Source organism: Microchirus variegatus (genome assembly GCF_963457635.1).
Source record: "Microchirus variegatus genome assembly, chromosome: 4".
Classification (NCBI taxonomy): domain Eukaryota; kingdom Metazoa; phylum Chordata; class Actinopteri; order Pleuronectiformes; family Soleidae; genus Microchirus; species Microchirus variegatus.
Window position 1 is genome coordinate 1,484,134 of NC_139805.1, and position 288,358 is coordinate 1,772,491.

General features: G+C 40.6%; 5 protein-coding genes across 7 annotated transcripts; 2 read left to right on the forward strand and 3 right to left on the reverse strand.

Moving 5' to 3' along the window:
• Nucleotides 1-12,261: 12,261 nt before the first annotated feature.
• Nucleotides 12,262-19,505, reverse strand: nop56 (NOP56 ribonucleoprotein homolog). Its single transcript, XM_083887894.1, has 12 exons — nt 19,439-19,505; nt 17,625-17,714; nt 17,423-17,537; nt 16,155-16,319; nt 15,777-15,975; nt 15,299-15,486; nt 14,814-14,965; nt 14,389-14,489; nt 13,667-13,815; nt 13,311-13,432; nt 12,979-13,098; nt 12,262-12,740 (listed from the first exon to the last, which is right to left on the reverse strand). Exons 1-12 carry the CDS (start codon nt 19,439-19,441, stop codon nt 12,450-12,452), a joined length of 1,695 nt encoding a protein of 564 aa, XP_083744020.1. The 5' UTR covers nt 19,442-19,505; the 3' UTR covers nt 12,262-12,449.
• Nucleotides 19,506-27,091: 7,586 nt separating this feature from the next.
• LOC310926443 (retinol dehydrogenase 12) lies at nt 27,092-39,775 on the reverse strand (the record flags this gene model as incomplete). Its single annotated transcript, XM_083888569.1, has 6 exons — nt 27,092-27,271; nt 30,051-30,160; nt 31,985-32,173; nt 32,291-32,380; nt 32,898-33,137; nt 39,619-39,775. 6 exons carry the CDS (start codon nt 39,773-39,775, stop codon nt 27,092-27,094), a joined length of 966 nt encoding a protein of 321 aa, XP_083744695.1.
• Nucleotides 39,776-44,247: 4,472 nt separating this feature from the next.
• On the forward strand, nt 44,248-52,156 carry aqp7 (aquaporin 7). Of its 2 annotated transcripts, XM_083887641.1 has the most exons (7): nt 44,248-44,429; nt 46,819-46,945; nt 47,045-47,182; nt 48,434-48,552; nt 48,627-48,844; nt 49,066-49,181; nt 51,992-52,156. In XM_083887641.1, the coding sequence occupies exons 1-7, from the start codon at nt 44,289-44,291 to the stop codon at nt 52,057-52,059; spliced, it is 927 nt and encodes a 308-aa protein (XP_083743767.1). In that variant the 5' UTR covers nt 44,248-44,288; the 3' UTR covers nt 52,060-52,156. The 2 variants fall into 2 exon arrangements, with proteins under 2 accessions (XP_083743767.1, XP_083743766.1); XM_083887640.1 differs by lacking the exon at nt 51,992-52,156 and having other exon boundaries at nt 49,066-50,232.
• A 3,595-nt stretch (nt 52,157-55,751) lies between these two features.
• Nucleotides 55,752-77,486, forward strand: kiaa1328 (KIAA1328 ortholog; the record flags this gene model as incomplete). Its single annotated transcript, XM_083887726.1, has 12 exons — nt 55,752-55,806; nt 58,406-58,441; nt 58,561-58,835; nt 58,929-59,029; nt 60,188-60,303; nt 66,441-66,565; nt 68,098-68,468; nt 68,603-68,821; nt 69,022-69,117; nt 69,223-69,287; nt 69,514-69,610; nt 77,258-77,486. 12 exons carry the CDS (start codon nt 55,752-55,754, stop codon nt 77,484-77,486), a joined length of 1,785 nt encoding a protein of 594 aa, XP_083743852.1.
• Nucleotides 77,487-91,383: 13,897 nt separating this feature from the next.
• On the reverse strand, nt 91,384-209,416 carry celf4 (CUGBP, Elav-like family member 4; the record flags this gene model as incomplete). Of its 2 annotated transcripts, XM_083888372.1 has the most annotated exons (13): nt 91,384-91,511; nt 94,590-94,733; nt 96,042-96,119; nt 102,888-102,950; nt 106,663-106,773; nt 107,088-107,240; nt 108,781-108,919; nt 109,348-109,488; nt 111,153-111,232; nt 112,927-113,055; nt 119,493-119,541; nt 180,345-180,427; nt 209,140-209,416. In XM_083888372.1, 13 exons carry the CDS (start codon nt 209,414-209,416, stop codon nt 91,384-91,386), a joined length of 1,575 nt encoding a protein of 524 aa, XP_083744498.1. The 2 variants fall into 2 exon arrangements, with proteins under 2 accessions (XP_083744498.1, XP_083744497.1); XM_083888371.1 differs by lacking the exon at nt 106,663-106,773 and having other exon boundaries at nt 96,042-96,122; nt 102,864-102,950; nt 109,345-109,488; nt 112,927-113,052; nt 209,140-209,329.
• Between the last annotated feature and the right edge of the window lie 78,942 nt (nt 209,417-288,358).

The window sequence follows — 288,358 nt, forward strand, 5'->3', positions numbered from 1 at the left end:
GGCTTCTATTATGTTCTTGATTGCTAAAGCATGTCCCAAACTACAGGATAATTGGCAAGATTTTGGTCCTTCTGGCCCTTCCAAAAATTGTGGGGGCCTTCCGATGTGGGAATTAACGGACCACTTCAACACACAGCTCACAAGTTTTAGCATAAGTCTAAGGGATGAGGACTTTTCTGTACTTCAGGTATACAGTCTTAATCATAGTCAAGTAGGTGTGCAGCAATAAAGAACTGTGTGGGATTTGCAACCCTTTAAACACATAGGTCACATATTTTCCAAAGCAAATCTGTGTTAAATCCAAGCAGTTCATCATTAATAGATTTATAGACCGTCCGTGACCTGACAACTTTTACCATTTATTTAGCATTTCATTAAAATGTGTGTATGTGTGCGCAGGGATATATGACGTGCACCTCACTGATAGCAGCTAAACCTATTCACAGCTGCTGAAACACCTCCCACTGACGCATAATCACCGTTTCAATATAATAAGCTCTCAGAACATGCACATTATTAAGGTATTAAGCAATACAACAACCTGTAGCAAGTACAGCTCAAGGAAAACAACATTATGTATTTGAAATGGATTTGACAGTAATTTCAAAGCATGAAAATGAACATTCAAATGAGAAAAAAAATAAAAATTGCCAGCAAATTGAATCTGCATCTGCTGTAGATTTTGTTGACTAAAATATAAAGGGTTAAGTTTGAATAAGTTTTAAATACTTCGCAAATATAATTGTTTTATTTGTCTTAATAATCAAATCACATATATTTTTTGTCACTGTCATTTCTGTCCCCATTGTTTCCATACGAACACTTTCATGAGAATACGTTGACCTGTGGCAGTGATAGAGGGATTTGGGGAGTCACCAAAAACAATGAACCTTAGCTTTGGGAATTTCATCCAAAATTACATTCAAATTATTTTCGAAAAAAATGGCACATGCCAAAAACAGCTTTTCTGGAGCTTGTAAACTCCAGTACATTAAGTGATGTAGTGTCTGTATGTAGACACTACATTCATTTCTTAATCACAACATACCTGTTTTCTTCAAGTTCAGTAATGATTTTCCATGATAATGAAAATGTCAAACTTTATATAACTTGATGTGTAGTTTTCTGCAGATGACTACAAAGTTGTAGTGGATTCATATTTCAACTGTTTAGTATTTGTTTCATCCTCAAAACAGGTCAAATATGTTATTGTGATAATTGGAATTAGACACATACAACTGATTATAACACAGTGGGAGTAAATAAAGCACATTACTGGGAAAAACAACTGCAGTTACTGGCGGATATTGACCTGCGAGTCAAATCTGTCATGAAGCTGTTAAATGGTATACAAATGACATTATGCTTTCTATACACCGAGTGCTGAACATAAATGCAGGAATGGTACGCTGATGTTGAAGATAAACATTGTTATGGATAATTTGATAATCTGATGTTTACCGGTATGATTCAGTGTTATTCATACCGGACCAGAATTTAGTCTCCTCGTGGACCTGGTCCTAATGACACAGAACCTCATTTCTGAAGAACTGGTTGTGTTGTATTTATGTCTTTGTGAAGTGCAAAAAAAATGCAAACCTATCTTCGTGAGGACATTTTTGTCTGGGCCTCACAAATTGAAAGGGGGTTAGGGTTATGTAAAGACATCTTTTATGTAAAGACAGACAGAAGTGACAGCAGCATAGTGCGAGTAAAGTTAGAGTAAAGTATGACTGAAAAGACAAACAGCTTGGTTGTCATCAAATTCAAGGACTTTTCAATGACTTTCCAGGATCAATTCCCTCAAATTCAAGGGCTCAATGTGCAGACATAGCTTAAAGTGGACCTAGACCGGAAGTTCCAATTAACGCTGTTTTTTAGTGTGTCTCCGTCAGGATTAACTTAGGAGGTGGACCCGGATGCAGACGAAGACGGTAAGTATATTTCAAAACAAAAGTACTATTTATTTACAAAAAGGAATAACACAAAGCGACTTCCAAAACTTGTGGAAGTGAGTGAGTTAGCGATAAAGTGAGAGTGCAGCTGCTACGGGATCGGCTCGGGCAGAACGGCGGCGTTCCAGCACGGAACAAACTCACTGGCTTGGAGTTAACTGAGGAGATTCCCAGGAGGGTAGGGAAACAGGAAACGACCAGTGGCTTCACGGAGGTGCAGGAGACGTGGCGACCTGGAGCGAGGAGAGGCGAGCGAGTATCCACAGCAGGTAAGTTTAAGCGAAAGAAGAACAGCATATCTTTACCAACTGAGGTTGAAAAACGATCTGACGCCGGTGAAGAGGAACAGCTCCGCTTATAAGTCCTCCTGATTGCTGATCAGGAGCAGGTGAGGCGGAGCCGCGCAGGTGTAGACAATCACCGGCGTCTGAGGGAATGTAGGTCAGCAACGCCCCCTGCAGAGTGAGAAGCAGCAGCAGTACACAAACACAAATAATAATAAAATATGAGGAAGGTGCAGGTGGGATCGTGACAGTATCTGCGTCATTACCTTGTTTATGAAGCCCTGAAGTTTCTAAACAAACATTTCAGCCACTGCTGAGAACGCTGTGTTTTATTGTAATCTCAGGCTCAGCGAGATCTTTGAAAATCCCATTATAGTTACATAAACAGCGGTTCTCCTGAACAGCAGATCCTCCTGCTCCGGGCACTAGTCCGGGCACATCCGGTTGCGTACATTGAACCGCAGAAGAAGAATAACGTCCGTTGTGGAGGTGTTTCATGAGCGACAGTGTCTTCTGACTCTGGGTCAAAGGTCGTCAAAGGGACTGTGGCGGGGAGTCGTGAAGAAGCTATTTTTAAACACTGTTAAAACAATGTTTTAATAATGAGTAGCCGTGCATCCACCGTTCCAGAGGGGGGCGCTGCGCTTCTGAGAGCAGGTGTGCTGATTATGTCACTTCTGGGTATTGGCCAATCACAAGACTCTGTCTTCTGGGTGTGAGAGTTGAGTCTCAAATCTCACGGCTGGGAAACAGCGTCAGAAAAGACAGATTTCTATCGGCTCGTTTACAGCAACTAGGAGGTTTTTGAGCATAAAAACAAGTTAATGTATGTAAGTAGACCTCCATAACTAACATATATGTGCAACAGCACCACTCTATGTGAGCTTTAAGATGGGAACTTCCCATGGCATCCAAATTTTATTGATTTGTGGCACACTCTGCATCTGGCCAAGTGATTGTCCTTGGGAGATCTTAGAATTTGCATTTCCCAGGCAACATGTAATTTGCTCTCTCTTGCTTGACATAACTCGCTCATTGTTCTGCATGGAATCTCACATCAGCGGCCGGAGAGAGAGTCTGTGTGCAGTGTCCACAACACCGCTAGTAATTATGACTCTCTGCGTTGGCCTCGTCTACGTACAACAAGCAATACAGGGCACATGAGACAGTAGGTAGTGTTGAAACAAACAAGGACACATCATCTGATATTCACCTAAATATCCACTGACCTTCTTTCTTTCACAAACTTCAGGCACTTTCAATGACCCGTGTCGATTTAGGTGATTTTCATATACTTGGAACCCTGGAAAAAGAAGCATCTGCTCAAATAGCAAGCAAACACAAAACGTGTTTTTCCAAGCAGCCTTTTGTTTTGATTTCACAAAACAAATTCATGGACAAATCAGAAAAATAAGACGACTACATTAAAAATGAACGAGCAGAGAGTTCTTCACAACAGAGCATCTTTAACAACCCACACATTCACAAAACACAGTGTTTTCCTTCATTCCATTAAAAGTAAAACTCCTGTGACCTGTGACCAGATTTAAAGTGTGTGTGTGTGTGTGTTTTTTAGGCTCAGCAGCAACAGTGGGCTACTTTTGTACATAACGTATACTTAGGTTACATTAGATTGATTGTTTACTGCTTATTTATGTGTGTATCCATTGTATCCATGTATTATTGTTTAGTTAATACTCAGTATACTTAGTGCAGCCCCAGGTCACACCCCATATGTTCAATTGTTTGCTCTTATTTGGCTCTTGCCACCGGAATCCAACTTCCGCTGCCAAACTCATTTGCTCCCGCCGCCAGCGCTCTTCAGCGTTGCCTTGGAAACAAAAACTTGCGGTAGCGTCTCTGTTTAGAGAAAGTGAGGTAATTGATGCATTATATGCTAATCAGAAATAACAGTGTGGGTAGGATAATGTGAATGTTCACCCAGTTGGCATACCAAGCAGATGCAGATGAGTGTAAAAGCTGTCTGTTTCCTGGGCAGACGTTTAATGATGAATGCCAGGCGCAGCTCTGCTGATGGAAACGTCTGCTTCCTGCTCAGCAGACCAGCGAAGACACAGTCAATGGAATATTAAAATCATTATATCTGAGAACGGAGGGAAAAATGAGAGTACTGGAGGCGGAAAATGGTGCTGCCGTGATTGTACAAAAAAACTGTAAAAAAAAAAAAGAAGTCTCCGATGCTTCAGTGGTCATCACTGATATTCCCAGTGCAGATAAAAAAGCCTATTTATGATGGACAATGAGACACTCCAGAGAAAAAGATGATGACTTTAATTGACTGAGAGGTCATAATAGTGGAGCATATGCACATAGTGGAGGAGCCATCACACTAAAATACATCACTTTTATGTCACTGTGTGGACGATGGCTCTAATGGCTGAATAAAGGTTCCCATTTTGTGTTGCTTCTCTTTGTTGTTGTTGTTTTTTTTTTTTTTTTACCTATTCTCAAAAGGCTGGTCCTAATGAGCACAGCTTCAGACGGAAAAACATACAGAAGTGGCTGTTAATACGGTAGCAATCATTTGGGCTCCTGAGAGCTGACAGGGGAGAAAAGAGATAAAAATGAGATGGAACTGAATTGCACTGTATTGAATTATTTAGTGCAGGGGCTTGACTTCTTGCTCATTTAGAGCGATTAAGAGATGTGGCAAATCACCGTTGTCAATCTTTTACAGTTCTGAGCCGAATAACTATGTATAAATCAGGTTTCATATCTCCAATGGGAACTATCCTTTATGAGGGTCCTCGTTTCTTCTCTACCCTGCACAATACATCTTTTCTTTTCTTTTTTTTAAAAAACATGCACTTGCTACTCAATGGCCATTGTGTTGCATTTTCCTCTGTGGCCTTATCTCTCCCATTCAAATTCTGCCCCAACAGCAACTTCTGAATCAAGTCTTACTCACACATTAGAAGCACTTTGTGCAAGCTCAAGCTGCACATAATGCAAAATACACAATCATCGCCCACTAGGTAGTTTACCTAATAAAGTACCTACTGTGGTGTTTTGTCAACTGTAGTGCTTGTGTTTCAAGGCTCAATATGTTGTATATTCATTCAAAGACTGACTTGCCCAAGATGCCACGAACAATCACTTGGCCAGATACAGGGAACGATGGTTTGCATCCAGGGTTTTTCACAAATGCTCTTTCCGATGTAAATGGAATGCAGCATAAAGACTGCCAGTAGTTGTTGATACATGGTAGTGTTTCATTGCTGCTTCCATCTACTATTGTACTAATGTCTGCTAAGTCAAGAAATGTTGAGTGTTCCTCATCAGTCCAAACTTTACTCGTCTCATTCTCTGTTTCTGCCTTTTCTGCTATTTTTCCAGGGCAGTGAAATGTTGAAGCTGGAGTGTTCATTCACAGGATTTCTAAGCCTCATCCTTTGGATCTGTTGTTACTGCACATATTCATGTTTGACTTTTTATCAATGCATCAACTTTTTCACCTTGTTCAGGTTTTTTTTTTATTATTTGCAAACTTTGCAAAAATTATGTACGGAGCCCCCGAAGTGACATGAAACTCGAGATCTCGACTTTGAAACTCGAGATTTCAATTATTTATTATTTTTGCTTAAAAATTAAAAAAAAAAAAAAAAAAAAAAAACTTGACTCGAGTTTTTCAAAAAAAGAAAAAAAAATGCATTTTCAAAAAAATCTGAAAAGAAAATAAAATTGAAAAAAAAAAGTTTTTTCACTTTTTTGGGAAACTCGAGATCTCGACTTTGAAACTCGAGATTTCAATTATTTATTATTTTTGCTTAAAAATTAAAAAAAAAAAAAAAAAAAAAAAACTTGACTCGAGTTTTTCAAAAAAAGAAAAAAAAATGCATTTTCAAAAAAATCTGAAAAGAAAATAAAATTGAAAAAAAAAAGTTTTTTCACTTTTTTGGGAAACTCGAGATCTCGACTTTGAAACTCGAGATTTCAATTATTTATTATTTTTGCTTAAAATTAAAAAAAAAAAAAAAAAAAAAAAACTTGACTCGAGTTTTTCAAAAAAAGAAAAAAAAATGCATTTTCAAAAAAATCTGAAAAGAAAATAAAATTGAAAAAAAAACGTTTTTTCACTTTTTTGGGAAACTCGAGATCTCGACTTTGAAACTCGAGATTTCACTTATTTTTTTTTTTTTGCTTAAAAAATTAAAAAAAAAAAATCATTTTCAAAGAAATCTGAAAAAAATAAGAAAAAAAAATAAAATTGTAAAAAAAAAATGTTTTCATTTTTTTGGGAAACTCGAGATCTCGACTTTGAAAATCGAGATTTAAATTTTTTTTTTTTTTTGCTTAAAATTTTTTAAAAAAAAACAAAAAAAAAACGACTCGAAAACTCGACTCGAAAAAAAAATGAAAAAGAAAATTCATTTTTTTGGGAAACTCGAGATCTTGACTTTGAAACTCGAGATCTCGACTTTGAAACTTAAGATTTCAAATTTTTTTTTTTACTTAAAATTTTTTTTTTAAAAAACAAGAAAAAAAACTTGACTCGAAAAATGAATTTTTTTTTTAATTTATTTGGGAAACTCGAGATCTCGACTCGAGTTTCCCAAAAATATTTTTAAAAAAATCCTTTTTTTGGGAAACTCGAGATCTCGACTCGAGTTTCCCAAAAATATTTTTAAAAAAATCCTTTTTTTGGGAAACTCGAGATCTTGACTTTGAAACTTGAGATCTCGACTTTGAAACTCAAGATTTCAATTTTTTTTTTTTTTTCTCATGTCACTTCGGGGGCTCCGTAATAATGTGTGTAAAAACAGGCTAATAAAAAGCTGGACCATTGTTAATTTTGACAGCAAATTTTGATTGTTTTAGTTATCGTCTTATGACTAAAATACCATTTAGTTTTAGTCATTGTCATCTGAGATGTTTTAGTATAGTGTAGTTTCAGTTACAGGTTGTTTCAGGTTGAACTGCTGAGATGATACAATAGTGTTATTGTATCCGCTTTACCAAACCTCCACATGGTTTACAAAGGGTGTTTGTCTTTTGTAACATCGTACATGAAATTCAACAGTGTTTGTTGTCTCGATCCAGGTTTGTTTATGACGAATTAGGGCCTTTGTCTTGCTAAGGCCCTAATTTCTTCCTCCATGGTCATATCTGGGTAGATCAGCCTTACCTCCGTACCTCACAAAGAGACATAACAATTGCATCTAGGGTCAGTAACATCTCATTTTCACCAGTGAAAAAGTCTTGTTGACAAACACATTTGAACACATTTTTTTATTTCTTTATTTTTCCCTCGTGCATCCCCTCCCTCTAACACTCATGATGAAGATTATTATCATTATTATTATGGATTTCATTGTTGTTGTTGCACCCACAGTCACCAATTTTGATCCATCGCATCTCTTTATGTACTTCTTTAAACGATATATGCATGATGGGAGCTGGAACCCAGAGGGACTGAGGCTGGCATGCTTGGTTCCCTGAACAATAGATCTTCAAAAAGGTTAGAAGGTTCACAGAAATCCATTTCAAGATTTGAGTATTTTACTCTAACCCATTTGGTGGGCACAGTCTCTAGCCCAGTAGCCAAAGCAGCTCATTTGACTAAAAACAGCATGCAGTAAAGTCGTAATAGTTTAATAAAAATAGCTTATCTGTGAAAACACACACTCCTGTTGCAGCAGGAGGAATGAAACATGATCCTGTTTTTTTTTTTAAATAAAAGTAGAAAAGCTGGGAATGCTCAAACAGTCTTATTTGACCCACATAAGTCAACGTGTACTCTTGGAGGCTGAGGCTTTCGGAGCAAACCCAGAGAATGGTTTTATTCACTTCACCTGCCAGTTTGTGATTTGTGTGCTCATGTGATCGTGAGGCGATTCAAATTCTCTCTAAAACTTAACATGAATAGTAATTAAACAAACAGGATGACCTCAGTGATACCAAATGTCAGTGAGACGCAGTGTGTCAAACACAGCGTCTGATTGGAGATGATAACTGCTGAGTAAAAAAAACACTCTTTTCACACTGTTCAACACGAGCAGCAAATGGCCTGGAAATTAAAACTAATGAGCAATTACCCCACCAATGAACTTCTATTAATGTCTGTTTTCTCAGCGTTCTCCGGCTGAATCCTAATTTCTACATATTTAATCAATCTGAATAAACACGACACTTGTTTTTAGTTCCCTAATCTTTCATTGTGTTCAACGTGAGCCCCAGAGAAGGCACTTTTGCATTCAGACGCAACATCCAAGCCTCATAATGCATAATTTGGCCATTCCTCAAAGACTGTAAATACAGTGTATGCAGACAAACACAAGCCTATTCCTTCCATTATCATGTTTATTTGCACATTCATAAATACTTGACTCGTGGGCGGCTTCTGTTATGAACCTCCCAAACATATTTCTGCCATATTCAAATGATTTACAAAAGTTGCTCTCTGCTTGAACTGACTGTTTCTGATGTAATCTTACACGGGGCAACTGCACATGAAAGATGCTTAAAATATCCAACACTATAATCAGTTAGTCACACACCCTTCTTCTCAGCTCAACAACCACACTGCAGTGGAGGGTAAAGCATGTTTGCATTGCTTTGATAATGGAACTGTAAACAATTAACAGTGGGGTTAATGGAAGGTTAGTGTTGTTTTGTGATTCATTTATTCTATGTGGATACTGAATGTATGTAGCTCTCCAGTCAGTTTTTCTCACTCAGAGCTTTACATGATGTTCACTTGCCTCAGCAGAAGTTATTCAATAATCAGAGCCCGACCACGTTTGTACGGGGTCCTGAGCAGAATTTGATTTGTGGGCCCCATCCCACAATATTAATTGCATTAATTGCAATCTTGTTTTTTTTTTGTAACCTGCGAGGGTAGTAAAATCACACAATTGGCCTCGTATTCGTGTGCACATTCATATTCAAATTAAGCCGCCAAGTGTGGTATACAGAGCTAAAACAAAAAAGCTTTTTTAACATTGGCTTTTAGAAAATCTTTTTGATTTTAAAAACTAAATAAAATAACTTAAATTCAAATAAATGCAATTCAGATATCTAAATATATCTAGATTTCTTTAATATGTTAAATTGTGGTTTTTGTGTTCCCCAAACACTATTAGGAGCTAAGGGGCTGCAAAACAGGCACTTAGTTTGCTTATGCCAGGGGTGTCCAAACTGTGGCCCATGGGCCAATAACGTCCCTCTTTGAGACGTTGTACGGCCCACAGTTTCAGTTTTATAATGTATTATTTATGGTCAGAGAAAAAAAATAGTTTTGACAATAAACGTTTTCTATATATACAGCATATATATATATATATATATATCAATCAGTCAATCAATCTTTATTTGTATAGCCCACAGTTTACAAAACATAGTTTGTCTCACAGACTTCACAGGGTTGGTAACATCCTCTGTCCTTAGACCTTCGACCAGGGTAAGGAAAAACTACCAGGGAAAAAAACCCTTGTAACAGGGAAAAAAGGGTAGAAACCTTAGGGAGAACCACAGGTGAGGGATCCACTCCCTGGACGGACAGACGTGCAGTAGATGTTACCCAAAACATACAATACACAATGACAAAGAATAAAAAGTGAAAAAGTATATATACTGTATATATATATATATATATATATATGTATGTATGTATATAATTGAAATCTTCACATCATAAAATATGGCCCTGGTTAAAGAATAGTTTGGACACTCCTGGTTATGCCTTGGTCTGGCTGTGTGAGGAACCTTTACAGGAATTCAGAAAGTGAGCAAGAGTTTTTTGGGAGGCAGAGTAACAACCTGTGTGTGTTGAACCTCTTCTCCTGAGGCTAACTCCTTCCAGTACCTGATTTTGAAAAAAAGAGACAAGAACAGTGAGGTAGAGGAGGAGGGAGGGAAGAGCAGTGCAGAAAAGTGACAGCTCCACCATGTATGAAAGGGGGAGGATGGTGGGAGCTTTGCACTGGTTGGACGAGGTAGGGTTCCCACACCTCAGTTGACATCAATTTCAAGGACTTCCCAAGACCAATTCGCTCAAATTAAAGGACCGAATGTGCCGACACAGCTTAAGATAGCAGAGACACTGTCAAAGTGACTGTCCTTGGAATCTTGGGCAAGCTCGTCTTTAGAGCCAGAGATCCTGGAATTTGTATAACACGGGCATTATGTAATTTGCTCTCTTTTGATTAACAAGACAAGTGTCCACAACACCACTAGTTATTATGACTCGAGGTTTGTTCTGCGAAGGTCAATCTACGTACGTTAAGCGACGCAGGGAGGTGGTGTCTTAACAAACAAGGGCACATCGGCAGCGGGAGACATTTTCTTGCACAAAATTCAAGCATTTTCAGTGACCCATGTCTATTTAAGGAGATTTTCAAAAACTTTCAAGGGCCTATTTTTTAAATTCACAAACCTTCAAGGATTTCAAGGACCCGTGGGAACCCTAACAAGGAGGTAATGGCAAAACCAGGATGCAATGTGGACTAAGAAAGTCAACCGTTTGAGCTGAGAGTCAGTGAATATGCCAAAGTAAAACTTCAATACTTTACACTGACCTGTGAAATTTTCCACTTAAATCAGCAAATAACAGTAGGTTTCCATACACTGGTTTCACATGTTTAGTTCCAATTTAAAGGGATTTAAATATAACAAGAAAATACATATAATAATAATATCAAATTGAGTACCCATCCCGCAGGACTGCATTTTCATGAACAGATGTGAATAAGAGTGATCATTCTAATTTGACTTGAAGCGTCCTAAACAATTTTTTCTTTTAAAGGGCACTACCGCCACCTGCTGCTTCTTACCTGTAATAACATGCATTGTATGCACATTCAGTCAATATATAGTGCATTTACTATCACTTTTGACAGCGGCTTACCATTTACTGAGCAACCCATAATGCCTGAATGCTGACACGACTCTTTGCATGAGGAAACATTTGAGCAATTGCGATTGTTATACGCCTGATTTATCATATGACCTCGTATTGCCCGTTCAGTGTTGTGTATTTTATCACCGGCCTGTGTCATCATCTGCAACAGTCAAAGATATGAGGATCCATCTGAAGGCATCATGAGAAAATAAGCACCATCTGCAATATTGACGGGGCAATTATGCAAATTATATTGCTGCTTTCATCACTCAGAAAACAGGGATCTTTTTTGCCACACAGTTGAGATGTTTTCTGTTCTGCTGCTTCACAAATATCCACACTAAAAAAAGAGCTGATGGTGCTGGAGTGTGAAGGCTGGGCTGAAAATCTGGTGCTCACTAATCAAATCCCAAAACATTCATTCCTACAGGGGTTATCTGTGCCGTGGCTCATTCCGTCAGGGGAAAACTAATTCTCGCTGCCATGCTTTAAATCCACAAGGGAATCTCCCCAGGAACTTATGTGTTTGTGTTGTGAATGGTTTGATTCTCAGTGCAAGTGTCAGCAATCGTCACGTTTGTGTCGTTTTTAGTCCAACCACCACAATTTAAGCACTTTAGCAGGTTTAACTGTTGGTGATGAAGAAAGCAAGTAGCTTTTACAGTGCAATGATGCCCTCTAGTGTTTAAAAGTGGGAATAAGAGGACGTTACTTGAGATACAAGAAGTCTCAAATCACGTACAATTTTTAAACCTCGTTGACTCTATGGGAAGTTCACAGCACAGGTCACCATAACAATGCCGACATTGACCAGAATTAATGAAATTGTAATTTCAAAATTAGGTCAACTCGGGACAGTAACGGTCGTATACTCCGTCGAACAGTAAGACCAACAGGCTGAGGACGATCAGGTAATGATCAGTAGGGAAGACTGGACCTTCTTTAATTCCAGGTCATGAATTAGGATTTTCTTAAAAGTTGAAATCCACAATTAAAGCAGGTGCAGAACAAGCAGCTCTTAACTGCACAAAGAGCCTCATTTGATATTTTCACACCAATTAATATTTATGAGCACATAATTACCGTACCAATATAAAAGCCAATATTTGAAAAGATCAAATCCCATGAGGGAGGAAACAAAAAAAAAAAAAAGATCTGACAATTAAGCTCAAGAATTTATTTACAGAAGTACAATAATGGCTTCAAAGGCACAGTTACAAACACCCGTTTGCATTCTAACCTGCACAGAGGCTGCCAAAAAGAAAAACAAAGCTGCTTACATGAAGCTTCAGACAAAGTCAAATATTTAAAAAAATATGTACATGAAAATTAAGTCTCAACTCTCACTCCTTATTCATCAACCTCCTGTTTCTTCTTCTTTTTCTTCTTCTCAGTCACAGGTGTGTCAGGCGTCTCTTCTGCCAGCTCTGCTTCACTCTTTCGTTTCTTTTTCTTCTTGGCTGGAGCATCAGTTTGTTCAGCGCCATTGTCTGTGGCAGCCACTGCCTCCTCCACCTCTCCCTTGATTTTTCGTTTCTTCTTTTTGGATGGAGTATCTTCTGCTCCGTTCTCTTCGGCGGGGATTTCCTCTACTTTGACCTCAGCATCCTTTTTGATTGCATCTGCGTCACCCTCCTCCACCTGCAAGAGGAAATATGCAGAGTTCAAATTTCTCATCTTAGGTTTAGAATACAAGCCCTCCAAAAAAATATTTCCGGTTTCAGTGTCTGACTCACTTCAGTGATCAAGTCCACATTTAAGGGCCTGCCAATGGTTCGGAGTCAGGCTACTATAGCATGTCGTACACTGAGAGTGGACCATGTGTTTGGGTCCAACCTCAAATCTAAACATGCATGGACAAAAACAAACTGAAACTCACCTCAGCGTCACCATTGGTATCACCGTTGGCTTGAAGTTCTTGCAATTTCTTTTCACGCTTCTTGCGTTTCTTTTCCTTCTTCTCTAGTTTACGCTTGATTTCTGCTGTAACATCTGTAGCCTGGGTAAAGGAGAAAAACGTGTCACTTTATGAAACAAAAAAAACACAAAGCTTTTCTTAAGACGAAGCTGCATCAGGCTCATTAAATCAGTTTACCCTCATAGTAATATCAGGTAAAGATTGTCATCATTCACAGCATTAAAGAGCGTAGGGGGAAAAAAAAACGATTCGCCTCTATTCGACGCCCGTCTGTTCCAGTTAACTAAACTCACCTCTTTTACTGCTTCTTTCATAACATCCACGTTTTTCCGCGGCACATCACCAGTTTCATAGAATGAAAGACGCTCTTCCACTTGGTCACGCAGTTTGTCACCATACACACTTGTCTGCACCTCTGTAACAAAAAAGATCAAAATAAAAGTTCAACATATAAGTTCAGCAATATTTCAAATGGCTCAACAGGATCCAAACAAAGGGCGGCTTTGCTCAGGAAATAACTTATCAACATCATCCCCAAGGGATGAATACTGTTGACGAAAAATGTGAACATCACTGCAATTTGTGCCACTGTAATTTTGACTGGGGCTACGATAAATGAGGCAGACTGCAAAGATATGTTTGTACTCACCAGAGAAACAATCAATACGAGACGCAATGGTGCATTTGTTTGCCAGGTATCTGGAGATACGGCCCTTGTTCTTGGCAGCAGCACGTCCGATAAAGGTCGAGTGGAAGATGAGGCCATACTTAGGGGTGTTGCCACGGGTCTTTAGAGCTCTGTGTGGAAAAAATGCCTACTTTCAAATTCAAAACACTTGATGCTATTAAAAACCAACAAACTAGTAAAAGTGAACCAGTGCACCTAAATGCATTCAAACAGAAGCAATTCTGATGTGTGTAGTTGATAAAAAACATGTTGTATAGTCCCCTCTAGTGGAAAATCAAGTGTATAAGGACTTGACCAACACCAGACAAGCGTCAAGTTCCCAAATCAGTTTTACTCTTAAATGTCAATGGTACCAAAGAAAAATGAAAGGTGTACGTCATGTAGTTCAGCACCATCTTTCAGAGAGGTGAACTTTTCTTTAACTACACCTTAACAAATGTGCAAAGCATCTACAACGTAGTTTCTAAAAAAAGTACAGCTATGTATGCATTCAGAGAGGAGAGCCTTTAAGAAGCCTCTAATTTGCTACCTCAGTGCTGTGGGTGGCTGCTCAGACTGTGGGGGTGCATAAGGGAGAGAGGGATCACTCCAGAAAAGATTCTGGTCACCCTGCTCTGCTCCAGCCCAGCCCTGCCATCACTGCAACCACCTGTTTCCCCAGCAGGGAGGGGGTGCCCCAGTACCTGAACAGGGCCTTCTCTGCTCCCAGGATCTGGACTGTGGAGGCAGGATACTTGGCCAGGTTGGTCAGACTGCCAGCATGGGAGATCAGACGAGCTCCCACCTATGGAAAACAAAAAGTTTTCAGTCTAGCGTATGGATCATGTCATCAAAATGGCTTGACAATAACTTGGTAAGCTGTATTAAGGACCATCAGCAGAACCGGATTGTTCTCAACACAAAGGTTCAGGGGATTGACAGATTTGGTATAACATCATTGGTCCCATGCTTGTATGTAAACACTACAGAAGGGCTGCAAAAAAAGTATCAATTACTAAATTAATCAACTGTTATCATTTGCGCAAGCACTCGACTGAGAACCTACGGAATAATCCTTTATGAAAATAGTAATTGCAGCCCTCCAGTATAGAGTAAGGTCTCTTCTCACCACGTCTCCAATTAGGGCTGCCAGGTTTGGAGCCACTTGGCTCATCTTGGAGCGTAGGTATTCCTGCAGCTCCAGACGATAGGCAGCCAGAGACACCACACGATTGGAGAACCGCTCTATGTTGATCAAGTCAATGGGCGAGATGTCCATACCTGGAGAGCAGATCAGAGGGATATCAACAACACAGTTGACAAACATGTGCTACGTCTGTCACTGATTTTAAAAAGGAATCATGTTTTTGTTTCTCCCGACAGGATCCGCAGTGATGATTTGTGCCTTCACTACAGGTTTATGAGAGGGATATTCTGCCCCCCTGTGTTAGTCACCAAGGACAAGTGTTAGTCCAGGGTGGGCAAAAAAGGGGCACCATATGAAGAAATTGCGATGTTCAAATATTAACACAATTCCTAAAAAATTTTACTATATAGAAGTCTAAAAATTTACTATATAGAAGCCTATAGAGTGAAGAAATATTGCTTGCTGACCCATGGAAGATCGTGACGCATCCAAGATGGCCTGAGCCTTGGCACTGTCCATCACCACCTCCTCCAGGCTCTCCAGACTCTCCTCGGACAGCTCCTTCCTGTTTCCGATGAGCTGAGCCATGCGACAGTACATCGAGTTGTCGGACACAATCTTGACGAGCTCTGGAAAGTGGTAGCCATACCATTCCCTGCAGACACAAAATGGAATGAGTCAGGAAAGGAAAAACAACTTCTAACACACCACGACAGATGTCCAGGGAGTGCAACAAATGTGTTGCCTGACAATGTTGCACCACAAGCAATGGCAGAGCAGATTTGTAAGATGACAACATCCCTCCAATTTCTATACAGCCAGGACTTAATGTTGCATTAGCCGTGGCTGAATTAAAAAAAACTACCGTATGAAATCTATTTGAGCAGAAGGATTGAAAAACCAGCCTGTGCACTTAATTTAAAGTGGTGTGATATGGGAACATACCGAACACGCATGGAGAAAGTGTTGATGTCTTTGTCTAGCTGATCCAACAACGCAATGGACTGGATGATCATGTTGTCAGCCCTGTTGACATTGAACTTCACCTTAGCTCTTGAATAGCTATGGCCAAGACCCAACTGTGCCTTGGAAGCGGCCAGGCCCGTAAGACCCTTCACCAGTGAGTGGAAGTGGAGGCGCAAACCTGAGAGAAGACGCAAGCAAAAAAAAGGGTTTTTAGGTATGGGTGGGAATGGATGAAGTGATATTGTGTGAACAGAGGCTGTTCAGATTTTCAGTATAAACCTTCATGAGTTTCAGGGTCACAAAACTACATCAAAACAGATCACTATCATTTCAAAAAAAGTCTTGACAGCTTCTCACCTCTGGTTATTTCTGCCACCACGCCCCCTGTCTGGATGGAAACGCTAAATTCTTCCTGTAAAGCTGCTCCTATCTTTGCATCCGAAACCCCCAATACAGCCTTCTTCTTTCCGGAAAGAGGCAGGTTGGTCTCAAGGAACAACTTCAGGTCAGCATGCACCACACCTGCAGGTAAAAGGGGAGAGGATTCTCTTACTTCAGTGCACACTTCAGAAAACACACCCTAAAAGATTTGCTTATATTAGCTTCGATTTCTCCAGTAATGCACCAGGTTCTTAGTGGGTCAATTGAGTGTGGCTTACTGGCCAACTGTGAGCAGATCCACACTCAACACGTGTCAGGCAATGAAACTATACTTATCTCAATAGTAACATCAACAAGGTATGCATGTTACAAACTGAGCCATCACACAGATGCAACACACGCTTTTCTAGTTTCTGTGAAACAAGTTGGGTTTTCCAACAGTTGAAAACTGCACTTCACCAATCCAAAAAGGAAAATCCACTAAATGTATCAAGTTAAGAATGAGTGTCCATCCATTAATTGACAAGTTCTGATCTTTTGGTTTCTAGCATATGAATATTTTCTGGGTTCTTTGCTCCCTTTTAACAGAGAAATTATTAAAATTTAATAATTTTAGTTTCAGGACAAAACACATTTGAGAACATCATTTCCAGGTTTGGGAAATACCGATTAACAAGTAAACATTTTGTAACAATATGCACCAACAATTGATTAATCAAGAAAACCAATTAAAGCTATAATTACATTTCTTGCGTTTTTCCCATTGTCTTTTGTAATCTTAAATTGCTCCTAACGAACACATGGCACTCTAAAATGAACAATAAACCCACTAGGTTTTGAAACTCACCCTTTAATTCTCATATTATGATAAAAGTATGGCCAAATTCAGACCGCATAAAATAATTTGCAGGGCTACCCGTCTTGTCGCACGCCTCGACCTGGTCTCAGACATGCAGGAAAGGCAAGAATAGCTTTAACTGAATATGAAAATAACCCTTAATTGCAACTCTACATTGAATTATAACTTGCTTTAGAAGACACGGCTGAATAATCAACCATCCAGTTGGTACACTAAAATGTTCAGATCATATTGCAAAACAGCTTTCCTCAGATGTTCAGGATTTACATTAACGTGTCAGCACATTGAATCAGTGGATTGACAGATTTGAAAACATCATTACAACTGAGGAAAGGCTCGAGTGGGTAGGAGAAGCTGTGGGGGGGCAGCTTTATTCAAAACTCACCTTCAGAAATTGCATTTATGTTCTCCAAAGCACCCTGGGCAGACTTGAAGGGAAAGAAGGCAGCCAGGCTCACCATGCTGTTGAACTTCCCAATGCTCAGAACACTCTGCTCCACCTGAAACATGCAAGGTTACAACGTCTTAAACTCAGGAAAAAAGAAAACGATCCTTCAAGCACATTCGACTGAAGACAGGGGACCTACCTGTGGTAGCAGCATACCAATCTCTTCCACCTCCTTAATAGCAAACAGCGAGTATCCTGCCGCATGTTCAAACAACACATGCAGCAACACCTGTAAGAACATTTAAACAGTTAACGACCAAAATCATGTATTTTTTTAAATTTATGATAGACTCTAAACACACATTACCTATTCTCAGCCAAACTAAACATCATACAATTACAGATTTACAACTCCATGTACAGTATGTGACCTAAAAGTTCCGATGACAAAATATCGAGAATGGAGTGTTAAATACAATGCAGGCTAGGGCTAATTTGGACTGCTGCAGTGACGGAAAATACTCACTTTTAGTTAAGCACCATTGCACGGTGGACTACTAATTGGTAAAGCTGCGGCTGGGCTTCAAAACTTTTTTTACGTTTACATTTAAGACGAGTCTTAATTTGTACATACTTGCATATTAACCTTACTGCTTCAAACCGACTCGTGAAGTACTTTAATTGAGACATTTGAAGAGGCGTCGCATTACAAAACATGATCAGATGCGATACTAATATAATCCATGCGACCAATGAATACACGGGCCTAAATTTAGATACATTCAGATCCACCGAGTGTCGAGACTAGTCGGAAATTATTTGCAAAAAAAATGGTAACTACATGTAATTATAGCAACAAAAAAAAACAAATGGTTAAAAAAAACGAAAGATTTCGCAACTCAGCGACACGTGTTACGCAAGCTCCACGTGCACACTGGGGAGCAATAACTTTGATAGCACAGCGTAACATGCCACGAGACAAACATTCATTGATAACGTTTAATGTACTAATAACATTTCACAGTCTAATGTGACACACTGAGGCCCATTACTTTAACACCAAAAAAACAAAACAATTAAAGCTATACTTTCATTTCTTGCATTTTTTCACTTGTCTTTTGTAATCTTAAATTGCTCCTAATAAACACACGGCACTCTAAAATGTACAATAAACCCACTAGGTTTTGAAACTCACCATTTAATTCTCATATGATAAAAGTATGGCCAAATTCAGACCGCATAAAATAATTTGCAGGGCTACCCGTCCGTCGTGTCTCAGACATGCAGGAAAGGCAAGAATAGCTTTAACTGAATATGAAAATAACCCTTAATTGCAACTCTACATTGAATTATAACTTGCTTTAAAAGACACGGCTGAACAATCAACCATCCAGTTGATACACTAATGTTCAGATCATATTTTAAAACAGCTTTCCTCAGATGTTCAGGATTACATTAACGTGTCAGCACATTGAATCAGTGGATTGACAGATTTGAATACATCATTACAACTGAGGAAAGTGGGTAGGAGAAGCTTTAATCAAAACTCGCCTTCAGAAATTGCATTTATGTTCTCCAAAGAACCCTGGGCCCATTACTTTTACACACAGCCACGTGGTGGCCAAGGGTAAACCACGTGTTTACAAGGGCCCGTGCGCAATAGTGCTAATGAGCTAACTTAAGATAGCAGCATAGCTTAAGCTAGCTCCACGTAAGCATTCAAATGCCGATAGTTTGATTTCAGCAGTATAAATGTTATTAAACAGCTGCTCGTGCTACGTTGAAGCAGCGGTAGCGTATTAAGTGTATGGTAATATGTCACCTTTCTGCCTGTGTTAGCTAAACGGGTGGCTAACCAGGTCGAGAGGAGGCCTCACACACGCACACACTGTAAAGTCCTAAAACAAGTATTTTCTGTTCTAATAGCGTATTGGACTAGTAACAACAATCAGTTGCATAAAACAACGACAACGTATGCGGGTAAATCCACGCAACGAACACGGCATCGCTTACCATGATGAGTTAATCTATGCGGCGGCGCACGTCCGCACCGCAGCCTCTCTTTGGAGTGAAAGAATGCACGCACACGCTTCAGCCTGATTTCAGACAACTGTGGCGTGACTCAAATACCGCGAGACCAGCGTAACACCGCGAGACCTGAGCGAGGCAGGAAATCTGTCCGCCACCTGCTGGACAGATAGGGGAATGCTCTTGTATTTTTTCTTTTTTTTTCTTTCTTGATATAAATATATTATTATCTGTATATCTACGTGTTCTAGCTGATTACATTAATCAGTAATGTGAATATCTAATAATGAATAAATATATTTTGGTTTCTTTGCTCCATAAAACAAAGAACATATTACAACTGAATAATTTGCTTTGTGAACAAAATAAAACATTTGAGAACATCATCATTTCTAGGTGTGGTACACACTAATCAACATATTTTCTCGAATAAACTGTTCTTATTCTTATTCTTATCTCTACTGAATTACTTACCCTACATTAGAGTGTGTAATTTAATTTAATTTTTTTTTTTACCATATTGTATTTTATTTTTATTCTATTTTTTACTCTTATCTTACATTTTACTTCTTTTTACTTATATTAGAGCATATTGTACTTTATTTTATTCTATTTCTTACTCTATCTTACATTTTACTTCTTTTTACTTATATTAGAGCGTATTTTTACCTTATTGTACTTTTATTTTATTAGAGTCTTACTTATATTTAGAGTGCGATTTGTTTACCATATTCTATTTTATTTTTTACCCTATTTTTACTCTTATATTTACGTTGTCTTTCTTCTTACTTATTATGCCCTTGCACATTTCTGCACCTCTTGTCGCCTCAATTGAGCTGTTGTAAATGTGTGTTTCCCCCCCGGGGGAGGAATAAAGTCATTCAATTCAATTCAATTCAATTTTTCATATTTTAATATACATTATATTTTATTCTATCTATCTATCGATCTATCTACATATTAATGTATTACATTGTGTATTCATATATTGGCAGGGTTTGATATCAAAAACTGTTAAATAAGCAAGGCATAAACATCACAATCATCTTGAAGGTAAGTGTTTTCAGGTTTTCAGTCACTGAAATGGTACCTAATAATTTGTCATAAAAAATAAACAACATTAAGACAAGTTTAGTCTATAGGCTTTGTGACACAAGCCGATATGTTTTCAAAGATTCTTTAAGGGGAAAAGCCATTACAAGCAAGGATCAGGCAAATAAATGTTTATTTCATCCTTAATGTCTCATCAATATGTGTTTGATTGGGCCACAGAGCCAAACACTACAAATGCACTTCATAGAAGATACTGTATATAAAAGCTGGGCAAATGAAGTTAAAAAAACAGCAAGACGTGCCGATATAAGACATGCCGATATAAACTCCAAAGGTCAGAAAATGCATGTAATACATCTTCCTTTGTATGTGTGATTTTAATAATAGTATATGCAGGTTATAGCCTTTAGTCGTGATGAAGACTAAAGGTCTACAGGTCATTCAAAAGAGTATAAATCACAGCTTCACAATGTGTGAAGATTAAAAAAAAAAAAAAAAAAAAACATTATAAAGAAACTTAACATCAAGTGATGGAAAAATGTGTGCGTCAGTGCAGCAGCTTTAGTGCTAGACAAGACGGAAATGCACTTGATTTTAACACAATAAGCCACATAAATCAGTGGCAGTGTTTTAAGTTGTCCACTTGACAACAGTAAAAACAGATCCTGCGACAGCATTTCAGCAACGCGATGGAAGAGAAGTACGTGTCGAATTTGGGGGAAAACTATCATTAGAGTTCTTTTGTCAGGATGGTTTCTAAGATACATACGCATGTGGCTCTGTGAAAGCTCAGGTACCAGTGACTTGCAGGTCATAAATGTCACATTGTATTGGATATTCGCTCAGAGCGGAGAATTTATGACGGACCTCTTTGGACATTTCATCTTCTGGTTGCCACACACACTTTGCCTTGCTGTCCCTTATTTTAGCCTAACATGACCCTGAGTTTAAAACATATATCCTTACAACTTACTTTATTTTGGCGGTGCATCAGGTGACGTGATGCTCACCTGTTGCGTTTTGTGTCTGAGTTATTATCTTTACTGTTAAACAAGAACAATATCTAATGGAAGTTAACTAAGGTTTAGTTATAATAACTGACTTTTTGCTACAGTTGTGTCAAATAATTGTTGGAAATGTTCAGGATAATCTAAATATATTATATACTATTTCAATAAATAGATCTAAAAATGATCATCATTTAGTTGCTAATGATTTCGTAACACGGACATACACACCTCATAATGGATAAAGGGGAGTACTGGCACGTATTATGTATATCCACCTTCACACACTGCTCTACAACATCCCACTGCAATTGTTAAGTATGTGGAAGATGCAGTTGCTAATAAAAACCCCAAACCGAGCAGAGAACACCGCTCTGCTCATCACTGTGACATTTTGTCACCGACCTGCAACACAGTGAGCTGAGTGCCCTCATAAATAAGAGCAGGGAAAAAAAAAAGCCAGATTCCTGACTAATATACGTGTTTCCAGGAACATAGAGGAGAGTGCTCGAAGGAGAGCGGATGTGAGGAAGGACAGTAAAAAAGCTTAGCCAGACGACTTGATATAAAGGCTGAGTGAGACAAGCTGACGCTCAGACCGGTGGAGCTTTGCTCATCATAAAGCACACTTCCCCCAAGTAACTGACCAAGGCTGACACAACACGTGAGTAACACACTTGTATGGTGGCTGCTTCGGCTTCTTCCTCTGTCTCACTCCTTCTTTTCCCCCCTGTTCGTTTTGTCTTGCCTTCATTCTTTAACATTTGTGAACGGAGCTGCTTTGCTGCCGTGAGTAAAGGCTTGTCGATCCGGCATCTTATTTCTCTTGACAGACAGTGGAGCAGTTTGTTTGTTATACTTCCATGTCTCCCCCCAACGCTCCTGCAACCACCAACCTCTGTCTTTCCCTATCTCTTATCTAGATGTCAGCCTCTCCCTTGCATAACAACATGGGTTTGTCTGTGTCCTTCCAAACTCAGTTGTGGTTTCTGGCACACACACACACACACACACACACACGTGTACACACACACACACACGCACACACACACATACACACACACAGAGAGAGAGAGAGAGCTAGAGAGAAAAGTTTGTGCATCTATTCTTCTGAGGACAATGCACTGACTTCCATTCATTTAGACAAACAAAAACAAAGTGTTAACCCTATAACCCGAACCATAACCACAATTCAAATCTTAGCCCTAAACCTTAAGGAGATTTCCTAACAAGGTCAGTGTTGATGCCAAAACATACACACACGCACGCACGCAAGCACACACAGATAAACACCAAATCTTATCATGTGAAATACTGTATTTTTGATCTATTTTGACGATCACCTCCCTGTGTCGCTTCAAGAAAAACTCATTCCTGTAAGCGACCTGGCCTCAGTGCCACTCACACCGTTTATGTGGAAACACCATCTTTACTGTGCATGTGTGTGTGAATCCACTGGATTGGATGCCTGTGTACAGTATGTGTACGTGTGTTTATATGCGTATGTGTCCAGGACGGAGCAGAATGAGCATGCGTGGAGCAGTGGCTGGTTTTGTGGTGCTGGCGTGCCTGGTGGCACTGCTGGCCGAGAGGACAGAGGGACACATCACCTTCATCAGCCCAAAGGACATGATGATGTGGAAGGTAAGCGGCTTGAGTTGGATTGGGGAGTGTGCAGACGGAGATCTGTGGAGTTAATCGGCTTAATCGATAAGTCAATGGAGAGAAAAAAAGTCATCAGCAGCCGTTCTTTGCCGGTTCAATTAATGCTATTGTGTGTTTTGTATAAAGATGGCGAACTATCACAAACTTAAATGAAATTGAAATGAAAATCCTGCTAATTTGTTTGCCCTCTCCTGTGACCCATCTGTGGGAACTTTGGGAACCACTATGTTACATCACAGTCTTTTCTAATTTTTCTGAATCTAAACAAAAAATATAAATTAAATTAAAATTATTTACACTTGCAGCCCCATGTTGTGGTAAATCTAACGCTACTGCATGGTGTGTGTGTTTTTTAGAAGCATCACATTTATACTGAACTCTGATCGCAATATTTTAATTCGATTTGAAAGATATACAAAGGTTCTTTTGTCCCAAATACAATAACTGTGATAAACCAACTCTAGTGTAGGCTGGACACTGTTGTCCCTGACAAATCCAATGATGGCGTAATATTTAGAGATTATTTAAAATGTTATCTTAATTTAAAGTTTTCAATGCTCGTAAATCATTAATGTGTACATATTCTATGGTGAGACCAAAGGAATATATTATTTACGATTTTATTCTATTCTTAAAATGTTCTATTCTTGTTAAAATGTGACAAGATTAGACAAAACAAGATAAGGCAATGATGGTGTTTTTGTAAAATAATATTTTGCATAGGCTGCTCCTAGAAGACCAATATATACCACAAACAATATATATAATATATATATATATATTTTAATAATTGAACGATTGATTGATCAGAAATGTTTAATTACCAAAAAGTTAAAAAACAAAACCCTAGCCCCATCTTTCCACATTTGCTGCTTTTCATTTGTGTAACAGAAAATCAAAACACTTGCGATGTTGACTCGTTGGTTGAATATCACAAACGATTAAGTAACTAATGTAATCAATAATGTACAATCACGTGTATCGATGAGAGATTACTGTTAGTGCTGCGGAGCTTCATATTTGGAGGCTGTGTATTACTGTGTATTATGCTCTATTTATTATGTCCAGCAGAAACAAGAGGTTCGAAAGGACATGGAGCCTCGGTCAGAGGACGGCCAGTTTGAAGAAGTCACCGTGCAACAGCTCCCCCAAGTGGAACATGATGGAAATTCAGTGAGTGAACAACCGCACACAACTTGGCCTTCACATGGCCAAAAGTGTAATAAGCTGTCATAAATCCCAAGTACAGATGCACGAACACCGATACCAGTGTCAGGTCCGATTGCTGCCCTCATGTACTCATATTTGCATTTGTAAAACTACTCCAAAAATAGCTCCCTTAACACAAGTCATTTGAGAAATAATGTAAAGAACCAACACGTTGTACAACAAAGGATTTGCCACTAAATATTAAGTAGTATTCATTTAAATCGAATTAATCTATCTGTTCCTATACTTTTGCTAAAAAATGTGGTGTTCCACTATGAATGAGGCATTTTTTTGTTTTTTTTAACATATCTCTATGTCAATACCTTGAAATAAAAGCTGAAATAGTGATTTATTTTTTATGTCAAACCCAAATTTTTACATGTACAGCAAAAATAAAGGAACTGGACTCAGTCTAAACAAACCATTTGCTGTCTCCCCCTCACTCTGTGTGTTGTGTGTTCAGGATCAAACAGTGGAGATTGCCGTCCGTCTTTCACCCAAACAGCTGAATCATGTGGCACCAGTGCTCGAGGGGCTTGTCCATCAAATTGTCGGGGAGAGTCAGAAAGGTAGAGCATTTTCTTTTTTTTAAAAAAAAAGGTCATGTCCTTGCAATCTTATTTGTTATCATTCGGCTCACTGGCAACAGTGACGTGATTAAAACCTCTTTGGTAATAATAACATAATGTTCTCTCATTATCTCTCTCTCTCTCCCTGCAGCCAAATAGCGAGGCCAAAGACGTGAGATGGATATTAATGCTGTGTGTAAATTCTTCAGAAAGCACCCAATGCTCATTTATTTTATTGTAACTTAATGTATCAAGTCAATAAAGGGAAGTTATAACCTCACCACTCAGAGCCTCTGTTGTAATGTTTTCGACTCTTGAGACGCATTTCAGCTCATCGCTCGGCAAATATGACACGTTTAACTGTCGTCACAGCCTCAAACAGGGAGGGTGACATATTAAAGACCCAATACACACAAAAAAGGTCGACTTAAAGTTGCCAAAATGTTTCCAACACTCTTTAAATACATAGAAATCTGTATTTTTAATAATCACTTATCTGCTATAACTTCAAGGGTAAGGCATTGTTTTAAACAATTGAATATTGGTCCAAAACATTGGAAAACCTGATACATTTTTTTTTATCTGAACTTTCCTATCTTGGACATACAGGGACTCATTTAGTAGATGGAAATGCAAAAGCCCACTGACTTCAGCTACCTTAAGCCAACAACAGTGGCCTGGTGATAATGAGGACATTGTCTTTGATCACCAACTTGTTACGGAGATTCTTTTAAGACACAGATGTGTGCGAGATGCGGAAAATAAAATGTAATTGTAAAATGTAAAATTTTCCCCTTTCGTACTATTCATAATTCTTCTGCATCGTTCCAATTTCAAGAGTAACTGCTTCTTCTTTGAGCCTTAAATAACTAATAGTTATTTTATTAACTATTTATTTATTATTTACTCTCTGGACCTGGCTATCCATTACCACAGAAGCTTTTTATTTTTTTATTTTTTTCAAACCAAACATATCTGTTAATTGGCAATTCTAGCAACATAATCTCTTGGAATCAGTTCATGTTTTTGTTTTTTTTCAAGAATAAATGAATGCTGAACAAAATTGTAATTTTTGTGAAGCGAAGCAAATCATTTTAAAAGTATTTTGAAAAAAATCTGATTTTTGACATCATTTGCCTGACGCTGGCAGTGCCAGTTTTGACCCACGTTCCACAACACAAACAAACTGTGTTTGGGAAGGATGGACCCAGCCTACTGCAAACGATCAGAACCAGGTTCCGAACGTGCTTATGTCGCCGACTGATTACCTGATTCTGATCACCGGCTGAGCCTCTCCTCCAGCAGCCGCTGCCTTCACTGACACAACGGATTTCCAAAACTGAGGGAACAGTTTAGAAATCTGAGGGAACTGAGGGAGACTTTAGCCAAATTCCAGGTACGACTTTTTGACGTTTTGATTTTGAGTGTAGTAACCGTTGTTGGCCACATTGTTACAGATGGCGCCTTTAAACATTCTCTCTTTTTCTGGTGAATACAACAAATGTACAGTAAAGAGTCACATTGTATAAAGATCATCCAACCCCCTAAAAATATTTTACAAAATGTTCTAAACCCCCATCAAGTCTGACCTGTTACACGATAGCACTCTACAAACAGACAGATATGCAGCCCAATGGATTATAATAAGTGCCTTGCGTTGCTGTTCTTAACATGTTGATTTCAAAGGCAGCTCTCCACCCACACGTCAGATGTCCTTCAATCTAGTGCAAGAGGGTGGGCTATCGCTGCCTCTTGTGGGAAATAAATTGTTTTCCTGTTCCCGTGGATGGGTTTAGTGTAAGGTTTTCTGTATGTTGTTAAAGATAACAATTAACCAAAAGTCAAGCTGTGAACAAATGATGGGATCGTAAAGCAGGGGTCGGCGGCATGAGGTGCACAGGATGACATGTGTGGGTCATAAAGAAAGTGGGTTGTCTTGTTGTAACTTGCTTCGATGTGACTGTATATATGTTTGAGCTCTCTGAAGCAACGTGAGAGAACATTTAGACCAGCTTTTGGAACAGATTCTCTCCTTCATGCATGAAGTAAAGACACGATTTAACCAACACCGATGACTCCAATGAAATTTCTTTCACACTCTCTGTTATCAGGCCTCCATTTGCCTGATAATTGTTTCAGAGCTTTGATGTCAGTCTCTCACAGATCTCAAAGTCCTTGACCGCGAGGGCAGCGTCCCTCGCCAAAGGGCCAGGCAGAAGAAGAGAGCAGTCGCTATAGAAATACTTCCCAGTTATCCCCTCGAGTTCCTCTGCTACTGCACAGTAGATGGGGCTGACCGCGCCCTCCTCTGCAGACTGTGAGGGAGAGGGAAGTCAACGGAGAGGAAATGTGAGAGTACAGATAAAACAAACAACTTTTACAAGTATCTCTGCAGCTGGAAAAACAAGTTGTTCATCACAGAACAGCATCAGGCTGAAGGCTACGTGCTGGGCCACCAGTTTGAATCCTATGAGCAATCGGAGAAAAGAAAGCTGTGGCACACGCCTGCTGATGGCTTCCAGATATGGGACTGTGTAGGAAGTCGGAATGGAAAGTTGTGCGTAACTCATTCTTGGGAACATGAACAATGAACAATGAACTTCACGATTAAAAAGTATTTGACACGTATACAAAACAAACAGCATTTTTTTTCCATTCATTTTCTTTTTTTAGCCTCCATCTGATGAGATGACACTGTGAAGCTATAGAACTATGCAGGATTTTTACCCTAATTAAACCACTTTTTATGATAAATGTATGAACCGGCTCATCAAAAAAGAACAGTAAGTTTTACTGACTTGGCAAATATTGTTATTTGGCCAAACCAATCAATCCTATGGTTCTTAAACTGTACGTGTATCACACACTGTAGTACACACAAAGTAGTTGTGCAACTCAGTTTTCACTGATTTCCTGGGCGGTGAGAGATTATTTGGAAGCACAAAATGATGAAATGGTTGGCTCACACTCATAATTCAGACATTTCTATGGAAACAACATAGTTACTAAAGACCTTCCAAAGTAACCAGTTCCTGTGTTGTATAACAGGCCTCTGTTATATGAGTATTGCTCTTTAGACCTAAGACGTTAGACACTAACATCGAGCTAGTCTTACTCAGATTAACATACCTAGATAATGTGATTCATAGTCTGATTACTCCTGTATGTATACATTTAGTTGGACTAGAGTCGGACTTGGCGTTCTGCGCATGGACAAAACATTCTTCCATGGCATTTGACCCTGAAGTAGAGGGAGACGATGTAGAAAAACACAATGGTGTATAGGCTATAGTGAAATCTATGGAGAAGACCCAATTTTTGGACGAATTTGAATCATGAATAACATGTACAGCAGGTACGTAACATACATAACCACAGCACCGTCCATCTTACTGTCCATCTTGCCATTTTTCTGACAAAAGGAAACACGTACACAGCCAATAAATCTAATTTCTCCTCTGCATGTACAATTGGACTCGAGTCAGACTACAGCCTTAGCTTGATTAAACCGTTCATGTAAACATACTGTCTTTTTTAATCTTTAGAAAAAACAGACAGATACAGTAATGTTTTTTTTTTTAGATGTTTTTTTTTAATGCATACCTTCTGCTCCAGATATGCCTGGTCCACCTATATTACTCCGGGTGTTCTAGTGCCATAAAAACTGAGAGGTTTAAAAATGCTGCTGGGTCCATTTATGTTTGACACCTCTGGGGCTGTGTTTTAGTATGGACACGCAAAAATGAGGACCTTTGGAAACAATGGTGCACATTATCCGCAGTCACTTTCTAACTGGTTTTCTGGTGTGTTTCATTTGTAGTCGGCACTCAGGATTTCTGAGGTCATGGGCGTTCCTGAACTTGCTATACCTTTACAATTAACAGCACTTCTGCAGTGAAGCTTGATCTGTCCTCTGATTCGCTAAAATGACTTTATAGTCATATGGTTATATCGCCACCTGTTCAATTAACAGTGGGCTTTTTGCATTTTCATGAGGACATTGATATTTTTGAGAACTTTTTTTTAAAGAGGAGGAAAACCTGTGTGTTTTGTCTGCTCTTATGTGCCTTGCATGCTGTGCCAACAATCTCCACTAGTATCTCCAATGTAGCATATCATAAACCTCTGAATGTTTTTGACTATATGACTGAGCTAAATTATATAGCAGTTAAAGGCCTGTGTAGTTTGGTCAATCTTCTTTTGCTCTCCATTACGGATGAGCTGATATTTGGTATCAGTATACCAAAGAAATGCTGAACCCGATATACCGTCCAAACAGCCTTTATATCATCTTTCAACTGTGAAAATCAGCAACTGTGTTTTAGCTGAGTCATGTTGTGGGCTGTTTATTTCTTTAATGGGAGCAGATTTTTTTGTTTACACACTTGGAGAATTATGTATTACAAATTGTAGGTGGTTATTGCATTTGCACAAATGTGTTGTTAACAGCTTCATGGTTTGAACGCTATTGGCATCAGTAAGGACATTATTATCAGTATCAGTAGATACTCAAGACTGTTATATCAGTATCAAGCCATCCCTGCTCTCCATAGTGGAACCAGATGATGATCAAACTAGAAACAGAAACCAGAAAGCTTATGTCCTTAAAACAGTTCAACATGGGCCACACGGTTGCGGTAGCCGTTAAAACTTTTTGCATTTGCACCAAGAAGACCCTGGGTCATTTCTGCATGGAGTTTGCATGTTCTCCCCGTGTGTGTGTGGGTTTTCTCCGCGTTCTCTGGTTTCCTCCCACAGTCCACAAACATGTTTTTTTTGTTTTTTTTGGAACAATGGCTAGTGATTACACCGACGTCTAAATTTAGCTCGAGTTATAACTGTGAATCATTGTGGAAATACTTCAGCCAGTCTTCCAGAGTTGTACTTTAAGGATTATTTTAGGATCGGAATAACACTAATCTGTACATGTGGAGACATTTGTGACTTTGATTCAAGGTGTGGGCCAAATAATAGTGCTTTATTTTTGTTATTAACCCCAACCAATCTGTGAACTTGAGGTGATTATTCAACCTCTGCAAATCAAGACACTCTTCAGCCTACTTAGACAGGGACAGTGCAATAAATTGTACTCACCTTGAAAAAGAAGATTCCAATGAGATTGAAAATGACACGAAACGTAACCTTGTAGTGTCTCATCATGTTTGTCATGACGATACCAGGGTGGACAGAGTTTGCAGTGACACCTACAAACAAAGACACACAGATTAACTTTGCAATGTGATTGCCAAGGAAAGGAAAGTGGAAGAAAACAACTGTGACCAAGTTTTGAACACAGCGTTTCTTCTGTAGAGTATTTATTTCCCTAACTATGTCCCAAAAGGGGTGAAATTAGTTTCAGCTGCACTGATTTACTAATCAGTGCAGATTACTTGGGTTGTTGGCATCTGTAATGCTACATTCCTGCTACCTTCTGGATTTAATCCTGAGGCCCTTCACCAAATAAAAACTCTAAAATACACATTGGTATGTGTATAAGTGTTTTGTGAGTGGAGCACAAAGACGCAAAAGCAAATTTGTTCATGACACACAGATGTGTGAACTAGGACTTTAGGACTTTGTTTTGATGTTGAAAGAGGACAAAGGTTACAAGGCATTTACATTATGTGATTAATACTGGCATGATCACGCATAACAGGGGTACAGCCAGTGTATTCACAATTGTTAATACCAGTTCCATTATCATATATAAAAAAAGGCCTCACTAAACCCTCAAAAAAGTCTCAATCATAGGAGAAGAAAAACAAGGTTTCATTGTAGATGTGTAAGAGAAAGGAATATGAAAACTGATGCCAGGGTGAATCGTTTCTTTCCTGAACAGATAAACAACAGAGAATCAGCTGAACACTGACACGCACAAAAAATGTAAGCAGAACTATGCAAATCTCAGGTCTTGCAAGAAACTCAAATTGTTTTACAGCACTACACAGTGTGGGAAATAAATAGTTTTCCTGTTCCCTTGGATGGGTTTTAGTGTAAGGATTTCTGTATGTTGTTTAAGATAACAATTAACCAACAGTCAAGCTGTGAACAAATGATGGGATTGACCCAGGAGTCAACATGAGGTGCACAGGATAACAATTGTGAGTCATAAACAGTGTCTTTGTAGGATCCTGCTGCTCCTTCTCACCTGATGACCACATATGATCCACCTGCGAGAAATCAATCAGTACGTCTCTCTTCACCTGCGCCCACCGACTGGCCTCAGTGTCCTGCTTCCACCTACCGGGTGACGGAACTCCCGCGCTATCGCTGCCGGGTTCCGGGTTCACAGAGACGGTGTTTGCCATGCCGCTCTCCGCCTCGGTGAGACGTGCTGTGCCCTCCTCGACTGGATTGGAATCGGGGGGTTTATGGCTTTGCTGAACGCGAGGTCGATTGTAAACAAAACGTTGAACATGCTGAACTACTTTTTTACCTCCCGCGAACTGGATTTCATGCTCCTGACAGAGACTTGGCTCCAGGCTGGTGAGTGTTTACCGTTCTCCGAACTCCTTCTTCCTGGCTGTGCTTTCTTTAGCTCCCCTCGCATCTCCGGTAAAGGTAGAGGGTCTCGCCTCTGTGTTTTAATCATCTTTTCTGTGCCGGCAAACTCCATCCCTCATGTATTCCAGCTATGAACTGCAGCTATTGTTCGTGGTCATTTACAGACCCCCAAAGTCTTTACCCTAACCCTTGCACTGTGGGAAAATGATGATGTCATAGCCCCACCCCTCTCTTGTGCTTGCAATCACTGTTGCTATCTTTGTTGCTGTCATCTCTTTTTCCTTGCTACCCTGGCTTGCTGCATTCTGTCTGTGATTCAAACAAAGTTTATTTTGAAATCAAGCGTGTATACAGCAAGCTCACTTTATGTGCACGCTCAATGTCTCTTTCTCTGTTTTTGTACTATATATTTTACAGGTGGCCCCTTTAAGTGTACTCATAATCTAAATAGCTTCTCTTTAGCAACATTTCCGCAAGTGGAAAATCTCCACAAACAATCATCACAATCTTGATTTTTAGCCCACCTGTGCCCTGTAGCCTGCGTGCGAGCTCGTTGGTACAGATAATATTGTGCAGCTTGGTGTGGTTGTAGACTGCGTCCATGTTGTGAACGAGGTCGTCCCCCGTAAAATGGGAGAAGTTCACTTGTCCCTTGTCATGGTTAACTGAGCTGACGTTGACGATGCGTGCCGGAGCCGAGCGCTTCATCAGATCTGGAACAGGGCGGAGACGGAGCAAGCGAAGGGTTAAAAATGAGAGCAGGAAAGTAAACGGAAGACTGAATAAACGCATCATTAAATTAATACAATCTAGAGAGCACGCAGTTTTACCCAGCAGCAGGTTGGTGAGCAGGAATGGTCCCAGGTGGTTGGTGGCAAAGCTGATTTCCAGACCGTCTTTGGTTATTTGCCTGGGGAAACCTGATTGTTAATAATAATAATAATAATTAAAAAAAATAAAGATAATTAGGTTACATATGCATATATTTGCACTTATACAGTAATGGCCTATTCAGGGCACATAACATCTAAATCTCAAAAAGTAATAACAATTCAATATTATATGTTTGGTTTACTGGCTATAGTTGGTAAATGGTCTGTTTTTATACAGAGCCTTTCTAGTCTAGCTAGCTGCTTTACGCCATGTTTTTTTTGCCTACAGTCTACATCATTCATACATTCATCTCATCTACACGCTGCGCACATCTTTCCTTCACACGTCTTTCACACCCATTCATTCGCTGCCAGCACAGCCCAACAATGTGGGGTTAAATGTCTTGCCCATCAGCATGTAGACTAGCAGATCCTGGAATTGAACCCTCAACCTTTCTGTTGAAAGACAACTAAGTATACCACTGACGAATTGGATAATCACGGCATCATGTTATTTAGCTGATGTAAGCGTATACCGATTGCGCATTAACTCTGCATACGTCACCTGACACTGCAGCATTGTTGACAAGGATGTGGAGCACCTTCTCCTCCTCAACAATCCTACGGGCAAACTCCCTGACCGAGTCCAGAGAGGACAAGTCCACCAGACGGAGGTGGACATCAGTGTTTCCCGTTTTCTCCCTGATTTCTTTCACTGCTGCTGTTCCTCTGGCCTCACTTCGACAGGCAAGGATGACACGTGCCCGGCGTCGTGCAAAGTCCATGGCAATGAACTTGCCGAGCCCTAGCAGAGTGGAAGAGGGGAGAAATGTCACTGTTACCATATGTCTATATATAGACTCTGCTCCAACAGAGCTGCTTTATGTACTTTTCCGACAGACAACAGTTGTTTAAGGTGAGATTTAAAAAAAAAAAAAAAAAATGGGTTCATATGATTATATACTGTACATTTATTATGTAGTCCACAATATCGTTGCCAAGCAGACTAAATAAACATTTAATGAGCAAGAGCACATAATGTTCAGAAGAAGAATGCATTCCAAGACGAACAGCATCCTTTTTGATTATCAATATATTGATCATATTATCATACAATCTCCAGTGACCCCTGCGACCCTCATGTGGAGGATGAAGCGGTAGACGATGAATAAATAAAGATTTGTTCTTGCAAACAGACATAAGTGTGTATTTTAACACACATGGGGCCTGATTTACTAAGATTCCAAATAGGGAGCGCTAAATTGCTTGCGCGAGCAGAAAGACTGCGCCCGCGTCCTGGATTACGTTTTGCGGGTGAACTACGAAGATTGCGGCCGCAATTGACTACAGGCGCAGAAGTGGTTAAGACCGCCCTATTTAAATTAGGATTTTGCGCGAGTCAAGAGTCAACATGGAGAAAGAGCAGACTCAACGGAAGCGCTGAATTAAATTTGAAGCCACTGAACAGAAAGTGACGTTCTGCGATGAGCAGATAACTGGGATCGAGGCATATATGACATATTGTTCCCCGGGTCCATAGGACCTTTTTATATTATTATTATTATTATTATTATTATCCTGCGTCGGTATTTTGGACAGTGTCGTTTTTGTCAGGCTTCCTTCTTGTTCAGAACACCAGGTGATGAGATGATGACGTAGAATGAGACTCCGTGACACAAGACATTTACCAAACAAAGAGATCTTTATTCTGTAACAAGTCAAGTGTCAATTCCAAGCGCTGCAGTTGCTCGGGAGTGCCTCAGCCAAAATCCTAAGAAGCACTAACTTCTCTTGAGCAAAGCCACACTTAATAAAGGTTACCTGCTCCTCCTACATCTTCCTATGCCCTTGGTTAGCCATTCGACCTCCAGTCTCCTCTAGGGAGCACATCAAAGGACAAATGCCAGGACCAATGCCTAACCTAGACCTCCACTTTATGGTCAACCGATGATCCATCTGAGCCGTACCTGCTCAGACAAAATCTACAGACATCTGTCGTAAAACTTAATTGTAGGGTATTGTAAACCCCAGTTCACAGAGCATGTGAACCCACAGAATTATAGTAACATATTTGCTGTGTTAAAGTGTCTAATACACTTCAACAGCTCCATCATTACCTGACGTATCAAACAAGGAAATTATGGACAATGGATGTTGCCGTAAAAAAAAAGAAGGTGCTGCGCTCTCCTCCTGACTCACCTGCAGCTCACTGACAGCTGCCAGGGAGCGAGTTCTGCTGTTTCTATGGATCTAATGGATGAGTGACTTTCTTATCAATAAGTAAATAAATAAATAAATAAAGCGGATCATCACAACGGCTTTTTAGTCCCAGTCCGTCCCTGGTTTCATCTGTGTTCATTCAGTCAGGCTGAGTTTCCATTACGCGTGCCAACAGCCTTTGATCTGACGTCAGAGGCGACGGGACAATCGATATAGATGATATATCTATAGCTGATTCAGATAGTTACATTAAATAGTGATTGTTGTGATTATTTATTGCATTTAAATGTGCCTGGAACTGGAAGGGTTAGAGTTAGGGTAACCTGCCTGTGAGGTTTTGGTGACGTGTGCGCACTGTGCCACCTGCGCTTCGCCGTGTAGACCAGGTTAGAGCTGGACCCGTTAAGGTAAATCGGGGGTCCCTGTTCCTCCGGTCTTAACCGGGGAACATAGGTACGAGCCCTCCTTGAACCACAAACTGCAGACCAAGGTAAGCCCATACCAGTACAAATACGCATTTATCCTATGGATATCTATATTTAATTTATTCAGATATACCAAATAAGAAATGAATGTGCGTCATCTGTGAACGCCTAGTTGAACATGCTCTGGAAAAGCGTAATTTCCTGATTTACAAATATATATAACTATACATAACCGCAGCCATGTGTGCGCACCGCTGTGCCAGTTAGGACCTGCCTTTCAAACGTGCTAAATAAAGACGCAAAAATAAACACCGCAATCAGTTTCAGGTTTGATAAATCACTTTGCGCGTGCTAAAATAACATATTTACATTTTCTCCTCCCATCACACGCAAAATAGCGTGTAAACGCCCCATATTGCATATGCATTAAGGCAAGAACGCTAAATGGGTTGCGGGTGCTATTTTGCCCGTCTGAGGGATGCACTCCTCGTTGCGCCTTGTTAGTAGATCAGCATCAACGCAAATCTGCGTGTGCAATCCAGTTTGCACACGTTTTTGCACGCGCAAAGCTTTAGTAAATCAGGCCCCATGGTGGGAAGCCAGATGTGATCACATGTGGTCACACGATGAGACTCCTCCCCTACACATTTTAACGTCTGTACTTCAGACGGATGTTCATAGTACGTCTGAATACATGCACCACAAATATGAAGGTATATTTGGTGCAAAAGTCCCAAGCACATGTAACTGCAGATTTCACATGCGCAAACAAAAGTCACACATGTGTAACCGTAAAGTTGAAGTTGTACATGAAAGTCACAAATGTGTAACCGTAAAGTTGAAGTTGTAAAAAAAGTGTTATACCTTGTTAACACAAATCCTTATTACAGGTACACAAATCCTTTTTACAGGTACACAAATCCGTATTACAGGTACACAAATCCTTGTTACAGGTACACAACTTTTTCCTCCTCGCGCTAGGTGGTATAAGTGGTGCAAAAGGATTTGTAACTTGTGCACGCCGAGCGAATCGATCGATAAGAAAACAAGGCTTAGAGTGGGCGGGGCTTAGGAAGCTCTCTGCTGAGTTTTGAGCGGCAGCTCGGAGTCGCAGATTCACGACATTAAAAGTGTCAAATATACGAGAAAATAAAGTCGCAGATTTATGAGATTAAAAGTACATTTCCATTTTATTAAATATATAGACTCACGCCCACCATTTCTCCCGCTGTTTATGTGTTTTATACATATGAACCGTATCTATATCAGTTCAGTCTGTGTGCTCCCGCCTGCCTCGCTGGAGGAGCATCCAGCTGCAGCCCCGGAGACCAACACCCTGGTGTGACATTACTGGATTTTTTCCCTAAAAACTGTATTTACACACCGAAACGACGGGAGTGGTTTGACGGAAGTGATTATTATTTTATTTTTTTTAACGAAGGAAGAATATAAAAGTACGTTAGCCTGTCCATGTGCTTAATATATTGAGTATAAATACCACAAGTATCTCCCCACGGAGCTCCCCGTTTATACTTTTTTCAACTTTTTACACATTAAACACACTATTTAGATTAATAATAACTGTTTTACGTTAGTTTAACTTTGCTATTTTCTTCATTTTCACAAATTTCCCTGCTCCACACCCTGGAGCACCACAGCAGGGACAACGACCACCACCTACCCGCCTCCCTGGAGCCCCAGAGCGGATACAACAAGCACCACACACACCCCCTGGAGCTCCGCTGTTAAACATTTTTTTCACCTTTTCACACTATTAACTAATCAAGCCTTGTCAGATATTAAGGTTTCTTCCCTGTACTACTACTCACTTACTGTTGTAAGTTTATTTGTAAAACTAACTAAAGAAAATAAAGTTAAAAAATTAAAATCTGTCACGCCAGTGTGTTGTTGTCACTACTGTTGTCGCTACGCTTGGCGAGACACGTCACCCTCTTCCGCCTCTTCTCAGAGATAGGTACGCGATCACGGCTTTGCCTGAGCGAAGAAAAAAAGTAAATTAATCAGTTAAACACTGTTGATTTCTTCTCATGGAACCGATATTAAAACTATTCTGGTTGAGTAAATGTCTGCTGGTGAAGGCAGGTTATCCAGCCGCTGTCACCCACAAAGACCGTCTCTCCCCCAGCGCAGCGAGGCAGCCGGGAGCACACAGACTGAACTGATATAGATGAGTCTATATATTTAATAAAATGGAAATGTACTTTTAATCTCATAAATCTGCGACTTTATTTTCTCGTATATTTGACACTTTTAATGTCGTGAATCTGCGACTCCGAGCTGTCGCTCAAAACTCAGCAGAGAGCTTCCTAAGCCCCGCCCACTCTAAGCCTTGTTTTCTTATCGATCGATTCGCTCGGCGTGCACAAGTTACAAATCCTTTTGCACCACTTATACCACCTAGTGCGAGGAGAAAAAGTTGTGTACCTGTAACAAGGATTTGTGTACCTGTAATACGGATTTGTGTTAACAAGGTTTAAATTTTTTTTTACAACTTCAACTTTACGGTTACACATTTGTGACTTTCATGTACAACTTCAACTTTACGGTTACACATTTGTGACTTTTGTTTGCGCATGTGAAATCTGCAGTTACATGTGCTTGTGACTTTTGCACCAAATATACCTTCATACACAAATTTCCCTTGGAACCTTGAACCTAACCTTGAACCTAACCTAAGGCAGTTGCTGTTTACAACAGGTGATTAATAATACAATGTCAAAAGGATGATTGTAAAAACCCATAATTCATCTTAAACATCAGTAAATTATTTTAATTACAACCGTTTTTCAATCATATGCATAAACAAGGATATCACACGCCAAAGACTGTTACCTTTGCTATTACCATTGACATTAAGTCATTACATTCGCACATGATTTGGAGAAAAGCAGCTATAGGCTTCATGTCATGATGTATAAATTCCGCTAACACTCCAGCAGACACAAATCACTTTCTGGTGGACAATCACTTTTTGGCCTGTCGAGCCTCCACCTTGGGGATTGGAGGGAAAATCAGATCTAAACACCGCTATAAATAAGTAACAGAGAGTTGTGTGGTGCTAATAGGCTTAATCAGCAATTGTGTGAACTAGTTAGACAACATTTTGTTTATATTAAACAGCTTTGCGTTAACTAATTACTAGGGCTGTCAAAAGATTTACATTTTTAATCAGATTAATCACAGGGTAGCTGTGGATTAATCTGATTAATCACGATTAATTACCATTCGTAAATATGCCCAAAAAATTCTTATTTTCTCTTTATATTGTTGTAGGAACGGAGAGATAAATAAAGTAAATATTAATAAATAAATAAATAAATATATAAAATATAAATGTAAAGAGCAATAAAATACTGTAAATAACTTGTAAAACCTATACAAACTTAGTAAAAAAAACAACATTATTTTGTAAAAAAAAAACACATTATAAGACAATATAAATAAATAGAAAAAATAAAATGCTGTAAATAACTTTAAAAAAAAACCTATACATTGCACTGTAAATAACTCACATTATAAAGAACATATAAAGTATAGAAGTTAAATAGTTTTCTTACTAAACCCACAGCAGGAAATTCCTCATCAGCACTTTGAAGCACTGCTTCTACTAGTAAGCGTTATTTTTAAATAATAATAAATAAATAAAGACGTGTGTCTCTTAAAACAAGTGTGATCCTGCACTGATTTTGAGCCAGCAGGTGAAATAACCTGGACTCTATTGAGCTATAATGCTCATATTTTACTGTATGAAATTAAAAAATGCATTAAAAATATGAAAAGCGTTTAAATGGGAATAAAAGAGGTGTATCTCATACAGCAAGTGTAGCTCTACTGTCCTACACTGATTTTGACCCACGAGGTCACATGACCTGGAAGCCATTGAGCTTTAATGCTCAAATGCACTGTGTACTGTATTTATTTATTTTGTTAATTTCTAATAAAATATAATGTCAATATTACCTCATGAGCTTCACATGCCCAAATATCAGTGTATGACATTGCTATATGAGAACACCTTTTCTTTCCACATTTTAAACGCTTTTATTATTTTTAGAAATATATAATACAAGAAATACAGTAAATATTAGCATTTTGGCTCAATAGCTTCCAGATCATGTGACCTAATGACTTGAATTGAGTGCAGACACATAGTACTAGACTGTCTATATATATATATATATATATATATATATACATATATCAATAATAGTAATAGTAAATATTAGCATTTTAGCTCAATAGCTTCCAGGTTATTTAATCATTTCCAAAATGTAAAACATTATACAGACTCCAAGCGAACACTTAACTGACAGAACAATTTGTCCTCTTGCTTGTCAATTATTAATCATATTGGCTTTTACGCTGCATATTAATTCTAAATCTGAAAAACTGTGCACCTTGCGTCACATTTTACAAAGGGTGCATTATATTATATTATTATATTATTTCAAGCAAAGATTGGACCACAGTATTTCCTGGTAAATGTTTATTGAACCACCATTTAACAGAAAACATTTTTATTTGTGAAATGAAATGTTCCACTTGTCCCACACAACATTTGAAAAAAATCTCAAATTTATTAAAATAATGTTTGAACCAGTTGGATCATTTTGAACCAACCTGTGTTCGCTCCCGTCACGATGGCCGTCTTTCCTTTCAGCTGGACTTCGCAGGTTCTCGGATCCCAGCCCCGTCTCCGCTGCAGGCGCACGACGAGCGCGAGCAGCGCCGTGGAAAGTGCCCACAAGGGGTGACAAAAAACATCCAACCAATTCATTGTCACTATCATACATGACCGTCTGCCACAGTGGACCCTCAGGTACTGCTGGAGCTTCTTTTATAGCGAGTGAGTAGGTGTGACCAAACTATAGGTGGTGGGAGGAGGAGGGAGCGAAAGGAAACTGCGATCAAGCCAGCCGTGGTTTGCCTGGTCAAATCAGCCGCACTTTTTTTTTTCTAGTGCGCGAATCTACTAACGTTTACGGTAATCATAATGAATTTGAATTTGAATTGAATGACTTTATTCCTCCCCCGGGGGGGAAACACACATTTACAACAGCTCAATTAAGGCAACAAGAGGTGCAGAAATGTGCAAGGGCATAATAAGTAAGAAGAAAGACAACGTAAAGATAAGAGTAAAAATAGGGTAAAAAATAAAATACAATATGGTAAACAAATCACACTCTAAATATAAGTAAGACTCTAATAAAATAAAATACAATAAGGTAAAAATACGCTCTAATATAAGTAAAAAGAAGTAAAATGTAAGATAGAGTAAGAAATAGAATAAAATAAAATACAATATGCTCTAATATAAGTAAAACGAAGTAAAATGTAAGATAAGAGTAAAAAATAGAATAAAAATAAAATACAATATGGTAAAAAAAATACAAAAAAAATAAAAATTAATGTAGGGTAAGTAATTCAGTAGAGATAAGAATAAAAATAAGACAAGAGTGCACAATATCCAAGTAGTACACACAGTGTAGAAAGGAACTAAACCGAGATGTGCACTCAGTACAGAAGAGAAATCCTGAATAAAGTAAGATACTTGGAAGATTTTTGAGGTTCTGATTTGTTGGTATCTGGTGTTATTAAGGTTGAGTTTACAGTTCAGACCAGTTTCATAAGAAGGTCAATTGGACATACATGTGGGATGCTCTTAGAACTGTCTGACAGCTATGATCATTTCCCCGACTTCCGCAGGGAGTTCGATTCCATTCTAGAGAGCAACGTCATGGGTAATGGACATTGTGTAGTCAGGAGTAATGATATCAAGGGTTGCAGACTGAATGCTTTCACTTTTAAATAGAGTGAAACAGTTATTCTCACAAACACATGCATTCATTAAAGGGATTACCATGTTCTTCACATACACATTAAGCCACACACATCCTTGTTTAATAGAAAAGGCTGTCCTATGATGCTCACTGTTCACTATCTTGGTTATAGAGAGTTATATAGAATGAATGTTCAAGCTATAGTGCATACATTTTACAGATATATGAATGTCTGTTGCATTCAAGCCCTTGCCAAACGAGTTCACATGATGCCTATCACCACTAGGTAAATCTCTCTGTATTTCACAGTATACAAAGTTTTTAAACCTGGTGTCTGGGTAGATATTCCCGCCACTGCTGGGAGAAAAAGCTCACATAGAGTGATCCTGTTGCACATATATGTGAGTTATGGAGGTCTACTCACATACATTAACTTGTTTTTATGGTCAAAAACCTCCTAGTTGCTGTAAATGAGCCAATAGAAATCTCTACTAACTGACGCTGTGCTCAGCTGCGGCGTTTCAAACTGAACTCTCACACTCTCACCCCCAGAAGCAGTGGTGGTTTCCTGAAGACATTTTTTTCCGATAATGATTAAGGTGATCCATTCAATAGTTGCATAAAGAAAGACAGTATCATTGTGTTGTTAGATGATTAACAGTCCTTCTTGTGTCCACTAGATGGCAACTTGATAAACAAATATTATTTACATGAATCTAATGTATGATGTAAAACAGATAAACAGGACACAAGATGTGTCCAGCAACCACATAAAGACAGGGGCAGCATATTAAGTCAAGTATTTATTAACTGACCAAGGATCAAGAGCTTTCACAACTTTTACCAGATACAAACAACAAACATGACAAGACAGTCAAATTATTCATTAAGTGTAAAGAATCAGAACTTGATCTTTAGATGTGTTGCTAAAGGCATCTTACAATACTCTCTTACACAAAACAGTCCGATTGTCTGATTTGCGTGAAGTTTAACCTGCAGTTAAAACCTGAGCGATAAAAACATCAACAATGATAGCAAACACGCTAACGAACGTAGAAGTTGCTACGAGCCATAAACAGCTAACACGTATGAAAGCGTGAACTCCGTGGCACTGGTCAAACTACGTGTACTTATCAGTTTGTGCTGGGACCGATTAAACGAGCACAATCGTCCGTGTTTTTTTAAAAACGGTGAGCTTCGCTTCGCTTATAACGCCGCGAGCAGAGAGGTGAACAACTTATCGAGAGACGTGAAGTGAAGTGAAGAGAAGTTATCCCCTCCTCTCTTTGCTCAATTTACATATGACGCAAGCACGTTAGTGCATGCACATAAATCCTCATTAAAAAATGCATTGGAGGGTATGTTTTTCGAAAAAAAACCTTTTTTTAACATGAGAGTCAATGGGAGAATTTTCGGGCGATTCTCCACGTCAGTCAAATCGCCCCAGAAGAGGCGGAACCATAAAATGTGACTAGAATCTGACGATTTTGATTGGACAGTGACAGATAATATGTCTAGAACACTGATAATAACTACTTTTGCTGGCAGAGGCGGCTGAAAGGAATATTAGTACTAAGGATCTTTGGAATTGCTGAGGAAAAAAATGTATCTTTCTCCTCCTTGTTGGGAGGGCGTCACCCAAATCGTCCCTATACACCGGCCGCCCCTGCCCAGAAGACAGAGTGTGTTGTGATTGGCCAGCCAGCATAGAGCCTTCCCAACTGTCTTGTGATTGGCCAATACCCGGAAGTGACATACTGTAATTAGCACACCAGCTCTCAGAAGCGCAGCTCCCCCCTCTGGAACGGTGGATGCACTGCTACTCATTATCACAACATTGTTTATGTTTAAAAATAGTTTCGTCACGACTCCCTAACCCTAACCCTAACCCGCAAAAGACACGTCATTACTCAAATAATTCAACACAATAAACAAACTAAAGTAAACTAATTAAGGTAAATGTGGCCAAATTCTATCTACTCCGTTAAAAACGGCATACGACCTAATTAATTAAACCCAGTAAAACTGTTGATGCTTTTGAGCGATACAGGTTGCCTCCTGTGGACACAGTTTCTACTGCCGGCATTCATAAATTGCGCATCATGTGATCACGTTCCAAAAGATGACAAAAGACCTACCAAGCGCGATCTGTAAAAGATCCACGTCTAGAAGTGGGGGACCTGCTTTTAGGCAACCTGCGTAGAATAGCGATCGTTTTTACTGCATGAATTTACTGCATGAATGCACACGCAGCGGCACAAACATTTCACACCGCTCATACCTGCGACGCGGAAGCGGGACGGACAGGAAGCAGGGCATGCATTCGGCATCAGGGAAAAGCCCATAGACAGCCACCCATATATATATACGATCAGATGTGACCGGTCGACAAGTAAGTGGAGCAATTAAAGGTACACACTGGACGGCAATTATGACATCTTAATTCTGCCACAATCACTACCGGATGTGCCCGGTGCCCGGAGCAGGACATCCGCTGTTCAGGAGAACCGCTGTTTACGTAACTGGACCAGGGTTTTTTTCAGAGATCTCGCTGAGCCCGAGGTTACAATAAAACACAGCGTTCTGAACTGTTTGTTTAGAACCTTCAGGGCTTCGTAAACAAGGTAATTACGCAGATACACACTAAAAAAACAGCGTTAATTGGGACTTCCGGTCTAGGTCCGCTTTAAAGTATAAATTAATGAAATCTATGATTGAGTATGGAGAATATCGTTGCTCCATTAGTGTAAACTGATATTTAAATCAAATCTAAGAGGGCTAAGAGGACCATTGCAAGAAGTAAAGATAAGTGAATTAATTCAGACAAAACGCACTAACCTCAATCCTGCGCAATTGAGTCTCCGAGAGGGTTAGGGTTTGAGTTCTCTGATTTTTTCAGCTTGTTAAATGTGCATCTTTTTTTCCTGGGTTCTTTGCACCATATGCCAAATAAATCAAGTTAATCAATTTGGTTTGTGGGCACAGTGAGACATTTGAGGATGTCTTTAAACAGCAACATATAGCCTTCTACATGTATAATGCAGCGTTCATAAACTAAACCGCCAAACTTTGGACTTATTATCGAAGTTGAAGGAGAAATTGTGTCAAATGCCTTTTTGTCGCCTACACATGTCAGCTTGCATTTCTGTTTTGCACAGCAGTCTGATTTTTTTTTCAACTCCATTCCTGATTGGCCAAGGACAAGACGATGCAAAGCCATTGGTCGACGTGTGTGTGTGAGTGTGTGTATGTCAGCATATCCAGGGGTGGGGGGTTGGGACCATGCTACATAGTGTGCACACAACCCAATGGGTATGTGTGACAAAGCGAGAGAACCTAGAAAGAGAAAGCGGGGGCAGCAGAGGAGAAGAGAAGTTAGGGGAAAAGAGAAAAACAGACGGAGGCAGACTTTGATTGTGGATCACTGCATACAATGGGAGGCACTTTGTAAATGATCCGTAAAGGGCAACTGAACTTGTTTGAAAATAAACTAGGCACAGGAGAGAGGAAATGAGAGAGGAAATGAAGGAGTTGGGAGAAGTGTCAGTCTCCCTGCGTAAAGGAGACAGAGTAACGCGACCCAAAGTTTGGCTTAAGAATGAATTTGTTCGAGTGGGACTCGCTGAATCCCTTTGCACATATGTCATGATGGTAAGACAGAGTTTATTATAAAATGTGTCTGAAGTGTAATTTGCTTGGGCAGCATTTGTTGCAATAATGTGGCGTTAAACATTTATGTTTCTGCCCTCTCCTCAGTTTTAAACATATTGTGAGCATTATGTGTGACAAAAACATGCCGTCAATAATCAGTCACTCTCTTGACACGGATAACGTGTGCTTTGCAGTCACATGACAGTGGACCATGAGTGAGGATTGGTGGGTTCAAGTGGGTGAACCAGGATATGTAGCGTAGTCAGACGAATGGTCAGACATGGCCACATGGACAGAGGTTGTCGCAAGTCACATGCTATCTGGTAACTGTTACAATAAAACCTATATTTAGAATACACACACACACACACACACACACGAGCAAAGTTCAGAGAACACAGGGGCACATGAGCACACGCACAATAGTGTTATTGACTGAGCATTTGCTGCTTTAGCACATGACCTTTAACCTGAAAGTGCATGACTTTTTGTCAGAGAAACTACACATTTCCTGTTTTCCAGTTGCAGGTTTTCCATGTCGGCTTGTTTCACTCGACCTACAGACTTTTGCTGAGTTAAAAGTAAAAGATTCATTCACAGGAAATGCTTCAGTTTGGCGTCTTCAACGTCTGTGAATGCAGCACCGTAGCTTATAAACATACACCGACTCAGTTGTCACAACACAATACACACAGGTACAGAGATCACATTGGCGTATGAGCACATGCACGCAGTCATTTCAATGGGTTAGGTTGGAACTCAATGTCCAACCTAGAAATTGGAGCAACCATAACAACAACAACATAATACTATATAATGGCTGCCACCATCACTTTAAAAAGTTAGACAATCATGTTCCTCATATTAAACACATGCACACACACACACATACACACTGGTTTCCATGACTTAAGAGGACATTGCATTGACCTACATTAATTTCCTGGAGACGTTCCCTAACCCTAACCATACTTACTACTGGCCTAATCCTAACCCTAACCTCAGCCTAACAATAAAACAGGTCTTCACCTTAAAATGTAGTACTTTACATCATGGGGACTTTTTTTTGTCCCCATAATGTGACTGTGCAATCAGATGTAGGTCCCTGCAACACATGGAATACCAGGTACACACACTCCACACACACAAATAAATGTTTTTTTTTTTCATTTTTCATAATTGCGTTCTGCAATAAAAGTAGTTTGTGTTGATGTTTTTTCAAAAGTTACGTTTTTATTTATTGGTTATGATGAAAAGACTCGCTGTTAAGTAACTTTATTTCTCCTGGTGAGACGCGTAAATTGGACAGGTTGAGAGGCCTAACTAAGTGCAATCATCTGGGGGAACACAATGTAAACAATGTGTTCTTAGAGAAAACAATGTTGCAGGCAAAATTACAAAAGGTTACAAAAAGAGGAGATACACTTTTTTTTTTTCCAATTGCAGTTTTTCCCGTGTCAGCATTTTTCACTCAAGCTATAGACTTTTGGCAAGTTAAAAATTAAAGGAGCTTGTTTGGCTTATTTAGCATATGTGAATGTTGCAACATTCGAAAGTTGGGAGAAAACTGAAATTTCAGGATTTCACAGAAATTTGTTTGATTTAATTTGACTTCAGTGGCATCAATTAATAAGTTTGTGCATGCAATGTTGTGTGCTGAGAAAGGCCCAAAAACTGCATGGCTGAGAAGACAGAATATACTTGGCTTGTACAAGTTACAATTTTCAAAGAAAAAGAATGCATTGGTTATTGTGGGTTCTGCTCACGCACCAGTCACTGTTCAGTCGTAAAAATATCAAGCATGTTTAATGCTTACGATTTGAAATCGGGAAGACTGATGTGTCCGATCGTGTTAAAATCGTGCCCGTTTCAAATAATTTGGCCAGATAATCTGTTCATATCAACCTAAAATTGGAAGGCAACCACGATTGTTAGAAGGGCTAGATCAAGACCAAAATCGGGCCAATTACCATCTAGTGTGGGGTTAGGCTTTAACAAACTACTGAAACACAAAAGCAAAAGCACACAGTTCACATGCACAGACGTACAGTAGTTCACATGAGGACTTGATGTTTGCTGTGTTACCACATGACAGTTTAACTCCAAAGTGCATGCTTTGAAGAACTGCACTTTTCCTGTTCTCACTCGACCTACAAACCTTTGCTGAGTTGAAAGTAATTCGAGGAAGTTAATCGAGGAAATGCTTCTGTTTGGCTTCTTCAGCACCTGTCATTGAACACACTCAATGACTTGGTTGTCACAACTCAATATGTTTATTGCACGTCCTTGTTGTTTTCCACCAATTAGGCAGTGTGTGTATGTCTCACTCCATGTAATGGATTATCCTATGTGACTTTACCTGTGAATTGTTGGTTCTCCCTGAGTCTAGACGTTTGGCCTGGGGTCTGTAGCCCAGGTAGTGACGGGACAGGGAGCATTTGGACAGTACCTAAGCATCAACTTGGGTTTTGCACTGGGTGTCACTATGGGGGTACACGTTGGAGGGAAGGTCTCAGGTATGGGAGTTGTTTCTTGCAAAACAATGCCTTGGATAAGTCATTAAAGTCATCATACAGCTCATATACTGTATTTCTCATGCTCTCCCGCTCAATTAGGGGCACACATGAATGCTGCAGTGACAATCACGATGTGCACGTTTGGTCGCCTTGCCTGGAAGATGTTGCCCGTGTATTTATTTGCACAGTTGTTGGGATCTTTTCTGGCAGCAGGGACTATTTATGCTGTCTACTATGGTGAGGGCACAATGCACTTTCAAGCACACTTGACACTGAAGCCTTAAACAGTACATAGATTTTCTGCCAACTCATTTGCAGCTTTAAAGGAGCTACGTGTAAATGTGATTGTAAATCTCAATTAATTGTGGGTTGCCAGGAAGCCACGGAGCTTCACTTACGCCATTCTGTGTTCATTCACATTCCCATACAGGGAACTGTCCAAACATCTTTTGTACTTTCATATTAAACATGAATTCCCTGGTGGTTAATTTTGTGTGTGTCGACAACAGGCAGAGGTTGAAAGTTGAAGTGTGCCTCGCTTTGTGACAAGGTGCCAATAGCAGACTGGAAATCATATATTAAAAGAACACTGTGTACAATTTAGTAATATGTGAAGTTGCGTATCGCAGCTCAAAATCCCTCACCTCACCTTTCCCTTCCAAGCATTTGGAATAGGTACTATGGTAGTTTCAGTTATCATTAAAACTCAAAAGGTGTTAAGTTTGTCCATTAAAAACATGGTGGTCCATTATTACCACCTCCATAGAGAAGACCCACTCATTGTGTGTGTATTGAAGACAACAATTTTATACATTGAGGTGATAGAACATGGAAGAAAATCATAGACTTGATTATTTTGTATTCTGTTTCTGCAAATTGGAAATTATTTCACCTACATTTTTTTATCACTGGACCTTTAAAAATATGAGAAAAGGAAGAGAGATCTTGGCTGAAGTCCAGCTGATTGCATGTCCAGGAAAAAAATGACCCACTTTTCGGCAGCTAACGTATCTTCAAATTTATCTCTGCTGTTAGGTCCAGTTCTACATTTTTCAAACATCTCCAGTGCAGACCCTTGTTTTTACTTCTTTCTTCATTCTCGAGGTTGAGTTCAGAGTTTGTGGGCTGCAAATGAGAATGTAAATTTGTTGTTTTCCCATTGATTGGTTAACTGGACACTCTTAATTGACTGTGCTAGTACCAAGCCCAAATAAATGGGTGCGTTGTGCTAGGAAGAGCATCTGGTATAAAATCTCTACCAATTAAAATATGCACATTACTGGAAGGTGATTTGCTGTGGCAACCCCAAGAGAGAGGGGCGAAGCCGAAAGAAAATAGACAAACAAAATCATTTCAGTTTGACACTTTCCATTTCTGATGACACACTGACATTTGTGACTCAATACAATACATTTTTCAGAGCATGTACCTTTAAGTTGCAGATATGTAAGGGTGTTTGTCTAATCGATGTTGTTTCCACATGTGCAGAGGCCATACATGATTATTGTGGAGGAAACCTGACTGTAGTTGGTGATAGGGCCACTGCTGGTATTTTTGCTACCTATCCTGCACCATACCTCTCCCTGCAGGCTGGATTCATTGACCAGGTACGGCATTAAAAGCTGGAGCTACACGTCACTATTATCTGAGATTACTCACTGTGTGTGTATTTGTGTACCAGGTGTTTGGTACAGGTATGCTGCTGCTGTGCCTGATGGCTCTGTCTGACCAGAAAAACAAACCTGCCGCCGCAGGCAGTGAACCCGTTGCAGTCGGCCTCCTCGTGCTGCTCATCGGCATTTCTCTGGGCAGCAATAGCGGTTATGCCATTAACCCCAACAGGGACATTGCACCGAGGGTCTTCACTGCCATAGCAGGCTGGGGAGCTGATGTGTTCAGGTACACAGGGAGGATCTATTATCTGTTTGTAGAAGGTTTGGTATTGTTGGCCCCTTAACCACGGGGTCAGTCAATGACAGAAAAATCTGTTAATAATTAAATAACCTGTACAGTTTTTCAGCATACATCAATAGGGCACTACTGGTTGAATATTAACATGACTTCAAACTTGCTTTTATTTTTGATTTTATCCGAATTTGCTTCTCTGTTTACCATTGCAGGGCTGGACGTGGTTGGTGGTGGGTTCCTCTGGTTGCTCCCCCCATTGGAGGTTTACTGGGTGCAGGGCTCTACAAAGCTTTAGTGGAATTGCACCACCCATTTCTCTCTGAACAGGGTGAGGGTTTACTGGATGAGTTAAAAGAGGATATTGTCCCCCTGGAAAATCATAAAAACAACTGTGCAGATGCATGTGTGTGAGAAACCCAGCTATACACACATATATATATATATATAGTGTATGTTCCATAGTTATGGAGTTTTCAAAACAAACCAAAAGCAACTTTGGCCAAGCAATTTTAAAATGTTCTGTTCATTGGATTTAAAAAGAAGAAGGTTTAAAACTTAAACCATTTGATAGAAGAACACACTAACTTGCTTAAATGTTATGCTTATATTATTGAGGACACAATAATCAGCAGGGGACCAATTACATCAGGTTTTGAGAATTCATTCAGTGTATGTAGATAAAAAGTAACATTGAAATGATGTGAAAATGTGAAAACATTGGCCTATATTGAAAGGTCGGATTTATAGCCAAATATAAAATATGTTAATTTCCTATTATTTGTTTAGCATGTGTTGTAAGTATACTCTTCTTTGCAACAATTCAGCACTGAGAAACCTTCCGGCAAATGTGTGGAAGCATATTACATTTGTTTGAAAATAATAATAATAATAATAATAATAATAAAACAATTTGTCTGAATTAACAAGATTTTTTTTCCAGTAAAATTAAACGTATTAATGTAAAACACAAGAGGGACAAAGACACCAAAGACAAAGTGAAACTGGATTGTTTCCATTAAATTGGACTAAGGGAATGACAACTTTGCTTGACTTTAAGTATAAAGACACACAAACACACCATTATGACTGTAAACTAAAGGACAAATTCAAATAGTTAACCCAAATCCTAACCCCCAAATTATATTATACAGCAAAATCCCATATAATATACTTTTGTCATGTCTATTGATACAGAATCATCAGTGCAGAAATCAGTACATAGTGTCAAGATCACAAGTCATAAATGTTTATGAATTGATAAAAGCTTACGTGACAGTTACTGTATGTGCAGCATGAATGAGATACTGCAGAGATACTGCTGGTTTGTTGGCTTTAATGATGCATAATGTAACATTTCATGGCTCAGATTTGCTCCCAGGTGTCTGTCGACTAATATCTAGCAGTTGTAGGTTTTGACTTGCGGGTTGTATGTAATACTTCCACTGAATTGTGTGACAAAGTCCACAGGTAAACAAAAGAGTACATGATTTGTCCAACAATAACATATATATTATTGATACATTCAAAAGTAAAACATCTACAACAACAGTGACGATAACTGCAGGTATAAAATGAAACCCTTCCTAAGGATTCATTTTTAGCTTCAGCAGTGGCAGCAGCAGCACGACCGTGTTCCCTTTTACCAGGAGTTGTCACCAGTGAGAACTGTAGAAAATGAGGCTGCATGCATATAACGAATCTGTCGCTGGGGCACTAGTTCATTTAAATTAAACTAAACATAATTTAGTATTCCATTAATAATCGATTAATCATATAATCGTTGCAGCCCTGTTGCCGCCAACATCTTACTTCAGCTGTGTGTTTTGTCAGCTAGCAAAGGAATTGTTGACTACTTATTTCAAGATTCAAGATTCAAGATTCAAGATTCAAGATGCTTTATTTATCCCGAGGAAAATTATTGTGCAACAATTGGGAGGTAAAAGTGTAGATGTACAAGAGTTAAAAGATACATAAAATAAAATAAAATAAAAATAAAACAATAATAAAAATAAAAATAAAAGTAAAATAAACAAATAAGACAAATGCAACAAAGTGCCAAACAGAAGGTAAAACAGTAACTTACAACAGTAACTTAAATGCAACAATGCCACAAAAAAGAATCAAAAAAAGAATCAAAGTCAACGTAGGTATATATAATATACAGCAGTACGCACGGAAATAAAATAAGTACAACTAAATATGGTGAGCAAATGTTGAAAGAGATAAACAGTGATAAGGTGACTAATGTTATCAGCATAGTGCAAACAAAGTAAAGTGATGAAGTGACTTTATGGGTAAAGTGACATTTGGATCAGGACACAGTGTCTCCACTGTTCCTAATGCGGCCAGAAGTAGCTAAATTAAACAGCCAAGTCATGCTTGTCAAACACACACAATTACAATTTTTTTTCCGGAGAAAACCTTTTCACCGCTTTGCCCCACTCTGTCTTCCTGTGCTTCCCTGGCTCTTGGCACTGTTTCCTGACCCTGCACTGCTGCACTGTGCTGGCTGCTTCTTCTTTGGGGCAGGTGCTTTGACTTTGCCTCTGAAGGCCCTGGTTGGATCCAGCTTGTTGAAATAAGAATCTCCAGCAGGATCAGCCAGGCTGGGCTCACTGCTGAGGGTCAGTGGCTGGTACAGGGATGCCCACTGCTGTACAGGGAACAATATTTTAAGATTGTATTACTTTTGCATGAACACTGTCGATTAATTGTAAAATGCAATGTAATAATTGTAAACAGCCTAATTTTTCTTTATTTCTTTGTTTCTAATAAAACTTAAATAGCTTTCATTTAGCATTAAAAAGCTAAAGAAATAAACCAGGTATTATCTGAAATGGAAGGTAATATTAAGTGTGTGTTATGCATGTAACACAGATCATAAACAGCAGATATATTATTTAGTGTACTGTGACGCTCTTCTGAGAAGCGCAAACATCTCAAAAGATAATATCGGGACATGCCCTTAAAATGTTGAGATGTTATTTATAAGCCAAATAGCCCACCCTTACCTTTAAGCTTGACATATATAATGATTTGGTTTATAATGTGATATATATATATATATATTGATATCAAATGATATCAACGTATCTTATGATAAAAAATGTCCCATATTACCCAGCCCTTGTTTTTCAGGTGATCACAGCTACCTTTGCCTGAGGGCTTGGGCCATATGGGGTGAAGGTATACTGCCACTCAGGTAGGCCCAGGTGGGTTATCATCAGTCGGTAGTATGAGGTGAAGGTTGCCGTCAGAAAATGCCAGCACAGAGAGCGATCGAGGAACCAGATTTCACTCTGTTGAGCCACTACCCCTGCAAAACATAAAGGAAAAAAAAAAACATCTAAATGACACGAAAACATTTTTCAAAAAGAGGTACTAACCTTTAGTTCAACTTTGTTATATCGTCAGAGACCTGGGGTGCAGTTTTTGTAGATGAGGCACACCTTGCCATTCCCACCAGCGGAATCCAGTTCAAAGATGCGGCTCCGGGAATCAAAATGAGGAGGAGCAGGTGACAACTCTGACCCTAGTGGGTAGCATTAATGGAACCTGAATACATATTTTCACTCCACGAGCACATGTAAAAAGACTTCAGCACATAAGGACCTGACAGTTGAGTTTTACCATCTTGAGTGTCACTTTCTTCCCAGTCCAGGTCAGCAAGTGAGGGTGCATTAGGCAGATTGAAAATAGATACTTGTTGGAGCAGCGGGCACAGTCTGGCCACACTGTTCACCATCATGCATCCTAACGGAACACATTCATCTGGAAGACACGTACAGTTATGATTGCATACTAGAGCAAAATTAGCATTTATTGTTATCCTGTAGTTTATATAAATTGAGATGTTTGTGAAATAGAACATGAAAAGAAAAGAAACATAATGAGGTCACCTACTGTCTAGTTTAACGCTCCAGGTCAGAGTAAAACCGTCTGTGGTCAGATAGAAATCTCGCAGGTCCTCAGGCAAAATACAGTTGTTTTTCTAAAGAAGAAATAAGCACATTCATGTTCATACCAGACCAAAACTTAAATCAAATGTATTTGTATTCACCGAAAATTATTGGCCGAAAATTGCCAAAAAAGCCATTTCCGGTTTTCGACCGAAAGATTTTTATCACTGAAACCATGTTGTGATGACTTATGAAAAACTGTGTTGGCCACAGTTTTTGCAGAAGTTTATTAAGATCTACTCGGATCCCCTGCACTTCATCGCGACTGTACTCGACCCTTTTCATAAAGACATTATTTGGATGAGGGGATTTAGCTACACATAGAGAAATTATCCAGTCTGCGTTGGATACAGAGAGCCCGCATGGAGACGGTGGAGCGGCGCAGGGGCGGTGTGCAGGAAAAAAAGGCTTGTCTGCACCAGATGGGGGGCACAATCTATAATATAATATACTGTAATTGCAATGCCTTGACTGAAGTGAGGTAAGTACATACAGTCCCAGCCATAACAACACAATTAGATTAAAAAAACAAAGAAAAAAACAATGGTAGAGAATTGGCATAATAATTTATTTCGGTTTTTCAGTTTTAGTTTTCAGCCTTGTGTTTCTGGTTTTTGGTTTCGGTCAACAATTTGATGTAAGAGATGTTATCCATAGGTCATCCATAGGGGCCCTCAGTCAAATAACTAAAGTTAAGTTATAATAATAATAATAATAATAATAAGTATTAGCTAGGTGTTGCCTGAAATAAGTAAACTAAGTATAGATTTGACAGTAGTAGGGATGGCACCACTTTTCCTTATCCGATACCAATACTGGTATAAACTGAATATCTACCAATATTCGATTCAGCCATTTTAGTCATTTTAAACGATAGTTTAACCAGCTGCAGTTGATGTGATGTATAGGATTGTCAGATTGTATCTGTCAAATATCTGATCCAGTGATGTTGACCAGTACTGGACTGATACTGAGAATTGTATTAGCTCATCCCTAGTCAATAGAGGGCAGTAGTTACACAACTCTTTGGGGGGGCCATTTCCTGTGTCCCATGTCCACTTAAAAAAAATAAAATAATAATAATATAAAGTGATGTTAATAATAATAATAGCAAAAGCAGTTTTGATAACAGCAGCTGTGGTTATTATAATTATAGATAAAAACAAAAAAAAGCATCTTTGTGAGCTGTATGTTTAGTTTTCACCTGTTCCCATGACAGCAGGCTCCTCTTCTCTGCGGGCTCCCTCTCTGCGAAACGCACATCGACTACACCTGGCATGTTTTCTGGTACAAAGAATATAACATACAATATAAGTGTTAGTGCTAAAACAGCGAAACAATGACGTTATTCCTTTGGTTTCAGAGTAAATTCCAGAGCGAATTCTCACCGAGTATTCGCGTAATGCCGAGAGTCAGTCGCTCAGCGACACCTTTATACGCTAAGCTCTCCTTTAACGCTTCCATTGTGATGATTGCAGTCACAGCTTGATGTCAAACCGTGTCTGCATCCTCTCATAAATATCAGTGGCAAGAATGCATCAGCTGACGGTCCAATGTTATTCCCATCCGAGTTACGCAAAGACCCGCCCTTACCTTGCTTCTGACTGGCGCACACCGGGACAGAGCCATTACTAACCAATCACAGATAGGATAGGGGCGGATTTTCATGTTCAAACCAATAGAAAAAGGCGTTATTTTGTTGCATATCCAATCAACACTCACATTTCAAGAGAAAGGCTGGGCCATAATTCCTTAGCAGGAATACACAACATACTAGAACATGGGTGTCAAACTCTGGCCCGCGGGCCAAATTTGGCCCGCCGTGTAATTTTATTTGGCCCTTGAGGCAATATCAAATAAATAAATTAGAGCTGGCCCGCCGGTATTATACAGCTGTAACACTGCATTCACCGCTAACACTACAAATCCCATAATGCTCTAATATAAGCGTTGCTTGTTCCATATTCAGTGTTAAAGCAAATCAGTGTAGCAAACTGAGCAATAATTAACGTTTTATTCATGCACTTTCTCTTGCTACTTCAAGGCTTGAATGTTTGATTCATTCTTTATTGTTATTTTATTTTCAAATTTATTATTAGCCTGTGGAAAAAGTTTATTTTGATATTTACCTCAGAAGGCTGCAAATAGAAAAGAGGCATCAAATTTTTATCCATCCATTATCTACCGCTTATCCTGTATTTAGGGTGCATTAAATTTTTATTTAAATTTTATTTGATATGCCATTGATATTTTTTAATTATTATTATTATTATTATTTGAAACTCGATTTGCATGTCACTATAAAGTTATATAAGCCTTGCTTGTTCAATATTCAATGCAAAACTTGTTTGGGTCCCTATTAAAAGGTTAATTTGTTCAACCTTGGCCCGCGGCTTTGTTCAGTTTTAAATTTTGGCCCACTCTGTATTTGAGTTTGACACCCCTGTACTAGAAGAACAAGGTATGCAGAGGAAAATAATTAAAGCCCTTATCGGTTACTTAAAGAATACAAGATTAATGGAAATAATTTAGGTAGATTTATTTGCCTTTTTTTTTTTATTTATTTATCTATTTTTTTTATAAATCAATAAAAATAAAATAAATAAATAAAAAATGTTATTAAAAAAAATAATAATATATATATATGTATATATATATACATATATATATATATGTATATATATATTTTTATTTTTTTATTTATTTTTTTTAAATTTTTATTTATTATTACTGTACTTAGTTATTTATTTATTGAGAATGAGAATGTGAGTCTATCCCATCCAGTCCCTTTACACACTCCTGTACAGTAGGTGGCGGTATACGCAAACAAACGCTGTATCCCGCCATTGATAAGAAAGAAGAAGAAGAAGAAGAAGAAGGATTCCTTAGCAACACGCTTGGCTCAGAGGAAGTGGTGAAGTGGTGGCGGTTGATTCAACATGGCGGCAGGGGCAACAAGGAGTGGAAGTCCGGGTATATTTTGGATGAATGGCGGTATGTTGTTTACTTGTCAGGTATAGTTGTACATATGTCACGAGCGGTGTCACGGTGTCATAAATACTATTTCCGTGCAGTGCTGTTGTTACCGAAAGTGTAAGCTAGTTAGCATAAATAAGTTAACTTTGTGTTATTAACGGGACCTGTTGTTGTAGTTGAGTCCAGTGCTCCACCCTGACAGATAGTTTTTTTTTTTTCCGTAAAAGATTGAGCAGTTTTTTATTTACTGTAGGTCGACAGCGTGCATAAGTTAGCAGGAGGTTTGATATTCGCTGGATATTCGTTTTCGAAAGACATTTTCTCATTCTGATTGCTGTAGTAGTTGCCAACGGTGGACAGCTACTTACTACAGGTGAAATTTTGTTGATATCTGCCATTATTGTGAAACAGTATGAAATTAAATATTTAAAATATTCACCAAAAATATAAATCTAAATATTTCATTTCATACTGTTTCAACATAATGGCAGATATCAACAAAACTACCTGTAGTAAGTAGCTGTCTATCATTGGCAAAATTACAGCAATCAGTATGAGGAAATATATTTTTGGTGATTTTTGGTGAATATTTTAAATAATTTCATACTGTTTCACAATAATGGCAGATATCAACAAAACTTCACCTGTAGTAAGTAGCTGTCCACCGTTGGCAACTACTACAGCAATCAGAATGAGAAAATGTCTTTCGAAAACGAATATCCAGCGAATATCAAACCTCCTGCTAACTTATGCACGCTGTCGACCTACAGTAAATAAAAAACTGCTCAATCTTTTACGGAAAAAAAAAAAAACTATCTGTCAGGGTGGAGCACTGGACTCAACTACAACAACAGGTCACGTTAATAACACAAAGTTAACTTATTTAAACAGTATGAAATTATTTAAAATATTCACCAAAAATCACCAAAAATATATTTCCTCATACTGATTGCTGTAATTTTGCCAATGATAGACAGCTACTTACTACAGGTAGTTTTGTTGATATCTGCCATTATGTTGAAACAGTATGAAATGAAATATTTATATTTATATTTTTGGTGAATATTTTAAATATTTAATTTCATACTGTTTCAACATAATGGCAGATATCAGCAAAACGTCACCAGTAGTAAGTAACTGTCTACCATTGGCAACTACTACAGCAATCAGAATGGGGAAAATGTCTATTTGTTGATTGAGAAAATGTCTTTGGAAAACGAATATCCAGCCAATATCAAACCTCCTGCTAACTTATGCACGATTAACTCGACTTCTCAAAACTCAAATTGTGTACAATGCGCTCATACTAATGTTCTCTTTTCTCAAAATAGATTCCTCCTTACACCAAAACGATGTGCACTGCTATTTTATGCTCATGTCTCACAACGTTTCTGATAAACACTTTTCTAACCAGTACCAAGAAATAATTTCACCTAATGCAAATTGAGAAACACTACAAATCCAATCATTGCTCAGATATAAATAGGAAGCATAATACATAGCATTGATAAGTCACTAGAGGCCTTTTAATCATCTGACCCACAAGTGTTATTCTAATTTAATTTGCACAGGTAAATCCAGAGTTAGACTATTTTGTAACCAGGATGTTGCATTTTGAAGGTCAGCGTAGTGCAACAAATACAATTATCCAGTTTGTGTTTAGACATTTGCATAAATTGAATAATAATTGAGCGAGGCCAATGGAATTGCGCTCAGAGTGTCAGTGTTGTCATGCCATTAATACATGAGAGTCAATTTTTAAGGAATGTGTAAAATGGGAAAAAAAAAATCTGACATTCAAACATGAAGGTCTTCATTAAACAAGGGGAATTTATCCGTTGGGTGACATAGTAGCCAAAAAAATGCACAGCACGTGCATTAACAAACTATCTCTTGGCCTACAACATTTGAAACGGAACACTCAGAATCCTACTTCTTTTTCCTACTTTTCTTTTTTTACATTCTACAATCCTCCTGTTGGTGTGTTGTGCTCAGCTCAGCTTAGCAAGAACTGCATGCATTGCCCATTAGTGCAATGTGCAAGGCACACTACTGGGAGAACACAAGTGAATCAATCCTTGGATGAAATTATATAAATTTGTGGTATTTCATAATCAATCGTATGCCAATTTATTTTTGATATATTACATTTAAAAATAATGATAATAATGATAATAAAAAATCGTAACATATATATAATATAATATATTATATATAATATATATATAAATAATAAATAATAGTGATAAAAGCATGATCAGTGTTTGATCAGTTTGAGTAGAGTAAAGTACATAAGAACTTGAGTTGAAATTCAGTCCAAGTTCTGGAATCGAATACTACATCATCACTGCCTTTTTTTCTTTTTTTTTTACTGAAAACTGCAGAGTAAAATCATTAATTATGGCTATAACATGGCACTCCTGTTAGATCTAATGAATGTTGCTGATCTTAACCCTAACACTAAAGCCTTTTCGGTAGTAGAACGCTGGGTGGCTTCTTGTTTTCCTGGAGTTTCTTGGTAATTCATTTGGAAATAACTGTGACAATGTTTGATCAAATGTATATTAAGTTGACTAAACATCAGTATAAATGTATTGACTTTTTACATTTACATCAGTATCAGATGAGGAGCAGCCCTTGGTGTTTGTTCCTGGTGAGTCTTGGTGACATTGAACAATTTCTTCACATAGTGTGGACAGATTCTATGCAGATTATCTATCGTTTTTTTCCAGATTACCTATCTTTCTTTTGTTTTCCCTCAAACTGTGTAAGGAGTGGATGGAGAGATGATTACTCAGACCTCGGTCAATCTGGCATCAGGCATCACCAGTACATTCAGTAAAGGAGGCACCAAGATGCGAGGTGCAGCCAGGCGTAGCTCCGACTGCAAGAATGAGGCAACACTGAAGAAAGGAGGCAAAAACCAGGGCCACTTACAAAGTCATCGCTCAGGGGTTTATACAAAGGAAAAAGTTTCAGTCAAGAACCAAAGTGCTTCTGAGCGCACTCCTTCCCTGGCGTCTGATACATTTCTACCCCCATCACAGGTAAACTACAATGTTCTCTGTCCTCCACAGTGGTAAGATAAAAATGCAAAAATGTTTCTATTCTCTTATATTTACTGAACATCCTTTGCACAGGTTATTTCTGAGACCAGCAGAATCAGGAGCCAAATCTGTTTGAAGGACCTCTGCTCCGAAGACAAGCGCCGAATTGCAAACCTCATTGAAGAGTTAGCCAGGTAGTTAGCTGTGTCGGATATTCAACCCTGAGATGGTATTTAAGTTTTATATGTAAGATTGCAACTAAAGTTTTCCCTTTATCGATTCATTTCTTAATTGTCTTGGATTAATCAATTAGTTGGTCTATAAATGATCAGTATTTTTGAAACATCAAAATTGATGTCCTCAATAGTGGTAGGAATCACAGCGTACCATGTGATACATGGTTCATGATATAAATAATATCACAATACAACGATTATGTGATAATCAATATGTATTGTAAGACGATCATAAAGCGATTTATCATGATATTAGTATAACTGAAGAAAACTAAACATCTGTGAAAAGTTAATAGTGCAGGATTTCTCTATTTATCCACAACACAGACCAAAGTGCATAATAATTGAATGCAGATGGGGCATCTCCCGTCTCCCTCTTCTTCCGCCAGGTAGCTTCAGTCCAAGTTTCATATATGCATCAGTGCAGTGCCGCCGCGAGACGACATGAAGTACCGATATCCGGGCAAGTGAAACTTGCAAGGACTGTTTACTTTAGAGAGCATACATGTTTTAATTAAAACATCAATATTTGCCCTGGCATATTGATTATCGTATTGCAGGAGGAAGAACAACGACATATTACCGAATCAACATTGTAACTCACCCCTAGTCCTCAAACATATTGTTTTGCCCTCAAACCAAGGACAGTTTCTGCTAATAATAATTTCCTTTGGACTGTAAATTAAGAGGTGCAATGCTACCACAGGAAAACATTTTTTTTCTGTCTGCTATCTTAAGTTGTTCAACACAGCCCAAAGTCCTTCTTCTTCCAATCTTCTCCCAAACCAATCTTCCTTCACCTCATCCCCGTTGACAGAAGGATGATATTCTGTTTTGCTGGTTTCTTTCTAATGGAGGGACAAAGACATGACAGCATACTCTGACAAATCAGCGAAAATACTTTGTTTTTATTTAAGAAAATCAACATTCAAACTGATTAATAATTGATTGGTTGTTGCAGCACAGAACAGTTTCAAGTGACGGCTGATTGATATGATTTATTTTCTTTTTCAATAGCGTTCATCAGTTTCATTCTAATGTTTACCATACTACACACTGTTGACCATCTACTGTATCCATAAAGGCTGATCTTATCCTTATATTCCTGGTCTGCAGAGTGAGTGAGGAGAAGGAGGTGTCAGTGCAGCGCCTGAAAGATAAACAGGAAAACTTTGAACGCAAGATCCAACAGCTGGAGCAGCAGAATGTGGTCATAGCACAGGAGAGAGAGAGTATCCTTTCAAAAATAACATAACAATCTAACAAAAAAACACACCAGTGAATTACAGTGATTGCTGAGGTGATTTCCTGTACTTTTCACATCATCTTTTCAAGAAGAAATTCAAATTCGTTCAAAGTGCTATTGCATATTGTACTGGTTCAAAGTACAAAATGAAATAACACAGTTTTGTGAGTATGCAGGGGTTAAAATGGATTGTTTGAGTAATTTGGTGCATTGATGTAATGTAAACTGTGTTCCACTGTTATTAGGTAATCAGTGATCACTTTACAATTGTAAGGGGTGCAATGGAGAAATGTGGAAAATGATACTGATGATTTTTATATAGCTTGTAATAATTAGATGAGGGAGTAAGATCATTAGATGCATATAGTATTTCTTATGTTGGTTTCCTAACCTACAGTGACCGATATTCTTTATTAATCCAATCCCCATTAGTTGCCACTAAGGTCACAGCTACTGTTCCTGGGGTCCACACACATGAAATACAAGAGTAAAGCAGCAACTTATACTATATAAAACATAAAAAGCATAAGCATGTGTGCTTCTAAAAGTTCATACAACCCAAACCAAAAGATCAACAAAATAACCAGACATAGATGCATACCGTCTTTGTAATTTAATTTACATATAAATGTCAATCAGGTCAGATCAATCAGATTAAGACGTGGAATATCCACAGAGTAGCATGATTATTAGTCACATTTTATGTTCATCTACATGTAACAATTAGATTATAATGTCCTCCCAGAGTTTTCACTGCACTAGATTATGTTCTGTAACATGTAAACAGCACTATTAATGGAATACTGCTATTGAATGTAAACATCATAATCCAAAAGTCAATCAGCATTTTATTGGTTTCCATGTAGGCACGTCTTTGACTGAAATCCACATTTTTTTTCTAGCAGTCAATGAATGTTCCTTTTTGTGTGAGGAAATTCCTCAAGTTTTACTTTAGTGCTTTAATTACTGCTTGAACAATTCCTCAGGACTGTCTACAGGGGGCAGTGTTGTCTTAGTTTAGGCCATAGGCAGAGAAGCTTCAATCTGATAGAAAAGGCAGGGTTGTGGAGGTGATGTATTTGAATGTTTTTGCTGCTGCAGCTGTCTCTTTGCTAGTGCTTTTAGCTTATCTGCTTTCTGTGTACAGAATCGATTTCATGGTCGAAGACATGGTCCAAACCATCTTAATCATCAGCCAAAATGACATTTGGTATCTCCCGAGAAGACTACAGCAGTTTACATGGTATCATATGTTTTTCTGTCCCTCTGTGAAGGACTATTGGCCGTTAACTGCAAAATATTTCTCAGCTCGTCCTTGCAAAATGAGATAAGCAGGATCACCAACTGTGTCTTAATTGTCTAGCATGAGATCAGTTCTGGAGTTATAGTGATAATAATGTTCTGCTCATTCACCCTGAAACCCACCTACTGTCTTCTTTACAATTCCGCTCAGGTCAGAACACATCATGGCCAGCAGTCAATTTAGGTTAAAATAACAGCGAAATATGAAGAGTAATTGACCTGGCTGCTAAATTGCACGATTGGCAACGGCAGCGGGGAAAATTAGGAAGCCACAACTCAATTAAGGGCACTTTGGCTCGGAGACTTGGCATTTACACCAAACTTCCAAACTCCATTAAAAAGGTATTTGAAATGGGGAAAAAAAAGTGTTGGGATCCAAACACCTCAGGGGGGGAGGGGATAGCGTAGTATTTAAAGTGCATGCGAGAGTCATGAAAGCTCTTCTCAGGCAGAAGGGTTGCACACTTCTCTGAAAGGTTAAGGAGACACCAAAGGCAAACACACCGAATGAGTCTTGTCAAAACTAATTCCATTACGCCTCGGCTTATCTTATCTAACCAAGCTGCAGAGTTGTCAGGAATATAAAGACTAAGACTATATACCTTAGCCTCAAGCCTTCGAGGATGAGAGGGGGAGAAAATCACCCTTGATATTTGGGTCGCTGCGCTGACATTTGGAACTGACTGGTGTACAGGAGTGAAAATCGAGTCATATAAAGGCAGGGTAGCTTTTGTACTTAAAGGTATGTTGGCATGGGCAGAAGTCAAGGTAGTGTTTGTAACACAGGGCACTGTTCCACTTGCTATATTCACAGCGAGTCACAACAGATGCTTCAGCTTATGCAGTTTGTTGAGTTGAAATAATTGGAGGAAATCCCAGAGTGACTGATAGATAGAGGACTAAAAAAATCCATCAAGCCTTGTTCTACCACAAATAATATCTCAATATTTGTAGGCTATATCCCAATATATATATATATATATCACCTGGTTTGTATCTCGTATTTTCTGTGTTATGGATAATGAAATTGCTTCTAAATATGGTAAAATTTTGCTATAACACAAATAATTTGGCTTAACACAAAATATATTAAGTAAATTTTATATATATATGACTGTAGGAGGAAACCCATGGACACATGGGGAGAACACGCAGACTCCACACAGAAGCCCTCGTTTAAACCAGGCTTGTGAATAATTGCAATTGAAAAATGTTGTGATTGTGGATTGCCAGAGTAAAATCAATTTTCAGTTACATTTTTGGGAGGATGACATTTATGGTACGGAAATATGATTCCATCAAGTGTACTTTTTATTTTAAGCATACATCAGAATATTGGTTCTGGAGATTACTTTTTTTAAATTTTATGTTGGCAGATAAAGCCCCTGATACTCCTCATTTGTAAATCTGTGTGTGTGTGTGTCAAGTATCTTACCTTTTTCTTGGAGTGATTAATGTGGTGAAAGATGTGTTCTGTTTGAGGTGTGTTCCATTTATTAGAAGCGTAAAAAAATCGAACTGAATTTTTGTTTCGTTCCATAAAATCATACATTCGATAGATAAATCATATGAGGAAGCTTTTGAAGAAAACGAAAAGAAACTCAAATTGAATTGAGCTGGTGTTGGCAAAACCTTTTTACGGTGTAGTGTGGTGGTTTTTGCTTTTTGGAATATGTCAACTCACAGCGGACATATTTCATACACCAAACCATTTGTGCAGATGTGGCATGTAATGTCAAATGTAGTTTGTTCCTGCCTCAAGTTGCATTTTAGTTATGGTCATAACAATGAAGATGGCCGAAAATGACTTTGAATAATATATAATATAATATATTAAAGTGGACCTAGACCGGAAGTTCCATTTAACGCTGTTTTTTAGTGTGTATCTGCGTCATTACCTTGTTTTTACGAAGCCCGGAAGTTTTGAAACAAACAGTTCAGCCATTGCTGAGAACGCTGTGTTTTATTGTAATCTCTGGCTCAGCGAGATCTCTAAAAAAAAACCCGGTCCGGTTACGTAAACATCGGTTCTCCCGAACAGCAGATTCTCCTGCTCCGGGCACTAGTCTGGATACATCCGGTTGCGTACATTGAACCGCAGAAGAAGAATAATGTCCGTTGTGGAGGTGTTTCACGAGCGACAGTGTCTTCTGACTCTGGGTCTGACTCCGGGTCAAAGTCATAAAAGAGACTGCGGCGGGGAGTCGTGAAGAAGCTATTTTTAAACACTGTTAAAACAATGTTTTGATAATGAGTAGCAGTGCATCCACCGTTCCAGAGGGGGGAGCTGCGCTTCTGAGAGCGGGTGTGTTTATTATGTCACTTCCGGGTACTGGCCAATCACAAGACAATTGGGAAGGCTCTACGCTGGCTGGCCAATCACAACACACTCTGTCTTCTGGGTGTGAGATTTATGTCTGAAATATCGCGGCTCAGGACATCGTTGGAAAAGACAGATTTCTATCGGCTCGTTTACAGCAACTAGGAGGTTTTTGACCATAAAAACAAGTTAATGTATGTAAGTAGACCTCCATAACTAACATATATGTGCAACAGGACCACTCTATGTGAGCCTTAACCTTTGGAATTCTTAAACCATGTTCAATATAATTGTTTGCTGACACGTTGAGTTATGTATTAGTTTATTTTATGACTTGAAATTGTGTATCTCCTCCAGATTCATCGGAATTGAAGCAGTTAAGTAAACTGTCTTCCTCTATTAATTCCCTGTCATTGCTTCCTTACACACACATTCATTCACATCAGTCTCCTTCCCCTGTTCCCCTCACACTCCTGCTTAGGCTCAATCTGTTTGGCACGGTGTGCTAAGACGGCCTTTAAAATATTCCCCCCTCCTGTGCAAATTTGTTCCACCTTGAAGTGGATTTCATTATTTCATTTGAGCCTCAGTCTGACAGGGGAGTGAATCATTTTGACAGGCCCCATCTGAAGCCTCTTCAACCCAAGCCCTTGATTCTGAGTATTTTTGGAGCAGAGGGGAGGAGTAACTCATTGTTGGCACTTTGCTGCTCCGATGTAAAGTAGGGTCTTGCAGAGGGCTTGGCCCCATTGGCTGACATCCAAGGCTGTGGAGCGAGCATGTTTGGTGTAATGACGAGCAGGGAGGTGGAATCTTATCAGTGTTCTTCCACTTGTTTCAGATTACCTAGTGTTTGTCGTTCACGGGAAATGTCAACACATTAACACGCATTAATTTTATTTATGGTATGCTGGCTGCTTTTTTTTTTTTTTTTTCTAACTATAGACTTAATTTGTGCAATTCAGTTTGTTCCTTGTGTACTTTTTTTTATTTATATCAGCATACTGTGCAGTAATATACATTTTTGTCTTGTGGAAAAAGTATTTTATTGATATGAGAAATTGCATGGAAATGATGTTTTTATGTGAATCTGGCACAGTGTGAGCTGGTATGCAATTTGTGGCTCCACGCAACTCTCTATCTTGATTGAGATGAGGTGTAGCTGTATAAACATATTCAGTAGCTCCTCTTCAAGACCCTTATTCGTGCTGCATAAATAGACTTCCCAGTGCTGGTTTACATGATGTGATGTCCTTGTGATGTCCTTAAGCTTTCCATATAGAACTACTTCCACGGACATTATCAGTGCAGCGGCAGGGGAGCCTTAGTTAGATGGAGGGTTCAATCAGAGTGTTTTCTCACATTCAGCCAGTGTTTATGAAAGCTGCTGCATTGCATCCCGTCGGCTGTCTAGTCCTCAATTCAAAGCCGTCCCTTCTTTCTTCTCCTTCCCCCGTTTCATTTCCACAGCTCGATTGAAGTCTCCTAACAACCAAAGTGTTTTCTTATGGAGTGTTCTGCCAACTGTTCCTTCAATAAGACTCTACTTTGAACTTTGATTTTCTCTTTAAAATGGGTTTTTCTTTCCAAACGGATGCTGGGAAACTCATCAGCTTGGGGAGCAGGGCCACCACCATCATAAAAAGATATGGCCTGGAGGAACACACTTTATGGTCAGCTTGGGTGGGAGTGTGCATGTACTACTTGCTTTATTTTAGTGTTTTTGTGTGGGCTGTTGCTCAGTGCAGGTGGAGGGAAGTTGTGCTCACGCGTCTTGTTTTGTTAGTGTGTGTTCTACAAAGTTAGTTAGACTGAGGAGGATTATTGAATGTGTGTGTGTGTGTGTGTGTATGTGTGTAGTCTCTCCACTCTCATGCTCATTATCTTTGTATGTGCTGGTGTGGTGCTGCCACTGTCATTAGTGGGCTCCTGAGGCGCAGCAGTAGTTCCGCTCCAGATTAGTTTTCTTGTGTCTGCCAGCTCTGGCTGGCAGATAGCCTGGCACGGCACTGTCCAGCTCAGCTCAGCACAGCTTGGCCCGACCCAGATGGTGAATGCTCTGTGCCACAACAACAACTTTGATTTTGCTGGCCTCTTCTTCTTCTATTTTCAACTTTGTTGTCCTCTATACTTTTGTGGTCCAATTTGTAATTGGTTGCAGAAATAAGGCATTAATTCACATTATGAAGTTAAGCCCACCATTTGTCTTTTGTACTATTTAAATTGCATGAGATTAATTTACTAATTTAGTCTCATTCCCTGTTAAGTCACACTGTGATTTCCCTTTTAGAAAACATTTAAGTCTGACGGTTCTCTTTTTTTTTTTAATAATATCATTATTTTCTGTTTTGTCAAAATATGTAAGCTGCCATTTCTTAAAGCCACACTGTCTTTCAAAGTCTACCTTTTTTCGGCTAAATCAATATTTTATGCTAAAGTTTCAATTGTTTTATGTTTAATATTGTATGGCTTTGTTAGTTTCTTAACTCTTGGTAATTCAGGCCTGCAGCAGCAGTACAGGGAGTGCCAGGAGCTGCTTGGACTTTACCAAAAATACCTTTCTCAGCAACAGTCGAAACTCAACGAGTCAATTGCCCAGCTCAGCCAGGTGCCAGCCTACAACAAGGTACTGTATGAGTGAGTGACACAGTACGTCATAGGTTGTAGCAAGTGCAACATTTTAGTTCTTTCATCAGACAATCGGGTGCAAAAACCTGCCAGTACATTGTTCCCTGGCCAACTGTTGTAAAAATGCATAGCTTATATAACTATACAAGTCTGCTTTAGTCATGATTAGATCCATCTTCAGTCAGTGTAATGAAAACTCAGGGTGAAGGTGACACTCTGAATGTGAAGATGCCTCCCTGGCTTCAGCCTCTGTGAGAATAGATGCCTTTGCCAACCCCATCGTGCCGCGGCGGCTCTGAGTAATGTGTGTTTCCCTGCTCTCTGACCCCCAGCAAATTAGTCACGGTCTCTTCGCCAGTCAACTATGAGATGGGCTTTCCTCTATGTTTATCTCATAATGCGGCTGACTGTGGTTTACCTGCCATATGCGCTCAGTTGAAATGGCCCTCTTAAGCATGTGGTCAGTGTCTGGTTCAGAGTTTTGCAGGGTTGAATTGCATTTATGCTGATACTTTACCCTATAACGTGTGTCTATAAGCTGTGTAGTGAAAGCAGCACTTTAGCAGAGCAGCGGCAGCTTGAGCTCTGTGATACTGTCCGACATTTGCTTGTATAGTTTTTATGTAGGTCCTCTCTGCTCTTCATAGACTGCTGCCTTAGACAAAGTTCTCGTGTCTTAAAGGAAAACACTATTTTTTAACGAGCATTGAACTTATTCAATTAGATTTTGCAACAGATAGGGCTGCAACAACTAATCTATTACAAAATTAATTGTCTATTTTGATAATTTTCAGCTACTTAAATGTGAATTCTGTTTTGTTTCTTTGCTCATTATTTATAGAAAAGCAAGACATTTAAAAACATCATATTTTTTTGTGTTTACGGAACACAGATCACAGATATGTCACACTTACTGGACCAAACGTTGAATCAATTATCAAGAAAATAATCAACAGATTGATAAATGAATTGTTAGTTGTAGCCCTAGCAACAGCAACTGAGACAGTATCCTGCTTCAACCACACGAAGAGAGAGTGAGAGCAGCAATGGTCGAGAGACTTGTATGCTGAATGCAGAGAATGAGTGAATCTCTCATATTTCAAAAGTTTAGTACTGTGATTCATTCAGAATGAATGACTGAATTATGGTCCCAAGGCTGGATTATTACTGCATCCATCAGATGCAGTACTGTTGTGAATGTCACTTGTGTGCATTTGGCAGCACTGGAAGCCCAATGTGCAATCAATGAAGATTTAAAAATGGAGGAAAATTTACTTGAAACCTTGCTTCGAGTCATAGTAAAACACATTAAGTGCAAGTGATGTGTGAACAGCTCTTGTAAGCACATGGGAAAAGCTTTTACTGCACATGGCAGTAAAATGAGGAAATTAGGTGACTTCTCACTCAGTACTGGTAACATTTTGCGATGTAGCCCAGCACAACATTTTTGGTCAAAATACTTCATACATTTTTCAGAGGCTTCCTCAATTGGCCAAAATGCATTTGTTGTCCTCTTTGTTCCCGGTCCAGGTGCTCAGTCATGATGAGGCTCACAGCAGTACATCTACCACCAGAGCTAATGGCTCACTCTTTGATGGCTCATACCTCTGCTTTGCTGCTAACCGAGCCCAACAGCCTCAAGTGCACAGAAATAAAGCAGCGCAGACGTGGCACAACCCTGCCTCTCTTTCCTGTGCTGGTGAGATCAGTCCAAGTGATGGGCCCATCAAACAGCACAGGCTTCACAGAAAGGAGTACAGGGAATCACACTTGGAGTCATGCTACAGTTGTGAACCCTGCCAAAGCAGTTGCTCTGGAACTCAGCAGCAGAGAAGTCACGGTAGCTCTCGTCAAGTGAATGGCCAACATGACACCACCCCAAAACCACTTGATTCTGAAAGGTGCAGTAGCTCCGTGAAGTCATTTTCATTCCACAGTAATACATTTACAGCACTTTGACTCAAAATCTACACTTTTATAAACAAAAATAATGTCGTGATATTATGCAAAAATTGCATACATCTTTTCCTCACAGGCTTCAGAGTGGGATTGCTATGGACTCGGTGGCCAAAGAAGCTTTGACCAGTCCTCTGCTCGGTCAAGAGGACTGGGAGGAAAAGCGGCATCAGCTGCTGATGCAAAAGATGCAGCTGGAGATGGAGAGAGAGAGGCTGCAGGCCCGGCTGGAGGAGCAGGAGGAGAGGCTCAACAGACAGAATCAGCAGCTCTGCCAGTCACGTCTGGAATACAGCAGGTGGAATAGAAATGCCAAAGGGAAAAGAAGTGTATTTGGTAGCTAACACTGGTAGCTAACATACGATTATAATAAGTTCTAGTAATAGTTCATTAGATATGATAGTTACTTCTCAGTCCCCTTCTTCTGTTTCCTTGTGTCCTTATAGACTGTTAGAACCTGGCCTTTTTTAAAATGTTGACCTTTCACATTTGTCTTAGGTTTCAAACAGCTACTCAAGCTGAGCTCAGCAGCTCAAAAACTAGGACTGGAGATGCACAGCTAGAGAACCCCCCCTGCCAAGATTTACCCTCCAGGTAAACCAAGACGACGGGAAGATAGACAAACTTTTGGACACACACATACACACATCATATGAGCACATGAAATCCAACTTAATATGTCATGTCTGTGGTCTACAGTGTGCCTGGAGAAGCAGAGGAACAACTTGTATCTGCTCCTTTAAACAAAAGTCTGCAGACATGTGGTGGGCTTTTATCTTGTGTACACATTTTATCAAAAATATGTGGTCAATAGTCTAAGCACACAGAGAGCAGTGATGTTCACAGAGAACATTCCATCTGTTGAGGATTTCAAATAATATTTATCAAATAAAATTCAAATATTTAGTGTTTATTCTAGTACTTTCATATCCATGTAAAACTTTGCTCACTGCCTTTGCTTTTAATAAAACATGTGTCTTATAATTTCAGAGGAGCCGTCAGAGCCGCTTAGAAGGGACATGGCCACGTCTCCCCCGAGCCAGAGTAAGCCCAAATCGGTATCTGTGACGAAGACCCCAGAGGCCAGGTAACGTGTTATGTTTCTGTAAATTGCGCAGGCGCAACAGACCAAAACAAACCAAAACATGCTGTAACTTTGTTGGCAATTAAGCCACTATTTCAATTTAACATATTTCTACAACCGCAGATGTCATGTCACACTTAATACAATGCATTTCTTACATAATGTACCTCTAAATGTAGAGTTTGCATGTTGGCGGTTTATCTTGGTTTTCAGTTGCTGCTGTGTTGGAGGCGAAATGATACATTTTTTTTAGTCTAGCTAACTTTCTGATCTGTGAGGAGCTAAGCTTTTTACTGGCCTAGCTATAGCGCTGCGGCCAGCCTGTCGGGAGACATGCTGCGTTCCATTAGTCGGCCTAGCAGGGACCGTGCAGCAGGTGTAATTGAACAGACTTTTGGATGCACACACGCAGCCCTCCCTTCTCCCTCTGCCACAGTAATGAGACAGGGAAAAAAAAGCAAAAGCGAGCGAGAGATGCTTAAAGTGTGTTTGAGGGTGAGAGAATTGGATAAAGTGAGAAATGGGAAGTGGGGAAAGTTTGAACAGGTAGAGATAGATAGGAAATGGAAATGGTGAGAAAGGTATAAGAAGGGAGGGCAGTTGTGAAGACAGGAATGTATCACTGAGCAAAAGCACTTTGATTTATTTTTTTCTTACTCCATTAACACAGAATGGTAATTAAACATGCCTGCACATTCCTGTCTCTGTGTGAGAACCTGTTGTAGCTGTGAGACTGAAAACAACCAAAACAACAACAAAAAAAACAGATGCCAAGAAGCAATTTCTAACCGAACAAAAAAAAAATATTCCTGAAGTTGATGCATAATGTCAAGTTTCTCTCTCTTTTTTAAAAAGAAAAAATTAGTTGCTGATAAAAGATTTGGGAACTGTTGAGAATAAATCTTCAAAACAGCTTAAACTTTACAACTTATGATGAGTAACTCTTAAACAGAGCAGATGCCTATAAATTCCTGCTGAAGGCCCTGGGTATCAGTTCTTATTGCCATCCACACCTCCAAAACACATTAAAACCATGTTTTTGTGGCAAATTTCCCTGTGTACCTCAGGTAGTTGTAACCCATTGATTAGGTTTACACCAATCAGCCACAACATTGTAGTTTGCACTATACTACTTTAATGTTTGTGTTCTGTGTTGTGTCTCCTGTATGTTCAGTTAGTCTGTAACTTTGTGTTTTGCTGCTGCCTACCTGGAACATGTCTCTCTTGTAAATGAGACCCTGGGTCTCGATGAAATTTTACCTGTATAAATAAAGGTTAATAATAATAATAATAATAATAATAATAAAAACATTAAAACCGACAACTAATCTTACTCAGAGACATTTCTAACTTGCACAAGATATTAAGATATGTAAGTAAAAAAAAAAAAAAACCCATTATTAATGGTTCAGAATGAGCTCTTTAAAAACAGGCCACAGATATTTACTAATAAGTCACATTATAGCCAGATAGTGGTAGGGGCAGGCAAGATATATTGCCTGAAATAATACCATGGTTGTTGTTTTTAAGATGTGCAAATTGATATAAATCACACTTTTGCTGAATGTGCGCAGCATAATGGTAAATGGTCTGTATTTACATAGCACTTTTCTAGTCTTGATAACCACTCAAAGTTGCTTTACACTACAGTTTTACCATTCATCCATTCCCTCGCACTTTCATATAGCGCAGCTATGTGCAACGCATTTTTATCACTCGTCTTTCATACCCATTCACACGCTGCTGTCACAGTCGTCAGGAGCAACATGGGGTTAAGTGTCTTGACCGTGCTCATGTCACATGGCCATTAGTTGCCCTAGTCCTTAGCTGCACAGCGTTATGCTAATAAGAAGAAAACATGAAGACTTTCTACACTGTAGCTCAATTAGTCTTTGAATTTGACTTGAATGCTAGCGTTTTGGAATGATAACGACCGATTATCGAGATTGCCAAAATCCTCAAAAATATTGAGACATTAAAAACATCACTACTGGTTTTAAAATTGGTGCTGGTCTGAGTCTTTCGCTTATGCTGCGTTTCCGTCATTACAGTATCGGTTTGAATGGTAAAACCCTGGGTCAGGCTTGTGTTTTGACTGAGAACAGTTCCTTTACTTGGTAGACAGACAGAGCGTTGGCTGTGCCCGATGACTATATTAGCGAGATGCGTAGCGTGACGTGGTGCGACACAGAGAGCAATGACACAACAGACAAAAACATAACAATCAGCTGAGCCAGTCTAGCTCCACCTGGACCATACCGTGCCATTTTAGAGGGAAGGGTAGGGGCTGTTCCTAACACATCGAAACGCATACCGTACTGTACCAAACTGAACCGTTCAACTCGATGCAAACACAGCTTTAGTTAGCAGTTATTATTAGTAAATTTTAGTAAGTTTAGCCCCTTTTACTCAGCCTGTACTGTGTAGGAAATGTTGCCTGGCTGTCCTGTATAAAGGGCCAATTCCAATTCCTTTCTTAACCCTCAAGCTCAACCATTATCTTAACTGGCCCTCAAAACGTTATTTTGTCACTTAGAAATGGGACACCCCTTAAATGCAGATACATCTTCAGACTGTGGGGGGCAGAAGAACGCGAAAGCTGTGTCCAGTCTGTCAACTCCAAAAAAGAAGAAGAAGAACGCATTTACGTCACGATTATTTATTTATTATTTTATTTCAGTCAAGTTATTAGGTTGTCAGTTAGTTATAAGATGATACTCATACAAATACCACAACCACGGACATATTCAGCTGACAGTTACCACACACCACGACTTATTGAAAAGTAAACCATAGCAAACGATCGCTTGTCCGCACCGGCCGGCTATTGACAAAAGATCGTAAAATAAAAAATAAATGTTGTGTAACAATGACGAAAGTAATCCATAATATGGGCCTAAACTAAGGGTGAATTCCAATTCCTTGCTTAACCCTCAATCTTAACCCTCAATCTCAAAAATGCTCTCCCTCTAGTGCAAGTGCTGTCCTGATTCTCAGAAAAATTAAGTTGAGGGTCGAGTTTAAGGGCTGTATCGCCCTCAATATTGAGATTTTCCAAGACCACCCTTGGGAGCAAGGGCTACCCAGAATGCATTGCGTGTTTTCACATGAGAAAGATGGCGTCGAAAGCAGCGAAACGAGTGCCATACAAATTAAGTATTTTCTTTGTTAATAGAGATATAAAAATGATCTTAGTTTAGGCCCATATTATGGATTACTGACGTCATTGTTGCGCAACATTTATTTTTATTTTACGATCGTTTGTCAATAGCCGGCCGGTGGACAAGCGATCGTTTGCTATCGTTCGCTATCCTTAACCCTTCAATAAGTCGTGGTGTGTGGTAACTGTCAGCTGAATATGTCCGTGGTTGTGGTATTTGTATGAGTATCATCGTATAACTAACTGACAACCTAATAACTTGACTGAAATAAAATAATAAATAAATAACCCTGACGTAAATGTGTTCTTCCTCTCCTTCTTTTTTGGAGTTGACAGACTGGACGCAGCTTTCGCGTTATTCTGCCCCCTGCAGTCTGAAGACGTATCTGCATTTAAGGGGTGTCCCATTTCTAAGTGACAAAATAACCCTCAACACTTGGTTTTGAGGGCCAGTTAAGATTAAGGGTTGAGCTTGAGGGTTAAGATAGGAATTGGAATTGGCCCTAAGATAATACAATGGTTTTCATCATTTTTATATCTCTATTAACAAAGAAAATACTTAATTTGTATCGCACTCCCTTCGCTGCTTTCGACGCCATCTTTCTCATGTGAAAACACGCAATGCATTCTGGGTAGCCCTTGCTTCCAAGGGTGGTGTCGGAAAATCTCAATATTGAGGGCGATACAGCCCTTAAACTTGGCCCTCAACTTAATTTTTCTGAGAATCAGGACAGCACTTGCACTAGAGGGAGCACATTTTTGAGATTGAGAGTTAAGCAAGGAATTGGAATTCACAGAATGTTCCCTTTAATTTGTTTAGAAAAATGATATTTATCTTTTTGCTTTCAGTCTCATCAAAAACTACATGCTATTAAATTAAAATAAACAATGCAACCTAGAATCAACAGTGCACAAAAACTAACCTGGTAAACTAGATGAAATGAGTCAGTGTTGGTCTGGGCATGTTAGCGGAAACCTTCATTTCACTTCCCAGCAGCATGAACCCCCATGTGTCTTGTCTAATCTCAACCAATTCAGCCTCGATATTGAAATTGCAAACAGAAGCTGGGGTTAACATTTAGTGAACCTCCTTAATCCTTTCATGAATCCTGTGGTAGTTATTAATGAGACAGTTCTAGTGCACCACCACCCATCACCTCTCCAACCCTCCTGCCACTGCCCGCCTGCTATTGATTGGTTGGGAAATTGTCATGCGACATAGACGCAACGGCCATTATAGGTTTTTTTATCTTACTGTTTGGGCAGCAAATGGAAGAGGGGCGCTGGGCCGAGACGGCTATCTTTAATGAAAGAGAGGAGCCAAATATGCTGTGAAAGTTTTTGAGTGGTAAGAAGGTGGTGGTTTATGTGGCCTCGCCGAGCGAGAAAATGAGATGTACTGTTCTGGTGCACAGGGAGAAACCACTTAAAAAGTTTTGAAAGGCTGGATGAGTAGTTGCGATGTGTCTTCTTTTTTTAACATATATTATTTGACATCTGTCAAATTAAACTTTTTTTTTTTACAGATAGGGTTTCTTAGCACATTATTCATGGGGGACAGAAGATTTAAGAACACTACTTGTTTCACAGATATTTTTTTCTATGGCCCATAGCATGACAATATGTGATTCTGACAATTCTGACTGCAACAATTACTCCATTAATTGATTACTAAATGAATCATCATCTACTTTGAAGCTTTCTGATCTTTCAGCTTATTAAATGTGAGTATTTTGCATTTTTTTGCCCCATATAACAAAGAAATCATGAAAACCAAAATTATTTTGGTTTGTGAAAAAAGACAAGACATTTGAGAACATCATCCTTTCAAGGTTTGGGAGACACTGATCAATATTGTCTGACATTTCATGGACCAAACAGGTAATTGTTTAATCGAAAATAAACATTGACAGATTGATCAATAGCTTCACCTAAATAAATATTTATTCACCCACGCTGTCTGGGCACCGATCTGCATTTTGTGTCGGCACTTATATATTTTCAATAATATATAAAGAACCCACGATAAAACTTTATTAAATTAACTGTGTAATGAAAGTAAAAGATTCTGTGAGAATCAAATTAGGCCAATTATTAAAAGGTGGAAAAATTGGACTGATTAATCCGTCTCCCTCTATTTAAGTCTACTGTAGCAACATCAGAATCTGCTGCTGTTGTTTATGGTTTGTCATTGGCATTCTCTCTAGCCTTTGTGCAAAGCCTCCGTGCCACGTCCCCCTCCACCATTCCTGCCCAAACTGTAACCCAACCCTCCGCCACTCCCCTCGTTATAGATTGTGACCGCCTGGTAAGTGATGCATTATTCATTACCAACATGTCGTTTGTTGATGGATGGCTGTTTGAGAGCCCTGTCCGTTAAATAAATCAACAAATAAAAATGCAAATTCTCACATTTGGAAATAAGGAACCCAGCCAAAATCCCTCCTCCACATTCTCTCTCTGCCCGTCTCTGTATCCACAAAGCTGCACTCGCTCACTGTCTCTCACAGGCAGACGCATACACATGCTCTCTCTCTCTCTCTCTCTCTCTCTCTCTCTCTCCCTCCCTCCCTCCTTTGCATTTGACAGGCAGGAGACCAAATGAGGAAGACAGATTTACTTACTGGAGCTTCAGCTTCTCTCCTCCCCCCCCCCCATCACTTATCATTTCTCAGCTAACTTTCGCCTTATTCACTTTTTCCTCCCTCTTACAGGAACATATGCATACATTATGTCAATATTGCTAAAGCAGAATATAGCATTTTAATGCCTTTCTTTGTGCCGCGTGCCTGCACATCGACGTGTAAGCATTGACATATCAAGGTGTGCCTGATTGGAAGTTGCACTCGTATGTCTTCTCGCTGACCACCCACATGCATATCAACAAGTACATGCCAAATATCCCTTCACCTGAGAGAGCCGCGCCATGCAAATCGATGCAGCTTTAAACGAGCAGAGAATTATGTTAGCAACATCAGTGGAGCGTGCTTTAAAGAATTTTTTTGTTTTGTATCTGGAATGGCCGTTGCCGACTGTGTATACACTGAATAATTTATCAAGCCAGCCAGACTGAGGGATTGAATCTCTATTAGCTTAATCTCCCCCGTTTTGGTTTATTTATTCCACTGCACATTCCCTCATTTCTATTCCAGGGGAGAACGCACCATGGCTTGCTCCCCATGTAAAAAACATGGGGAGCAAGCCTGGTTCAGCATGTAAAAAAACATGGGGTGCAAGACATGTTTTTTCCTCTTGCACCTGCAATAAAGTGCTTTTCTGCCGGGATGCCCCAGCTGTTTTGACTTGTTAAGGCTGCTTGTTAGTTAGCTAGGTTCTGTAGGTAGCGACACATGTTTTGTTAACGTGAATGACACGTTTGAGAAGAAGTGTTGGTCTCCAAGCATGTCTGTTGTTAGCCACTTGCTTTCACCTGCTCTGCTTAATCCATATGGCCAGTACTGTAACTGGTGCAGAAATGATCTAAAGCGATGTATGGCTTATTAGGCTGTTGCAACAATCTCAAAAATGAAATACTGCGGTAAAAATAAGACCATCACACATGTACCTTGGATTGAGTCTGTTTCAGACAGAAACAGGTGCAGGTGTCCCTTTAAGAGCACCAGTGCCTGATGTGCTGCAACAAAATATTCACTTCCTGGTAGTGAAAATATTCACCAGGAAGTGAATATTAGTGGCGCTAGCTACCCCAAGTTCTCTGCATTCCAGTTGAGAAGTCACGGAAAAAAAAGTTAAACATTCTGACTACAAATGGAACGTACCATAAGTGTCTTACAGGGACAAATTGGCAGACAGACTGGTGGAGCTGGAGATTAAACCTATAACCTTCCTGGTGAAAGATGACCCACTCTCCCACTGAGCCAAATTACACAATAAAACAGAACCTAAACCTCTGGTTTCTATTTTACAAACGGTGTCTGCTCCAATTCAACACTGCAAAGTGTTTGAGTATTTGCTTGATTATAAAAAGTTGATCAGTTACTGTTAACAAAACAAATGTTTTGTTTCTTTTTGACATCAATAATTGCATTTTTAAAAGCAAGTCTTTCTCCTCCAATGACCCTTACCCAAGTACTTAGTGGACATCATGTGTGTTAGCAGAAGTGACAACATTTAAGAGATTTATTGAATGCATCTTGAAGCTGTTCCTCTAAGCTCAACATGCTGTAGATCTCACGGGATAGATATTTGGGAGGGCAAGAGTGAAAATTAATTACTGCCCTTTAATAATTGAACATTGGTTACAAACTGTTGTGTCCGTGGTCTCCCGTGTTTTTAAAATCAAGTCAGATTTAAAAATCCTCTAGTGTGGGGCAGGCATAACACAAGCTCCCATGCACTGGAGCTTAGAATATTTGACCTTTCATACCATTGAATATTGAAACAGTATTGTTTTCTAAAATTCTCATTCCTTGTAAAAAGAAAATTAATCAAGCAGCATAAACTAAAAAAGTTTTTATTTGAACTTCCAGGTTGGACTTTTCTCTTGTTGAGTTACTGGATATCATTAGTCCCGTTCCTGCTCCAGGGTCAAGTAGGTCGTTGAATCATCACACCAAATCGACACAACGTAGGCCGGCCCTTGTTACCCCCAAACCAGTGTCCAGAACCCTGCTTACCTCTGCAAGACCTCATCCTCAGAATATCAAGCAGGACCTGGAGGAAAGCCAAATATTGGAGGATATTTTCTTTATTTGCTGACAAATAAAATAAGTGACTGGATTTTTGTTTCCAGCTTTTAATTAAATTTTTCCTTTTTTTGTCTGTTTGATTTAAAAAAATTTTTTTTTTTTTTTTTTTAATTGTGATTTTCTATTTGGATTCTGAATCAGAATGCTGTTATGTTTTTTTTTTTTTTTTTTTTTTTGTAAAAATAAACAATTATTTATTTTGAATTGGTTTTGTGTCCCTTGCTGAGAAAGATTGTCTTCAATCCTTGACAGAATAAATGATAACTGATTCTCATTGGACTAAAATGTAATTTAGCCTACATAACATGTAACCTCTAGCATGCCATCACTTGCCTGTGTTCCTACTGTGACAGGCTTGGGGAAATAAATCGACATCAAAATGGGGACATAAATGTAATGAAATAAGTTGCGTACAGTAATTATGACAAGACACAGGGCACTTTATTCTAGACTGTGCTTTATTATTGGGCTAAGCTGAGACGCATCATTCATTTAAAATTACAAAAAAAGAGTCCAGGGGACCAGAGAATGGTGCAGTCTGGAGAGTCGGGGGCAGGATCCTAAAGCGCACTGTCCAATCAGAAGCTTAGCTCATCGGGACCCTGGCAAAGCTTAATAAGCAACATTCATTTGCCCACCCTCCGGATGTGCTGAATTTGGGAAACAGATTTCCAGAATACTTTGAAAATCATATGGAGTAAAAATGTGATTCTATAGCAACACTACTTTACTGCTTTAGAAATAAAAAAAACAAAACAAAAGAAAAACAGTCGCAGCAGCACTGAAAAGTAAAACAAAAATAGTAGTAGCTCTTTTTTTTCTTCCTTTTTTGATGACATAGTGCAGGTTCATTGAATCTTGCTCTTGGTAGAACACATCAGTTGAACAAGATCGAGCTCTGTCAAACCATACAAAGCAAAGATTGTGAAATAAGAATTGAGCTTTAAGTTAAAGTTTGATTAAAAATAAAAAAAAAAGGTCTGCAATTTATCAGAGAATTACAGTGATGTAGAGGCATATGATTTGAATATGTATTTGACTGAGGAGTTGGTTTCATGAGGTGCGTTCAACTCTGCATTATTTTGTTAAAACGGTTCCGTTTGGAGGCAAATTCTACCCAAAGAACCTCAAGTCAGCAGCTTTTCAACAATCTTGACAAAGCCAACTTTTTTTTTTGAATAATAATACAAATGTACATAAGGCTTAAGTATTGCACTGCATTGTTTTGAATTGTTAATCGGCATCAGAAAAAAAGTCAAGTCAGTCTTTGAAGTTCTTGGAATCGGAATTCGCAAAACACTTAATGTGGTCATTATGCCATGTAGTGACACTACGAAACAGATCAGGTGAAATAAAAGAGCTCAGATCTTGAGTCAAACAGCACAATTATCCGGATGCGTTGGAACAACATAAATAAATAAATAATCACACAAATAAATTAGGACACGTAAATAAACCGTTAAAATCTGTCTTTGACATCACTTGGTCAATAGGAGCCTTTTTCTCCGTTATCAAAGAAGTGCTGAAGGCATGGTCCTGCACACAGGAACAATGATCATCTGTGGACCACAACAGTGGCCCATGCATGTTTTATAAAAAACTATTTGGTCACGTACCAACTCATAAAAAAATAATGCCATGAAAGCATGCATATCATCTCAGACATGACTTATAAATAAATATCTTAACAAATAGATAAATGACTAGAACCCATCGATGTATTTTTATTTTATAAAATAGCTCAATGTGTGTCTAAGCTCTAACTGAGGTCAATGCTCTCCCTGACTGTATTCTGGATAAATGCCTTGGTCAGGTCCTACAGTTTGTACCGTATCCTAGCAACTATTTTTTTTTTTTTTTTGTACCTGGTTTTAATGAGCATTATCATGTTTTCATTCATATATTTTTTTTCGAGTATTTAAAGTACTTTATCCAGACCTTGTAGATAGAAGTAAAAGTCCTATAAAATATGCAAACCTTTGTACAGAGGAAAACAGAAACAATTTACAGTATATTCATCAGTTTATGTATATGTATATATATATATACACATATATATATATGTATATATATATATAATATTTATATTCAAACATCTGCTCTGTTTCTTGTATTTGAACCACTAAGCGTCGTTTAAACTCTTCTCATGTAAACTTGCAGCTCAAAGTTGGAGCAAATGAAGATGAGGTGCTTGATCCGAGTTCTGCTTTCTTCACTTTTTTTTTTTTTCTTATTTCACTCTACATGGAGACATGAGCTCGGTTTGGTGAAAGAAGTGAGGGATCGCTCAAACAAACCATTAGGGCAGTGGAGGGTGTGTTGACACATTTTTTCAATTGTCCTAGTAACGCAGTAAGGGGGGGGGCGGGGATACCAGACATATGACATTCAGCTGCAGTTCTTCTCGTTACCTCAAATACGGCTCAGATGGATGTTCGGGAGGTTTTTGTACTAACCCACTTGGAACACGGTCAACGTGAAAGGGAAAAACAAATGGCCGCGATGGTCGTTGGGCTCACGCCGGACTTGTATGTCATGCTCAGTGTATTGTTAAGTGGCACACGCAAACATAAATGTCCTTGGGTGTGATTTTGGTGTGTCGTTAAGTCTCGCTGGATTTCGTAAGGTAAATGTTAAATTATTTAAGCTGCGGAAAAAGGTTAGACACTGACACGAGGGAAATGGCGTAATGAGCAGTTTACGGGAAAACTAGCACCCAACAGAAAGCATCGTCTTCCAAAGTGTCATATAGCCTTATAAATATTCATATATATAAATATTCATTGAGTAATCCACAGCGGAAAATGTGTTGCGCCCGGGTCCAATAAATACAGGTCTATTGACCTTTTGCAGGTATGTAGTAGGTGTCTTTACCATTTTGGTCGACTATTATGAGAAACTGTACACTAAAACAATATGAAACTAGCCTCTGTGTTACAGCAGTTGTAATGGATAAATGGCTTTTCACACTTATTGCTTCATTTTACAGTTTCGTTATGCTTTTATGTTTCTATTTAATTGTGTGACATATAACATAAGGCAAGGCAATATAACATCCTCTAAAGACGATATACTTTGTGTCAAGTACCAACAAACGGGAGACCCACAATTGCGGCTGGACGGGAAAGACGTCTTAGAGGGGACTCACTTGTACACGGTGGAGACGTCGGCTAAAATGCTTCACGTTCACTATAAAATGGAGCAGAATCAAGTGTCGCTGGACTGCGATAATGTCACCGAAATGTTCAACTTTGAAGGTGGCAGCACGAACGCTGGCCAATCATTACACAGTTAGCAAATATTTGAACACAGGTTCCGGCCAATCATTTCACATGCTCTATTTTCTGGACAAATTGCACCCAACGACTCCTGATGTCAGATGTCAAATCGCTTTCACTTTGAAACATTAACACATCTTGCGAGACACTAGTTTGGTTGCAACCTATAAACTGCCACTGATGCCACATCTGGCAAAGGACACTGTTTCAGCGATTAGGTTGTTGCTTACGTTTTAAGATCCGTTTAGCTCCCCAAGGCCAAAGTTGTTACACGCCATTACTAGATGCACGTAGCTCCGAGTAGTTTGTTGAGCTTTGCATACGTCATCAGGATCATTGGGCTGACTGGTTGCAGGTCTATCCAATTGCGGACAGAGGCATTTTCAACTAGGTCTGTCGGTCACACCTCTTGGAAGACTTGAAAGTCAACTTTTCCAGTACTCAATCTCAAATGAGATTCAGATGCAGTCTCGCCAGGCTAGATAATAGACACTGCTCTGCTAACGTCCGGTAGCCACATCCAGCGCCAAAAGTAGACTGCCCACCGTCAAGCTTTAAAGTGGCACATACCTGTGAGTCCCCTTTTAGTCATTCAATGGAAAATCAACATATTCATCAATATTACATCACTTCCATGACCATTTCGAGGCCCAGTAAGCATTTACTGTGTCAAACTAGGTCAGTTGCAACTGTCACCTTTACCCTGGTTTTGACACCAGCAAGTGAATAGATAGTTAGCACCTGTGCTACCAGGTTACCTAATGCCCGCATTTATCTGACATGTATACACAAGTCTACTTACATTCTGAATGCATTTTTTTCCCCAGAATACAGTGAACAGTTGTCAAAATGGTTGGTAATACCGGAACATGCACCGAAAGCTCTCTACATGGCTGAGATATGACATGGATTTGGCTGTGGTTTTGACATCATAATAGCGCGTTGGCTGCTTGCAGTAGTGTTAGTGTTAGTTTTGTTAAGTTTTTTTTTTTCTTTCTTTGTTTTCTGAGAGCACAGTGCTTGATGGCAGATTCTGCAGGTGGCAAGGCACACCTCGACACGGTGACAGCTCATACGCTACATGCACTTTACTAAATGCAAAAGAGAGCAAAGGGTTGTGAGACGTATTCATTTTGGTTCAAGTTTCAAAGAGAAGTTTGTGTGTGTGTGTGTGTGTGTGTGTGAATGTGTGTGTGTGTGTGTGTGTAAGCTCAAAAGATATGTTTGGAATAGAGTCGAAGATAATTGTCCTTTTCCTCTAAAAAAAAAACCATTCAGCCTGATTTTCTTAAAGCCTGCTACTTAAGATGTGGCTTTTTGCATTTTCAGATAATATTTACACCACACGTGTTTTCTCACACATGTATCTTTTAGCAATATATTGTGTGTCAGCATATAGGTAATCAGAGATAGGAATGCCTGCAGTTTTTTTGGGAGCTGCCAGATTTGCGATTCTTCCCAAGCAGAGCAATGTTGTCAAACTCCAGCTAAAATCTACAAAAAAATTACAGCTCAACGTAGTCAGTTGCCGCTCTATATACAGACACACATATATAAAATATGTGCATATAAATACATATATTTGTTTGTGATTAATATCTATTTATCCATATATACTATATATATGAATGCATTTGCTTGAATGCTTGTTATACATATATATGTACTGCAAATATAAACAAGTTCATATATTTCAAACGCTTCTGATGTTATTCTATCTATGAGGTTAGGATGTCAAGTTAAAAAAGATAAGGCTGTGATACGGAGCAGCCCCTCCCATGCACTCGCCATCCCTCCCGAGACAAAAAATAAAAAAAAAAGAGGAAAAAAATAAATAAAATAAACACCTTTGAGTAATTGTAAACTAGCGAAGTGAGAGACCCCATTTGGTCATTGGAAATAGTTCTGCCTGTATTCAAAAAGCATATCAGCAATATATAGGTATATATACATGTGTTGTATATATTCGAAATGTACATTTCTTTTTAGTGCAACCCCTCAGCCAGTTCACACTGACTGAAAGGGATGCAGTGGTCCGAGTATATTAGAGCTACAAGTCCTCAGCAATAAAAATGTTTGGTCTTTTGGTCCCTAAAACAACTAAGGAATGACAGGTAAGACTCCCTAGAGACCGTTGCTATGGCTCTCCTTGGCAACGGTATCCCCTGGAAACGGACAGGCACTCCAAGCTAAAGATGGCCATCCCAAATCGAAGCCAATTTGTGTCCTAAAAAACATCACATTCCCTACTTAAGTTCTGTCTCTGGGAATTTTTGTCCCTTCTTGCTTCAAGCCTTAAAAATTGTTTCTCCAAAAGTCAATCGCCCCCAAACTCAAACCATCTTACAGAAAGATCTCCTACGGCAATCCTCTATTCAGTTTTTAAAAGGTTTGTTTTGTTCTTGTTGGACATTTGACATCCATTTTCCTGTGAAGTGTTCAGTGGGGTTGGTCATAGTAAGTAGATTTGATAAAAGTTTCTTTTACTTCCCTTTTGTTCAAGTAAAAGCTTTTGTGGTCCATAAAAGGTAGCTGTCATTCAAGCAGGGTTTTGTGGGGGAAAGAGGTGTGTATATGTGTGCAGAAGAAAAAAAGGATCCTGGGGCCAAACCAGGCCGGTACAAATTCTCTCTGAGTTCCAAAGATTCAGTACATCCAAAAAAAACGAGATGTCCTTGACTTGGTCATCACTCTATCCCTCTCTCTCTCTCTCCGCTCTGTTTCTCAGGCAGCCTCAGTGGTCCAGATGCTGAGTTTGCACTCGGGCAGCAAGTAGTCAACATAGGATTCAGCTCAACAAAACCTGGAACACAAAAAAGGTAGGGTTTTTTTTTCAGTCAGGTAAATTCAAGTAATAGTATTATCTGTCTATAAATTCCAGGAACATCTGTGTGTCTGTGTGTGTGTGTGTTATTCACAAATCCCTCGAACCGATGGTCTGATTGATTTCAAACATGACAGGTTTTTTGCTACGGGCACAAGTACAGTATGTGCAGTGCCAAGTTTGAAGTAATGCAAAAGATATTGGTAAAAGAAGCACACATTGGCTTTTGGCCGTCACTTAACTTTTGCTGTGTAATAGTAACAATGAGCACTCAAACACACCAAACCAACAATTACTAAAAACACACACAAACACAGATTTTGCATGGACACTGCACTAGTTGCATAAAGTACCCAAAAGGGAAACTTCAACTTTGGAAGAAGTCAAAGTCACCTTTTACAATATTACTAGAGTTTAATTCCCCTTCAGTGATTGTGTCAGATCTTGTGACAAATCTTTATAATTAAAGGTGCATTATGTAATAAATCTAAAGCAAATGGCCGTAAAATCCTCCTAATATGTCACAGAGACTCAGGAATAATGTTCATATAACAAACTGAACTCACCAACAACAACAGTACAGACAAAATATTTGCATAAAAAAAAATATTTTGCAGACTGCAAATCATGTTTTCATGTTTTGAAATCATATTCTGAAATTATGTTGTGGCGCCACCTACCGCCGTCTACCAATCATTGCAGTCAGTAGAGTCTCAGCTGCCGAGCAACCACGGGTTGCCAGTTTCGTCAGAAAACGAAACCTAAAAGATTTTTTAATTTGAATGTAGTAACTGTTTTTGGCCACATTCTTAAGTATGGCACCTTTAACTGATTCTAATGATTCAGTTACTCTGAGATCAACTGCTATACAAGGCACGAGTCATTCATCTGTGTGTGTCCCGTGTAAAATGAAGTCATGGCAGTTTCATGCAGCGGTGCAGTGATGACTCCGTCCATGTCATTTTGTAATGGAAACACAACTAAACCGCGTAGAGTCGAGACATGCCGAGGGGAGATGGGACCACGTATTGGAGACGCGGCAAACATATTAAAGTATATGACATTTACTGTACTTAAGTATAAAAAATTAATTTTCTGAAGCTATTTCGGCCCTATGTCTTATTTTGAAAAATGCCAAGAACTGTGTAGAGAGCAGAGGGAAGGAGAGAAGTAACATACAACGACAACAAGCCTCACATTGATTAGGAAAGATGGTGATGAGCACTTGCACCAGTAACGAGGGTGGACTAAAAAAAGCCATTGGCTAAATGTGAATGTAGTAGTTGGTGTTCGACCAGAGAGGCAGTAGATTTTCAGTTTTTATCACATCATTTAAAATGTTAATATTTACACTAGCCCGCGGTTGGTGTAGTGGTTAGCACTCTTGCCTTTGCAGCAAGAAGACCCGGGTTCCTGGGTTCGAGCCCCGTTTGGAACATCTTCGGAACAAGGGCCTTTCTGCAAGGAGTTTGCATGTTCTCCCCTTGTGTGCGTTGGGTTTTCTCCGGGTTCTCCGGCTTCCTCCCACAGTCCAAAAACATGCAATATGGGGATTAGGTGAATTGGTCACTCTAAATTGACCGTAGGTGTGAGAGTGTGAGTGAATGGTTGTTTGTCTCTATATGTGGCCCTGTGATGGACAGGCGAACTGTCCAGGGTGTACCCCGCCTATCGCCCAATGTCAGCTGAGATAGGCACAGCACCCCCCGCGACCCTCTGGTGGAGGATAAAGCGGTAGATAATGGATGGATGGATGGATATTTACACTAAATTGTGAAGATTTGCACCTGTATCAACAAATAATATGACACGATACTCGGGGTGGGAATCACCAGAGAAAAATATGTTGATTGAAACATAGATTTTTTAATTATATGCTACTCCACAAAAAGTTTCATCTTTCAGTAAAAAAAAAAAAATATGCTAAAAATATTTCACCCTACTGATTCCATTCCCATTCCATGGGAATTTACTGAAGAAACACTTAAACCTTTTTTGCAGTGAGAATAAACTGCACACAACCCTGTTGTCTTGATATAAACCCATCAATCTAAAAACTCTGTACCTTTATGAGGTTTTTATTGTTTTTGCATATGAGAAAAAAAAACACATATAGTATGCAAATGTAATGCAAAAAAAAATTGTGGTTGTTTGTTGCAACTGTTGAACACAGACTCAGGCACAGAAGAAGGAAAAAAACAATGGTAGAAGCATCGTCTTAGACACTATGAGTTGATTTATCAGAAGCAACTGTGCTACATATTTTGTGACGCATTCATAAGAGATTGCACTATTCTTCCCCTCAGTGATTTGCCTCGGGGACACTGTCTGGCATGGTTCAGTTTGTGAGTGGGTGATAAGTTGCCCTTGAATGAAGTCATCAGCGGTGAATGAACGACGCAGCCTGAACTCTCCATCACACAGATGAAGGGAGGAGACAAAGAGGAACGGCACAATTACTCGCCTGAGGGGTAATAAATGCTTCTCCCTTAGGAAGCTATTCCTTCTCTGCACACTTCCCCACTGATGTTTTACCTACAGGAAAACACAGGGTCACCCACTGTAAAACTGTGCTTCAAATAGACTAAATGCTGCACACACGTGTTTGCTCGGACTTTTACAAGTGACAGTTAAAACAAGGGCAACAAGGTGGTGATTTTAGTGAAGACCGTGCTTATATTTATATCTCCCCTTTGGCCCTTGTGTCATTATGTCACTTTAATAATAATCATTTGATTTGTATTGCACTTTTCAAGCTTGAGCACAATGTGCTTTTCGAGATGAAAAGGAACACACGATGAAATAATTAAATTTAGAAGGAGATAAATCAAGAAGTCATGGATCCTGTTAGCACTGAATGGCAAACCAACATTCAGGCCTTGAGAACATAAAACCATAATGTCAAATATAGAAGACTAAAATGTCAACATTAGGAATAATGCTTATATTAAAGTTCTTTCAAAGTTTAAATTAATGTTGTTTATTTAAATAAAACACTAACAAATAATACAATTGCAATAACCAAAATAAAAAGGGACAAAAAATATAATAATAGTATTATTAGTGCCGTTAATTCTCGGCCATCGTATTCAACTGCATTTTCAGAAGATGTTTAAGAGGATATTTTTTATTCTATCTTCTTTTATGTATTAATTTTGGACCCTGTTCACTGTCATAAACTTGACACTTAAAGTGTGGCATGGCTCCGGCACGGCTGCAGTTCCTCCCTCAAACTTCGAATCAGGATGTGTTCACATCATAAATAGATTGGTTCAGAATATGAAAAGTCTGGAACCAAAAGGTGGATTTTCCTGCGAACGATGACACCATAAGTGGGCGTGTCAATGGAAGCTGTAGACTAGGGAAGGACAACATACTGGTGGAAAATGCATGAGAACAATTTCCTGAATTAAGAGAAGTACAGCTCGCAGGTGCTGTCCACCATGATGTTCATCGCGTATTGAGTTACAATCGCTGCGGATGACACGGGGTGGTGGAACTTTGGTTGGGCTTAACTGGCATAAAGTGGGCTGAGTACACCAAGGTTCCAAACGGAGCTCGTGCTAGAGGAAAACCATGGCAATGCTCTACTGCAGGGGTGTCCAAACTTTTTGCAAAGAGGGCCAGATTTGGTAAGGTGAAAAACGTGTGGGGGCCGACCATTCTGCCTGACATTCTTGAACCAATAACATTAAAGCGGAGCTAGACCGGAAGTTCCTATTATCGCTGTTTTTTTGGTGTGTATCTGCGTCATTACCTTGTTTATGAAGCCCTGACGGTTCGAAACAAACAGTTCAGCCATTGCTGAGAACGCTGTGTTTTACTGTAATCTCGGGGCTCAACGAGATCACTGAAAATCCCGTAATAGTTACGTAAGCAGCGGTTCTCCTGAACAACCGATCGTCCTGCTCCGGGCACTAGTCCGGGCACATCCGGTTACGTAAATTGAACCGCAGAAGAAGAATAACGTCCGTTGTGGAGGTGTTTCACGAGCAACAGTGTCTTCTGACTCTGGGTCTGACTCCGGTTTAAAGTCATAAAAGAGGCGGGGAGTCGTGAAGAAGCTATTTTTAAACACTGTTAAAACAATGTTTTGATAATGAGGAGCAGTGCATCCACCGTTTCAGAGGGGGGCGCTGCGCTTCTGAGAACGGATGTGCTGGATAGTACTGGCCAATCACAAGACTTTGTCTTCTGGGGGTGAAAGTTCACCCTGAAATCTCACAGCAGAAAAACACTGTCAGAAAAGAGGATTTCTATCGGCTAGTTCTCAGCAACTAGGAGGTTTTTGACCATGAAAACAAGTTAATATATGTAAGTAGACCTCCATAACTAACATATATGTGCAACAGGACCACTCTATGTGACCTTAAAATACAAAATATCTATTTTATGACATTTTTATTGCAAATGACATCCTTCATTTCTTTTTATTTTCAAGTTTTTACCAAAATCCCTCTGCCTTTCGTATTTCTAGACCACATAAAATGAAGAAAAAGTCTGTCAGGAAAGAAACACTTCAGAGAATATTAAACATATCTCAGTTCATTTGAAACATTACATATTATTCACTATTAAATGCTCACTGTAAACTACATTCAAAACGGCGCTTTCACACCTATAGTTGGATTGCTTTGGTCCGCACTGGTCAGAAAATGTTACAATGTAGCAAACAGACCGTTTGTGCATGTAATACTCAGGTCAACAGTGCTGGCGGGCCACATATCATTGATTTTATAACAGAGGGTGCGGGCCGATGAAAATTTGAACATAGGCCGCAATTGGCCCCCGGGCCGGACTTTGGGCATGAATTCTTCCCCCATTCTCCATCCTCTACAACACACTGTGTTGCTATCCTTCACACTCATATTACATTTTCTACTGTACATTCACACACTCTATGTTTGGCTCATTTTCAGTCTGACAATCAGTACTTAAGCTACATGTTATACTTATTATTACTACCGCTGGACATGCACTGTATGTTGTGTTGTTTTAGTGCTTATCTAATTGTTCACATTTTTAATGATACAGTACTGTCTATAGCCTTGTATTGTTATGCATATTTTGTATTGTTTTTGCATATCTTGTCTTTCCTCCCCCATCCATATTCACTGTCATTTCCCATATAGAGATTTAGTCCTGTTTTTGCACTGTTCCATTGTGGATATCGTCCAGTATTAGCACCTGTTTAGCTTTATTTAGAATTTAGCTTTGTTGTAAATATATGCATCAGCCTTCAGCTCTTTTTTGAGGCTCGAAACACTCTGGCAATAATGTAGGCCACGCCTACTTGACACAGGTGCAGGCAATGACAACAATCAGCCCACACATGCTTTGGACACAGCAAACAATCAAGGGTGACAGTTGAACATACATAGAAACAGAATACACCTAAATAGATGTGGAGATAAGTATATATGCCAGAGGAGAAAACGATGCCATTACAAACAATAACCCAAAGTCACTTTAGGTCATATTCAATGTTCAGTCCAAGTAAAACCTCCAAGTTACCTCCTCTTCTGGGGAGTTATATTTGTCAATACCAAAAAACCTGAGAGAGGAAATCAAATGGTTAAATTGTGCTGCTACTGTATTTTTTTTTTTTTTTGCAACATATGACTAACCACAAGGGCAAGTAATAAGATTTATTTTACAGATGTGTTGAGACATGAGATAAAAATAAATGTTAAGAGGAATTTATTCATATGAGGATGTTTGAAGCTGTTTCCTCAGCTCCTTTGTCTTAGTTGTATCTATTGAGCTGTGTGAATGTATCTGGGTGGATATGGTGATTTTTTTTTTTTTTTATGTAAAGCACTTTGTGCTGCATTTTATATGTATGAAAAGTGCTATATAAATCAAGATATAAATCAAGATTAAGGGATTGTTTCAATAAAAAATATATTTACATTTGCTTTAACAACCACAGTGTCAGTTATGAATAGATGTTAAAGTTCCTTGAGATGTTGTTGGAAACCATTAGGGTTTGTTCATTAAATACATCCTTGGGTTGAACATCAGATTGTTCAACACCTTTTGAGTATTGTGTTACACATTTTTACACAGTGATTTTTGTTGTGGCATTTTAGATGATCAAACCTTGGTATTTTCTGTTTTCTTCACCAAGAAACCAATGTAATTATATTTATCATTGATTTGAAAGAAAAATTATAACATTTATTTTGGTATATCTTCTTTCTTTCTTTCTTTCTTTCTTTAATATATTCTCTTATGTTTCTATGTATGTTAACCTCTCAAATTAGCCTTGATTGTTTGCCACCTCCGAGCAGGTGGAGGTTAATTGATTCCCAGTACCTGTGTCATGTAGGCGTGGCCTCTAAAGCCACACCCACTAGAGGATAATTGGCTGGATGTCAGACCAATTCTGTCCCTTAGGACAATCCTGGGTGATTTCCATTTTTCAGGCTGATTTGAACAGATTATCTGGCCAAATTATTCTGTAGTGTGAGTGGTTAACTGATGCGATTTTAACGTCATCGGATTGGAGCGTGAGCAGAACCCCGTAATAACCTATAAGCGGGAAACGGGGAAAGCCCTGACTTCTTTGACAGTTTTTTTCTCAGCACAAAACTTCACACACACACAACAGCTATGAACTGACAACGCAGATGTTCCACCTCCATGTCTGTTTCATCTGAAGTTTCTGTGAGATCTCAAATCCCTGGAATCTCCTCCCTGAAGTTGATTAAAGTGTGCGGTCCTGCGTCATGACTGGATCGTCTTAGTCTAGTGCTTTCTCAGGAGTAAAACACTGAACATCGGTTACAAAATTAGTTGTGTCTGTGGTCGCTCCCACATTTTTAAAATCAAGTCAGATTTTAAAATCCTCTAGTGTGGGGGCAGGCTTAAGGCTGCATTTACACTGCATGGTGCACATGACCTTTTCTTCCCAAGGACAAGGACTCAGAGGATATATCTTTCAAGCAAGGATTTCTAAATTCCATCGTAACACCACTTCCATTTGTCACGCCCACCCTGTAGTTAGGCAGCTGTGACCTAGTGGTTAGGGCTTCGAGCTCGAGACTGCAGGGTAGCCGGTTGGATCCCCGACCAGTCCGCGGCTGAAGTGCCCCTGAGCAAGGCACCTAACCCCCTCACTGCTCCCCGAGCGCCCATGAATGCAGGCAGCTCACTGCTCCGGGTTAATGTGTACTTCACCTCACTGTGTGCTGTGTGTGTTCACTAATTCACGGTTGCAGTAATTGGAATTTCCCCACTGTGGGACTAATAAGGGACTAATCTTAATCATAGTTTGTTTTCCCCCCCATGTGTTAAAAGTGTATGGGTCATTTGTGAAAGGCTCTCAGATACAGGCATCATATCAGAATTGTGCACCAAGACCTGCAGTGTAAATGCAGCCTAAATTAGTGTTGAAGAAAGACAAAACGTTGTCACTTTCATCACAAAAAAAAAATAAAAATGGATCCTTATAGAGAAAGTATGCAAAACCTTCAATCCGCTTTTAGATGTGGAGGAAACAATTCATCACTATTCCTTACAAGTACTTTGTTTGCACATGATCAGCTAGTTATTGGGCAGCTGCAAATGTTTTATGACATTCATAAAAGGTTACTGAGCCCACATCAGGCCGTATAAGTGGGCTTGCCATTTGAACATTTGTCAATATAATATTGCATTTGTTGTGTAAGCGTTGGTTCAGTTAATCGCCGATGAAACTAGAGTGACAAGAAAACACCAGTTCCTCAAAGTCTGACCTGTCTTTCCCTGTGTGCGATGGCTGCCCCGGCCACCAGGTTGGTGGCGGCTGGCTGGGGCGAGGGCTAATAGGGGCGGTTGGCATCCTTTGGCCTCTTCAGCTGCACCTTGAGGCGTTTCATTCCAATCTGGAAGCCGTTCATGGACTGTATGGCAGCTTGGGCACTACCTGGGTTGTCGAAGCTCACAAACCCTGAGAAGGAAAGGCCAGAAAAAAGAGAGGGAAGAAACATGGTTAGATGAAGAGGCAAGGACAGTTTGGGGTTACAGAAGAATGAATAATGGGGATGAGAGCGAGGAAGACAAGAATGTCTTCTGCACGAATGAATAAATCTTTACAATCATCATGAAATCCTATCATCTGTACATGAAAACAAAAACAAATGAACATCAAAATGTCTCTCCACAATAAAACGCAACACTACCCATAAGCATGAATATACCAAAAATATAATAACAACAACGAGAGCATTGCAATAAACACATGCAGCCAGAACCACAGCATGAAGGTGTTAATGGGAATCTAAAAACAAAACATCAACATGGTTGTGCTGTTTCTTTTTTTTTTTCTTTTGCTTCATTTATTTATATTTCCACTTGAAAGTGAAAAAGGCATCAAATCACAAATTAAAAAAAATCTGCATCTCAAAATTGCAACATGAATAATACAACATTAACATTCTGTTGTATTAATGAGCAAAAGCTACTTTGCAAATGGGTTGCACCTGACGGACTCTCCGCCATCCATTTGTAATTTTCCACATAATTATACGTTTGGATAAATTGCGCCGTCAGTGACATAAAGTGAGACGGCAGTTCTTTATCTCCTCTTCTGAGGAGGCTAGAGAGTCAGAGTTTGTGTTATAAATGTGCCAATAAAAAACAATAAAACTGATGAATTTCTTCCCATAGTGAACAGGTATTAGATATTTACATTGCATTCACAATGGATTGAGATTCCTTCAGTCTTCTCACATTTTGTAGCATTATTCTGAATTCGTTTAAAAAAAACATTGTTTTATTCATTATTATACCCTTTGTATTCCACAATGACAAAACTGTGACAAAAACTGAATATATATTAAAGGAAATGAAGTATTGACACAAATATATAGACCTGTTGGTATGATATGAAATATCATTGCGGTCCCATTTCTTGGAACCATGTTTGAGGTGTTTCTACGGCAACCTTAGTTGGTGTATTCGGTTGGTGTACAGTTTGTAAAATGTATTGGTGAATTTACAGTTGAATATTCTTGACCTCACCCTCCCGTTCTAAGTGTGTTGGAGAACCTTATTAGTCCTCAGTTAGCATCAAAACTTTGTCTATATTATGGGCTACTGTAAAAACATGGTGATCCAAAATGGCCACCTCTGTAGAGCTGACCCTGCTCCTGATATACATATAAATGGTTCAGGCTGGGACAATACAAAAAAACAACAATTCATTCAATGTGGTGATGTGCCGACCAGTGACCACACAAAATCCACTCAACAATATTTCCGGGTCAATACAGCACTTGATATAAATATAGCAATATTCTAATGAATCAATGCATTCTTACACCCCCTGCAGTCAACTGCATGATGTCTGCACAAGGTTACAAAAGAAGTTGCTTCATAAGGTTCCTAAGTGTGTGACATGACCTGGTAGCATCTCAGTTCCAGCTATAATAAGACCTGGTTAATTTCTATCGTTTAAATGCTATAAGCAAGTGAGCTTCATTGCTTCATTTCACATCTCCTTTAGCAAAGGATACGCTTGACCTTCCTTAATGAAAGGAAAGGAGATAATGTTGCCCCACAATCCAATACAGAAGTTTATAAAGCAATGGCTAAAGTGTTTGGGAAAGGACTGAGGGTTACATTTTTTTGGACTATTTGGATTTAACAAATGGGGATGAGGGCAAGAACACAACGGTCATCCTGGCTGAGCTCCTGTGTAGAGATGGAAGAAAACTTCCAGAAAGACAACATCACTGTAGCACATCACCGATCCATGCTTTATAACAGAGCTGCCAGATGGAAGGCTCTACTGTGGAAGATGTGAAAGCAGGGGTCTCAAAGACTCAAGAAATGACATTGGGGCCACTGAGCATCTGTCTGGTCAGGAGGGGGCTGGTCTCCTTTTTGACTGTCCAAAATGACATCACAATGAAATATTGCAAGAACAATGAGGAGTTTCAGAATAAAAGTGTTCCTTTTGAAAAGGACTGAGTTAACAATGAGAAAAAAAAAAATATTTAAGATGCAAAATTGATCATTAAATCACAGAAAACAACTAATTACAGCTGGATATTAAGTGGCAGGCTGCATTAAATTTGAGTTTGAGACTTTTGGTCTAAAGGGCTCCAGAGAGTGTGGCAAACATGAATCTAATGAATGGAAACCAGTGCTCAGAAAATCAGACTGGGCCCAAGGTTCACCTTCCAGCAGAAAATGACCCGAATAATCACACAGCCACATTTAGGATTCTATGAGAACTCTATGAAAGTCTCAGTGACCTCGTTTAAAATCAGTAAAATATCTCTTGAGGAAAGGTTTAAAAAAAAAAAAATGGCTATCGACCTGAGCTGGAGAGGCTCTGCAGAGAACTACGACAGAAGACGATTCAAATCCATGTTTGCAAAGCTGGCTCCAGCATACTGAAAAAAACTCAAGGATGTAATCGCTTGCTTTAAGTAAGTGGAGTTAGGTCTGAATACTTGTATCAATATGATTATTTATTTTTGAAACAATAAAGAAAACACCACATTCATGGCCGGAGGATATGCTTCAGTTCCAGGAAAGAAAAATTATCAGATTCACTTAGATCCATTCAAGTATATTTAAATTAAATTTTTTTTATAACTACTCGTTTGGCTTTTTCATTATGGGACATTGAGTTTTTACAGAGAGAAAAACATAATTTTAAAGATTAAACCATAAGGCTGCAGCATCATAAAAAAAAAAAAGGTGAAGGAGTCTGAATACTTTCTGAATGCACTGCTGAGATATTCATCAAAAAATAAGAAATTAAGCAGAGCTTCAAAAGAAAACAGCTTGAATGATTGATAGAGCAATCCAGAAATGCTCATTCTCCATTCCAGCTTGTGCACAACTGCAGAGAAATCCTCCACTGATTTTTTTTTTTTTTTAAAGCAAAGGTTTTGAGAGGTTAGGAAAGGGAGGGGGTGTCGACTGCAGTAAAGAAGGTGATTAGTAAAAAAAAAAGAGAGAATAATAAGAGTAAATAACCAATATTCTTTTGGTTTTGTTCATTTTTACCCACCAAAGCATTTACTTTGGTTTGTCGCCCGATCCACAAACACTTTGGAGGAGATGACATTACCGAAAGGTAGGAACATCTGCATCAGCTCTCCATCCCCAAACTCCTGAGGGAGGTGGTAGATAAACAGGTTACAACCCTCTGGTCCTGCACACCACAACACACACACACACACACACACACACACACAGAAAAAAAGACAAGGAAAGAGCAGAAAAGATAGAGGACAAAGGTCAGATAAAGAAGGAAAATGGAAATTGTTGAAACTTGTCAATGGCAGGAGGAGCAAGAGAATGCTAAAGCAAAATAGTTTTTGTTACAGTTGCCCACATTATCATTATTATTATCTTAGATTTATCTCACTGTTTTTGAAAATAATATATTTATTATATCATGACTATGTTTTTATTGTGAAGTATATAGTTCCCTATCATAACAAGCACATTTTCTGTGAAATATCATCGTGAAGGAAAAATCAAATGAATATCTTTATTAAAATATCATGACAAGATATTGTGTTTTAATTCTATGTTTAATTCTTATAGCCCACTCACCACTGAACTGAACTGGCCCCCTTTGATCAGACTCAAATGCTCATTGGCCCCCAGGATAAAACATGTATTGAGTTCTTTACACTGATTTAAAGTAATAGAACCTCAATGTAGCATTTGTAAATGTAAGTAACCCAAAATAAGTTGATTAATTGATTGATGAGAAATGAATCTGCAACTGTTAGATTGATAGATAACTCACTTTCCGAGCCAACGTGGCAACAATCACTCACTGTCAACAGGCACAGTCATTAATGGACAATAGCTCTGGGTCCTTTCAACTGTTTGACAGTTTGAGCTTTAATGAAAAACTCAGGTTTAGTATTCACAGCTTTCAGGTATCACTAATTGAATGACTAAATGCTTAAATGGTAACCCCTGGGACGCCACAGCTGTTACACTGATTTGTATTTTGTTGTTTATTTTCCACAAGGGGGCAGTACGGTCCCAAGCATTGCTGTCTAATACCAGGAGGTCATTGAGTTCAAAAGTAGTTTTACAGCTCAGTTTGAAACTCTGTGTCTGGTATTAGTGAAGCAAAAGTTAGGGAAGCTACAGCAAGAATAACTTTTCAATATTCTTTCTTTCATTTCATGTATTGAAAGATGACACATTTGAGACATAATTTCAGACTGATGTACAGTCAGATGTGCATATAATTATTCAACATGTTCTTTATTCTTCTATCATGTGTCTCATGTGTATCTGAATATTTCACTTTTGATTGATTTTCCTGGCAAGAGGTGAAATCATGCCTGGAAACAAAATGAGGGCTGGGAATTGCCAGGATACTTCAAACATGCCTGTTTCTTCCACGGCTACATAAAAGATGAATGTCGTGGAGGTAAATATGAGTATATGTGTGCAGCATATATGAATATTAAAGGAGTAAATGCGGCGTTACCTTCTCGTTGTTGCTGTGGAATGATGGGTGGAGGGTGGGGGAAGGCCTGGCCGATCTGGCCATATGCAGCGGGGTAGGCTGCTGAGACACACACACGTGCACACACACACACACACACATACACAGCACGGATCAGATAACAGTCATGACCACTCACACATACACTTGGATACGTATAAACAATGTGATATATGCAGGGCCACAGCAGGCAATTGATCAGATAACAGACAATATAGAGGCTGCAGGTTACACACACACACACACAAATTCTTGTACTTGCTGCATACTGAGGACCAGCATTTCCACTTTATATATTTGTAACACAATTACAAATATATACTTCATGAATGACATCTACAAAGAACTACTTTTTTAAAAATGTTTGGTCCAAAATTTTACAAAAACGTCATACTATACTATGTCGACCAAAAAAAAATAAAAAAACATTTTGACCAAAAATTTTTGGTCCAAAATTTTACAAAAACGTCATACTATACTATGTCGTCCAAAAATTGAAAAAATCTTCGACGAAACATTTTTGGTCCAAAATTTTACAAAAACGTCATACTATACTATGTCGACCAACATAAAAAAAAACATTTTGACAAAACATTTTTCGTCCAAAATTTTACAAAAACGTCATACTATACTATGTCGACCAACATAAAAAAAAACATTTTGACAAAACATTTTTGGTCCAAAATTTTACAAAAACGTCATACTATACTATGTCGACCAACATAAAAAAAAACATTTTGACAAAACATTTTTGGTCCAAAATTTTACAAAAAAGTAATACTATACTATGTCGACCAAAATAAAAAAAAACATTTTGGCCCAAAATTTTTGTTCCAAAATTTAACAAAAACGTCATACTATACTATGTCGACCAAAATTTAAAAAAACATTTTGACCAAAATTTTACAAAAACGTAATACTATACTATGTCGACCAAAATAAAAAAAAACATTTTGGCCAAAAATTTTTGTTCCAAAATTTAACAAAAACTTCATACTATACTATGTCGTCCAAAATTTAAAAAAATCTTTGACGAAACACTTTTGGTCCAAAATTTTACAAAAACGTCATACTATACTATGTCGACCAACATAAAAAAAAACATTTTGACAAAACATTTTTGTTCCAAAATTTTACAAAAACGTCATACTATACTATGTTGACCAAAATTTAAAAAAACATTTTGGCCAAAAATTTTTGTTCCAAAATTTAACAAAAACGTCATACTATACTATGTCGTCCAAAAATTGAAAAAATCTTTGACAAAACATTTTTGGTCCGAAATTTTACAAAATCATCATACTATACTATGTCGACCAAAATTTAAAAAAATCTTTGACGAAACATTTTTGGTCCAAAATTTTACAAAAACGTCATACTATACTATGTCGACCAACATAAAAAAAAACATTTTGACAAAACCTTTTTGGTCCAAAATTTTACAAAAACATCATACTATACTATGTTGACCAAAATTTAAAAAAACATTTTGACCAAAATTTTTTGGTCCAAAATTTTACAAAAACGTCATACTATACTATGTTGACCAAAATTTAAAAAAACATTTTGGCCAAAAATTTTTGGTCCAAAATTTTACAAAAACGTCATACTATACTATGTCGTCCAAAAATTGAAAAAATCTTTGACGAAACATTTTTGGTCCAAAATTTTACAAAAACGTCATACTATACTATGTCGACCAACATAAAAAAAAACATTTTGACAAAACATTTTTGGTCCAAAATTTTACAAAAACGTCATACTATACTATGTCGACCAACATAAAAAAAAACATTTTGACAAAACATTTTTGGTCCAAAATTTTACAAAAACGTCATACTATACTGTCGACCAAAATTTAAAAAAACATTTTGACCAAAATTTTTTGGTCCAAAATTTTACAAAAACGTAATACTATACTATGTCGACCAAAATAAAAAAAAACATTTTGGCCCAAAATTTTTGTTCCAAAATTTAACAAAAACGTCATACTATGCTATGTCGACCAAAATTTAAAAAAACATTTTGGCCCAAAATTTTTGTTCCAAAATTTAACAAAAACGTCATACTATACTATGTCGTCCAAAATTTAAAAAAATCTTTGACGAAACATTTTTGGTCCAAAATTTTACAAAAACGTCATACTATACTATGTCGACCAACATAAAAAAAAACATTTTGACAAAACATTTTTGGTCCAAAATTTTACAAAAACGTCATACTATACTATGTCGACCAACATAAAAAAAACATTTTGACAAAACATTTTTGGTCCAAAATTTTACAAAAACATCATACTATACTATGTCGACCAAAATTTAAAAAAATCTTTGACGAAACATTTTTGGTCCAAAATTTTACAAAAACGTCATACTATACTATGTCGACCAACATAAAAAAAAAACATTTTGACAAAACATTTTTGGTCCAAAATTTTACAAAAACGTCATACTATACTATGTTGACCAAAATTTAAAAAAACATTTTGACCAAAATTTTTTGGTCCAAAATTTTACAAAAACGTAATACTATACTATGTCGACCAAAATAAAAAAAAAACATTTTGGCCAAAAATTTTTGGTCCAAAATTTTACAAAAACGTCATACTATACTATGTCGTCCAAAAATTGAAAAAATCTTTGACGAAACATTTTTGGTCCAAAATTTTACAAAAACGTCATACTATACTATGTCGACCAACATAAAAAAAAACATTTTGACAAAACATTTTTGGTCCAAAATTTTACAAAAACGTCATACTATACTATGTCGACCAACATAAAAAAAAACATTTTGACAAAACATTTTTGGTCCAAAATTTTACAAAAACGTAATACTATACTATGTCGACCAAAATAAAAAAAAAACATTTTGGCCAAAAATTTTTGGTCCAAAATTTTACAAAAACGTCATACTATACTATGTCGTCCAAAAATTGAAAAAATCTTTGACGAAACATTTTTGGTCCAAAATTTTACAAAAACGTCATACTATACTATGTCGACCAACATAAAAAAAAACATTTTGACAAAACATTTTTGGTCCAAAATTTTACAAAAACGTCATACTATACTATGTCGACCAACATAAAAAAAAACATTTTGACAAAACATTTTTGGTCCAAAATTTTACAAAAACGTCATACTATACTGTCGACCAAAATAAAAAAAAACATTTTGGCCCAAAATTTTTGTTCCAAAATTTAACAAAAACGTCATACTATACTATGTCGACCAAAATTTAAAAAAACATTTTGACCAAAATGTTTTGGTTCAAAATTTTACAAAAACGTAATACTATACTATGTCGACCAAAATAAAAAAAAACATTTTGGCCAAAAATTTTTGTTCCAAAATTTAACAAAAACGTCATACTATACTATGTCGTCCAAAATTTAAAAAAACATTTTGACCAAAATTTTTTGGTCCAAAATTTTACAAAAACGTAATACTATACTATGTCGACCAAAATAAAAAAAAAACATTTTGGCCAAAAAATTTTGGTCCAAAATTTTACAAAAACGTCATACTATACTATGTCGTCCAAAAATTGAAAAAATCTTTGACGAAACATTTTTGGTCCAAAATTTTACAAAAACGTCATACTATACTATGTCGACCAACATAAAAAAAAACATTTTGACAAAACATTTTTGGTCCAAAATTTTACAAAAACGTCATACTATACTATGTCGACCAACATAAAAAAAAACATTTTGACAAAACATTTTTGGTCCAAAATTTTACAAAAACGTCATACTATACTATGTCGACCAAAATTTAAAAAAATATTTTGACCAAAATTTTTTGGTCCAAAATTTTACAAAAACGTAATACTATACTGTCGACCAAAATAAAAAAAAACATTTTGGCCCAAAATTTTTGTTCCAAAATTTAACAAAAACGTCATACTATACTATGTCGACCAAAATTTAAAAAAACATTTTGACCAAAATGTTTTGGTTCAAAATTTTACAAAAACGTCATACTATACTATGTCGACCAACATAAAAAAAAACATTTTGACAAAACATTTTTGTTCCAAAATTTAACAAAAACGTCATACTATACTATGTCGTCCAAAAATTGAAAAAATCTTTGACAAAACATTTTTGGTCCAAAATTTTACAAAAACATCATACTATACTATGTCGACCAAAATTTAAAAATATTTTGGCCAAAAAATGTTGGTCCAAAATTTTTACAAAAACGTCATACTATACTATGTCGACCAACATAAAAAAAAACATTTTGACAAAACATTTTTGGTCCAAAATTTTACAAAAACGTCATACTATACTATGTCGACCAAAATTTAAAAAAATATTTTGACCAAAATTTTTTGGTCCAAAATTTTACAAAAACGTAATACTATACTGTCGACCAAAATAAAAAAAAACATTTTGGCCCAAAATTTTTGTTCCAAAATTTAACAAAAACGTCATACTATACTATGTCGACCAAAATTTAAAAAAACATTTTGACCAAAATGTTTTGGTTCAAAATTTTACAAAAACGTCATACTATACTATGTCGACCAACATAAAAAAAAACATTTTGACAAAACATTTTTGTTCCAAAATTTAACAAAAACGTCATACTATACTATGTCGTCCAAAAATTGAAAAAATCTTTGACAAAACATTTTTGGTCCAAAATTTTACAAAAACATCATACTATACTATGTCGACCAAAATTTAAAAATATTTTGGCCAAAAAATGTTGGTCCAAAATTTTTACAAAAACGTCATACTATACTGTCGTCCAAAATAAAAAAAAACATTTTGACCCAAAAATTTTGGACTATCGACTATACTATGTCGACCAAAATAAAAAAAAATAACATTTTGACCAAAAAATTTTGGTCCAAAATTTTACAAAAACGTCATACTATACTATGTCGACCAAAATAAAAAAAAACATTTTGACCAAAAATGTTTGGTGCAAAATTTTACAAAAACGTCATACTATACTATGTCGACCAAAATAAAAAGAAAACATTTTGACCAAAAATTTTTGGTGCAAAATTTTACAAAAACGTCATACCATACTATGTCGACCAAAACAAATAAAAACATTTTGACCAAAAATTTTTGGTCCAAAATTTTACAAAAACGTCATACTATACTATGTCGACCAAAAAAAAACAAAAAACATTTTGACCAAAAATGTTTGATCCAAAATTTTACAAAAACGTCATACTATACTATGTCGACCAACATAAAAAAAAACATTTTGACAAAAAATTGTTGGTCCAAAATTTTACAAAGACGTCATACTACACTATGTCGTCCAAAAATTTAAAAAATCTGTGACAAAACATTTTTGGTCCAAAATTTTACAAAATCGTCATACTATACTATGTCGACCAAAATTAAAAAAAACATTTTTGACCCAAAATTTTGTTCCAAAATTTTACAAAAACGTCATACTATACTATGTCGACCAAAATAAAATAAAAACATTTTGACCAAAAATTTTTGGTCCAAAATTTTACAAAAACGTGATACTATACTATATCGACCAAAATAAAAAGAAAACATTTTGACCAAAAATTTTTGGTGCAAAATTTTACAAAAACGTCATACTATACTATGTCGTCCAAAAATTGAAAAAATCTTTGACAAAACATTTTTGGTCCAAAATTTTACAAAAACGTCATACTTATCTATGTCGACCAAAATAAAAAAAACATTTTGACCCAAAATTTTTGGTCCAAAATTTTACAAAAACATCATACCATACTATGTCGACCAAAACAAATAAAAACATTTTGACCCAAAATGTTTGGTCCAAAATTTTACAAAAACGTCATACTATACTATGTCGACCAACATAAAAAAAACATTTTGACCAAAATTTTTGGTCCAAAATTTTACAAAGACGTCATACTATACTATGTCGTCCAAAAATTGAAAAAATCTGTGACAAAACATTTTTGGTCCAAAATTCTACAAAAACGTCATACTATACTATGTCGACCAAAATTAAAAAAAAACATTTTGACCAAAAATTTTTGGTCCAAAATTTTACAAAAACGTCATACTATACTATGTCGACCAAAATAAAAAAAAATATTTTGGCCAAAAATTTTTGTTCCAAAATTTAACAAAAACGTCATACTATACTATATCGACCAAAAAAAAAAAAAAATTTTGACCAAAAAATGTTGGTCCAAAATTTTTACAAAAACGTCATACTATACTATATCGACCAAAATAAAAAGAAAACATTTGGACCAAAAATTTTTGGTGCAAAATTTTACAAAAACGTCATACTATACTATCTCGTCCAAAAATTAAAAAAATCTTTGACAAAACATTTTTGGTTCAAAATTTTACAAAAACGTCATACTATACTATGTCGACCAACATAAAAAAAACATTCAGTCAGACAGTCAGACTCCAAAATTTAAAAAAAAATTTGACCCAAAATTTTTGGTCCAAAATTATTTATTTTTTTTGACAAATTGAGTATAGCATGTTATAGCAACCTAAGGAAGTGATTTCAATGAATACAAAGTGAGGACCGGCCAAAATGTCCTCACTGCGTAAAAATGACCTCACTTTGTTGGTTAAAAACCCTCACTGGTCCTCAGTATGCTGCAAGTACAAGAACACACACACACACACACATACACACACACACACCTGCAAGAATAAATTGATGCAGAGACACTGAAAGACTTAATGTTACATGATCAAAATTCAAATTAAAACAAAGGCAACAATTTTATCTTGCTGCTTTCATTGCTCTCTCTCTCTCACTCTCTCTCACACACACACACACACACCAACACACACACATACTATGAGAGTGACAGACAGACCTGCATACTGCTGGACTCCTGTGTAAGCCTGCTGGAGAGGATCAGCTGCAGTGGGACTTTGAGCTGCTCCAACAGAGACACAGAGAGGAGAAGAAGAAGGAGGAGGAGGTGAAGGGGAGTGTGGATGGTCGGATGATGGAGGGGTGTATGTGTGTGAGTTGGGCACAGTGTGACGAAGGGAGAATGTAGATGTGGAGAGGGCATGGAGGAAGGGCGAGAGTAATGTATAAAATGGGCGAGGGGAAGGAGAGATGAAGGGAGAAGAGAAGCAGAATGGTTAGAAAACCGAATGGTGAGGCCTCAACTCTCCCCGTTTTTATTGTGTGAGGAATTGAATTCAGAATTTATTTTCCTCTTTTACTGGGAATGTTAATCAATGCACCTCCGAAAGCATTAAAAGCAGAAAAGTGCACACAAAAAGGACCATACTTAACAACAAAGAAAAACAATACACGGCGCCACAGTCACCACAGGAATGGGGAAAAAGTATCATACCTATTGGCTGGTATACACAAACTCTGGAGAAAAACACGACAATCACAACACTGGATGCACCTGTTGCTAGGACTTCACATGTGAGAGACACAGTTAATTATTTAAAAATGAGAGGTGAACATTTCTCCCCGCAGTCTAAACACACTGGTTACTACCACAGACGCTGCACCACACTTTACAACTGCCTCCATCTGTACACAGAGTATACATGCACATCAAGTACACCACTGAGAAAACACACACACACACGTACACATACCAAGAAACCCACTGTCACCAAAAACCATAGAAATACTGAACACACCGTGGATTAACAGAACGGGGAAAAAACTAACCATCAAATAAATGCTCTGTGAAATGTTGAAGCCTGTGCCATCATGTTGAGAAATCATTTTAAATGAAGCAATTGTCACGATCCAATTCATTCTCTGCAAAGCTGTCAGAAAACGTGCATGAGTCAGTTTGTGAATGTGTAGACAAGACATAAAATAAAGTCGAAATATATATATATATATATATATAAATATATATATATTATTGGAACTTTATCTCACCAGGAATAAAAATCTCCTGTCCTAAAGCCAAGACAGTGGTATGCAAGCTTGCTCTGGTGTGTGTACAAACTTAAACAAATAACTAAATAAATACATCACATAATAATAATTAGTGTCACCTTCTCTCACTCCATCTCAATCAAATGTTTGTTATACCAGTCTCTGAAGTATATCATGTGAGAAAGAGGAGGATGATGAATAAATACATGGCCTCGTGTGAATGTCCGTAGCTGACTTTACTTATTAACACCACTGTATTTTAACATTTATCAGCATTTTTCTATAAAATCAATAAAAGGGCATTCAGGCAAAACATCTACAACCAAATGTTTCTGTCTCATTTAAAGTCATTTAAAAACATACTTTAAAAGTGTCCAAAGAGACCAGATCCTTTCATTTCAGCCAATTCAGATGTTTGTTCCAGTAAGAAGAAGCTGTATATTTAAATCACCTTATTTTCTATAACTCAGTACAGACTCTTGGAGCTGACAATAAGTAATAATAAGTCCTGGGATCGAAGACAATAGCTCCCTGTGCTGCTCTGATGGATGTAGATCAGAAGATGTGATAGCAGCATAATCAAATTAAAATATGCCAGTGTTTGGATCTGCAGGTGGGCAAGTCAGACTATACAACAAGAAAAAAAAAAAAAAAAAAAACTTAACTTAAAATCCCATGTAGACGCTTGAAGATAGATGAAATGAGATGCTGTATTCTGCATTGTTAAAGGAGCAGTGCTTCGCCGCCTCGTCTGTCTACCTTGCTAATAGCTTTTCAGAAATGTTAAGAGAAGCTCTTGGCGTTACCTACAAGCACACCTTCATGTTGCTTTATCCACTCAATGAAAAATAATGTGTTGTGTAGTGTAATTATTAGCACATTTAAAGTGAAGTGAGGCGTTCCAGTGGGAGAACCATAACAGACTCCAACAACAAGCCCCTGTCTTTATGATTGCAAGCACTGTCTCCATCTTGTATTCTCTCATTTATGCAAGCCGAGCGTGTACTTAAACGAGACAAAGATAAATTAGTGTCATATCACGCTCTTACACACAGACACAATCCAAGGTTTATGGTGCTGTTTCAGCACATTGAAATAATAATGACCATGACGTTTGGTCGCTACAGTCGTGATAAGAAGCTGTCATCTCAAGCCTTGACGACCTTTAGCAATAAGACAAGATAAAAACAATATAATTGTTACTCTCTGACAATAACTGAAATGACTATAGTACAGTAGAGAAACAATGTTCAGGTGTGTTTTACTTTGATAGTGAAAGTGGTATCTACCATTCTCCAGGGAAGTAACACCTTTGTGTGTAGAGATAAGTGAAAACTGACATCCACAGTACTTTTATGTGCCTAAATAATTGTATTCAAGACATTGGAAATGGACCCTGTGGGTTTTATGTGTGTGAGGCCTTTCATTTTTGCCAGTGTTGGCATTGGGACTCTTTGACCTGGTTCACATGAGATCAGACTTGGCTTCTCCCACCCTGAACTTTGGTTATGTGTGTCTACATGACTGCTGCATATATGTGTGTGGCACACAGAGGTAGAGAGAAACCATGTTCAAAGCACTACTTACGCTGCTGTAAAATTAAATAGAACTGTAACCTTTATAAAAAAAGAAATAATGTGAAACCAGCAAGTAACAAAACGGAAGTTCTCCAGGTCTGTGGGGGGCGCTGTCGTGCAGGTCTTCGACCGACTTCTTACTTGCCGGTGTTTTCTTATTTGCTGGCGTTTTTTTTACTTGCCAGTGTTTTCCGATTTGCTGGTGTTTTGGGGTTTGCAGTGCATTTGCCCCTGTCGGCCACCGTAGAGGACACATTCATGACCAATTGGGTGCATTCAGATCTGATCTGACTTTCAGAGGGGGTTTGAATGCAGCGCAACCTAAGGGTGCATTAAAGAGCGCTTCCTACGCTGACGTCCTCTGACCTCCTGCACTTTCACAGTGAAGGGAAGTTATTGAGGCAACATAAGAATCTGAATTCCCGCTTTGAAGCTTCAAGATTGGCGATTTGGTCGGTGCCGTGTTTAGGTTTGACAACCACAAATTCACAGATGTCATTTGCAACCAGGCACCTATTGGATGATACCAGCTGTCAATCAAACTCTAAATGGGCACATACCTGACATCTAGTGCCATTGAAGAAAAACCTGAAACTAGTGATTGAGACAAGCTTCAACCGGCACATGTTTTTATATACGGTTTATTTCTCAGGCTAGATTTGTTTGCAACACTGATTGCCACACACTATCCTTTTTACATGCTTAACAACTTGTGTGTGTGAATTGTCAAACTCAGCCCATCCTGACTATTTTTTCTCTCATTCTCTGGCACACTGACAACAGATACACCTGAACAGAAAGATTACAATGCGGGGAAGTCTGAAGGGTATGAACGGACAAACTTAAATCTGTCCACTTAGATCACGGATGGATGTAAATAAACAGAACCAGTATAGTCTTCAGCTTTGGATGGGAAATGTTTCCCCTCCCTCCACATCTACAAATCGTTTCTACACATTCACAAACTTCAATTCCTTGTGCAAGTTTACACAGATAGAACCACATGCTTCGAAAATGATTTCCCAACATTATTGTACAAGCTCAAGATCTTATTTGAGCACATTGATTAAGAGGGTGGTGGGGTTGGGGGAGGGAAGAGAAGGGACAGGAAAGAGGGAGGGAGAGGGGAATAGGGGCAGGGAGTGCTACCTTCAGAGAGAGAGGAGAGGAAGCAGCCACCCTGAACCCCAAAACAACTTCGCGGAGCCACGCCCAAGCCGTTTTTCTCCGAGTCCTCCCTAAAAACCACCTCCTGTAACACTGGGGAGACAAGAGTGTAAAGAAAAAAAGACAGTTTTTCCTCCACCTCATCACAAACAGAACCAACAAGGTACCGACCACGGCTCATGACACAAGCGCATGTTTAGGCTCCAGTAGCCTATAAGCACCTCTGCCAAACGCTCATCTCCTCCACATGCTCACTGACTGTGGGCTATGTTTATCTGTCCTGAACATGCTTCAAGGCTTGTCACGCCTGTAGGCCAGCGGCATGCACACTTCCCTGTTACAATACCACATGTCTATCTTTTTTTTCTTTTTTTTTGCATACATATCAATAGATTTATCAGACTTACCAGGGTAATGGTGTATTCCGTTAGTGAAGACGGCCTCTGCAGGTGGCTGCCCATTTGCCTGGGGGGGCGGCATGCCAGTAAAACCATTTACACTAATGGGGGAGGGAATGCTGGTCACTGTGGGGGCGCTGATGCCTGGGGGTGTACTGCCACCTACAGCCACGGGCAAAGAAAGAGAGGCACAGCAGCATTTCAGTGATTTTCTTTTTTTCTTCGCCCTCCCCCCTCCCCCCTTAGACATTATGGAGAAGTTTTACTTTGACTGGCTATCTACTAACTCTTGGAAATGTCAGAGGAGCCGGTTCAGTGGATCGGTGAAGACACTAAATGTCAGGGGTGATTTCTGGTCCCTGTGAGGCCTGGTACTGTGACACAACAGCTTAGCCATACTGCATGAGAATTGTGGATACAATGTTGATGATATCAAACGGGTGCCAATTATGTCTTTGCCGCAAATGATTGCATGTCATGCCGCACATGTATTGTGTTCATTAGGACTCCTGTCACCCACAAATATTTACAGTGTAGCGTCTTCATTGTAGTTTAAATCTACGGCTCGTTGTTCCCTTGTCTTTTCATTTACAATGACAATGAGTAATTCAATTATTCACATATTACCTTTTTGCCGCTTAAAAGACTTTTCATCGGGGATTAATATCTGATGCATATGCATGTAATGGGGGTCCAGTTTATGCTGACAAAACCCCCCCCCCACAAAACTCAATTTAACTTGCAATTATTTTCTTTAATTCATAATTTTCAGCATTTTAGTACAAGACTTTGCCTTATTGCAATGGGGCACTTCTGGAAATGGACTCTAATCCTTTTACATTCCCAGTTGTCCGATCAGCAGGCACGGCTATTGTTCTCTTTGCGAACGCAGAATGGAGAACATTAATGACCTGTGTTGAACAGATAATCGTGACACACTTTCGTAGTAAATGCGAGGACACAGTTTCATTAGATTTAACTCCACAGATGGAAATATCATGGATAAAACTCAAGCTGTTTTTCTGCCCCTTTAATTACATTAGTTTGCGACACACGCATGCAGCACAGGCCCAGCAACTGAATGGATTTTTTTTTTTTTTTGACAGCATAGTTTAGGTGTGGGCTCTGTGTTTATGTGTTCTGGTTAATTTGTATAAACAATTCTTCATTTTGAATTTAGTTAAAGGTCCAGTGTGTAACATTTATGAAGGTTTATTGGCAGAAATTTAATCAACCAATGTATATTCGTACAAGCGTATAATCACTTTAAAATAAAATTTGATTGTTTTTTTATATCTGTAGAATAAGACTTTAATATGTACTGATGACAAGGGCCATGCCAGAGGGCGCCACCTTGTGCCACCATGTGAAATGTTTTGTGGCATTTGAAAGGCTTCGCTTACTATTGGAGTTGAGAGAGTTGGGAAAGATTGATTAAATCCTTTCTGATATGCAAAGGATACTGTCGTCCATGACATGCTTGAGAAAGGGTGGGAAAGGGAGGGGGAGAGGAGGACCCTTTCGTCTCACCATTAGATGTCAGTAATTCTTATACACAGGACCTTTTATTGAAATTTCCTAGGTTAACCTTCAAGTTCCTTCCCTGTAATTGCACTGCAAACTTTGCAGCTTTAAAAAAAAACAAAATTTGCACAATTAGGCCTAAAGTCCTTTCACCTATTATCTTCAACTAGTTTTTTACCTGACGTGGGGGTCAGTGGTGCTCCTGGGAGGCCATTGATAGTCGCCATGTGCTGCATCTGGGCGGCAGCAAAGGCTGCCATTGGACTGAGGTAGCCTCCCTGGCCGACAGATGCCATCAATGCTGCCTGCTGCTGCACCTGTGCAGTGGAACAGATGGAGTTGTTAGTACGCTGGAGAATAATGAACCTCATGAAAGGAAAGAGGATAGATAGTTAGAAGTGGCTGAGTAAAGACGGAGAAGCAACAGGGGAAAGAGTGGGAGAAGTAAAGTGAACCAAATAGAGGCAGGAAACTGAGACTACTACTGAGGTATTGAATCCTATGATGCTTTATTTTTTGTAAACCACTATTAATTAAGATATTTTAAATCCCAATTTCCCCATTGTTTTTAACACTATAAGGACCCACTATTTGAAAATCTAAAATCCAAATCATGACAAGAGAAAATTTGACCATTTTTGCAAAAACTATTATTCCGAGTGAGCCAGGCTTTCCCTTTAAACTTCATGGTTCATTGAATGAATTAAAGTAGAGGGGAAAAAAGATGCTTTGCGGGGCGTCTTGCCTGAGCGTAGGCTCCGTAGGCTCCAAACTGCAGGGCCATGGGGTTGAAGATGCCCATCTGACCAGCCATTTGCTGCATGCGACGGATGGTGCGCTCCTTATCCGTGTCGGCAAACTTGACGACCAGACTGGAGGACGCACCCTGTGCACCCACACATCCGACCACCCACACAAACAGACACACCAAGCAGCGCATGTTAGTGGACACAGGCTTGTATTTGCTCCTGCACACATCCTCTCCTAAATCAACAACAGTGTCCATCCATCAGAGTTGGGAAGTAACCGTGTACAAATACATTGTTATTGCTCCAAAGTAAAAACATCCAGGTATCTGTGCTTTACTGGATTTAATTTGTTGGCACCTTGTTACTTTTACTCCTGACATTTAAACACAAATATTTGCACTTTCTACTCCTCACATTCTCAAAACAGGCTTGTTACTAAAATTCCACATGGGACTTACAGTATACCAACTGACCTGGGGGGTAAGGCCATTATATAGAGAAACAGCCACTCACTCTCACAATTCGTTTAACATAATCTGCATTTTGGGACTGTGGAAGGAAGCTGGAAGAATCAGCTCACATGCAAACTCCACACAGAAAGACCCTTAGTCTAAGTGGATTTGAAGCGGTGACCCACAATCCTAGCCACTGCACCACCACATGCCCCCTTGTGAGGGGTATTATTGATTTTTTCTTCTTCTCTGATTGCTGCTTTCTTAGCATTAAGACTATTTTCAGCCTACACAGATGATGATCTGAGACATAATAATAATAATAATAACAATAATAGTAATAATAATAATAACTCTTTCAGTTTCAATAGGTTTCTTGCACAGTCGTGCTCGAACCCTAATAATGATAATATAAGGAGGCAAAGTCAACTGCAGATTAAAGAGAAAGTGTCATTGAGAGCAAATTGAGGCACAACTTTTCATTGGTGCATATTATTTAATAAGCAAATAAAACTATCCTGTTTTGTGTGTGTTTAACTTTTTTTTTTTTCATTCTGCCAAGCTATCGAAGGAGGTATCATAAAGTCAAAGGTTCATTATTCCATTTTTACTTTTGTACTTAATGCTGCAGTGCTTAACTTTTGTTGCTGTTGACGTTATTATTCTGGCACTGTTTGGTCTATGTGAACGGAAAACAATTCAACATTATTTGCATTCCGCTTCCTTTTTTTAGAAAAGGGGCTTTTTTAAAACAACACGATCACACCTAACTCAGGGAGCGTTTGTGCGTGCAACAGCAGTGCAGAAGCGGGTGGGGCAAGAGGCATTTCTCCTGTCGCACTCCTGAACGAAACCAATCTGTTTGACATCTGTCGTGACATAAAACAAAGCGCAACCAGTGACGATATACTGACAAACACACAGTCGTGGGGAGCTCGTGCACATGATCAGCACTGTGTGAACTATGGTTTAAATGTAATGAAAATAAGCTTATATTTTTAAAATGTATGCACTACAGCTTTAAGCACATAAGCTTTCAGAGCCTGTTCCTTCTTTTGCTTGAGTAAAGATGCTGAATCAGCATTTTTTTTTTTTACACAAGCATTCATACTTCTATTTAAGTAAAAAAATGTGAGTTCTTTTGCCACCTCTGGTGTCCGTTACAATGAATTACTTAGGATGGGTCATATATAACAAGACACATTTCCTCACAGGGATTAATAAGGTATAGCTTTACTTTAAGAAGGTAATTAAGTGCTGTGTTACAGTCTCTCTGTGTGACTCACCTCTCACATAAATCTACATGCTCACACACACACACACACACAGTTACTGTATAATGTACTCACAGGCATCGTCTGGCTGCCATGTAGTGCACTGATGGCTGCCTGAGCTTCAGCGTGAGAGGAGTATTTTACAAATGCACAACCTGGAGAAGCAAATGAGTGTAGGTTAACAAAAAAAAAAAGAAGAGAGAAAGAAAATAAAACAATCACTACAATACATTGCCAGAAACAAGAGGGAAAGCTACATTTCCAGCAAACAGCAAACATTTAGTAAACACAGCCCTCGTGGCTGAGATGGTTTGCATCACTGGTGATCGACAGTCAATAAGTGAGCTTAAACATGCCTCTCTGGCACAATTAACAACTCCGGGATCCTCTGATGGGACTGAAAACGCAGCAACATTCTGGTGTCGCTTACAATTGACAAGTCCCGTTGATAAATTTGAATGATCAAGTTCCCAGTAATTATTGAGCTAAAGCCCACTTAGCAGAGTAAGCTGGCTGATGAGGCTCTGTTAATGGAGCTTCATGGACGAATCAGAATGATCAAGCCCACTGTAATCATTAGGCTTAGCTGTCATCGGCCTCATTGATTGGTTGCTAAGCCGACTGATGAACTTCATGCAATGAACTTGTGTAGCACTCTGACACAATTCTATGAAGACGAAGATTTTTTCTGGCATGACACAAATCACGATGGTTAATAAGAAGTATGTTGTTTTTCTTCTCTTTTTCAAATGCGTGCTGATAATGTTAATGGGCTTCATATGTAAAAACAAGATTTAGGGCAGGGGCGGACGTGTATAGGGTGTATATATATTTGGGCGACGCCCTATCAACTAGGAGAATCTTTTTTTCCTAAGAAATACCAAAGATCCTAAGTACTAATATTCCTTTCAGTCATCTCTGCCAGAAAATGCTGAAATTTACAACAATGAACTGCTCCTCTGCTCACCCCCTCCCTTCCCTGAGCGCTACGGTGTCCTCAGCTGGTCAAATGTCGTCCTCGTCGTCTTTCTCCGTGTCAGCAGATGAGGTTCGTGCGGCGAGGGAGAGGGCGGAGCTACCGCGGCCGTAGCAGACGAAGCGAAGAGAGAGGAGGCGGGACTTCCGCTACAAGTAAAGCGACGCTTGATGTGTTCTCTCGCATTTGTCCTTACAGGCTCCGGTAGAAACATGGCGTCTCGCTGCTAACAGTGACTATGCAACCGCGGCCCGCGACCATGTTATTTGACATGACTTTTTGAAACACTACGAAAATGAAACAAAAACTATTATACAGCGACTAGACAATGCAGGAGCACATAATATGTATAAAAAGGTGGATTTTGGGTTATATAAACCCATAAATACTACACAGTGTCCCTTTAATATGCTGCCCCTGTCTTTATGTGGTTGCTGGACACATCTTGTGTTCTGTTATTTTACATCATACATAAGATTCATGTAAATAATATTTGTTTATCAAGTTGCCATCTAGTGGACACAAAAAGGACTGTTAATCATCTAACAACAAATTGATACCGTCTTGCTTTATGCACCTATTGAATGAGTCACCTTAATCATTATCAGAAAAAAATTGCCCCCCTGAGATTTTCTTCAGGAGCCGCCACTGATTTTGGGAGTTATAACATCACTTTGAAGAGAAGGTTTTGTGATGCACCTCACTGCTGTCTAATGTAAGGTATTGAAAATAGCCTGCTTTGACATCATTCAACAGGGAGAGTATAAGAGAAATCTTTCCAAAAGTCACAATCTTTGAAAGGTCAAATAATTTCTGTGCTGTGGCCCGTGAAAGCGTCTCCCGGCTCAAAGTCATAAACTGCTGTGAACTCACCTTTGCTGTTTCCGTCAGGCCCTCTGAGGATGGTGCATTCCTCGATGCCGCCGAAGGCCTCAAAAAGGCGCCGCACATCATCTTCTGACTGTTGCTTGTTGAGCATACCCACAAAGAGCTTTCTGTCTTCTAAAAGGAAGAGGGAATAGGTCATGATCAGAGGACTGGCAGCGCTTTATGATATCTTACATAAAGACACTGAATGTCGAACAGAAAGTTTTGTTCAGCTTTAGTTTCGTGCAAGAAAATACAAAGTGCAGCACGTTCCACTTGCGTACTTGAAAGATGACATTTTATTCACCCATTCATTGATGCAAAACATGTTTTTTGCCCCTGAAAAATATCTGTAGCTGCTTTGTGCTTGTTCTCTTTCAGGAAAATAATTTTCTCCCTCGTCCATTTGTTGCCTCTCACATACAGTCCACATAGGTTTATCAGACCTGACAGACACAAAACCAAAAGCAAATATTTGAAAGACGCTAAAACACTTTGCAGAAACGAGACCAACTGTGGAGTTGAGAAATGTTTGTTTGTCAGTACAAATGACCCCCTCACATTACACATAACTGTTTTAGCTTAAATCCTCAAAAGCTCTATAGTCAAAGGCCATAAGTTGTATTTAAAAATTCTAAATCAGTAAAAGTCTGGTATTTACACTTTTTTCCCTTGTGTATTAAAAAGTATATTTACTGCTATATACTGTATATTTTACACAATATTTGTGTATATGCATATCACATTTGTAGCTGTGAGGATCCTTTGTTCAGTTCCTGCCCTGAGGGAACACTGTTGGCACAATGCACTCAGCAGACATTCTTTATATTCATAAGTCGACTAATAAATGCATGTTTGTAACCATGTCTTGTTGAAATAAACTGTTGGGCTAATATTTCACTTGCAGTCAAAAAGCTCATGTCATTGCTTATAGCTGTAGAGCCCCAGATAATATCCTCTATTGCAGAGTGAATGTTATTCACTTATTTCTGCTCGTTTATTCAAGGCAGAAAGCCACACCTGGAATTTCACAGTCTTTGTAAACCATAATCGCTTTTGCCTTTTGTTATTTGTGGACATCCAGGGTTGGAGGGGGAAAACCCTACTGATGGATCCCACAATTGTGATTATACTGTAATACACAGAATAACTACAATAATGTGTGTACACGGCTACTGAAATAATAAATGCTATTTTTCTATGCACCACGTTTAAAATTAAATAAATCAATGGAGAGACAAAGACAGTATATATACAGTATACTCACATACATGAATAGACAAAAACAAATTAATCATTCACATTTCATTAAACAAATAACAACAACATGGCCACCAAAACCCAGGTGGTAACCCTAACCATGATGAACACACAACAACCACTGCTTTACATTAAGCAACTATTATTTTTTCCTTTTATTGGACATGTTGAAAACAGTATATAGCTTCATGCTCAACGATCTATAGATTATTTTCACAAGCAAACTTTTTCTGCTGCCAAAAGAAAATAGAGGATCATATGATTAACACAGTCTATATGTATGGGCCTAAATAACGAGCGTTAGTTCATTAGTGTGGCAGCATGACAGCATGATTGAGTCACTGAAAAAGTGTTCGGGGGGCCTCAATCGTGAGGCAGATGGTGAAAGCGTGTTAGTGCACAACATCAGCAGATGTGTGAGTGTGCATGGCCGTCTGTTTTTTTTTACGTTACACGGATTCTTAGCTTTGTGGGAATGGATGTATATGTTGGGAAATTAATGAGCCTCGGCACAATTGCCTATGCGCTCCGCAGCTTAACAAGTGTATAGGTGTGGGTAAATATGTGCGGTGTGTGCATGCATGCATGCATGCTTAGGGTCTGCTCCTCACTGCCTGCGCCTGACAGGGTGTCCTTGCAGAGTCAACAAGACTAATCTGTGCTCTGGCCTTGCTTGGGGTTTGTGTGTGTGTGTGTGTGTGTGTGTGGGGGGGGTGTTTACGAGAGTGGAGCACACATCACAGGTGGAGGACACACACATATGCACACACATATGGACACACATATGCACACACACACGCACACACACACACACATTCTTGTACTTGTTGCATACTGAGGACTGGGTTGCTGACAATGTGAGGACCAGCATTTCCACTTTATAAATCAACACAATTACAAATATCTACTTCATGAATGACATCTACAAAGAATTACTGGTTGCAGTACCATTTTTTTTTTTTTTTAATTTTTGGTCCAAAATTTTACAAAAACATCATACTATACTATGTCGACCAAAATGTAAAAAAAAAATGCGACCAAAAATGTTTGGTCCAAAATTTGACAAAAGCGTATACTATGTCGCCCAGAATTTGAAAAAAAAAAAAAGGCGCAAATTTTTTTGTCCAAAATTTGACAAAAACATCATACTATACTATGTTGTCCAAAATTTGAAAAAAAAAATTTGACGCAAAATTTTTGGTCCAACATTTGACAAAAACGTCATACTATACTATGTCGACCAAAATTTGAAAAAAAAAATTGACCCAAAATGTTTGGTCCAAAATTTGACTAAAGCGTATACTATGTCGCCCAGAATTTGAAAAAAAAAAAAAAGACGCAAATTTTTTTGTCCAAAATTTGACAAAAACATCATACTATACTATGTGGTCCAAAATTTGAAAAAAAAAATTTGACGCAAAATTTTTGGTCCATTTGACAAAAACGTCATACTATACCATGTCATCCAAAATTTGAAAAAAAACGTCATACTATACTATGTCGACCAAAATTTGAAAAAAAAATGTGACCAAAAATGTTTGGTCCAAAATTTGCCAAACGCGTATACTATGTCGCCCAGAATTTGAAAAAAAAAAAAAGATGCACATTTTTTTGTCCAAAATTTGACAAAAACATCATACTATACTATGTTGTCCAACATTTGAAAAAAAAAATTTGACGCCAAATTTTTGGTCCAATATTTGACAAAAACGTCATACTATACTATGTCATCCAAAATTTGAAAAAAAAAAGTTGACCCAAAATTTTTCATCCAAAATTTTACAAAAACGTCATACTATACTATGTCGACCAAAATTTGACAAAAAAATGTGACCAAAAATGTTTGGTCCAAAATTTGCCAAACGCGTATACTATGTCGCCCAGAATTTGAAAAAAAAAAAAAGACGCACATTTTTTTGTCCAAAATTTGACGCCAAATTTTTGGTCCAATATTTGACAAAAACGTCATACTATACTATGTCATCCAAAATTTGAAAAAAAAAATTGACCCAAAATTTTTCATCCAAAATTTTACAAAAATGTCATACTATACTATGTCGACCAAAATTTGAAAAAAAAATGTGACCAAAAATGTTTGGTCCAAAATTTGACAAAAGCGTATACTATGTCGCCCAGAATTTGAAGAAAAAAAAGATGACGCAAATTTTTTTGTTCAAAATTTGACAAAAACATCAAACTATGCTATGTTGTCCAAAATTTGAAAAAAAAAATTTGACGCAAAATTTTTGGTCCAACATTTTACAAAAACGTCATACTATACTATGTCGACCAAAATTTGAAAAAAAATGTGACCAAAAATGTTTGGTCCAAAATATGACAAAAGCGTTTACTATGTTGCCCAGAATTTGAAAAAAAAAGACGCAAGTTTTTTTGTCCAAAATTTTACAAAAACATCATACTATACTGTCATCCTAAATTTGAAAAAAAAAATTGACCCAAAATTTTTCATCCAAAATTTGACAAAAACATCATACTATACTATGTTGTCCAAAATTTGAAAAAAAAAAATTAACGCAAAATTTTACCCAAAATTTGACTAAAACGTCATACTATACTATGTCGTCCAAAATGTAAAAAAGTCTCTGACAAAAAATTTTTGGTCCAAAATTTGACAAAAACGTCATATTATACTATGTCGTCCAAAAAAAAAAAAAAAAAAAGTGATGCAAAATTTTGTTTGTTTGAAAATTTGTTTCCTTTTTTTTTTGACAAATTGAGCATGTTATAGCAACCTAAGGAAGTGATTTCAATCAAAACAAAGTGAGGACCGGCCAATAATGTCCTCACTTCGTAAAAATGACCTCACTTTGTTGGTTAAAAACCCTCAATGGTCCTCAGTATGCCGCAAGTACAAGAACACACACACACACACACAAATCTTTGTCTGTTTCTCCCACCAACACACTTCCCACTTCGTCCCACACATATACACATTAATAGTAAACACCTCATTGGAAGCCTACAAGTCTACAGTTCCCAAGGGAGGACACCAATAAACATTACATCTTTCTTTGGGAAAGGACAGTCGCACACGCACAAACACTCACGCACGCACACACACACACACACACACACACACACACACACTGCACACTGCACAAGTAGCAGTTGGACCAAATATTCGTTTTTATAATTCAATTTTGTACAGCAATTTTAACAATAATACACTGCATATGTATACAGCAGTTGCAAATACAAAAAAATTGAGGAAGATTAAATCAATGGCTGTCAATCTCAGACTGATTCTCAATGGCTATCCCATTGTAACTCTGCTCTCAGGTGCTGGACCTTCAAATAATTGTTCAACGCCCAAACGTATCCCATTTTTATTATTACTTTGTGATAAATGGGTCCTTGAAGCGACCTGACTGCACTACGTTACTCTATAAGTAATATTTAAATGTACAGCTGTACTCTAATAATGTACAATAGATCTAATAGTGTAATAACAAATTGGTGAGGAGGAATTTTATTGCAGACATAGAACTTTATACTTTAATTACATTTTATTATTGATACTCTTTTTACTGGTTGAGTTTGGAATATAGGACTATTATTTTTAGTTTTAATGGTGCTCCTAAAGCTTGAGTAATATCTATCTGCAATTAGGCTATTGTGTTAATGCCTGCAAAAAAGATAGAAAGACATTGTAGAAACAGAGGGGTAGAAGTGGGCTCAGGATTAGAGTTTAGACCCAGAATCCTGCATTGCCCTCACTTTTCTTCCTCCAGCTCAGTGCTCGCTCTCTGTTCCATCCCACTCCATCAATCTCACAGCTGCACCAAACTAAATAGAAGAGGATGTCGCACCATCTCACTTTTCTTCCTTAAAGGTTTTTTCCTTCATTGCGGTCTCACACCTCTCTTTCATGCCCTATGCTTCTCTCTGCTTATCAAGCCACAACTCCTTGCATGCTCTATTTCGTCTTCTTCTTCTTCTTTTTTTTTTCTTTGCACTGCATCACTCTGGTGCCAATTATATTCACCACTGCAAAGTTTGAAAGACTTCAGCCAAAAAAAAAAAAAAAAAAATGTGTTCAACTACATCAATCTTCTCTTGTACAGTCCATTGATTGGTGTCAGGAGTGGGTCACTCCATGTCTAGACATAGAAAATCAGCTTTAAGTTGTCTTAGCTGTCAATACAGCACAGCATGCACGGAAATACCTCACCAGGCACACAAGCACACACTCATTTACACAGATCTGTCATTTGAATAAAATTGCTTGATATGACCTTGTGACATTATAGTCAAATAGGATTTGCTTTGCTGCAGTTATTAAAGCTTAAAGTTTTTGTGATTTTTGTTGTTATTATATTATGTTATGTTATTATCTGCCTCCGTTTGGTCTATTTGAATAGAAACTGCTCTCTCAAGCAAACCTGACTAAAGGACTGAGGGAGCATTTGTTGCAGTGTTCAGCCAATCAAACCACTGAGAGACTGAGTTCTGTGAGATATCTTTTTGCACACTTCCCAACATGTTTGTATGACATCAAACCAATTACTTCCTATATGCGGTGATGTCACCATGTGAAGATCTCAAAGCACTGCATTGAGAAATGAGTCAAAATGAATTTGCTAAAGTTATTTATCGACACGGAGACACCATTTTGGGAGCCCTGAAATGGTTACTTTTTGGAAACGGGGCTCAGAGTGGGGTAAACTTAAAACGTCACCCTTGTATTTTTGTTTATACAACCAATAAGCTACTTTGTGAAAACCAGTTCTGTCTTGAGCTTGCATTCGCTGTCGCTTATCTTCATTGCCATCAACTTTTATTTTCTTTCCTTATTTTTCTGTGACTTAATTAGAGCTGTATTTAAAAATCATGTATGCACAATATGCTCAATGTCTTCTTTATTTAGTGTATTTATGTTTCCTGAAACAGTGCAGTGTTTACAGAAAACTTTTTGAAAACAACAAAAAAGAAAATATATGTCTGTATATGTGGATAGAACCTTAATCAGCATTGCGTGAACTTATTTGATGATGGTTTAGATGTAACAGACATTTGTTGACGCATTACAGTTTTTAATGTGTTTGACAAATAGAAGTGATCTGTTTTCCCAGAAGCAAGAGGTTTGTGTCAACTAAGACCAATGCTTAACATGCTTTGTTCTAAATACTGAACAGGCTGCTCCGTCAGCATGTGTTGAGTCACAGGCATTGTGTTTTTGGACAGATAATTGTGAGGTTGACATGTGCAGGCAGCGTGTGTGTAGGGCTGGAAAGAGGGAAGATACAATAAAGGGAAGATAAAGAAAACAAGAAGGAAAGGGTGGACAGTACCTCCTCGGCTCTCACTGTCTGCTGGCTTCACCTGGATCGGTCTGTTCATCTGTGACAGAGATAGAAAGAGAGGCAAATAGAGAAGAAAACAAGAGACAAAAAGCCCGTTACAATGAAGTCCTCCTATGATGACACATGCTTCTACCCTCCCCCCATTCTGAAATAACTTTTTTTTTACATTCACTCAGCCAAATTGTGGGTAAAGTGTATCGAAAATCTCCAAAGCAGTTGCACTCATAGCCATTGGGGTAAAGCTGGTTGGGAATACGGGTTGGAAATATTGTTTGATCTGAGATGAAAGGAAGGAGAGAAGGATTGGAAAGGCGGATAAGCAGAGGGAGGAAGGGAACGGTGGATAGAGGGATGGTGGAGAGGTAACTCTGGGTCAGCAGAGCTACTGTGACCGTGTATCATCTCTGTGGCTGCTTCTGGATCTGCTATCATGATTCATGATGTGGTTTTTGTGGATGAGATGTGACACAAATGCATGCACACCGCATAAACACACGCAAGACAGTGCATTGACTTCCATTGATTTGGACAGCCTAAACAAAGCCTTATCCCCAAGCCTCAAAGCTCCCATAGAGTGGTCCAGTTGCACATATATGTTAGCTATGGAGGTCTACTTACAAACATTAACTTGTTTTTATGGTCAAAAACCTCCTAGTTGCTGTAAACGAGCCGATAGAAATCTCTCTTTTCAGACGCTGTCCTCAGCCGCGATATTTCAGACATAAATCTCACACCCAGAAGACAGAGTGTGTTGTGATTGGCCAGCCAGCGTAGAGCCTTCCCAACTGTCTTGTGATTGGCCAATACATGGAAGTGACATAATCAGCACACCAGCTCTCAGAAGTTTACAATAAAACACAGCGGCTGAAATGTTTGTTTTGAACCTCAGGGCTTCATAAACAAGGTAATGACACAGATACACACTAAAACAGCGTTAATTGGAACTTCTGGTCTAGGTCCGCTTTAACCAAAACTAGTTAATGCCTAACCCTAACCTAACCACAATTAACATCTTAGCCCTAAATGTAACCACTTCATCAGAAATGAGGTTCTGTCTCATGAGGACCAGGTCTTGGACAGTATTTATGCTAGAAAAGATCCTAAAGAGGTGAAAAATACAAGTACTCACACACATACAGACACATTCTCGTACAGATGTCTTAGGGAGGACACTCATAGACATAATTCCCTAGCTCGTTACCCTAACCTTATCCATCCAACTAAATGACTAACCCTAAAGGTCCTGTTACACTTCTGATACAACCTGCGCCATCAACATGCAACGAGCAGGCTGCGTGTGCAGCCCAGATTTTGGAACCGCTTAAAGAGCATGTTGGTTGTGCGGACACAGCGCATGCACCAACTGAATTTCCACCCCACTGGTAGGTGGAGTATTAAGCCCCACTCAACAAGCAGAAAAAAAATAAAAAATTCAACCACAGAAGAAGTAGTCACCAAGGTTAGTCTTCCAACTGGCGACCCACGAACCGGAGGACACCGCGACTTCCCTGCCCGACAGACCTTTCAGATGATGAGCCCCGAGAACCAGATGTGTCAGAGGGAGCTCTAGCATTGTTCTCTTCTTCTTTGGTAGGAATGCCTCCTATTCCCTGCGTCCAGACATACTGCCACCCAATTGTGAACTCAGATACACAGTACAGGACCATGACGCACAAGCATAACCAGGGTCCTCGCACATGTCGCGTGTGCCAAAGTCCACCAAAATTAACAATACTACTCTGAAATTTGACTATTTCCTTAGAAATTAGGTACAGCATCATTAGGACCCGGTCTGGTCTCCTGGTCTCCATGAGGTGCTGACAAGGTCATTAGTGTGTATGCCAGAAAAAGTTCCTCAAGAGGACAGTGGTTCTTGTGTGAGTTGTCATGCTGCAAGATTTTCTTTGCCCACACACACACACACAGACACACACACACACACGCCTTCTCTGTCTGTGTCCCAGTGCGTCTGCCGCCAAGGCCGTCCTTTCATTTCAGTGCTGCATGTCAAACCTTCCCTCTCCACCTCTCCACACTGCTAAACGTTCGGCACCAATCAATTTTTAATAATGGCAATCGCCACGCTGCCGGGAGGAATGGAGGGGGCTGAGGAGTGGAGTTGGGTGGGTGGGTGTGTGTGGGGTGAGCGAGGGTGGATAGTGGTGTGAGGAAAGGGCGAAAGCTGAGGGTGAAAAGGAAGGAGGGAAAAAAAAGGTCAAGGTTCTGTGTGACGGAGCATCATTGTTTTGCTAAATGTCATTAAATCTTTTATTCCGCATTTGCTGACACAGCCATCATCTTAATGAACGCTGGAGCTTTCGAATGATTCACCGAATGGAGGAACCTTGGAGCATGGGGGGGGGGCAGCGCTGTCACGACACAAATGCAATTAACGCTCGGACCTTCACCCTCGTCTGAAGCTTTCCTGCTGCTAATATTAAATCTCATAATACTCCAGAACACTTATTTAAAACAAAGTTATCCATTCCTCGCTCTCGCTTGTCTCCTCCCTCCATTGGACAGCTGAGAGAACCCTGCTAATGTTTTTAATGCGCTATGATGCATTATTTATCAGACCGGCTGTTGATATGAAAAAAGGATGAGAGCGGATAAAAAAAGGGGAAGAAAGGGAGTTAAAAAATTCTTTAAAAAAGAATTAAAAAAAAATAAAATGGAAGAGAAAGAAAGAGCAGAAATTGTAAAAGAAGCATTTGAATAAAATATGGGATGGATTCAGAAAAGAGTAAGAAGGGTGAACCCAATGAGGGTGAGAAAATAATAAGAAAAAGTAAAAAAAAAAGAGGAGGAGGAAAAGGAAGAGACAGAGTGGAGGAATGAGGAAAAGAGGACATTGGGGAGATGAGGACATAGATCAGCGTATGGGACAAGGTCAATCCAGTGCTCCCAGGGGGACCGTAAGCCTGCATACATATGAGCGCCTTTACTGTGACCCATACAAATGGTCTGGCCTCAATCTGACCTAATTGTGTTCCACGTCCTGGTTTTATGTATGCAAGCACTGGTGTTAACCTGCACAGTATGCAATGACACTGACACTGACTTTCTGAGGTCCCACTTCATTCACTTAGATCACCATGCTCTCAGATTTTTGTGTTTCCACAGAATTTTCTGTATAACTTTTTGAAGTTTATAAAAAGAGTAGTTGCAACACTCTCTCTCCAAAAATCTTAACTCTTCAGTGATTGTTCTGAGCTGTGGTGTTTTACCCTAAGGATGCTAAGGATTATTAATGGTTATCATTATTATTATCATGATCATTATTATTGGATATAAAACGGCACAATCCCTCGATATGACTAATGATTAAAACAGTAGGCTGAACTTATATGCTTGCTCCCTCTCCAACTATCCATCCATCCATTATCTACCTCTTTATCCTCCACCAGAGGGTCGCTGGGGGTGCTGTGCCTATCTCAGCAGACATTGGGCGATAGGCGGGGTACACCCTGGACAGTTCACCAGTCCATCACAGGGCCAAATATAGAGACAAACAACCATTCACTCACACACTCACACCTACGGTCAATTTAGAGTGACCAATTCACCTAATCCCCATAACGCATGTTTTTGGACTGTGGGAGGAAGCCGGAGAACCCGGAGAAAACCCACGCACACACGGGGAGAACATGCAAACTCCTTTCAGAAAGGCCCTTGTTCCGAAGATGTTCCAAACAGGGTCCAAACGGGGTCTCGAACCCAGGAACTTATTAGACAATTTACGTCTACTTCTGCTGCGACGTGAGTATCAAAAAGATGAACTGCTGCAGTTGGGTGCAGGGGCATGTCGGATATCGCCAAAAAGCAAAAACAAACAAACCAACAAACAAAAACAACTACAACAGCTAAAAACAATACTATGGAGCCCAGTGAAAGTGGTCACTATTGTGTATCTTTTATTTAGTCTTCTACTTTCAATAGGTCTGCCGATGATACAATAAAAAAAATATTGGGTACTGCCCCAAGTTGTAAAACATAAGGTTCCCTGCAATCATTAATGGGTAACAACTATGTTTATAACCGGAAGATAATTCACATTGTTAGTCCTGCAGCAGAAATTGCACATCACAGACAAAAAGTAAGCAGATGAAGACGAAATTAGCATTTTCACCCAGGTCTTACGTTCCCATTAATGCTGGAATAAGTTGATAAAAACCGGCCTGTCTTGTCCCCTGGTAATTAAACAGGTTTTTTGACCAGTGGGGATGGGGTATTAGAATAGCATAAAAATAAAGATGTACTCCACTGTACTATCCACTATCCCACTATCTAGATCGCGATCTATGCCAAAGGTACTGTACACTAAGAAATGAGATATTAAAATGGGTGCTGTTCTTCCCAAAATGCCAAAATCTCCTTTAATCAGTGAAAATAAATTATATCCTCCCTAAACTTTCAACGTGTCTTATCATAACATGTTTTTTTTGCTATGAGGGAGTTTTTTAACTACATTTTAATTTTGCATTTTGTTTAAATATTAATTTGAAAGATCTATAATCCAGTACACGAACCTGATATATTAGCCCCTTAATTTTGTCAGTAAGTGTTCGGCAGAAACATGTCAAATGTCTTATAGTATTTACTAGCTAAAGTTCAAAATGATGCTGAAGGGCGAAAACCATTATTTTCCTTTGTGAGACAAAGCTGAGTGCAATTCCATGTGCTCACTATAAGTGCTCTCTGTTACCCATTGCACATAAACTGCTTCCCAGTCAGTTTTTATCATCCTGCTCATAACAGGGTGTGTTAGCACCAGCCCACTGGACACCTGATCCCAAAACAGTTGTTAAACCCACGGATAGCTCCCTGAGGATGTCTGTGGTGGATTTAGCCAAAGCCAGATGGCAGCATTGAGCAGTGGCAGCAATACAACATACAGACAATACAACGTTACTTCCTCTAGTGCTGGTATGAGAATAAAATACCTTCTACATATATATGTATATATATATAGCTTCACAAAGCTTACACACAACCACACAAAGGCTTGCCTCACACACACATGCATATGTAGACTCACAAATTGGCCTAGGCCTATTCAAGCCATGGAAACATACAGTACAACAGAAATCAAATTAGTATACATGCAGGCTAACACAATAGATATGTAAATGTAACCTCATGAGTCGACGTGTGCGGTAAATTGGTTCATCTCTCAGGATGCACTCCTAACACCTCGCATGTAGCAATGCCGTTTTACCCTCTGCCTCGTAAATGTGACTGTATATTTCGTCCACGCGCGCACACGCAGAGGCTTACAGCACCATTGTTGCTGAACGTCCACCTCAGCAGGCTTGTGTCAGAGTGGCCTTGGTATGCCACATGATTGACAGCTCAAAAAGAACTGCGGCCAACATGAGCGCATGGGCACACACACACACACACACACACACACACACACACACACACACACACACATTCTTGTACTTGCTGTATACTGAGGACCATCATTTCCACTTTATAAATCAACACAATTACAAATATCTACTTCATGAATGACATCGACAAAGAACTACTGGTTGCAGTACCATAACATGTCTGCAGGTGGAGCCCCAGAGCAAAAAAAAAAAAAAAAACATTTTTGAAAAAAAATGTTGGTCCAAAATTTGACAAAAACGTCATACTATACTATGTCGTCCAAAATTTGAAAAAAATATTTTTGAAAAAAAATGTTGGTCCAAAATTTGACAAAAACCTCATACTATACCATGTCGTCCAAAATTAGAAAAAACAAATTGAAAAAAAGTTTGGTCCAAAATTTGACAAAAACGTCATACTATACTATGTCGTCCAAAATTTGAAAAAAAAAATTGAAAAAAATTTTGACAAAAAAATTGACAAAAACGTCATACTATACTATGTCGTCCAAAATTTGAAAAAGAAAATTTAAAAAAAAAATTGGTCCAAAATTTAAAAAAAACGTCTTACTATACTATGTCGTCCAAAATTTGAAAAAAAAAATGTGAAAAAAATTGTTGGTCCAAAATTTGACAGAAACGTCATACTATACTGTCGTCCAGAATTTGAAAAAAAAAATTTGAAAAGAAGTTTTGGTCCAAAATTTGACAAAAACGTCATACTATACTATGTCGTCCAAAATTTGAAAAAAACATTTTTGAAAAAAAATGTTGGTCCAAAATTTCACAAAAACGTCATACTATACTATGTCGTCCAAAATTTGAAAAAAAAAATTTGAAAAAAAAATTGGTCCAAAATTTAAAAAAAACGTCTTACTATACTATGTCGTCCAACATTTGAAAAAAAAAATGTGAAAAAAATTGTTGGTCCAAAATTTGACAGAAACGTCATACTATACTGTCGTCCAGAATTTGAAAAAAAAAATTTGAAAAGAAGTTTTGGTCCAAAATTTGACAAAAACGTCATACTATACTACGTCGTCCAAAATTTGAAAAAAAAAATTAAAAAATTTTTTGGGTCCAACATTTGACAAAAACGTCATACTATACTATGTCGTCCAAAATTTGAAGACAAATAATTGAAACAATTTTTTGGTCCAAAATTAGATTTTTTTTTTTTTCTTTGTGACAAATTAAGTATAGCATGTTATAGCAACCTAAGGAAGTGATTTCAATGAAAACAAAGTGAGGACCGGCCATAATGTCCTCACTCCGTAAAAATGACCTCACTCTGTTGGTTAAAAACCCTCACTGGTCCTCAGTATGACGCAAGTACAAGAACACACACACACACACACACACACACACACACACACACACACACACACACACACACACACACACACACACACACACGCACACACACACACACTTGCTACACTTCTCTGTTGATTATGTAACTCAATGACAGCGCTCTGCCTCAGTGCTGCCATAGATTCCCTGCTAACTAGAAGCTGAGGGAATTCATAGTCTGCATGCAGTCTGTGCTGTACCAAACTGGTGAGTCATTCTTCTGAATCAGTCTGGTACGACCCAAATGTCTATAGCGAGGCCCACAAGATTAGCTCAAAACAGCATGGGACTATAGTTTGCTTTATTGGATTCTGCCGCTGAAATGGGACAAAATTGAAGTCCTCGATCTAAGTTGTGCTGCTTATGGTATTGATTTAGCTTTGTACAAAACCACAAAAGCGGCGTTGCAAAAGCGGCATTTCTGTGACAATTCTGTGGGATTTTTTAAATGTATTTTTATCCACTGAATTTCTGTGTTCTACCTTGTTATGTCAAATGTGCTTCAGATTCAGTTTATTACCAGTACTAGCCTCCCAAGCAGCGCACAAACAAACACATGCTACACAACACTCGCAGGGAGAAGACGGCACAGCCACTCACACTCATATTATTCTCTGTGACAAAAAAAAAAAGAATATTGAAAGTGTGCTTCATGAAATGCAGGAGACAAGGTAGGGTTTTCAGCCTCTTCTAGCAGATGTGTTGTTGAGAGAGAGAGAGAGAGAGAGAGAGAGAGAGAGAGAGAGGAAGACAGGGCACTGGCCAGGTCATTTCATTATCACAGTGAGAAAGCACTCCATGAAACTCTCCCAGGGAAGCAAGGAATGCCTTTATAATGTTGCCCCCTCTTCTATTGTCAAAACTTTCTCTATTTTACATTCTGCAGCTGAAGAAGCTTTTTTCCTTTGACTGTTCTGTCATTCTGTCTTCATTCTATTTGAATGTTTGAGGGGTTTTTTTGTGCTCGCTGTTCATCCATGTATTTACCGATTCTGAAATGTCATGCATTTACATATATATATATAAAAAAGACAAAGAGCCATGAAATATGTTGAAAAGTTCTTCTCTTGGCATTGTTCCATGTAATTACATATTTGGAAGTAGTTTTTTTGTTGTTGTTTTTTTGAAGCTTCTCAGCAGAAGCAATTCCAGTGGGTGTAAGTGTAACCAAATGCCCACATTCATACTGTCAAATGAATCACTGGCACTCGACCCAGATCTGCTTTCCGAAAGTATCTCGGCATACAACACACACGACTCATCTTGGGATGGAAACATGCCAATGGAAACATTAGCTGAACAAATGTGGTCATAACCCTGATACATTTTTGGGAAACTGGGTCTTTGTATGGAGAAAAACAAACAACAACAAAAACCACCTGATTGCAAGAAAATCCACAAACTAACATTTAGCACACATGTAAAGGATTTCACTGGTGGTCACGAAGAGGACAACCTTTTAATAAGTATTGATTTTACATTATTTCACAGATGCCTTAAGATTGTATAGAATACCTCCCACATTTCAGGCAATGCTCCTACACTAAAAATACATTTCCATTTCATTTTGACTTTTGCAGCCTCTTGAGTCACCGAAGTATTTTTACAAAGGGCAGCTCACACCCTTTCACCACAGTTACTGTGCCACTGCAGACTGCAGAGAGAAGTGCTGTAATGTGACTAATGGAACTGGCTTGTGTGCGGCGGTAAGTTATTTTTTTCCCATGGCACATAATGTGTTCATCGGGGGTGAAATTCAGGTCAATCAGTCAAAAAGCATCGCCTCACCTCATACTCACTGATCCTTTTAGCAAGTGCACAGACTAATCTTGGTAACAAACATTTCTTCCAGCCAAACAAGTCACGTAGAAAGCAGAACTAGAGACGCATTCTTTTTTTTGTGAATAACATCAAGGTTAGGAATATCTAATAGTCTGTGATCCTAACAACACGCTAACTCATGTTCTATTCAGTGGTTCTGCATAGAACATGAGCGCAGTGACAACATGTTTGTGCATTTCATACATGCATGGCAAAATATGTTTTACGACACAGTGACACCAAATTCAGGCTTGTCAGAAAAGTAGGTTCAAAACCGGGCGGCACACTTTTAGGAAAACCGTTCATGCACAATGTTGTTGAATATTGCAAAGACTTTATTTCAAATGAAGTCTTACATTAGTTGTACGCCCTTGCGGTATTCAGCTGACAGCCAGCTGACTGTAATCTATTTGTCCCACACCAATCACAACCAGTCTAAAATCAAAGTGGTCCATTTCAATAACACTTGTCTTTGACTCATTTCTTGCTACACCAATGCTGCCTCACACTGCTGCTGCTGGCATAGCTTTGCCACCACCAGCCCAGCCTCCACCTTTCTAGATACATTTTGCCTGGATCAGAAATGTAAACTACTATATAGTGTCTTACTTGTGCTCACTCCTATATGAGGTGCCATGCAATATGCTCCCTGTTTGGTTTAGCTTGTCTAATCCAGAGAGCACCAAACGTGTGGAGCCATCAATGCCATGTCTAAGAGTACTTCCATTTGTTACAGAGTATGGTCTAATAATAACGTATTATCAATGTTCCTGAATGATGCCCATTAGGACAGGGATAATGATCAGAAGTAAATTACAGACTCTAGCTTTAATCTTCTCTAGTCTTCTTTAAGGACACCCTTATTTCCACGTTGGCCCATGCATTTTTTCTGCTGTTGTATTAACACAAAAAACATAAATTGTTGATATGAAGGTTGGTATGTGTTTGTGGGAATATTATCCATCTGTTGTGGTCAACACAATAGTCTTAGCCAATAATTTACTACAGTGGTCATTGTTGATGACACACCAACAAAATAATTAAAGCTCACATAGAGTGGTCCTGTTGCACATAATATATGTTAGTTATGAAGGTCTACATACATACGTTAACTTGTTTTTATGGTCAAAAACTTTCTAGTTGCTGTAAATGAGTCAATATAAATCTCTTCTTACTGAGGCTTTCCTTAGCCACGGTATGTCAGACTGAAATCTCACACCAAGAAGACAGAGTGTGTTGTGATTGGCCAGCCAGTGTAGAGCCTTCCCAACTGTCTTGTGATTGGCCAATGCCCGGAAGTGACATAATGTGCACACCAGCTCTCAGAAGCGCAGCTCCCCTCTTCTGGAATACAGTATGGCCAAACAGAAAACCTTCCTTTTGATGTTAAAGGAAATCATATTTTAGAGAGATCAATGTTTTTTTTTCTTCTAGCTGCAATCTCTTCTGTTTTATCCCTTCTCATGTTTACTGAAAGACAGAGGTTGGCAATCTGTTTCACGTCAGATCTGGGAGGATCTGGCCCAGTTGTTTGGGCTGGGATGGAGTAGCAGTGGAGAGCTGCAGTCAGGCTGAGTGGACAGAGCTAAATAAATGAGAAAAGCACCCAGATGAATTATGAATTGGCACAGACTGTGTCATCTTTGGCTATTATGCTGCAGCAGTGGCTCGTAGAACAGCAATGTGGCAGCAGTGTCCATTATGGCATGTTACATGATGACGATATTAATATAAAAGCTATTGAAGCGCAGCAGACCGGTGAAAATACAGACCAGGACTTGGCTAGAGGGTGCAGTTTCGGCACTTAAGGACTGCTTTGCACGTACAGACTGGGGGGTCTTCAAGACAGGAGCCTCCCAGGGAGTCCAGATTGACATTTATGAGTATGCTGAGGTGGTAACCAGCTACTTCGTTAAGTGCACAGAGGATGTTACTGTACTGAAGACCTTCACTGCACGTGGCAACCACAAACCATGGATGACTTCAGAGGTGTGCTCGCTACTGACAGCCAGTGATGCAGCCTTCAGGACGGTGGACAAGACTGCTCTCCGTTCAGCTAGGTATGCGCTCTCTAAAGGGATAAAGGCAGCGAAACGTACCTACGCTGAAGAAATCCAGGATCACCTCTGTGACACAGGGAACTCCAGACGGATGTGGCAGGGGGTCCAAGCGCTGACGGATTACAATTCCAGGCAGGCGGTCTACAGCGACGACGCTTCTCTTCCAGACAGGCTCAACAACTTCTTTGCACGTTTCGAAGCACCGCACACTACAACCAGAGGGAGCCACGGCCCTTCTCCAACTGCTGTGGGGCCATCGCTCATCATCAGCGTAGCAGACACACGGAAAACCCTCATGAGGGTTGACCCACGGAAAGCGGCAGGACAGACAACATCCCGGGACGTGTGCTCAGAGACTGCGCTGGCGAGCTGGCAGAGGTACTGACTGACATTTTCAACATCTCCCTCAGCCAGGCCATCGTCCCCAGGTGCTTCAAAACATTTGTTGCGAACAAACCTGTTGCATCCTGTCTGAATGACTACCGCCCCGTCGACATCAACTGTGATGAAGTGCTTTGAACGGCTCGTCACACATCACAGCCAGCCTCCCTGCAACACTTGATCCGTACCAGTTTGTTTATCGTCCAAACCGCTCTACAGAGGATGCAATATCCACCACCTTGCACTCCGTCATCAGAGACTAATGGAGAAACTCCTTCTACTTGGCCTTAACACCGCCACATGTCTCTGGATCCTGGACTTTCTGACTGAAAGACCACAGACGGTCCGTGTTGGAAAAAACATCTCCAATTCCATCACACTGAGCACTGGATCCCCCCAAGGCTGTGTGCTCAGCCCACTGCTGTTCACACTGATGACACATGACTGTGCACCCAGACACAAGGGGAACCAGATCATCAAGTTCGCGAACAACACCACCGTGGGGGGACTCGTCCATGGAAATGAGTAAGCAATGTACAGGGACGAAGTTCAACACCAGGAGGACTGGTGCAGGGAAAACAATCTGCTGCTCAACGTGGACAAAACGAAGGAGATGATCATCGACTTCCGGAAGTCACAACCCTAGCACGCCCCCCTCAGCATCAACGGCCGTACAGTGGAGAGAGTGGAGAACATCAAGTTCCTCGGAGTGCAGATATCGCAGGACCTGAGCTGGAATAAGAACACCTCTCATATCACAAAACGGGCCCAGCAGAGACTGTACTTTCTGAGGAAGCTGAAACAAGCCACTCTCCCGCCCAGCATCCTCAAGACCTCCTACAGAGGTGTAGTTGAGAGCATCCTGACATACTGCATATCTACATGGTACTCCAGCTGCAGTATGTCAGACAAAAAAGCCCTGCAGAGGATCGTCAGGGGGGCGGAGAGGGTCATCTGAGATTCCCTCCCCTCTATCCAAGAACTATTCCAGACCAGCCGCAAGAAGAGGGCACTGACCATCATCAAGGACCTCTTACACCCTCTCAACAAACTCTTTGAACTGCTGCCATCAGGCAAACGCTTCCGGAGCATAAAAGGCAAAACCTTCAGACTGATCAACAGCTTCATTCCACAAGCTGGAATTTTTTGTAGTTACATATCATTCCACTTGGCACTTTAACCTTATTGCAATTTTACAGGCTGCTGCTATAAATCATTTACATTGATCACTACACTGACAATTGCTGCTTAACGTCTTAGGGAAGTGTGAATGTGTGTGTGTAGTAGTGATGCGCGGGTTGGGTTTTTTTCCAACCCGCGGGTCCCGCATTTATTTAATCATTTGACCCGCACCATCCCGCATGCACAATCGCATCTGTTTTCACAACCCGCCCCACCCCGCCCCGCTGCTATTAAATACACGTTAAATATGTCATTGAACAAGGCTTTTATTCTGTCTGACAAATGTGCTTGAACACAGCGGCACTGGAAACGACAAATTAAAATCTTAATAAAATATATATATATATATATATAGCCTACCCCTCCTTGAACTGGCACCTTATCGTGGTGGAGGGGTTTGAGTATCCGTATGATCCCAGGAGCTACGTTGTCCGGGGCTTAATGCCCCTGGTAGGGTCTCCCAAGGCAAACAGGTCCTAGGTGACGGATCAGACGAAGAGCAGTTCACTTAACCCCTTATGAGAAAATGCTACAACAAGTCGAGTACGTCGCCCGGACTGGCGTTACCGGGGCCCCATCCTGGAGCCAGGCCCGGGAGGGGGGCTCGCAGGCGAGCGCCTGGTGGCCGGGTCTTTGCCCACGAGACCCGGCCGGGCTCAGCCCGAAAGAGCGACGTGGGCGCCCTTTCAAGTGGGCCCACCACCCACATGAAGGGCCATAAGGGGCCGGTGCAATGTGATATGGGTGGCAGTCGTGGGCGGGGGCCCCGACGGCCCAATCGCGGGACAACAATCCTAGCTATGGGGACATGGAATGTCACCTCGCTGGGGGGGAAGGAGCCTGAACTTGTGCGGGAGGTGGAGCGATACCGACTAGAAATAGTCGGGCTCACCTCCACGCACAGTCTGGGCTCTGGAACCCAACTCCTTGAGAGAGGCTGGACTCTCTACTACTCTGGAGTTGCCCAAGGTGAGAGGCGGCGGGCTGGTGTGGGCTTGCTTATAGCTCCCCAGCTCAGCCGCCATGTGTTGGAGTTCTCCCCGCAGAGCGAAAGGGTCGCGTCCCTCCGCCTTCGGGTGGGGGGTAGGTCTCTCACTGTTGTTTCGGCTTACGGGCCGAACAGCAGTGCGGAGTACCCGGCCTTTTTGGAGTCCCTGGAAGGCGTACTGGAAAGTGCTCCAACCGGGGACTCCGTAGTTCTGTTGGGAGACTTCAATGCTCACGTGGGTAATGACAGTGTGACCTGGAGGGGCGTGATTGGGAGGAATGGCCTCCCCGATCTGAACCCGAGTGGTGTTTTGTTATTGGACTTCTGTGCTAGTCATGGTTTGTCCATAACAAACACCATGTTCAAACATAAGGGTGTCCATCAGTGCACGTGGCACCAGGACACCCTAGGCCGGAGGTCAATGATCGACTTTGTGGTCGTGTCATCTGGCCTCCGACCGCATGTCTTGGACACTCGGGTGAAGAGAGGGGCTGAGCTGTCAACCGATCACCACCTGGTGGTGAGTTGGATCCGCTGGCGGGGGAGGAAGCTGGACAGACTTGGCAGGCCCAAGCGTGTTGTGAGGGTCTGTTGGGAACGCCTGGCGGAATCACCTGTCAGGGAGGTCTTCAACTCCCACCTCCGGGAGAGCTTTGACCAGATCCCGAGGGAAGCTGGAGATATTGAGTCAGAGTGGACCATGTTCTCCACTTCCATTGTGGACGCGGCTGTTCGAAGCTGCGGCCGTAAGGTCTCCGGTGCCTGTCGTGGCGGCAATCCCCGAACCCGGTGGTGGACGCCGGAAGTAAGGGATGCTGTCAAGCTGAAGAAGGAGTCCTATCGAGCCTGGTTGGTTCGAGGGACTCCTGAGGCAGCTGACAGGTACCGACAGACCAAGCGGACGGCGGCCCGAGCAGTCGCAGAAGCAAAAACTCGGGTCTGGGAAAAGTTCGGGGAGGCCATGGAGGAGGACTACCGGTCGGCCTCGAAGAGATTCTGGCAAACTGTCCGGCGCCTCAGGAGGGGGAAGCAGTACTCCGCCAACACTGTCTACAGTGGGGGTGGGGAGCTGTTGATCTCGACTGGGGACATCGTTGGGCGGTGGAAGGAATACTTCGAGGATCTCCTCAATCCCACTGACACGCATTCCCCAGAGGAAGCAGAGGCTGGGGACTCAGGGGTCGACTCATCCATTACCCAAGCTGAAGTCACTGAGGTGGTTAGAAAGCTGCCCAGTGGCAAGGCACCGGGAGTGGATGAGATCCGACCTGAGTACCTTAAGTCTCTGGATGCTGTAGGGCTGTCCTGGTTGACACGTCTCTGCAGCATTGCGTGGCGGTTGGGGACAGTGCCTCTGGAATGGCAGACCGGGGTGGTGGTCCCTCTTTTTAAAAAGGGGGATCGGAGGGTGTGTTCCAACTATCGGGGGATCACACTCCTCAGCCTCCCGGGGAAAGTCTATTCCAGGGTACTGGAGAGGAGAGTTCGGCCGATAGTCGAACCTCGGATTCAAGAGGAACAATGCGGCTTTCGTCCTGGCCGTGGAACACTGGACCAGCTCTATACCCTTCGCAGGGTGCTCGAGGGTTCATGGGAGTTTGCTCAACCAGTCCACATGTGTTTTGTGGACTTGGAGAAGGCTTTCGACCGTGTCCCTCGTGGCATTCTGTGGGGGGTGCTCCGGGAGTATGGGGTCGGGGGCCCTTTGCTAAGGGCCGTGCGGTCCCTGTACGACCGGAGCAGGAGCTTGGTTCGCATCGCCGGCAGTAAGTCAGACTTGTTCCCAGTGCATGTCGGACTCCGGCAGGGCTGCCCTTTGTCACCGGTTCTGTTCATTATTTTTATGGACAGAATTTCTAGGCACAGCCGGGGGCCGGAAGGGGTCCAGTTCGGGAGCGGTTGGATTCCATCTCTGCTCTTTGCAGATGATGTGGTCTTGATGGCTCCTACGAACCAGGAACTCCAGAATGCGCTGGGGCGGTTTGCAGCCGAGTGTGAAGCGGCGGGGATGAGAATTAGCACCTCTAAGTCCGAGGCCATGGTTCTCGACCGGAAAAAGGTGGCTTGCTCCCTCCGGGTCAGTGGAGAGATCCTGCCTCAGGTGGAGGAGTTTAAGTATCTTGGGGTCTTGTTCACGAGTGAGGGAAGGATGGAGCGTGAGATTGACAGGCGGATCGGTGCAGCGGCCGCAGTAATGCGGTCATTGTATCGGTCCGTTGTGGTGAAGAAGGAGCTGAGCCGAAAGGCAAAGCTCTCGATTTACCGGTCAATCTACGTTCCTACCCTCACCTATGGTCATGAGCTTTGGGTTATGACCGAAAGAACAAGATCCCGGATACAAGCGGCTGAAATGAGTTTTCTCCGCAGGGTGGCGGAGCGCTCCCTTAGAGATAGGGTGAGGAGCTCTGTCACCCGGGAGGAGCTCGGAGTAGAGCCGCTGCTCCTCCACATCGAGAGGAGCCAGCTGAGGTGGCTCGGGCATCTGAATCGGATGCCCCCTGGACGCCTCCCTCGGGAGGTGCTCCGGGCATGTCCCACCGGGAGGAGACCCAGAGGAAGACCCAGGACACGCTGGAGTGACTACGTCACCCGGCTGGCCTGGGAACGCCTTGGGGTCCCCCCGGAAGAGCTGGAGGAAGTGTCCTGCGAGAGGGAGGTCTGGGCGTCCCTTCTCAGACTGCTGCCCCCGCGACCCGGCCCCGGATAAGCGGTGGAAAATGGATGGATGGATGGATGGATATATAGCCTACGTATAAAAAATAAACAATAAATAATTAAATAAATCATAAAATAATATGATAATGACTTGCGTTGGAATTTTGTTACTTTTTAGGAAGCCTGTTACACTACTCTGAGACCCCCCACAATCATGTCGTGTCATGCTGGACGTACCCGTCTTGTGGCTCTCATGCTTGGATAGCGTATCACAAGAATTGCACTTCATGTAACCAATGCTGCTGTCGTCTACTGCACTAATTACCTCACAGAAATTGTCCCAAACATGAGATTTAGCAGCTTGTCCTTCTTTTCTTTTAACTTTGTATTCTCCCGACGGTAATCTTTCCCTCACTTCTTCCATCTTCCCCGCTTCTTTTGATACTGGTTTGTTGTGGCCGCTGCTTGGCGCTTTTGTGACGTCAGGTCGCAGGTGGATTTACCAGACATATTTAATCCTTCATGACCCGCCCCACCCGCCCCGCCAATAAAGTGAACATTTCTTGACCCGACCCAACCCGATCCGCGGGTAACCCGCGAGACCCGCGGGTTAAGGGTCGGCCCGCGCATCACTAGTGTGTAGTGTGTGTGTGTGTGGGGGGGGTGTGCTGCTTTAGGTGTACATGTTTTAAATCTTGAGCTCCCTGAGAAACACTCTCTCTTTTTGTTGCACTACTGTTGTATGTACAGCTAAATGACAATAAAAAGTGATTTGATTTGATAAAAGCAAATGTTTTAATGACTGGTTACACTCTCATTTACTAGGGATGGCTCAATGTCAGTTTTTTGGTATCCAATACCAATATTACAGTGTTGATTATGTACCGATATCAGTCCAATCGAGCTCCAAAAACATGACTCCGTTTGCTCAAAGCTCGATACCATGGCAGGCAACAATGCAATAAAAAAAGAATGGGGCGGCTGCTGGATTCAAATTGTCAGAGTTCATGGCGCACAATCCACGGAGATTGACCGATATATTCGCAAAACTTGACAGACTAAATATATCCTTATAATGCCCCCCACACGCTTTTTACGAGTTACGAGAGAACAGCCGGAGAGAACATTATTCCAGACCTGCAGTATCCTAACAGTAACTTCTCCTCATCTTACATACAGAGAGTCAGTGAAAATTTACAAGAGACTGGAGGGAAACAAATGGACGCAATCTGGCTTTGTGACAGGCATTGAACTCTGGAGTGTACCAGCAAAAGATAGCATTGTTGTCACTGCGCTGGAATTGTCACGTAAGCATAACACAACTGGCAGTGTAATGTAAATAATTGCTGGGTTAATGTTGCTGTGCAAGAGTAGCTCTTCGTAAATCTAGTCTCACTCCATTATTTACTAAGAGCTAACCATGAAATCCGCTGCTTGTGGGTTTCCATCACTCTGTCGTCTGGTTTCATAGCAACAATTCACCTCCGCCCTCTTTCTGGAACTTTGAGGTTCCAGTAAAATGCCATTCTCCCTCTGTTTTTGACATTCTGGGGCATAACCTCTATTCACCATCTTCACTTTAATGATAAAAACAGCTGACATCTTGCCTGATTTGTGTGTTGTCTCGTACATATATATGTCTATAGAGGTAAACAGTGTCATTGGCTGCCAGAGGGTGGTTGCTTGAACTCAGTTACTGCATTTCTATACAGTGCTTTCACAAAATTACCTTACCTATTCTGCTTGTCTTCTTTTCGCTTAAAATAAGTCCAAATAACTCACATGATCACTGCATCCTCTTTATAGTCTGTGCTTCATGAACCATTTTCTTGACATTTAGGCCTTAGACTATAGCCCGGATTTGTAAGCATATCCTATCAGAATCTGAAAAATAGATAATATCATTATCTATCTATCTAGTCCAGTCTTCCACATGGATTTAGTTAGAGGCCATGCCCTGGAAAACAAGTAGTCTAAACAAAATGGACAATAGAAACCTGTGCCGGTTTCTGTCTCAAATGGTAATGTGGAGCCATGGCGCAAACTAATGTCTTCGATTGTGTCCACTTCTGTCTCTCTGGATCCACGTCGTTATTGTTGTTGTCTTACGAGTCGTGCTGCTAGTGGCACAGAAGACACTTTGAAATTCTATCTGAGCGACCGAGACTTTTAAAAATCTGATCAAAATTGCATTCGAAACCTTCGCTCCAGTCTAGGCAATCAAGGCCTTAGAGCTTTTGGAACGCATCACCACTTTATGTTTTTTCTTTCGCCGACATGTGATCGAGCAATTTTGACCACTATCAGACCAATACCGGTACAGAATATCAGCTCATCACGATCATTTACTACTGAACTACTACTGAAGGTTTTGACGACAGAAATCCAAAAATGTTAAATACATTAAATACAAAAAACACACACTGTAATTCTCTGCTTGTTTATGCTAATGTTCGCTCTGTGCTGCGGCCCAGTGGTGTCTGCTGAGATCACTACGTATTCACAAAGGCAGGTGAAAGGGAAACACAGCGATCGTAAAAGGCGGCAAACCTCGCTGTTCAACTCTGATCATCACTGATTCCTTCATGAGGATTCCTTCACATGCACACACACACACACACCTGAGCGAAGAAGTTCTTCATAACCAACTCAAGTACAAAACACTTTTCATGTCTTAGTATTTATCTCTTTTCATTCCTGGCCCCATGCTGCTTTTGTTTCCTAATTAAAGATAAATTTATTTTGTACAACAGAGCATGGCGTCACTCTGAAAATACTTTCTCAAACTTTCTGGAGACCTGGTGTTTGTGAAAGTAGTTACAAAACACAGACAATTTTAAAAGCCGCAAGTTATCACACACCCCCACTGCTCCTCCTCATACGCCTGCTGTTGGTTGAGAACAGCATTGCTTTTTCTCACACGCATTGTTTGATCCATTTCACACCAACCCACCTTTTTTCTCCTCCTGTTTTCTTCTACACTGCTAAGAAACCTGAGCACTCGCAGTGGTGGGATATGGTGTTCAAGCAGTTTTGAATGAGAGGTTAAAATGCAAATGTGGAGCCCTCACTGGTTTCCCTCACTAGTTTTGCTCTGCATCTTATTATTTCCCCTCGTTATTCTCCCTCAACTTCTCCTGTTCAGATTTATTGTCAAAAACAGTAAAGATACACCCCCCCCCCCCACTGTGAGTTAATGCATAATACAGTGTTCTCCTTACCTCCTCTGTCTTTTTAGTGCTCTGTGTAGGTAAGAATGGGTGTTGAATGAGAGGAGACAGGTTAACACTTCTTGTGTTAGGGAATTAATGACCCAGTCATAACACAAGTGCATCACAAAGTTAATCTGTGTCTCCAAATGATTTTACCATGTCAAAACCTGTTCAAGCTTCACACTTGAGGATCGTCAATATCACACCTTTAAACCTCGTGCGCAAGTGAGACAAAAATAAAGACGCATAGACAATGCCGATTGAAATATGTCCACGAAAAAGTCAGTTCACCTGACTGCATACACAGTACCTGACTGTGAACACAGACTGAATATCACACCACAGCTTGACCCATCGGTAAAAGACACACACAACCCCTTGCGATAGTTACATAATTAGACGTACTGCACCTTGGCAATCAACAACACTGATGTTGCCATGGGGACTTAAAGCTTTGACTATAAAAAGAAAGGATCTATACGTGGAGGCGGCTGAGGGCGGAGGTGCGGAGCGAGGCAGTGAGAAAAAAGAAAGAGGAGGAGATGCAGAGAATGAAAAAGTGTGAGAAAATTGGTGTGAAAGAAGTAAAGGTGTCGCTGCAGGGCTGTGCAGCTCTGATTTAATGTGTCAGCGTGTGCCTGTGTGCATAGTTCACCCGCATGTACGAAACCTGTACATGTGTGCACGTAAAGCGCATGTCAGTGAGACTAAAACGAAGGGGAAAAAAGGCGACAAGGACAAATGATAGAGTTGGTTAGTAGGTGAGAGGAAAAAAGTGAGAAAAAAAGGAAAATAAATTCTAACGAGAGAAAACCTCTCTTTCCCTTTCCCTTTAAGCTTACTTAATTTATTGGGCTTTGCAGCAAATAATAAAGATTAGGCAAGACGAGAAAAGCCATAAATTCCACTTTTCTTTATTTAGACGTGAACATAAATCATGTCTGGCACTGGTGTACCATCACTTGGTTTTTGCTTTTCACAAAAAAAAAAAAATGTTAAAAAGTTGTCATATATTCAGAACTTGGCAGACTGCTGTCACTTCTATCCCCTCACAACTGTTGTCCTTTTCTCCAGCGATCACTGAGGTACAGACAACGAATGGGTTTTCAATAATTGCTGCCGAAGTATTCATGAGCTGCATATGTGTGTGTGTGTGTGTGTGTGTGTGTGTGTGTATGAGAGGAAGAGAGTGAGTGCTGACTTGAAAGCCCTGTGCATATGAAAGGTACTTTGCAGCATATGCAGATGTAAATATAGACACAAATACAACCATGGGCAAATAAACAGTCCTTGGCGAGGAAGTGTGGTCGCTCACAATTTCAAAAAAACTCACAGCGAAAATGCACACGTGCACAAAGGTATGTGTTCTTGCACGCGCACAAACGCACTCCCATCGCTGTCCCATGAGGTTCGTGGGGTGAAAAGGTGCTGTTGTAATGAGCTGTCACTCAATCATGCCCTTGTATTGGAGAAATACCAGGAGAGAAACAGTTATGAACAACAAATATCAAACTATATAAAGCCCTTTGTTCAGTAATGTCTCTAAAGAGGACACATCTGAAAACGCCTGCCTGTTATCTTATTGTCTGAGGACAATTACAAAAAGATGAATTTACCCACGTGTTAGCACGGCACCATAGGGAATGCACTTTTAAAAATTCATTTCTGAGCTGTGATGAAATCAATATTTTCTGCCCATTCCGTTTTTTAATAATTGGAATGGGATAAAAATATGTAAAATGAACCTTCTAAATAGGGATTTGGCTGCATTGCAACACAGTGAAGGTAATTATAAAGAGACAGCAGAGTAGATTTTAAGGAAAGTCTGACATTCTGCAACAAGCACAGACCAGTGGACACTGCTGAGGAAGACCCCTCTCCAGAGGAAAGAGCTACTTGAGCAAATAAGCCTCAATGAAACCACATGTTGATTAGTGGGCTTTAAAGGCCCTGATAGCCTTTTTCATTACATTCTCACAGACAGACTCTCCCATCATTCATTTACAGTCTTATACTAAGCTACCTGGCCGCTGGCTGTAGTTGTATATTTACCAGACAGACAAATGAGTTTCATTGATCTTCAATTTGAGCTGCGAGAGTGAACGTGCATTTCCCTAAATGTTGCCATAGTTGAGACTCAACTCTATTTCGTTTGTTGATTCTCTATAATGTGCTTATTTATATATTTATTCAAATCTATTGAATGTTTTGTTTCATCTCTCATTGTCCACAGTACCATAGGCATTACAAACTGTAGATTACATAGTAATAGACCATGATGCATATTTTAATGTGTTGCCAATGATGATGTATTGCAACTTGGGCCAAAGCTGATGGACCTTTTTTTTACCAAGTTGTCTGCACGGCCCTCTATTGCCACTCGTAGACTATATGGACAGTTTTCTGGTTTGAAAAGTGAGGCCAAAGATGTAGCCGCCAGGTGGCGACTCCAACAAACTCCCAGAGTTTAATTAAAACTTAATTTTATGCCTTGTATTTAAAACATATTCACATAAATCTTAACTTAAAGGGTTTGGGTCAATGCTGTTTGGGGACCCTGTGACCCATGTGTGGGTCCCAACCCAGTCTTTGCAAACCACTGGTCTAAAGGGTCTGATGCAAATGTCAGTCTAATGTGAACTAGGTAAAGAGAGAAAGTGACATGAAGGAAGAATGTTGCAGACACAGGCTGAGAGGGAGGAAAGTACCACAGGGCTGCCATTCAAGTCTGAGGTGTCTTAAACCCCCGAGAGACCCGTCATGCAATTGATTAACTTCCACATTACTCTGCTCTCTCCCAACTCTGCGATGAGGAGACCAAGACAGATATAGTGAGAGATCAACTCATTTTGTCATACGTTCCTCTCATCTGCATATTTCCATTAAAATAATCACTGATTCTATACTCCCCGGCTGATTAAATATAGAAAAGGCAGGAGGAGAGTTGGAAACAGAGGTACAGAGCGGATCCAAGGAGAAGAACAGTGAAGGAGTCAGGAGGAAGTGATACAGTCAAATCTGCCAGTTAGTCTCCGCCAAAGAAACAACAGGGAGTTTTTCACTATAATGACTTCATTGGCTCCTAGCTCCCAGGTGGGCAATGTGAATTTACTCTCAATCCCACATGCTTAAAATATGCACATGTATGTGAATACATTCAAACAAGCGCGGATGTATGCATGCACCTGACCAGCCTGTCCGCACTCACACACAAAGGTAACGTTCAGACACAATGTCAAGAACAAAACATACTCAGGAAATAATTAAAAAAAGAGAGAAAAGCATTGTTCGTCCTTTTCAAGCTCCAGGGACAGAACAGTCAAATGTCAATTCATGTCTCGTCTTTGTCTTTTTATTAATCTTACTCATCCTCGTATTCACACTGATGGCTGCAGCTATTCAGTGGCCTGTCATAATGGCCTCGCTTTAAAGTCACGTGCAAGACAAAATCAGAGGAGTTTGAAAAGGAAGACAGGTGGCCATGAAAATGGATGGAGCACTGAAAGGGAAATTGAACCTTTGGTTACCATAAGAACTGCAGTTTTCAATCTTTTTTTTTTTATTATACTCCATTTTGCACTGGAGGTAGATTGTATTTCTTTCACTCTTTATTTGTCTTTCTTCATTTGCACCTGTTTCATTTGTCACCCTCCATTTGTGTCTTCCTTCCTGCAAAAATGAAAGTTACACAGAGGATAAAAAGAGGAGAGCTGAGAAGCTAAGTGTGAAAGTATTAAAACAGTACCACGAGGTTCATTCCAGAGAGGGTGCGAGACGAGGGGAATACAATTTCATTATTGATGAAGGAAACGTTTCTTCAGACTGAACTTGTAATGTATCTCCAGGTGCCTTTCCTTTGGAACAGAGGCAGACTGGGTTAGGAAAATAATGGCGAGTATATGAATGAGGAACTTCCAAGAAGGGAAGGAAATGGTGAGATTTATATCTACTTCATGTCTTCACATTGCCTAGTTTTGGAATAGAGTCATTTATTACTGCACCTATAATACAGTCAAACCAGGGGATACAGGTCTTTAAAGGCATCTTCAGTGCTGTTTGAAGTCAGATTTTAAAGGACTAATAAAACATAATTATTCACCAAAAGCTGAATTCATCAGCATTTATTCCTCAGTAACACAAATTAATTTCTATATCACGTCACTTAAAAGGTGCAATATCCCAAGTTATAAGGAAACAAATCTCAACAAGAGCACTGAGAGAGCACATCCATCCACCAAGGCTTAAACATTTTGTCACCAGCATTTTATATACCGGCACCTGATATTTTTACATTTTGATCCACTGGAGTCAGACGACTTTCTGAATCTTTATAGAACTTTACCTGCTTGAGCCCCCTTCACACTTGAGGATTTTTAAATCTGACTTGATTTAAAAAAACATGCCACAGACAACAAACTTTGTCACTGATTTACAATGTTTTTATACTGAGAAAGCACAGATGAGACAATCCAGTCAAGACCAACAACCACGCACTTGGGATTCAGGATGTCACAGAACCTCATGTGATTTAACGTGCCTTTTAGAATATTAACAGACATGGAGTCAAACTGTCGGTGTCAATTTAACAGCTGTGTGTGCAATGTTTTGTTCGGAGAAATGCAAAAAAACTGAGGATGAGGTCATGGCTGAGAAGACGGAATCAACTTGGCTTGTACAAGTTATGGTTCTAAACAAAAGTACACAATATACAATTCCCAGTCAACTCAATCTCTTTGGTTTTTTGCGTAAATATCAAACATGTTTAAAGGACTCATATTATATGCTATTTCTACAAGTTAACCTGGTTCCCTGGTGTCCTAATGAACATGTCCGTGACATGCTTTGGTCAAAATACCTTAAGGACGAAGCACCACAGCAGTTCAATCACTCTGCCAAAAACAGCCCTGTTCATAACGGTCTGTTTTGAGTGCCTGTCTCTTTAAATGCAAATGAGACACAGGAAACTACGTCAGCATCACTGAGGCTCCGGCAGCTTTTAGCAGCAGTTAGCATTTGGAAAAGCAATCATTTGCCAACTCTAGCCGGCACATTGCCATCATATACTGGAGGCAGAACACAAAAGTGAGTCATATTTTATCAGACTTTGCCTACTGGTCCCACCGCCAAGAACAAGGGCAGACTGCAGCGTGTCATTCGGTCTGCAGAGAAGGTGATTGGCTGCAATCTTCCATCTCTCCAGGACCTGTACGCCTCCAGGACTCTGAGGCGTGCAGGTACGATTGTGGCTGATCCCTCCCATCCCGGACATAAACTCTTTGAGACACTCCCCTCTGGCAGGAGGCTGCGGTCCATCAGGACCAGAACCTAACGCCACAAGAACAGTTTTTTTCCCGTCTGCTACGAGCCTTATCAACAAGGATCCATCCCCCTGATAATCTCTGACTCTTCACACTCCACCTCTGCCTCTACATGTCACATTGACATTGCACCGTTGGTGTAGTTGTTAGTACTCTTGCCTTTGCAGCAAGATGAGGATACTTATGTATATGTATGGATATGTATTTGTGTACATGTGAAACATCGTCAGCCACGGTCCAAGTACTGTTCCAATTCAAATAGGCAAATATAAATGTGCATACTTGGGTATTAACTATCGCTGATGATCAACTATTATGGAGTTAAATTTGTTCCACTGATATTTGTATGTGTGCAAATTGTGATCCACACGTATTTCTTGATTTGTATGCGTGGTTTGAGATCCAATTTGAGATTCAAAATCCAAGTTGTAACTTGTATATTGATTTTTACAACTAAAGATGTCATTTGTAAATAACGTGACTTTGTAAAAATTAAATTTGCATATATTTGAATTGTGATTTCACATTTGTGGATCGCCAGAACACGCATTTCTCAATTTTATGAACTGTGATTTTGCATTTGTGGATCGCCAGAACACTCATTCCTCACTTTCCACAGTTACGGATTTTTTAGACATTTCTTTGCATGAAAGTTGCACAGATCCACACGAATATGCAGCTTGTGATCCAAGCGTATTTCTTGATTTGTATGTGTGTATTGAGATCCAAAAATCTAAATCCAAAATCTAATTTTGTAACTTGTATGTCGATTTTTACAAATGACGTGACATTTGTAAAATGTCCTGCTGACCAGTCGCTCACTGTCGCTCCATTCACCGTCTCACTCGTACACACATACACAACTCTCTCAACTCTTTTTTCTGGTTTTATTTTGAAAAACTAATGAGCGTCTTGTTCACTAGATTCTACTTGGAAAACAAATGCAAATATCTGTTTTACAAATGTCACGTCATTTACGAATGCACACTTTATTTGTAAAAAAAAAGATTTGTGTGGATGTGTGCGTCTTTCATGCGAAGAATGTCTAAAAAATCCGTAACTGTGGAAAGCGCGGAATGCGTGTTCTGGCGATCCACAAATGCGAAATCACAATTCACAAATGCAATTTTCATTTTTACAAAGTCACGTTATTTACAAATGACATCTTTATTTGTAAAAGTCAATATACAAGTTACAAATTGGATTTTGTTTTATTTGTGGATCTCAAAACACGCATACAAATCAAGAAATACGTGTGGATCACAATTTGCACACGTACAAACTCCATAAACTATAGATGATGCAGTTTGTGCATTTTCTTGCTCAGTTTATGACAATACATTTTATGTATTTACTTCTTGTTTCACCTTGGTTCTAAGATCATTGAAATGCTGTCACTTAATGGTAGTACACCATGCTTGAAGCACAGGTAAAGAAATACTATAAAGTTTGTTACCTGACTCAGTATCTTAAATTTCATAACAAGGCTGTAGAGCAAAACATTGTAGGGTGTATGTAAATGAGCAACATGTTTTATTTATTTGGAATTTCACTTTATGCTGTGTTGGCACTTTAAGTGTTCCCTTACTGCAGGGGTCACCAACCTTTTTGAGACAGAGAGCTACCTTAAGGGTAAAGAATAATATGGAGGGCTACCACATTAACATTTTTTGTTTGTTTACCATTTAAATGATTAATATTATGCATTCAACTGCATACACATTCATTCCAGTGCTTACTCCTAACGATTACCAGTTTTTATAAACAACATCAAAGATATTTTACTGAGCGATCATACGGATACATGCAAGTGAGGTGAAGTGAAGTGAGCCCGCGGGCACCGTATTGGCTGCCCGCGGGCTACCAGGTGCCCGCGGGCACCACGTTGGTGACCCCTGCCTTACTGCATGTCATGACAGTGTACTGTTTTCGAGCAGAGTAGCTTCTGCTTTTGCCATTCTCCCTTGGCAATGAGTCCTACAACGCTTTGATGTATACTTTTGGAGGAATGGTGCCAAAACACATGCTGCTTTTTATATTTATCTCACCTTGTGAGGTAGACCCCTGTTTCATCTGGCATGAAATGACTCAAATGAACTTGGATTTTTCCCAAATTGAGCTTAACCACATAAAAGTGGATATGTTCATGCACCCACAATAAACCTATGACGTACACTGGCAGAGTAAAACCAAAAAGAGTGTTCAGTTTACTTGGTGATCGAGACAAACAGGGTCAAAATACCAAAGGTTCAGTCCAATCAGGCAAACAAATACAAAATAGAGCAGACAAGAATCCAGTGGTCAACACAGGAAATAGGTCAGAACAGGCAGACTAATGAACATAACTTGGGTCACTTTTTTTTTAATGTCCTATTTGACCCATACTCTGGTTGTTGTTGTTGTTGTTGTTATTGTTCTTCGTTCTTAGCTGTATGCACTTTCAAGGTGAAGTCAAGTAAATCTCGTTGTACAACTTGTATAATGACAATAAAGGCATTCTATTCTATTCTATCTATTCTATTCTATTGAGAATACTGGACAGATTGGAGTGCACAGAGGACAATCTGGCAGAGATAAGGTGAAAACAATTGTTAGTGCTCAGGCATGAAAATTATATCAGATAATAAAAACTAAGAACTGAGGTTACGTTGTAGTGGTGTTTGGGATTCTTTTTTTTTTTCAAATATCTCTTTAATATATTTTTATTGATTTTCAAAACTGATTGAAACCTATGGTCACTGTCCTACACACTTGTCTCTTCAAATAGCTCTGTGAAGTATTTATTTGTTATTTATAAAGGTCTGGTAGTAGCCTACACCATAAGCTTAGAAATCACACTTTCGGAATCTGTAAATATCTCCAAATGTCCCGAAGTAGACTTGTGAACGCTTTTGCCATGGCTGGACACATATGATATGCCCAGTGATATAGCTATAACTAGGAATTAGCAGCACTTTAACAGACTCTCGCACTCCCCATGCATGTTGGAGTGTATGAGTAACTGCAATTGCAATTGGGTGGCTCTAGAGAGAGGCCACCAATAATTTATTTTGAAGAGTATAGCGAAAGTAGACCAGCCCCCGAAAGCTTAATGCAAATGAAACAATGTTTTTTTTTTACTGAAGGCATATATCCTGTTTTGGCTTTGCAGGACTGATTGGCCCTAAAAAGAAGATGATAAGAATAGAGCCTGCTGCATGCTATTCCAGATCACAGGAAGGCGAGAGTGGTGTCTGTCAGGGGGGGGAAGCCTGCTGCATGGCTAGTGGGGACACAATGTGTAAATGTGTTTTTAACTCTAATTACTACAGAATTGATCAGATCACCCTAAAACTCGATGAGATCACACTTCTTACATGTCCTGATGTGTGAAACATGTTTGTTGAGATTTCGCACACAGAAGTGTGCTCAAAATGTAAGTGAAAGGAAAAAAAATAGATAATGGAAAAACAATTTTTATAGGAAATAAAAATGCACACATCACTAAAACTTTTCACATTATTTGAATGGCTTGTTTGTCAGGCCACATATGTAGTCCTGCCTTTTCTGAGGAAGTGACTAGATTGATTAACTAAGATGCATTATAACACAATGTTAAATAACATGCTTATATCAAGGAACCAAATAGAACCTGTGGATATCTTGGTTGTGAGTGCTGAAATCAAGAGTTACATCCTTAACCTTTAACATCCACCCACTCTGAAATCTTCCCCTGGGATATCCCATATGTCAGGGATAGTGTTTTATGTTGTATGAGCTAAAGTTAAAGTGCTTATGCAACTCTGCAGTGGTGCTGCCTTTACTTTCATTACCTGTCAGGATAGGTATTATGTCATTCTTATGACACAGCTGGCCAATATGTCAGCCTCTTTAGGCTGAGTGCATCTATGTTACTATATATCTGACTGTAATATCTTGCTGGCTGTTTGCCAACTGAATCATGGTTTGCCAGGTTGCTACTGTATCTCACTGTATCTCTGCAGCTCTAATGGTGATGGGAAAACAGATGCTTTGGCCAGCTTTTTACACCCATTAAAATCCATGAAGAGAACTGACCATTTGTACATTTCCAAGAATTTCTGTGGGAACCACACTCCAAATCCATCACCCAATGCACACGTTTGTACTTCCCGTGGTTACAAAGTCATTTAACAAGAAGAAATCTATAAATATCTAAGTGAAAACCCAGTGCTTGAGAATGCTGAGGCAGAATGACTGATTTCAGACGATAGTTTCTCTCCAGCATTAAGAAGGCCTACTGGCCCTTGGGAGCAGCATGTCACAACTAGAGAAACTCCTGCTGGGGCCACTCTGTTGAGGTTTTCAGCTGGATCCCAGGGGGTCCCCATCACCACTTACTCGTTGAAACAAAAATCAATGGCTTAATGATCCAAAACAGGAAATAGAATGTGGAAAAAAAGAAAGTCCCTAAAACAACAAAATGTCTTTTGGCAAGGGACATTCTGTCCCGAGCCTTTGTGTGTGTGTGCGTCTGTTGAAAGAAATTCGCTGGGATGGTAAGTGATTGTGTATGTGTGTGCGCGCACATGCACACATAGCTTTGAGAGAGTGAGCTTTCCCTAGCTTAGTGGCGCAAAACATATTGATTTATTGATTGCCTGTTTCAACCCCTCACCATCTCTCTCTCTCTCTCTTTCTCTTCTCTCCTCTCTCTCTCTCTGCCCGTTATAAAAGGCTCCCGGGACTCGAGACTGCAGCAAGGACTAAAAATGGGACGTGAGTTCTGGATAGATGGAAGAGGAGAGGGAGTCAGAAGGAAAGTAAGAGACAGAAAGCAACAGAGGGATGCCCCATCTGAGAGCTGATCCAGCAACCTTTTAACCAAGGCCCCTACATCATTCAGATTTATGAACTAAGGTCACGACCAAATCAAAACCTTGACCCATCTGTGAGGATGCTGATTTATAAGCACCATGTGGTGGGCGGTGGGGGGGGGGGGGTTTGGTGGGAGCTATAGCATTCTTCTGGAGGAGGCTGTAGTTAGGGTTCGAGCATGACTGTGCAAGAATCCCTCTTGAAATGCTAAGGATTATTCTGCATTATTCTTCCGCCAAATTAATCGCATTTTCTACGAGCACAAAAAAGTGCTAGTAGATCATCTCCTGTCGAGTTTAACGTACATGAACGAAACTTGGTACACACATTCATTAGGTTGTGCTGTAAATAAAAGTCGATGACAAGTGTCCTGTGAATCCTACAGGAAGGCCGCCATTTTGGATTGAATGCGAAAACTGAGGCGAATTTGCACCAATGCTACAAAATCTATCTTGTCCTACAACTTTTGAGCGATCACCTTCAAACTTGGTCAGGTCGCTGTGGACCAGTTGAGGAACGGAATGAGTTGGAAAGTTTTAGACTATTGCCTGGCGCACGAGTTACAGGACGACAAAGTTGGCGAAAATTTGCATTCTTATAACTTTACGATTGGAAGGGCCGATGAGTGATGATGGGTAGTTGCTGAAGAAGAATGAAGAAATGGTCAATTTGAAAACAGCACCTCCTGGTGGTGGCAAAAAACATACAAAAAAAATGTCTTTAAGATTTTGGTAACTGATAACTTTTACAGATATCATCGTATCACATTCAGAATCACTGACAGCACTCAAAACACATAGTAGATGATGAATATACAACGATGGAAAGTCGGATTTTTGCGATGTCGCGATATGTCCATAGCCCGACATGTGGGGGGGGGGGGACGCCGCTGAAAATAACTAGTACTGAAAATAACTAGCACCGCGAGCGGTGAATGGGCGTGGCGGCGTAGGCTGGAAACCGTTCAACTCTGCTCGCGGTGCTAGTTGTAATTTGTGATTAGTGGAAAGAATGTGCAGGACAATATCTTACCCTTGGTTTGTGCAACTCATAGTGTAAAAGAGTGTCCCGCGCCATTTAAAGCTGGCTGTGTCACTAGGGCAGAGCAGAGAGGAGCAGATCAAAGTTTCAACCCTGTGTTCAAGTCACGTTAACTATAGTTAATAGCATGCTTACTGCAAACCCTTGCTTGCCCAGTTGAGCAGCCATCCTTGACAAACTGCTAACCATTTCCACAAAATATCACTGTGACATAATGACTCTAGTCCAAACAGTTGTGCAGTGACTCACGGCAAGTATGTCACCGATTTGGATTCTGGTTCAACAAAGGGCCTTTCTGTGTGAAGTTTGAGCCTGGGTTCTCTGCAGGTGCTACAGGTTCCTCCAACAGGCCAAAAACATGCAAAATTGGGGACTAGGTTGTTGGACTCTACTCACTGACTGTAAGTGTGAGTGTCAGAATGAATGGTTGCTTGTTATATGTTTGCCCTGCGATCGTCTGGCAACCTCTCCAGAGTGTATGTCAGCTGGGATTAGCTCCAGCCCCCAGTGGCTTGCATGTGGAGGATAAAGTGGTAGAAAATGGATGGATGGATAATGACACTTGATGGGATCTGCAAATGTGTAAGATGGGAAAACAGTGAGCTGAGCAGTAAACAGAAACATGAGTGTAGCTAATAGAAACACGTGTCACCATCGATTTGTACCCCCTCCAGTTGTTTATGACTCATGGGGGATGCTTATAAAAAGCATCCCCGATGTTAGCCTAATGTCCCTTCCTAAACCTTGTCTCTCCATAAATTATGGACAGGATGAAATACGAGTCCCTGTTTGACAGCCCTTCATTTCCCCGTCCCAGAGAGACCCAGCAAAAATAAACATGTTTTCCTTTTCTTGTCCTTCTCAGAACAAGACCAACGAAATGGACCAACAATTTGCCCCCAAAGATGAACAAAAACTGAAAAGTCACAAAGACAGCAAGAGAGAGAAAGAGGGAGAGAGAGTGACAGGAAGACTAAAAGTAAGTCTTTTCGTTTACCACTCACCAGTTGCCTATACTGTTGACAACTTCTTATCTTGGGGCTGGTCTGCTCCCTCCGGAGGCAGCTGGAAAATCAGGTAGGGGGGGGGGGCCAGGGGGACCAAAGCAGTTCTATTCTTAAATACACAGCATCAGATAAATGCAATTACAAACCCAAGGAGTGCCAGACTGTAATCTAATAAAGTAGTCATGACCCACGTGTTGAAAGCCTGCCACTTACATGATAGCACAAACAGACATTGAGCACTGCGGCTTCTACCCCCATGGCACTAACTGAACCCCTGCCACGTCCTGGAAGGGACTGTAACATCCTGATTAATCTGGGTGACTGGGACTAAACTTCCCAGCAACCCCCCGTCTCCTCAACGCTTCCTCTCAATTGTAGAAAAATACAAAAAATGTCTATGAAGTTCATGCATCAACAATCTATTCAGCTGAGCAATTTTTGCACAGTGTCACATTATCCTGGTTTTGTGCATTTAAGCCCGATCGAGAGTCAAAGATGATGAGATCTGATGATGTTAATTGTAGCCAAACTTTCTCTAATTAAATTCACAATGGTTAAAAACACTGCAACACTGATTTGTCTTTGCCAAGGGAAGCCCACTCTGCCCTTATTAAAGGAAACCTAGAAAGGAAAGGTTAATAGCACATAGGTCTGTGATATAAGTGACGGTGTAATCCTATTAAGCTTGTGGAACAGTGATTTACCCATATATATCACTAAAGCTGCACATGTATCACTTTTTTCTTGATATTACTATTCTGTTACTTCTCCATAAAAAAACAGCTGATCACAATTTCTGTGCTTTTTGAAAGCATTGCAGGATATAGTTCCATTATTTGATTTTTAAGAGCAACAATTAGAACATAAATGTTATGTTTTAATTGTTGCTCTTAAAAATCAAATAATGGAACTATACTCGCCTGGAGAGGGACAACTTAATTTTCGCAATTACTCATCAAATATGACGCAAATAAACACATCAGTTCATGGTACATTTTAATCATGTAGATTTAATTTAATGCCAAAATACATGATCATTATTTGGTGAAGTTTGTAGAACCATGTAGAACCACCACTTTATCTCCCTCACAAAATGTTTTAATTCATTCACACGTTAGTGTTAGTTAGTATTATCTGGTTTGTCCAACACAGGTTTTCAGTGTTGATGTGAACCATATATTTGCTTTCAACTTTCAATTCTTGTTGTGTTGACCGAGATGAGTGAATTCCAGTCAGGACTGACTGCTGATTGATAAACAGACACACAACAAACACAGTGGGACAGATTTACTTAGGATTTATACCTTGTTTCAAATGGATTCTGTGCCTGGAGACATGCAGGTTATTTATCAAATAAGCTCAGTGGCCTGGAAGAGCAGTTTGCTTGTCATCAGAAAGCCCACCTTGCATGTAATCACTTTCTCCTTCACGGGAATGCATTTAAGGCATGATCACACAAAAAAAAAATAGACTGGATCAGTCCATAGTCTACTGGCTTCACTGATTGGCACATATTAAATGTAAACTCATAAGCTTATTTTTAAGTTTGTTATTGATTTTAAACTAAAACCATTTGCCTTTGTAGCCTCAGACTTCTTGTTAGTCATTTAAGGGAAGGGTGTTGCTCTAGACACCATCTTGTGCCACCATGTTAATACGGCAGCTTGAATGGACAAACGAGCCAGTGTGGATTTTGTGTTCTGAAGCACACATTCGCCACACAAATGAAGAGGCAAATGTTTGGCTAGCGAAAACCTGATGCACAAGAACAGAAGGAAACAACAGAGTAGGGGAGTGGAAATATTGAGAAAGTTGTTAAAGAAAGTTTCCATCCTTTCTGGTGTGCAAAGGCCACCGTAGTTCCCTGAAATGCTTGGGAAAGGAATGGCGGAGGTGTCCTCTGCCCCTTGTGATCCACAATCTCACCATCTGATGTCACTAGTTCTTTCACATGGAACCATTAAGCAACTTGTGTTGTGCATACAATTTTATCTTTCAGTGAGCAAAAGTGTACATCTGGTTTTTTAACATGCCAACTGTCTCAACTGCTCCAAATATGGCATATCCAGCAAATGTAGCTGCATTTGGAATTAGATGTCTCTTCAAAGCCACTTTATACTCTCTGTGTTCGCGAGATCGAGCAGACCGTACACACTGACTGCCCAGGCTCAAGGTAGCACGAAATAATGCAAAATGGGTCCAGGTATGACTTGGAACCACAGGCGTGTATGTGCAGAGCTCATCTCTACACACATAGAATGTGTAAAGTATGGTGAGGAAGCAAATTCACCTGGTATTGTGTCGCATTAGTACAAGTGAAATGAAACTGGAAAGAATATGAACTGATATGATGCAATCACACCGTTGATGAGTGTGCTTCTTTTAACAGCCTATGACAGCAGAAAATCTCAGTGAACAACACACTTTAACACGTTCAGACTACACTTGATAAGTTATAGAACCACTTGGCTTAAAACATTAAACTCTTCTGTATTTTCAAGCCCTTTTTAATCTCAGAAGTATCAAGGACTTCCACTAATAGTTCAAGAGGGTTGACATTGCAGATATGTATGTGGTGGCCTATTCAGACCATCGATGCATATGCACAGTCATTGACAGTATTTACTATATGGCATCTTTTTCATGAAACAGTACAAGCACCCCAGATAAATATGACCTCATATATGAATTTCTATATACATTAAATTGACATTTAATGGCAAAACGAATGCTTCTGCAGTTGAGCAGCAGGTCCTAGCAAGTAGAAAACGTGGCTATAATCATTGCACAATTGTCCATGTGCGCGTGATCATACGTCTTGGAAAGTGTTTTTTTTTTTTTCAAACCCCCTAGTGTGTATGTCACCTCCATATTCTCTGTGTAACGTATAGTGCACACAACAAATCACTGTGTGCATGGCCACATAATTTTTGCCCTGAGACTCAGGGAGCAGTATTAATATACTGCAGTAATACAGTTGGATCTCTGGTTTTGTTTTGTCAGAGTATGTGCGGTTCATGTGGTTAAGGAATGTGCACAATATAAGCTAAAAAAGACAAAACCTATTCATCAGTATAGTGAATTGTCTTCATAGACTGAATGCAGGTTTTGAGAAAATGGTTAACTTGAAGCTTTACAGTAAATGACGCTTTGGAAGTTGATGCAAACATTTCCTACAGGAACCGTAGTGTTTGATTAATAGCCTTCTATTAAAAACCTCTGTCTGAATGAGCGGTGTGGGGACACGCTGTCACTGCACACTCTGATGCATTATTAGGACAATGTTGTGCTATGTAACATATTATTGTATTCTGCTACAAGAGTGTTGGAAAAAGAATACCGGTATCTATCAAAAGAAGACAGACTTGTTCATCACAAGTTCACTCTACAGCAAGATAATGAGCCAAAGCATTAGAGGAAAGCGCAGCACAGTCTCCACACAACAACCATGTTGAGCTGGTCTGGGAGCAGTCAGGACAAAGGTAAAGGCAGACACATCTTTAAGTCTGCAACAATGTTGGGACAAACACTATTATGTCTATTATTTGGCTTTAAAATAGAAATAGGGGCTTAAAGCTGGAGTTTTGGCTTTTCCTTTTTATGTCTCCAATCTGCAGTGATATGTACAGGTGTTTATTTTTATGTTTATTTGTTTATTTTTGAATTAATATTCCAGCATTTTATTCCCTAGAAAGGCAAAATTGTGCAAGAAATTGGGATAATGTCGAATGTATTAGCGAGAATCCCGTTAAGGTGAAAAAAAAAAATAATGTTGTGAGATTGTAGTGAGATGTTCCTCCTCTTAGAAGAGGTCGACTAAAGTGTAGCTTAGGAGGATAAATTGCTGCACACAGCTGGAGGAATGAAATAAACTGTGTTTGCCTCTGCAGAGGATTGAGAGCTGACAAGAGCTGAATGCTATTTTACTGACAACTATTATGAAACTGATTTGAACCAAGGAATTTTCAATAGAGACTACAAAAGCTGCATAGGCTAGAGCTGAGACACAGAGAGGGGGTGCAGGAGGAAAGCACTCGAGGGAAAGAGCAAAAAAAAGCAGAGAGAGCTGAGGCTGACAAGAGATGATACATGCTTGGTAATAAATGAGAAATAAAGGGAGAAGACAATGGGAACAGCCATCTTTCCCCCCAGTTAAAAGTGAGATGCATTGTAGACCTCGGTTGAGTTATGTTCAGTTTACTTTGAACACATTTCGGCACACCATATTTTAAGTTTGCCTTTCATTTTTAAACTTTGAGAGTAAAATGACCCTGCACTTGCTAATTTTCCTATGAGGCAATGCAATTAGTAATCTGCGCACAGGAGGCCAGGAGAAGACAAAGAGCTCCCAACATGTGGGCTTGATGAACTTGCTCTCTTGGAACCTTGCCTGGGCAAACAAGGGAATGAGCTTGTTAGGTCTGTGCATCAACACACCTGACACCAGCCAGGACTCTGGTCTGTAACACATGTAGGCTCTGGCAAGGCCTGCAGCAGAAAAACGCAGTTACTGTGTATATTCTTTATATATTAAAAAGAAACATGTTTTATCAATGATTGCATTTATAAAAATACATTTTATAAAAACAATAATTATACTCTATCGTCCAGCAGCAAGCATTAGATAGTGGACTGCATGTTTGTTTGCAGAAGGGATTTTAGAGATTTCTTGAATGCATCTTAAACTGCTACTCTAAGCTCAACACACTGTATATTGCCCTGCAGAAGTGATGAATATTTACAAGGGTCTTTGAATGCATCTCATGAGCTTCTCCAATTAGCTCAACACACTATGGACGCTGCATTACTGTCACTAGCAATCATGCGCTGGAGGTTAGAATATTCAAATATTCTATGAATAAACCATTAAATATTCAAACAGCATTTTTGGTTGAAATGCCCATCCCTACTTGTGATGTTGCTGTGTCCCTACTTTACTGTAGACCTTATATTATAAGTATAGGTCTATTCTTGACATTGACAAATGTGATGTAATGCATTCTTACTCACAAACATATTAAAATATCTTGGGAGCACATGAAGGAATGAGTTCTAATCACATGTGGACAAGGCTGAACACAACCCATTGTGAGTGTGTCGTCGGATTTGATCACAAAAAAAAGAAGTTGTGGTTTGAGAACGGTGTGTGTGAACACAACCTATATCCACAGGATGCATTAGAGAACGCCCCTGAGTGGATGTCCTTTGACCTGCTGCAGTGCACTCATATGCTAATTTATTTGTAGCAATCACCCTATAATAAAACTGATCATCACGTTATTTGTTATTCAAAGGTGCCCAAATTATTTCATGTCACAGCAGTGAGAGTAGGGCTTTGGTTCACTCAACTCATCCAGACTCTTTTCTCTCTCTGTCGCACAGAGAGTCCAACAGGAGCAATATTGGGTTAAGTTTCTTGCCCAAGGACATATTAGCATGTACACTAATGGACACTGGATTCAAACTCACTTCCAGTTGAAAGATGACTCACAGGAGATGCGTCGCAATACTACTTGTGATCCCATCTCGCAGGACGGATGCTTAATTCCGGCTTATAAGTGCCAGAGAGGGGAGCCACACGGCTGGTGTAGTGGTTAGCACCTGGGCCTTTCTGCATGGAGTTTCTCTCTACCCCCCCCCTCTCTATGACACATAGCCCTACGCTTAATTAAACATGCCTCAGAGGGAGGGAGAAAACGTGTATTCATGTTGGAAAAGGAAAAAAAAAAGAAGTTACGGTGATGTAAATGCAATGGAAGAGGGCAGATGGTGATGGAGTTTGAGAGAGAGGGGGTGGTGGGAAAGGTGGGGAGATATAGGGCGAGGAGGCTGAAGGGTGTTTGTGGTTAGTCAGCGAGATGGAGGTAGAAGGGAAAGCTGGAGGGGGGGTTAGGAGGGGGGTAAGAATGCTGGAGATGAAGACACGTGCAGAAGGAAGAATAAGTTTGGTCTGATGAAGGCAAAAGGGAATTAAAGACTAAGGTAGAAGTAGAATGGGATTACTATAATGGATGAAAATAATAGCAGAGCGACTCCCATGAGAGTGTGCGGCTCTACACTCTAGAGAAATCTAAGTAGTGAAAATTGCACCAAGAAATAATTTATCTGCATTCTCATTTCAGGACACAAAGCGAGACAAAAACATGACAGCAATCTCAAGCCTTGCTAGCGCCCAGAGGCTGATGAGTTTACAACTCATCAGTCCAAGTGTATCACGTTCGTGACACGGAGTGAATCCTGCACGATTCGAAGAGTGTAGCACACAGCAGACACACACACTGGGTCCAACAAGTCTTCCAAGACTAAATGACAAAATATGCTATATGGCACACGGACAATGTGCCTTCCAAAACTGTTTCAAATCACTGCCGATGAATAAATCTGCATGATGTGATGATACAATTGGTTTAGTTTGGTTGGATTTCAGCACAATTGTACTGTAATGTGGTTTAAGTTTATGGAAGTGTAAAAGTTATGGCTGCTACTAGAAATAAGCCAAATATTTTATATAAAATATAAGTGGGTTAAGTTTTCTTGTTTTCAGAAAATCAGTCTGCCAATGGTATAAACAAACTAGCTTGCAAAAGTAACTACTTACAGACCGAAATGTGTCTTAAAGGAAAAACAGGCCAAAAATGTATCACAAGCAAATAAGTTAAAATGAGTTGCCTTTAAGGGTGTGTGCCTTTTATAAAACCTTTTAATTTCTTATCTTTGCACACGCACCAATCCGTGATGGTGAATTTAACTTCTGTATTTACATACACATACATTATCCATATCAGAAGTGAACACACAAACCAGGAGCAGGATTAGTTGGAATTTCTTGCAGACTATTGTTTAAGCTTGTTGCTGGTAATTAAATCTCGAAGTAGGAGTATCTTATTAAGACAATTTTGAGGCCAAGACAAAATGTGATTGTTTTTACTAATGCAAAACATGATTTATTTTCTTTTTTACCAATTTCACACAAACAGTCTTATTATGCTTTCTTGAAAGTACAGTTTTGTTATTCACTAAATTGCATTGTGCTTGATGTGAGGGTGAGTAAAAGATCACCCTAGAACAAATCCCATTTTGGGGCCATTAATTTGTGTTGCCATTTATTGTTTTCTTTTTTTTTTTTTACACTTGCCGGAATTGCTATTTTGTCGTTCGTTTGTGGATCGTCACAACATACAGATAGACAATGTCTACTAAGTTACAGACGAAATATGATCAAATTAGCTTTATGGGTCACATGTGGATCATCAATTCTATCCAGTTCTGTATCTGATGCCACCAGACTGACGACTTACACAGAACAGACTCAATGCACTTTTGAGGCCTATTATTTTCTGCCACTAAGGGACTCAGACCAAATGTGCCACAAATGTAACATTTATTGAAAGAATAGAGGTCAGGATCCTCCCCTGTGCCGCACAAGTATCTACAGACAAAATGTATAGAATTACACCAATTACTCAAACCCAGCCCTTCAGGCCACTTTGCTGGAACCTCACGTGTTCTCCCCATACACTGGCTATTCAATTTATAACCCTGTTAGATTTTAAATTGATTTTAAAATGATATTGCTAACTTTTAAGGTCTTACATATGGCTTAGATTTAATGACCTGATATTCACAGTCTTGATCAGTGAGATCTGTGGATGGAGCTGTGCTAGTAAAATATTGTAGTCAATGCACAGAGAGCACCCGCACTGTGGATGACCCACTGCAATTAACACACACTCACTATTAAAAATAAGGGTTCCAAAAGAGTCCTTCTACAAGGGCTGAGGTTCTTTCTGGAACCTTTTGCTTCTGAAAAACCCTTTCTTCAGGAAATAAATAAATAATAAAGGGTTTTAAAAGGGTTCTTGGTGGAACCTTTATAAAAAGGTTCTACATGGAGTCAAAAAGGGTTCTCAGAACAGGCCGAAGAACCTTATGTGGTTTTACTTAGCACTTTTATATGTATAGTCCCTTTTAAATGGCTTCTGTTTTGTTTAATCCTTTTGATCTGTGTTATAGCTTTTTCTTGTCTTCTTTTATTCCACATCTTCACAGTCTTATAACATATATAATTATAATATTATATATTATTATAATAATAACAATATTAATATTATAATAATAATAATATTCAGAATTGGCAAAGGCACTTATGACTGACATAATCAAACACTTTGATGAGAATGGGGCAACACCACGGTTAATGAAGAAGAGCTCATAACCACGGCCTCGCAGGTTCATCAGCCGTGAACAGATGGACAGAGCATTGTGGTTCTTGCTGTCAACAGGTCGTGGAACACAGCTCTCCTGAAAGTCAACTCAATATTCCGCAGCTTGTTGGAACGGCAGATGGCAGAGTGATAGTAAAGACCATCGACTGGCAGACACGTCTGAGTCCCTACTTTCGAAAGCTCCCACAGATTTAAGAGTTATCAGCACTTTAGGTATTTATATTCAAACTTCTGCATTTTATGAATAAAAAAATCATGAATGGACATAATAGTGTTCCACGTGAAAACAGTGAGCCATGTTTTAAATATCCTGTTGTGTGCTTCTATTCTGTCACAGCTTTGATGCCAACAGACCAGATGTGATGCTTGCTCAAACTCACAGTGACGCAGAGCCTATAGAGTTTCAGCTACTGCGCAACCCAGGAGTTCTGCCCCCTGTTGACAGTCTTCCCGTCCTGGCCCCACCTGGACTGACCATGGACAGGCAGACGTATCTTTTTGAAAAATATCAGGCCTTTCTGTTCTGATGAGGCAAAAGACTTCACATGCCCAGCACCAAAGGTTACAGCACAGAAGAGGAAGCAGAAGAGGGTGCGTTTGTGATGTCATCATTTAGTCCGCATATCAACTGTGATGGACAGAGTGGGTACAGCCACATTGTGGGGGAGGAACTGGTATTGAAGATGATAATATAGTCCATGGTCTGGAAAATATTGAACTCTCCTTCACACACTTAGATATATTTGATTTGATAAGTATGTATCTATCTTTCACCTTTTTTGTTTCTCATTTTTATTCATGTGCTTTTTGCATAAAGTAAATTCTGATTCTTATCAGTACACTGAAGTACTTAAGGCAAATAACACTACATTGACATGAACTACATTCATTCCTTTTTTTTTTTTTTCAAACTTTCAAAATGATCAGATTTACATGTGTTTGACATTGTTGGAAAGCTTAGAAATCACACTTTCAGAATCTGTAAATAACTCCAAATTGTCCCTAAGTAGACTTGTGACCGGTTTTGCCATGGCTGGACACATATTAATTCATAATTATTTATAATTATTTGAAGCACTATTGACACATTATAATCAAAAATGTCCATCAACTTGATTAAAGATCACTATGTAAGTAGGGCAACAATAATTGAACCAAAATTTGGTTTGCTCTCATTTAAATATACCTTACACAATGTATGAGTGACAACACACTGCAGACCCACGCCAATTAGTGGGCTTTTGCTATTGTCAATAATAAACCAGGCTAATCATGTCTCAATTATGAAAGTGTAATCACATTAAGTGAACGAGACGACTGGTTTCAACCTGGTAATGACGACATGCAATTAGAGCGCAACTGTTACTGTATCACTGGGATCATATCAATAATTCATCACCACCCGCATTATGTGTTGCCAAAAGATAACACTCAGTGATTAATAAGTCGATACATGGATGTCTGTCTGCTCTACAAACACTGACAGTTGATGGCACATAATTGAAGGAAGCCATTCCCACAGGATTTGGAATATAAACTAAATAAAATAATACAAATTAAACACAAACAGTTCTGGATTAAATTAGGCGAGTATCAGGTGGTTGTTGTTAATTTTTGCAAAGGCACAGCAATCCCAAGAAAAGTTATCGAGTAAAGTAACTGTTTTAGAAAGTCATAATAATCATAAAATAATTTAAAAAAATTATCATATTGTTTAGTACGTAAGCGTATTGCATTCACTTGAAAAAAAAAAAAAATCCTGTTTTTCTCAGTAATTGATTTTCGGTTTGATTTTTTGAATATTTTTTTTTTCTGTTTTTCTGAGTAATTTTTTTTTCCAGTTTTTCTGACTAATTTTTTTTCTGTTTTTCAGAGTAATTATTTTTCTGTTTTTCGTGCATATTTTTTTACACAAATATAGCGTGTGTACCATAGCAAGAGTTCTCGATAATTCTGAAAAAAATAACTCTGGAAAACAGGGGAATAAAAATTTGCACGAAAAACAGAAAAAAATTTACTCTGAAAAACAGAAAAAAAAATTACTCAGAAAAACAGAAAAAAAAATTTGACAGAAAAACAGGGAAAAAATATTAGTCAGAAAAACAGAAAAAAAATTATTCAAAAAATCAAACCGACAATTAATTACTGAGAAAAACAGGAGTTTTTTTTTTTTTCAAGTGAATGCAATACGCTTCCGTAGTTTAGAGCTTGACTGTTTTTTTTTTTGTTTTTCCTGTGGCTGCTGCCAATATCAATCCTAAGAAATCAGTGCAACTGATGACCAATATATGATGCTAATTTGTTCGGGAAATTTTCTTTCTTTCTTCTGATAAAATATAACAGTCTAATAAGAAATACTATGTTGTTGGACTGTCAGGGATTATCTTTAATATTTATTAAATTACAATGTTTGCCTCCCTGATATACAGGGATTTGTTTTTACGCATTATTTGCATGCATTAATTAGTAAACTTTTGCATGAAAGAAACAGATTGAGTGATTTAGCCACATTTAACAAGTTTAAACCTACATAAATAAAAAATACTAATTAAATAATAATCGCCCAATACGCAGATTATGAAATGATGGCAAAAACTGGCCCAATTCATCAGCCTGACACTCCCCACTCTCGTATTGGTGGAAAAGCTAAATCATATAATACATTCTTACAGATGTTTTGATACGGTACAGAAAACCGTCACAGCTTGTTACTGCACACAGCCCAAACACTCCGATGGAGTCAGCCTCCATTTAAAGCTCTTTATTTGTTTTTGCTTCCAGTGCTTTATTATGTAAGTTTATCTTCTGAAAACCAAGCATACTTGATGAGTCAAGTTTGAGCGGTAAAATGTTTCTTTGCTCAGGGCATGAGGTGTAAAAAATGGAAAACATCCATTAAAGAGCCCAAAACATAAAAAAAAGCACTGTCAGCTTCCTCAGAAAAGGGAAATAGAAAAGTTTCTCAAAGTTTAATTACAGAACAGGAGCATTGTCCTCAAAGACTCAACTCCCAGTCTCAACATCTGGGCTCTGAGCAGACATTCTATTCTCAGTGGTCGAGGACAGGCAGAGAAAATGGCGTACACTTTCAGATCCTCAGCATGACACAGAAAAACAAAAGGACAGCAGGATGGAGTGAAAAATACAGATAGAGTGAAACTGCGACTGACTACAATGAATACAGCCCTTCAGACATGATGTAATGAGATCATGAGGAGGGAAATAACAAAGAAATCCCAAACGAGACGAAGAGTGAAGTTGGGGGCGAGAAAGAAAATAAATGCTGTGTCATTGCTGTTGACTCATCATTCAATGTGTAAACACACCAGAATGATAATCCGCTCATGCTGTCCAGTATTCAAAATCTCTTATGGCAAAAATAAGAGAGAATTTCTGTGGTTAGTACATAGAATGTATATAAAAATGAATGTGGCCTTCTGATTTGAAAAGTGAAGTCTACAGACGTAGCAGTTAGCCACCAGGGGTGACTCTGCTTGTTCCCAAAAAAATAACTGTTTGAGTGGAAGATAGAAAATTAACATATTTCTCACTTTTTTGATAATGTCGGTAACATTTTCCCAAGAAGCTAAGAGTTTCAATCTCTACTTTTAGGATGGTGTTCCCAGTTAGAAAAAATTGACTACATAGTTAGTGTCATCCAATAGGTGCCTTGTTGCAGTTGGCGTCTGTTGTGAAGTTGGTTTTGCAACCATAAGACAATGTCCATTTTGAAATACATTCTTCAATACCACAGTCAGTGCCTCAATGCAGTATAGAGTGAATACATATTATATATGTTTAAAGGTGACATATGTAAGAATGTGGCCAAAAACAGTTACTACATTCAAATTCAAAATACAGAGGTCTTTAAGGTTTAGTTTTCTGACGTAACTGGCAACCCGTGGTTACTCGGCAGCTGAGACTCTACTGACTGCAATGATTGGTAGACGGCGGTAGGTGGCGCCACATGCCAAAACATAATTTCAAAACATAAACTTTTTCAGTCATTTTTTTTATGCAAATATTTTGTCTGTACTGATGTTGTTGGTGAGTTCAGTTTGTTATATGAACATTATTCCTCTAGTCTCTGTGACACATTAGGAGGATTTTACGGCCAGTTGCTTTAGATTTATTACATAACGCACCTTTAACTGTTTTAGCAGCTAACAATAAGCATAATTATATCAGGTGAATGCTAGATTCTCCATCTCTCTCTGTTCTTTGAAATAAACAAAATTCATGTATATAGGTATTTTTTTCTGTCAGAGACACATCAGAACTAAAGTCATAAATCTATTGGTGGTATGGGAGACACATGAGCAAGACGCAGCAGACATGCCACGCAGCAGCAACACACATGCCATGCACCCACGGTGAAGCAACATGGAAAGGGGCAAGAGGAAGGTATAGGGGTAAGAATGAGAAATGGCCATCAGCCTCAAATTATAGCAGGTCTTTTATTAAAGCCTCATGGTTGCATGCCTCTGTCAACAGATCACTTCATCTGTACCAGCATCATGCAACTTGACAATCACCAGAATTGCTATTGCAGGACATTATAGTTGTATAACTTCATCAAAATCGTGATTTCATCGCTCATCATCATATGAATTATATAGCTGTGTTTTAAAAAGGCCACTTGACTTTGACTTGCAGCTGAAATTAGTGCCAAATTTGAAGAAATGTCTTTAAGGAGAGCGAGAGAGAGAGAGAGAGAGAGAGAGTATGGAATGGATACATCCACGCACAGAAAACCAGAAAACATAAAGTCCTTCATAAAAAAAACAGCATAAAAACATAATTCGCTCAGGGGCAGGTAGGCTTAGAAAATGAAGCAGCTCCCTTTGCCTTTAAGGAAGAGTCAACATCAGTTTCTTTATGAGATTGGGCAGTGGGGGGGGTGCGGCTATGATGGCGACTCAGAGAACTGACTGATTTCTTAGCCGCAGGCCACACTGACTTATATTATCATTTTGGACCAGTGCCTGGATTTAGATGCAGTTATTCAGATGTATTGCTAAGTACTAATGTACAGTGGCTCGCTGGGAAAACTTACTCAGCATCAGATGCCTTTTCATTGACATGTTGTCATTATTGGTTAAGTATCTGAGGCAGCTGTAGCTTAGCTGCACCACTAACACCAATTATCGTGTCATTGTGTTTAATCTAGTGATGCAGTGCAGATGCTGCATGTCTCTGTGGACAATGTCATGCTCTTAGACACTGTTTTAAATTCTATTGAGTGTTTGCTTCACTGGTGTCAGTTCTTCATTTTGTGTTATCATGTTTGGGATTAAGGAATGCTGCCGTTAATCTGGGCAGAGCGTTGGGGACAGGGTTTAAAATGAGTCACTGGGAAATTCAGTGTAAACGCAGCACCTTCCCGCTACCAAAAGTGTCCCCCCAAATAAATTAAAAGATAAATAGTAATCATAGAGATTAGAATTTAAAATGTACCAAGGTGAAGAAGCAGACAGTTTAATTGTTTGTGTGCAGACAGAGCTAATCACAGCAGCCATTAAATGAGAAATATACACTTAGGTAGCTTACCACTAAGTGCTCCTGCAAGAGCCATGTCAAACTTTTACGTCCTTTACTGCCCAGGAATGTTTGTTACTGTAAGGTAAAATAATTATTGGTTGGAATGGATCCGTGCCAAAGAAAACCTTGTTGTGGAACAAAGGTGTTAATTAGGTCTGCATGTGCTTAAGGGCTAACAAAAATGCACAAACACCAAGACTCCAGCCATTGTGTCCTGTACAGGTCCAAATGTTGAGTATTTCAAAATGCTCTGCCCTTTTAACGCAAGCCACGATTAAACAATCTTTCAAAATACAATGTTGGTGAACGTCTATTTTCAAAAAGTGATTGGGCTGTATTTATATAGCACTATTCTACACTACACTAACTGGAAATCGAACCCACAGCCTGCCAGTTAAAAGACAACTCACTCTACCTCTGAGCCACTGTCGTCATTGGCCATTAAGTCTTTGCTCTTTGCCATAAGGTGTGAAGACTCCATTAAGGAGGTCGAGTCCATGCATCTTTGGCCATCATTTATTCAACAATGGCAATTGAACTCTTCCCCACCCAAAGACAGCATGTGGTACTGAAACCACGTCACCTCTTTTAATTATTGGTTGTAATTAGTTCCTGCAAGCAGTATCATCAGGTATCATCTCTGGTGCAGTTTTCACAGCCAGTGCACGTCTGAGATGACAAAAGGAGACAGACGAAAAGAAGAGAATCATCTCTGTAACAGAGAATCTGTGTGAGTTAGAATCCTGTCCAAAAACGTTATAAGGTTGTCCCACGAGAAGCATAATCCATCAAAGTGATTTTTCTTCTCTCTCTCTCTTCCTCACACCTACTCCCCTTTCGCCCCCCATCTTCTTTGCAACGTAATCATTTTCCTCTCACAGGGTGTGACATTCATAAAGGATGCTGGTGCAGGTGCCGCATCTTGCCAAAGTTTGGGATGAGTTTTAGAGGTGTACTTACAGTATCCGAATTGCCAGAGGTGAGTTAGAATACTCCTTGTCAGACTTACCCTCCGAAATGTCCTTCTTGCCTAGTTTCTTTTTCCCTGCTCTTCTTCATTTCACTCTTTTGTCCTGTCCACCATTGATCTGTTCAGAGAGGATCCCTCATCTGTACCACATCCCTGCACCTCCAGGATTTATCTTTAAATAATAATACATATTAGTTGATCACAGCAAATGGATGGAGTTGAACAAGTGGAAAAGAAAACTGATGATCTCATTTAGAAGATGAACGGCTTGATTGAGAGACTAAAATATCAGGTTCTTGTCCCCTCGTGAAAAAGTTTTGCCAACCACTAAGGCCACTCTACCACATCTGACTTGCATCAAATCCTCAGTAATCTGTCTTGAACTCTGCCTCTAATAAATACCAGTTATTCGGCAGGCAGTGAAATTGTGCAAGTCTTTGTGGTGCTTCTTCATAGGTAAGAGTGTGTTCCTCTGTGAATTCTGTTGTATTTTTCCATGGCAGGAACGCAGATGTTCAGTCCCTTAAACACCTTTGGTTTCTGCAAAACATCCTCTATGCAAAGTTTCCAGGGAGCCCCAATGGAAATGTTGTTTACTTTTACTCTTCATACATATGCCGACAAGCTGTCTGAGTATACACACCTTATCATCACACAAACGTTGTAAGTCAGGTCTGCCGCCCCCCAATCCCCTCAACTCCTTGCATATCCCTATTTCAATGACCCAACAATTTCTCATTCTCTTGCAACACAAGTCAAAACTTTGTCAAATACATATACGGAGTTAAAACACACGCGTCCGCTGAAGTAGGCGTATGGCAACAAGGCAGAAAACAAACATCAGCTGACACGTTTGTGGCACATTTGGTTCAGACAGTGTGATTCCCCTCAGGATCTAAGAAAGTGGTAGCAAAGAGAGCAAGTGTGGGAGAGGAGGGCACAGAGAGGAAGAGGGAAAGAGGGCTAGAGACAGAGTGAACACTGTCAAAGCAATTGTTCTTCCAGGTGGAAAGGTGACAAAAGAAAAGTGTGAAAAGCATCATAAGAGTGAGAGAGAAGGTTATTGGAGAGAAGGATGGAGAGAGGCCTGAGGTGGAGAGAAAGAAAAAAGGTTGCAGGAGAGACCGTAAGAGAGTGAAGAGGATATACTCTAAGGATTTCACATGGTCGTAAGCCAGTCGGTTTTTCAGTGTGTCTGCACACAGTACTCACATGACTTCACTGAAAGAAATGAAAAAGCAATAAAATCCTTTTGCTTGGTTGTCGTGTGTATGGCAATTATTATCTATCTATCTATCTATCTATCTATCTATCTATCTATCTATCTATCTATCTATCTATCTATCTATCTATCTATCTATCTATCTATCTATCTATCTATGTGTGGTTCTTTTTTTTACTCTGTTTGTCCGTCTGTAGCAGCACAACCTAAAAAAGTAAAGGATGGTTCTGAATGCAATTTTCTGGCGATGTAGGTTGTGGCCCAAAGACAAAACTATTTGATTTTGTTTGTAATCTGGATCCAGATCTGGATCCCAAAGAATAATTACACTGTGGGAAACTGAGCGGCCTTGGCAGAGGTTTTTCTCCTTTAAGTGCTTTTTGTACTTTCTGTACTTTAGAAATGTTTCAGTTTTGCTTCTCTGTTTCTCTCTCTCTCTCTCTTAATCACACACACAATATAAAGCACCGATGATACCAATAATTGATGGTGCTCCTATAGCACCAGCATATAATGATGGTGTGTCACATGCAGTCTGGTGGTGTAAACACACACTTTCTGTTCCCTTCTTTATCGTCCATACATGCACACTCACTCGGAAAACACAGAGAAAAAGCTTAAGTGGGTGAGTCAGAGGGGACGCTACACCCGCGTTCTCACATACACAAACACTCACCCAGCAGAGGGGAGGCGAGCAGCAGAAACCCTGCCTGGTTATATGGAGGGACAGAGTGTTCTGAGTTACTGCACGGCGCAGCCACTCTCCACAGCAGCACCATACAGAGTCCATAAAGCATGATGGATGACCCATCATCATTTACCTCTTTGGTGACTTCTCAATGCTGTCACACTCAGCCAAGCACATGCAAGAGAGGTGAGACACACCAAAACAGACAGGCAAGCAAAGGCAAGGGTGTAACGACAAAAAACACAAAAAAGGCGATGCAGACAAATTGGTGTTAAAGGAGGATTAGAGAGAGTGACTAAGGGAGGAGAAGGGGAAGGAGAGAAGAGACAGAGAGATGGATGAGGGTGCATCTTTGATGTTTGCAGGGATTAATGCACACTCTGTCACATAAGCAAACACTTGTCCGCACACACACACATACACTATCACAAAAAGAACTGAAGCATCTCCTGTCCCGTCTCTCATTGTGATGACAGCGGCCCACACACGTAGAGGCTGTATTTAGAGCATGCAAAATCTCCTGTCGACTCCACTCGTTTCTCTCCTGCTCCTCTCCATGCCACAGCAAAGGGAGTGAGAGAGACAAAGACACAGAGAGAGAGAGAAAATGAATGAATGGCAGATGCAAAGTAATGACAGTGAGTTTTAGGGTGAATTCCAATTCCTTGCTTAATCCTCAATCTTAACCCTCGATCTCAAAAATGCGCACTCCCTCTAGTGCAAGTGCTGTCCCGATTCTCAGAAAAATTAAGTTGAGGGGCGGGTTTAAGGGCTGTATCGCCCTCAATATTGAGATTTTTTCCGAGACCACCCTTGAGAGCAAGGGCTACCCAGAATGCATTGCATGTTTTTACATAACAAAGATGGCGCCGAAAGCAGAGTAAGCTACAAATGAAGTATTTTCTTTGTTAACAGAGATATAAAAATGATGAAAACCATTGTATTATCTTAGTTTAGGCCCATATTATGGATTACTGACGTCATTGTTGCGTAACATTTATTTTTATTTTGTCAATAGCCGGCCGGTGCGGACAAGCGATGGTTTGCTATGGTTTACTTTTCAATAATCCGTGGTTGTGGTATTTGTATGAGTATCATCTTATAACTAACTGACAACCTAATAACTTGACTGACAAACGGATCGTAATAAATAATCGTGACGTACATGTGTTCTTCTTCTTCTTCTTTTTTGGAGTTGACAGACTGGACGCGGCTTTCGCGTTATTCTGCCCCCTACAGTCTGAAGACGTATCTGCATTTAAGGGGTGTCCCATTTCTAAGTGACAAAATAACCGTCAACACTTGGTTTTGAGGACCAGTTAAGATTAAGGGTTAAGATTGATGGTTAAGATAGGAATTGGAATTGGCCCTAAATGTCAAAATGGGTGAGATATCAACAATAGGAGCAGGAAAAGAGAAACAACGGGAAAGCAGTGTGTGTGTGTGTGTGTGTGTGCGTGTGCATTAGAATAACGCAGCCATGGAACCAGTGGGGGCATAGGGCAACTACTGTAGCGATAGCCACTAGCAACACACTTAATACTCTGACCAAACTGTTGGCAGCTGAGTTGCATCATTAATAATGTAACTGCCAAATTTTCACAAGAAAGACACAGACATTGAATACAAAATGTATGGCTAGCTTACACTTCGAAATGCAAATCGCTCTTTGGTTGGTTTGTCTGTTCACTCTCCTGTTAAACACGGCAACACAAGATGGAGGCCTCCATATAGCACAACCTTGCCTAAAGTGTGTAAGGCTCTTTCTAAGGAAACAAAAAACAAATCAATTTATTTTAAAGTGATTCTACACTTGTAGAAACATACTGTGCTTACTCAGTAGAATTCAATATCTGCCAATAAACCATCCTAAATGTTGCACACTGGACCTTAAGAGCTTCACATGAACTTTAATTAAAAAAAAAATACAGTGTTTTTAATGTTATTTGTCTGGAGTATTGAAGGTGTTAATGTTGGTTGTGGGTGATCACAGTGATTTACTGTAACTCTTAAACCAAAGCCAGTAGGGGAAAACTCCCCACAGTGTTGCTGTATAGTGCAGCACATAGAAAGAAAAGTGTTTCCACCGTACAAACAGAAAGACGGCAAATGCGAGAGAGAACGAACGAGTGGGGGAAGGAGGGGCGCAGCAGACTACATCTCTGGACAGTGCGTATTGATCGCCACCCAGCACACATCACCACAATTTTCACAAATTGCTATTGAGAAGTGACCTGTAATGCAATTACTGGCCAATCCGGGGCATTGGCTGCCATCAATTATTAAAAGCTGCCTGAGTCGTGGCCCCGCTATCCAGCCTCGGTTGGTGCGTCGTGTCATTATCACATCCCCCGGCCACCAGCTTCGCCAGCTGCTACAGCTGGGTCTGGAACAAGATTTGCGAGCGCCGCTTCCCCGCTCCGATGAACATATCAGATAATGTAGGCCAAATGAAGAAATTGAAATCTCTGTATTATATATTCCGGGGGGGCTACAGTGAAGGTGAGGTGGTGAAGGTCACAAAATAAAATGGTTTGTGGTTTTTTCTTGGCGTGTTATTATCGAGCATAAGAATTGTGTTTACAGTGGAGTAAGAACCTCTTTGTAAAAACTGTGGGGTTAGTTTATGTTCCACAAGAACTTTTAGAAGTGGAAAAACAACATTAATAATGCAGCGAGACTCACCACTGGGTCCTAGTTTTAAAAACGGTAATGCTGTCAACAAAAGCAATGGCTACCGTTTCTACCTCTAACCTGCTCCTTCTCACTGTCTTTTAATCATCTCCTGCATATTCCTTTATTACCACACTGTTATCTCCTGTAATCACTTATACACTTATTCCTTGAGTAGTTTCTGCCATCAGGGTTATGATGAAAGAAGACAGAGAATAGAGCTATGCAAGCATTGCATGATAATTGCCCTTTGCTTTGAACTGACACAATAATTTTTCTTTTAGTTCTCATTATAGAAGCTCTTGTTTAAAGTGGGCTTGTGATTTTTTTTTCCCCGGCTACAGTCATCGTGAAATAATGTATTTCTTATATAGCATAACACCAAAGTAGCATTTTAAATGACTGCAACCAAAGATGAAGCATTACAGAAAGGAACTTCAATATCAATTCTGAAACACTTGAACAGTTTCATTCCAAATGACTATGAAACCATTTTTGAACAATGTTCATTGCAGTAAATGTCCAATACAATCATTTTTGTTGGGTATGTGAAAAAAAAGTGAACTAATTTCACACTGGCGGTTTGTCCGACTTGAAACGCTTCATTTGAAAAAAGTGGAAAACTTTGATTAATAGAAAGATCCACAGAGCAGTAAAGAAAGATATAGTAGTTACAAGAGGGGGAAAAAGTGAAATCACTGAATGAAAATGTTCTCCGCTGTTTAAAAGCCCTGTCCTGCACTGACATCTGAGGGAGAGCCATGGGAGAACAGAGTAATCAAGCTGCACTAATGCATGACAGAAAGGAAAGGTATACAGTATGGACCATTATATTATCAAACGATCAATAAAACACCGCTTTAATATGTAAATTATGTTATATTTGTGACTGATTTATTGCATTTTACTGTTTTCAGTTATCTGTTCCTCGACGTTTAATGTGCACGGTAAATTAACTGAACGGGCTCCAATAAAAAGATCAGACAACACTGCACTTACTGTTGTGGAAAGATGTACTGTATGTGTGGGGCCTGAGGGCATGGGAAAGATAAGGTGATACAGCATCGTGACATACAGCTATTGAGACAGGAAAGGAATGGACTGGCAGAATATTTCAAGGCAGCTTTGGCCAGGAAGCCTCAATGCAGCAGCAGCAGGAGGAGGAGGAGGAGGAGGAGGAGGAGGAGGAGGTGAAACTATGACAAATGACAAAATTACTATCACAACCCGCTTATGATGCTTAAATCTGGAGTACATGCATGACCAGGGCTGAAGCCAGATGCACAGTGGTTAGGATGCTATTAAAGCTTCTTTTGGAAAAAATAGCTTCAGCTTCAACAGCCCATATCTCTGTACTTTCCCCCGGTGACAGTCAAAAGCAGTTTTCTCATAAATATGTGGAATGTATCAGGTCAATCCATTGTCTGGAGTTGACCTTTCAGACTTGTAGCACACAACTGGGAACTGTCTCAGCCGGACAATTTCTCCAACTACTGGAAATACTCCATTTGGATTAGTCATTCATTAGTCGTGTCATTAACACGCTCTCTTGCTTGCTGTGAATCCACCTCTGGACAGTTTGATCACACACATGTAACCAAAGCTGCTTTAAACAGATGTTTCCATCCTGGTGCAGTTTGGTTTGGTGTGGTTTGGAATGGTAAAGCCCTGGGTTACACTTGCATTTCAAGAATACTTGGTACTTACTTGGTAGGCAGTGTGGGCGGAGCCCCATGGCTGCGTCATACATGTCATACCGATGTGATGACAACTAACAGAAACACTGAACGCATCGCATTTTCTTCTTTGTGGTAGACTGCTATTTAAAATTGCCTCAACTTCCATGGGATATTTAGACAAATAATTTATTTTATTTACATAAATAATGGAACTCTAGAGGTTGGTTACTTTGGTACTTTTCCTAATGGAAATTCTGTACCAAACTGAACCGTTCCACTCGATGGAAACACGGCTCGTTCCATGAGATGTGTGCATTTGCATTCTCACAGCTTCTCCATGGAATGTCTGGATACACACTTGTATATGTTCAGGGTTGCAGTGCATGTGTGAAAGCAGCTATAGCCACTGCCAAGTTGCCGCATTAGTCAGTAAGCACAGGCCAGATGAGTTCATGAAACAGAAGTTTCCATCAAACTTCCCTTTTTCAATAAAAAAAGTGAGCAAACTGCCCGGAAAGAATTTTCCTCCCTCATTCCATGCTGGTTTATACACTGAAGAGTCCCAGTAGTGACATTAACACTTGTAAATGCTCAGTGAAGTGAGCTACTGAGAATGAAGACTCATCGGTGCATTGTAAGGCTACGCTTTTGTGAATCAATACAACCTCAGGGGAAGGACAAGTTGATTTTAGACAGCGACAATAACTTGAGCCAGCATTCGATGCTGGAAAGAGCTATGATGCATCTGAAATTTCTGAAGTGGGGACATGCTCTCAGAGAGAATACAAACACATTTGAGTTACCCAGTAAGAGCACTTAACAGAGGTGTTGGGATTTACTCATGTTGTCCAATCCATTCTTCAGACATTATATCACAGTTTTTGGGAATATAATAATATTATGGCTGAGGGCGCTTTTATGTCAGCAATTTGTGATACATTTATCTTTAATGGTGTATGGTATGTTAAAATGGTGAAATTATATGGCAAAATTCTAACTTTAATGCATAAATGTGTCATGACTCGACTTAACACTAAACAGCACATTATGCAAAATCATTTTTGAATCATTATACTGTGCAGTCCTGGACAAGACTCCAAAGTTCTCTTCTTTAAAATGAGATTAAAATCAAAACGGAAGTTACTGCAGTGACACAGCATGTTTTTATACAATTGCCCTGTAGTAAAAATGTATGTACTTTCACATTTGGATCATCAATCTATTGAGCCAGTGGGTAGCATCCTGTGCCACTTCTGAAATTAGTTGGATTACTGGACTAAAGGGAACTGCTGCCTGCAGACAGATGAATCTTCCTCATTTGAACAATCTGCTCAAACTCCACTTGGCAATGGGAGGTTGTAACATCAGGCCTCGAGCCCAGTGATAATAGAAGCATTCAGACGTATATGACAAAGGTGGTGTGAAGGGTTGTTGTAATCCTTGGTGTAATTATGATACAATTCATGCATCTCTCTGTATATGGCCAAAGGTATGTGGGCATCCAAACATTACATTCATATTTATTATTATATTATTAACCATGTAAGCATTTAGACCACATTGGTAAAGGAACTAAGGTAAAGTGAACTAACTAATAATTCCCTGCCTCATCAAAATGAGACCAGGTAAAAAAAAAAATCTGATATGGATATTCCAAATTTAAGGCATGCTAAATTGAATAAGGTACAGTGCTTATGTTGACTCCTTTTAAATGAACAATTGCTTATGGGGAAACTAACCAGTGGGGTAACTTCATCACTCAATCACGGACAGATGTTGGCTGGTATTGCTGTGGATGTTCAGCCAAAAATGTTAACCACGGGCCGCTCATGGAAAGGTGCAACTATCTGGTTCCCTTCAAAGCTCCATCATTTTCATCACCAGACTAAAATTAAAATGTCATGCTGTAACATTAGAATGTCCCGATGAGTTGAATTGAATGAAATCAGTGTTACTCTGGACTTGTACCAAAAACCACTTCCTGTAAGTCTTTCTGGCTTCCTACTGTCTGTTTTGGAGACTCATTTGAATTTTTATTGCAGGCTTATGACCTGCCAGACTCAGGGAGCATATACTGCCTCACTTAAAAAAAGTGCTCCAGTTTGGACATTGGATAGTGTTCATTTTTTGTTGCACTGACTTCTGGGTGTTTCCATCAGTCTGTTTTTATGCTAATGTGTGATATGGACATATATATATATATATATATAAATAAAAAAAAACTTTATGGTAAAAGAAGATTCAAAAAATCTCTTGAAATACGTTTTTTTTTTAAAGCTTACGGGAGGTAAATGCTGGTATACTAATAAAGTTTAAATGCAAAAGATAATTAAAAGAGTTTCAATGAATAAAGAATGGCATTCAGATGTGACTGACATGTCCATCCTTTTTCTGCATTTCACAGCACTGGAAAAAGAGCAAAAAAAGGCGATGGTCGGAGAGTGGAGGTTTTTGTGGACCTTTGAGGAAACCATGTTGGTCGACCACCATGTATCAGGAGCTCTATATTTACGTCATCAAGTTGCACTTTTTTTTTGCCTGGTATTCTCTCAATGTTCGCTTAACAGTAGTAGATGAAAACGCATATAAAAGATGGTAAAATGTGCAGTAGGAGATGATCATACTTGTATTTGCAATGTGTAATCTGTAATATTTGTGGAAAATTGTGTGGAATCTTTTAAAAATACGGGTGATTATTATTGTTGAAGAGGGGTTGACATGGGGGAGACAAAGGAGATGGTATAACCCTAACCCTGCAGCATTATTCATGTGGACATGCAGCTAAGCCTGCTACACACTGGCTGTACCACTAATCCAAATCTACAAGTGAGCGGACTATTGTACCTGTGCATGCACAGGGGAAACAAGTCATACCACCAACACCCGCCCAACAAACACCCCTCCACCCACTTCACCAGAGGAGCCTGGCAGTTATCGACCAACTTGGGCAACTTATTGAGAAAAAGCTGCCATGAAACTGGGTCGCAGAAGCCAATCAATGACATGGATTTCTCGCACTGGCATTTTCTCAACTGAGGGCGTTTGATAAAAGAAGCAGACACAAATCAGTCAGTACGGAGGCACCCGACTATTCCTCTCCTCCCACTCCTGCCATCCACCCACTCTCTCCAAACATGCCTTCATCAGCCCCTTCCTCATTCCACCCTCCTGCTATTCATTTGCTTCACCGTCTTTTCTCATGTTTGTTTGCCCCTGGGCTGAAAACTATCTATGCACGATCTCTGTGTGTGTTTGTGTGAGTGAAAGAGCTCTGAAATGATGCATTGATTCACAGTGTTCTATGTTTTCTCATCTGGCTCACTATTACAGTGCAAGTCAATCAACGTCTCTCTCTCTCTCTCTCTCTCTTTCGCACTCACCCCTTTTACTTTATCTCTATCCAACACTCTCTCCCCCTCTCTATCTCTCTGTCCACGAGTATCAGGGTATTACATAGTGGAATGGAAATGTTTACAAGGAGTGTTATATTGCTGCAACAAGACAATGCTTCAGAGTGTCGAGTTCACTTGTGTGCACCCGTGCATGCTTGTGTGTATTTACGTATTTTTTTTCATTTATACCAGAAACACGCTGCACGGTGCAGTATTCAACAGGGCATGCTCCTTGTGTACACTGTGTGGGGGCATATGGTAGAATAGAGGCCTGTACTCTATATCTAAGTGTGTTTGAGTCAATGCCAGATAATTTTTTTCACTTTATTTATTTATTGCATGTAAAAGTATGTGTGAAGGAGGATCTACTGGTGGGTGTTTGCACCCTTTGCAAGCTTAGGCTCTGCAACTCCACCCTGCGACCCTCATGCACACACACACACACACAGGCACAAGCACACTCGCAAAAACACATCCTCCCACTTGTGAGGATTTTTGCCAAAATCAATAGAGGCTTTTTAATGCCTCTTGCTGTAGTATAAGTCTGAAACTGGAGCGCAGGATCACAAATACACCAGCCAAGGGTCAGACGGTTGGGGACGCGCCCCATTTTTGGCCTGTCTCACGTACCATCTTCCAAAAAAAGACAATGAATGGATAAAAAAAAAGCAACAGCCCTCGGTTTATCAGCTCTGTTACTGTGGACTTACAGTATTGAATCTCTTCAGTTGCATTTCAGTTATTATGTTGCATTTCACAAATTTCCCAGTTTGGGATCAATAAAGTATGTCTATCGTGTTATCGCAGTTACAACAACAATACAAATGAAAAACAAAATTCAAAGTTGTTTGAAAGTGTCCGTGCGCCTCTTCCTTGAAAAATGTTGACCCTACTAATTTACTAACCAATGGAAACTGACAGTATGCACTTGTAAATGAGATGCAACGGTTGCAACTGGTTTGTGTGTTCAGGGGTAGGAGCTGTGGTCCGCAGCCAAAAACACATTCACTTGGTGCCGGTGTGACTTTAATGGCAGTGCTTATCATATTTATGGCCATTAAAGGACTTAGATAAGATCAACAAACAAAGAGACACAATTAAAGCATAATTGCATTCCCCTGAGCCCTTTGTCTTTTTCACACAAACATGTAAGTAAAAGTGGGTCTTGTTTAACCAGCCCAAAAAAAAAAACCTTGGGGCAGTCAGTGGACTGGACATGTGCAGAGAAGATCTTTCTCACTCATGCATCCATTCTCCCAGAGAGTGTTCTCCTGTTGTGCTGGTTTATCATTCAAATGTTTCTCCCAAATGTTAATTAATGTCCTCAAACTATGCTCTGGTATCACAGTTTCAGTGCCAGCATGGCGGATGTAATTACATTAGCAGGTATTTATATTTCCTTTAGCATTATCCTCTGTACTTGCACTTCCTAAAACTATAATGGAATGAAGGCTGTGAAAACAATTTTTTATGACTATCTGTCATATACCAGTATTTTTGCTTGTCACTTTTGCTTGTCACTTGTTTATCCAGCCTCTCCTGACACTGCTCTCATTCACACAAACACACACACACACACACACACACACACACACATACACAAATCCCCTCTTCTCTCGGCTCACCTGGCAGCGAAAGAAAAAAGGCATCAGAAAACTTTTTAAATGTAAGGGTTGGAGAGTAACTTTGACGATAAAAAGCACATCAGGACGTGAAGTGAAGGGGAAAGAGGCTGTAAGGGGGGAAAAAAGGGATTTCATTTGCAGGGTTTGGGTTGTGTTGGCCTGTGAGTGGGGGATTGATAGAGGATGGAAAGAAGGGAAGAAAAAGATAGGTGGAAAAAAAGAGGGTGTAGTGCTATAAAACGTGCCACTGCCTTTCCCAGGGCCAAGTCCTCGCTCTGTTTCTAATGAACTCATTTATTCTGTTTTGCTGGCTTTACCTCCACCAGCAACAAAAGACAGTCTCCTGCACGGTCTGCCCCTCTGAATGCACCGTTTCAGGGTTTGTTGAGCATCTAGGTCTGTCCTGTGGCATTACTTTTGTTTACTTAACACTCAACATTGCACAAATGCAAACCTGAGACTGTCCTCTACTGGCAAAGGCATCGCTAATTAGCATTTCCTTCTAAAACAATGTTGATCGCAAGTGAGTGATTAAATGTATTTGCTGTTGATGCATTACTAGCGTGCAAAACCAAATACAGTCTCCCTTGAAGATGTGAAGAAGATTCAGAATTCTTAAAAAGGGTTGTTTTGTGCCTGTATATTCTGGTCCATGTCAAACAATAGCAACAAAGGCAAAAAACATCAATCGGCAGCACATTTTGTGAGAACACAAAATCACATTCTGGTTTAGGCCAAATATTTAATCTCTCCTACTCTCTCTATATCTCTCTCTCTCTGTGTGCGTGAGTATCTGCCTCTCCCTCCCTTCTGTCTTTCTGAATAATATGCCACTGGGAAGTAAAAAAAAAAAAAGGAAAGCATGGATCCCCACTCCTCCGCTCTTCTCAGCTGCACGTCTGTGATGTCATAATCACTCACATCAAAGGGTGTGCGCTCAACACGGCGACTGTCAGCTTCCCCGGAGGCGTCATTAAAAACGAACAGAGCAAACTGAGCCAGGCTTGACAGAGATGCATCAAAACTTCCCAACATGCACACACAATGCACGGGGTGCATGTACCACGTCAATGTGCACACTCACACACACGCAAGCACAGATGCTTGTGCATTCAGGTGCATGGACACGCATGCAAAATATTATCTGAAGTGCATTACAGAATCATACATGCCCTCATTTAAACACAAACAATATGTGTTGTGATTCGACGTTGTAATTGGTGAGTATGAATGATTATTTAATGTTATTAATTAATTCTATTACTAATTTTCTCAAGAATATCAAAAACGGGGCACCACTCCTCTCAAGGCGAGGAGAATGACAGAAGAACTGTCACTTAACGACCTTAAAGTGTCTCTCGACTATCAGTTATCACTAATTAATAATAAGTGTATTAATATTAATTAGGATCAAATTTAAGAAGGGAAGGTGTGAGGTTGTACACTGGCTTCTTTCAATTACCCTTGTCGCACACAAGCAAGCACAAAAGACAGAAACAGTACTTTAAAGGGACACTGTGTAGTATTTATGGGTTTATATAACCCAAAATCCACCTTTTTATACATATTATGTGCTCCTGCATTGTCTAGTCGCTGTATAATAGTTTTTGTTTCATTTTCGTAATGTTTCAAAAAGTCATGTAAAATAACATGGTCGCGGGCCGCTGTTGCATTGCCACTACGCCATGTTTCTACGGGAGCCTGTAAGGACAAACCCGAGAGAACAAATCGAGCGCCGAGAGGAGCCTGAGAGCTGATCTTTTTACGAGTTTAAAATGGAGGACCATACGTATTTTACAGCGGATAAAGGAACACCAGTACCTGACCGTACACCCGCACCACGGAGAAAGACCACAAGGACGACATTTGACCGGCTGAGGATACCGTAGCGCTCAGGGAAGGGAGGGGGTGAGCAGAGGAGCAGTTCTTTGTTGTAAATTTCAGCCTCTCCTCTAGATGTCTCTATAAACTACTTACTTCACCTTTAAGATAAAGGTTAAAATGTATTAAAGTATTAAAATTGATTAATAACAACAAAAACAAACATCAATCCTCTAATCTAAAATAACTACTGATAAAACCGTTATGCATGAATATGCATAAAAAAAGGGGCACGGATATGAGTGCAGAAATGTGTGTGTGTGTGGAAGTGAGGTAAAAAGGGAACGGGTCTAATCAGAAAAACTGCAAATCACACAGTTTATCCGGCGATGACCGACTTAAACTGCGGTTTTAACAGATCACGGAAGTTTTCCTCTCAATACGTGATCATGAGCGGTATAACGGGGAATAACTCGAGTTATTCACAGGATCCTTGAATCAAAAATAAAAGAAAAACAAAAAGGGGAAAAACCAAATATAGGGCAGGAATAGACAAAGGAAGAATCTTCAAAGCTCGGCCAGCAAGAATGTAGATCTTCAGGGTGTTGATCTCCTTGACCGACGTCTGCTCATGCTGACAAGTAAGGTTGGAAGAGAATGAGGTGGAGTCTGTTCCACGTTTTTATTGTCTTCACTTCGGGGCCGGAGCATCCCGTGATATCCACCAATGGGTGAATAGTTGTCTGTCCTTCATGTCATATATCGCAATGGCTTGTGGGGAATGAGTCCATCACAGACTGGGCCCCCTATGGTGGCATGGGATCTTCCTTTGTCTTTAACATGTGGTTTCTTGGCTTTTATGACCCCAGACTTTTCACCAGGCCTCAGTTAGGCTTCCAAATTGCAGCGAGGTCTCACAGTCCACTCATGCTGGGCCCAACATATGTAACCATTTAATTCTATACTAAATCAAATGCTAACAATTCATTCATTGCTCCTCTCTCTCTGATACACACAAGATATCTATCATTCAAATATCTGCCTCTTCTCAATGACTGTCACTCCTCCCTCCTTTTAACATGCATGAACAGGAGCTGAGCATTAAAAACGATGCATCCAGCTGCATCCGACATGTGAGCACTAATGCTCGCAGCAACTGTTTTGAAGACCTTCATGACGTACACCCATTTTGTCGCCCATGCAGGGCCGTAACACAGAGTGTACACACTAATGTACAAATAGCCAACAACCACCCGCCCACCCATGTTTTCATCCCTCTCTGTCTATCTCACACACACTTGCCCACACACAGATACACGTGCACAAGGCACACACACTCATTTACACAAACTGGAGGAAGGACTATAAATAGTTGGCCTATGATGTGATGCTGTGTGTGGTTTCTCCCCATGGGTTTGTGCGTGACAGTCAAAGTGAAGAACGAGGGAGGGAGGGAGGGAGGGAGGGAGGGGAAGAAAAGGGGGATGTGGGGTGGGGACAGGGGGAGGCAGAGGAAGAGGGAGGGGTATTTAAGAGAAAGAAGGGCTGTGTGTTCAGCTCTCATGTACAGCCGTGACAAACAGTACACGAGTGTACTGTGGTGAACACATTGGGTCCCCTTTGATTTTATATAGAGTATTATACTCTGTCAAAACAGGAAATATGGACAACTGTGTGTGTGTGTTTTTTTTGTCTGTTTGCCTGAGTGATTCCAAAATGTATGGATGTAGGATTTTGCCTCTTGGTCAACATAGCGTTCTCCGTGTGAGACTTACCCCTGGCAGGGTCTTCTGCTCATGCAATGCATTCTGGGCTTTCAGGGCCGACTCTCTGGCACAGTAGGTAAGGAAGGCACAGCCTGAAATACAGAGAGAGAGAGAGAGAGAGAGAGAGGTAGAGAGAGTTATGTGGTGTGACCTGGGAACAGCAGCCATGTGGCAGGGGGTGGGACTTCAGAAATCATCAGCGAACAGTCAAAATACAGCACACACACACACACACAGCACAGTATGCCTGCAGCCACAACTCTGAAACTCTGTCTACATGGTTGCACAGGGAATTTGCTTGTGTTTGCGAGTGTGTTTCTGCACAATGAACAGCATTTCAGCAACTGAAAAAAACCGGAATATTCCTGTGTATATAAACACAATCCATATTCTCAGCCACAGAGAAATGAAAGGAGCTCCAAGGAAAAAAAATGAAAATTCTGTTGCATACACAGCCACTGCCCCGCAAAAACACACTGCATCTGAAAGCTTCCTCCCTGACGGTCTGAAATTCGTAGTTATCCATTTGTCCATCGCACCGCTCTGGCTGCTATGACAGCAGGGATAGACGTTTCACTGACAGCTTCTCTCTCTTCCTTCCCATTCCTCTCCTCCCTCTACCCTTCATTTCCATGTCTCTCTGGTCCACATGTTCCAAGATTACCCACAATCCTCGGTTTTGTTAGTACCTGGGCTGACATGTGGGGGGTTGGAGACGCGGGAGGCGCGGAAGACGAAGAAGCCGTCGGGAATGGGGAAGCCGCTCCCTCGCCACCACCCCCCGTTGACAGTGAGGCACGCGCCACTGTCAGAGCTGACAAACTGTCAATCTGCAGATCAAGGCTAATGATTCATGTGTTTGACAGTTTAATAAAATACTTACAGAGACAAATGCACAATAGGCTACGTTGACATGATTCAGTTCCTAATGCACAAAAAACACAGTGTACATACGAACCATTGATGAGAATAAATTATTATTTTTTGCTTATAAAGGAAGGAACAGCCAAATGAAAGACAACTCTTCCATGGCTGCCATGTTGGATGTATACTAAAGCTTCTTGACGTCGATTTTTTGACGTCATCTTGTGAAGACCACCAGGGGTTTGTGATTGGTTCCTTTTTTTCTGAGATTATGTAGTTAGCAAACATATAATTTTTGCCAAAAATGTCTTCAGAGCGAAAGCAAGGTGGCAGATTCGAGGTTAGGTGTTTGCTAAAAACATTAAGGGTTAAGGGCTATGCTAACGGCAGGAGGATGAACGTGCATCTTGCATTGTGTCAAAAAGGACTGGAATTTGCATCACTGCCAAATATGAAACAGATGAAGAACAAAATGTGTCTTTTAACCTGTGTTAATTAAACACATTCCTACTGGTCAAAAAAACGTATTTAATACGGGATCGATCTGTTTTTTGACCAGTGAAAATTATTATAACAAGACTAAATAAACCCCGGTTTGTTTTGAGAATAACACAGACTGAACATTAGATGATTATCACAAGCCCCTCCCCCCAAACTCAAACACTGCAGTTTATAAAAAGCACACAACTCTTACAGCTCTTCCCAGTTGTTCTTTCTCTTTGTTCTTTTTGCATACTGGGGGCTATTTATTGTGGAGAGCAGCACTATGTACTGTATGCAGAAGCAGCATGCCTCCCATCCTCTTGGCTCTATGTCTTTAACCCTGGGTCGTCCTGATGGCGGGACACTGGGGAGCTCCGCCTGTTGGTGTTTTTAATTAACGGGCTTCTCTCTCATTAGGCGAAGTGGGAGCTGGCCGGTGACAGCTTGGCTACCTCCTCATCCTCTCCGGGCCTGTCGTGCTAACGCTACATGCCGGCGTCGTCCCACAGGAAACACACACACACAAGCCTCTGATTCACATGCACACTCACTCACGCTTGGAGTATAGATCCCCACCACACTATTCTGTATATGCATGGGTGGAGGATGAGGAGTGGAGCATGATGGACTCACATCTAGTTTAATATGTAGCCCTAAAGCAAACTGAAATATGAACGTTGGATGATGGTTCAAAATTATTGTTTCATTTTGTTGACATTAGAAACAAAGTTTTTTATCCAGTGGAGATTATCTCTTTTATCTATCCATAAATCAGAAAAAACCCTTGAGATTAAAATGTTCTACAAATCAAGCTGTGAATTTTATATATAAACACCTCAGTAAAAGCCTGTAATTAAGTCAGATCTTTGAAGATGGAGTAAAATTCAAATTAGAAAGATAATTTACTATTTACAAAAGGGGGTATGAGGCTTTAGCATCAGAACCTCTCAGAAACCAAATGTCAGGCACCAGACAGGATAACAACTTCTGTTAATTTTTATGAATTGTAATATTTAGCTCTGGAGAAGCAGGGGAGTCTTAGAAAAATGTTGGACTGTTATTTGTGTATCGCCTCACTTAGAGAGCTCAGCAGCCAAATCCAGACAGGTCACAGTAGAACCAGCTTCCATTATGGCTGCTCCAGGGATCAGCTTATTTCTCCAGGGTCTTGTTTTTCACACTATTGCAATATTCCAGGCTAGCCACAACCTGGTCAATTTTGTTTGCAGTTTTCTTTTAATCCAAAATACTTACTCAACCTTGAGATTATCTCCTATTTTTTTCATGCTAAACTCCCCTCAGCATTTCAGTCTTCCTTCAGGCCTCCTTTAGTTAGTTTCCTCTCTCTTTTTTGAGCCCTTCTTGTTACAGACTAGCGCTAGTATAAAAACATGGCCGAATCACATATTGGTAAAATGCCTATATTGAACATATAATGCACATTGACCGCATACTTAAAGCATGACTGCTACGACCAGGCCTAGGGGAAAAACCCAATCACAACAAGAATAAAGAGACTCCCTCCTCCCAATTTCCAAGAAACCACCAGCAACACACAAACAGAAACCATTTTAAAGGTTTATTAAAACCAGCACAAAATGTCTGCTGGCAGTCTGGCTGTGAGAGGTTTGAGGAAGTCCATTGCAGCTGGGATGTTCAGGCCTCTTATTTGATTCCCTCCTGTGGAGGACCAATCAGCTCCCAGGATCCACCTAGACTCATTCACTCAAACACACACACACACCTGCAACCCATCTCACACTCACATGCAGACACAAGTGGGCACGACCCTGGGGTCGTAACAATGACTAAACATGTTTTTATCCTGACACATAACCATAGCTAAAATATTTTAATAATCAATTCCAACCTCGAAAATGACTTCACAAAAGTAAAGATAAAAAAAAATGGTGTAATGTGCAAAACGTTCTTGACTCTTCTACTCATTTACTGATATCCATGCACCCTCAATTGCAGCACATGACGTTTAACTGTTAAAACCAGGGGCATCCTGGTGACCTCTACATTTAAAATGCTGACATGCATTTCAGCTGTGGACCTTTGGACCTTTTTGACCACAAAACACAAAAATTGCACACATGCATAACTAGACCTTCTTCTGCTCTGTGCTTGGTATGGCAAGCTGTCAAGACACTGAACACAAGATCAAATTACTATTAATGCTTGGTCATGGCTGCCCAAACTCAAATATGTGGATATAGTCTGACCAAATCCAAATTTAATTGTTCATCAAGTAAGCAGATCACTACTATGTTATTTTGATTACAGAAGCAGTACAATTTAAAGTATGTATAGGCAGGAGTGTTTTTTTGAGCTTCAGCAATTTTTCACGTTTTAAAAATGTATCATGTACCCTGATCAACAATAATCTTAAAACAAACGGTTACTAGTTTTTATGTAATGACCTTCTACTTAAAATTTTACTTCATAGTAGAAATTACCCTCATCACACCCCCTACCCATGGTTGCTCAGATAGGAGAAAACGCAAAATGGGAGTATGTTGGTGTGAAACTACTCAACACCACCTTGCACTTCATGTAAGTTAGGGCCCATGTACATAGCTAACAATCGAGCAAAGACATATTGTAGCAGACGCTAGAGAAATCGTTTCCATGGCGACACCGGAAGCCAGCGGTATCTAGCGGTGAGTTATATGATCCGGAAGCAGTGTGCGTAAAAAACGAGGGAAACGAGAGACGAATGCGAGCAAGACGGAGGAGCTTTTATGCTCGCCCAGATTATCTACCGCTGGTTTACGGTGTGTACACGGTAAATACAATTTGTATTGTTTCTGTGAAAACAGATGTGTTGTATGAAATATTGAAACGTTATTGAAACATGTTTGATGTGTATAGTTTTCACGGTGTTCCACGACTCTTCGGAAGCAAATAAAACGGAATGTGGACATCAGTACAAAGCGTGAATTCTTCGAATCCATGGCAGATACAGTGAAAACGGGACCTAATCCACCCCGAGGCTTCCAGTACAGCGTCGGCAGTGCTTCGGTGTGCAATGCGCCTTCACAGGCTACAGGCTCCGCCGTGCATCGTTGCTCCTCATCCTGCAGCTGTGGAGATTCGGCTTCGTGCTACGTGCCTGCACCGCAACAAGCCAGCAGGTATCAGCAGACACTCCCTGACGCAGCTTCAGGCTAAACGTGAGTCCTCAGGCGGCACTGTTTATGGCAGCATTGATTATGCCTCAGATAGTTGATGGATCGAACTAAACACTATTGATAACAAACAGGAAATGAAAGGGATTATTCATTTAATTTTATTTATTTTTTTTAATCCATCGAATGTTCTAACGTTCTGATGACAACAGCTATTGTGTTTCTTGTTTGAGAGCTGAAAGGTGAATTCAATTCATATTTTAAAGGGCTGACACTATTATCTTCATTGTTGCTGTGCCTTAACTTTCTTACCTTGACTTGTTATTATAATTCCTTAAACCTCAATGTCTTTAAGCGGTGACAAACAGTCTGATGTCATGTTAGAGGGGCAAGAGGTAGAGGGGAGAGATGAAGAAAAAGGTTTGCTGTCTGAGAAATCAGGAACGAAAATCAGAAAATCATCTCGTGAAAATAAAAATTAACACATAAAATGAAAGAACTGAAAGAGCAAGAATCAGTTCAAAGAGAGAAGAAGTTTAAGGCAACTTATGAAAAATGGAAAAGTAACGTAAGAGATGTTCGAAACAGATTAAAACAAGTGTGCTCTGTGGGAGAATTGTACAATATGATGGATGACACTGAAGGGCTGGATTCTGAGTTGAATGCGCTGTATGACGGCATTAGACTCCATATGGTACCAATTCAAGAGATACGGAGGAAAATTGATGCATGCACGGCTGTGACAGTAGACTTGATTTATCTAATGAGAGTGCGTCTAACTGAAGAGGGAGAGGAATTTGATGCTGTGACAGAGAAGTCAATGCTGCGCATACTTCTCGAAAACAATTATGCTAGGGTATACAATATATGGGTCCACAGCCTCCAGAGTTACTGTACCAAGTTGCCATCATTCTGATCACCTCTCAGAGTCATCTAGCATCTCAGCTAAGAGGGCAGAAACGGCTGCGCAGTTGGCTGCAAAGAAAGCTGAAATGAATATGGAAGTTGCCATTGAAGCTCAACGTCAGCACTTGAAGAAACTTGAAAATCAGCGAGACATTGATATCATTCAGGCAAAGCTAAATGTTGAAGAGGCAAAACAAAAGGATGGGTCTTGTAGTGCTGTACACAGCGAAGTGAATGACGCAAGTCCACTTGCTCACTATATTCCAAGACAAAAACAGCAAGCTGTGCAAAATGAGATATCCTTGCTCCAGACCTTACAAGAGTGACGAGCTCTCACCCGTCTTCCAACCCCAGAACCTACTGTATTCTCAGGTGATACCTTGAAGTTTGCAGAATGGAGCACAAGCTTTAACGCTCTTATAGAGAGACGATGCTCTAATCCAGTGGTCCCCAAACTACGGCCCGCCTCCATGTTTGGCCCGGCCCCCTGAACAATACCAGGGACCATTATGATTTTTTTTCTGGCCACGCAAATCCTTGCTAGCCCCTGAACAGAAATGGCGAAAAGGTTAGGTAAAGGTAATCAAAAAATTGATTCAGAATGCAAGGCAACTGCTAATTTTTATTTGGGGAGTTAGCGTGGACTTTTTGAAAACCCATGTGATCGTCACACTTTTTACAAACTGACTCCGGCCCCCATCAGAGAATGGAAAAGTTATGTGGCCCTCACAGGAAAACGTTTGGGGACCCCTGCTCTAATCCTTTAGATAGTCTGTTCTACCTGCAGAAATATGTAGCAGGGGAGGCAGAGGTTTCTCTTGAAGGCAACTTCTACAGGAAAGATTAAGAAGCCTATCAACAAGCATGGGATAGGCTGAATGCAAGATATGGTAATTCCTTTGTAGTTCAACAAGCTTTCAGGGAGAAGCTGAATAAATGGCCAAAGATTGGTGGAAAGGAGTATATCAAGCTGAGAGAATTCAGCGACTTCCTCCAGACATGTAATAACGCCAAGCCTAAGGAGGTTTACAGGTTGTTGGGCCTAGCCATTGTTATCTGTTGCGGCCTACTGGGAAGTCATAAAGCCTGAACTCAGGCCTGGTGAAAAGTTTCGGGTCATAAAGCCCAGAAACCGCATGGTGAAGACATAGGAAGATTCCATCCCACCAGGGGGTCCAGTCTGTGATGGACTCATTCCCCACAAGCCATTGCGGCATATGACGGCAACGGCAGGCAGCCGTTTGCCCATTGGTGGGAATTCTTGGGGGGTTGTACCCCCCAGGGGAAGCTTTAGAGTTCACAGACAGACTCCTCCCCAGTCTCTTCAACCTTACTTGTCAGCGTGAGCAAACATATGTGTTTTAGGGGAGAATCAACACCCTGAAAATCTACATTCTTGCTGGCCGAGCTTTGAAGATTCTTCCCTTGTCTATTCCTGCCCCATTTTTGGTTTTTCTGCCAAATAGTGACACGCCCCCCTTTTCTTTACACACACACACACACACACACACACACACACACACACACACACACACACACACACACACACACACACACACACACACACACACACACACACACACAAACAAACACACACACACACACACACACACACACACACTTCTGCACTCATATCCATGCCCCTTTCCTGCACATTTGAACAGTTTTATCAGTAGTTATTTAGATTAGAGGATTGATGTTTGTTTTGTTGTTATTAATCTATTTAAATACTTTAATAAATGTTAACCTTCATCCTAAAGTACTGTTTCTGTCTTTTGTGCTTGCTTGTTTGTGACAAGGGTAATTCAAAAGGAGCCAGTGTACGACCTCACATCTTCCCTTCTTAAATTTCATCCTAATTAATATTAATATACTTATTATTAATTGGTGATGACTGATAGTCGAGAGACACTTTAAGGTCGTTAAGTGACAGTCCTTCTGTCATTCTCCTAGCCTTGAGTGGAGTGGTGCCCCGTTTTTGATATTCTTAAGAAAATTAGTAATAGAATTAATTAATAACCTTAATTAATCATTCATACTTATATTTTCTCACCAATTACAAAGTTGAATCACAACAAGGTTCTTAATGACTGTGAGGAGAACCAGAAGATGCACCCAGAATGGGTGACGTCGAGGTGGAACCGTCACGTCACAGAGCAGCTGACCCAAGGCAAGGATAATCCAAGATCTCATGAGTTTGCTTCATTAGTCTCTAAAGAGGCATGCATAGCATGCAATCCAGTGTCATCCTTATATGCTTTAAGGTACGCAGCAGAGACACCAGCCAGAGAGTTGAAGCGCCCAAAAGCAATTTTTTTGCCACTGAGATGAACGCACCAGTTCCATCTGACTCAGCAGCCAAAGCAGACCTTGATGAAATCAAGTGGATAGAAGTTGAAAGGCCGAATACAGGCAAGTGTATTTGCTGTGGAGAACATACACAACCGCAACATACACAAATGCAAAAGACTAATGGAACTTGTCTATAGAGGAGAAGAAAAAATGTACACAGGAGAATAAGCTGTGTTTTGCATGTCTGAGAATAGGTCACAATTCTAAGGACTGTAGGAACAGAGCAATGTGTGGCATATGTCAAAGGAGTCATCCAACTACACTGCATGAAAATCGCTCCCCAGCAAAACCATCAACAGAAAGTGCTGCTGAAGAAACATAACGTAAATAAACGTACATTCTCACTGTCATGCTGTGTGAATGAAGGTGAAGGTGGGATCTATCCAGAGGAATCCAGCAAAATGAGCTTGGTCACCTTGAGATGCCTCTTCCTTTCAGAGCATGCCCTCACCGCCCAGACAACAAGAATATGGTTTTGGCCAGGTTGAAACACCTCAAAAGGAAGCTGGACAGAGATCCCAAGCTCTTGTGGTTCATGGATGGTATTTTAAAGGATGGTAATGCGGAAAAAGTAAGCATCCAACAAGACACAGGAAAGGTCTGGTATATCCCACATCAAAGGGTATATCATCCCAGAAAACCAGACAAGATTAGGGTGGTTTTCGACTGCTCCACAAAGTACGAGGGCACCTCCCTAAATGACCATCTGTTAACAGGACCTGACCTTACAAATGGTCTTACAGCTGTAATGTGCCCCCCCGTAAGTATCTCATTGCAGTCATGTGTAATGTGGAGAAAATGAGAGTAGGAGGAAGACGGAGAAAGGCATCTGAGCCCCTTGAATTGAGACACCTAGTAATCGTCCCTAAAGGTGGTGCTGTCACAAACCTCAGGCAGGGGTCAAATGCTTAACGAGTTGAGAGCTAATGGATTCTGGATTGTTGGTGGAAGTAAAGCCGTAGCGCAATACATCAGGCAGTGCGTACGATGCAGAAGAGCTTGTGCACCAACAGAGGAACAACGGATGGCGTATTTACCCAGCGATCGTTTTGATCCCTCATCACCGTTTACTTACTGCGGTATGGACTGCTTTGGTCCTTTCCACACCAAGCAGGGACGCAAAGAACAGAAACGGTATGGCCTTCTTTTCACATGTCTTTGCTCCAGGGCAGTTCACATAGAGATGTTGGAAGATCTGACGACCGATGCCTTCATCAACGCCCTAAGATGCTTAATTGCTATCCATGGAGCTGTGAGACATATTAGATCAGATCAGGGCACTAACTTTTTTCGGAGCAAAAAATAAAATGGCAAGGGCTCTGAAAGAACATGGTAAGGAAAAACTGGCTGCCTTCCTGGCAGATCGACAATGTGACTTCATGATGAACACACCTCACTCGAGTCATACTGCAGGATTGTGGAATCGCCAAATCAGGACAGTGAGAAGTTCGCTGAGCTCAGTTCTTGCCCACAGTGCTGGAAGGTTGGTTGATGCTTCATTAAGAACATTCCTTTATGAAGCAATGTCCATCGTAAATAACCGCCTACTCACTGTTGATAATATTAATGATCCCACAAGTCTGGAGCCCCTCACACCAAATCACCGGATCACCATGAAATAATCTGTTTCACTTTGTTAATGGGTTTCCATGGCGAGACCGGAAGTCAGCGGTAACTACCAGTGAGATATATGATCCGGAAGCGGTGTGCGTAAAAACGAGGGAGTCGAGAGACGAATGCGAGCAAGATGGAGGAACTTTTATGCTCGCCCAAATGATCTACTGCTGGTTTCCGGGGTGTACACAGTAAATACAATTTGTATTTTCTCTGTGAAGACAGATGTGTTGCATGAAATATTGAAATGTTATTGAAACATGTTTGATGTTTATAGTTTTCACGGTGTTCCACGACTCTTCGGAAGCAAATAAAACGGAATGTGGACATCAGTATGAAGCATGAATTCTTCGAATCCAGATACAGATACACGTCATAGTAAAGGTTTCACATAGTTAATAAGGTCAAATTTCTACAGCAGTCATTTACTGAAGGCTGGTGGCAATTTCACCACCAAAGCTTGTCTTTCTTCTTTGTCCACCATTAGGTGTTCAGAGTATCCACCTTTCCCTTGCTGCTTTCTTTAATCTCCTTACTTTTTCTTCCTCATATACCCACTTCCCTCTCTGTCCCTCACTCTTTTCCTGTTTCTCTCTGTCTTGGTTGGTGTGTGTCCCTTTATGGTGTCTGCAGCAGTTGAGATAAGAAGTGAGTGTAGGACACAGGGGGATGGTGTTCACAGAAGCTCAGTGATCTTATCTACTTTCTCTCCCTCTCCCTGTCTTACTGAGCATTCCTCACTGTGTTGCTTTACCTTCTGCAGCGCCCCCCTTCCTCTTTCTTTTTGCCCCCCCCCCCTCCCTTTTTTTTTCACAGATCCCCCTGCACTGCTGTTGATTTGAATTTGAAGTGATGGGAAACCAAATTGGCAGCATTGACAACAGAAACAAACAGCTTATCTCTCTCTCTCCTGGGCCAATACGGGTCTTAGTCAGATACGCGAGCTGCTGCCAGCATCTGACTTGTAACAATGATGATAAATTGAACGTTTGTTGACTGTCACATTTGTATGTGTGTGTGTGTGTGAGAGAGAGAGAGACTGAAAGAGAGAGAAAGTGTGAGAGACGGTGTGTTAGCATCTTCACCAGTCAGCCATGACATTAAAACCAAGAGGGTAGTTTTAATGCCAAGGGTGATTGGTGTTTTTCATTTACATTAGGACATTAGCCAAGATTTTATAGCTTCTCCTAAAGTCACACCCTTTAATTGTTATTTTTCAAAACAAAAATCTAATCAGTTTTAAGTTAATATGCTTAACATATTATAGAGCAGATACCTCATGCATCAAATGTCAGATAACATTATCTTCCACTTGTCATGTTTGTGTCCACTTCGTGGTCCACTCAACTAAACCATTGTTGTTCCTACTTATATAGGATTTTTAAGAGCAATAAATGTACTATGCTCAAGCTTGTTGCCTACCTTGTCTGTTTGCCATACGTAGCTCAAAGCTAGCAGCCCCTATTACACCACAAACGTCTCGATTTTCATTATTTTTTACTTTATGAACAGTGCTACTGGTATTAAGAGTATTCAAAACATACAGAACTCAGTAGAGTAGGTGGAATAAACACTCCTTGAATGGGAAATCGCTGACAACAGGAGGAGCTCCAACAGCTAAAATATAAACATGCAACTGCCCAACTTAATTTCTGACATTATTTGCCAGAAACATCAACTGGATGGCTGGTTTATCATAGTATGGTTTGTTTTAGTACAGTACGGCATAGTCTGGAAGGGTAAAGCACTGGGTCAGGCCGATGGCAGTGTCAGTATGGTATATGGCCATGATGTTGTACGAGTGCGATGACATTGAACGCAACACAGGACAGTTTGTGTCAGTGTCTCAATAAGACTTCAAGCTTTATATGAAAACAGACTGTGGGTTTTTTTGTCGCCCTATCACTGTCATGGGTGGAGGGCTCCACCTGGACTGTACCATTTCACTGTGGTACTCCATGGGGAGGGGACCAAAAATGGAACGGTTGGGGCCAGTTATTTTGGTACTAATCTTAATAGAAAACTGAACTGTTCCACTCAGTGGAAACACGGCTAGAGATTGGTTATTAGCAGGTATTTGGTGCACACTGTGTTTCTCCACCTTAGTAGGGGGTCACTATCTGAAGAGAGAGCGGTGCACTTCATATACTGTAGACTTGCATCTCCAAGATGCTGTTGCTGCTGATGCTGTCATATGGATTGGTAGGAAACATTACATGTGCCCTTCTATGGGGCACTACTAAATAGGTGCTGATGAGATGCCTGCCTACATTTTGAGCCCTACTGCTGAGACATGGTACCTGTAGTTATGTGGGGCTTCTCTAGTCTTTACAATCACTCAAAGCACTGAGAGTCACATTCACCAGTTCATATACACATTAATGGAACAGCTTTTTTGTCACTGTTTTCTATCACCCATACACTTTTATAATGAGGATAGATCAGTGGCAATTTGGGGTTCATTATCTTGCCCCACAGCTAATTTGAAACACAGACTGGGGATCAACTGACCTTCTGATTAGTGGAAGCCTCTCTATCTCCATGGTTGAATAATGCTGATGAAAGCAGCAGAGTAAACATCAAGCAGTCACTATGTCTTAACACCAAAATTATTAAGTGGAAATAGTCTAAATTACTACATAGCACTTAAGGGGAATGGATTTCCATGGATTTGGACCTTTCACATTTAGTCAGGTGAGACATATAAAAACATTTATAGCTGCTGGTGGGAATGTTGCATGTCATATACATAGTTGATTGTTCCATCAACCAAAAAACCCCGCGATCACCCATTATTGTCATGCCTGAAGACTGTCAACTTTAAAGATATTGTCTCAACGTGTAATTTAATTTGTGTGTAAAACCATCCTGAAGTTATTAAAACTCATTTATTCCCAGAAATCACGATCTCTGTGACCTCAGTGGGAGATACATCTCTATATGGGGCTGCTCCAGTTGTACACTTGTCCTCTGAAACTAATTATGTTTCTACTAAAATCATAACTATTCAATATTATGTGAACACATGAATGATTTTTACCAGTGTGTATTGCCCGATGCCACCCAAACCTTTGGGAGAGTGTTTTTGCATCAACTTATCTAATTATCTAGTGCCTATTAATTCAGTGACTGTACAGGCTGCCCCTCCTCTCTCTATCCTTTTATTTTCAGCCACAGACAGGCAGAAATTCCCGGTCCCAGCGATCATTTAAATATTTCTGAACATCTTGGTAAGAGAGCCTAAAAAAGAGTCAATGGCATTAAAGATCTTTATCCACAGTGCTGCTGTAACTCCATGCTGCATAGCCCTGGAACACTGCCTTGAAAAAGTCTGGCATGCAACTTTGTTTGAGGCTGTAAAATTTCAGTCAGTCAATAGAAATCTCCACTTCTCCCAGTGCCTCGGTTCTTTTAACACTTATCTCGGCCTGAAAGGGTTGAACAAGGACAGCATTTGGTCAATAAACAGAAGAAGGTTTTTTTCTCACCTTTTTAAAATATTGACCTTAAGACAGGAATGTTCTAATTGGATTTCTGTGAATGCTATGAGGCTTAGATAACACTTCATTCAATCTTGAAATGGGTCAGAGTAAAGATGAAAATTCTTGACTTATTGTTTTCAGAAAAATAACATAAAACCTTGGTCTTTTACTCATACAGTGAAATCAAGTACTGCTAAGTGCAAAAATGAATACCAATGTGCTGTATGAACAGAGTTTCGGATTTAAGATACACTTGTCCTTGTACTAATGTGGCAAGGAACACTCAACAAGAGCTATTTTAATTACTGCTAATGAAAGTTGATTGTTGCTCAAAATGCTGCTTTAGATCCTGTAAATATTTTTCCCTACACGTTGAACATGTCTACACCACCGGAGAGACATTTGTGCTTTTTAAAATATAATGCACTGAATGTGGTAAATCGTTTTGTGCTGTGAGGAATCGCAATTCAATAAAGTCTGCTGCAGTCACTCATATTCTCTTCACCTTTGCTGACCTTTCAGATCATTACTCACCAAGGAAAGAAACAGACAGAGGATTGTGGCTATTTTAGTGGATGTGGCCAAGAGCTCCAGGAACATGCCAACTTTCTCCCTGTATCATCTTAAAGTCTTTAATTGGCAGCTGTAAATCCCGAAAAGTAATCCAAAAGTCAATAACCAGAGATGATGGATACAAATTCCAAAACTGTTACTTTTTTTATTAGCACATAACATGTACATTATGTCTGCTAGCAGTTAACTAAACTCCTTGAGATGACAGTATGACGTTATTATCTTGTATGTTGGGTGAATGCTGTGTTTGGACTGGCTGGGAGATGTCAAATAAATCCTCATAGTTGGCCTTTTCCCTGCACAATTGTTACATCACCTTGCCAAATTAGCGCGCACCCAGGGTTTGAACTGTTCTTTAAGCAATGCAGTGAAAAGTAACTTGAATAAAGCGCAAGCAATGTGTGGGTGACTACTGTGGAAATAAAGACAACAAAGCATAAAACAAATGATCAGAATATTTTAAAAAACAAAACAAAAAAATACTGATTATATTATTATTATTATTATTCATGACATTTTTTCTAGATACTCAAAGCGCTTTACAAATTGGCCATTATTAATAAACACATTCTCACTGGTGGTGCTGAGCTACGTGTAGCCACAGCTGACGGAAGCGTGGCTGCCAATGTGCGCCAAACGGCCCCTCCGACCACCACTATCATTCATACATACATTGCATGTTTTTTCGAACTGTGGGAGGAAGCCGGAGAACCCGGAGAAAACCCACGCACACACGGGGAGAACATGCAAACTCCTTGCAGAAAGGCCCTTGTTCCAACTGGGGCTCGAAGTTGTTCCAACCAGGGTTTAAACCCAGGAACTCGGGCCTTCTTGCTGCAAAGGCGAGAGTGCTAACCACTACACCAACCGGTTTATATATCCTGAACACGCCTGTCTCTAGTCAATGATAACTTTAGAAGATTAGAAAGAGAAGCCAAAATGCCTACAAATATGGACTAGAATATTTTGAATATTGGCAACATTAATTTGAAAAGCATGTAGTAATCCAGAGAGGTAGGCCTATGTCATGTGTGCTCCTGGACAAAAATACAAGTCCATAACTGAAAAACATAAAGTAAGAAAACATGATTGCTATCACTGATGGATTATTCAAAAAAAAAAAAAAAAAGTCCATGTAATGTCCTCTGAAGTCATGAAAAGCAGACTGTACGTGAGTGTGTGTGAGAGAGAGTCCCTGAAGATAACAAGTCCCATCTCTCGTCCTGCTTCCAGAGTGGCCGTCTCTAAGCTGTGCTAATCGATTGGAGAGGAAAATGGGCTAGCTTTAATGTGTTGCATGTGAAGGATTTACTAGAGAGCAGAGCCACTGAATCAATGGAGTAGAAAATCCATCATTAAGACAGTGTCCCACCAACACACACACACACACACCTCACCCACCAACACCCATGGTTTCCTCGAAGGTCGTGATAGAAAACACACTCTAACATACACACTTGTCCACATAAACTGGAATGAGTTTTCATCCTACAAAGTAAAACACCTTTGTTAAACAACACTTTCCAAGTCCATAACAGTTAACACACATTGTGCTTGAGCTCACACACACACGTATACACACACTTGAAAAAAAGTTCTCCCAGCGGTAAACACACAGACACACAGTGTCTACAGCTGTACCCATTTGTCAGCCAGGCCACCTCACCTCACTCTCATCTTACCTCAACCATTTTGTCTGGAAATGTTTCAGAGACCAAATTTGTCTTTTCAAGATTTGAATTATTAAATGTGGTTTGGGAGCACTTTCATGCCCAAATTACAGCAGTCTGCGTAGTTGGAACCTCTTAAGTGGAAAAACCTCAGAAACAAATGCCTTTTCTGAAGACCAAACTGCACAGCACTTTAAGGTTGAATGTTTTCAGTTGATTTGGTTCGGTCTCACATACATCAAGAGCTTTACAGTAAAGGTCTATGTATCAACATAGTATAGGAATTACATCCACATTGGACATTCCTGTACGTCAAGACTTATTATATGTTCCGTGCAAATACAGAAAGTGATTGAACTTATATACTGTAGGCAGTGAAGCATACATTTGGCTGCTCAGGTCGAGGTTGTGGGCGGAAAAGCGGCATGCTGGATTGTTATGCACGGGACTGGAATAGTAGGTGAGTCACTATACCTCGGCAAAAAAAGAACAATAAGGGTTTTTATGTGTCAGTAAAAACAAAACTTGACATTGCAGAGATAGCAGATTAAGTAAAGCTTCACAAGAAACTGGCAGCAGATGAAAACAGCAGATTAGTTAAGAGAATGTATTCGCCCTGAAATTGATAAATTAAATTAACAACTAGTTGTCTATCTCCATAGATAGCTAGAGTGTCAGGCAAGGTCCAAGCATATCCAATTATTCACAAATATGTCTGTAGACAAGTCATGTATCATGAAGGAGACAAAGTGCTTTACTTCTGTCATGGGAGTGGTCCCGTGTCTCGTCCCCCTGGTAAAAACACTTACAGGATAAACACTCCCATTAATATTCCTCTGTGCACCTCTCCTCTCGACTCCACTCTCCTCTCCTCTCGTCTTCTTTTCCTCTCCCTGCCCTATTATCCTGCCTCTGCGGACATCCTGTCCTGTCCCGTCCACCTTGCCAACCTGCAAGATGGAGAGATGAGAGGACGATCCGAACTCAGAAGGGGGAACATGAATCATTACACTTCCTGTTGTTGCATGTTGTTGCTGTCCGGGGGAAGGAAGAGAGAGGACGCCCCCGGGTCTCCAATTGATTCCGGAGACTTAATTGGGTTTATTAGCCAAGATGTTGGGCCCCACGAGGAGGCTCCCAGAGGCCACCGAGCGCACCACCCCACCCCACCCTCCTCCTCCATCCATTCCCAATCTTCTGAAGGAGAAAGCCTGCGTAATTGTTTTCCCTCCATCTTCTGTGTCATTGTCAGATGGGTCCTACGGGATTATTAGCAACCCCAGGTCCCTCAATAATTCATCCAGAGCTATTTATACACAGATGGAGAGTCCTCTAAAGTCTCCCCAAGTGAGCTTATCTGACGCTTAGACAGACACCAAGAGAGAGAGAGCGAGAGAGAGAGAGAGAGAGAGAGAGAGAGAGAGAGAACGTAATGCAGAGAAGCAATGCTACAAAGGGATAAAGGAGAGACAGAAAATAGGAGAGACATACAAAGAGAGGATGTAGAAAGGAGAGAGAGGCAATCACAATAAGAAATGCAAAGACGAGCTACGTACGTCTGACAGTATAAGACAGTGAAAACGGCATGTTAGGTAGACACAATGACAACGTCTCTGGTGTGCATTGAGTTTCAAGGTGAAACTCTCATCTGCTTTGTCAAAGTGAACAAAAGCACCATCCCAGGAAAAGCAGATCCTCACACAACACACATTAATGGCTTTTAATGCACCTCCCACCCCACCCCCCCACCCCCCCGCCCACACCCACACATTTTTTTTTTCATTTAACACAATTAAGATGTTTGCAAAGCTAACATGGACCAGTGGTCGCCACAGGAAGGACAGATGAAAGACATTCATGGATTTCCATGTGCAGAGTAAACAGTAATCCGTCCTTCCTAATGTCAGACCAACAAAACAGCAACCAGTCATTTTTTTAAATCACCTGATAATTCACTATAACTACATTGACACATTAGCATATTAACATTAGCATGTTAAGTAGCTCCTAATCCTCAACAGATAGCGGTTGGGCTACACAAAGCTGCATGCATTCATGTTTTTAATAGCTTTGGAGATACCTGTGTCTTCTTGCCTGAGAGTGAAGGCGACATTTTGTTGTTTTCAGACTAATGAAGCCTGTGGTGCATTAAGTTGATTTTCAAAGTCCCCTTGTTGGCGCTCCAGCCACAGATAATTATATATATTCATCCCCCCTTGGCAGTCACTTTTATCCAACTCATTTTGAAAGCTTGGCTTCCTCATGGACAAATTGGGACATATAAAGGCAGAGTGGAGTGATAGTTTTTATATTTTGCATTGATGGCACATGAATCAGGGCAAATATAGCTATGGGAAAAGATTTGCTTAAACTCCCTGTCAGATGTCTGGCATTTGTCTGTCTGCAAATAGCAGCACCAAGTTTGCCATTAAATACATTCTTTCTGCCTGTTTAAAAGTTTTGCAGTATGAATCCATAATGGACAAAACGTAGGAGCTCAGCTCCAAGGAAAAAGCACATTTGTAGAATGCATATAAATACATTTATATACATGCTTGAGCCAGAGAGTTTTTGTTTACTGCTCAAAAAGTCTATGGCAGCTCAGTTAACGGAGTTTTTAAATAGAACATTGAGTTAAGTTATTAAAATTAATGACTTGTGCCACGTTGCTTCTTTGCTGCCTACTTTCAAAAAAGGAATATGCATGTGGATATTCAGTTTTAACTTAAATGTAAACTTTTTATTTAATGTAATATTTGTGAAATGAAGTTATGTTGGCTTTCAGTAGAGCACAAGCCAAATGAATTGCTGCTGCCCACTGTGTCCCCATGGTTGATGAATGATCCAAGGAGGAAATTTGTAGTTTTCTCATTCACTTTGTCCACACACACACGCACACATCTAAGCTTATCAAAAAGCCAATGCTCACGCACTCGTTCATGTGTGCACACAGACCCTTGTGTCTGTATCTATACACCCCATGAAATCAGTCCTCACCAAAGTGAAGGGGGGTGTATAGGTTTGGCCAGGATTCCCATCTCCTGTTCTGTGATTAAAAGAGCAAACTAATAGGCTCTGTCTCATTGGAACCTGCATGCGGCTGGGAGAGACCTCAGAAGCCATTAAATTGCAAATCTGTAATAATTTGCTGAAGGCTTTCTGTCCAGATCATTCCCTGGGCTGATTTGTGCAGCGAGGAAGCACTTTGAATGGCCCAGCTGAGGCCACCGGCACACCGGCAGAGTTAGTCTACCAAAGGGCACGTTCCAGTTTCACTAAGGGCCAAATTTACTTTGCAAGAATCCATGGTGCAGAGGTGTGGTGGGCCCTTTTCATTAAATGTGTACCTGCAGTCTGTGCAAAATTAGAGCCTGATTTATGAAGGCAGCCACTAATAATGCAATAAGCAACTTGAATGGTCCTCTGAGTGAAGTATAGCTAAAAAGACACAAAAAAAGGTGCTGGCAGTAGTCAATAGAATATGGGAAAAAAAAAAAAAAAAAACTTCTTGCAATAACACTATTTACACATTTATTTTATTATCAAATTTATAACATGCATTTTCAGAGCATAAAATAACACTGTGCAATGTATTAAATGGAAATAATCAAAATATTTTATCAAAGCTAATATGATCTCACCACAGCGAATTAGCAGTTTAGTCAATGTCACATTAAAGTTCAGTTTTATAACCACAATACATTCCCATTTTTTTCCCAAGTTGGAGGAAAAAAGCTCGCTGTGGTTATAGATTAGGTTCACCTGATTAAATGTAGCTCTTCCATAGGTTAACATTATGTCCATAAGGTGGTTAATTAAACTATGGACATTGTTAGCCACATTTTTCTGGCAAATTATCTGCAACGCTACAAAACTAATCATCACAGTGTAGTGATGGGATCAGCAGCTCATTTGAGTGTACTGAATCACTAGAATCCGTTCATTAAAATGATTCGTTCAAAAGATTTGTTCACCGAATCGTTCAGTGCTTAGCAGGAGCTGCTGAGCTCAACTGAACTAAGAAAGGAACGAATCAGTTCATGAAGCGATCCCAGTCAGTTCGTTCTTTGGAACGAATCATTCATGACCGTCACAACACTATCACTGTATAAATCCACCACAATTTTCATTGTTCACATTTCAATCAGCTTTTCATTGTATGGAAGTTCACAGCCAGAGTTTTGTTTTTCTACTCTTTCTGGTTAAAACTGCCAAATAAATCCAGCAGAGTTTTGATCATTATTAAGTCTGTCTTAAAACACAATTTCTGTTTTTGCTTCTCACAGCGTGTTGGTCAACTTTGTTGTTTTTAAATACATTGGATTTGATTCCATGTCATTTTCTTATCTGATTTTGATTGAGAAGAACTTGACATTTGAAAGTTTCTGTAGTCTGGATTTTCATGAATGTTACTGCAGTAGTTCCAAGTGTGTGGTGCATCACATGACAACACTGCTTGATTTTAACCAATTAAAAGTAGTATTGAATATGGGTATTGGGTTATAAATTCAGATTACCAGGTTTAGGTGACTTATATGGATGGATGGGTTATACATATCGATCATCCCAACAGCAAAACATAAACAAAACAGAGACCATACATGTAATACTGTATACAGTATTTATCTAATAACGCTAGTAAAACAAAAAAAGGGTAAACTGATGCTGCTTAAAATGGGCTTATGAAAACTGTATTAATTAATTAATAAATTTCAGTTAAAAACCAAGTCAAAAATCTAAGTCATAATTATTATTATTTAAATACTCATATGCCCTGTCTCTGATGCCCCTCGGGTCTTTTGGGAGGTTGTTCCATAATGTCCCATCTCATTGTGTGCTCTCACAAATATGACAGTTGTTTTTTTTTTTTTTTAGAGGGGGGTTGTTGACACTTCAACAACACAACATATTATGTGAAAGTGATGTTCAGTCACTACAAATGCAGGACATTGGTAGTTACGATTGTGAACCTTCAAATCTGACCTGTAATGAATCTGAAGATCTGAAGAGTTGAATTGGATTTGAGCAATGTGGCTGATAATCAGAACATAGACTATGTGACAATGATACCAACAGACATTTAGCATGAGTAACACAAACTAATGTGCGAGTCCATGAACTGAGTGTCAGTAGTCTTAGTAACCTGAAATGTATTGCATCAGCTGCTTCCTATGCAAGTATTGTATATGTATGTGTAGTATTACGAACACACTGCAGGAGTCAACATATGCAGAAATAAAAACCTGCACACAACTAATTGACAAATATCAAAACCTGTCCTGTTTACATGTCATCGGATCCTTTTAACAGGGAGGGCTCTTGCTTATTTACCCTCAGTATGACTTGGAGCTGCAGTGGTCTCATTTTGCTCCAATCCTAGGAAGGTCATTCTCCTTCTCGAGCCATGATGGCCACAGAGTAGTGCTTAAATCTGGCAAAACGCAGCCTATAAATTACAGCAGAGGACAGAGGGGTCAGAGCCTGGCATGGAACTGGGCCAGTAGCTATCAATCTGCTGAGGGCCAGCGAGGGCGACATCTGTCTCTGGGACTCCCTCACTCTTTCTACTTTTTTCGCTCAGTCTGTCGTTTTCCTTTCCTGCTTCTCAGGTTTAAAAAAAAATATTTTTCCCTTCCTCTTGCTCACTCTGCGCCTCCATTTTTCCGTCTGCACCTGTCTTGACAATCTCCGCGCTCTTTCTTTTATACTGCTCTGCCTCTTGATATTCTCTGTCTGTCTTTGTGTAACCCCCCCCCCCCCCCCCCCCCACACACACACACCGATCTCTCTTCCATGGATCTCCCTTGCCTCTTTTCACGCATTCTCTTACATCACCCATGTTTTCAACATCTCTCTAATTCTCCCTATCTCTCTCCCGCTCACTCTTTCTCTCTGAGCTCCTTGTCGTTTTACGCACTCTTGCACCATCTCCCTCTGCAGCGTTATGTTTTGGTCTATCTGCTCTCCAACAAGCAGGATACGATAAAGCCTTCTTCTACTTTCTCTCAGTGTGAGCACTGAATTATTTGAATGGTAATATCTGACAGCAAAATTCACTGACCTACACAGTTTGGGGGGAATCAAATTAGAACACTATGGACACAGCTGGTGTGCAGACACAAATGCAAAGTTTGAAATATGAATGTTAAGCAGATGTGATGCCTTATACAGCATTCAGAGCTGTGCATTACTTAAAAATAATTTGAAAGCATTACAAAGTGACATATTTATTTTACAACCCACAGAGCTGACTCCAGGAGTCAAAACTTGTCAAACCTCATCGACAAACCTCTGGTTATTGCTTCCGCCATTCACCAGAGCAACTTGGATTACATTAACCTGCTTGACATATTAATGCTCCTGAATCAAACTTGGCCATGCACAACTTTTTCTGTCCTCCTTTTAGATGTCAATAGTGCATTTTTAATTGCCCTGACATGAAATAGTCATGAAGGAAGAAAGGCAAATTGAACCAGAGACACTCAAACTGGGCACTCACTGCACTGAATAGGAGACTGTATGTATGCATATGAGGGAGGGCTCAATACTGTATGTCTCTGGCCCTGACAAGTCACACAGGCTCAGCAGTCTTTGGCGTGCCTTGGGACAAATAGTACACAGCTTGCTTTATAGTTTCCCAGCAGGCAGACCCAGATACGTCACTTTGCGTTACATGTAGCATCTTTGGTTGAAAATGAACATCAATTGAACTGTTTTTGAAACCTATATCTCAAAAGATGAACAATTTGTTTAGTATAACTGATATTGTTTGATGAAACTATTTGGTAAAAAAAAAATAAAAAAATAATGTTGACAATGATTTGCTTTTTTTTTAGTTTCCAGATAGATCACCGAAATCTAATACTTTCTTCCTCATGTCATGACCTACAACCCAAACAATTTCATCACAATCTGTTTCTTTTTTTTATTTGACAGAAACAGCCAAATGCAGGGGGAAACATAACCTCATTGGCAGAGGTAACAATGTTACAAATATAATTTAAAATTTGAATTTCCAGGAAAAAAAACAAAAACATCAATGCTTGCTTGATTTTATTATATTAATGGGTCACTGACCCAATTAACTAACACAGTTTGGTTCCTCTTGTTATATTGCTGCTGTGTCATGCTTCTCTTTCAGAAATAAGCTGCAGTCTGACTGCAAATGATGTGCATATACTTAGGGTTGGAGTCAAAAATATGAAATACAAAAAGTCTTACTATTAAATTATTAAAGGTTACCAAGATAAACTGCTGATATTTATATGCATATGGTACAGTGCAGCACAACTTACACGCATATCCAAAATGCATGCACATGTGGATGTAGACACACAACCAATATACAGATAAATTGTACACTATATGCCACATACACTGTACACACAGAGATATTGAGTGTGGATATTATAATTGTCACATTTAACATAATGCCTCCTGACTGTGCAAAAGCATGATAAAAGGAGTGAGCATCTCTAATCCAAGAAGGCAAAACACCACTTTCCAAGTTCACACACGCACGCTGCAGCAGAATGTTTCACTAATCAAACTAAATGTAACATAAAGCATTTCATAAGAGAGCCAGCAATGACATGTAGTTAAAAATACTTAATGTATATAGATATATATGCATATATATGTATATAGACTCCATCTTAAGAAAAAAAAACCGCCACAATAACATGCAAGACTTGCTAACATTTCAAATCTATTGCATTAACCATCTTGACGATCTCAGCCACCACTGTTTGAAGCATGGGGTGTGGAAGTGGTATTAAATCTGGATAAAGGATGGAAGAGGCCCAAAGCATCAACGTTTTAAATATTTACCACAATAGCACACTAACGCTTAGCTGACGCAAGAGTCTTGAAAACTGAACATATTTACCTCTCCAAGGAGCACCCTCGGAGAGAGAGTGGTACACCAAGACAATGAACACGCTAGAAAATTGGAATCCAGCAGAAGCTGTTTGGTCTAACTTTAAAATAAGCATTTGAAAGTGGACTTTCTGTGTGTCTCACTGTCTTGTGAGAAAATTGCTGACATCAACAGCCTCTCTGACCCGTAATGATAATCACAAATCATCAGTGTTGTGCTTCTCAACAGATCAGCACTGCAAGCCATGACATTGCCATGTGGAACCATTATACTTCAAGATATACTGTATGCTGACCAGACAGTTTTCCTGTAGCCTATTATGTGCGTGCACTCCTAAAACTACTCAGACAAAAAACTTTTCTGTGAAGCTAATGGTGCACGGCAAGCCCAAATGACTGTACACCTGTCGTTTTGAGTTAAATCAATAGAGATTTTGCATGTGCACAGTTGGTATGCGCACAATGTATGTGTGCACCAAACTCTTTCATCAGTCTGTAGGGAATGTGGTAAGATAAAGTCCAGCTATCAATTTACATTACCTTATTCTCTTGATCTATGTAAAGGGCAGTGGCTTTAATGAGAAAACCACTGAGGTCAGAGGAGCCAGAGGACTCCACCTAGCTGTCAGGCGTCACAACTCCACCTGCTGTTAGCATGCTAATCCTTACGAGAGTTCCCGCCAACACTCCCTTCTTTGACTTGGTGCGGTCATCTCTCACTGTGACTAACTGGCTTCCTGCTTGGCCATCAGCCGGCCCCTATCTGACAGTCCCGTCCAATAATAATGGACAACAGAATCAGTGCAGCCTTGACAACGGTCCTCCTGACAAATTAGGCTCACTGTACTTCCTGCACTGGCTCCGCCTTTCATTTCCCTCTTGTTGCTTGGCAGTTCTGGGCTCTGCCAGGACGAGGGTGGTGGGTGCTGTGTGGCGCTTTGTGGAGTGTACTTTAAGAAACGACCCCCTCTGTGACAAATGTTGCCGTTCTCTCTGACAAAACACTCAAAAATCGATTGCGATGTGTCTCTTCATAGGAACTGGACACAATGTGGGGCCTGAGTGTGCATGCTGAGCTGAGATGATTGGAAACACACACACACACACACACACGCACGCATGCACGCACACACACACACACACACACACACACACACGCACACTAAACCAAATGTGAGAGGAGGAGAGAGAAAGATCCGAAGGAGAGGATGATGCAACTGGAGTGAAATTCTTCGGCCGGAACGCATGCTGCATTAACACAGACCTGCAGGATGAAAAAAAGAAAAAAGAAATACAAAAACAACACACCCTTGCTTCTTTTTGTCCTTGTTTGAAACCAAATTTGGTTTTATCCTTGTCATTTTCTTGTTTTTTTTTTTTTGTTTGTTTTTTAATACATTACTTATCAAATGTCAAGCTGACATCTAATTACCTGGAATCAAACAGTGTTTTTCATGTTTTGTGGCATCGTGACTTCTTGGTCTATGGGACCTGATCTGAAACATCACCTGACATATTCAGTTATAAAAGCTGAAATATCACAAACCAAAGGAATTCAGCAGGAACCATAACTCCCTTTATGACCTGCAGAGATTATAGCCGCCATCTGTGGCACGAGCCATCTGCAGTAGGGGTAAATTTAAACAAGATTACTATTGGTCATTACACTGCGGTTTCAAACATATTAAACCTCATGTGATCATATATAGCCATTTTCTCAAGTATTGATGGGAAATTATGAATTGGTTTAACAGCTAGGTATCATCAGTCCTTTTCATAGAGTCGGCTGGTGGTGTCTACAGTACATAACCTTTGGGGATTTTTCTTATGTTGTTGTTGAGTTATTCTGCCTGTTTGGTCTGTTTGAGCAAAAACAATTTATTCTCATCTGAAAAAGGCTCCGTCAAGCAACACCATCGGGCCTGACGGAGGGAGCCTTTGTGTGTATACAGTGGCAGTGCAGGGGAAGGTGGAGGCAAGAAGTGTTTATCCCAACAAACTGGTGATCTAGAATAAAACAAACCAAAATAAGCCTACTTTGTTTACATCACTCGCTGAATAAAAATTAACTTTATAGCCCACATCACTAAATTAAGGGCCAATTCCAATCTCTAGCTTAACCCTCGGCGTACTTCAACACCCTCAATCTTAACCCTCAAGCTCAACCCTTAATTTTAACTGGCCCTCAAAACCAAGTGTTGAGGGTTATTTTGTCACTTAGAAATGGGACACCCCTTAAATGCAGATACGTCTTCAGACTGTAGGGGGCAGAATAACGCAAAAGCTGCGTCCAGTCTGTCAACTCCAAAAAAGAAGAAGAACACATTTACGTCACGATTACTTATTACGATCGGTTTGTCAGTCAAGTTATTAGGTTGTCAGTTAGTTATAAGATGATACTCATACAAATACCACAACCACGGACATATTCAGCTGACAGTTACCACACACCACGGCTTATTGAAAAGTAAAGGATAGTAAACGATCGCGTGTCCGCACCGGCCGGCTATTGATTAAAGATCGTAAAATTAAAATAAATGTTACGCGACAATGACGTCAATAATCCATAATATGGGCCTTAACTAAGATAATACAATGGTTTTCATCATTTTTATATCTCTATTAACAAAGAAAATACTTCATTTGTAGCATACTCGTTTCGCTGCTTTCTGCACCATCTTTGTTATGTAAAAACACGCAATGCATTCTGGGTAGCCCTTGCTCCCAAGGGTGGTCTTGGAAAATCTCAATATTGAGGGCGATACAGCCCTTAAATTTGCCCCTCAACTTAATTTTTCTGAGAATCGGGACAGCACTTGCACTAGAGGGAGCGCATATTTTTGAGATTGAGGGTTAAGATTGAGGGCTAAGCAAGGAATTGGAATTCACCCTAAGTCTCAACACCTGCTCTGACTTTGAACAACTCCTTGTCTTTGTAGCTCCTTCAAATGACACAGCCTATGATGAGAGCTGTTGCTAATTTATTCAATTTGGACAAGGACAAATATATTACTCTTATTAAATCACCACCAAATGAATCAATAGCAATAAAGCAAAGCTGGTGACACATGCATTTGCATTTGTGGGAGAAGAAAAACTGTTGACGAGGAACCACCTGAAGATGTGACAGCAGTAAATAGTAATGGATTATCTCTTCATTTATTAAATGGCTTCCCCATATCATCACTGCACAATTGCCCCAGTGGTTATTACGTGAAATCAGACTGATGAATAGTGCTAGAAATCATATCTGCACCTTCGCCTCTTCAATAGATCCCCACCTCCCATGCTTCATTGCCAGGGAGAAGAGAAAGGGCTGGCTCCTTTGTGCTATGCCTCTCAGCCCCGTTGTGCTTGGTATAGCAGTAGCAGCAGCCGGTGACCATTATAAATGGCCTCTATTAGCATGGCTTGGTCGCAGAGGGGAGCGAAATAAAATCATTGGAAGAGTGTAGGCTTGCGCTGGTGTCCCTTCGTCCGCTCGGAGCCTCTACAGAACCCTGTCCCTTGCTCCCCTCCTGCCTGCTCCCTCCATTCCAAGGGGACATATTCCTAAAGACTAGATTACTAGTGATACATGGAGTCATTATGGGGAGGGTTATGGCAATAGTATCACAGGCACCGCTGACAATGGCTATAATAGGCGTCTCTTACTTCAGAGGTAGCATTACCATAGGAAAGGTTGTTTCATTTGGCTTGTTGATGTAGAGCCGAACAGGAAGAGGCCCTTTTATTACCTGATGCAGAATAAAAAGCTTGGTATTATCTCGTGAAAGTCAAGCCTATTGCTTTGCAAAAAGTGCTACATCTCTTTGGGTAAAGTTAAACGAACACAACAGCATCCTGAGATAAGGCGTTACATTGTTAGTGGTGACAGCTACCAAGACTGTGCTGTTTGAAAAAGCACAGGTGGAACAAATGTGAAAAGGAAACGGCATCGACAATCTCTGGCTCAAGCTGAGGCTTTGTACGTCCACAGTCATTACAGAACATGATGTACTGTCACGGAGAAGGTGACATGTCAGTGTATGTACATGACATGTTTTTTCTTCATCACTGGTTAGGATGTTAAATGCCCTGAATTTTCCATGACAAAAACAAAAACAAAAAAAGACCGGGGCATAAATGAGACTGTTTTAAATATATATACACACACACACACACACACACACATATATATTTTTTTTTTCTTTTAGCACTCTGTGTTTACATTTGTCTCACACTCTCACTGTGATAAAGAGTCTACCTGTTCAATGCAATTCTGTGCAGCCTTCAATAAAACCAGTATGAAAGGCAATGTACACAGTCAGTCAGTTTCCCTGTTATTTGTGGGACATGTTGTCTTTTACAGCTAATTTGGGAATCTTCTATGGAAACCTTCAGGACGGCGTTAGGAGTCTGTGGAGGGAACGCTGCCTTCAAACATCTTGCAGTGAGCCAGCGAGCCGGTGAGGCGGGGAGTAGCTAGTGCCTCCAGCTAGTTAAAATATGAGCGCAGCGGGGGCTTGCTAATGAAAGCGGGGGCCCTGCCCGGGAAACAGGGCTGTATATCGTGGTGAGGAGACAGTTCTTAGAATCAGCTGGCAAGCCGTGCCTATATAGTTCTGGGCCTACTGGTGATTAACTGTCCAACAGGGAGTCGCTACTACAGCTGGGCTATTAATAAGAGATAACCCCCACCCACACCTCCTTCCCCACCCCCTCTTTGGTTTGCACCGTGCCTGCAGACACTCTCCACCCGCTGGATTGACTAGTGTATCATAATCATTTCCAGACACATGGTGCATGTCACACATTGTTTACATGGGGCAGAGGGGGATGCTTGAGGTGTAGGATTGCTGGGGGAGGGGGGTTGTGGGGGGTGCCCGGGTGCAAAAAGTGATAATTCATTCTTAATGTAGTACTTTGTTCCTGTGGGTGATGTCCTGCAGGTACAGCAGATCAATTAGTGACCTCACATTAGATGGTGATTTGCAGAAAATGACCCTTCCCTTGAGAGTGTAAAATAAAATATAAGGTTAAGGCACCAAGATTCATTTTGCACGATGATGTGCAAGGCTGCTCATTAATACTGACACATAAGAAAGAGACCATGTTACAGTCATGCCAAAGTTGATGATAATCCACTGGCGTCAATACAGTAATAAAGAGATCTGCAGCATGTCAGTCAGTGTTATAGTTATATAAATATAAATGGACCTGGGTTATAAATTGTACAGATGTGAATTTTTACAATAAATAATTTGTGGTCAATTTTTAATCTTCATTAAAACATAGTTGTGATTATAAATATATTCATTCACAGGCCACAAACGTGCACGCGCGCCCCCCCCCCCCCACACACACACATAATATTATAAATGCACACACCCACCCACGCACACACGCACACCCACACACACACACACACACACACACACACACACAGTGAGAGAGTTACGGGCAACAGAATGCACAGAGCTGCGGGCAATCAAACACAGCCTCCCCGCTGTATTGCAACGTGAAAACGTGGTGTTAATGGTCTGGATTTAGCACTGTAGTGCACGAAAACACGTTTACAGCAGGACTGGACTATAGACGAGTGATTACTCCTCCTCATATCAGCCTAGATTAATTCCTACCATCGTGACTCTCCGATTCGTTTTTCTCCCCCAATTTCAGCACCATGGACAGGTATAATTTCTATTTCAACTACGGTCTTTCAGTCAAGCTCCAACACTACAGAAACATACACCATTTACCACAGCCGTCCAGTCGTGCTCATCAAATCATGCGTCCTCACTCTCACCAATATGTGACAGCACTGACAAAACCACACTATAGATGTGTCACTCGGAGAAAAACCCACCTTTGTGCATGCCCGTGAATCGGTCTTTGAGCACGGTGAGCTCGTAGATCTTGCCGAACTCCTCGAAGAGGGGCCGGAGGTCCTTCTCGTCCAGGTTGCGCGGGATCTGACCAATGAAGAGTTTGATGGCATCGTGGTCCTTCATGGGGATGGTGGCCGGACAGCCCGCCGGACTGTGACTGTGGCTTAATCCGTTCACGAGCCCGTTCATGCTGGCGGAGACCACGCCGACACCGTGCACCGTGGCGTCCACCTGCCCGTTTGTTAAAGTTGCCATCTTCGCACCGGCGAGTTGGGATGGGTAAGAACAGCAGCAGATGATGGTGGTGATGGAGAATTGGTGTGTTGTTTAAAAAAAAAAGAAAAGAAAAATAAATAAATCAAGGAAGCTGGTGCAAGTCTTGGTCAAAATTTGGTTCCGAGACCAAGTCGTACCGGAGCTGATTCCGCTCTCGTCCTATCAAAGCCAATATTTACATTGATGTGAAAACACATGTAGCGTTTGGCGAGGACGCGTATCAAAAACGCGCATGCAGAGCCGTTGGTCCCAGTGGAGGCTTTGATTCCTTATATTTATGTCCTACCCAATAACTCGTTCATTGATTTCATAAAAGAGAGACAGAGAAAACGAGAGATGGAAAAGGGGAGGGAAAGAGAGAAGAGAGGGAGAGAGACCAAGAGCGTTCACTGTCTATTTACACCCACGTTCCCTCGTCCCAGCTTCTTGGCACCCTTTTATTTATTTTTTTTTGCATTGAGGAGTCGGTATGGGTGTCTTCTCGGTTTAAACGGACGGGGCCGGTTCATTCTCCTTCAGAAAAGTGGGGAGGTTTCAACGAAGGAGGACCGCTAAAAACTCGGCGTATGTCGAGGCAAGCGTGTTCTCTTTCCCCTATTTTCTTCTGCTAAGACCGAGTGGTACATTCCACCAAAGGGGAGAGGGTCTATAAATAGAGAAATATAGAGAATACGGTCCTTTGTGCTCTCACTCAGAGCAAATAGCTACACATGCATTAAGTCAAGAACCCAATACTCCTTGAATGGCACGCACACACACACACACACACACACATAATACACACATACACACACACCCTCCCACACACACACACACACACACACGATTGATTCTCATCAATTGCAATAAGCTGTAAAGCTGGTGATGACGATTTACACGCGACATGTTTCGATCGGTGTAAAATCCACTGCAGAGAGGGTGCGATTGAAAACGGTGGCTGTCGCCGTCAGGAGGTTTGTGCTGAAATCACAGATCGCTATTGTCGTTTCCTGAGCAGCGGCAGTGAATCGCTGCAGTCGCTCCTGGATGTGGACAGCTCCGTGGTGCTGAAATGCGGTGCCACAGCAGCGAAAACTATCTCTATTAAATCGAGATAGTTGTTTTTTGTTGTGTATTTTTTTTTTTTTTTTGTCACGGTGAGGGTGTATTATGAGCTTCATCTGCGAATTAAATTGCAAAGGCATGTCTCTGGATTAGATGGTTTGATATTCAGAAAGGGGAAGACTGTGAGCACCGCCGAGTGGCGTTAAGAGGGGCCACATGGAAGAGCGGGGGAAAAAGATTACACTAAAGTGACAATAGAGTGACAACCTTCGTAATTGCGATGTCGGTGGTACCTAAGCTTTCTCCAGGTACTAAAGAATTAGGAAAATCCTCCAGAGCTCTATAAATTAATCTCCTACTGCAGTGAAAAAACAAACAAACAACTATTTTCATTTGAAAGGAAAAACATACTCATTATTTCTCTCATTAGGTTAATGTGATCTTACCTGTAGGCATCAACCAAAACATTTTCTCTTTTGGCAGAGATAGACTTTAAAAAAACTATACCAAGGTATAGAGGTAGAGGGTAAATTAATTGTATGAAACTATCAAATGTGTGTGTGTGTGTGTGTGTGGGTATATGCTTATATGAACAAACACATAAACCCAGGAAGCCTATCTTGAGAACGTTAGGAGATATTGGGTGGTCATTAACAACTTTAAAGGTATTTTTTTGAGGCTTAGATCTGTGTTTGGGTTTAGGGTTTAGTTTTGTTCAGGGTTAGGTGTTAGGTATCTAGCTGTCATGGTTAAGGTAAGGGTAAGTGGCTAGCGAATTCATTATGTCTACGAGTGTCCTCACTAAGAATGTTTTGTATGCACTTTGTATCTGCTACCTAATCAGGACATTCATAATCACAGATCTTGTCAGGACCAGTAGTCCTCATAGCGGTCAAAACCTGGTCCTAACGAGGCAGGACCTAATTTCTAAGAAACTAATTTATGTAAGTCTGAATAGTTCATCTGCGATTAGGTTATGGTTCGACATCAACTGGTTATGGTATAGGGATAATGTTTTGTTCAGACTGTCCATATGAATGGAAGTCAATGTAGTTTTGTAAGAAGAATCGTTGTGCAAACCTGTGTGTGAGAGTGTATTCCAAATGATTCCCAAAAACTGCATCCCATATCAAGATACAATTCTTAATATGCAATCAACATTACATCTTTACATCCCATTCAAGAGCACCGTGATCTCATTAATATGTGAAGAACAAGGTGAAGGTGGACTAAGTGTAGGGTTAAATATAGGTAACTCACTCATGTCGGAAAGTTATTTTTTATTATTTTGAAATGAAATTTTGGCTTTCTTTGGCATGCCGCTGTGCTCTGCTCTCCAAGCTTTCCCCTGGGGCCACACTCCATTCACCACAGCAGCCTCGCCTGCACTCACGCCTGACTTACCTCCGGCAATATTTTTTTTAATACAGGGGTGAGATGGAAGGGCACAAATCATTGTAATTATGTTCAGTGAGTACTGCTGTGATGATTGTGTAAGGTATGGCACCGCGATGGTTCCCACATGGTCTGTCTTGTCACACAATCTGCCGGTTAGCCACAATGAAATGTTTTCAGTGTAGCCTGACTGTGTGTAATGGAGTGTAATGACTGACACAATAATAATAATAATAATAATAATAATTATAACATGCATTTAACAAGCAAGAAGTGTAAAAGTGTGTCTCTTTGCTCCCTCAATGGTACTAAAGTCAGTCTATTTGGGTTCTCACATGTGACTGCCTCATAGTTGCAAATCATTTGTGCCCCCCACTTCACAGAGGATCTGTGAGGTAAAGTCACCTAGTTCTGCCAAATAACATTTTCATTCATCCATTCATTAATTGTCTATCATTTTATTCTCCACATGACGTGTGAACAGGGTACACCCTGGACAGTTCACCACACAGAGACTATCAACCATTCACTCTCACGTTCATACCCAAGGTCAATTTAAAGTGCCTGATTAACCTCTACATTTTTCTACATTTTTTTATGGGGTCTTTCACACCAAATGTGCCACTACTCTGCCGTGTTACCCATATTTTACGGAGTGCCGAATGTAAAAATTCAGTCACACTTTTCTAGCTGATATATTTTGAATTTTTACCTCACTTTTCTCACATTTAGCTTATGTTACCGGCCTCTGACCTAGGGGAATCTGGGCAGGTACAAGGCCACAGGCTGGATCGCACTTTGGGTTAGAAAGAAGTGGAGATATCAAAGTTATGTCTTTCTCAAGCACTGGAAGTTTATTTCTTCTGAAGGTAATTCAATAACAGTGGCACAAAAAGGCCCATCACACACTAGGACACTGGACAATTAACAACACATATAAAAAACAAACCAATATGTAAGGCATTGGCATATATCACATACAATACAAAACTCATTAATAAAATATTTTGAAATAGATACTGATCTTACTGTATGATACATCAAATATACATAAACAAATAACACTATAGATATGTAGACAGGCTACATGGCTATCTTGCTATCTGTTAGATTATTTCTTTAACGTGAACTATACAACGGATCAGAGGCTACATTGGATTACTTATATATATATTGATATACAAACAAACTTTTCCTAGATCAAATACCAGGAATACGCTACACAATTTAAACTGTGCATGTGACTGTTAATCAATCACCAACACAACACATCGGTCTGCCCTCTCTTCACAGAACATGACGACATACATCACATAGGCAACCGTATTGGATATACCGACACACATATCAACAGATTGGAAAGGTTAAAAAACATACCTGTGGGTTAGAAAGAAGTGGAGATGACAAAGTTATGTCTTTCTCAAGCACTGGACGTTTATTTCTGAGTGCCCCACTATGGTGATGCAGTATAACAGCGCCATTTAGTTGCCATGGGGTGGAATACATGTAACGCTTAATTGAAATAAAAAATATGGTCGTTTTCTCTACCCATTACACTCTCCCCCACTTTAAACGATGTCTCCTGAAATCCAGAACTGAACTGGACTACTGGCTGCAGAGATACTTACAGACAGGACGTCAGGTAAACACGGTCTTCAGAAGTCATCAGTCTGAACAGGAAGTAAGCCTGTATGTGAGTCACAGGTAAGTAGTATGAAGGTAAGGTTGTATGTCAATGTCTTTCATGTCCTGGTCAATGTCAGTTCTACTGTACCTCCATACAGCTGGGGGAGGATAGTAGCACATCTCATGAAACACTGGGTAGGCAGGCAAGGACGAAGGGGTACAGCACATGGCCTTTGTTCCCATTCTCCAAGGCCAGTAGGAAGGTTCTCCTGACTGGTCATACATGAAGAGGCTTCTGGGTTTGACTGGTCGGGTGGATCTCCTCAGTTACTGATCTACCTCTCTTACTGGTTGAGGAACAGGCACAACATCTAGCTCAGGATCCTGTGGGCTTCCTGCTAGCCTCCTTTACTGCGATCAAGGTGAAGGTAATCAGAGAGCAGCTCAAAAGGTGCACTAGTTGTGATTGAGCCCATTGGTGCTTTCTCATGTACGGCAGGTCGCTTCTGCTTGATGCATGAGCACTGGCGGATGACATGGTCCTCGGTTTTGCGCTGCGTAAAAGGCCAGTAGAACCGTTGCCTTGCAAGGTGGATGACTTTATCAGCGCCAATGTGTCCCATGTCATCATGCAGGTATTTGAGCACAGTCGACTTAAGTGCCTTGGGAAGGACCATTTGTTGATTTTCTCCTGCATGCCTGTACAAAATTCCATTATCCAGTTTGAGCCTGTTCCACTGACCTATCAGCCGTCGTGTTCCTGGTTGTATTGGATTCTGGGCTTTGTCTCTCGGATTCCATCCGCTCCCTTTCAACTGGATCACCTCGGAAATGGACTCATCTCCTCTCTGGGCGGCTCTGATGTCTTCTGGAGTGAACATGGGCGTACTCACCGGAGGAGGGTAAACATCACCAGCGGAGATCTGTAGGGCGGTAGCCCAGGACACATCCTCATCTCTCTGAGCTTTATTTCCCCGCCAGATGGCAGATACAACCTCGGGTGGCATTGTCTCAGTGTACTCCTTTAGGTGGTCTTGGAGCCTTGGAAACCTGGACAGGGTATCCGCGTCAACATTCACCTTGCCTGGCCTGTACTTGATGTTGAAGTGGAAGTCGGCTAATTCACCAACCCAGCGATGTCCAACAGCATTCAACTTGGCTGTGCTCAGGACGTAGGTGAGGGGATTGTTATCTGTATACACAGTTAATGTTGTTGCATAATACAGATAATCACGGAATTTATCGCATATGGCCCACTTCAGAGCGAGAAACTCAAGCTTACTGGAATGGAGGTGGTAATTCTTCTCAGCAGGCGTGAGTGACCTGGACCCATACGCAATAACCCGGAGTTTGCTGTTCTGTTCCTGGTAGAGCACAGCCCCCAAACCTTCATTGGATGCATCAGTGTGCAGGATGAATGGCAAATCGAAGTTGGGGTAGGCCAAGATGGGGGTATGATCAGCATGTCCACAAGGTGGGACACAACAGCACTGTGTTCGGGGGTCCACTGAACTGGTGTCCTGGATGCTAATTGACTGCCGCTCTTGCCTTTTTAGGTAGACTTGGTTGTGACAGGACTCTTGTTGGACGGAGCAGGATGTTCTTGAAGCTTAAACAGTAGCCGGGCTATTCTGGAAAAGTCCTGGATGAATGAGCAATAGTAGCCTAAGAAACCAAGTAGAGCTCGGACCTCTCCGACATTCTTTGGCTCTCTCTCCTTCATCTGCAACACAGCTTCCAGGTCTTTGGGATCTACCTGAACACCGTCACTCGTGACCAGGCGTCCAACATATCTCACTTGGCGTTTGAACAGCTCACACTTTTTCAGGTGCATTTCCACACCATGCTCTCTTAAGCAACACAGAACTTGACTTAAGTCCTCAACATGGCCCTGGAAAGTATTGGAAAAACAGAGCACATCATCCAGGTAAGGCAAACAGCATTCATATTTTAAACCTGCCAGCACGCCCTCCATGCAGCGTTGGAAGGCTGCTGGAGCGTTGGTGAGGCCAAATGGGAGGCGTACCCACTCGTAAAACCCCCAGGGAGTGCTAAAAGCTGTCAGGTGCTGGCAGCTCTCTTCAACAAAGCCTTGGTGATAAGCACTGCCCTGGTCAAGTATGGAAAACCAAGAGTAGCCTCCTAAATTGTTAAGCAGGTCTTGAATGCGTGGAAGTGGGTGGCGGTCAGGGATGGTTTTGCTGTTCAGGCCCCGGAAGTCAACACAGAGACGCAGGCTCATTTCCTTTTTTCTCACACAGACCACAGGAGAAGAGTATGCTGAGGTGGATTTTCTGATCCAACCACGGTCAAGCAAGTTCTGAACGTAGTCTTTTACCTCTTGATACAAGGGGTTTGGGATGGAATTGTAAGACTTTTGGACTGGTGTTTCATCGGTAAGGTTGATTCTAAGCTGGAGGTCAGGAATACAACCAATGTCAGCATCGTCTTTGGCAAACACATCAGACTGCTCAAGCAAAATTTCTCTAACTAATCTCTGTTCATCCTCAGCTAGATGTGATACGTCAACAGGAGGGTGCCACTTGTTTTCGGCTTTAGACCTAGTCTGTCTGTCTTGCTTTTTGTTCAGGTAAGTTTATGGATCTGTACTTAACTGAGCTGAAAGGGTTTGGACATCATGCGGCATTTGCTCAAGACTCGAGACAGGTTTCACGTCAGCCATATTCTCAAGAGTGCCGAAGTGATTCTTTGGGTCAAATAAATGGCATGTCGGGTTGCATTTTGGATGGGAATTTTAATGCATTTTGAGGGCCCACAAGGAATGTCAACTAATGCAGGAATAAGTTCTAGACCCTCAGGGCAGGCGTTTTCTATAATAGGCTGGAACAACAGGGTACGGTTCCCTGGCGACCCCCTAACCCGGCACCTGACTTCATAGATCCTACCAGCAGGGATAGTGACACCTTTCTTTCCTGTGTGTACAGTACACAGGGCTGTCTCGTCAGTAGTTGTTATCTGAAGGGCAGAGACCAAAGCCTCAACTGTATTCTCGGGAAGACTTAAAGTGTCAGTCAGGATAGCAGGCACGTTAACAGTGTTGTCATGCTCCTTGATGATCTCAGCTATGACGTTATTACCTAACAGGGGATAGTGACAAGTTTGACTGACCAGGAGGGGCACTCCTATTGTCTCAGATCCATGGCGATCACTACAAATCTGCAGGTCAACCTCTGCACATCCATCAACATCAAGGGGAACTTGTGTACCATTTGCTGCTGATATTTCAAAAGGCTGATTGGCAAAGAGGGACTGAAGTGGTTGGATTTTGACATGGGGTGATGCTCTGTCTATCCAGGTTTTGCAGACCATTGTCACCTGAGCCCCTGAGTCTAAAAGCATTTCAATTGGTACGCCATTGATGTTGCAAGAGACGGTACATGAGCTGGGTTTCCCCATGAGCTGGGCTGAATGCTGTTCACAGTCACTGGCTGCCCTGGCTGTTCCAGCAACCTCTTCCCGTTTCCCGACGACTTTCTCTGCAAACAGCCAATAGCTCGGTGTCCTGCCTGGCCACAGACAAAACAATGGGGACAGCTCATGGTTCCGCTCACTACGCAGTCATGACTTCTACCCCTTTTGTCAGCTGACAGTGACTGCGGACGACTAACAGATGTGCTAGAGTGGCCAGCCTGTACACATTCACAATAATTTCAATCTCACTAAACCATTCTTGTAAAGAAGCGTCCACCTGCTTACAGAGACCATTAAAGGAAATGTCAGAACCTGTCAGATACTTGACCACCATGTATTTTACACTCTCTACGTGGAAGCAGTGCAGTAACATCAGACAGTCTTACTACCTGGTCTGTTACAGTTGAGGATAGGCTTGTCCTACCATGGTGGGCACCACGGGTGTAGTAGTAACGTAGTAACAGGTGCATGAACGTCTCTGTCCATGAGTGATGTGTGTGTGTGTGCCTGTCCATGGATGACACGCATGAGTGTCTGTGGACAACAGGTGTATGTGAAGGTCACTTGTGAAGGGAGGTGGGAGTTGCTGTGTAGGCGTCAGTATGACGTCCATTTGAACGGTGGAAACACCAACCTCCCAGACCCGGGGTCTGCCGATGTCAGTTCCTGCAGCAGGTCCTGGAGGGAGAGGAGTTGAGCCATGCCTTGATCTTCCATCGCCTTCAACTTCTCACTCCTGGTGTAGTCGATAATGAAGTCATACAGCTCTGGCTCACTGAGGCCCTCAGTGCTTTCACTGCCAACTGCAATTGACTGAAACTCAGCGCTGGGAGCTGCTGATGATGATCTGGAAGGTCAACATTCGCCGTGGGGTTATTGTAGTCATCGTGACGTCTCACTGGTGACTGTTGCTCTCTGGATGACGCTCAACACAGCAGCCTTCCCTGAAGCTTGGACACCTGGTCTCACCGTCGCAGTGACTGCTCAGCTCACCAGCAACCTGGAGCGAGCAGTGGAATGCTGTGATTCATGGATATATCCAAACCCAGTCAGCATGGACAACAAAGCTGCATTTGTGAAGAATTCAGTACTTTACCATGTCATCATTCAATGATAGAGCTGCTATGATCAGTTAGTTAAGAGTTTGAAGCACTACGAGGTAAGTTTGGACTTAGGTTTACTGCAGCAGTTTTGTAAATTCTGCAACTGTGAAGCCAGGTTTGGTAAATTCCACAAGAATAATAAGAATAAGAATAATTTGGTGAACCCCCAAGCAATCATGGACCTCAAGTTGAACACCTCTGCTTTAATTCAGATCTTACCCTAAAAATGACCCTTTGAAGTGCTTAAAATTGACCTTGAAAAATGTGTACAAACCCTGATTTTAATATATACATATGGACAGAGTAATTTCTAAGAGAAGTGGTCCAGCTGCCAGAAGTTTGCATCCTGAGGTACACATGGGGGGAAAATTGCTTCAAAAGATTTATTTTTATTTCAATTTTTAGGTAGAGCTGTGTTAAATACTGAGACCCTAGGTATGTAGGAAAGAAGCCCATGTATTCAAGGGTCAAGGTTTCTTTTTTTATGTCTTCACAGGTTCTGCCACTCCTGAAAGAAAACCCTTGCTTTAGGGTCCCTCTTGACAAGCCTGAAGAATCAAGTAATATTACAGCTGTTGTGGCTACCCTCCTGAAATCCAACTACTCTGTTGTGGGAAGCAACAGAAGACCCAAAGAGGAGTTAATTGTCACAATTCAGAAAGGGAATCACTTGCAAATCGTGTTTATTGACAAAAGTCCAGCAGGATAAACAAAGTCCAGGTTCAGGTAAAGTTCACCGAAAAAAACAGGCAGGCGAAAGACTTGGTCAAAAAAGAGACAGGAGTCAAAAACTGAAAACAAAACATCAAACTTCTGAAACTCAAAGGATATCCTCACGCTAGTCTCATTCACGTAGCAGTCAGGTAAGTTCAAACAGTTCAAACAGGCAGTACAAACGGTGACGATCTGACAAGATCAACTGAAAAGACTGGGTTTAAATACTCAAGTAATCAGCACCAAAATGATAGACAGGTGAACAGAGAAAATGGAGGGAAAAGAACAAAGGCAGGAAGTTGCCCAAAAAGGACATGGGCGTGACCCCAGACACCTGGCAAACACATGACTACCAAAACAACATCCATAAACTGTTACACTCCAGCAGTAGAGGGAGACAAAAAACAACAGTCCAGACAGGAATCCTGACATTAATGGTGGTGAAGTTCAGAGAATTTCTCCAATGTGTACAAGGTAAATGTATGTGTTTATGAAGTTTGGCTGAAAAATAAGCCTTTTTTTCTGATACGCCTGCTTACTTGAAAAAAAAAAAAGTAACTTCATACTACATATGAATAAGCACAAACCAGACTATTGTGGTTTGGACACTGCCCATTTCTTAGCAACACAATCAGTCCAGCTTTTTTGTTTATTTAACTCCACCAAGTCCACACAGTTCTCGAAGCATGTTTCAAACTCCGTGTCTTGACATAGAATAAAACACACATAAAGGATTTCCTGATTCACAACCTTCATGAATCTAGAAATCACTCCATATGTGTCTTGTTACATCTTCTTTACAGGTCAGACGCTATCCTTACAAAGTCATTAGAGTATGCAGTAGGATTATTGCTGTCTGTCAGTGTAAAACCTGTGCACTATCCTGCTGCGGTTGTGCTATAATATGTGAGTGTGGTGTTGAGCTTTTGTTGGGCCTTTTTTCTACATTTTCCGACCCATGTTGAGAACTGAATCATATCACTGTCAATAAGCTGATATACAGATATATATATCTGTTTTTTTCTCAACAAACCTTGAGTTTCTCTCCGTCTCCGCCCTCTTTCAGCCACACACATTTGATTTCCTCATTCATTCAGCCAGCAGGTGAAATTTGGGGTAGTATAGTTCTGCCGTCTACATTAGAACTTATATTAGGTGGTGACTATTTTCACTAGCAAGGCATGTCCTTTTGACAGTGATCCCGTGGATGAAGGTGCAGCATTACAGCGCAGAGAATTAAATATTAGTCAGGAGATGATTATCAGACCGCTCATAGATGTTCTTGCATTTCCAGACACTTCTTCCACATCTTTTTGAGCGGTACCGTTTCAAGTCACAGTCCATCATTTACATACACAACCTAATCCGTCCTTACATTTCCAACATTACCAACCAAAGTCATGCTCTCACATCCCAGCCCTGCGTCTTTTTGCAAATGGGAGTTTTTCTATACGTCGGAGATACGGAGCACTTGAACAGGATATAACGAATGAGAAGTCATTTATGTGTGTGAAAACAGCATTATATTGGGGATAAAACAACTGTACAGTCAAACAGCCACTTAATTTTTACTTTACAATGTAAAACATGATCAAAATGACGTACCCCCATGAGATTATCCAGAGGTCTTACCTGTTTGAACAATGTTTTTATGTTTCATCTTAAACTGCTGCTAAGTGCGCTTCTCCTCCGCGGGATTGCACCTAAATGAAATAAATGAATAGGCTACAACTAAAGTGGTTCCCCCCTGTAATATTATTGTGATTGCAAAGGATGACATTTAAACTTTCGCATTGACCCAAGCAGCAATGTTCTCCCACGCCGTCTCCCTCTCTTTTGCTGCTGCAGCGGTGTTACACTTCCTTCTAAAAACATGCTCAAACTCACCGTATGAGCGCATTAATATTTTCTAACTCCAGTGGAGTGAAGAACGTCACCCTTCGCTTCCCTGTTGCCATGGTGACTCGTCGAAATGGGGCTCCATTGATGCTGTCTTTTTAGACTTGTGGTACACGCGCATAACTCGAGGTGAAACTACTCTAAGTTGATCAAACTAACTCAAATCAGCTGTTCTGAAACTGAAAACTCAGCTTTTCCTATCTTAGAGTCAATCAACTCAGAATTTGGGGTTAGACTCAGAGTTTGTTGAACCTGCTTTGTGAAACGGGGCCCTGGACACATGCTCTGTAAAACTAAGAGCTATTTAGGTCAGCAGTTTCTGACATTCTGGTACCACCAATGGCATGCTGAGTGCTGGGTTGAGCGTTACAGCTGTAGCAACACAACTGAATGTGCATCATTCCACGATCATTCCAGGCCACAATCGACAACCTGGTGATGTCCATGCGTCGCCGCTGTACTGCTCTGTGTGAGGCTAATGGTGGACACATGTTTGTGAACTCATCGACCCCCATTGTGTTCTTCCTGCCATTACTCCAGGACTTTTGTTTTGAAATTGATCCTAATGCTCGCAAATTAAAGCCACTTTATTGATAAAGTTGTACTGTTATTTTTGGATAGTTACTCTGTTTTGTCACATAACAATAACTACAAGTTTTTCTTTGTGCATTTATATTTTTGTTGAGTGTACAATAATTGAAGTGTCTTCAGTTAAGAAGAAAACCACTGAAAGTGTGCCTCTCTCCTTGGTGCTGAAGCTAACACACAGCAATGGTAACAAATACAAGCCTCTGTCCATGGTTCTGAATTTGATGCAGGGCAATACTGACAAGTAATGCTCCATTAATGGGCCTTTGTGAATTCCAAGAACACTGAACACAGCTCAAAGCCAGTAAGAAGGCTTTGAGAAGAAAAGTGTAATTGACCAAAGACAGCCTGCTTTTTTCAAGATATTCTCCTTTGCTCTTTAAAAAGAGGTCACTTCAACCACCCAGCCCATAGCTGCCCTACCCAAAAACCAAAAAAACCTCTGTAGTCAGACAATAAGAGAAGACTATGTTGTCCTTGAAATATTGCTCCTTTGCTTATCATGGCTTCAATTTTCAGTTTCAGCACTGTAAACGGTTGCAGCAAAGCAAATAAATGAAAAGGGAAATTAAATTCTGGGTGGCCAAGATACACACATAGATTGATAATCTGTATGGGGCACCATAAAGGGCTCTTTTTAATACAACCTATTCTGCATAGTAATGTCTTTTCTCACCTCTCCTTCATGTGGGACAAAGTTCTAAATCTCTTGTAGCCTTGGGACACACAGGCTGTATATCACCATCTGGTAATTGAGGGGGAAGTGTGCAATGGAATGAGGGAATGTCAGGCACATAATTTCATCCTCAGAATGTTTAGAGGTACAAGGAGGCCAGGAAGGTCCTCTTTAACTTGATTAGTGCCATTTTGTCAAATATCCAAGGGGGTGTATCAAGAAAAAAAAAAAAAGAATGCTTGTATCCTGTCTTTTAAAATGTGGACCATTTTTCACATGGGTCACATGTGGAATTATTATTTATTTTTTTATGAGGGCATTAATGAAGAGGAGTAAAAGGAGTAGAATTATGCAGAAGCCCATACAAACATATCTGGGAGATGGGGTATTTCATAAAATCCATAATATATTTCATTATTGGGTCGTTCGTGGAGTCACATAGTGGTAGTTTTTTTTGATACTGGGATCAGAGCAAATTCAAGATTCAAGATTCAAGATTCAAGAGGTTTATTGTCATATGTTCAGTTAAGACAGACGTCACACTGCACAATGAAATTCTTACTTTGCACATCTCCCTGGTTACAATGAAATATATATATATATGTATATATGAATTAATAGTGTGAGAAATATAATTTTGTCAAATGTTGGACCAACATTTATTTGTCAACCATTTTTTTCAATTTTTTGTCAACCATTTTTTTCAATTTTTTTGTCAAACATTTTTTTCAAATTTTTTGTCAAACATTTTTTTCAAATTTTTTGTCAAACATTTTTTTCAAATTTTTTGTCAAACATTTTTTTTCAAATTTTGGACCAAACATTTTTTTCAAATTTTTGACCTAACATTCTTTTCAAAATTTGGACCAAACATTTTTTTCAAATTTTGGACCAAACATTTTTTTCAAATTTTGGACCAAACATTTTTTTCAAATTTTGGACCAAACATTTTTTTCAAATTTTGGACCAAACATTTTTTTCAAAATTTGGACCAAACATTTTTTTCAAATTTTGGACCAAACATTTTTTTCAAATTTTGGACCAAACATTTTTTTCAAATTTTGGACCAAACATTTTTTTCAAATTTTCAGCCCTTTTTGCTCTTGGGCTCAACCTGCAGACATGTTATGGTACTGCAACCAGTAGTTCTTTGTAGATGTCATTCATGAAGTAGATATTTGTAATTGTGTTGATTTATAAAGTGGAAATGCTGGTCATCACTTTGTCAGCACTTTTACCTGGTCCTCAGTATGCAGCAAGTACAAGAATGTGTGTGTGTGTGTGTGTGTAAATCAGTTCAGGGATGTGAGGGAGGGGAGGTCTTGATGAGGGAGCTGTTCACCAGCCCGATGGCCTGTGGATAAAAACTGTTTGTCATCCTTGTAGTTCTGGATCTCAGACTCCTGTAGCGTCTGCCTGATGGCAGCAGCATGAAGAGTCTGTGCTGTGGGTGTGTGCTGTCTTTGATGATGTTGTTGGCTCTTCCGGTGGCCCTGGTGGAGTAGATGTCCTGAAGTGAGTGGAAGGCTGCTCCAGGGATGGACTGTGCAGTTTTGAAATTTTCTCAGCTTTCTCAGGAAGCACAGTCGCTGCTGGACTTTTTTAATCCTCTGCTGTGCATTGTGAGACCAAGTGAGGTCCTTGCTGATGTAAGTCCTGAGGAATTTGAAGGTTTTCACTCTGTCCACTTCTGTCTCTATGCACAGTGGTGTGTGCTGCACTGTCTTCCTTCTCGGGTCAATGATCATCTCCTTGGTCTTTTCTGCATTCAAGGAGAGATTATTGTCCTGACACCAGGCCACAAGTTCTGCCACCTCTCTCCTATACGCCGTCTCCGACCCACCAGTAATCAGTCCGATGACTGTAGTATCGTCCGCAAACTTTACGATACTGGTGTTGTTCTGGGTGGCCACACAATCGTAGGTGAAGAGGGTGTACAGCAGGGGACTCAGCACGCAGCCCTGGGGGTCCCCTATGCTTACAGTTCTTGTTTGTGCTGTGCAGTTGCCAACTCTGACTGACTGGGGTCTGCCATTGAGGAAGCTCAGCACCGAGTTACAGAGACCAGGTGTCAAACCAAGAGTGAGGAGCTTAGCAGAGAGTTTATGAGGAATGACCATGTTAAACGCTGAGCTGTAGTCTATGAAAAGCAGTCTGACGTATGTATCCTTGACCTCTAGGTGAGTGAGGGTGGTGTGAATGACAGTGTTGATGGCATCGTCTGTGGACCGATGGTCACAATGTTTTTCTTTGGGAGGGGAACGATGGTGGTGGATTTGAAGCAGACAGGAACAACAGCTTGTGCTAGTGACAGGTTGTAGATGTCAGCAAGCACATCAGCCAGTTCCCATGAACAGATCCTGAGGGCACGCCCGGAGATGTTGTCTGGGTCGACTGCTTTCCATGGGTTTGTTCTCCTCAGAGCTGTACGCACCTCAGCTGTTGTCACGGTGAGTCTTGTGCACGCTCTGTAGTCAGTGGTCCTCTCTGTTGGTTGGTGTTGAGGGCCTTGAAGCGGACATAGAACTCATTTAGCTCATCTGGTAGTGAGGGCTGGCTGGTTGTGGCCCATCTGCTCCCCTGCTGGTAGTCAGTGATGTGCTGCAGTCCTTGCCACATGCAACGGGAATCTGTGGTGGAGTAGAAACCCTCCAGCGTCAGTCTGTATTGCTTCTCGGAATCTCTGATGGACCTACGCAGGTCATATCTGGCCTTTTTGTAGTCCTGAGGCAAATGCAGCGGAGCGTGCACGTAGCATGGACCGAACTTCACAGTTGATCCAGGGCTTTTGGTTTGGGTACATCCAGCGACGTTTTGTGGGTACAATGTTTTCTTCACATGTACTGATGTAGCCTGTGACACTGGAGGCATATTCCTGCAAGTCCACATTACAGTCAGTCCCCGTAGCAGCAGCTTTAAAAATGTGCCAATTTGTACTACCAAAGCAGTCCTGAAGCACCAGTTAAGTTTCTTCATTCCACACTTTAACAGTAGTACTTACTGGGGGGGCTTGCTTGTCGGTATGCTGGGTAGAGGAAAGCTGAGATGTGGTCGGACTGACCAAAGTGAAGCCGAGGCACAGCCTTATAGACTCCCTTTATGTTGCAGTAGACCTGGTCCAGAGTGTTGTTCTCCCTCGGCGGAAAGTTCACTTGTTGGTGGTATTTGGGGAGAACACTCTTGAGGTTGCGGTGGTCGCGAAGAACACTGCGGTGTGTGGTCTTGTGTTTGTTGATGATGTCATGCAGCGGCCTCAGCGCTGTGGCGGAGTCCACCCGCGGCGGGATGTAAACACTCAGCAAAAACACAGCACTGAACTCCCTAGGCAGATAGTATGGTCTGCATTTCGCCATTAAAAGTTTGATATCAGACGAGCAGTGTCTTTCAACCACCTGTACGTCCGAGCACCAACTGTTGTTTACGTAGACACACGCTGAGCCGCTCTTTTCTTTCCGAAGCCACTGTACAGTCTCTGCGGTGGACGGAGTGCGTTGTAAGATGAATGGCAGAGTTTGGGATGCTGTCCGAAAGCCAGGTTTCCGTGAAAATAAGAGCACAGCATTCTCTTATCTCACGCTGTGTTGTTATCCTGGTCCTCAGCTCATCCATCTTGTTATCGATAGAGCGAACGTTGGCTGGCAGCAAGCTAGGTAGCGGTGGGCGTGTAGCCCTTGCCTTTAGCCTAGCATGTAGCCCCCCTCTCTTGCCGCGTAGCCGCCTTGTCCGCTCTCTCCGTCGGCTGCGCTGGTCACCCACTGCCGGTGCTGTTGGGCCTTCCTGGTTGTGGTTAGCGGGGTCTTGGTGTAACAGAAAGTTAAAGTCCGCCAGGCTGAACGTGAGCTCATGGTGAGCTTAACCAATCTCCAAAAGTGCATCTCTGTTGTACCTAACTGCAGCATTGCCATACTTAAAATATAGGGTGCAAATCCAAACAGTAATATAAATAAAACAAAGTAGTTGCTCAGGAGACGACGCAAACTTGTCAGCCACGTGGGACGCCATGTTGGAGAGTTGGAGTGTGAATGTATTATCTCCACATAGGGAAAAACAAATAGTGCAACAAATGCTCTCAGTACCACTTTTTTACCATTAAAACTATTTGTAAAAGGAGATCTGTGGACTACACATGTTTTACAGCTGTTTTTTTTTTGTTTTTTTTCACCTAGAACAATTCTGCTTCTCGAATCTATAGGTTTATATGTACAGTATGTCCAGGTCCATAAAGTACACATTTTATAGACTGTAAAGACGTCACACTTCAGTAACCAGAGAAAATAGAAAGAATCTTGGGGAGAGAAAAAAAAAAGAAGAACTGGGAAATTGCTGCATAACATTGGCCACCCAGGACTCCTAAAATGAGCACACAGCTGAGCTCAAAACAATAGTGACAAGATGCTATGGATTTCATTAGAAGAAAGCCTGTTGATTTGTGAATTGCAGAGCCTCTTGGGAATCTCATTCTGTGGAGCAATGAGGTGTGTCTGTCTCTGGCCCCTGCGGTTATACCTGCGCTGCATTGGAAAGAGATTAGTGCTGTGACATTTGACATGGGTGGCTGCACAGCCATGCTGTCAGCTCCTCTCTTTGACTGACGCGCCGCCCTGAAAACACAAACGTCTCGACAAACAGCAGCTCCACAGGCTTCAAGAGTTTCAGAACGCTCGCCTGTTCAAACACAACGAAAAATGGTCTCACACTTTTTGGACATGCACACTTTTTAGTGTGTGTTTTTTTTTTGTATTTATTTTTTTCAAATATTGCAGAAACAAGTACAGGAGCAACGGAATCACAAGATATAAACTGATATAAAGAGAAACGTTGGTTAATCACTAATATTGTCTGTATGAATTTGAATATGGCCAACCACAGTTTTGGGCTTCTCTACTTTTACAATACTGTATGTGGACAGTTAGGAGGAGCCATCTTGTGCTGGTTTGGTCCTTGAGAGTCTTCAGTCATACTTATTAATAGACTTATTTTGATGCAGACTGTTTCTTTCCTTTATCATGGTATAAACTGCATGCTTTTGTTCTTTAAAGTTTTTGGATCTGCTGTCTGCATGTGAGCTGTTCCCTGTTTTCAAATCTATGATTTTATATTTTGTTATGTTTTGATATTGCTGTAATAGTCATGTTTGTATATGTTTTTCTGTATGTACTTGAGTGTTTAGTCTCCTTCCATAAACCTAACAAGGACAACATGTAAATTAGCCAGTGGCTATAATCTGCCATAATTATGTTAATTAATGTGCAATGTCGTTACTCAAATACATATTAAAGTAAGGAGTGCTGCTCATCAGATTTTTTTTAAATTGTATGTATCCATTTATTTACCATCAATCATGAGAGATTCCCAGGCATGTGCATGGTTCATTTTAGGTTTCTTACACACATGCCTAATGCTGATGCATTTCCTTTGAGGCCATACAACTATGTTATCTGATGTGACAGAAAATGTTTTCAGTGTCTGGCTGCTGTCCGTATCATGCAGCACCAAAATCCCATTTCCACTACAACAGATCAATTCAACAGATAGGTCATGAGGTGATGTGAACTCTGACCCCTGGCTTTGTTGGCACACACTGATGATACTCTGAGGGCTCGACCTGGTTGTCAGGGTGATGTGACACCTCCATTCCAGATGGGCAGCCATTTTTGGGCCAGAGTTTTCTGGCTCCTCTGTGTCATTAATTGCTCAGTGGAGAAAAGTAGGACTCACAGGGGAGTGAGGTAACACCTGGTATTCTGAATGAAAAATGTCTAAAGTAAGGATGAGGTGTAGTGGATTTGTCACTGCCTCCCTCTCTCTCTGTGCGTTTGTGTGTCTGTGCATTTGCCCATTCATGTGTATATTTACATTTCTAAAATTAACTTATGGAGTATTTCATGTGGAAAACCTACAAACAAAAAGAAATATTAGCAAATTGTAAGTGTAAATACAATATATATATATACATAAATATACATATATATGTATATATATAATATATACTGTTTGTGTGTGTATATTATACACACACACACAAACAATATAACAATAATATAATATTTTTAATAAATGTTAATTATGTAGTTGTAAGCATATATGTGTGTTGTATTATCAAGCAATATTGAAGATCCTTTCCTTTCCACACGCTAGTTGGTGTGGAATATGTTGTTTTGATTTGGTGAAAAATTCACACCATCCCAAATGAACTATGACCTATAATATACCCCATGTTCACACTGGCATTTGTCGGAAAATGTAACGTACTATGATGATGCATTATATTTGAAGGCGCCTTTCAAGACACTCAAGGTCGCCGTACAACAACAAACTAACAATAACAAAAAATAACAGCAACGGGTAGAGAGTTAGAGGGAATATGCCTGTTTAAAATGTGGGTTTTCAGATGGGATTTGAAGATGGTGAATGAGGCAATGTTCCTGATGCCGGGGGGGAGGGAGTCCAGAGGCGGGGTGTAGATCGGCTGAAGGCTCAGGCCCCCATGGTGGTCAGACGGGCATGAGGCGCAATGAGGCTGATAGATGAGCCAGATCTGGGATGGTGAAACGTTGAGTGTTGGCGAGAGTGGATTTGGAACCTATGAGGAGAACTTTGGTTTTGTCACTGTTGAGTTTCAGGAAATTGGAAGAGAACCAGGTTTTGATTTCTTGTAGACAGTTACAGAGGGAGGAGGGCGGGAAGGTGGAGGTGGGTTTGGAAGAAAGGTAGAGCTGGGTGTCGTCCGCATAACAGTGGAAGTGGATATTGAATTTGCGGAAGATCTGACCAAGGGGGAGGAGATAGATGATGAACAGGATGGGGCCAAGTACAGAGCCTTGGGGAACACCAGAGGAGAGAGGAGATGGTTGAGATGTGAAGGTTTTCAACTGGATGAACTGGGTGTTATTGTTATGGAGATGTGCATGTATCTGTTTATGTTTCCAGAATCTTGGAGAGAAATGGTAGGTTGGAGATCGGTCGCAGGTTGTTGAAGTCACTGGGGTCTAAACCGGGTTTCTTGAGTATAGGTGTAACAGCAGCAGATTTGAGAGTGGACGGTACAGAACCAGAGGTGAGGGGGGAGTGAATAATGGCAGTTATCAGAGGTAACAAGGAGGGGATACAGGCAGTGACTAAGGAGGTAGGGAGGGGGTCAAGTTGACATGTAGATGTTTTAGATTTCTGGATGAGATCCGAAATGACAGCAACAGAGGGCAGTTGGAAGCTCGAGAATGCTTGGGAGAAGGGGGCATTGAAAGCCGGAGAAGATTGAATGCAGGGGGTTTGAGGGGTCAGTTGCTGGTGGATCCTGTGTATTTTTTCATTGAAAAATAACATTAGGGAGTTGCAGTGATCTGAGGAGTAAAACTTTGGAGGAAGTGAGGTCGGAGGGTGTAGTGTGTTGTTGAGGACTGAGAACAGGGCTCGAGTATTCCCATTACCAGCACTGATTAAACCAGCATAGTATTGAGATTTAACTGAGGAGATGGTGTCTTTATAGAGAAGGATGTGGGTATGATACATTTGTTTGTGAACAGAGAGTCCGGTTTTCTTGAAGAGCCGCTCTAATAGACGTCCCTTGGCTTTGAGTTGTCGTAGATGCGGTGTGAACCAGGGAGCAGGGTTGGTAAATGACACAGTCCTAGTTTTAACAGGAGCATGTGAATTCAGCAGGGAATGGAGGCCATGATTATAGTGGGTAACCAGTTGATCAGGAGTGGATGAAAAACTGAGGCTGGGGAGGCTGTTAATGCCTGTGGTGAGAGCTGCTAAATTTATATTTTTGATGTTTCGAAAAGAAATAAGCCGAGACTGCTTAACTTTCGTTAGTGTTAAGGTAGCGTTGAAAGATATTAACAAGTGATCAGAAATGGGAAGGTCATCAGCAGAACAGTTAGAGGGAGTGATGCCAGAGCAACAGATGAGATCTAGAATATGGCCTTTAGAGTGGGTAGGGAAATTAACATACTGTTTAAAATCAAAACTATCCAGGCAGGATGTAAAATCCTTGGTTGGGATTTCCCATATGGATGTTAAAATCACCAAGCAGTATTGGAGGAGAGTGAGGTAAGATGGGTGAAAAGAGCAGACAAGTCATCAATGAATATGGCTTAGGTGGACGATAGACAGTGACTAAAACAGTTGGAGTTGGACCATTCAGTTGAAGAGCCATGGCTTCAAAAGAGATTCAGAGATTCTCGGTCGACGGCGTTTGGTGGACCAAATGGAGTTTATGGCAGTGGAGTCATCAATGTGGAAGCCTCGTCTGGAACCACGGTGAATGTATTTCCGGTATGGCAGGCCAGCGATGTCCGGACATAAACGCAGCATTGGCGGGGGAACAGGTGGCTAGAACCAAAGCTGGAGAAGCTCAGCAACGGTGTATTGGAGTAAGGCTGATGATGGATTTAATATGATGGACATAATAGTCCAGAGGAGAACAAACCTCACAGGCAGGTGAATCCTCATGATGAGCGAGTGGGAGGCACCAGGAGATAACGGTCGGGAGGAGTGAGAGCGCCACGGTCAGGTAAAAAACGTCCATAAAGATAAACACACACGGAGCTAACAGCAGATCGTTTGCAGAAGAACCAGTGTAGATTATAAAACCAACATTTTTGTCTGAGTCAGGACGAAAAGCGTTCAGATAACAGTTAAGATCAGAAAGGGGGGGGGGGAGAGCAGAGGCAGACAACCGCGCCAGCGTACACTCAACCTGAACCAGAAAATGACATTGGCAATGGTTTTCATATTGACTATGGGGTATGGGACAGAAGACTGACAAAAAAAAGTAAATGTGAAAATGACGAATGATGGATGAAGAACATATATATAACATATCATTGATAGGGTAAACACTGCTTTAGGTCAAGCGTGCAAACCAGATATTTTGCTGCAGGATATACATGTATGAGGTTTTTTTTTTTTGTTCAAATTTAGGTAAATAGGTCACTCTTAACTGTCTGGAGGTGTGAATGTGAGAGTGAATTGTTGGCCCTGCGATGAACCACCGAACTGTCCAGTGTGTACCCCGCCTATCGCCCTATGTCAGAGATTGGCACATCTCCCCTCGCGACCCTCCTGTCATGTCATAAATCTGTCCGTTGTGCCAATGCAGTTGATGCAGACCCGCTCAGGCTGTGATGGGGGTGCCATTCACGCTGTCATTTCTGAGGCTCACTTTTTTTTTCTTTAACCACGACTCATAACTTGATGACGGAAATCTTTTAATTTCCCTAAAGCCGTCTCCTCACAGAAGGCTTTAAGACTCTGGGTTTGGCTGAAGTTCTTCAGAGTAAGCAGTCTAATTATAGCTGTAAAGGAAAAGTAGTGGTGAATATTGACGGTGCAGTTAAAACCCTGGCACAGACAAGAGGCTGTGATTGCATACAATAATTTGGCATTTAGTGAGACAAAAGAGGCTGCAGAGAAATATGTTTCAACTCACCAAAAGAAAAAGTGGGATGACATAGTGGGGGATGAGCTCTTGCAGAGTTTGGTGCATGTGCATTTCCAGGTCTCCCATGACACTCTCCGGAGTGATGTGTAGTCTTATCAGCCGGCAAGAGAAAGTGTGTGTTACATTTTTCGTCTGATAATGACAGATGAATGGATGCAGACAGACAAAGGGACGACAGAATGATGGAGGGGAGTTTGTTAGATAAACAGACAGGTGAAGCAATAGATAGATAGATAGATAGATAGATCAGTTTTACTGTACTGTCTGGCAGTGAAGTTTGAATGTGCCGAGGAGTGTGTCTTTCACCGTGTTGGCATGATTGTCAACGTGTAGGTACTGTGAATAGAAAACCGAGCTTGGATGAGCACATTTGAGGTGATTGCACTCAAGGTCGCTGTACAACAACAAAATAAAAATAACAAAAGGTAAGAGCAACGGGTAGAGAGTTAGAGAGTCAGAGGGAGTAGGCCTGTTTAAAAAGGTGGGTTTTCAGGTGGGATTTGAAGATGGCAAATGAAACTATGTTCCTGATGCCGGGGGGGAGGGAGTTCCAGAGGCGGGGAGCAGATCGGCTGAACGCTCTGGCCCCCATGGTGGTCAGACGGGCAGGAGGCACAATGAGGCTGATAGATGAGCCAGATCTTAAGCCCAATTTATACTTCTGCGTAAAGTGCTCTGCGTAGGCTACGTAGAGACTCTGCGTCGACGCAGAGGCTCTTCGACAGTCTCTGTCGTCTCCGTCTGCACGAAATATTTTTTAAGTGTCCGTCACTCCGTCAAGGGACTATGGAGACGGCAAGAGCTGCGATTGGTCTTCAGGACAGGCTGACCTAAGCTGCTCTGTGCCGGCTCTCAGTGCGCTCCGGGCGTCCTGACAGAGGCGGAGCTGATCCCCGCCGATAACGCCGCTGCCGAACTATAAATACGTCATATCTATACACACACAGCACATGTTTAGACCCTAAATGGCCAATTTCTCGCCTCAAATTATCTTAAAACTGCGTTCCGTCACACAGAAAAGTGAGAAACGGCCACTGTTTCAACAACAACAGTCTTTCTCTCTCTTTCTTTCTCGGACGCCATTGCTCACTGTAGCCAGAAGCACAACAACCTTGCGCAGCGACCCCTACTGATCGGGCGGGAAATTGCAGCGAGTGTCCGTCACCACGACGCAGAAGTATAAATGCTCGAGGCGTCTCCGTGGTGACGCAGACGGATAACGCATACGCAGTCGGAGAAGTATAATGTGGCCTTTAGTGTCCAGGAAGGGGTGTTGGTGTGAAGGAGGTCAGAGAGGTATGGGGGAGAGAGGTTGTGGATGGTCTTGAAGGTGAGAAGCAGAATTTTGAAATCGATGCGGAATTTAACTGGAAGCCAGTGAAGCTGTTGCAGAACAGGAGTGATGTGATTGATAGATGGGATCCTGGTGATGATCCGGGCAGCAGAGTTCTGAGCCAATTGGAGTATATAAATGGACTTGTGGGGAAGACCAATAAGAAGGGAGTTACAATAGTCCAGGCGGGATGTGACCAGGGAGTGGACCAGGATAGCAGTAGAGTTGGGAGTAAGGGATGGGCCGAGACAGTTGATGCTGCGTAGGTGGTAATAGGCAGACCGAGTGGTGTTATTGATGTGGGTCTGGAATGAGAGAGTGCCGTCAAGGACGACACCCAGACTCTTACATACACATACATACGCACATCCACAAGCGCATACTCAAAACAGGCTGCACGCATGGTTGCTCTTTAAGATCAATTAGCATGAGAATGCTTTTTGATGGGATAGAAGGCGTTAAATGCAGGAAGAGTGACGGACAGCAGGAGTGACGGCCTGTCTTCCCCGTAATCCTGTATCCAGCTCTGTCGTCTATGTAAATACCGAACCACCAATCCTCCATGTCTGACCCCTAATTTGTGTTTAGTATGCTGCTCTGAACTTTAACATCTTGCTCACTATGTTCATACTATTCTTTACTCAGCATGTGGACTCGGCGGGTCAAATTAAACAGTATTTGTGTGAGAGGTGCATACAAAGTGTGGGAATCCATCAGCCAACAAGGCTGCTGTGTCTGCCCTCAGCTTCTGCGGACACAAACATTTGTGCTTTGCTCAGGTAAGGAAAGGTCATTAATAATGAATAATAAATCAGCATCTGAAAAAGGTTACTGTTTTCAAACGCTGCACTCTCTACCTTGTACCTCTGCCGTAGCATTTCTTATAGCCTTTTCACTTTCCTTTCACTGTCACCCCTTTTGTTAGAGGAAATATGAGCGATGGCTTTGCACCGCTTCTGTGGGGGGCAGAGAAGGGAGATGAGAGGGAAATAGTAGAATAGTGTGATTCATTCATACACGGATCAAGTGTGATAGCTCTATAAGTGGCGTCGGGTTATTTGGTTTGCTATAGAGCTCAATGTCATTGTGCAAGGTTTTTCATAAAAGAGTAATGCAGTCCCAAAACAGTAAAAAGGTGTGTGCATGTGTTATAAAGTCCATAAGGAATGGTGGGCGATCCTAAATATCTTAGTGAGGAGGTGGATATGTATTATATGTTTTTGTATCTCCTTTTGATAAAGCATTTGTGACTCACTCTATAGCTGGAAGTGATACACATGGATGACATAAAGCATTTCCACACGTACATTCATTATAAAGAAGAGTGATGTGGACACACAGCACCCACACTGTGTTGTCGGATAAAGAGAGTGGGAAAGGAGTATAAGCAGTGTTACAGATAGATTTACAGAGAGGCTTTTGAGACGAAGGAAGGAAAATCCTTGAAGGGTGTGAGCCTTCAAAAAAGGCAGACGACAGCACACGAGTGAGTCCACGGTGCTTCCCCTTGACTGCACATTTACTGCCGACAGAACAGAAAAAGAGGCATATTTTGTCAGTTTGTTCATAAGTTATTTGCCCAAGCTTAAAAAACATCACCCTCATCTTCCCTCAGAAATGCTGTACTCTCACTCACAGCTTCCTGTGATCCTCATGGAGGACTCCTGGAGGACATCATGGTGTCATGCTGTGAGGCTGTGGCCACATATGTTTGTACCACATGGTTCCCCTGAGGGAACCGTCTGATTGGATATGGGTGCTGGAGCCTGTCGCCTATCTGTGAACTCTCCCTTAATATGGATATAGTAAGCCCACTGGGAAAGACACATCATAGGGGCTTAGTTCAGTGTTGACTTCACACTATCTCTTTCTTTTTTTTTCAACTCACTCATGCAGCTGATAAGAAAAATCTGATAAGAGTACTGGGTTAACAATGGTAAAACTGTCTGCAGTGAGATCACATTTTTAATAGTGTTTCTAATCATGTAAAGGAGTTGTTAATATACAGGAGTTGCTATAAATGTTATGTAAAGAAATCTTAACATTTACACCACTTACCAGAACAATTTTGGTTATTTATTCATGAGTTAAACAAGGGATTTTGACCAATTGTGATGCTTGTGTTAAAGTATTGTGGAAGTACAAGATGAGGTAAGTGTAAATAGCAAATTATTATTAAGTTAACAACCAGCAGGTGAACATCTGCCTCAAAGTTCATCCACTTTATGGCACAGATTTTCCCTACACAAATGCACAAAGAGCATTATTGTTACAAAATAATTGTTACTGTATAAATAATTGTTGGTAAGGCAATACATTTAACATTTTGGATTTACTGTGCAGATATGAATGATTATTTATGCATCACGGACACGGGTGTTTCAGCCTGACTGTAGCCGAGTGACCTCTCCCTTTATGTTAGCACCTCATGTCATGCACAGGCAAAAGCAGCACTTCTATGTGTGCATCGATCTCTGCACAGCAGCACTCTGCTCATCTCAAACACCAAAGGGAATGCACCTGCCTGGAAGTGTGTCTCTTACTCAGGGCCTGCAGGGAATCTCTGAGGCGTGTTGTGGAATTGATGTTTCCACTCCTATTCATTTCTATCCAATAATATAAGAGCCAAATGAATATACATGAAAAGGGCCTTGTGCTTAAAAACGAGTGATGAAATGACAGACGTGACAAATGTGAATATGATGGTTCAGTGACTTCAAATGGGAAAACTGTGAGATCCTAATTTTTGAGTGCTTAATAGCTAAGCTAATTTGTAATAGTTTGAGTAACAATGATGTGATGATATAACTGCATTGTGATAAAAAAACAAAAAACAAAAACAAATTAACTGTTTCTTTAGTTTCAAACTGTTACAATTACATGTGTTGTAGTGAAAAATCTGATCAGAAACACATTCAAAACCACCTCCGTATGTGGTTTGAATCAGCTTTGGAAAAATGTAATCGCATGTGTTTTTTAGCTGTCCAGAAAAATCAAGCTGTCTACAATTTGGATATGCTTAAAAATCCAATTTTTAAAATCCAACTTTAAAGCTACTTGTTGGAGTAGTTGGATATTAAGTGTCAAAAAAATGGTGGCGCTTATGGTTAGGTATTTTACTTCCAGTTCCACATCATGAAAAGGGATTTCGGGAACAATCTGTTGATGAGAGCAGCAGGTCTTAATTCAGAGGGCCTTTTAACAGTTGTGATCAAATAATAATGTTGGTAATTAGATCAAATTAATTTTGTATAAGTTTATAATCAAAATTCATTGTTGGTGGATTTAAAACAAAATTCAAGTTGTTGTTACTTAAAAAAAAAAAACTTAGTTTGCTTTTGTCACTGAGGAGTTGACATTTGAGTTTGTTTTCTTATTTTGCAATCTCAAGTTAACTTCAAAATAATAAAAAATAAGTTATTTACAAAAGCACTGGTTGAACTGTCTTTGTTGAAAGCGACTACATTACCATAAAACCTAAAATCAGATTTTTTTTATATTGTTGCTACTTAAAAAGTTGTGTGCATTATTACTGTTATTAGCTCGACAACAAATAAAAGTACTTTATGGTAAAGTCAGTTGGAGTAACTGAATTTGTATGAGTTATCAACTTAAAAACATGGCATTATGCTAACCGTTATTAAGTAAGCAGTACTTAATAGAATCTTTGACTGAAAAGGAAAAGCTAATTCGCCCAAAGTAATATAGTTTGTTGGTTCAATGTAATTTCAAATTAAGTTGTCACAACTAAGAAAGACTGTTGCGTTGATTTTTTTTTTTTTGTTGAGTCTAAACATTTCTTTTTAGAGTGAGTGATGAGTTGATGAACAGGAGTCCAGGTGAGGGAAGACATGAGCCAACATACAGTAAAAGGGAGGGGAAAACAGGAGGAAACAGACAACCAGGAAACAAATAAAAGGTGGTGCTGAAATGCATCTCAATCCACATCAGAAACCTTGACAACTTAAACAACAGAGCCTGCCAATTTTATCAGTGACAGGCTTCCTTGTTTATAGTGATTTATGGCTCTATCTAAATTAATACGCTAATGATTTATTGATGTTAGATTTTCTTTGACTCCAGAATGAGCTGCCTCATTTTCATTGAAACACTGAATATGGGCATCGTGTTTGTTGTAATTCTTCACATGAAGGTAGGATTAGGCGAGCTAATGTGGTAATCAGCAAAACATCATTAGCTGAACGATGCCGTGTCATATGGAATATTTACATCAATCTCTATTATCCTTGTTAAATGGAGTGAGGCTCGGAATGCTTGTGTTTTACGAGATCACTACTTTGATTGAAAAATAATAAGACTGACCTCCGTCACAGAGAGGTAAACAGACAAGAAGAGACAGGTAAAATGCAAAGAGACAAGGACAAGGTCAAGACACATGCAATGGTGTTTTAATCCACCTCCTTTCCTTCCATTACAATAACCTTACAGTTACATTTTGTATTGGAAGGGACCCTTTTTGTGGATAAAAGTCCTTATTTATATGTCTGTATTACTTCATATAGAATCTAGGATTGCCACAATGGAAGGTCTGCATATTTGATTTCACAGAGTTTTTTTTTTTTTACGGCGAATGCACTTCCTGACACAACCCTCCAATTGGGACTTGGCTTGGGACCATCACTTGTGTTTTACTGGATGTGGCCCCCTGTGGCTGGGGTTAATTAGAGTGGCCAATTAACAATTAGCAATGCGGATTGGGTACCTTGCTCAAGTGGAGTCCAGCCCTTGACCTTAACCAGTTACAAGCCCAATGCCCATCCACTCGACCATGTGCATGAATACATGTCTACAGACGTTGTGGATATGTCTTTGCATTAGCATCATTTCTATGATAGTCCATCCATGTCACACACCCAATGTTCTCATAGCCATGACAAAACACATTGCAACCGACAGCATTAAGTATTGAATTGTTCCAGGGAAGGAAGTTCACCTCAAACATGTGCACTTCCTTACTGTGATATAAAATCAATGGCCACTTTATCAGGTATCACTTATTAAACTACTGGTGAATGCAGGCAAGTCGGCCCATTGAGGCATGTGCACATGGTGAAAACAAGACTTTCAAACTAAGCATCAAAATGGGTAAGAACAGCAATTCAAATTGACTTTGACCATTACACGGTTGTTGGTTCAGGGTGGACTTGTTTGAATATTTCAGGAACTGCTGATCTACAAGTATTTTAGCACAAAACCATCCAAATGGTTTCAAGAGAATGGTACAAAAAAGAAAGATGATGTCCAGTGAGTCAGCAGTTCTTGGCAAAAATGCCTTGTTGATGCTCGAGGTGAGAGATTAGACTGGTTTGAAATGATTGGAAGTTGCAATTACTAGCAACAGTAACTCATACAACCACTCACTACAACAACGTTGTGGAGAAGAATCCTCGGAATGCTTAACATGTCAAATCTTGAAGCAGATGAGCCACAGCAGGAGGAGACCTCATCACCACATCCTAACACTTTATCAGGTGTCCTGTGCACCTAATAAAGTGGCTGTCAAATCAAGCATGATCTCAAAGAAAATTTGCTCATAACAAAAGATAATTTGAGAATTCAGTAAACTGTATCTGTGTTGTAAGGTTGGACAGAATTACAGACAAACAAGCCAAAGAAGCTGATATGAGGAGCTCATCGCATCAGAGTGTTGAAGAACAGACACTAATAAAAAAAATAACTAGTCCCCTATTGGTATGGACAAAAAATCCCTGGAACTCACCAACCAAAAACTGTTCCAATGCCAACCGTCTGGTCTCAAGCTGGATAAGGATTTAAGGCCACATTATACTTCTCCGACTGCGTATGCGTTATCCGTCTGCGTCACCACGTAGACCACTCGAGCCTTTATACTTCTGCGTCGTGATGACGGATAGGCGCTGCAATTTCCCGCCCGATCAGTAGGGGTCGCTGCGCAAGGTTGTTGTGCTTTTGGCTACAGTGAGCAATGGCGTCCGAGGGAGAAAGACTGTTGTTGTTGAAACAGTGGCCGTTTGTCACTTTTCTGTGTCCCGGAACGCAGTTTTAAGATAATTTGAGGCGAGAAATTGGCCATTTAGAGTCTAAACATGTGCTGTGTGTGTTAAGATATGACGTATTTATAGTTTGGTAGCGACGAAGTCGGCGGGGACGAGCTCCGCCCCCTGTAGCGCTCGGTGTTCACTGTGAGCCGGCAAAGAGCAGCTTAGCTCGGCCTGTCCTGAGGACCAATCGCAGCTCTTGCCGTCTCCGTTGTCCCTTGACGGAGTGACGGACACTTAAAAAATATTCCGTGCAGCCGGAGACGACGCAGAGGCTCTACAACAGGTTCTGCGTCGACGCAGAGGACTCTGCGTAGCTACGCAGAGCACTTTACGCAGGAGTATAAATTGGGCTTAATGCTCTACCCATAAATGAAATTCCAAAGAAAGCAAATTTCCATACTATCCGAGAATATTTTCTGTAAAATTGCCCTATTACTGCCATCATAAATCGGCCAGAACCTTTCTTGTCCGTACCAATCCCTGCAGCATCTACCACCTCTACCTGCACCTGTGGCACCTTCCTGTGTTCCAACACATGTCAAATCCAAACCAAAAATGTCAATAGTAATTTCAGCCAGACATGGAAGGAGGAGAATAGAGAGAGAGTGCATATGGGCGTGCATGTGTGTGTGTGTGTGCGTGTGTGTGTGTGGTTCTCTCCACCTGCTCATTTGCAACACGCTCCCTCTCTTTGTCCAGTGTCTCTCCACCTGGACGCTCACAGTCAACCAAAATTTACTGACTATTCCACATCCCCCAATGATCCTGACCTGGTCATGCCACAAACCCCATCACCACTGGTCAAAACACGCATTTGAACTCGGGCTTTTTTGTTACCAGTGGGAATTGCTTACGTAATACTCTGATAAATATCAGTGGTATTTATTTCATTATTTCCATGGGAATAAGTACTACTAATAGAAACTATTTGATATAAATAGGGTATTAAAATAAATAAGTTGTTAAAAATGAATGACTTTAAAAACATCATTCCATGTGGTGATTTAGAAAAGTTAAAAGTAATTATATTGTGTTATATCACGGGCGTCATTTCATGACCTTAATGTTTTTACACTTCCGGGGGAAGAGGCGCGGGGGAGGAAGAAGAAGGACCAACGAGTTAATGGTGTAGAGCGGAGCTGTCTGAGTTTTATTAGGAACTTGACATGCTTTTGTTTGTATAGGTTCAGATTAAAGTTCAACTCAAGTGACAAGAGAAAATGTTCCCATGCAAAACTTTTATGTGGAGGATTCACGTTACATATTGTATTATATTGTATTATCCACTCTTTTCTTTTTTTACCCTCATTTTTACCTCTACTATTCATTTATAATGCACAGGAGCCTACATGTGCCTTAAAGCATAGCCCAAATTAGATGACATAGAGGTCAGCTTGATTCAACTCTCTCTTAATGGAGCACTTTAAAACTATAGCACTTTATTTACTGGTCTCTTTCTCTTTCTCTATAAATAAAGTGCCAGAGCCAGAGTGAATCAGTATAACAAAAACAACACTTTTTTTTTCTTTTTCAACTAAATAATGACCACTGAGAGTTTTTTTTTAAAATTATTTCTAAAATGAGTAAGAAAAAAAAAAGATGGAAATCAATTAAAACAGTTTTACTTGTCTTTCAATGCATCTGCACATTAGTTAGCATGTGGACATGGATCTCATGTCTGTCTATCTGTGTGTCTGCCTCTGTGTGTATGCGTGAATTCCTTTGTCACTGTATATCCACACGTCTTCCTCCATGTTTATGTACCTGTCATCTAACTCTGCAAGCTTGACTGTCTGTCTGTTTTCTTGTCAAGTGCTAACAGCTTATGTATCAGTCGTCTCACCAGTCACATCACCGTCCATCTGTCTGTCTGTTTTCTTCACTGTCTGACTAAATGTTTGTTTTCCTGTTTATGCCTGTCAACTCATGTGTTTGCAATATTCCTCTCAGTCTGCCTGTCTTAGTATTATATCAACAAGACACTGATCCAGAGGACACAGTACCAGTACACAACATCACCTGAGAGTTTCAATCATGCACAAGTGTTTGCTGAAATCATTATTTTTTTCAAATGACTACAATGAAGTGAAAGGAGTCACTGGTATAGCAACAAAAAAACATATGGTTATATCCAGATCACTCTTTTGATTTTTACATCATGCAGCTTTACTGTTTGATTCAGTCTCACCAGTATCATCTCGTCAGCACAGGTGTGAGCCACAGCTGATTCTAAAGCTCAGATAAACTCTGCACAGCCTGCTCACTCAGAGGCTGAAGACAAGAACATAACATTGAATAATTACCGTGTAAACTTGCAGTGAAAGTGAAAGTGCTGAATATATACAATATTTTAGAGGACGGTGAAGCAAAAAGACAAGAATATTGAATTTAGATTCCTCAGGTGGACACAAACAGATTTCATTGCAAATGCAGATGCTTTTCCATGTTTTGTTCTGTAACAAAGACTTTATTAGGCACACATGTATAATAAGAATTGTACTCCCCGTAAATGGTCAAACTGCTTTGCGTTTATCTTCTTTTGCTAACAAATAAAGCTTTTCGGTAAGTTCAGTCAGGAAAACACTTTAATTTACCATCATGTCAATTCCTTGTTCCATTCTAATCATCTGACGTTCGGCAATTTCAGTAATCCTGTCAGATCACACTACATGTCTCAGTCAACCACATTATTGCTCTGAAATAAAGCAAATGTCCCCGTTTGCTACATCCAGAAATATGTAAAATGTATGAAGTTTTAAAATACACTTTGCAGGAAAAGACTGCTTCTACAGGTTATAGGTTTTACCAGTAACATTATGATTAGAGAGCTGAGGTTATGCTATGTTTCAAGTGTCAGGGTACATCAGACTAAATACTTGACACTTTTCCAACTCTGTCATGTCAACAAATATCTGCTGTGGAAAAAAGGTCTATTATGCCAATGATCACAGAATTAAACAGACATAACAACAACAAAGCTGATGGTCATACCACAGTAGAATCGAGCACATGTTGGTTAACCAGGATAAAAAAGATAAGACTATCTTCAGCTGGTGCTTTAGTGAGCGGGTCAATTTGCAGTACAGCAGCAGAATGCAACGGGTGCGGGATCAAGTACTACAATGCCTGTTTTCATGGCAGTGCATGAACATGCCAGCCACAGTGTGACGTTTATGTGTTTCAATACAAGCTTTGGTAGCAGGCAATACTTGTTGACGAGATATTTACAGGACAGCGCCATCATTTTCATTTAAGTGTTGGGAAAGATTAGATCTAGTGTGTTTCCCGCTGCCGGTGTATGTGTGAGGAAGATAACATAGTCTGCATGGTTTGGTTTTACTTTGTATCAATGTCATGCCGCTGAGCGACATGTGTATGTCACCCGTTATTCAATTACATCAAACAACAGAAAGTCATTACCTTGAAACGTGTGGATATGACATGAAAAACAGAGTGATAGATAGAGAGAGAGAGAGAGAGAGAGAGAGAGAGACAGAGAGAGATGGGGAGGTAGATGCCCTATAGAGCACTCATTGTCTCAAGAATTGACATGAGTAATAAAGTAATAATCACGACATTCAAATCTCCTTCCATTGGCATCATTGATATTGCCCAAGGCATTGTTTATTTGTTGTTCTTCAAGTCCGTTATGGTACAATTCAAATCCCTACACGCGCACGTACACACAAACAGTTTCAGACAGTATGCGTAAGCAGCAGGCGAGAAGGACCAGGAGTGAGCCTGAGCCTGAGATAAGATTCCTGGGTGATTCCAGTCTGCAGAGCACAGCAGCCTGGTGCAGAGGGTGGTGGCACAGGGGGAGGCAAGGGGAAGCAGCGCCGCCGTTATCAAGCTGGTGCAGGGGCTGGGCTGGGAATCTCACTTCCACTCCTGCCCTCCTTCCCTCTCAGACCGGTGGTAAATGAGACAGAGAGGAAAAAAATAAGTAAAGTTTTTTCAGAGCCCTGAAAATGGGGTGTTCTTGTTTTGGGGACTATACATCTCTTTGAATGATGTTGTTTACAGATGAGAGAGGGACAATGTTTCTTTGCAACCTCACTTAAAATAGCTGCTTTTGTGACTGTGACAGGAGGAGGACGAGGAAAAGATGATTAAGGAAGCGACTACGCACAGAAAAGTTCAGGCTGTGAACTCAGTGATTCTTTGATCACGATGATGTGCTGTGTTTGGAAATGTTTACAAAATATTATCCATGGCATTAGGGGTAGCTTTATTTGATTCTGAACAGAACTGGATGAAAATAAATATCCTCATATCTTCCTATACATCCTGCTCCCTTGCTACTCCTTTTGTGATCCATGTGTTGTCTGCAACTGTGAACAACTGTGTGTTTTTGCAGTCTCAATAACTATCTCCCAGCATGCAGACAGTGCATGTGTATGTATGTGTCTGTGTTCACAGCAGGCTCTGATCTACTCTCCGTACGTGCGGGTCTAAACAACGTGCAACATGCTGCCTCACCAACAGCTCTGTGCAAAGCAGCGCTGCAACACATAAACTCTGTCACATGTTGAGTTTAAGCAATAACTCCTGTGGCATGAATTAAATATGTCATTCACACCGACACTTATCTTTCAAATACCTTTCTGGTTTCTGTTATTTTTTGTTCAGAGGACATCTGAAAATATTACATTTTAAAATACAGGGTACACACATGGGGATATCCAGCTTTGGCTTAGTTTAGACAGTGCTCTTCCATAAATCTGACAGGGTACAGATTGTTTCAGGACTTAATGTCCAGTCAGTCTGCGGGGGATGAGAACAGTCTGTTGTGTGGGTGGTTTTCAGGAATAGTTCTTGAATAAAAGCTATATGGATGACTCTGTGTTTATCTTTTTTACTTAACCTATCATAGCAGTGGTGAGGCACCTAAAATATATAATCATTTTAATCAGTACTGCAAATACCACTCCACTAGTTATGCCACATATTGCTTTATACTTATACACATATAATATAATAATACATATAGTCTATCAGCTCCACACTACTCTCTATATTTCTCAGAATATCAGTGTTTAGATCTCGTGTGATGCATTTCAGGTCAAGACAAACAAAGGTAACAGCAGCTTTGCTCTAGTAAAGTGAGACGACAGCAAACAGGTCGGAGAATGACCGGAAACACAGCAATTTGCCCATACAGAGCAAAAAAAAAAATGGATCTTTAACAGTTTCATGGCATAAACGTTTCTTCTCTCTAGCATCTTTCATAATCTGACATGCCAACATTGAATGTTTTGCGGCCGCTCAACATTCGAGAAAACGATATTCACTTTGCAGTTACTGCTGCTTTTGTTACTTGTGTCAATTCCACTCACCCTGCTGCAGAATGATGGCCACAGATATTTAATTAAGTCAAAGAAAAAGAGCCACAATACATTTGTTTTTGTTCAGGTGAGACAGCATTTTAAAAGTGTGAGTTGACGATGTAACATGGAAGGAGATACTGCTGAGTTCTGACAGAGTGCTATTTGGATGTCAAGTGGGAAACTCTGTTCTGGTGGTGTCCTTCTGAATTCAAACCTCTGCATAGCGACACACTAAACTAAATGTGATTAAAGCAACTCACAGACTTCATCAAAATTCAGTGTCTTCCTATGCTTTATTTTTTTGCAAAGTATGTGCATTGGCCCCTGCACCAGCTTGATAATTAGGGGAAGGAAATATGTCACAAAAGATAATTGTGACTAAATTACTATGTATGTGTGGAAACAATTTCAGGACATAAACGAGTGGGTAAAGATTCTGTCCACATCTATCCCCTTTTTTAACCGTGTCTCAATCTAGCAGTGATAAAGCAGAGCCTCCCCTGTTAGACAAATGGCCAATTATAAATTAGCCAGTTTGGCGAGGGGAAATCGTAATCAGGCTTCAAGAGGTGGAGGCCCTTGAAGATTAATTGGAAATGGGCCCCTGGTAAATGTCAATGGCAATCAAGGGTTTGTACAGCTTTGATTGACTCTATACACAGACCCCACTACCCCTGGATAAGCTTTCTCTAGCCGTGACATTGCTGGCACCACTCGCTCACCCTCTCCATCTCGCTGAAAGGAAGAGAGAACGGGTACAAAAGAGGCAAGGAAAAATGGGAGTTGTGAGACAGTAATTGGAAACCAAGGGAGGTAAGAGAATAGGGACGTTTGACATTTCCAACCTTCTTGGTGCGTTCATGTTTAGAGCATTGGTTATGATTTGAAAGGCACCATGCAAGCTCAGGAACACCTTCAGAAGTAATCATCCATGTTGCAACCAGGGGACATGTCAAAGTCATCATGAGGATTTTGAAATAAAAGCTGATGTTGGCAGGTTCTTTGCACTTAGATCTTTCTACTGTCTGTACTTCAGTTCTACCTGAGTTATACTCTTAGGGTTAGGGTTAAAAATTGTGACCACTTCTTCAAACATAAAATAAAATAAAATAAAACAAATACTGGTACAATAATTGGAAATAGTAAATGCTGCAACGCAGTATTAACCATCTTTAATCTTTATCAATGTTCCCTGTTATTATAAAATGGGATATACATGTTTGGTTATTTGAGGATCACAAGGAGCATTGATAAAGAGTGATAATGTTTATATAAATGCTGAATTAAAGTTAAGTAATGCTTATTCCATATGCCTATACATTTATGAAGTCTTAGTTAATGAATGCATGCTTTACACTTTACAATAAGGGTCACAAGGAGCATTAAAGACAATTTTGCTTTAGTACTGCTTAGTTAAGCGATGATTTAGTGCTATTATACACAAATGTGTTTTCACCTTTACAGACACAGAAACCTTAAATAAATGTTAACTAAAGAAAGGCATTTCCAGTTACTTGACACTGTAATTACCTGTCAGTTACAGTAGCTTTGTAGCCCATCAAATAATATATGAATCAATATCTCATTAACATGAACAACACTGATTAACTGGTAGTAAATGGTTATAACAGCAATGTAATGTTAATGAATGTACCCTCATTTTTAAATGTTACCAACAAAAACTAAATGGCTCAACAAAAATGCAAAAAACTTAACATACAACTATACAACAGAGAGCAGGCTGCTGGCATTTTTAAATCGATAAAAGCACTTGCTGATTTCTGACACTCAAGCAGCTCTGTCTCTGAGGCTAAAGTGGACTTTTAATGAATATGGTCTAACTGTATGGAGGACGAGACCTGACATATCAATACATAAATAAATACAGGAATAAATAAATAATCACAGATATAAATGCATAAATAAATAAATACAGAAATGTAGAAAATAAAAGGCAGGATAAGGTAAGATTCTCCCACTGTACAAAAACCTTCAAGGCAGTACTGGGAGCAGTACTGCCTTGTAGTAGTACATACAGTTGGCATTATGTCCCCCTTCACCCCACATCAAATGTCTTACCTTTGTCCTGTGAACGTTTCTCTTCTTTCACATTCTCTTTGCGTTTCTCCGCACCAGACGCATATGTCCGTTTTGATGACATTGGGGTCGCCGTCCCGTTATTCTCATCACTTCAGTGGAAGGTGGGTGGCGGTCAATCATCCTGTCAGACTTGTCGGCAGATGTAACTTACCACATGACAGCCCAGCCCAAAGGGGATTTTTACCTGATTATCCCACTAACACTTACATGCTTTGCAAATATATGCATAATGAATGCATGCAATACATGCAAATAAAGACAGGTACTTTTAACTCTCAAAGATATAATAAAATATGAGTCTGAATATGCAGTTTGGGGGCCCCCTGGTGGCTGTGGGGCCCTATGCCGCTGCATAGTCCGGATATAGCAAGAAACGGCTCTGAGCACATATTTGTGCTGGCCCTGAAGCTAGTGAATAACAATGCAGCCACATAACGTTCTGAAACGCACAGTGGATTATTAAAATACAAAACGTGTTTTAATCTCTGTATGTGACTGAACACTAATGTTATGTAGATTAACAACGTTAATGAAAACCCAATAAGAAGATAGAGGGGTGCTGGCGTCACGTCATCATCTCAGACAACTACTGTGGCTGTCCTGCTCTCTTTCCATCAATCCATCTGTGTGTTGTTTTTGTGACAATGAAGTCTGCTTATGTTTATGCTAACACGTTAGCATAAATATCACTAGCTTAAAATGCTAACGAGTCCACTCACATAGCAGAACTGACATCTGTGTCTGTCTCTGTCTTTGTTAAGAAGTGCAGCCACAGTTAAGTTCTTCTGCAGTTTTTCCTTGTCTATCTTCATTCAACGGTGAACACACACACACACACACACACTGTTGCAGCAGCTGCTGTCTCGGCTCTGTGCATATTAAGTAGCCATGTGTATTTTCCGACCGTCAGCTGATTGGCCGAAAAAACAACAAAAGCTCTGGAATATGAGATCACTACACCCTAACTAGGAATTGATTCACAGCAATCAAACAACCCCAATTCAAATACAAAGTTTATGGTTTTAAGAGCCACAGGACTGTGACTTGAAGCATCTAGTGGCTTCTTCTAAACTTCAACTTGAACAAAAAAATCGAAAATCCCTCATTTTCAAAAAATAATAATAAATTAATGTTTTACTCGAGCGCAAGTCTTTAGCCGTGACAGGCCACATTTGTGGTCACCTGACACTCAGAAACTTAACTTAGCCCCTCCACCAACATAGCAGTGACTCAATAATGAGTTACTTTTCATGTGAACTACCCGTTTAACAAAGCCCTTTATACTGAAAACCCTGTATTATAGAGTGAAGAACTAGTGAATTTGATGATGTGGCTTTGAGCATAACTAATGATAAGGCTTTGTTAGAACTTCCGAGGTTTAGCATATTACTCTAAAGTAACTTCAGTTCTCTAAGCAAGTTATTGAGAAACAATAACTGCAGTGTATATCACAGCAGGTGAATACACAGTTTATTTCATTCTTTACATCTGTGCTTCTTTTGTCTTTGGAGATGGAAATTCTAAAAAGAAAACACACGCTCCAAATCTCCAAATACACACAGCTAAAGCTTGACAGGTCTGCTGTATGCTAAGCTGTGGCACTTAGCATGTAGGGAATTTTTCTATTATTATTATCTGCAAACTTTAATTATATAATGTCAGTGATTTTGTGTCATTCCCTGTCGAGTTTGAATAAAAATCACTTTTAATTGGACTAACAAGCAGTCCCTCCCTCATGTCTCTCACAAATATTACAGTAGTGACACCGCAGTGCATAATTTATACCAGCACCAAAAATGCTTGAATAATTTTCCTTTTTTTTTTTTAACAGAGGTGGTTTTGATGCCTGAAGAGATGTTGCATTACATGCTAAGGAGGAAATGTCCTCACTGTCAGAGCTACCTCTCTTCCATGCTCTGGGATTTTCACCTGCAAAGAGCCAGTGCACCAGCGAATCGAAGCCTGACAGGTCAGCCAGGGTTGGATGGCATCTCGCTTCTCACGGCCAAAGCCGTACTGCAGTGACAAACACTGTCAATATATTGACTGTATGTCAAAAAGTTGGAAAACAAGGTTTTCTTACACACCCCGGCCTTGTCACAGGAAGTCCCTCTACAGCAAATTAAATTCAACTCTCTCTCTCCCCCTCCAACTCCTCATACCTTTGCAAATTTATGTTACGGAGGTACACAACACCCGCTTTAGTCGATTAGATGCATCCACTGACAGGAGGAGCAAAGTCAAGTGAGCGTTGAGGCAAGATGACTAATGAGGAGGGAGTGACAGAGGAGGAGACTGAGTGTTACATCAATTATTTCATCAATACAGGCAGTTCATCAACCCCCATGTTTAGTGACAAACATTAGTTGTTACTAAACAAGATTTTCTGGATTACCAGTGCGGGGGGGGGGGTGCAGTAAAATACTCTTTGTGAAAAAATAGCTGTCAAAGAAAAGTAGCTGCCTTGATCAGTCTGTGACCATACTCTTGGGAAACATGAATATTATAAGTGTACAGGGTATGATGTGTGACATAAGGATAGCGACATAAGTGAACGGGAAGGTCTACAAGGCAGTAGTGAGGCCAGCTATGATGTATGGCTTGGAGACAGCAGCGCTGTCTAAAAGACGGGGGGGGCGGAGCAGGAGGTGTCAGACATTGCTGAGCTGAAGATGCTGATATTTCCATGACCAGAATGGACAGGATTAGAAATCATTTCATTCATTTTCATTTTCCTTTATTTAACCAGGTAAAAAAACTCATTGAGATTTAAAACCTCTTTTCCAAGAGTGACCTCGCCAAGACAGCAGCACAGACACAGAAATAGTTACAACAAGACACAAGTAGAAATGGGCAGCTCTGGTTGAACGGTTTGGAAAATACAGTAAGAGAGGCATGGCTGAAGTTGGTCACATGCAGAACAATACTTGTACAGTATATTGAACAAAGGATGTTGAAGATGGAACTGCCGGGCAGGAGGAAAAGAGGAAGACCACAGAGGTTCATGGATGTTGTCAAGAAGGACATGAGGACAGTTGTAACATTAGAGGACTCGAGGGATAGGGCAAGATGGAGGCAGATGATCTCTTAAAGGTAGAAGCCACAAATTGTGGTGTTTAAAAGTGAGAAGAAGGTATTTTTGTATTGTGTTGCCACTGATTTTCACAGGGTGTAACCTGTTCATGCCTATAGGGGGCGCATACAGACAACTGGGGGCTCTTGAGGTGTAGTGAAGAAGAAGCTCAATCTGCAGTTGGTTGGTGTGTTTTTACCTGAAGCTGGATAATAAATAAGTTAACGTTGCTAGCCTGGATTCTCTGTCATTTTCACCTAAGTAACTTTACCACAGAGTCTGTGGACACAACAAAGATATACAGAAATGTACCGAGTAATAAAGGGCAAGGGATGACCTATAAATGAAAATGTTTATTTTTGTATTTTCAAGAGGGAAGTTGAACTGTTGCTAATAGAGTCACCTCCTTTGGTCCATCAAATCAATTTGGTCTTTGCATGTATCCATTACAATATATTTTTATTATTATACAAATATTAATGCTACATCTCTATAGGAGAAAACTGTTTTTGTTTTTACTGCTGAGTTTTTATGATTCCCATAATTGTTTTTACTAATTGGTTCTTAGGATTATATCATTATATTCTTAATTGTTTTAATCAATGATTATGTGTTTCTATCTTTTCCCTTATCAGCTTAAATTTAACCTGAGAGCTTCAGGTGGGGGGTAATTTATTTGTTCCCCTAACACATGTGAAATTCACTTTAAAAAATATGGTCTTTTAATTAAAAGTATCGTTTTATCATTATTCTGCTGTTCTACAGCTTTGATTGTTCTGTGTTTTACTGTTTCACCTCTGTACTGCTTTATTTTATATATTTATATACTTTCATATGGAAAGTAAGTGCTATATAAAATAAAGGTCTGTGGTATTATTATGTTTTTCATTACATGGCATTTATATGCTAAAAGGATTTACTTGTTACTAAACCCAATTCAGAAGTATCATTACACCAGTTCTGTTGTTTTGTAAACACACTATATGTCAGCATTGGATATATTCTTAAAGTTCTTGAAATTTCAAGTTTATTCTCAACATTTGTATAGACTATTCTAAGAATATAAAATAACACAAAACTATTTTCCTCCTCTTTATTTTCTCATGCCTGGCCCAAATACTCTACATATATGTCATAGTTTGAAGCTGATTATTTTTAACCATAACTATGGTAGCTATGTATAGATCATAGTGTACCCATGTCCTTGGAGAATATCACAGTTCTCTTTGATGACAGCAGGCAGCACGACTTGGAAAAGGGAAACAAAAGAAAAGGAAACAATACACAGAAATGGAGTTCCCAAACCCAAAGTTCTCCGGTACTAATGAGGACAGACCTTGTTTCTGTTTCCTCCCTTTTAAAAACACATTGTATTTTTGGGGCTGTTTGTGCTGAGTTTAGATGAGAAAGTTCAGGGTTTGTTGGAAATTTACTTTTAGATACAAGTCAGAAGTGTTTCTGAGGGTTGACAGGGTCTGGGGCAAAGTCCATGGCTGGAGACAGGGTGTGTGGACACATTAGCTTAAAGTGACTTTGTGTATCAGATAGGAAAGATTCAGAGCCATAGTCAAAAACATGCCTGGCTAAAAGCACTAAAGCCTGATGTTGATGAAACAAAAATGTGTATGGTATTAGCCTGAGCCATGTGTCACGATCCACACTCTCATTCACATTCCTGCAATATTCCTGTGTTTTCCCTGCTGCAGGGGGCGTGGTTCACCTACTTCCAAGATGACGCTGGTGATTGATTCCACCTGCGCGGCTCCACCCCACCTGCTTCTGATCAGTGATCAGGAGGGTTCTTAAGGTGGAGTCGCCCCTCTCACCAGCGTCAGTTTGTTGTTTCGCACCAGCCTTTATAGTCACTCTCTTACCTTGAAGAAGAAACCTTGACTCCCTGGAAAGATACTCACCACTCTGTCCTCAAGGACACCACGTCTCCTGCCACTCCTTAGTTGTTTGCCTTAAGGAAAACGTAACACTATGCTTTATGTACTGTGTTTATGAAATGTGCCCCACCCTCAAATTGGCTTCCAGCTGACAGGTAAGAATTGAATAATTCACTGACTATGTGATATGGTGACTCTGGTAGCAATAATAGAAAGAACAAATCAATCAAATTACTATTCAGTGATAATGGACTGCTCACAGGCAGCCAAACACATGAGAACCCCTGCTGCTGCCCATGAATGGGCTCCTCTCATGCAGCACAGAACAAGCACTTTTCTTTTTTGTGAGGATTTCATATGCAGAATACAGGACACAGATTGGACTGCACTGAATTGAGTAAACTCTCAAAACAGCTGGAGGGACACCAGGCTCTTCTCCACATGATGTTGCGCTGTTAGGCACACAGTGAGCCCAAATTCCCCAATTCTAATGGATTTTTCCTGTCCATCACTTTGTTTCACAATCAATCCTATTGAATCCTAACGTTGTTGACTGTATGAGTCTTGAATTGTTCTGTACAACTGTGTGGCTATAACATCTCAAAAGTTGATTGATATACACAGTGGATTTATTAATCAGATTCAGAAAAACAATTAAGCATGTGCCTGTACGAGTAATCTTACTGAATTTCTCAAAATCAGTGACTGGAAAGTGAATAGGCTGAAACTCAAGTCTTATTTTGTCCGAACCTGTAATAATCCAACAACATCACTCGCAGTGTATCAGGGCTAAACAAAGAAAAATGTCTGCACACTTGCAACAAATGGAAATTGAAGCTGCTGTTGAAATTACAGTGACAATGACAATTGCTCTTTTTTCTATTTTAATTATAACTCAATCTAAATCAATTGTTTCCTTAACCTTAACATTACTGTTAAGTTATTAATTGACCTATTTATTTCTATTTATTAATTGCAGCCAGGTCGAGGATATTGTAAAAGACTGGCACTGGCCATCGGCGTGTGGGTGCTTTGACGGAATACTTTCTCGCCATTTGATCCAGCACATCCACACCGAACTTGTTGCTGTTGTAGTAGGTCACAGTGTCGGGGGTAGAATTCTCCAATAGGGAGAAAATGAATCGCTGTCAGAGCTTACGTCAGACGATCCCATGGACCACTCAGTCCCTGAAGCTGCATCTCCGTCAGTCTCAGCCTCATTCATGCTCTGAAGTAGAGCTAATGCCTCTTGGACAGTCATTTTCTTCTTGAATTCATCATTAGTTGTTTTATTCATGCTAGTTGACAACCAAGCTAGCAGTAGTCGCGGTTTACAGTTTAACAGGATACTTGTTACAACTCTACATATGTGTTTACAGATACGTGTGTTGCAATAATCCCACAAACATAATACATTTTCAACAAACGTAACAGCCAGTGCCTACTACAAACGAAACACGCTTTCAACTTTCAATATTGTAATTTTGTGATAACGCAATGAGTAACGGTTGTTGTGGTTGTTGTTGTTTGTTTGCCTATACACACACGAATACTGACCTTGGCTGTAAATCCAGCTGCTGGCTCTCCGCTCCGCTATCACAACGGAGGACCCCCGCACGCACGCAAGCAAGCAGAATTGTCATTCCTTTTCAGTTCACAAAATTATTTGTTTTTTAGACATAAACAGATTTATTTCTTTGCATAAGCAAAATGCTTCTTGCTAATGAGGAGCATCTCTCTCTCTCTCTCTCTCTCTCTCTCTCTCTCTCTCTCTCTCTCTCTCTCTCTCACACACCACTGTCCATGTTGAACCAAAGAAGCCCTGAACATGGTGCAATTGATAATATTTGAGTGGTTGGCAGTCAAACCCGAGGGTGACATATTTTTGGAAACTTGAGATTGACACACAGACAGAGCAGCTGAGATGTAACAGGCAGTGTTTATTTCGAATTCAAACCAGGAATCAGTCCACATGGCAGACAAATCCGACAAGGAGACGACAGGCAGGGAACTAAAGGAGGGTGTTGTGTGCGTATTCCACCCATATGAGTTACTTGGACCAAGTAGACAGATTCTGGGATGCGATGCAGCGCAGCATGATTTCCATCTCCTAGTTCATTCTTTCTGTCTGTGGTAGAAATTTGCACAACCTAGAAACTATTGCAGTTTCTAACGAGTATCGGGGACTGGCCACTCCTCCACTGCCTTAACTTTAGCTGGGTCCATACTAATTAGAGCTGCAACTAACGATTATTTTGGTAATCGATTCATCTGTCGATTATTTTCTCGATTAATCGATGAATCATTTAGTTCATAAAATGTCAGAAAATGTTGATCAATGTTTGTCAAACCTGGAAATGATGATGTTCTCAAACGTCTTGTTTTTGTCCACAAACCGAAATGATTCAGTTTGAATGATTTCTTTGTGGAGCAAAGAAAATTAAGAAAATATTCACATTTAAGAAGCTAAAACAATCAGAAATCTTGTTTTAATCATGAAAAAAGCTTAAAACCGATGATCAATTATCAAAATAGTTGACGATTAATTTAGAAATCGATTAATAATCGATTCATCGATTAATCGCTTCAGCTCTAATACTAATACTGTTCAGGGATATAATGTAGCCTAGGAAATAGACCTCTGTGGAGTGGAACTCTGCCTTAACAAACAGTTGATTTTCCAGCAGCCACTGGAGGACGCACGGACGTCCTGCACCTGTTCTTGTTTGGATTTAGAACAAATCAGGATGTCGTCCAGGTACATGAAAATGAGCACATTAATGGTGACGTCATTCAGTCCACGGTAGTCAATACACGGCCGGAGGGTTTTATCCTTTTTATATAAAAGACTCCTGCTCCAGCAGGAGATGAGGATGGGTGTATGATACCAGCTGCCATGGAATTGCTGATATACTCGGATAATGGGAACAGTCTTCCCCTCTGTGGTGATGTGCCAGGTAGGAGATCAATCGCGCAGTCGTACGTCCGATGGGGAGGAAGAGAGGTGGCTCAGACCTTATTAAACACTTCTTTCTAGGTATTCAGACTGGACACCAGACAAGTCTGGGAACCGATCATAGGCAGAAGTGTTACAGGTAGGAAGCAAGGCATATTGTAAACATACGGCATGCCAGTGTTCGCTCCATTGTAGAATAGAGCCATGGGAACCCTAGTATAATCGGCTGTTGTGGAGCATCAATCAGGTGGAAAGTAATGAGTTCAGTGTTGTTACCTGATATGCCTAGATGAAGAGGAGCCGTGCGGTTGGTAACCATGCAGAGGAGGCGTCCGTCCAGAGCAGTAGCCGATGGGGTCGACCAAAGGCTCCCGGCGAACCCCAAGCTGCCTCGCGAGGGCCCGATCCAGAAGATTAGAGTCAGGTCCAGAGTCAATGAAAACAGCCACAGTGTGAGATTTGCCGTTGCAGGTGAGCTGAGCCTAGAGTAGTAAAACAAATATAGAATAAAATCCTGGCTTTGAAGAAATAAATAAATAAGTGGGAGTCACACTCATCAAGTTGATTTGGGCATGGTCCAAAAGCAGATGGTAAATTAATATTTTGAAACTGTGTTTCCTTTCATATTCCGGATGGAGCTTGACTGTTTGATTTGTGCCAGCAACAACTGCATTTTAGTAATGCTGCCAGACATATTACAAGGAGGAAGTGGAGCAGAACAGCTCTCTGGCGGTGCACTGTGGATATTATGCAAAAACCATAAGAGAACATATTAGCTAGTCTATCAGCTCTCCTCAGAGATGCCTCCACCAAATTGTCCCAGAAGTCGCAGTGAGCTCCTACTGAGCCAAAGAATGGGTGAATCAGGCTGACGGAGTAGCCTTCCTGACATTTCATATTGCTCTTTACACATTCTAAATAGGTCTTTTATTCCAAACATCATAGTCAAACGAGTGTCAACACAAGTCTGTGCAGCAATACCACGTCCTTGATTACAAACAAATGTGTCTTGATGAAGATGCATTTAATCTGAAAAAACCATAGTAGTATTGGAAAAAGTTGCTTTGGAAAAAGTCTGTTCCCGTGTTTCCGCATACCACAGTTCAGTCCAGTACATGCGTCGCCACCAAACAATAACTCAAACTCCGCTCCGGGTTTTACCGCAGTCTCCAGAGCAGTAGCCGATGGGGTCGACCAAAGGCTCCCGGTGAACCCCAAGCTGCCTGGCGAGTGCCCGATCCAGAAAATTAGAGTCAGCTCCAGAGTCAATGAAAACAGCCACAGTGTGAGATTGGCCGTTGCAGGTGAGCCGAGCTTGGAGTAGTGGATGAGAGGGAGTTTCAATGTTCATCATACGGCTCACCAGCACCCTCTGGATCGCTGGTGAGCCCTGTCTTTTTAACAGGCAGGAGGATACGTAATTACCTCCACAGTACATGCAGCAGTTCTCTCAAAATAAGGAAATCAACTCAAAATCAGAGTTGTCAGTCAGTCAGAGTCGGACTTTGCTCCTACTGGAACCGGCATCTCCCGACTCAAGGAGACAGCTGATCCGACCGGGAAATATACATCCAACAGGCCGTCGGGCCGATGGAACTCCAGTCACGAGGATGTCGATGACCAGCCGGCTTTATCGCAGAGTCCCAAACACGCTGGATATCGGAGCTCTCACTCTTCTTCTCCACGGATTCTCCTTTTCCTTCTCTTCAGCAGTGACTTTCACTGCTAAAAAGAACTTGCCCTTCCGGGAGGACGCATTCAAGCTGCGCGGGAATCGGTGGATCATTTCCATAGGAGTAAGAGTTGAATGTGGGTGGATGACGGGGGGGAAAGCGCATGAATGAAGGTGTGTTTCAATGGAAAGGTATGAAACAATGGGATTCTGACTTTGTGGGCGCTACAACTTGACATGCACATCTCCGACAGAGCACAAGTCAGAATGGTTGGAGCAGCAATGTTGACGACAGCATATATTCCCAGTAATAGCCTCGCTGTTTGTTTTTAAGGAGGCCGTGGCAGCGCATGCCATTATCGGGCTAATGATGTATGATTGTCATCTCACACATTGCAGAGTTAATTGGGCCTCTGTGATCATGCCTAATGGCCTTACTAGGGAATTATTGACACAATGATGTGGGCCGACGTGCTACAGGTAGGTGAATAAATAAATAAGCAAGCCCCCACCCTTTTCTCCCCAGATGCGAGGCTCGTCAATCTTAGCAACTGCCTCGAGAGCGCCCTAGTCAGTTAACATTTTAGAAAATGGCTGCCCATTAATAATAAAGGCATATTAACATAAGTGAATTCTGCTGCGGTGTGGGATTCAGTGGAACAGTTATTAAAGTCCAATTTGGCCCCATTAATAATGCATCCACCTTTGACTTTCTGATATCCAGATTATGTGGTATTACTGTGGCTATACATTATTTATTAACCACTTTCAATTGGGGACCTTGATGATTTCTAATTGGTAGGTGGTGGTGCCATTAAGTCGTCCCTGATGAGACTTGTCAATCAAGATACATTCCCTCAACCTCAGTGTCCAACAGATTTCACACACACACACACACACACACACACGTGCACGTACAGAGCGAGGGCCAGGTGCCAACAGTGCCACTGTGCGGGACAGGAGCAAAGCGCTCCACCCCACAACCCCGTTGTGCCTCAGAGGTCTGACTCCTGTCCATCATAACTGTTTGAAGTGTTGCAAAGGGGAGGTTAAACGGCATGGGGCCTGCTGTTAGAAGAGCCATTGCTTTAAAAGTTAATGGCTCCTGTACTATGCTGAATTACACTGGAAGGATGAGCGATTGTCACTGCTGGGTCCTCTGGGGGCTTTTTGTCAGTCACTCACACAGATAGACAGGCAGTGGCCCAGTCGCAGCCATACAGCAACAACCAGGCACATACTGTATGTGCTCTATATGTATAAAATACACAGGGGGAAGAGTGTATATGCAAGTAGAAATATACCAGACTGAATAATAGATATTTGTGTGTGGGCAAACTCATCAGGCTGAAGAAAAAACACGGCTGTGTGCAATAACTTTTTCTGAACAGTGACGTCGGATCCAGCTAAACTGTTGGCTATTGCAGTCATATGGAATAGCGTATGATTCTGTCCAGTGTGTTGAAATTTAACTGCACGGTATATCAGCCCAAACTAATTTGAAACTGAATGACAATCACAAACTGACGGACATTCCTGTTGCACAGAAATGACTGAGTAACAGTTTGTGCACAGCAGCGCAAAGAGAAAAGGGAAGAAAAAAAAAAGAGTGTAAATGAATTCTGCTCCCCTGAGTGCTGGCAAGAAATGGAATCAAGATAAAAAAAAAAAAAAAGGGGGGAGGGGGGTGATATATCTCGTGAAATACACTGGAATTTGATACACACAGCAGCAGCAGCACACAAGGCAACCCTCTCTCAACACACACATACACACAGGTTTGTGCAGCTATTTTTCTTATGACACTGCATTGTTGACGTCCATTCATCTGGTTAGACTAAAGAAAGTGTAATCTCTACCCTTCGACAATAACTAGTTAATGCCTCACAATAACATTAACCTAATCACAATTCAAATCTTAGCCTAAACTTAAACAGTTCCTCCAGTTTGGTCCCAATGAGGACTACTGATCCTGACAAGGTCAGTGTAAACAAGGTCCTTAAGAGCTAACAAATACAGGCACAAACATATCATAACCTTTTTTATAAAAAAACAGAAGCTGGTTTAAGTTGCATTGCCCAACTAAACTTAAGTGATGCACATGGTTAAACAAAAATAACACAAAAATAATTTACACACAAAAATATTTAGGGAGCTACCTTGGTTTTAGGATTGATATTAAATCTAAACTCAATAAAGTAGATTTTCTGGCAAAACAAGAGGGACCTCATGTTCAATCTGGCAAACACCACATCCCAAAAGCTGCCGTAGCGCCAGCTGTGTGTGTGTGTGTGTGCGTGCATGCGTGCGTGTGTGTGTGTGCTAGCATGACTCACTCAGTGATTTCAAGGCCACTTGGGTCACTTCAGCTATTCTGAGTTTGTTTGCATCTCAGGTCATAAAATTAAAACAAAAATGCAAAGAGCAATTGCAGTCATGGAAGAGAAGACCCAATCTTTGATTTATCACGCGGAACAATGGATGGATGACTGCATTGACAAATGTATGTTCTGAGCTATACTTGTCTCACACAAATCAACTGCATTCTCAGTTGTGTTTCATAACAAAACATATTTTCTGAACCAAAAATATTATTATGCTAATTTCTCTTTACTTTCACATTTTTTATTTTATGAAAATCCCATTTTGTAGATTAACAAGCATCGCATTATTTGACCGTTATTATAGTGTGTCTGTTGTGCAGTGTCTAGACACAGCATGTGCACACCTTGGGGAAGTTCCTGATATAGCTTACACTTAATGAGTGTTTTCCAGAATCATCTCACATTATGATCGTACACCTCAGACAGTGGAATAATCTAGATGAGGAGATCAAATAATCTGTTTGTACCCAAAAAAAAAACAATTGTACCCAAACAATGATCTCTGTCGATTGGACCACTTTGTGTCATTGTGACATGCCAGGCAACAAGTCGAGACTGATATGGACACATATATTTGACTTGTAGAGCTAGACTGCAGCTCTGATTGCTACCTGCTGCTGAAACATGTTATGTTAAACTGTGATAAGAGAAATCAGTATGATGATAACAATGTATTCAGTGGGTAACCGGGGCGGGACTAGATAAGCTTTTGCTTCTTCTGCTTTCCCTTTCGGCCATGTGTATGAATTAAACTAAAGGCCACATTATACTTCTCCGACTGCGTAATGCGTTATCCGTCTGCGTCACCACGTAGACCACTCGAGCCTTTATACTTCTGCGTCGTGGTGACGGATAGGCGCTGCAATTTCCCGCCCGATCAGTAGGGGTCGCTGCGCACGGTTGTTGTGCTTTTGGCTACAGTGAGCAATGGCGTCCGAGGGAGAAAGACTGTTGTTGTTGAAACAGTGGCCGTTTGTCACTTTTCTGTGTCCCGGAACGCAGTTTTAAGAGAATTTGAGGCGAGAAATTGGCCATTTAGAGTCTAAACATGTGCTGTGTGTGTTAAGATATGACGTATTTATAGTTCGGCAGCGGCGTTATCGGCGGGGATCAGCTCCGCCCTCTGTGGACGTTCAGTGCTCACTGTGAGCCGGCACAGAGCAGCTTCGCTCGGCCTGTCCTGAGGACCAATCGCAGCTCTTGCCGTCTCCGTTGTCCCTTGACGGAGTGACGGACACTTAAAAATATTCCGTGCAGCCGGAGACGACGCAGAGGCTCTACAACAGGTTCTGCGTCGACGCAGAGGACTCTGCGTAGCCTACGCAGAGCACTTTACGCAGGAGTATAAATTGGGCTTAAGATGATGTGTGATGATGATTGATCTAACTGACATGCCTGAAATAAACAAATATATAAATAAATCTGTAGGGTTCCATGGAGCCACACATTGTCACATTTTTTACCCCATGGAGCTCCAGGTCCCAGTCCTCTCTCCTACCTGGGCCAGGTACAGCAGAATTACTATTGCAACAACACAGCATCAGGGGGGTAAAACCTGCCCAGACACAAGTGACCCATGTCACCCTTTGTCTCCCTCAAGCTGCACCTTTTTCCAGGCTCCTACCTGGGCCAAGCACTCCCCTACCCGGACACAAGTGTCCCATGCATATCTCCCTGGAGCTTCCCTAATGAATTTCAAAGTTCCAGGACCTCCAGTCAATGAAATGCATCTTGACTGTCAAGTGTCATCACTTCTTTGACAATTTGTCACATCAATAGACATCAGTCAAGAACCCTGAAAAGAAGAGCTGGAGGGAGAATTGAGGAGAGATGCACATGCTTGTTGTGTTAGTTATGCAAAGGCCCAAAGGCATGTTCAAAAAGTCATGTATTCCTCTTATGTTACATAATTGACAAACAAAACAAAATGGTTATGAGTATGTGAATAGTCATCTATCGTCATAACCTCGTTGAGTGCAATTAGCAATAAATATCATATATTCAATATTTAGTTCACATGCAAAAATGACACAGGGAATTATTTTAAGAGGGTGTTGACACAATATAGTGCATTCATGAATGTATGAACTGTATGTATTTTGGGGGTTGGGGGAAAGGAGGATATTTAACTCTTGTCAGTTTAATGTTGCACTTAGCATATTCATATATCTATGGTATGATTAATGACTGTTTTTCATGTTTAATTAATCATCAACTAATAGTTTGTACAGGCCTTATGAGTGACATTATGGCAAAATGTTATCATTAATATTCATGTGCACTGAATATTCATGTCCATCCATGTCCATCAGTATGCCTGCTAGGTGCCAGTGGAAGGCCAGCACTTATAATTGGCAATCTTTTCCTGTTGCTTGACAGTACAGAAGAGTCATTTCCTTGCATTCAAATATGCGAGTCGCACAAAGCCGGCTTGTCAACTTTCCACTTCATTACAGGTCAAGCAATAGATTCATTTCTCTCAGGCGCATCGCTCCCATAATTGTTTTCTACCTCTCCGACCATGGCCAATTTACATGTGCTTCCTTGCTAAGTGCAGAAGAGACAGAGAATGGAAAGATGAAAACACACCTGCTTTTCACTTCCACTCAACATCCATTAACAACTCGACACATGGAATGCAAAAAGTAATATAATATGAATTTGGTTCCAGTTTCTATAGCATTTGCTGTGAGGTAAATGATACAGTATGTTGAACGGAGCTGAGAATTTGATAAGACATGATGGTGTAGAACTGAGAAGAATGGGGTAAAAGCAAGATGTAGGAAGGTATGAGCTGCATGCTGCAATACATTGAGAAAGAAAGTGAAGCATTACACTGAATAGAAATTATATGATTGCTGGAAAATGGCAGCAACGTGATTCATTCATTCATTCATTCATTTTCTACCACTTTATCCACAAAATGAAGGCTGCGGGGGGAGCTGGAACCAATCTAAGCTGGGATGAAAGGCAGGATACACCCTGGACAGGTCGCCAGTCCATTGTAGTGCAAACATAGAGAGATGAACAAACATTCACTCTCACAGTCATACCTGATCTGCTTGTTTTTTGGACTGTGGAAGGAAACTGAAGAACCCGTAGAGAACCAACAAGCACACATATACGCAAACTCCAAACAAGACTCTCGGTCACACCAGGATTCAAAAAAACGGTGACCTTCTTGCTGTGAAACAACAATGCTAGCCACTCTATCAGTGTGTGGCTCACTGTAACAGCCAGAGAGGCAGGAAAGGAGCAGTCGGGGGATAATTGGTGCACACTTGCATGTAACTCTCTCAAAAAATAGTTTTTACATCGATCTATCAAATGACTTTAGCAAAGTGTAACAGTGTGTCTGTGCTAAGGTAAATAACTATCACTTAGGAAACCAAACCTTTTACTCAACTCAACTCAACTTTATTTATAGAGCGCTTTAGGCAGCTAAAGCTAGTACAAAGTGCTTAACAGTACAATAAATAAAACATGGCACATAAAACATAGGAGACAAAATAAAAACAATAAAACTATAAAACAGTAACAATGTTTAAATAATAAAAAACAATAAAACAATAAAAATGTTTAAACAATAAAACACTAAAACAAGAGCAGAGTCTCATGCTGAGTTGAACGCAGAAGAATAAAAATGTGTTTTAAGATGAGTTTTAAAAATGGACAGTGAGGGGGGCCTGTCTAATATGAAGCGGGAGGGCGTTCCAAAGTTTGGGACCGGCAATGGAGAAAGCTCTTTCCCCTCTGAGCTTCCGTTTAGACCTCGGTACCTCCAGGAGCAGCTGGTCAGCTGACCTGAGGCACCGAGCAGGAGTGTAAGGATGGAGAAGCTCAGAGAGGTAAGGCGGGGCAAGACCATTTAAAGATTTAAAAACAAATAAAAGAATCTTAAAATGGACTCTAAAATGCACAGGCAGCCAGTGAAGGGAGGCCAAAATTGGAGTAATGTGCTCCCTCTTACGTGCTCCAGTTAAGAGGCGAGCAGCAGCGTTCTGGACCAACTGGAGACGTGAGAGGGACGACTGGCTGACTCCAAGATACAGAGCGTTACAGTAATCCAGCCGAGATGTAACAAAGGCATGGATTACTGTTTCAAAGTGCTTTTGTGAGAGAAATGGCCTCACCTTTGCCAGCTGCCTGAGGTGGAAGAAGCTGGACTTTACTGTTGCCCCAATTTGCCGGTCCAATTTAAAATCACTGTCCATAATAAAACCTAAGTTTGTCACTAAAGGCTTCACATACGATGCCAAAGGGCCCAAATCAGCAGGGAGGGGGTTCACTAGAGCCGCTAGGACCAAACATTATGACTTCCGTCTTCTTTTCATTAAATTTTAAAAAGTTCAGTGACATCCATGCTTTTATGTCATCAAGACATAATAGAAGTGGTTGCAGACAGGCATTTTTCTTACTCAGTGGGACATAAATCTGACTGTCGTCTGCATAAAAATGAAATGAGATGCCATGTTTTCTCAAGATGGAGCCCAGGGGAAGCAGATACAGGGAGAAGAGCAGGGGCCCTAAAATTGAGCCCTGTGGAACCCCATATGACAGCGGAGCAGAGCGGGACTCAGAGCCACCGAGGCGTACACACATAGATCTTCCCTCAAGATACGATCTAAACCAATTAAGGGCGCTACCACTAATGCCCACTAGGTGCTGCAAGCGTGCCACTAAAATATTGTGGACCACAGTTTCAAACGCTGCAGTTAGGTCCAGCAGGACAAGGATCACAGAGTCTCCAGAATCAACCGTCAGGAGGATGTCATTGAACACTCTTAATAAAGCTGACTCTGTACTATGCCTTGTTTTAAAGCCAGACTGGAAAATCTCCAGAATATCATGCTCGTCCAGGAACGACTGTAACTGGGCGTGGACAACTTTTTCCAGGATCTTTGAAATAAAAGGCAGCTTGGAGATGGGTCTATAATTGGCTAGCATAACACGATCAAGGCCAGGTTTCTTAAGCAGGGGTTGTACAACAGCATGTTTAAAACTTTGGGGGACAACACCAGAAGACAGACTGCTGTTAATAATGGCCAGGACTGACTGCCCTATACAAGGAAATACCTCTTTAAAAAAGTGAGGCGGGACAGTGTCACAGGGAGAGCCTGATGGCTTCATCTGGGCAACCACTTTGTCTAAGGCAATCAGAGACACGGGCTCAAACGAATCAAGCACAGCTGAGAAAAGCACACTGTCAGAGGGGTCAGACGCAGGTGTGGTGATTAGAGCCCTTGTGGTAGCAACCTTATCAATGAAGAACTGCAGGAAGCTATTGCACATTTCAGGGGATTCCTCTGTGCACACAGGCTGAGGTGAGCCAAGAACAGACTCTATGGTTTTAAATAACACACGTGGGTTGTGAGAGTTTGATTCGATAATATTTGACAGGTGCTCTCTTCTGGACTCTTTGACAGTGCTCTGGTAGCAGCGCCAGCTGTCTTTTTAGGATTTGGCGAGAAACCTGCAGCTTGTCCTTTTTCCACCTGCGTTCAGCTGTGCGGCAATCCCGTCTGGCTGCGCGGGTTCTCGCATTGAACCAGGGCTCAGGTTTAGCTTTGGGCTGCACGGTTTTAAATGGAGCCACAGAGTCCAATATGGTTCGGCAGGAGGAGCGAAACGAAGAACTGAGTACCTCCGTGTTTGGTAATAACTCAGAGGGGACACAGAGCTGGTTAAAGGCAGCAGAAAACTGACCGGCAGTGACAGAGTTAAATATCCTACGACAGCGAGCAGGGGCGGCAGATTTAACTGTAGCACAGGAGACAGCAGCTTCGAACAGTACCGGCAAATGATCGGAAAACACCGATCGTCACATATTTCCACGTTTGACACAGACAGACCGTGACAGAGGACGAGGTCTAGTGTGTGTCCACGTTCATGAGTGGGACCAGACACACACTGCTCTAAGTTAAAAGAGTCAATAAGGCTTAAAAAGTCCTTCACCAACTGTTTATCAGGACAGCACACGTGAATGTTAAAATCCCCTACAAGGAGAACGCGATCGTACTTGGGCATAATTTCAGCCAGAAAATCAGAGAAGTCATTTAGGGAAGTCTTTGTTGTATTTAGGCGGTCGGTAGATGACGGCACACAGCACCGGGTCGGAGCGACCCACCTCAAATTCCTGTTCCTCCCCCACGACCCGATGACCGCGGGGAGTTAAAAAAAAGAACAACCAGCCGGTAGAAGTTCGATCAGAGGGCTGCACTCACCGGCACCGATCCACGTCTCTGTCACAAAGAGGAAATCCAGGCCACGGGAGTTGAAGAAATCCCTCAGGTTGAATGTTTTGTTCACCAGTGATCTGGTGTTCACCAGGCCAAACCTGGCAGGGGCCGGGGGGCTTCGGTTCGGCCGATCGCAGAGACGGTGGCAGCGACTTCAGGAGGCGGAGGTTCACGCCGCGCTGTGAAAGTTCGCGGAGGGCAGGTGCGGCGGGGCCGGAGTCCCTCAAACGAGCCGATGACAGGAATAAGGCAGGCATCGATGGGCTCCAGGAAACGCCAAGGCACGGCGAACGGATGAGTTCATCCATGTCCTGTCCGGGAGATGGACAACGATTGAGCCAGCCAGACTTTCAGCTTCACCAGCCGCCCGCCGCGTTTGCCACGGCGGCGGGAACGTTTCCGCCGAGGAGGTGGAGCAGAGGCCCGGCACAGGTATGTCGGGATCCCCGCTAGTAGCGGAGGCACGGTTTTCTGCCCATTATGCTTGAATGCACATATTTCACCGACATTTCGTCGAAGACTCAAAAGAGCCTGACGATCATACACCAGCAGAGACTCGATCTGGTTAGTGCCAAGGGCTATAAACAACACAAAAATCAACCATAGTAGGAGCAAGAGGCGGCCAGCAAAACACAACGGCGCCATCTTGGAAAGTTCACCACTTTTATAAGAATAATGTGGGGGGACACGCTGACATGACCGGAACATGAACGTGCACCACCAGTAGATGGCAGTCATTCATTGCCAACAACTTCTACAACAACGAGCAGACGAAGAAGTCACGTCGTTCTCCCATTTTCCAGCTCCCGACTCCCCAGGTAAGTTGTGTACATGTTTCTGATGTCATTTTTTGTTTATAATAACTTTATTTGGAGGTGTTCTCGACCGCCTACGTTGTCGGTAGAAACCCGAGGGTTATTAACTCGAGAATAAAGTCCAGTTTAGTCTTGAGTTGAGACCAAACTGGATGATAGAGATACCGAATGCTCGCTAATTTAGCAGTTAGCTTTACAACTACCGTCATGACAGTGTTGTCCAGCTTTAAACGAGTAATGGTGAATCTTGGTTAATGTTAATTATGGCCCTATGACACATAATGGAGGTCCGTTATTTTTTTCCTCTTCTCTCTCAGTCAACTGGACATTTGAGTCAGTTGCCGATAACTGCCAAGAATTGCTGTAAACTTGCAGTCTAGGTGAGTAAGTCACCCCCCCCAGCTCCTTGGAGCGGGTAAGGTTTTCACATGTAAATGACCATGCTGTGATCTGTTCAAATGCAAATCAGGAGTGTGTGTCTCCACGGAAAAAATTCACAGGGAGCCATTAAGTTTTGCTCAATAGATGTAAGTTTTGTACTTAGTTTGTTTCCCTGTAGAAGGAATTCAAGTTTACATTTTGAAGAGCCATTATTTCTTTGAACACTTGGGAGTATTATTTAATTGTATTAGGTTGTTAAAAACTGGATTATACCACCACACATTTAAACTTAGTAACGCCATGTATCAACATTGTGTGTAGATTCCCAGCTGTTCATGGTAACTGATGGAATGATTAACAATTACTAACGTCTGTTTGGACCCTGTTCATTGTTTACTATGAATGATGAGAAAACATAAGAAAATACCTTTTTTTTTTTAAATCTATAATGGTGCCTGACAGTTTAAAACGGTAAACATGTTGTATATTGTATAACAATATCTATATAAACATCCCCCTAAAATGACGAGAAGGTTCTACTTCTAATAATACATTTTTACAAACGGTTTCCTGAAAAAGGGCAACAAGACTTGAACTGAATTGTTCTAAATTTCAGCCAGCGTGCAGAATGATTATGACTACTGTCACCTTTTCTCTAGTACTGCTTAACTGCACAGTGGATGTGTTTACAGCACATCTTCTAGCAATGTGTTCTACTGGGAGAAACCATTCTGGGTGTGATGTGTCTGTTCCCTGCAAACTCCAAACTTCTACTGGCTGTAATTAAAATGTCTGTCTGGATGGAGATGAAGCCAAGAAACTTTAGCAAGGACGAGCATCTCCAGTTCAGTCAGGTTTGATGGTTTCCGAGCATGGACAGTCCGCTTTAAATCACACCACAACAGCAACAAGCCCAGTGCATCTCATAAAAAGTAAAAGTATGAATAGCAAAATTAAGATAAAAAGTGCAATAGTCAAAAATAATTAAACAAACTTAAAAGGCTGAGGACCCTCTTTCTCCCTGTCACTCCCTGCCTCTGTCTCACTTTCTGAATCTGCAGCAGCCTCCTCCTCTTCATCCCTCACATCCTCTTCTCCTTCACTTATTTGTACATCTTCTTCTGTTTGAGCCTGCTGTGCACTTTTCTTACAAAAAACCCTTTCAATATCCACACTTTTTGCTCTCCTTTTCATTGTTCTGCTCTCACCAGCTACTCTTGCCTGCAATAGTCAAGACGTGAGGAGCTCTGGTTATCCTTGTATCACTACACTGTAGGGCAATGTAGCTAATAACAACTATAATATCAGAAGATATTCACCTTAGATTACATTCATTATACATGTAACTTTAAGTCAAATTGGTGTGTTTAAACTTCACCTGGTTCTAAGATTGTATATATAATTATTGACTTTTGGTCAATTTATTGTTTGTTTCAATACTTTGACAATTTGCGACTTTGTACCCAGACACATCCACATATTCTGAGTATTTTTGTAATGTTCCAAACCTGCTGCCACCCTTACTTTCTAAAACTTCCCTCACAGTCATTTGTTGAATTGCTTCTTCACAGACTCTAATTTCTGATGAGGGTGAATGAACACACTGAATTATGACAGTCATAGCGATGATGAGGACACAATAACCAAAACCTAGCATTAAACCAAGTGTTAGTTCGGTAAAAGTGACGAGTTAATGTTGTCACTAGATGATAACGTGATCATATGACATTAGAGAGTTTTTGTATCTTTTAATTCATAACAGTTGTGTTTGTTAATTCCCTTATCATAATGTTCTCTCTGAGATATGTGTCTCAACATTTTGAAATGATGTTCATGATGCTTTTACAGAAGCCCTCTTGTATCATTCTCTCTGTCTCTCTGCTTCTCCCGTGTTTGCTTTTATGAATCTTCATCCATCCAAGAGGCCGTGATAATTGTGCCCCCTCACTTCTGTAAACCTCTGTCATCCTCTTTTCATCCCACACTCCTCCTTTGTGTCTCAAAAACCCGATTTCTTCGCGCCAACTGGCAGCGGCAAGCGAAGACAAGTTTCTTATATGTCACCCTACGCACAGACTGCACAATATTGCTAATTCACCTCAACAACAATTTAGTGCCGTTACCATAAATATACAGCATGTTCCCAAACATTCCACATGTTTATTGGCACCACAGTTACATGACAAAATGTGCTGACAAACAAAATCAACTGCAACAAACCTCCCAAATAAAATCGGATTTCTCAGAATCTAATAGCACCACATGTACACAAAACTTTGACTAAATGACGACCGGAAGGTGTAAAAATCTAAAAGAAAAATCCTCTTGGTATATTTCTGAGAGTAGAATACTTTTAACGTTTCTCTTCTCATGTGTGAGTCTCTTTTATGGCTGCTTTGCTGAAGAAAAAAAAATGCTGTTACCAAATAAATTGATGGAAGCTTTTCATTTTCCAATTCACCTGACCACAAGGCTGTTTTTCTGGCTGTACTGCAGCGAGACCTTCACAAGGCTGGGATTTTAATTGCTTCTTTGCAGGGGGGCTCATCTTGACAGTGTCTCACATCATTTCTGTCGTTTTAGAAAAAAAAGAGAGAATTCTTGGAAACAGCATCAAAAAAGGATTTCTCCCTATGCTTGGTCTCCCCTGTGGAGTTTGTCAAACAAAAGAAGATCCTTTAATTTGGTCCCCACAGGGGACAATCCAATCCACGATACTAGACATGCACACATTCTGGCAAGAAAAGTCAGTGCTCCCCCTAATGTCCCAGATGAGTTGTTTGACCTCAAAAAAATTCACGAGCATGACTGTGAAAACAGCAGCTTGTGCTCGACAGTGTCTTTGATGACAATGTCATCTCTTTTTTTTTTACTTTACTGATGTAACACAAGAAAGGGAAAAACATATGTATTTTTCTTTATGTTTCATGATGAACTGCTCATTCACTGCAGCACAAACCGTCTGAGTACTGTGGGATTTCAAATGTTCTCCTCACTGCTATTCACACCTGATTCACACCTGCTCTTTGGTCTTCAGTAAGTCTCCATGGGAACTGGCACAGGAAATTGTTTGTCATAACCAGAGCATCTAAGGTGAGAGGGACTTAAGATCTCGAGGGGAGAAAAAGGCTGGGGGATTCAGAAGCTACTGACAATCACTGTGGTGAAGTGTTGTGTCGGTCAGGAGTGATTCGTTCGAAAGTACGAATCATTTGAGTGAACGAACTGACTGGGATCACTTCATGAACTGATTCGTCCTTTCTTAGTTCAGTTGAGCTCAGCAGTGGTCGTGGCGGCCGGGAGTGGAACTGCCGCGTTCTGTGAATCACTCGTGAAGTCGTTTGCCAACGCCGTCACTCACTCGTGAATCTTCCGCAGCCAGCCAATGTGGGGAGGGAGTGACTAGTAAGAAGAACTGTGTCTGCCGTGCTGCTGTGATTCGTTCGCGCTGTTAGTCACTGACTCAGTCATGATTCGCAAACGAACTGAGAGCTGGTGAACTGTGGCTGTGGATGTGAATCTCGTGAAAGAACTGACATACAGAGATCTGGAGAACTGCGTCAGAACGACTGGTTCACTTCTGTCGATCTGAAAGACGCGTATTTCCACATCCCCATTTATCCGACCCACAGAAAATATCTGAGGTTCGCTTTCCAGGGGATCTGTTACGAGTCCCGCATACATCCTTTCGGTCTGTCTTTAAGCCCGAGGGTGTTTGTGCGGTGCACGGAGGCGGCAATAGCCCCGCTGAGACGGCAGGGCATCCGCCTGGCCACATATCTGGACGATTGGCTGCTTTTGGCACAATCGGACCAGGAGCACGGGTCGCATACGCGTATTCTCATGGAACACCTGTTATACCTGGGTGGAGATTTATCGGTTGCTGCGCGCTCAGCCCTGGCAGCTCCCGTTGCGCAGGGACCTGCTGTCGCAAGAGGGGGGAGCGGTTTTTCACCCGCATCCAGAAAGCATGGCGCTGTGGGCTTGGCCCCTGAGTGGCTCAATCTATCAGCTGTGGGACTCGCACAGCGTGTGACTTCCACTATACAAAGTGCTCGAGCCTCCTCCACTAGGTCTCTATATGACTGTAAGTGGAGAGTGTTTGAAAGTTGGTGCCACAGGAACAGCCACGTTCCCTTTCAATGTCCAGTGGGAGTGATTTTGTCATTTCTGCAGGACCTGATTGACAAACATAAAGCCTTCTCCACAATCAAAGTGTACTGTCACGTGGGTTTTGGGGAGCAAACTGCGAGCCAGCACCCGCTGGTTTGACGTTTTATGAAGGGGGCACGCAGGCTCCTTCCCGTGTCCAGACCACTGGTACCGCCTTGGGATCTGGCTGTGGTTTTGGAGGGGCTTAACCACTGGAGGAGGCAGACTTAAAGCATGTGTCTCTTAAGACTGTGTTACTGTTGGCGCTGGCTTCCGCTAAACGAGTTAGTGACATTCATGCACTTTCTGTGCATCCGTCATGTGCTCAACTTTTCCCGGGCGATGTGAGGATGATTTTGAAGCCCAACCCGGCTTTTGTGCCTAAGGTGGTTGGTTCATGTTCTCCTATTGACCTTGTGGCCTTTCCTGCCTCACCAGGTGGGCGGTCACATGTGTTGTGTCCAGTTCGTGCTGTGCGCACTTACATGGATGGGACAAAGGCTTTCAGGAGGAGCGATCAGCTGTTCGTCTCCTATGGCTACGCCTCATAAGGGAACACCTGTCACAAAGCAGCGCCTGTCCCACTGGGTGGTGGAGGAGATAGCTTTAGCCTATACGAGTCAAGGTTTGCAGCCGCCTGTGGGCCTGCGAGCACATTCGACTCGGGGTTTGGCCGCATCCTGGGCCTTGTTCAGGGGGGTTTCTGTTCAGGACATTTGTGCTGCGGCGAGTTGGTCCTCGCCTCTCACTTTTGTTCGTTTCTATATGCTGGACGTTTCTGCTCCATGCGTAGCACGAGCAGTTTTACTGTCCTCGTGGAGCAGAGCAGAGGACCTTCCCTGTGGGTTGGTGGACGCTTGATAAGCTTGTCTGGCAATACTGGAGCTACGACATCCCATATTGATATCTCACGAGATATTATGAAAGAGAACTTAGGGTTATTAACATAACCCCGGTTCTCTGAGTAATATGAGTGAGATGTCTCACCAGACAACCCTTCTTGCTTGGGCGAGTGAGAAGAGGTGCTTATCTTGAATGACGTGGTCCCGTCCGCACACAGTATTTATGGTAGGTGGGACTACCTGTGGCAGACGGACACTTTCACCAGCCAATCAGGATTGGCGTAATGAGATTAATGCTTCTGAGGGCTGCAGCAGGGGCGTGCATCCCATAGTGAGACATCTCACTCATATTACTCTAAGTTTTCTTAGCTTGTAACTTTTTTTGCCAACTCAAGTTAAGTAAAAAAGTTATCTGTGGTGATGTTCCTGCCCTATAGTTTGATTGTGATAATACCATTATTTACTAAGTCTTTTTACTTCACTTCACACTTCATATAATTACCTGATTTAGTGACAGTAGAAGCAGGAGTACGAGACTCCCTGAAGCTGCATCTCCATCAGACTCAGCCTCATTCATGCTCTGAAGTAGAGCTAATGTCTCTTGGACAGTCATTTTTCTTCTTGACATCATCCTTATTGTTTTATAGTTTGCAACCAAGCAAGAAGTAGTCGCGGTTACGTTTACAGTTTAACAGGATACTTGTTACAAGTTTACTAGTGTGTTTATCTGTTTGTGTGTTTACAGATTACAGTGTTGCAATAATCGCACAAACGTAATACATATTCAACAAACGTAACGGCCACTGCCTACTACGAACGAAATACGCGTTGAAGTTTCAATATTGTAATTTTATGATAACGCTGGCTCTCCGCTCTGCTATCACAACGGAGGACCCCCGCACACACGCAAGCAAGCAGCATTGTAATTCCTTTTCAGTTCACAAAATTATTTTGTGTTTAAACAGATTTATTTCTTCTCGAAAAAGAGAAGAAAGAATTCTTTGGAAACTCGAGATTTCAACTTTTTTTTTTTTCTCGTCATTTTTTTTTTTTCTTGTTACTTCGGGGGTTCGTAAAAAAATTTAATGGTAAAATTTTGAGTTTTCTTTTTTACAGTGCAGTGTACCCCACCTTTCACCCTATGTCAGCTGGAATTGGCTCCAGCTATCCCTTGCTACCCTTATATGGACTATAAAGCAGTAGAAAATGAATGAATGAACATACTGAACACAGTGTAAAAAGAACTTTGGGTGTGTGTATTTTCATAGCCATTGTGCAGTTGTGCAGGCATTTTCTTAGAACTCTTTGTTGACTGTGAAGAACAGAGAACAGTGTACCATCACTGTCTCATGTGTACATATAAATCTCTGTGTGAAGTAGATTTATCGTGGTCTCATGTGGCCGTTTTTCTTTTTTAAGTGGTCTAAGGTGCTTTAAGTGCCCAGCAGGGGCTGCTGCGCTGTGGGGAATTGGAGATCTCAGTGTCCCCAGGGGATCTTGATCCCTCTCTCATCCATCTCCAGGTGCACCTGTGCACTGTCTTGTTCAAAGCTTCTCTCCGTCTGTACTTAGAGCCAAGTGCATCACAGTTAGTCCAACTCTGGTGTGCACCTTTGCTATGAGCTGCTTGAAGGGTTGATATGCAGTGGTGTTGACAGAAGATACTTTTTTTCAAGCTAAAATTGTGAATTATATGGAATACTTTCAAAAGTCATGCGTATGAGCAATTCAGTGCTGGGTGCTTTTACACCTCAGGTCAGCTCAGTGGCAATAATTGCCGATATCTGATTTTTTTGGAGGACCTTCTGCATTTACACTGGTTAAAACTTGGGGAGACAACCCACAGGGTGGTTTGTCTACTGACCTGAAATTGGTAGTCAGCAAAAACCCACAAAAACTACCATGACAACTACATTTACTATTGGTATGCCCATTTCTAATGCATGCACTTGCACAATACAGGAATATAGCCATACAAGTTTAATTGTAAGAAATGCATTTTGTGGTTCTATATCTGTGTCACAGCCGTTTGAAAACCAAACAGCTAGAGATTTAAGATCCTAATGGCAGAAAAATCGATGATTTTTTACAATAAATACTTGTTTGATGCTGTCTTTGATAGACAATTTGCTTCAGATCCTGTTGATTCTTATGGGCCGAACTGCCAAGGGACTGAGCCTTTTGCTCATTCTGTCATCTCTGGCAATGAGCGTGAATGTCAGACATTGTCAGACATGACTGAGGCTGCAGCTCCGTGCATCAGCTCCCCCAAAATTTATTTTTTTTCTCTCTCACTTTTCATTTCTCCTTCTCCCTGTTTTCTCTCTGCTTTCGCTCTCTTCATCTAAGAATATGATTTGTGATGTTGACTGAGGGAGGAGATGGAAAAAAAAATGTTTACTTCTGGAAAAAAATGTCTCTAACGTGTCTTAATGTATTCTTTTAAAAGAGTTGATGCAGTGGCACGGAAAAATATAATTTATCACGCCATCAAGCACAGGAACAGATGGAGAGAGAGATGGGTGTAAATTGTGAGTCGCTGACAATGCCTGCGTTACAGATGGATTTCTCTGTCTGTGTTTCATATTGAGATGCCGAGTTTATGAGAAAAGGGGAAGGGACGGATTGGAAGAGGAAAGGGGTTTGTGGGGAAAAAAAAAGCTATTTTGTCATCTCTCGTCCAAACTTTGTGACGGGGGTCATTTTGATCCATTAGCTCTCAGCTGCTCGCCTTTTTCCTCCGTCTCAAAATGTGCCCCAGGGAGAAATAACTTTGGCCCTAATGGAATTTGTTTTCAATGCAAAATGTGCATGGACACATATCTGTCGGATGCTTTCCCCTCCTACTATCCCATTGTGTTGTTTAAGTCAGTGTGAAATTGTACATAGGTGTGTGGAATTTTAACTGAATCTCAGTCTGCTCAGTCTTTAGCCATAGTTAAAAGTTTTATGCCTATTCCGGAAAAAGTTTTAAGAACGGTGCCTGCAGTGAGACTCCCGAGAAAAGCCTGGAAGATGGGAAAGAGGCCGAAAAGCCACCCTCGCAAAAACTGGGATTGCGAGAAGGCAGTCACAGGCAAGATCAAAGGGAAGTGGGGGAGAGAAGAGACTGAAATGCTGGAGAGCCACCTCTAAAATCCCATCACTGGCTCAGCAAGCGTGGCAGTATTTAAGGTGATATTTGTAATATCTTTGTACCTCAGCCCACACAATACAAAACAGAAGCAAATGCAGCCACAATGCAAGTGTTTATTCAAATGTTTAATTCATTGAAATCTATTTTGGTTAAGGTGATTTTTTTACAGGATGGAAGCGAGTTATATAAACAATGCAACTATTGTGAACATAAGATATTATTAATGCTTGAAACAAGAATCAAATCATGACAGTAATACCATAGTCACAATTACAGCTTCTTAGTGGTACATTACATGAAACATGTATTACATTGAATTGTGAAATATGGCATGCCACTAGAGAATAAGGCATTTTAATGCTTAATGTGTATATTTAATTTAAAAACTGGCTTCACTGATAACAATGGTACAACCATTTATGCAATGTTTAAATTCGCAATTTAGGCACCAGAATCCCACCCAGTAACACAATTCAAAGCACTTTGAAATAATCTGCAACCCTGGTGTCAAATAGTGAGCTGCAGTAGTGGTTAACGTTGCCAAAACTAAACAGCCTTGCTTTTCTTTCAAAAATGTCTTGACAAGAAAGGAAAAGCAAGGGTCTGCATGGGACATGAGTTTGAATAATGTAGAAGGCTGAAAGTGCAAATCAATTTGACAACGGATGCCAGCGAGGGTATTTTTCCTGGACAGGAAAGCAATTGAGCTTCAGCAGGTTCCACTCTATGTTACACATGCTGTTGGTGACATTTGCTGCTGCTTTCAGTCGTGTTGCTGACATGCAAAAAAATAACTAAACGGGTTGAGTGTTCATCAGAAAATAAGTCAGTGGGAGAGTTATGAATGTCAACAGGTATGTGCATGAACACAGCTTAACACCATTTATACATGTATAGTTCCTTGTTTTTTGCCTTTTTGGAAACTTTCTGGCAAACCATGGAAGCCTCCATTGAGGGGAGGAGGGATAATGCTCTTCAATATTTTGAATTCTGATTTCAGTATCAAAGTTAAATTTGATGTACTCGTATAGCCCCTCTAAATGGACAAACCAGGGTGTTTTAAAAGCCTTTTGGAGCCTCCTCAGAGTATTTCTGGCGCTCTAGCTCTTCTTGCTGCAGCTTCTCCAGGTCAAGCTCCTTCATGTAGAAAAGATAATGTGGCCTCAATCAAAGTGTACTCCTGGACCACAGTCAGAGGAAGATGTTTTCTGAAAGAAGGATTACTCCACTATGTCTATTGCTCCATCTCTCCTCCCACACAGCCTCTCCAGCTCGACAGACTGACCACCCGTGTGGCACACCACTCCGCCGCAGACCTGTGGACCTGTTCCTGAGATTTCTTTCGCTTCAGATTAGAAATGCCAATTATTTCTTATCAAGACTGAGGGTCAATAAAATATTGAAGCAACAGTGTTTACTCCGATAAAGCCTCCAAGTGCCAGATAGAGATTATGGGACAGTTCAAATTCTGGTTTGGCCAAAAATAGGGGCACTGTTGAATTATGGATCACACACCGAGCCTCTGGTAATGCAAAGAATAGATAGGAAGGTAATCCCAGAATGCTGAGGGCCCTGAGAAGGAGGAGGGAGACAAGAGCTGATAGGAGGAGTTCAAAAAACTTCAGGGTGAATGAGCTTGGCATCTCTACGTAGTTTCACCTATAAATTTACTTTATCTGTAAACTTCTTTGAAAACCCTGGTAAATAAAATGAAATATATAGAATGTGCTCCGCATGACTCCAATATATTTACAGTAGATTGCTGAAAATACCATATGGCTATGCACTTATGTAATATATACAATCACATTATAGAAGATACTGACACTGCACCAGTCATACACTGGGATTATTTTCAGGTAGCTAAAGTAAATGGTAAAGAAGCTGATTAAATAAAGAAAACATACTGTCAGCTGGCAATCTCTCCTAGTTCAAACATAATTCAATTTCACCCATGAAAGTAGATACCAGTTTTAATTAAACTCGTTTTAGCTCTCTTTGAAGGTGCAATAGGTGACAGACCTCAATTATGGTGTACTAATTAAAATAAAACACAAATAAATAAATAATTTAATTTACTGGGATGAAGGAAAAGTGTTCGACTCATAAAGCATGTCAAGTTCTTGCTATCGCATCGTTCCCATGAAAAAGAACGCGGAGAAGCTAAAATTGAAAGTGACAGTGAAGTCTTTCGTGTTTTGTCTGGCTCTATATACGGTAATAAGCAGACGAGACGTGATAGCTGGTTTCTTTATATTTATTCCTGGGTTATCCACATGTCAACAAACCCAGTGCTATATGTGCATGGCTACACACAACTGACGTGCAGGCGGGGCTCCTGCGCATGCTCGTGATTCCCTTGGCATGCTGGGTAATGGAGTTCTTATTTAACTATACTCATGACACCACATTTAGGAGGCAGCCTGTGATTTCCAAATTATCATATTTTCCGAGTCAATAATAAAAAGCTTATGATAGTGCTAGCTATGCTCACAGGCTTTGATATGATAGGGTCGCTGGAGCATAGCAGACCCTTAAGGCCACATTATACTTCTCCGACTGCGTATGCGTTATCCATCTGCGTCACCACGGAGACGCCTCGAGCCTTTATAATTCTGCGTCGTGGTGACGGACACGCGCTGCAATTTCCCGCCCGATCAGTAGGGGTCGCTGCGCAAGGTTGTTCTGCTTCAGGCTACAGTGAGCAATGGCGTCCGAGAAAGAAAGAGAGAGAAAGACTGTTGTTGTTGAAACAGTAGCCGTTTCTCACTTTTCTGTGTTTCTGTGTTTTAAGATAATTTGAGGCGAGAAATTGGCCATTTAGAGTCTAAACATGTGCTGTGTGTGTTAAGATATGACGTATTTATAGTTTGGCAGCGGCGTTATCGGCAGGGATCAGCTCCGCCCTCTGTGGACGCTCGGTGCACACTGTGAGCCGGCACAGAGCAGCTTAGCTCGGCCTGTCCTGAGGACCAATCGCAGCTCTTGCCGTCTCCGTTGTCCATTGACGGAGTGACGGACACTTAAAAAATATTTTGTGCAGTCGGAGACGACGTAGAGGCTCTTCGACAGGCTCTGCGTCGACGCAGAGTCTCTCCGTAACCTACGCAGAGCACTTTACGCAGAAGTATAAATTGGGCTTAAGGCCAAGACCAAGGGCCAAGCAGTTCTGGGTGTGTGTGTGCGTGTGTGTGCGTGTGTGTTGAATAAACAGTGCATGATTGTGAGTTTCGTTTTAGGAAAGTAATTTTTGGGGCGCACATAAACACATGTGTCTATGTACATCATGTGTAAGTCATACGAGTGCCGTCAGATGGAGGAAAAGTCGTTTGCCAACAGTCTGTTCAAACTTAGAGAATGTAAATCCAACAGACGTTATAAATCAGGACTCATGACTCAATTCAGTGATTCTTACAGCATTATTTTCTCTACCGTCTTTGTTTACGACCTATTTATCATCCACAAAAGCCACAGCTTTTCGCTTTTACAAGAGCTGCTGTATGTGGACAAAGTGTCATTGTTTACCGGTTTATTTCAGCAGAGCTTATTCCTCACAACCATAAACCACTGATATTATTCCCTAATAACATTGTCAGAGAATTATTATTTTTATTGACGCACGACATAGTTATTTTACAGCGTAAATGTAATGTAACCACTCAACCTATGGAAACTTACAGAGTTTGATTGCTAATGAGAGTAACCCTGCTGTTTTATGTGCAGTGTAATGGGAGAGTGAAACAACCTGGATTTTCTGAAAAAGGTTTCAGATTCTGCATAGCTGGAAAACTAGTCTGCATGGATGCATCACAACTTCACACAATGCCATATACTATGATACATGAGCTGCAGTATCAGCTTCCTCGCTGATAACATAATAAAAGAAAGGGGGTGGGGGGAGAATAACAGGTCCATTGGGCTCAAGTGTAGACCCATCATTAGTCCACTGCTCTTTGATATCCCTGTTAGTAATCTCACACTGATGAAGTGAGTGGTTACACATAGTCATGGCTCAGTGATTACCTCCACTCCATCCCACCCACAGCCAATTTAGAAGTGGGGTTGAAGGGGGCTGCTGGGTAGGGAAAATTGTAATGTGAAAGGTCAAGAGGAATAGGTTTAGTGGTGGTGGGGTTCCAAAGGTTTCCAAGCACATGGAAGGTGCGTGTACTGTCTGAAGAAACATTTTCTGGAATGTGGAATAATGTTTGTGCCACACAGGCTGGTCTGAGTATTTACAAAACTGCTGATCGACCGGGATTTTCACGCATATACAACTATACAACTGATAACGCATATCTAACCAAATTTGGTACACTGGACTTGCACATTCGCAAGCAGGAAATGACAATGAGGAAAAAATAAGATCATGGTTTTCTGTTCTGAGACTGACAAGCTTAATCTCTTAAAGAGCTTTTTTCCTCCGTGATTACCACCCTCTCAGATCCTCAGACAGTGGTTTTCTATCAGTACTCCCAGTAAAATCAGCAGCAGCAGGTAAAAGTGCATTTAGTCACTGTGGACCTGGCCTCTGGAATGCTTTACCTCATGAAATACAATCTGCAAATACTGCTTCTGCTTTTAAATCCAAATCAAGTTCATGGGTGTTTACATAATGGAAATTCTACACTGTTAACATGGAAAACATACAAAATACAACATATGTACACCTACTGCTGCACGCATGTCCATTCAGTTATATTATTGTTTTTAGTATTATTTAAATGCTGCAATAATAGTTGTCTGTTTTTGTATTGTTGAATGTCTATTATTCGACTGTTAGCATTGTTACTGTGATACATGTTGTATGTTTAAAGTATGCATTTTAAACTTTCCTGTGTTTTTTTGCAATAATAGTCGTGTTAATAATCATACTGCTTTTATTATACTATCACAATAATACTACTTTTTTCCCTTTATTTTAAATCAAACTTATGTGCAGTATTAATTAATGACATTAATTAAAAGTTGTATGTGTGACTGAATGTGGAAGTTTTTATTGCTTGGGGGTGGGGTGATAGTGTAGTGTAAATGTATAGAGTAGTGTTGTTTAATTTCTGTTTTTATCTCCTTTTTTATGTAAAGCACATTAGATTTTTTGTTTACAGTTCATAAGAACCAATCAGAAATTAATTATTGTTTTCAAACATCTCCATTTTCAGTGCTCAAAAACACCAGGGTAGTGGGGAAGGCAGACATATCGAGCCAAATTTGTGTGTTTGTTTTGTGGGGAAGCCCTAGAGTGAGTCATTTTGGTCAAGTGTTTTCTTTTCCATATGTGTTCCATATCTTGAATGTACATGTATGGTCATCAGAAGACAATGATGGAACTTTTACAGACACTTCCAGTACACTCCCTCATTGTCAGACATACATGCATGCACACACACTCCATTATTACTCCATTTGCAAGAGTTCTATACGGAAGGCTTCCCACACACCAAAATGAGATCATTAGCTCCATCTCAATGCCATGTTTAATCTAAAGGATCACTGATGTCACTGGCATCAGAGAGGATGAAGAAACATTGTTTGCTCTGCTATAAACTTGACAACATTACATCCTGTTCTCCAGTTTAAAAATGGTACTGCCTATTCTCGTCCTGGTAAGTGTCTATAACTGAGTTGACATTCCTGGCCAAACTATCTGACAATTCCTACTTTGGTTTTCTTATAAATGACCATAGTCGACACTCCTACAATCTGATTTGTGTGGTTGAAGCTCCATTACATGTGTATGTGAGCGAGGCTCATTAGAATGGCCGTGCCACTCTTTGACAGCCACAGGAGCCTGTTATGAAAAGCAGGCACTGCCCTGTCCTTTCCAATAACCTTTCCATGGAAAGAAGACAGGTAGAGACAAAACAGGCAACAAAAAGAGAGAGACAGCAAGGGAAGTAAAGAGAGAAAAGGTGATTCAAAAAGATGCAAAGTGCCAAAGGACCGTCCAACAATGACGGACAAGTGAACTCGACAAATTACTTTTTTTTTTTTTGTTTAGTCAGGAGGAGGAGGAGGATGGTGGGAAACGGTTGGTGGCATTATCGCAGACATGCCTGACAGGGAGGTCTGAGTCTAAAGCCCTCTCTCATTAGATATGCAAGCACATTAGCAGGGGCTGCTGTCTTGCTAAAGGTCAGGGTTAGAGGATGCTGGGACGACGGTGAAGTGCAAAGCAATGAGCGTCCAACCTTCGGTCTCACCTCTCTGAACTTCAATCATTTTGGCCTGGGCTTAATAGGTCCCTGGGGAGGATCAGAAGCAGTAAAGGCATGGGGAGGGGAGCCTTAATGGGACATCACGCCACCTTGACATTTTAATTAAGACTCTCCGCCATTAGCATGCCAGAAGTTCCACTCTTAGAATGAAGCCTACGCAAAAGCAAATTATGCTTTTTTTTGTTGAGTTTGTCGTTGTCACATATAGGGCAACGTGATGGAGAGGCATGAATGAAAGGTTTTGAAGGCAAGGTATTAGTTAGATGGCGATCAAGACCTTTGCTGAATACATTATGTAATCAAGTGCCAAGTCTGTATATGTTGCATACGAGATGTGTGCATGTATATTGGGAGTAAATTCGGCTGAGATTATCCTCCTTGATTGTGCTTCACTGTTATACTGTAGTGTTTCTCCTTCAATTTTCCAGCTTTAAACAGAAGTGAGTCCATGAATATTTGATGAGAACACAGTTTAAAACAATACTAAGCTGCAGCAATAGCATATAGTGTTCTTCTAAATTGTTGTACTGTGTGAATGGTAGTATTTGTTGTTCAAGGTAATTACTTTTTGTTTCAGTGTATTCAATTAAAACTTTTGACTTGCCTGTACATTTTAATACCGCTTTTTAGCATAAATGCCACATCAGTGTACTGGGAAATAGAGGTAGCAAACACACATATTCATATTCTTTCTGTTTCTGAGCAAAATACCTATACATCTTTAAATATTGTACAGCATATGGTTTAAAAGTGCTGCAAAGTCACAGTCACACATTAACCAACCATATTCAACTAGATACTGTAGCTGTCCTCCCAGGACCTAAATTCAGCGTAAAGTTATCAAAGTGAAGTTATGGCTGTTTACATTATCGGTGGAGATATTAGATGACCAGTAGAAGCTATGTTCTGAATCATCTTCAAGCTTATTCTCCTCTGCTACAAGTCTCTCCATTCACTTGTTCCACATAATCTCTCCGACCTCCTCCTGCAGTCTGTTGACCTCAGTCTCTTCTCCAATAGGGCAACAGGGCTTTCAGTCGTTGCTCCAACTCACTCCCTCTGGCTATTCACCAGGCACCAACTCTGGAGTTGTTTAAATCAATTTTGAAGCAGCACTTGTTGTTGCACCTGTAGGTTTTTGCCACCTGATTGTTTGTTTGTGTTTTTGTTCTGTTTTGTATTTTTTCTACTTGTACAGCGACCTTGGGTTTCATTAAATGATCTTTATAAATCAAAGTTATTATTTTTATTAGATTAATTTTTACCAAAATGGCTGATGAGTCGGCTCATTACACAGCTCCCCCTCAACAAAGTCCCTCGTCCAGAGACGGCCCGGCCACTGTGTGGTGTGAACAGGGGGGTCAGTCACCGTTTCTGGGGAACCATGTACAGGGGGAATGGGGCTTTGAGGGCATGTCTGCGTGTAGTGGTTGTGCTGTCGCCCCTCCGTACAGGCGTTCTGGAATGGAGGGAGTCTCCTCTGTAGGGGCCAATCTGTCTCTGTGGAGTGCGACCTTCTTCCTTTTTCCAGGCAGCTGGACTCGGTAACACTACTTCACCCAGCCGCTCCACCACCTCGCAAGGCCCCACCCAATGACAATCCAACTTGGGGCACCGTCCCTTCTTCTTGCGTGGGCTGTACACCCAAACCAGGTCTCCCGCTTGAAATTGTCTCCCCTTTGACCTGCTTTCTCCAGCTGGTCTCAGGCAAAGATGTTGGCGGATGCCATCCGATCCTGGAGTCTCCTGGCGTTTGCCAAAGGCCACCTATGTTGGAGTCCTTAGCTCCCTCCCCAACATGAAGAGGGAAGGCGTGCATGAGGTGGATTCCTGAACAGCAGACCTGTAGGCCATGAGGACGAGGGGTAGGTGCGTGTCCCAGTCACGTTGATGTTCCTCGGTGAGGATTGCCAGCTGCTTTGCCAGGGTCCTGTTGAACTTCTCGACGAGGCCGTCGCTCTAGGGGGGCAGAGCTGTGGTCCGGGTCTTATGCATGCCCATACGATTACACATGGTGGCAAAGACCTGGGATTCAAAATCAACGTACCCGTTGCCTGTATCCGTGCAGGGAAATGGGCCCATGACAACCACAGCTACTCTTTCCATGGGAGCCCCTACTGCCTTTTGCAGTCAGACAACACCTTCCACAGCTCATCCTGCTGCCATTTTCTGGGATTTTTGAGTCATAGCAGTGCATATCTCCAGCTGTCCCAACCAGGAGTTGTGGTTTCAGGGACTGTGAGGGTGGTATCATTCTGAGGGGGGGAAGGTCAACGTGTTCTCCCCTAGGTCCAGCAGGAAGCGCACAGACCTCAGAAAGTCCAACCCCAGTATACAGGGTCCTGCACCTGTGCCACCCACACTGAAAATCCACTGGCCAACCTCCCACATCCAACGTCACTCTTCCCTTACCAAGCACAGGGGCCAGCTCACCAGTCACTGTCCTCAGTTGCACTGCAGTCTGTTCCAACTGCGTCCCCTCAGGAACCACATCTGGCCTCATCAGCGTTGCTGTGGAGCCTGTGTCCACAAGGGCGGTACATGGGGCCCCACATATGGTGTCAGGAACGTGGAAGAAATTCCCAGCACGAGTCCAACCCCCCCTTTGATCCTGACTTTGCCTGAACCTGTTTCTGACCTGTGGACCTTCCCGTTTTGCCTGCCCCTTATTGGATTTGTTTAACTCATGGACTGATCTCCTGGTTTTTTTGATCTGCCTGTCTTCTCCTCGTCGGACTCCTGTTACACCTCAGCTACTCTGTCTCGTGTGTCGTGCTTTTGGGTCCTCGTCTGCGATTCTGTGTGTGCCTGACACCCTGTGGGTTATGGCTTGGATGAACTGGTCCCTGGCAAGCTTTGTCTGTACTGCAGGGGCCATGTGGGCATAAGCCTTCCGGGCTAGAGATTCAATGTCATTAGCTAAACGGAGGGGCTCCCCAGGCCGCCTGCGTCTGTAGGACAGTTCAGCGCGCAGGAGACCAGGCTGGTCACAGTGTCCAAAATGTTTGTGTAGGGCTCCAACAAGAGCCTCATAATCATTTCTTTCTTCTGGGCTGAGCAGTAAAAGGCCTGCTAGTGCATCATTTGTAAGGCATAATGCTAGCTGCAGTGCTTTATCACTCTCTGACCAGCCTGCAGCTTGCTAAAGCAGTTCAAATTGGGCATGAAATGCCTGCCAGTCTGCCTTACCGGAGTACTTGTGTAGGTGTCATTCCGCTATACAGGTTGCACGTTCTCTCTGCAATACCGCCGTGGTGGAGCCAACGTGCCAGTGACAAAGTCGTCCCCCCATCCTCCACACTGCCGGGCATCAGTGGAGCCCATCCCTGCGTCATTGGCCAAGCGTCTCAGTGCCACCTTCAAGCGAGCCCTGGTTTCCTCGGCGTGCCCCCACTACTCCGCTAGACCCTCCACACGGCCAAAAGTGCAGCTCAACCAGTGTGCGGCATGTCCATTGCCAGTACAAACAGTGCTTCTGCTTGGTAGGTCTGCTAGCCGGCTAGGCTAACACCGGAGATCAGAACAGTCTGTCACTTTAATTCTGACACCAGTGTAATGCTCACCCCAGTGCTGCAGCATTGAATAAGGAGGCAATGACTGGCTTGCAACTTCTGAGCATTTATTTAGAAACAGCTCAACTCCGATCACTGTTGGCCATGACCACGCCAAACACTTTAGCCGCACAAAACAATAACAACGTTAAAAAACTCTTGTTGTCTTCGGCCCCTCTCGTGAGACCACCCCACTAAGTCTCAATTGAACAACACTGACCCCTGCTGATAACATTAGTGCATAACACTTAACAAACATAACAGGAACACATTAACTCGGCTCATTACAATATATTTACAATAATCCAAATATTTCTGAAATTCATGAGCTACATTTGATACAGAATTGCAATTGAAATGCACATGCACAGTGTCGATTGATTTTTCTTACCTTCAAATTAAAGAGGGGCAGTGTGGTGAACCTAATGGACATTATTTCAGCCCAAAATGTGACAAATCCCATCTTGAGCTATGAAGAAAGGTGTTATTGATCTATGGGGCCACCTAATTTATCACACTGCCTGAAATTCCTCCAAAAATATTTGACCAAAGGGGTTATTCAATACTGTTTTCTTCCTAGGTCCACAGAATGAAAATGCTCTTCATTTGAAAGAAAAAGAAAAAAAAGTGAATGATGACAGGTGTCAAGAGAGAATGAGATTTGTGACAGAAACTCTCTCTGTTGCCCTTCTCTTCTGCAAGCTTCATTGATAACATGAATAGTCTCTGAGCTCTCTAACCAGTGATTTACAGACCAAAAGAGTATAGATGTGCCCAGTCTAGTTTTACTTACTACTGCACTGACACATATTACTCTATGGAGACAATGTAGCTCCTGAATAGCTGTGGAACTGCCCCGTAGTGACATCAATCACAATTATCCTCTGGTTAAATTGATAACAAATTAAGTCATCAGCCAAACGGTGTCTGTAATGTATACATGCCATCGTGTAATCTCGGTCACTACATATGTGCTCTTTCCCAGACCTACAGATGGTGCGGCACATGTTCAATTATGTTGTGTCACCTCTATCTCATACAGGGTCTTGTCCTCTGAGAGGGACCAGGTCTTCATATACTCCCACAACAGGCCAGACAAACGTAGCAATCTTCATAAACGTAGAGTGAAAACAACTGTAAAGGCATTGACCCCACTGAGAACAGGGCACTAACAGCAGTACCTCTTCAAGCAAATGCGATAGCAGCTGACAAGCCTCAACCGAGTGCACAGGGAATGTATATTCCTGTACAATGTATCGCAGATATATAGAGCAAAAGACAAAGACAAAGACAAAAAAACATTCACAGTTTTACAAAATTGATTTCAGGGGACAGACAGAGGATCTATTCATTAACCATTGTAAAATAAATTGTTGGCAAATCAAGAGACATACAATGAGATAAAAGATAAGCCAGATGGCTTAAGTTAAGAATAAAGTTATGTTATGGTTTTTAATATACCAAAAAAAGTGTAACAATTGTTAGTATGAAACGCTGTGATACAATTCAGGTGAAACTGAATTCAAGCTGGAGTTGATTCCAGAGAAGATGATGAAATGGTGAGGCTCTGACAGTGAGCTAGTAGATTCTAATTTACGATGACTCAGAAAGACTGATGAAAACAATTCTTCAGGAAAATCCAGGGAAGCTTATCAAATAGAGGGGACGGGCAGCTGCCTGTTTGTAAGTGAGGATGGATGGATTTTTTTGTTCATGTCTAAATAAAAGTAGTAGTAGTAGGAGTATTAATTGAGGCAGTCAGTCAGTCGTTAGTATATCCTATAATCAATGTGGTTCTGGAAACAGGCATTTTGTTATCATCATGAAATCTCCATACCGCCATACTGAATCAAAGGACCTTATGAGGGCTATTTAATCTCATTAGGGCAAAAATATTTTTTTTCTTCATGTGTGGCCCTAATACTCAGTCCCACCGTCGTACATTTCAGTCTTTACTCAACAGCTGTATTTTTTTCATCCACTTTTTTCCAACACATCTCTTTATTTGCTTTATAAGCACTTTAATGCATAATATATATCCATTTTCACGGAAGTAGTGATTACGGACTTTAATTGCATTTACCAGAAAGGAAATGCAGGATTATTAGAGAAAATCCACATGCTTAATTACTGCACTGTAGTTTAAGTTACCTAAGCATGCGATGAGTAATCTGAGGGTGTCAAAATGGTCAATGTGACTTTTAGACTTGCATTAACAACAGCATACATTAGTCTGACACATTTCAGGGATTTGGGCAGTCATCCGCTAGAGCGGCTAATTGTATTATTTTATCCAAAAGTTAAGTACAAGAATACTGAAATAATACAGTGTACAGCCACCTTCCTCCAGCCAAGTCAATTTCAGTTTCAAACAGAGAGCACATGTTTGAAGTATAATTCAAATCAATAATTGGCAAAGAAACTTGCTATTGATAGCTTCTCAACAAACTTTGCAAGAAACTGCTGTGGAGAAAACTGTAGACCTAAGTAAATTTACCGTCTCATGGTTTCATTGGTGTTGAGAGTTTTTGTATTTATAATGAAAGCAATTTGGAAAAGCACTCCACCTATGGCAAAAGAGAATGGGCCTTGTAATCCTGTGCATCAGGGCTAAGCGTCTCAACTAGTGCGGGCTCCGTAAAATTAGCATAATCAAAAGCTTTACATTTGTCGGTGTCATAATTCCGATGGAAGGTCATTACTAGTTTGGGGAGCATGCTGAACGTTTCTCCATATAAAAAAAAAGAGAAAAACCTAATTAGTTTGCACAACAAAAAAACAAAGGGCCAAAACACGGCTGCACTGCGGGCTATCTCGCAGATAACTCTCTTAGCCAGACACATTTTGTAATTAGTTTTTCCCCTCTGCTGGGATATTCAATAACCTGCAGTTGAAATGATGGAATAAGAGATAGTGATACTTATCTCAAACGTTTCCTTGCCGTAAAAAAAATAATCCTGTCATTCAAAAGGAGAGGATTAAAACTAAAAAGACCTCTTTTTGATGGAGGGACACTCCATCATGGATTTCGTGGAGAAGCATGTTTATATGGTCTACTTAATTGTTTGTCTCTCCAGTCCTCCCTCAGACTTGCTTGTTTGGAAGCTAAACATTATCATCAAATATTACAAACATCAAATACTAAATTGATTAATAGAGTGATAAGTAGCTTAAGCGAGGCCAGGGATCTGCATTCAAGAGATTAATTCATGAATTACTCCTGTGTTTTCCCACCTTTTATGTGTGTGCTAACTGAAGGGACTTTCACTTAAACAGTCAAACTTTAATATGTGTGTGTGTGTGTGTGTGTGTGTTCTTGTACTTGCAGCATACTGAGGACCAGTGAGGTCATTTTTAAGCAGTGAGGACATTTTGGCCGGTCCTCACTTTGTATTCATTGAAATCACTTCCTTAGGTTGCTATAACATGCTATACTCAATTTGAAAAAAAAAATAATAATTTTGGACGAAAAATTTTGGGTCAAATTTTTTTTAAATTTTGGGTCAAATTTTTTTTAAATTTTGGGTCAATTTTTTTTTAAATTTTGGGTCAATTTTTTTTTAAATTTTGGGTCAAATTTTTTTTTAATTTTGGGTCAAATTTTTTTTTAATTTTGGGTCAAATTTTTTTTTAATTTTGGATGACATAGTATGACATTTTTGTAAAATTTTGGACCAAAAATTGTGTGTGTGTGTATGTTGGGGGGGGTTAATGGTAACATGTTAAAGAAGAAAAATATACATATCAATCTCATGTGTGATGCCAATGGTAATGTTATGAACAAATTTAAGTTTTTCATTAAAATCAAAACAATTATTAAATACCGAATCTCATGTCAGAGATGTAATAATAATGTAATGATAATAATAATAATAATAGTGACCCGCCACGGACCAATGGGGAACAAGTCGACTGTATGACTACACAAATGATAACAGAATAAGCCACCCACCCCACCCCACCCCCCTATATTTTTTTAAGGTTAATTTTCCTTTGGATATTATGTCCAGTTTTTTCATGTATTGTATGTGTATTGTTCTGTGTAGCAGTGTAGCTCACAACAATAGTATCTGTGCTCATACAGAGCAGGGTGTGGTTTCACTGACAGCTTAGACCAGGGGGGGGTTGTTCTATGTAAATGTGATGATTCTGTCTCTTTGCTCCCAGAAGGTGTAAATCTTTGAGGCTAAAATGCTCAGATTTACATGTGTTTGACATTGTTGGAAAGCTTAGAAATCTCACTTTCAGAATCAATCATGTAAAATAACTCCAAATGTCCCTAAGTAGACTTGTGACCGGTTTTGCCATGGCTGGACACATAAATTATTAACATTAAATTAAATTATTGATTTAATTTAGTAAGATATTATATGACCTCAAACTCTCGACCTCTGAGCTGACACACAACACTATCTTCCATAGTCATTTTTAATACCTTTGTCCATCTACTTTTGTAGTTGTCCTCTAATTTCTGCCATTTCCCATTTTATTCTCAGTGTTAGTGGCTTTTCTTCATCTTTTATAACTAATGGTAAGCACTGACGTATTTGGCTTATTCAAATTTGTAAGTAAAAATTACAACTCCCGGCCGTCACGATCGCTGCTGAGCTCAACTGAACTAAGAAAGGAACGAATCAGTTCATGAATAATTTGTTCTTTCGAAAGAATCATTCATGACCGACACAACACTAACGTGGCCCTGGGGGGGGGGGGGCCCAGACACTGGCCACTGGCTGTGGAGCGTTGATGGACAGATATGTTGGTGCATTCACATGTCCAGAGTCTGGGAGATGTGATTACTTCTGACAACTTGTTTGTTCTCATTCCACCTGGCTGGAGCCAAACCCCTGAGCCCCACCACAGGTCAGAGCCGTACTGTGCAAGGAG

Bases quoted from the DNA above. Each gene is read 5' to 3' on its own strand.
- aqp7 (XM_083887640.1), top strand. From the start codon at position 44,289: ATGAGAGAGGAAATGAAGGAGTTGGGAGAAGTGTCAGTCTCCCTGCGT. The intron at 47,183-48,433 runs GTGAGGGCACAA...CCACATGTGCAG, and splicing joins TATTTATGCTGTCTACTATG to AGGCCATACATGATTATTGT. The intron at 48,553-48,626 runs GTACGGCATTAA...TTTGTGTACCAG, and splicing joins AGGCTGGATTCATTGACCAG to GTGTTTGGTACAGGTATGCT.
- nop56 (XM_083887894.1), bottom strand. The intron at 15,487-15,776 runs GTATGTTCCCAT...TTGTGTCTGCAG, and splicing joins ACTTTCTCCATGCGTGTTCG to GGAATGGTATGGCTACCACT. The intron at 14,490-14,813 runs GTGAGAAGAGAC...TGTTTTCCATAG, and splicing joins CAGCCCTAATTGGAGACGTG to GTGGGAGCTCGTCTGATCTC.